Source organism: Drosophila navojoa, chromosome 4 (genome assembly GCF_054131105.1).
Source record: "Drosophila navojoa isolate 15081-1374.11 chromosome 4, UAZ_NAV_1.0, whole genome shotgun sequence".
Taxonomy (NCBI): domain Eukaryota; kingdom Metazoa; phylum Arthropoda; class Insecta; order Diptera; family Drosophilidae; genus Drosophila; species Drosophila navojoa.
Window position 1 is genome coordinate 19,661,441 of NC_142892.1, and position 243,752 is coordinate 19,905,192.

Below are 243,752 nucleotides of genomic sequence, written 5' to 3' on the forward strand. Positions count from 1 at the left end.
AAGCCATTATGTAATGGAAGGAGAAAACCCAAAATATCATGATGCCTGAAACAGTGTTAATTGTATTCAGTTTGCAAGCCATTTGCAACAGCTGCAGTTGAAAGCATCGACCTACAGACAAAATGCCACACGTCTGGCTACCAATGCTTGTTGCTTCTTTTTACCATACACTAGCAGAGGGCATATTGAATTTTGAACATATATATAAAGTACAAAAAAAAGATTATAAATATATAAATGAGATTCTTCAATAGCTATAGAACATTTAGATCTAATAATTTGTTTGTCAGTCTCTCTGTCTGTCTTCCTATCTATCACACAGGTTGTCTTTACATCTGTTTGCCGGACAAAAGAAAGAAGAAGAACTACAGAAGTTCACTCAAGATCTCCGTACATGTATGTATGTATATATGCAAAAGTATTCATTTGACAAAACGAAGCAAGAATGCTTGCAGTAGCAGAGAGCGTTCCCATTGGTCACTTGAAGCTCAATTGCAACGATCCCTACCTTTTGTCGGGCTCAACATTTGAGAGTGACATCGGCTTTGAGTGAAAGGCGCCCTATATAAAGGGCAGCAGCTGCAGCATTTCGTCAGTCCCCAGGCTTGTTGAGGGTCAGACGTACAGTGCAGTAAAGTGAAATGAAGTGAAGTGAAGTGAAGTGAAGTGATCTGATCGTTTGGCTAAGCATTAAAAACTTTGAGGAAATACTTACAGTAAACGAAAGCAGGAAATGCTTAGAAAAATACCTAAGGAATATAGAATAGAAGAAATATTTAAAGGAAATTCTTAGAAAAAATACTTAGAGGAAATACTTTGACGAATTACTTAGAGGAAACAGAAGAAATTCTGACTGGAAATACTTAAGAGGATGTATAAATTCTACATAATCACACAAAACTCTATTCAACATTTGGAGATTCAGCTTCTACAGATGTAGAAAATATAATTTTATCACTAATTTTCGATAAGGTTTTTATTTAAAACTAGCACGTCATTGTTTACGTGGATAAAAGACCAGCTGTTGCCATTCTACTGCTATGTACTGTTAAATCTTTGTTGCCAAAAGCAGAGAGATAAGCTAGCACTAAATTTAAATTGAAAATTAGATTTACCAACAATATTACAAATTTGTTTTACATACTGTTGTGTGAAAACATATATTTATATGAAAAATTGCGAAAAACAATAATATAATTACAGAGCATACAAATGTACGCCCTCCGGTTAATTGCTTTTAAAATTTATTAGAAGAAAATGCCTGCAGGTTCTTATTGTTGTTGATGTTCCATTACACGCATTTCGCTTTTTATCCAGCTCAAATTCCCTGGGGACATTTGCTCCATATTTTTAGCTGTCAATTTAATTTGTTATGCCATTGTCACTGTCTCTTTGCCCAATTCGTCTTAAAATGTACAATTTATTATTTTATGCATTTTATATTGCGTTCTCACCGGGCAACATGTTGATAACAAATGTAAACATGGCTTAGGCGCGCGCTCTCTTTCTCTCTCTCTCTCACTCTCCAACACGCAAGCACACGTATTCACTTCGCTTCATACAGCCTGAAGAAAAAGTTCGTATACATTTTCTATGAATCTTACAGCATGTGAGCAGTAAAAACGAATTAAACTCAAGACATTTGAAATATATATTTAAATACATTTTATTCTCATTGCTTTCAGTTGCTTTGCCTGCTCTCACTTATATTGTACACAAATTACACAGATAGATTTGTTAGAATAGAGTACAGAGTGTAGCATTCAAATGTTTTCAGCTTTTAAAATTATCAAATGCATTAAACGGTTTTCTTTTTACATCTAGAGTACATACATGTTATATATTAAAGATGCACCTGCGGTGGAATACATCTTTGGGTATTGTTCTCATGTTTTAATTGAATGCTTCTTATATATATTTATCAAATCAAGTTTATATTTCCATTACGTTAACGCTTTTAATACAAGGCAAATGCACCAAACTTTCTTAAAGTTTATCTTCTATAAATCTTTCATCCTTAGAACTTTTTGAAATTTTATGTTATACATATCCAATGGCATTTGAAACTGACTGATTTTGGTGGTACAAATGACTGACTGACTGACTGACTGATTGATTGGCTGACTGACTGACTGTTAATATACAGCAACAAAGGCGTGACTTGCTTATTGTTAACACACATTCCATTTATATATAGTATCAAAAATACTTTATATGACTTCATTTACAAATTTTTAAAAATATTTTAGGTAATACCGTTAACAAAAATACTTGACAAATAGGAATTTCGCTTTTCATTTTTTGACAAATTCACAAAAATAGTTTATATTAATTTGGAACCACAAATTAGGTGACTTGTATGCATATATGTGTGGATTTGTGTGTGTGTGTGATTTAGTGTCTGTGCGAAGTTGTTTCTCTGTGTGTGATGTGCCTTATGCCCAGTCCTTCTTGATCTCAAAGGTCCAATCCCATTTCAGATGTATGTGCTTGTCATCATCCGTGAATACCGATGAAACAGAGTAGGTGCCCCTCGACACCATGCCCGAGGGCGCCTCCTCAGCTGGCGTCAAATAAAATTGAATTTCCTTCTTGGGGGGATAGGAGCCAACCATATGCGTCATTTTATCCACTGCGATTAAGCATTATAAAAATATTATAAATATTAATGTATATCCATAAAAAGCTACGAAACAGGCTTACCAACAACTTAAAGCAATAAAAATTAATTATCCAGTATGTGTTAGGCATTAAAGTTATAAAGATATATTGTTAGTATTGTCTCAGCACATTATTAAAGTAAATATTGCAAATGTTATTAGCACTATGTAAACTACACTAAATATGCCGCACAGCAAAGCTGTGCCATCGAAACTGCTGCCCATGTTTATTATAAAACAGAAATGTGCTTTGCGTGAAGGTATAAAACATACTAACTACCTAGTTAGGTGGGGCACGACAAACCCAGCCGGCCATGACAATCTAAAGCCCTAAAAGTGCGGTAGAACCAAACGGCACTGACCAAGTGTTACACAAGCATGATTAAACATATTCTTAGCCATGTTTAGTTTCATGTATATACAATACATGTTTACTATAAATAAAGAATATCTGTTTATCAAGAGACAGATTCAATTTCTTATTTTCTATGAACGTATCGGTAACAAGCAATTGTTATGTTGTTTATTTTGCGAACGATATGCTTACCTGGCACTCCCATTCGATAGGTCTTTTGCACATACTTAAGGCCATGAACAATTTCGCGTTGCACGATAAAATCGATGCGCACCTTGTATTGAACACCTTCCTTAATCACAAAGATCTACGGAGAAAATCCAAAAATCAGTCAACTCTACATACAATGGTATTATACAAAAACTCACCTGCTTTTTTAGATGGCTAATATCTCCACTCAAATCTAATTCCATATCGTCGCGTCCCTCAACGACAAGCGCCAGTTTCTTAACAATCACCTTTCGGGGATCATTGGGATCTATTTTATATAAATTTAAAAGAACGCACAGCTTCATTAGTCTGTTATCAATATTTGTGCTACTATATATTTACCAACGATTATAGTCTCGGTTTGAGCTGCACCCAACAAAGCCTCCTTATAGCGACGCAAACTTTCATCTTCCTGATCGGCAGCCATTATCTCCTCAATTGTCTTCTCGGGTGGAGCCTGATAGTTGGCATCATGCACATCGTCATCATGTGGGTCGACATGTTGGTGCGTCTCTGTTTCAGCCATGGCGATCTAACTGAAAATATTAATATGGAACATCAAAAAATTATAAGTTTTATATGAATGCAAATATACCATTGTAATCAATAACTTATATATAGCTTCTTTTCTGTTATCCATCGCATCACTTAACTGTCTAAACACTATTTGTATATATATACTCCAGGTACGCAAAAGTTTGTATAATTTCCTCTCGTTCAATAATATTGATTAAAATCGAATTATTAACGCATAAGTGAACGCCGCTTAGCCACAGAAAGAAAGCTTGCCAACCCATGGATGCAGCTGAGCTCGTATGTAAACATAAATACATACACATATACTAAACATATACACATACATAAATATATATATATGTACATACATATATTGACCTGGCCGAATACGGGCCCGCATGGGCAGATAAGGCAAAAAACAAAAAAATATACATATATACATATGTATACACAGCAATAGAGCGAAAAGGCATGAGAGGGCGCTCGACCGGCATTGAATAATATTGACCAGAATGGGTTGGCTGCTATCGCCCCCCACACGCATACACAGAGTCACACACACATACGTATACACACACACACATTTAACATTTCGTTTTTTATCTGGTTTCTGTTGTTATTGTTGTCATTGTTGTTCATTATCTAAATACACGTTGCTTAGCTTTATGCCCATTTCCTTTTTTGTAAAACATTTAGTTTGTTCGTTTTCAATTACAATTTACTTAAATGGTTTTCTATATGCATAATGTACTAATTAAAATATAGCTGCTGACTTATTGTGGGCATAATAATAATAATGATTGTAATTCTGACGCATGACCAGCGACAGACGAGATAATAAATTTGTATTTGTATACAGTTTTGTATGTTTTACTTCTGATTTTTAGTATACATATTACTCACAAAAAAAAAAAAATTCTAAGAAAAAACGTTTTTTGCAACACGAATTCCAGTTTGCCATTGTGTTTGAATTGGAATTACGAAACGAAAATTAATTAAGTGTGAATGCAAAATAAGCAGGCCAAAGGCAAATTGAAATTAGAACACTCAGAAACAAGCAAACCACACGATCAAAAGAAACAAATTTCAAACACACACAAATTCAGACAAGCAATTGATCGAAGAACAATGGAGAAAAAATAGCTTTGACGACCCCCCGTCAAAACTGTGAGCAATGCTGACCGAGGAAATTGTATTCAAGGAAAGTAACGCAGCGATGACGCTGCTTCTGCTTAGACAGCCTGATAAAATAATGCACGGCACGGAGCGGCAGAGACCCAGACGCATGAATCACACACACTAACACAAGCGCATACATCCGCACCCACACGCATTGGCCGCATAGGCCGGTGTTCTCCGATTATTGGCCAGCAAAATATTTTCGGGAGTGGCATATCTATGGATGGCAGAGATAAGCGTTTGTTTCAAGAATTTGTTAACTCAATATTGTTATTTAGCCTGCACACACACACATGTAATCACATGTATAAGTTGTTAATAACAACTCACCTCTCTATTCTTCGAATATAGCTTTCTAAATTTGAAAACGCGAATTTTTTTCCACAATATATTTATAACACAAATAATTTTAATACTTTGATATAAACAAGAAAAACAACAAAAAACGCGCAGCAAAAGGTGCAAGCTGTGACAATCTGATAGAGATGAGTGAGGACCTTCTTTACTCGATACTTTAGAGAAAATACAAACTTATCGACTTATCGAGTCGTACATTTTGAGTAACTAATAAATAGCAATTTTCCTATAGATATAGCAAGAATTACTGTAAATATTAAGTAAATTTCAGTTTAATCCATATAAACCTGGTTTTAAATAATATTCAGATACTAATTAACCGATTTTAAGAAATTGTATCTAATTTTTAATCTAGCGCGTACTTTAAATGCGCTGTTCTGAAAGTAATCGTGAATGTAACTAACAAAAGCAGAAACAGCTGTAGAGAGATTACTTCATCGCCGCATTAAAGTCTTAACAATAATCAACACAAAATGCAAACTTCCCAATACTTAAATCAATTACACACCGCTGACAAATTGTCCGAAGAACCCTGGCCAGAAGATGCGACGCTCTATCAGGTAAACGGAGAGCAACAAAATAATATTAAATATTTATACATATGTTTTTCTATTCCCTCCAGCCCTTCGAGGCGGAGCAGATTCTATTACCAGAGAGCGCTAGTTGCTTGGCTGTGAAAGCATATTTAAAAATGTGCAATTTGCCATTTGGTATACGCACTTGCGCCAATGCGGAGCACATGTCACCTGGCGGTCGAATGACCAAACTACCGTTCATCCGCGCGGGTGCATTTTTATTTGCGGAGTTTGAGCCAATTGTGAATTTTGTGGAACAGAAAGACATGGCCATAGGTAGCTGGCAAGATGAGGATGAAAAGGCAGATATGCGCACATATGTCTCGCTTGTAGAGAACATCTTTACTATGGCGGAACTGTATGTGAGCTTTAAAAACGAACGAGTCTACAAAGAGGTCACTGCACCGCGAAATGGAGCCGTTTATCCGTGGCCATTGAATGTAATTCAAAATTATAGCAAACGTCGCAATGCACTGCGTCAATTGAAGGTCTATCAGTGGCACGATCTGGATATCGATCAAGTCATTGATAAAGTGGCCAAATGTTGTGAGACACTCGAATATAAACTGAAGGAATCACCAGATACACCCTTCTTCTTTGGTGACCAGCCTTGTGAATTGGATGCCATTGCCTTTGGTCATTTGTTTACGATCTTAACAACAAGGCTGCCAAACATGGCGCTGGCGCAGACTGTACAAAAATTTGGCCATTTGGTTTCATTTTGTCGCTTCATCGATGAGAAATATTTCCAAATGAGGTGCTTGCAAGAGTAACTATTTAATGGTTCACGCTCCTATCATTTTGTATATAAACGATGTATGACAATATCATATTAATTTGTTTAAGTTTCGCTTATTTTTAGCCCTCAATCGTACTGTTAATATTTATGTTCAGCATTTATCCACAACACTTTAAGCATTTACCATGCTTTGTACAATACAATTACCTTAATGCAGTTAATTTTTAATTTGTATCACGGCTTCGCTTCAACAAACCCAAACTTGAATTTAATATTATTGGATTTCGATTTAATAACTCAATACATTTTTTTACAGCAAATAAATACTTTACTCCTGGGCGCAACTAACAAATATTTTTTTCAAAAAATTTGAATGAGTGTTGATAATAATTGTTAAATATTTTTTATAATAAATGCTACATTAAAATGAATATTAGTTTAATTGAAGTTAATTGGTATATTTAAATCGAAGACATAGTCGACCTGTTATTCTGTTATGCAAAGCTTGGGAAGATTTTCTACCGTTCAATATAATCACTCAACACTTAACGGTGCTTCTATGTATGTACATATATCGAAAGGAAATGGAATTTGCAATCAAACCCAATTAACTGGATTTTACTAAATCAAAAATGGATTGACTAAATGGTTGCGTCTGTTTCCCAATTACTGACGCCAACAGAGTGATACGATTGTGAAATACTGTACTTTGTTGTCTCCGTTGCCTTTTTACTATACAAATTCTGCAAATCAATGAAGAGCTCCCTTAATCTAAAATACAGATAATTAGTATTAACTGTAATAGCTATAAGCCCACAATCCAGCTCCGTTCGCACAGTGAAAAGAAACATATCAGACTTTAATGAAAAGGCAAAAATTGGGTGCACTGTAAAAATATATATGCAACATTTTATTCAGCGTAGCTTAAATAGATTTTTGTTTATTCATTTCCTAAATGGTTTGATGGTTTGCATTTCGCTTTTCTGTAAACATTTTCAGCGCTAATTTACATAATATAATTTATAAATATTGAACTCGTATGGAATTCAATAGAATTGCATACATAAATTCATTTTGCAATGTACATAGTGTGTTTTTATAATATTACAATCATACGTAATTATTACAATTGTTTAAATGGAAATATATGCATCGTAATCGTTAAGTATCTTGCATTCAAATATATTTATAAATATGTATATATATTTGTCACTGCATTTAATGATTATTTGGTACCTCAACTGTAAAATTGATTTGTTTATTATTATTTACTTTTTTTTTTTGTTTTTTTTTTTTTAATGTTACTGAACACGTTACTAATGTCCAATACGCTAAACGGTACACAATTAACACAACACAATAATAATAAAAATAATTATAATAAAAAATTATTCATTTATGGGGGAGGTCGAAAATCGAATTTGTATAAAAAAAACTCTAAACACCAAACCAGTACATCAAACGAAACGCCTTCTTCCTCGATTGCCTCCTTTTCGTCCTCTTCCTGATGCAGTTGGTTTCTCAGTTGCAGCAACAGCAGCAGCGCCGCTTGCGTCAGCGCCTTTCGTACTTGGTCACTGGCACAGACAGACGCGTGCGCAGTCCATGGGACGGTGCTGCGGTGCTGCTGCTGCCTGCGCTGCTGTTCGACCTGCTGCGCTCCATTGCGGAGCGACGCCGCTTGTTGTTGTTGCTGTTGATGCTGTTGCTATTATTTGCTGGCAGTGAAAGATTATTGCTTTTGTTGCGCGTCGATGATCCGTTACCAGTGGCGTTGCCCTCGCTGTAGCGCTGCCTTTTGCTGATCACAGCAGTATCTGTATGTGTGTGTGCGTAAGTGCATGTGTGTGAGAGAGAGTGTGTGTGTAAAATAGTTGGTAACATGAATGCAAAAGTTAAATGCGATTTACGAATTACATTTTCTAGCTTAATTATCTTTAACGGGGGAAGTAGCACTCCCAGTTACACCAACATCAACATCAACATCATCCACATCAACATCACCATCATCATCATCATCATCATGATCATCATCATCAATATCATCATCAACATGAACAGCTGCTTCATCAACATCATTAACACCATCCCCATTGCCATTCTCATTGTCATTGCCATTGTCATTGTCATTGTCATTGTCAGCAGCCAATACCTGCGGCGCATCCACAGCGGCCAGTTCTTCCAACTGTTCCACATCAGCCATTTCTGCTGTTTGCCAAAGCACATTGTAAAACAAATGTAAATCCGAAACAAACAAAAGATGGAAAACAAAGAGAAAGAGAGAAAAAAACATTGGGCAATTTGCCATGATAATAATAAATTTTGATTCAAATTTTGAATAAGTTTTTGGTTTTTTTTTCTGGTTTGCTGGTCATTGGCGTTATCAATGAGAACTTCCCATGGATATGACGATGACGTTGGCGCAGTGATCCTTAAGATGTTAGTGTAAGAGCATGTATGTATATAAATGAATTAGGCATATGGTAAGAAAATACATACAAGTTGTAAAAATAAAAAAAATAAAATAAAATTATAGGCTCTTACTGTCTTTAGTAAAGAAAAATAGAATATAAAAGTAAAGAAAAAAGGTGTTGTAAAAGGAAATGTAACGTAAAACACTTTGGAATTTGGGATAATATACGAGGTGTTCATGGCACTCAATGCCTTACGCTGAAACTGAGTATGGTGAAGCAAAATGAATTGATTATGATGAATAATGAATGTTAGGTGATTGAGATTTGTTAGGCCCTCGAGGGGCCGACACTTACCTTTAGCGGGCAGTTTGCGTTTGGCTAAAGAATTGGGTGTTCTGCTGTCGGACGCACTTAATCGTCCGCCGTTGGCATTCCGCTTGAGACCCGGATCAGAACGTCGTTCGCGAGTAGTAGCCAAATTGGCAGTGATTGGTTGATCAGCACTCTTTTTGGCCACATTCTTGCTGCTGTTGCCGCCATTGGTGGACAAACTATCCTGGTCAAGTGCTGCTGCAGCTGCGGCGGCTGCAGCATTGGCTCGCTTAAGATTGGCCGGCATGCGTTTGGGTGGCTGCATGGCGCTGGCAGCGTTGCCCGATGAGGTAGTTGCTATATCATTGCTGGAGCTCGTCGCTGGCTTCTGTGGCGATCTTTGCTTCAGATCGTCCTGCTTCTTGTGCATGCCCACATCCAACCAGTATTTAAGTTGCGCCTCACGCTGTCGCTGCATCAGCTCCTGGCCAGCGGCATATTTGCTAAGCATCCCCTGTAGCTTCTGCACAGTCTTGTAAACTGTCTCTGCCGCAATCAGGCCGTAATCGAACAGCGAGCACATGTGCAGTATAAAATTGCGATAGAGATTCTTACGTACAATCTCATGACCCTTGGCATCCAGGAACATTTCGCAGGCCAATGGCAGCTGGCAGTCACCTACGAAGCCATGGCGCATCACATGCAGATTCCAAAGTTTCATTAGCTCCTTCTCGCCTTCGTTGACATCGGAGAACTCATCAATCATTTGAATGGTCTTTTGGCGCAGCCAAAGTGGATCGCTCTCGCCTTCCGAATCAATGTCCAGCTCTTTAGGATGCACCGGCAGGCAGGTCTCCGTATGATGATACAATCTATATCAATTATATATCAATTTTCATCATAATTATTATTGTAAAGTGGATTCCTCACCTATTGTGCCCGGTTATGTATGAACGCTGATTGCTAATGTCATCCTCATCCAACTCTAGGAATTCATCGAGGCAGGTCTTTTGGCGCCTGGGCCTACACACCATCAAGCTAGTGACTGAGGTGCGTCTTACCGGACCACAGGTGCGTGCAAACGAAGAGCCCGATGGTCCGGCCAAATCATAGGGTGACCCGGCATAAGATCCATCGTAGGCATCATTAATGGTCACATCGATACGAGCACCGCTGCCCGCCGGCTGATACGTAAAATTGAAGCGCGCATGGCACAACTTGAGATGCTTTAAAAGCGCATACAAACGCAGACAGTCTAATCCACACCATGGACAGTTCAACTCCTGTGTATACTCCGTCTGTTGACGCGTGTTGTTGCTGTACATAAAATTGTATACGATTTGTATGAGCTCCGGAACTGCTTTGCAGACACTGCCATTCTTAAGGCCATTACAATTGTTGTTGTTATTATTATTGTTATTGTTGTTGTTGATATTGATGTGGTCTACATCGGTATCCAAATGCTGTACATAACTTTGTATCTCGGATGCTGCAATAATGTCGGGTAACTGCTCATTCGACAAAGTCAAATGGAATTTGAGCATAGGACTCTGCTGATACACATCGTAGGTCAATGAAAGTGGAATGTAACTGTCAGGCATGGTCTCCCAGGTGCATTTCTTTGGTGAGAACGATTTAATGCTCGACGAATTCAACGGTTGGAGCATTGCCTCGTATTCGCCCTCAGTGATAAAACCACTCGACTTTTCATACAATATTAACTCCGAGCCATACATCTTCTCATTGCTGCGTGATCGCTTGTTGGGCGGCGTTGCTGTTGGAAAGTTATTCACATAAGTAATCTATATTTAGCTACGTTTCTCTACACTATCTCACCTGCATTTTCATCATTGCACGTCTGTGGCTGCATTTTGATACGAAAGAGCAGCTTGTACAGCGTATGCTGATCGCCCATGGGTCGCATTGTCTGCAGAGGGATGCTAATGGTTGCATGCTCATTGACGCCCTCAGTTGGATTGTATACTATTTGGCAGCTCTTGCTCAACAGCTCCTGAAAATCCAGTGTGCTGTCCTTACGCTTGCTGCGCGTGATCTTATAGAGTGTTGTCTCCACACAGACCCTCTCGCCCGGCTGACAGAGTAGCTGATCCTGTCCCTGCCTCAGCAGATCATCGGTGTCTTGTGGCTTGAGCTTTTCGTGTAGCGAATCGTAAATTATATGCAGGTAGTTTTGGGGTACAGCCTCAGACTTTTGTGTGATCATGTCCAAAATAGAGTCGATCTTGAAATTTGCACGTTTTTTGTTATTTCGTGACATACGCTCCTTCATATAACTAAGTGTCCGATTTAGGAATATGGGCTGCATAATGAGAACACACAAAATATACCTCGATTCGTATGCAAAAATAAATAATAAGCTTACGTTTGTTTCGTGCCGATTGCGTAGGTAGCGATAGATTTGTGTGGGTTCTGCAAAAGTTTATTGATTAGTAACACTGCAGCTGAGCATGCTGGGAACATTTCAAACATACTTTCAAATGCCTGTAAAAAGAGTTCCTGCTCTTGTTGGTGTCCATTCAGTTTCGCATGGGTTTCATTGTGGTTTGTTGTTGAAAGGTTTGATGCTGCTGCCGCTGCCGACGCTGGCGCTGCCAACGCTTCGTTTGTGACCGCATCTGCATGTCTACTTCCATTATTTAGCCCATTTATGTTGTTTGCCACAACACCCGCATTATCGCCATTGTCCCTTTCACGTTTCTTAGTGGGTGCCATTGTTTTGAGGGGGAGGCGGAGGGTGCTACCTTTGCCTCAGTCGTTTTACAAACGCACCGCCGCTGCACACACACGCACTAACACACTTTGCCCTGCTGCCTGCTGTAGCGTTGCTGCACTTTCAGCAAACACGAACTATCGCTGCATTTGTTTGTTAACACATTTTTATGTTTTGTTAAGTGCGTGAATTTTGTTTATTTCTTTTTTCCGTAGGTTGTTGCGTGTTTTCGCCTTTTTTCTTTTTCGGCGCGAAACCGTATGCTTTGTGCAGCGTTTCTGGTGTTATTATAGGAGCCGTGTCACGATACAATTGAATGATGCGAGCTAATAAACTTAATATTTGGCTATATTGGAGTCGAAGTCATTTTCTGATATATTTTAATTGTATTACGATTGCTGCTAGTTATTTTGTTACACGAGTCAAACTTTAATTAAACCGAAGTAACTATTTATTTCTAAGAATACAGAAATCGTACCGTGCAAGCGGCCTTTCTGCTGAAACACACCCCCGCGGTGTTTTACAACATTGTATTTGTCTAAGTTTTAATTCAGCAATTATATTATTATTTATATTTAAGAGATCCTTATAATGGTTTCAATTCTTAAAACGGCTAATATATTTAGTTTTATAAAACAACCGAATTTATGTTTGTAATATTTATTTAAAAAAATATACATAAAACATTGAATACATTGTCAGCTGTTTTCCAGTGTTGTATTTCGATGAATAGCAGTCTCATATATTAATATAAAAGCGTGCGCTGTTGATTGAGCTTTGAGTAGCCTTTACAAAATCGTCTTAGTTTTTAAAGTAAATAGGTAAATATTGATATGTAATACATTTGCGATCGTCCCTTTACACAAGGGAAAATAGATAAAAGATCAACAGTAAATAATAACACTGAGTGATAGCATGATGTCAAGTTGCAAACACACACGCACTCATACATACAATTTCGAACAATGCCTTTGCTAAATTTTGTTAAACAAATTATTTTACAGGCCCCAGCCGGCAACTGTTTAAAATTTTGAAGAATTCTCTGAACAGCTAAGCATCTATCGTACAAAATGGATAAAAATAGCACAGCCTTGTATAAAAAAATGCAAGCCGAAGTTGAGTCATATCAAAACCTGCAAAAATGTAAGAAAATTAAAAATATTGTCTGCAGAGTGTGCCTCTTATATGTACATTCTTCATTTACAGCTTGTGTTAAGGTCGTAAAGCAGCGAGCACTTCTTGAGAGTCAGCTAAATGAAAATAAGTGTGTACTAGATGAATTAAATTTGCTTGGCCCCGAAAACAAAGTTTTTAAGCTGTTTGGCCCCGTTCTGGTGAAACAGGATCTGGAGGACTCTCGGCAAAACGTTGCCAAACGCATTGAATACATCTCTAAGGAATTAAAAAGCTCCACGGACACACTAGAAAATATGTATGTTAACTAATTTCCATTACCTATGAAATATATTAATTGTTTTTGTTTTGCAGGGAAAAGGATATGCTGAAACATCGCGAGGCTGTCTCTAAATACCAACAGCAATTTCAAGTCGCGGCAGCCATGAAATAATAGGAACTGCTTTAATCATTATTTATTACATTTTGTCACTTTGAATAGACATACGCATTGAAAATCAAATAAATACAGTTGAACTTAAACACAATCATTTCTATTAGTAAATATATTATTTCAATGTTTCTAATGTATATTTTTGTATGCCTATTTCCCATTTGTTCCTCTGTTAATGTCATAGCGATAATATCGAATTTCGATAACATTTATAATATCAGTCTCTTGCATCCCTGGTGGGTGTGCGAGCGAGATGCATTAATCGAGACCATTTAAAACACTGAAAATTGTACCACAAAAATTGCCACGAAGAACAGAACTCTCTTTAGTGCCGCATCAAAATTAAACAATTGAAGCTGTATTGTCAGCAAACTAAGTCTTTAGCATATTTGTTGCGAAAAGAGTTAAAACAATGGGATCAAGTCACAGCGTTCATGTACCCGGCGGCGGCACCGAAGGTAAATTACCACGTAAACTGTGTCAATTGCTCTAGAAGAATTGACAACCAATCATATGCATACACGCACACACTGACGTAAACGAAAAATAAACACAATTTCTGTATTTTCAAACACAACAATAGGCTACCACGTACTCAAGGTGCAAGACAACTCGCCTGGCCAAAAGGCTGGCTTAGAGGCGTTCTTTGACTTTATAGTAGCCATAGCAGGCACACGACTGGACCAGGACAACGATATGCTAAAGGAGCTACTACGTCAGAATGTGGACAAGCCGGTGCGCATCACTGTCTATTCGAGCAAGACACAAACCGTTCGCGAGCTGACACTGACGCCTAGCAACAGCTGGGGTGGCCAAGGACTGCTGGGCGTTAGCATACGTTTCTGCTCCTTCGAGGGTGCCAACGAGAGTGTGTGGCACATTCTGGAGGTGCATCCCAACTCACCAGCCGAATTGGCGGGTCTTCGTGCCTACAGCGATTATGTGATCGGCGCTGATGCCATTCGCCATGAGAACGACGATCTATTCACATTGATAGAGACGCACGAGCAGCAGCCGCTCAAGATGTACGTCTACAATCTGGACGATGATGCTTGCAGAGAGGTTACCATCAAGCCGAACACGGCTTGGGGCGGCGAGGGAGCTCTTGGCTGTGGCATCGGCTATGGCTATCTACATCGCATACCCGTGCAGCCTGCACCTGCCCCGGCTCCTTCAACGGGACCTGCTGCCGCAGCTACGCCCAGTGGCCAATCGAATCCTGTTACGTCGTCTGTTGCACCCACCAACAGTGCTGTTGTCGCACCAACGTTGCCTTATATACCGCCGCTGGCAAACACATTTGGCTCGACCAACGCTGAGACTCGGCCACCTACTGTTGAGCCTCCGGCACAGAGCATATTCAAGACCTATTTCAATCCGGACGATGCAACGGATGCATTAAGCGCAGCACTTGAGAATCAGGCTACAATTTCTGAGCCCCAGGTTGCCGCCCCTCCCGGCAACATAGCACCGCCTACAGTTCCAGCTCCAGCTCCAGCTCCAGTTACTGTTGCTGCTACTGCTGTTGAGGCTCCAGCAATATCACAGCCACAGCAGCCACTTGCACCACCAGCGAACATCTATATACCCGGCGTCTACGATCCCAATGTCCCACAACAGAGTACGAATGTGAGCGTTGGCGGCATACCGGCCGCCCAATTGCCATTCCCACAAGCAACTGCAGCAACTTTGCCACCACCAGCCGTGCCCATGTTCTCGGTGGCCGGATTGCCGCAGCAACAGCAGCAGCAGCAGCAGATCTACATGACTGCACCGGCAGCTCTGTCGTATCCAGCTGCTGGGGCCGCTGCCCAGACCGTGCCCACGTATCCTCAGGTGCAGCCATCTATGGGCGGTCTGTTTCCTACTCAGCCAACGTCGCTGCCGCCGCAGATGGCGCATGCCTTTGCGCAGCCGCCCCAGCAACAGCCGCAGCCGCAGCCACAGCCGGCGCAAGCAGCAGCAGCAGCCAGCACTGAACAAACACAGCTAGGAGCACCACCACAAGCAGCAGTGGCCGCACCACCACCTGCGATGTCAAGTGCTTAGGTTCCACTCAACAGACACTTGCGTTAACCACTTTGAACTTCTGTACGTTGTTGGCGTCTGCATAAATTGTCGTTAAGTTTAATAATATGATTTGTTTTTATGATTCTGATTGCGATGAGCCGAAATCACGAGTGACAGCTGTCAAACATTTCAGTGCAAAATGCATAAATATAAAGCGATACATTTACCTTTACATTTATTCCAAAAAAAAAACGAAATATATATTTATATATATATATATATTAATATACACATGTATGCACGCTATATATGTGTATATATGCAAAGTACTGTAACATATGAATAAATTTTGTGTGTGGAAAGAAATGCAATGCGCAATGCGAGCTACATCAAGGATTAGTAAACAATTTTATTACTTGTGCAATGTTTAATGATGTCTTTTAATTCTCTATAAGATATATGCTTTTTACTATGTAGATTTACTTTACCCATTATCCCGTCATCTCTTTTCCTAGCTGTGGGACTAGATGATTTGATGAATTTGTTATGTCTAGGTTTCCCATATGACTATTAAACTTTGCATTTCAATATTAAAAGCATAACTAATTGTGGACTTTTATTTATATAATCGTCTAATTAAGCTACTACTTACTGTTTTCAAGGTCAATTTTTGGGGTCCCCCAACGTCCTTCTTGTCAATTATTTTATGGGGGTGACGGTTACGGTTTGATGGCTTTAGACTTGACAGATTTAACAGTTCTTGCCTTCTTAGCTTCGAATTCGAGATTCAAATCACTTGTTGCGGTACTCGCGATCAGTTCTCAAGCGAAATGAAGCTCGGTCTATTGATTGCATTAGCTGGATTGTCTGTGGCAGCTGCAGATTATCCATCGAACGTAAGTGCTGATATAAAGAGAAAAGGATTCCTTTGAATAATCACATAAATGGTATGCAGAATCCACTAGAGCTTATTACACAGCTGGTGAACCTGGAAAATGAGAATCAAAGACTTCAGCAGCTTATAGACAACTTAGTACAGCAAGTAGCTGACATTCGCTACAAGAATCAACTGGTTGTACATCTCAAGATGGTGGAGGAAATACTTAAGAATAAGTGCAATACCGTAGTTGGCGGTGGAGGTGGATGTACCAGTGGTAGATGTATCATTGGTGATGGTGGTGGTGGTGGTTCAATAGTGAACCTTCAATATTTCCATGATTTATTGAATTTTGTGAGGCAATTGAAGCTGATCATTCAAACTTTAACTAGCAATGCGAATTCGTTGCAATATACGCTGCAAAACTTCTGGAATCAATTGAGACACAAGTGCTACGGCTTATTTGGGCCTCCTAATGTTGTTGGAAAATGAGCTGCAGTGGAAGACCAAACTACAGAATCATAAGCTTTTTGTGGACAAATATGTACAGAGCAAGCTGCATCGATAAATAAACTACTTTATTCCTTGAGCAATTTTAATCTGATGTTTTATTCTCTGTAAGATTCACTTTATACGTTATGTAGCCCATTGGCGCAACGTCGCATAAATTTGGATTTTCCATATTTTATGGGGCTGACAATTATAGATTGATTTTGTATTTTCGAATATTATCTTCGATCTATTAATTGCAATAGTTGGAGTTTACGTTTTCCGACAGTTATAAAAAAATCAGCGAATTTAATATATAAAGGCTATGAAAGAGATGAAGATGTTGGAGCAGCTAGCACATCCAGCAATTGGAATACGTAATTGAAGTCATTCAAGGTGCAAGCGACAATCTACAATCTAGTAACTGCCCAACACGTCCAACCAGCATGGAGTCATGCGTCCCGGCTGGCTGGTTATACAGCGACGCATCGATGCTTCCGAGAACTTCTATAAAAGTTTGGACTGGTACCTCAGGGACCTCGGTACAGCAGCTCATTCCTTTTGTATTGAGTGTGACGAAAATACTTATGGATTTGCCATGCCAAAAAATTATTACATATGTATATCAATTTATTCTAGAGCACTATAAAAATGTATAACAAATTCGATTATCTGCCGTTCGCTTCGTCCAATCTGGCAATAATATGCTATGCATTAGAGCTACTGACAAAGTATATATATATATATCAGTATAAAATATTGATCTTTAATAATACCAACAAAGAAAATGGAACAATATTTGTATATTTAAGTTTTTATTTATTATTGTGTGCCATTTGCGTTAATTGCCAATGAAGAGACGACCTTTTAAGGGAGTTAGGTTCAATTTTGGAGTTTTCGTAAATGGGCGATAGATGTTGTTGACATTATTAATAGATGTGAAACTACTTGACAAAATTAGGATTCTTCTTCAAGATGACAAAGCCTTCCATGACGGGTGTTAGCGAAATATACTCATCGGTGGCCAATTCGGCGCGTTCGCCAATTGCCAGCAGCACGGGCGTGGTGTGTGTTTGGAAGCCGGTTATGGTCTTCGGCTTGCCCGCCTGGCCAACCACATCGATGGCAATGCCCACACGGACCGGCACCTGCAGCTGGTTGAGCTCCTCATCGAAGGTGATCAGCATGCGTGCCTGCATTGCGGGCACCAGGGTGTACAGCAGATAATGGGAACGATTGAGGATCAGATTCTTGACATCAAGAAGCGATACCAAGGTGGCCATCAAGCCAGCAACGGCCATTGGATTCATTAACTGGCGATCGCTGTGGTACGGGCTGAGGGAGAGTGTGCCCTTGCCCAAATGTGTCAGACTCTGGGCAATGCGCACCATGAACAGATTGCTCGGATCCTTCGAGTGGTACTGGGCCAACTGGCGGAGCATCGAGGCGAGACGTGCATTATTGGTGCCAGCACCCACCAGTCCCATGGCAAAGATGGCATTGTGCGCCACCTCTGCGTCGCTGTCGTGCGAGAACTTGCTCAACGTATCGAGAATGTTCAGCTTTGGATTGGAGGCAGATATCAGACCCAGAGCCAGCGGCACGGCACGGCGAATAGAGGGCTCGCAGTAGCGCAACAGATTGCCGAACGAGCGATACGCCATCTCGGACCCAATGTCCTCGCCCATGGCAATGAGAGCAATGCCCAGCACAGCGATCGATTGTGTGGCGGACAGATCCTTCTCGCGCTCCTTTTCTTTTTCCTTCTCTTTCTCCTTCTCCTTCTCCTTATCCTTTTCCTTCTCCTGCAACCGAAACATGATTAGCTTACAGAAAACTGAGCTAAGTGAGACATTCAATTACCTTCTCCTTGCTTTTGTCCTTCTTGCTCTTCTCTTTCTCCTCATCGGCGCTGGTGGACTCGTAATGGTCAGAGCAGATGTGCAGCAGCTGTTGAATTTTGAGCACGTTGCCAGTGCCAGCATAAGCACAGATGTCGACCATAGTGGTGGCCATGCTGCGGTACGGGTCCTCCAACACCTCCAGTGTCATCATGACGGCCTCTGTGGACTTCTGGCGTCCCAAGTAGAGGAGACCCAAGCCCAGCCAAAGGAAACGCGTATAGGTATCCTTCAGATCAGCCTTGGTCAGGCCCATGATTGTCTGCAGCAAGATCTCGGTAATCTCAGCATTGCACGAGCCAACGCTTATCAATCCCAGCGATAGAGCAGTTATGCCCAGAATCTCAACACTGGCGGTGGTCTTGCCATTGCTGGCAAATATCGTCTTCAGCGTATCGATGACAATAGCTCGGTTCGAGCCGGCATAGGCGATGCCCAAGCCCAAAATAGCGCCAATGCGCATGCACGTATTCGGATTCTCAATATAATCGGAGAGCAACGCGTGTGCCGGATCCACTTCGTTGCGTATTCCGCAGTTTACAATGCCGCAGGCTAGCAAAGCGCCTGACTTGATGTTGTCGTCGGTGGAGTAGAGATATTTATCAATCATGGTCAAGCCACCATCCACATCCCAGAGCAGAATCAGACCCAGGGAGGCTGTGGCCGAGAGCATGCCATGCTCTTTATTCTTGTACAGCCACTTATTGCCATCCTCCGAGAGCAACTTGTCCACACCAAATCCCGCATTAACAAATCCATTGACAAAGCTGGCAGCCAAATTCTGTTTAGCCGAATCCACCTGAATGGATGCAAAGCGCGAGCGAGAGTTGTCCAAATGCGATTTGTAGATATCCTCGGGAGTCTTTGGCTCCATAATGTCCAGCTCACGGGCCAAGTTCAAGAAATGCTTATTCAAATTTGCATTGGACATGATTTCCATTAAATCATCATAGTCCGGCAGGGACTCATCCAGATCCAGGCACACCTGCTGGCGAGCGAGCATGAAGGCCAGTTGTTTCTGCATTGCTGGCTCCTTGGGCTCCTTAAATATTTCGGTAATCTTATCCATATCGTTTAGCATCAGGGCCAGTCTCATGGCCTGCGTGTGCTGGTGGAACTTCCGGGCCAGCTGCAGAGCGGTCTCTAGAATGATCGTGTTGTCCGGTTCGGGTACGTAGGGGTAGCAGGACTGCAGATACAGGCACACACGAGGATAGGCGGACTCATCCACATATTCGGCCAGCAAATGCAAATGATCAATCTCGATGAGCAAATCGCAGGCATCGGCCTCTGCATTATGCTCCATATCGTATGGAATTATCTGCTTAACCAACTGGATAAGCTGAGTGCGGAACTCACCGGTTGTATCGTGATAGTGTGCCGAAATTTCACCAGACAAATGGCGCACATATTCGTGACCCCAGTCGCCGATGGCCTGGGTGCGATCGCAAAGGAAACGATAGGCAAGACAATCCTTGCCGCTGCCCATGGTCATGGAGAGCACTGAGATGATGTCAGCGCACAGCTGACGCGAGCGTTCATCGGGCATATGCTTGTACACCTTTTTCATGGTCTCATAATGCGGACGCATAAATTTCAGCGGCTTGGGCACCGATGTCATCGAAGTCGTCGAGGCGCGGATCAGCTTGGCCATCATTTCGAGTGCTGGCTGATACAGTTGCTTGTCTTTTTCCTGCAAACGCAACACCAACATCTCCAGCTCTTCCTTCAGTTGTTGGTCCTCATCGGACAGTTCAGGCTGCTCTTTTTCATCCTTTTTGGTCTTGCCAGCTTCATTTCCCTTGCCTTTAAGTTCCTTGGCATCGCCAACAGGCTTTTTCTCCAGCTTGGTTTCACCAGTCATGCTGTGTGAGCCCTTTCTTTAATTTTACAAATATAAAAAAGTATTTTGTTAATAATTCGGCGTTCACTTTTCTCCGCTTATTCTCTTTTTCTTTTCTTTACTACTCAGCAGAATTACAAAGCGCTTTTTGAGCTGTCAAAAGCATGAATTGCCAACTATTTTTTATTAGTGATGTGTAAGAATGGAAATATCATTGTTCCACAGCCACAATATTTATCGATTCTTTCGATTTATTGCCACGCTAAAATGCATTTTACAGCACTGACTTCACTTTTAAAAACACATGTTTTGATTTATTTTTGCGGCATTTTGTGGAAAAGAAAATGTTGCGAATCACACAAACTAAAAACACGCTCCTCGATGGCGCAACTATAGCAGATCAACTATATGCGACACCTAAGGATTGTGAAGATTTCTTTGAAAGCCTTGAAAAACCCACTGAAGTTGTTCCCATTCCACGGTCAACCTGTGAGATCCCCTCATATCTGCAGCTTTTCTGTTTTATTTACCAGCTTATCCCCTTTATAGTTATACGCGCTGGCGTTTTAACAACAGTTCGTGGCTCTGCGTATATGGAATATGGCAATACCAAGCTGATGGCCATTGTAGCGCCGCCGCGCGAATTGGTTCGTTCAAGTGCTCACCGTGTAAGCATGGGCGTCATCAATTGCTACGTGAATTTTGCAGCCTTTGCCACTGGCGACCTCGAATCAGTGCCGGAGCGTGAGAAACATTTGGGCAGCATGCTAACAAAGGCACTGGAGCCACTTGTCTGTCGCAATGAGTTCCTCAATTTCCAGCTGGACATTCGAGTGCTTATATTGGACGACGATGGCTGCCTGCTGAGCACCGCCATCAATTGCTGTGGCGTTGCCCTCATAGAGTGTGGCATATCCACATACGATTTGATTACGGCATCCACGGCATGCATCTATCGTGGCTACGTGTTTCTCAATCCCAGCGCCAAGGTCGAGGAACTGCTCTGGCAACATCGAGGCGGCAATGCTTTGCTTGGCAGCAGCAGCGCGAGCAGCAACAAAGATAATGCGGTACAGGAGCATGGCCTGCTCATCAATGCCAGCATGGACAGCTTTGAACAGCTGGCGCAGTGCCAGCAGTGCGGTTACCTTAAGCCCGAAACCTACGTTCGACTGCTCGACTACACGCTGGAGATCAACAAGTCGCTGAGACATCTGATTAGACGAGTGCTCAGCGACCGAGTCAAGGAACAGCACCTACTGGATATGCGGGAACAGGAGGAGGAGCGCCTGGAGGATAAGCGACTGGCGACAATTATTGAAAGGCTGAAGCAACAGGGTCTCCACGAGTTCATACAATCCAACATTAAGGAAGACCAGTATGCAAAGAAATAAATGATGCGTCTAGTTGTACATAAAACTGAATGTTTATAATTTTAAGCTTATCACCTAAACTTGTAACAAATTTTGTGGCCTAAACAGCTGCGTTTTAATATTGTTTACAACCACACCAGCACTACTGCTGATCTGTGGAGGCCTCCAGCACGGCGCCGGAGTAGGCTAGATCCCAGTAATGTTCAACCTGATGCTTTTGAAAGAATTCGCGCGCCATTTTCTCCATTGGAAAGATTTTGAACTTGATTTCGCCAAAATGACGGCGCTGACTTGTACCCTCCCAGACGAGCACACATGAGTTGGGCACATCCTGCCCATCGTTGCCATTTACCATGTCCTCCTCCCACTTAATGCGATGCAACATGAGCCGGCGGTACTTTTTCTGCTGCTTGGGCCCACCCTCGACGACGACGACGCAGCAGTCACGGAATAGGACGACGCTGCCGGTCATTTGCAATTGTTTGGCATTTGTTTCGACTTTGAACTTTTTGCTTTGGTTATCCTGTAGATCGCGTATACGATAGACGCTTACGTGGACACCGCAGCTGGTGTCTTCCTTCAGCTTTCGCTGTTTCTTTTCGCTCTTCTGTTCGCTGGTCAGTTTCCGTGCATTGTTGGCATCCTCGTGCGCCTTCTGCCGCTTGGCCATTTGCTCGCGCACATGTGCCTCGATTTTGGTGGGGTCCTGCACAGCGTCTGTGCCCAGCACACGCATCAGATTCGATATACGCAGCTTTGGCTCCGGTGGCGCCACCAAACCCAAACGTATCTTTTCTTGCTCTTCTTTCCAGGCCTCACGTCGATTCTGTCGACGCAGCTTTTTGCGTTCCTTTTTGGTAAGAAAGACGGGCAAGTAAACAGGTTTCAATGGCTCATCTGGGAATGGGAATGCAATTAATATCAGCTATAATGTTTTGGTTTAACCAAATGGCTTTGATACTTTGAGAAATTATACTCACTTGGCGGCTTCATTTGTGTGGGATGCTCGATAAGATTACTAATGGCAGTTTTACGAATGCTAATCTTGCCGCTCGTCTCATCTACTGTCTGCAAATCCTGGGTGAGAATGACTGAATCCCACCACTCCATAGCCGGCACATCATCGGGCATATCCTGCTTGGGGGCAATCAATGCCAGCTTGGTGGCCGATGAAATGCCCGTCTTGCGAGCTATTTGAGATATCTCGTTTTGCAACCGCTCCAATTGGCTCTTCATGCGCATACGCTCTGCCAGCTGCTGGAATTTGCCGGGCTCATGGAAGCGCAAGGTGCGTTTATTCCGCACTGTCGGTTTTTGGGCAATCCGATCATCAAAATATTTAATGGCCTCGTCCTGCCCAGCGCTGGCTGCACCGCTATGACTGCTACCTTCGCTGCCCGTTGTCTGGCGCTGGAACACTTCCCGCTTCTTGGCGCGTATATTCGCCTTGAGCGTGGGCGTCACTGTGGGTATATTGATGGCACGTCCACTCTTGTCCACTGTTCGTCCCTCCTCATCTAGGATTAGGGGCTTGGGTCGCTCCTGCTGCTGTTGGGCAGCGGCAGCAGCTGCTGCCGCCACAGCTGTCGGCTGTTGCTGAATGAGATTGGCCAGATTTCCCGTTAGTTTTGCCCGTATTTGGGCTTGCAATTCTGCAATCTTTTTGGCCTTTTCCGCGTCTTCAGGTGTCGGCTTCTTGGATAGCGCCTGGGTGGCCAGCGCAACTGGCATTCCTATCTGAGGCACAGACGCCAACAAAGGATCCTTATCACGCAGATTGCTAAGAGCACGCTTGCGCTCTTCGATCTCGCGCTGCGCATGTGCCATCATCAGTTTGATTTGTGTGGAGCTCAGCGAGGAGGCCATCGCATCGATGGGCGGCGCCCCACCATTCTTCTCCTTGACATCGAATCGTGACTTCTTTGGAACCGCATCGACGCCGACGTCGGGGCCAGCAGCGCTGCGTTTGTTGGCTGTAGCTGTTTTCGATTTCTTTTCGTCGGCGTCGGCGCTTTCTGCATCCTTGCGCGTTATAATGGACGACATAATATTCGCAATTAAATTGATCTGGCTAAAGACGTTATAGTTATTTACCAAAAAACTTTGCACATTCCGCTTAATCCGCAATGCTTTTCTTTATTTTTGTCTAGAATGTTTATCTGCAGAAACGTTTACGTGAAAATTTCTTTGGCAAAAAGACAGGGTTACCACATTCTTCTTTCGACTGGCAGCAAGAATTGTGTTCACATTTGAACTGGCTTAATCGAACTAGAACAAGAAATTAACTGCACAGTTAGATATGGTTACACCAAAAATACTTTGAAAACATAACATTGATTGCCAATTTAATAACAAAAAAATATCTCTGTTTAAATAAGGTTTTTAGCTCACTTAATGTTGTAGTTGCTTATTCACAGTTCGTATCGATAACTGCTCGTGAATTTAATTTTCACCGGTACACGCCATATTTTTTGAGCGAAGCAGTCTCCGAAGCTATCGATTGTGGCTCAATCATCTAATTTATAAAATATTAGATTTTGTTGTGTTTTAATAAGTCTTCATTCATTTTCTTTGGGTTCTCTTCAAAACAAAGTTGAGTTTTGTAATGATACAATTTTTACAAAACAAAATAATAAATAAATAAACTATCGATTCTCTCAAAATATCGATATTTTCCCATCTCTATGGAGAAGCGTTTCGTATATTTTTTTTCTCGTCGTGTCTGTGTGTGCTTAATTATTTGTTGTGAAAATTAGGCGCTTTTATTGTGCATAAAACGGTAAAAAGTTGCATTTAACTGCAAGCATGGCATCAGAGGAAGAGAATGATGATAATTTCCAAGGTGAGTGCAAAGTTTTTATATGCTTTTTATTATGCTGAAAATTTTTCGGCAGAATCAGAGTACCAAACCGTGGTCATGTTCAATCGAGCAGCAGGCGTCAGCGGCTGCCGACGATGTCTCGTTGCCGTTGCCGCGCTACATTGTTTTTCTTATTATTGTTTTCATTTGTTTTTGTTGTGATTGTCTATTATCTACATTAGGGAATGATGTTTCATTTGTTGTAGCGGTATATTGTTACATATTTTATGAAATTTTACATATGACGCGCGATATCTCCAATTTTTGTCTCCTTCATTCTAGACAAATTTATTATTGCATTTTGTGTGCCATGTTTCGCAAATGCAGCTCCGATTCGGTATATAGCCATCTCGCTCGCACATAAAAAGTGTTGGCGAGCACAAAACATATGTTTTACCGTCTTGTTTTGCTCGTTCTTTCTGTTCGAAATAATGAGCGCGCGATTCGAAGAAATCGTGTTAAATAAGAAATAATAGAAAAATGCTGATATTAGAAAAGATAAGACTTATATTTAGTAATATTGTATGAATCAATATTATTGGGGTGATTGGTATTATAAACCATATGTGGTTTTTTCGTAGCTAGGAATGAATTTTACATGAAACATTTCTCGCAAAAGAATCGTTTTTTTATATACCAAATGAAATGGTATATTGATAAATTTCGTATTCAATTTTAATTTTTAAATAAAGTATTGTTTGAAAAACTACCGTTCGTTGGATTAAATGTGGCACTAAATAATACCAGCTATATGGGCACAAGTGTTTGCATTTATTTGCAAATTATTGGTAATTCTGATGTTTGTGCAATATAGTTAGCTCGCTCTATCCCATATAATTTTGTATGGGGGGAGAATATTTATGTGAAATATTCGTGTGTACACACTGCACTTGCGCGATGTCGGTAACACTCGTTCACTCTCTCAGCTCACAAACGCACTCGCAACCGCAACCGACGATAACGCCGCGTGAAGTGGGCTGCTTTGGAAATTTTACGATTCATTGTTGCTTGGACGTGGCAGCCATGACGTGATTTCTGACTTTGACTAAGAAAATTTTTTGTTAAAATTACATTTGTAAATTATAGAAAATTAACTTAAGGGGAATACGTGCATTATTAAGCCAGCAACAAGAGCTCAATTAAGTGTAAAATTAAAAGTGTGTGAAAACTATTGCAATCTATATCTAAAAAAATATTGTGTAAGAAAAAATGAGAGAAATATACACATACATATGCATATGCAAAATAAAATTGAAATGTGTCCAATATGGAAAATATTAAATTTATATTCTGGTTTCCGCTTCTTCCCGTTATGTCGTGTTTTACTTTGTTGATTGATTTCTCCACTTTTGGGTCTTGGGCGGAACGACGTTTAATCTGTCCGTTTAAATGTGACACAGCAGTTGCCACCATTTACATTTAAAGTCGCCGTTCAATATCATTAACGTAGCCGTGTATTATATTTTATTTAAGTGTATACATATGTACATACATGCAAATACATACATATATTCTGTCGTCTGCTTGCGTGCGAGAGTTGATTCGCTTGTGTACGGCAAGAGCAGCAGCTCCCTCGCAATGCGAAGAAGCTCACATACATACATTTGTATGTACGAAAGGTATATGTATGTGTGGATTGTATATACGTGTGTGTTATGCACGCGCGCGCTCCAGCAGCACTCGTCCTCGTCGTCGTCGCCCTGTCTCGCTCACGCTCGTGCTCAACCACCAAAAACGTCAACCAACCGCTCTCTCAACGTCGTCGTCGTCTTGTCGCCGACGAAAATCAGCCGCTGTCGATGTCGCCAACACCACCGCCGCCGTCATTATTTGCGCGATTTCAATTAATTTATAAATAATTATACTTCCAACAACAAACACATGAATAAATCGTCAGCAATATCAAGTTTTGTGCATGTATAACAATTGCAAAAAAGTGCTTCAACTTTAAAATAACGAAAAAAAGAAAAAGAGGCGAACACACAAAGTAAGCAACCGAGGGTGGTAAAAAAGGGAACAAAATTCGATGGAATGTTGACAACAACAACAACAGAACTACGCCGGCTCGGAAATATATAATAAAAGAATAATGTGAATCTACAATATTCCTTTCACTCGGTAGCTGACGTTTACTATTTTAAATTTTTCATGAATATCCCCTTGCCATCACACACTGTTGCATTTAGCTGGAGCTAGGTATTGTATGTGGGCAGCAATTTTCCATATCTAAATTGAACGTGTGATGTGCGCGCACATCCCTTTGTTGTTTTTGTTTAGGGTTATATCGATTAAATAGCCACCTATCGATAGTCGGTCTATGTAAATTGTTGAAATGGATGTAGAATGATTACTTATAACAATAACAAACAGTGCATTCGCCGTGACGTCAGTATATGCTCTCTTTTCTCTCATTGAATTGTCTCGCTTATTTCACAACTCGGCATTCCAACAGCTGTCTGCGCGCATTAGACTATGGTATGAGAGGGGATTTTATATCGTGCAAGGCCTAATTCACGCCAAATATAGAAAAAATAAATACAAATTAATAAAAAAAAAAATATAGGGTTTCACTCAAATTAATTTGTATGAATTTTTGTGTATTTTTCATTCATTATTATAATTTCTCTTTTCTCTGCTGAGCTGTTGGTTGTTAATAAAAAGAAAGTGCTTCTATTCTATATACATATATATACGTTTTGGCTAAACACATTGATTTAACATTTCATAAATTGCTGAAACGTCTAGGAGTAAATGAGAGAGGGACTGACACCACAAGCATAAACGCGCCACTTCCCAAAAATGAGAGAAACAGCGACAGAAGGAGATTGAGTGGTGGGAGCGTCTCATGTGAGTGCAGCCCAGTTGTTTGCCGATATTGCTTAGAATATACACTGATACACATATTAAATAGGAGGAAAGAGAACAGCGAGCTCTCTCTCAGCACACAAAATGTGAGTGTAAATGCAACTCCATATGCCAGGTGCCAAGTACCAAGTGCTTTGACGCATGTAGTTGTTACTTGTGTACTTTGTGCTTGCGTAGATAAGCATTCAGTGCACTTTTCGCTAAATGCTGCTGAATTAACAGGAAAATGAAATAATAAATTAAAATATACAAAATGTTCGTTGATTTTATTCATCTTCCGAGGTATTTATTGATTTGGAATCAAAAACAAAAGATCACGTTTAAGGTCAAACAGCTAAAGGTCATTTGGTTTTTGAATAACTTAAAATATCTCAAATTAATCCAAATTGTAGGCATTTCGATATTCTTTTTGTTTCGATAACCCAATTTCAAATGCATATCTCGATCACATTGCACACACACGAAAGCAGCTTTTTTTTTACCTACCTTTGTCATTTGTGTGTGGAGACACTGATTTTCTATAATTTGTATTTTCGCTCGCTGTTGCTGAGGGCCTCAAACACACGCATTTACACACACAAGCTGGCGCGTGTGCATGTGTGTAAGTATATACAAACAGAAAACTTGCATAAATCTGTTGAAAAAATATAAAAACTACTACAAAAACACCAGCGTGGCGCCCCAACCAAAATTAAATTCAATACAAGAAGTGAAAGTATTATATATATATATATACATATATATATATATATGTGTGTGTATCGGATCTTGCCTTGCTTTTGAGCATGCCAGAGAGCAAGTAGCAGCGTTGATAGTCATGCATTGTGATGCTGTCACGCTCGCACATATTGCATTTAATCATGCCAAAACAAGAAGCAGCCAACAACAAGTGGTATTATTTTCTGTACATGTAGTTGAGTGCTTAAAGTTGGCATTTAAAAAGTTTACTTGAGCTTAAACGATCTAAATTGTAAAAAAAAGGCATGTTAAAACAGCGGGCAACCTGCTAAGCTAAGCTGAAAAAATTAGTAATGGTAATATGATTTATTCCAAATAATTTTATTTTGTTGGAATTTCCGTCAAATATTTTATCCACACGTCCGTGTCTAGTTCAGAGAATGGCTCTCCCAACGATGCTGTATTGTAGGGGATATTTCTCACTTGATTTTTAGTTGTATTTAACGCGAATCTGTATAGGCATGTGCAAGTGTATGTGTGTATGTGGTGTGCTTTGTGTCAGTTGCTATTGCTCTTAAATTGCTTTTGTATTGTACAAGTACACAAAAATACAGCGAGACAGACAGACGGATATTGTTGTTGCTTGTTGTGCATGCGAATGAAATCGGCAGCGTTTGACATTGATTACCGTAATACCTTGTATATGTATGTATGTATATTGTGTGTCTGTGCTTTGCGGTTGCTTTTTTTTTTTATATTTGTGCAACTACGCGCTGTTGTCTTTTTCACCTATTTACTGTAATTGTGTTGTTGCTCGATCACGAGCGGAGAAGGAGAAGGCCGTATCGCTTCTCGTTATATACATATGTATATATGTGTACGTGCACAACAGCAACCGTACATTTCTGTGTGTATGTATGTAAGAGTATTAAGCTACAGTAGTGCTCTTTACTTTTGTTGTTTCAGTTGATTTGTCACAAATATTTATGTATGGTATGTACATGTACATATGTACATGAATATGTGTAGCACATACAGACGCTCTCAACTCGCTCTAATACACCGCTTAACTAAATAACTATTGATATTTTGTAATTACATACGAACATTCATCAACTATGTATAAATAGGGCAAAATTAAACTATGATCGTTAATCGGAAATTCAAAATTGTTTTTAGATATTCATTGAAATTTGTAGATATAGTTTTATTCTAGTGTTGATTACATTCCTTTTAATGCACAAAAATTAGGTCAAGGAACGTAATAATTCTCTTATTGTACCTTGTTTTGGCCTTAGCCCTCCATAACAGCAAAAAAAAAAGGTGAAAGTGAAGGTCATTAATGTTTGCATATTATGGGAATATTTACGCATCGAGGGTGCAAGAGTGCGAATATGCCACAAACTTCCAATTGGTTATATTTTTATGTATATACATAAATATAGGGAAATACAATACATATAATATATACTACTTATATATGTATGTATGCATGTGTGCCGGGTGCCTCGTTCCCGTGGGCCTGTCTGCTTGACTATTTTGGTCGCCATTGTGGTTTTGCACGCTCTCACCACCTACATACCAATACTTACATGCGTTTTTACGTATATTAAAAGCGTCGCTCTCCCTCACAAAGGCACACACAAACACGCCCGCATTTTGTACATGTATGTCGCTGGAAAGCATGGTTTGTTGTTGATTTTGTTTTTAAATAGAACTTTGCTTAATTGGTTCAATAGTTTTTTAATTGCTATCATGTTCTATATAGAGCAATTTTTTGTGTGAACTAAGACCAGCCTAGTTTATGTTTTTCAATATTTTCTCTATGTGAATAGGAAGGTAAGCATTTTACCGTTATGGGTTTGTCACTTCATCAGTTAACTTTCGCGATAAATTAGTTTGAGCTCGATTTTCAATACAATATCAGTGCTATCAGTGATATTAGCTCATTAGGACAGTATTCGAAATAGTCAGTTTGAAGAGTGTTGTTCGTTATCAAGACTAATAGATGAATTCATGCATGACTTTCAGTGTGCGCTGAAATGAAATATTGAGTCTAAGCTTTAATTATTGAAGTCCTTCGTTAACTTTGGCATAGTTTTATGTTGTCCACAATATTAAAATTTCCAGCCAAAAGCAAAACAACGAGCTTACAAGAGCTGCACATTACTGTTGTTGTTACTGTTATTTTTCGTGGTGCTCGGCCCTCGTTTTTGTAGAGCCACCCGACTTGTTACATATGGCTGTTGTTGCTGTTGTTACTGTTGCTGTTTCTGTTTCGCGGTTGGTTTAGTCATGCACCCGTAGCTGCCTATAATGTTTATATAATTTTCGTATCTTTTTTTCCACTTGCATACCGAGGTTTCTTATTGGTTGACTGTCTTGTTGTTGTACATTGTTGTGGGTTGGGTTGCATTGCTTTGTTTTATTTAATTCTTCTGTGTGAAGCCCAGTATAATCGCATTTTAAGTTCACTTCTCATATTTTATTGTTTCTGAAAATTAAAATAATTATTAAGTATATTTTTAGTTCGAATAACGATTCGATAAATCGCTTTTTTCTAAGATCTCTCAACAGTAAGCTTATTTAAATTTAGTTTTTTATGTCTGAAGACCATCTGAGAACAGATACATAAAAAGCCAATAATACGAAGGTCTTTAACATTAACGTTCTACTTTTAAAGTTTGAATACATGGCTACACAGACACAACAAATGGAAAACAATATACATATGTACATCTCATTAAAAAACAAATATATTCCCTAAAGCCGAGTTCGAAATTCTGCGGAAGATAAACCATACATATCAAATGAGTTATAAAAATTTGCTAAATATTAGCTTTTTTCGAAAATGTGAAGTCTTGTAAACTTTGAACATTTTTAATTAATAATGTATGTATATGTATGTATGCAAAATGCATTCTTATTTGGGACAGTAACAAACAACAAATAAATGTTTAATGGATTTTGAAAAAAAAGTTGATTGTACGCTCAATTTGGCTGACCTTCAGTCATTTTAAAAGATATAGCTATAATATAATGCCGAATATAAAATGAAAATATATTTGTATGCATGTATGTGTATATATGAAATATGTATATGTATACGTAAGTATAGAGGCAAGAAATTGACAAGCTAGCTGGCTGGGGGAATACCAGTCTCTGTGGCTCAGTTCAGTTAACGGCTGTATGTTGGTTGCTTTATTTCTGATTTTTATTTTGTTTTTTGCTGTCTGCTTGGTGTCCGTTTTTAGTCCAGTTCCAAATTGCCAACGTTGCCATCTCTGTCTCTGTCGTGGCTCGTCTTGCCTCTCGCTCTTGCTCTAATAAGAAGAAATAATCCAACTGAATCTGGGAAGACAAGTTTTTGAGAGCTTGCAGAGCTTTGAGCTTTAGTTTGTTGCTTTGCCGCTCACTCCACTTAATAGACGCGAGAGTCGCTTCTCGCTCATTCGTTCACTTCTCTCAGCAGCTCTGACTTGGTTACGATTTGAGCCTTCTAGCTATTTTGTATTTTTTTTGTTTTAATCGGGTTTTATTTTTATGTTTTACTTTTGGGTGTTGTTGCTGATTAGCATTCACATCTACCTAGCTGTGCCTATGTATGTATATGTGTAAGCGGCAGAAGATATCGATGGGCCGATCGATCGGCCAGCATTACGAAACAACAACAAATTGAACAATAATAGTAGTTCGCTGTTTTTTATTAATTTTATTTAAGTCTTGGCTTTCAAGACTGAAAATAAAACCACTTAATTGGGAAACAAACAAGTCCATAAGCTTCGAACCAGTTGTCAACGTAATTAGTCTGCATTGACGCAAATATAGTAAATACCTTTATTATCATTTGAAAAACATTTTGAGCATTCAATTTATTTCAAATATACCTTTAGCAAAACTCCGAGGTATTATTGCGAATTTGAATATCAGCTGATATCAACTGATAATGATATATTCTTATAGATAGAGAAAGGAAGAGAAACAGAAAATTGCGATTATATTAAATATACGAAAAATGAAATATTAAATTTTTGAATTTATAAACATAGATTTTGCTAAAGAAAATATATTTTTTGAACAGGTTTTTATACTTTTTTTTTCATAAATTATTAATTGTTAACCGTTTTTAATGAATAAAAAAACAAGCACCTTCAGCCAATTAAAAATCTAAAATTCATTCGAAGCTTAGCTTAACGCTCTACGTCTTTCTTTCTTTTCTCGTTCCCGCTCTTTCTCTCTCTCACTCTCTCTCTCTTTCTCTCTCTGTCTCTGACTCTCCGTCTCCTAATCGACAATCACAGCTGCTCTTAAATTTTCGGTTCTTTTTTAATTAATAAGATTAGAATGTCCATTGAAAGAACATCTTATCTTATCAAAATAAATGGAAAACTTGGTTTTGTGCCCATTCCATGGTCAATGTTGTTAATTTTGATTACAATTATTTTTGTAAAATTTGTTGTTTTAGCACGAACATAAGGAAGAGAAAGGTGGGAAAACGCATTTCCGTTGTAAATTTGAAAAAATTTGCAAAAAAAAAAAAATAAAAAATTATGCAATGACTATCACGTTGTTGCCTAAATCGGTCATTGAACGTTTGTTTGACGAGTTCGAGAACAAGCCATTTGCTTTTGTTTTTTTTCTGGTGTTTTATTTTATTTTGTTGCTCAGTGAGATCTTCAATATTGTGTGTTGGCTTGCGGGGGCAAATTCAGAGTCCGCTTGGGCCACAGTTCATTGTACCCCTTTGCTTTGTGTTTATATGTATGTATGTATTTTCGTTTCCCTTTTTTCGAGAGTGTGCTATGAAGTTTGTTCTTTGATAGGGTTTATACGATAAAAGTAAACTGTCTTAATTACCTTGGCCTTCAGCTTTGTTTGCTATTCTTTCTAAGGCAATCTTTAGTAAATACTTAGATAATTGCAGTCTTTTTAAGGCCGAATTTTAAGAAATTCCAAAAAGTATATATCGTAAATAAGTGGGATTCACTTCGGGCTATAAGCTTTACATGTTGACAATTATTTCATACATAAATAAAGGAAAATGTGCCAGCTCTTTCCGGGGAATCACATTTATAGAGTTGTGTCTTCTAGTTCGAATTATGATTCATTTTTAATTATTAATGCATGTACATACATACACACATATGTATGTAGCAATAACACACACAACTGCGTTGTGAAAGCTTATCGGCATTGAAACACCCTGTACATACCATAAAGCCTGAGTAGTTATTTAGAGTGAAGGATAGCTGATAGTCTGTTGCTTAAAATATACATATCTATAACGTGAGATTTAATAATTTTGAAAATTACATAGAGTTAAAAAAGAATAGCCGATTACAGAGTAATTACCAACAATCACGACTTGCAATCATCTTTGTTCGCCTATTTGTTGCATTTATATTTATCGATAATTTAGGGACGCTCTGACGCGCTCTCATCAGTAGGCAAAATTAACGCCTTTCTCAATATGAAAATAAATAAATGCGTATTTTCACACAATTGTGTGATACTTGCTCAGTGAGTCACATTTTCTTTATAATACTGTTGTTGCTATTTCTAGGCTAAAAATAGCAAGCGTTGAATAAACGAAATTCAAAATATTGCCATAACATACTATATATGTATGTATATGTATATACATATATAGACATACTATGTATTGATGCATTTATGCAGCTGTGTGCGTGCGTCTGGTATGTTGCCTACTGCCGCAATTGTTGTTGCTATTGAAAATGCACCGTATACAAAGTGCTCATGTTGACAATTTGGGATTCCCGTGTGGCCAATTACCGATGTATAGGCAGAGGGTGAGAGCGAGTAAGAGAGAACAGCTAGAGAGTGAGAGTGGAGCGTCGCGTCGGCTGCTACTTATCTTTGTTGCGACAATTGATTATTCGTTTTACACCCAACATGGACACACACATGTTTGGACAATTTTATATGTATGTAGTTATGTCAAGCGCGAGACATGCACTTCACAGCGCGCCCTCTTTTTATCGTGTAAAACCATTTCGTTTTTTGTCGCATTTCTACTCGATTTTTGAACATCTGTTCGCAGTTGGTCACAGTCTTTGTTGCTGTGGGACATTTATAAAATGTAAGTTTTATATGGCTTGCACGTATTTGAGTACATACGGTATACCACTTATTTTGCATATGCTTGTGCATATATGTGTGTGATTGCCTTTCAGAGTTGCATACGTTTTGTAGTGCGTTTGAGTGCGATTTGTTGTGGGTTTGTCTGTTTATCGATTTAACTGAATTTCGATCGGGTTGGCGAAGGTGGCAACGCCGCCGGTGCAAAGATAGCCCCGATTATTGCTAGTGTTATTTTCGCTCTCTCTGTCCCTCTCCCTCTTTCACTTTCGCGCATTTGACATTGTTATCAATGGCTGGTTGTCTTTGTTGTTATAAACAAGCGTAACACAAAGCAAAAACTGTCTGCACAGCTGTCAGCTGCTCGGGTATGTTTGTGTGTCTGTGCACTAGCATTTACGTACGAATGTATTCAATTTTTTTTTGTGAAACGTGTGAGATTTTTCCTACCGCCCTTTTTCTCGAGCATTCCGTTGCACACGTTCTCACGTTTTTCATAGGTTTCCTCCATATACATACATACATATAATTCTTTTCGGTGGTTGTTGCTCCTGTTCTGCTGCATGAAGCCTGCGGCCAGCTGTTGGCTGCGTGAACTCGTCCTCATCACACAAACACAAATGCACTCGGAGACACACACACACCAAGGCTTAGGCACAGGCACAGGCACATTGCGTCTCCTCTGTTGGCTGTCTCGTGTCGTTGTCGTCACGCGCAGTGCATTGGCCTTTCGCTCGCCAGGCAGGGCTCTCAATGCTATTTAAGCGGCGTTCCTCCTCCGAACAATGTTTTAACAAATGGCCGCCGACAACGTCGTCGCCCGCTTCAAACTTGAAATTGTATTATTATTATTGTTGTTGTTTCTTCATTTTAAGTTTCGTGGGTTTTTTATTCGGCTAATTTGTTTAACGTTGACTGCAAAATTGTTATTGGAACTGAGAAACACACATACACGCATTGGCATGCACTGACACTGACGCAGACGCCGTCAAACCAGGGGCAAAATTATTATATTGTTGTTTGTTTTTAAATGAACTTCAAAATGTTGCCTTGGCTCAAAACTTTTATTAGTGAGTCTGCCTGTTCTGCTTTTATGGGTTTCAACAAATTTTGCGGATTGGCTGTCTGGCTGGCCGGCCGTTAAATTCATCCTGTTTGACTCAACTAATACAAACATACTCAAAAGCACTCACACACACATACATTTCCCAGTGATCAACAAGACGGATATATGCGAAACAGAGACAAACATAGTTTACCTGAATTTTATTGTTTTGTTTTGCTGACACTTGGACAGCTGCGATGAACCTGACTGCCAGATTTTCTTCCTGTGACTGACTGACTTAATGTAAAAAGTCCTCAAGGTGTATTTAAAGTGAATGTTTTTTTAGAGCGTAATATAATACATATTCCATGTATATGTGAATATATGTACATACATATATGTATGTATGTATATATTTCCAAGTGTGGTATAGCTCAAATTCCTAGCACAAAACAAATAAGAGATAAGCCCACCACACGGGCCAACTAAAAACGAAAATCAGGCACGACAGACACGAACCAACAAGCACACGACTAAATTACTAACACCAACATACATAGGCACAAAATACACGTACATTCAGTCATACACAAGCGCATCGGCTAAGATCTCTGCCTTCGGTAAATCTACCTGAAAGCGGAAAATTTTCGTATGCAAAAATGTCAAAAGTGAACAAAAATGAACAGCACGCTGAAAAATGACAATCGGGTGTCCGAACCGTGTGCTCTTTTGCTTGCTCTGTGCATGAGAGAGACAGAGCAAGAGAGAGGTCGCGCGAGAGAGCCGCTTAAGAGAAGTTTTTGTCACGTAACGGTGTGCAACGTAAACATAAAACAGCTGTGCTGTACGTAACTGAAACGTATGATCGCGTGCGCGTAACATACACAAAACAAGTGAACAAATGCTGACAAACATAATTCGATAACTATTACTGACGGAAGGAAGCGAAAACCCACCTAAGTTTAAAAAATCTAAATCGGTGACAATTGTGAATATAATTTATTTTCCATAAAAATTTAGAGTGAAACTTAAAGCAAACGCATAGTTTTTATTAAAAGCAACAAATCAGAAATTGAGAAAAGCACAACTTCAATAATAACTAAACAACTACTAATCAAATATTTATCAAGCTGCAGCAACAAGAATAACAAAGTATGTAAAAACACGTGTACGCATAAAAGTGATTTTCACTTCAACTGGAAACTATTTTTTTTAGAACAACCATCGAGCAATATCAACTACATATACAACTATAAAGCCATCGTCCAATTGAAAAGCTATAAATTAAAGAAATAATAAACCACACACTTGCCTATCGATTGCCCGTCAAAGCGATATATACGCACAGTTTTCAACACTGTTCGGCTGAACAGCGAGAGCACAGCTGATTGTGCCTGCCTGTCTGGCTGTTGTGTTTTTGGTTGTGCGCGGGGCGGCAGTGAAAGGTTTTCTGCGCTCGTTGTGCCCGAGAAATAACAGTCCAAAAAGACCAAGAACTAAAACAACAACAACAACAAAGGAATTCAGAACTATACTCTGTGTGACGTGGTAGCAGCAAGGCAACAACACACACATACAATTACAGGGCGCAGGTGTCAGTTCAGAACAGCTGTTTCAACACATCAGACCGATATAAAGTCACTGAAATCTACAAAGCACTATTGACTTTTTAATGTAAATACCACACATGAAAGCATACCTATATTGTAAGTACCTGTGTAGTTGCGACTTGTGCTTTATTACAATTTGTTTAAATATTTTGTTTCTATATTGTTGTGACGCGTGCCCCTACGTACGCCTGCAGCTTTTCCAACAGTGGGTGAGATAAATACACACACGTATACATTCAACCGTAACAACAGCAACAAGAACCAAGTAAGCTAAAGTTTTTAAGTTTTTGCTCAGACGTGCAACGGGCCGCAAGCTTTTTAAGATAGACATACCCACACCAACACAAGTATTTTTAAAAAGAAAAAAGAACACATTTAATATATGTATGTATATACATATATATATATGTGAGAAGATAAGCGATTGCTTTTCAAGAAAAACATAGACTCAACGCATTTCGTTCGCTCTCAAAGAGTGTGATTAAAAGAGAGACGCAAAGCAAAGAGCGTAGACCAATGCGAATAACGGACTGGCCAACGGCCAGCGGCAGAGTGCCAAGTGCGCACATTAAATTGCAAACTTGTTTTCAGTTTTGCTCTCCGCTTCACTTCCATAATAACTATATTACAACAACAACAACGAATGATTGTCAGCAATAGTAGTAGTAGTAGTAGTAGCAGCAGTAGCACCAGCAGTAGTAGCAGCCACAGCAAGTGATACAAGGCACGTACGTATTTCAAACGAAACATCGAGATGTTGTTTGGTCGCTGATTTTCAAGACTGAACAGCGTGAGCGAGCGAGCGAGCATGCGAGAGTAAATCGAAAGAGCGCCAAATTGAGCGCGTACACAGGAGTGCATGTATGCGTGCGTATAGTATATGTGTGTGAGAGACACGACAACGACAACGACTACTGCTGTTGATCTACTCCGTCGCGTCACACTCGTCGACGTCGCTGTCTTAGCATTGTCCACGGGGCGGTGGTGAGCGGTGTAATAATAAACGAGTGCACAGCAGCAGCAGCAGCAACGGCAACGGCAACCACTTGAAAGCAACTCGTTTCGATTTCATTTAGCAGATACCTTTTGTACGTTGATTAAGATACCTTGGACACACAGACACGAGCAAAATTCATGTGAAAAAGGAAATAAACTGCAATTTTACAATGCATATAGTTGCATACAAAACAAAAGGCATAATGCGTGAATAGTACAATGAATTACTGAATTCCAGTGTGCCAACAAATGGGTTGATTAAATATAACGAAGCAAAATTCCTCAGTAAAAATGCCTTGAGTAAAAGTGTTGGCGTAAAAACCCAAAATACATGCATATCTCTATATACAAGTGTATACTCACGCACACATGTGTAAATGAAAGACAACAACGACAAAAAAAAGTGGTAAAAAGGCATTAAATATTTAACATTATTTCGAGTGAACTCTGTGCCTACAATTTTCGACATAGATAGTGGCAGTGTGTGCGTGTGCAAAGAAAGAGATATTCACACATATGTATATGCAACTAATATAGAAGTGGACAAAAAATATAATAAGCAGCAGAAGAAAAAAATATGTATATAAAAAATCAACGTACAAACACAGATGATTTTTAGCAAAAATTAAAAAAGCGAAAAGAAAAAAAGATCAAGCAGCAACAACAACAACAACAGCAGAAACAGTGAGTGCCAATCAAAACAGCAGTTGTCCCGCTTCTACACGTTGCGATCGACGAGAGCAAGAGAGCAAAGCCAACAAACCAGCGAGCGCGCACACACATCCAAAAACAGTCAAGCGACGTGTGTCCATATTGGTGTATGTGACAGTGTATGGGTGTGTGCGTGTGCATATGTGTACGAACAGCATTGATTGCTCGCTCTGCTGTCTTTGATTTTGCTTGTGGCTGCCGCCGTCGCCGCCGCCTGACTTTTGAGCGCTCACACACATACGCAACTTCAAGTCATACACTGACACAAGTTGAGCGAGCACCTGGCGCAGGAGTCATACTTTCAACTCAAGCAAAAGTTACAACAGCCATTCGCACGCCTCGCACACCAACATGGCAAATTAGCAGCAGCAGCAGCAACAACAACACGAAGAAGAATAACAATAGCAACAACAAGAGTACAAGCATACATGCCTACCTTAACCCAATTAAAATACATACCATATTATTCAACAAAAGAAATTGTGTTATTTGCAAGTAGCACACAAATAGAGCTGCAACAACGTGGAGTGCAAATAAATACGAGCCAGACTTGACAAAAGTTAAGAGGCAGAGATAGAGAAAGAGAGAGAGAGAGAGAGAGAGAGAGAGAGCAGGAAAAGAAGAGAGAAATGATACCTATGTATACGGAAGTGAAATTCTCAAGCAACAGCAAAATTATTAAGAGTTGTGAATGTATTTGTATTCGTGCCTGCATTTCAAATCAAAAATTAAAAGAAAAGAAACGCAACATCAGCAGCAGCAGCAGCAGAAGCAATAACAACAACAGAAGCAAGTTTGTAGCGCAGCTCAAAACTCTCAAGAGAGCGAGCTCAGTTACATACGCATATATGTAGTTGGTTGTACTTGTGTTAATGTGTGGTGTGTTTTCTATGCATGTAAAGCAATGCATTTAGTTCGGTTCACGTCTTAGCAACAACGTAAATTTTACTTGCGATTACAACATACTAAACAACAAAACATTATTAAATTGTACAGAAACTGAAACAGCAATCAATTGCCATTGGGCCCCAGGCTTGTTCTACGTCACATTTGAGATCAGGAGTGGTGCCAGCAGCAACAGGAGCAGCAACATTCAAAATTCTACAACATCTCTAATCAAAGTGCATTCGACAACAAGAATTACAAACAAAACAACTTCCAGTTAAAGTTACTTCCATAAGTTTCTTCCTTTTAAAAATATTTATTGTGCAACACTGGCGCGCCAGCCAAAAACAACCATACAAAGAAAACAAAACAAAATCAAATTTTTGCCATTCGCCACGCAACGTCACAACGACTAAGCAGCCAACTTAACTAAACAAAAGCAACTAACGAGAGAGTAGTTCAAGTAATTAGACAAAATTAGCATTAACATTGTGATCCACATCCACACATCATCAAGAAGAGCATTTTTGTGGGGGGCGGACACGTTATGAGCAATTCGATTGCATCAACAAAATGCCTGCCCAATGTCTCGTTCTCGTCCGGCAATTATGGTATGTCACAAAGCCACCGTTACACCGATGATACAAAGGAGTACATATTCCTCAAGCTTACCGACTCTGCCTACCGTGCCATCGAGGAGTATCAAAGAAATGAGAATGCCAAACGATTGGCGCCCGGCCAATGTGCCAAAATTCAATGCAATGGCAACACTGGCTTCATCCACTTCCCGCTGCCCAGCAGCGATAGCAGCAATTCTGTTAATAACGGCAGCGGGAACGGGATGGAAGCAGGACGCAAGTTTGGCTTTACCATTGACGATCTGGAGGGCACATTGGAGTGCATACAGCAGCAGCAGCAGGAGCTCGATGTGCTTGGAGCATTGGCGCGACGCATGCGTATCCATGCCAACGATGATGTCTACGACACGACGCGCTCGAAAATGGCTCGAGTTGAGGAGACGGAGAAGAGCAAATGTATACGGGAGATCAAGCCAAATCAATCGGATATTGGGCGTAAGGTGAAGAAGCCGCCGTCGGCATCTTCACATCACAGTGGGAACAACAACAACAGCAACAGCAGTAGCAGCAATAGTTTTAACAGTAACAATAGTCGTAAGTTAGTTTCATCGCCATTTAATGGTCTGACGTCATCATCAGTTGCAACAGCAGCCACATCCGTAGCAGCAGCAGCAACAACATCAATCGCCTCACGCTCGCCCAATCCCAATATTTTGGGTGCCAGCGGCACAGTCAATGGCAGCCGCAGCACAGCCCTGGCCAACACATTTGCCAATGGTATCTCCCAGGGTTATGCGCTGAGCGGCAGCTCGCCGAGAGACAACAATAGCACAACAGCAGGAGCAGTTACGGGGACAGCGCTGGGTGGATCCTTTAACAGTAACAGCAGCAATGGACGCAATAAGATGCTCAACGGCAGCGGCAGCGGCAGCGGCAGCAATTCGCGCAGTGGCAACACCAAATCGGGTGGTGCGAGCGGCAACGGTGGTGGCAATGGCAACAAAATGTCCGATGTATCGCGGCGCAGCATACGGGAGCGATTAATACATTTGCTGGCATTGAAGCCGTTCAAGAAACCAGAGCTTTACGCGCGCCTCAAGAACGAGGGTATCAAGGATCGGGAGCGCAATCTAATTGGCAATATACTCACGGATATAAGCACCATGTCTCACAATACCTTCAATTTGAGGCGCCAGATGTGGAACGATGTCGATGAGAACTGGCCGTTCTTCAGCGAGCAGGAACTGCAGCAACTGAAGCGTCGCAAGCCACAGAATCTGACGCCTCCAATGAGCTCCGATGCAGGCAGCTCGACCTCCGGCCAAAGTCCAACGTCCACCCATACAGGTAGCCCGCCGCCCTTGCTCAGCATGCCTTCGAATGTGGTACCGCAAATGGGCAGCCACAGCGGCGGACCAGGCGGCATCATCGGTGGCAACAGCCTGAAACGGAGCAGCATTGAGTACGACGAAATGTTCAGTACGGTGCATCCGAAAAAGCAGCGCATCAGTCACTATACAAGGGAGGCGGGACCACAATTCACATCGTCCTCCTCGTCGTCCGCTGGCTGCCCCTCGGGCAACTCCTCGGGCTCATCGTATCGCAATCGCACGGCTGCGTATACGCCGCCGCAGCGACAGCAGCCACAGCTGGAGGATCACAGCAGCAGCGACTTAACATACAGCGTGCTGGACAACATGGACGAGTTTAGGAGCATGACAGCAGCAGCTGCTGGGGAGCAACATCAGCAACGAAGCAGCAGCAGCAACAGCAACAGTCGACGTGGCAGCGGCAGCTCATCCAAGCAAAGCACGACCATCGGCGGCCCCATTGACAAGCGCAACTCGACGGGCAGCAACTCGAGCAGTTCCAGTGGCTATGAGACTCAACAGGAGCGCAACAGTCGCCAGTCGTCGACAGTGCAGCAGCAGTCGGCGCACAGTCGCAAATCGTCAACAACGCCGCCCAAGTTGACTGCTAGTTTTGTACGTCAGTCGACGCCAACAGCAGCAACGCAGCAGCATCAACAGCAGCAGCAACGGAACAGCTTCAACAGCAGCAGCAGCAGCAACAGCAACAATAATGCGCACGATGAGTACAATTCATACAACAACAACACACATGCCGCGTCCAATAGCAAGAAGCGCACGAGTAGCAGCAGCAGCAACGGGCAACGGCAGCGCAGCAGCAGCAGCAGTAATAGCAGCAGCAACATGTATGCACAGCACCAACAACAGCAACAGTTGCCAGCGCCTGTGCAGGCGCAACAGCTCCATCATCATCACCAACAACAGCAGCAGCAGCAGCAGCAACAACAACAACAACAACAACAGCAACTGCAGCAGCAGCAGCCTTATCATTATAATCGCGAATCTGGATCAAGTGGAACCACTGCGAAACATCCATCGCCCACACAGCAACTGGCAGCGGCTGCGCATGCGTACGCAGCGGCAACAGCGGACGCTGATGCGAATGCCGCGCCCCGTTATGACTTCAGCCAATATGCGCCCATACGCACGCTGGAGGTGCGCAGACGCTACAAGACTGAATTTGAGAGCGACTATGATGAGTACCGCAAACTGTTGAGCAGCGTGGAGGACGTGCGCAATCGTTTCCAGGATCTGTCCACTCGCTTGGAGGGCGCCCGGCGACGCGGCGGCGGCGACTACGATCAAATCAAGCGCCAGATTGTCAGCGAATACGAGCGCATCAACAGCGATCGCAACATCCACAACGACAAGCTTAGATTTGACTACTTGCACGCGAAGTTGGCGTACATCAAGCAGCTGGTGATGGACTACGACAAGACTTTGATTTGCCGTTCGGCAGCAGCCTCAACAATGCCAGAGGCAGCAGCAGCCGCACCACCACCGACTGCAGCTGAAGTGCAGGCCGAAGCCGCAGCAGCAACGGCTCGTTTAGCGGAAAGCAGCAGCATGCAACAGCAACAGCAACATCTCCAACACCAGCAACAGCAGCAGCAACAGCAGCAGCAGCAGCATCGGCAACAGCAGCAACATCATGCAGTGGAAACGATACAGCAGCAACAGCAAGCACAGCAACATTACATCAACAACAATCACAACAACAACATTAACATTAACAACGGCAGCCACGAGAGCGATTCGGATGACAGTTCTGGCAGCTCCGATTCCAATGATGATGATGATGACGATGATTGCGATGATTCCAACTCCAATACTGATGATGACGAACGCTACTGATTAAATGAATAATCCAACAACAACAATCGGCAACAACACAAAGCTACTTCTTGATAAAACGATACAAAACAACAACAAAAACACCAGCGACTGCAGCTGCAGTTGCAAAATAATGTAAAAAGGCAAAAAAAGAAACTATTATAAATAAATATATATTATTATATAAATTTATGTATATGTGTATATATATATGTATATTTATGTGTATAAATATATGTATATATATACGTATTACATACCTAATATAGTAAAAGCAACTCCAACAACAAAAAACTACAAAAAAAACCTAAGCGTTCTAAAGAAAAATGTACTAAGAAAGTAAAAAACAAAACCAACAAAAAAATGTTAAAGTTATGTTAATGAAACACAAAACAAACGAAAAGAAAAGAAGAAGAAGAAACAACTGTATGCAAAAAGCGACGTAGAAACACGCATATTTTTATGAACAAGAAATCAATTTTTCGATATATGTGAATGTAAACAATGTAATACGTTTTATATTTGTTTTTTCTTTGATTTTTACGTTTTGTGTGTAATAATAATTTAAATATTATTTCAAGCAACTTTTTAAATATATACTTTTATATATACATATATAGACAGAGAAAAAGAGCGTATGTTTCTTCATTTGAAAGCAACAGAAACCTTTTTTATTTTTTAAACTGTTTTCCTTTTATGTTTATAAACACCCAAACACACATACACTCATACACGACGGCTTCATTGTTAACTATGATTGTTTCCTACTATCCATAAACCCATGCACTCTGATATACCAGAAACAACAGCGGCAACAACAACATGATTTAATGCTTGCACAGTGGGCCCGGAGCAATTTTCTTTAGTCTTGCACCTATGCAGCTGACACAGACACACACACATCCACACACATTTACGTATATTTTCTTGTGGTGTTGCATGCGGGCGTGCCTCTTTAACAATAGACTGAACTTTTTTAAACGGCTTGTTAATTTTTCTTAATTGTAGCAGCTTGTGTAGCAAAAATTCATTTAATTTTTAATGTTTTTTTTTCTTCTGTATAACTAGTTAATTTTTTGTTATATAATATATATTTTTGTGTGTTTCTAAAATATATAATTTTTGTTTCCGTGAATTCTAATAGCGCTAATTTGTTTTTTTCATTTTTAAATCCGAAAATCAAGCTATTTAAACAATTATGTATTGTTTCGTTTGCCTTTAGACAAATTTTTGCTCAAAACAAAGAAAAGTTAATACAAAATCTACTAATCAAATGAGTTATAGACATGATTGTGCGGTTGTATTTCAGAGCTATGCGGCCACAAATAAATAAAAAAAAAAAAAAAATTAAATGAATAAAAGAAAAAATACGTGAATACAAAGAAGCTGTTTCTAGTTTTAGTCAACAATTTAAAAAGCACCTTTACAGACGCTTCCTTAAAAATATGTATGTCTAAGGAAACAAAATGTCAAGTCAAATATTTTGCTGAGAAATTATTCAAAATAATTTGCTGAAACACTCTAGCGTGTCCAAAAACAAAACACAAAGAATATTAAAAGAAATGTAATTGAAAGATGCAAACACACAAAAATTTTTAAGTAAAGAACAGAAATGAAAAACCCGACAAGTTTTTTGTTAGCTATTTCGTTGAAATATTTTTTATATACCATATTAAGGAAGTAGGGAGAGGAGGATAAATAAAGAAGAAAACAAAACAAACGAAACGAAAAGGGAAAATCAAATGAAACAATGAGATCAAGTTGCAAAAATCATGCGTTTAAAATCGATTTCTAGCAATTACAAAAAATAACAAAATTGAAAATCATATATACAATTTATATACAAATACAAAAGGAAACAAAAAAAAAAAAAAAAAACTATATACCTATATACAACAATGACATTTGATAAGTGAAAAGAAGAGAAGATTGGGGAAACTTACTAGTTTTATACGCATAAATGCCACGCCCACACACCACACACAAAGCAAAAATTCACACACACACACATACACAATCACACACGCAAATACATATATAAACTAATCTACTGCAATTTAAAAAACAACAAAAAAACTTATTGATAAATAAAGATTATGTAAGCCGCAAGGAGAAAAGGAGTAAAACCAGATCAAGAGACATGAGAAAATTATTATTATTATTATTAAACTTATTATTATTGTAAATTTAAGAGCAAAATCGCTGACAAAACCAGCAAAATTAAAAATCTTAAAAAAAATGAGATATTGTTATATACTAGTAATTCTTAAGGCGACAAACAAAACAAAAAAAACAAAACAGAAAAAAAAACTTAACAAAAAAAGCAAAGAAAAATAGAGTCAAATAAAATATTGAATCGAAAAAAAAACACCCGTATTTCTTATTATTTTTATGAACGAGTTGTGAACTGTCGAAAGCAAAGAAATTTTTATTTGTCTTTGGATGGAAGTTGATTGGAGAAATTCATTTATATATTTTTGTCTGGGTACATATTTACTTAATAATTGGAATATTAGGTCACATCGTCGCTTGTTTTGAAGATTCTAATTTGAGCAGCTTTTCGCTTGAACATGTACCACGGTAAAACTTGCATGAGTTCGCGCTTATGCGATAGATTTACAAACACAGTCACTAATCGATAACTTATTTTACTTACAACTTGTAGAAGAGGAAGAGGCAGTTGAGGACAATGCTCAGGTAGCAGAGCTTTCCAATGATTCCGATGCCCCACTGAAGCCCAATGTGAGTAGATAATAATCATAACATATACAAGTATAAATATATGTATAACACATTAACAAATGTGCAGAATGACGAAGATGATGATTACGATCCGGAGGATAATCGCAAGAAGAAGAAGGGCAAGAAGCGTAAGACCAGAAAAGGCGAGGAAAAGGGACGCAAAAAGAAGAAACGTAAGAAGAATGAGAGCGAGGAGGACAGTGATTTTGTTCAGCACGACGAAGAGGTGGAGTATCCCAGCACCTCATCGAAACGTGGACGCAAGCGCAAGGAGGAGAAGCAAGCCCAAAAGGAGAAGGAATCTTCATCCTCGGGTGAGTTGTAATTTAATAAAGCTGTATGCTAATTCATACTAATCAACTATGTATTGTAGGCATGCCTTCTGTGGAAGACGTCTGCTCGGCGTTCAGTGTGTGCGATGTGGAGATCGAGTACAGCGAGGAGGAGCTGCAGAGCCTGACCACATACAGGGCATTCATGCATCACGTGCGACCCATATTGCAGAAGGAAAATCCGAAGATTGCTGCACCCAAGCTGATGATGCTTGTGGCTGCCAAGTGGCGCGAGTTCTGCGAGAGTAATCCGCATATACAGCAGGAGCAGCAGGGCGGTCAAGCGCAGGCAGCTGCTGCGGCGCCCGAAGCTGATGAGCCGCGCTCTTCGCGCTCATCGCGTAACGAGAAACCCGACGACATTTACGAAGAGGAGGAGGACGAAGAGGAAGAGGAGGAGGAGAAGAAGCCACGACGCAAGCGCAGTGGACGTAGCAGCAATAAAAAGGGACGTCGACCATCGGGCAAAGTGCCCACATTGAAGATCAAGTTTGGCAAGCGTAAGCGCGACAGTTCCGACGAGGAGCCCGATGCAAGTGGTGCCTCCGAACGTGATTCCGACTTGGAGTTTGAGCGCATGCTGCAGAAATCGGATGATAGCGCCGATGAGAAGGAAAAAGAAAAGGAGAAGGTTAAGCAACCGGCAGAGGCGGATGCCGCAGCCGCGGCTCAGGACGATGGAGCACCAGTTGTGCGCAAGAAGGCCAAAACCAAGATTGGCAACAAGTTCAAGAAGAAGAACAAAATCAAGAAGACAAAGAACTTTCCCGAGGGCGAAGATGGCGAGCATGAGCATCAGGATTACTGCGAGGTGTGCCAACAGGGCGGCGAAATCATTCTCTGTGACACCTGTCCACGCGCCTACCATTTGGTCTGCCTGGAGCCGGAACTGGACGAACCGCCAGAGGGTAAATGGTCATGCCCCCACTGCGAGGCCGACGGCGGCGCAGCCGAGGAGGAGGACGACGACGAGCATCAGGAGTTTTGCCGCGTGTGCAAAGATGGCGGCGAGCTGCTCTGCTGTGACTCCTGCCCGTCGGCTTATCATACGTTCTGTTTGAATCCGCCGCTGGATACCATACCGGACGGTGATTGGCGGTGTCCGCGTTGCAGCTGCCCTCCATTGATCGGAAAGGCCGAGAAGATCATCACCTGGCGTTGGGCCCCGCAGCGTCGAGGCAGCAGCGAGGCATCCACCTCGAAGAACGCCAAGCAGGGCAGCCGTGTCCGCGAGTACTTCATCAAGTGGCACAACATGTCATACTGGCACTGCGACTGGGTCTCTGAGGTGCAGCTGGACGTCCATCATCCGCTGATGATACGCTCGTTCCAGCGCAAATACGATATGGAGGAGCCGCCCAAATTTGAGGAATCACTGGACGAGGCTGATACCCGGTTCAAGCGCATTCAGCGCCACAAGGACAAGGTGGGCATGAAGGGCAACGACGACGACGACGAGGCCGCCCTCGAGGAGCGATTCTACAAGAATGGCGTGAAGCCCGAGTGGCTGATTGTGCAGCGTGTCATCAATCATCGCACGGCACGCGACGGAAGCACCATGTATCTGGTGAAGTGGCGTGAGCTGCCCTACGACAAGTCCACCTGGGAGGAGGAGGGCGACGATATACCCGGCCTACGACAGGCCATCGATTACTATCAGGATCTGCGTGCAGTGTGCACTTCGGAGCAGTTTCGTGGCTCCAGCAGCAAGAAGAGTAAAAAGGGTCGCAAAACTAAGCACAAGCTGGAGCTCGACGACGAGGATCGTCCCGTTAAGCATTACACACCGCCGCCAGAGAAGCCAACCACGGACTTGAAGAAGAAGTACGAGGGCCAGCCAGCGTTCCTCGAGGATACGGGCATGCAGCTGCATCCCTATCAGATTGAGGGCATTAACTGGTTGCGCTACAGCTGGGGCCAGGGCATCGACACCATCTTGGCCGATGAGATGGGTCTGGGCAAGACCATCCAGACTGTAACGTTTCTCTATTCGCTCTACAAGGAGGGCCATTGCCGTGGCCCGTTCCTGGTGGCCGTGCCACTCTCCACGCTGGTCAACTGGGAGCGTGAATTCGAGCTCTGGGCTCCCGACTTCTATTGCATCACATACATCGGCGATAAGGACTCGCGTGCCGTGATTCGCGAAAACGAGCTGACCTTCGAGGAGGGCGCCATTCGGGGCACAAAGGTCTCGCGCCTGCGCACCACCCAATACAAATTCAATGTGCTGCTCACCAGCTACGAGCTGATCTCCATGGATGCCCCCTGCTTGGGCAGCATCGACTGGGCAGTGCTGGTGGTGGATGAGGCGCATCGCCTGAAGAGCAACCAGAGCAAGTTCTTCCGCATCCTGAACAGCTACTCGATTGCCTACAAGCTGCTGCTTACTGGCACCCCGTTGCAGAACAACTTGGAGGAGCTGTTCCATTTGCTGAACTTCTTGAGCCGCGATAAGTTCAACGATTTGCAGGCGTTCCAGGGCGAGTTTGCGGACGTGTCCAAGGAGGAGCAGGTGAAGCGTTTGCACGAGATGCTGGGCCCGCACATGCTGCGTCGCCTCAAGACAGATGTGCTGAAGAACATGCCCTCCAAGTCCGAGTTCATTGTGCGTGTCGAGCTGTCGGCCATGCAGAAGAAGTTCTACAAGTTTATCTTGACCAAGAACTATGAGGCACTCAACTCGAAGAGCGGCGGCGGCTCCTGCTCGCTGATCAACATCATGATGGATCTGAAGAAATGCTGCAATCATCCATATCTATTCCCGTCGGGCTCTGAGGATGCGCCCACCTCTGCGGGCGGCATCTATGAGATCAATTCACTCACCAAGGCAGCTGGCAAGCTGGTGCTGCTCTCGAAGATGCTGAAGCAGCTGAAGGCACAGGGCCATCGTGTACTGATTTTCTCTCAAATGACAAAAATGTTGGACATACTCGAGGACTTCCTCGAGGGCGAACAATACAAGTACGAGCGTATCGATGGCAGCATTACGGGCACCGTCCGCCAGGAGGCCATCGATCGATTCAATGCGCCCGGAGCACAGCAGTTTGTCTTTCTGCTGAGTACGCGTGCCGGCGGCTTGGGCATTAACTTGGCCACCGCCGATACGGTCATTATATACGACTCCGATTGGAATCCCCACAATGATATACAGGCCTTCTCGCGTGCCCATCGTATTGGCCAGGCCAACAAGGTGATGATCTATCGCTTTGTCACACGCAACTCCGTGGAGGAGCGCGTCACCCAGGTGGCCAAACGCAAGATGATGTTGACCCATCTGGTGGTGCGTCCCGGCATGGGCGGCAAGGGAGCCAATTTCACAAAACAAGAACTGGACGATATTCTACGCTTTGGCACTGAGGATCTGTTCAAGGAAGACGACAAAGAGGAGGCCATCCATTATGATGACAAGGCCGTGGCCGAGCTGCTCGATCGTTCGAATCGCGGCATTGAGGAGAAAGAGTCGTGGGCGAATGAGTATTTGTCCTCCTTTAAGGTGGCATCCTATGCCACTAAGGAGGAGGAGGAAGAGGAGGAAACCGAAATCATTAAGCAGGATGCCGAGAACTCGGATCCCGCTTACTGGGTCAAGCTGCTGCGCCACCACTACGAACAGCATCAGGAGGATGTGGGCCGCACCCTGGGCAAGGGCAAGCGTGTGCGCAAGCAGGTGAACTATACCGACGGAGGTGTAGTTGCGGCGGACACCTCACGCGACGACACCAACTGGCAGGACAATGGCAGCGAATACAACTCGGAATACTCTGGCGGCAGCGACGAGGATGGCGGCGACGACGACTTCGACGAGCAGAACGGCGAGCGAAAGGCCAAACGACGATTGGAGCGACGCGACGATCGCCCGCTGCCTCCCCTGCTGGCACGTGTTGGCGGCAACATCGAGGTGCTGGGCTTCAATGCCAGGCAGAGGAAGAGCTTCCTCAATGCCATCATGCGTTACGGCATGCCGCCTCAGGATGCATTCAACTCGCAATGGCTGGTGCGCGATCTGCGCGGCAAATCCGAGCGCAACTTCAAGGCTTACGTCTCGCTCTTTATGCGGCACCTCTGCGAGCCGGGCGCCGACAATGCGGAGACCTTTGCGGATGGCGTACCCCGGGAGGGACTCTCCCGTCAGCATGTACTCACGCGCATTGGCGTCATGTCGCTAATACGCAAGAAGGTGCAGGAATTCGAGCACATCAATGGCTACTACAGCATGCCAGAGCTGATACTCAAGCCTTGCGAGCCGGTGCGTTCGGCTGGCAAGCAGGAGGCAGCTGCGGCTGATGCTGCCGCAGCAGCTGCAGCCAAGCCGCCGGCAGAGAGTGCCACGACCAGCAACAGTGCGACTCCTGCGACAAGCGCAGCGCCCAGTCCAGCGCCTGCTTCAGAGAAGAGCGAGGATAAGGCAACTGTAGAGAAGGCAACGCCTGAGAAGCAGGAGCCCAAGTCGGAATCGGATGCTGAGGAGGATAAGAAGGCGGTCGATGCAACTGTTAAGCAAGAGAAGGCCGAAGAGTCGGCTGAGGCTGAGACCAAGTCTGGTGAGGCAAGCGTGAAGTGCGAAACACCTAAAGTGGAGCCCAAGGAGGAGGGCAAAGAGCAGCCAGAGGCAACGCCCAAGGAGGAGCCGAAGACTGAGCAGACCGACGACAAAGAAAAGGAGAAAGAGAAGGCAAGCGAGGAGAAGCCGGCACCTAATCCGTCTAGCGCCACCACCACCACCACCACCACCACAAACATCATTGATGATGATGACGATGACGTCATGATTGTCAAGGAGGACGGTGAGCTGGAGAAGCCCAATGCCAGCGCCAATGCCAATTCGCCCAAGGATCAAAAGGGTGCTGCTGTCGCGGGCACAGGTGCAGGTGGCAAGCTGGTGGAGGACAGTCTCGAGGTGCTGAAGCGCAAATTCATGTTCAACATTGCCGACGGAGGCTTCACTGAACTGCACACCTTGTGGCTGAACGAAGAGAAGGCAGCTGTGCCCGGGCGCGAATACGAGATCTGGCACCGTCGCCATGACTACTGGCTGCTGGCTGGCATTGTCACACACGGCTATGGACGTTGGCAGGACATTCAAAACGATATACGCTTTGCCATTATCAACGAGCCGTTCAAAATGGACGTGGGCAAGGGTAATTTCCTGGAGATTAAGAACAAGTTCTTGGCACGACGCTTCAAACTGCTGGAGCAGGCGCTGGTCATTGAAGAGCAGCTGCGACGTGCAGCATTTTTGAATCTCGCCCAGGACCCCAGCCATCCGGCTATGTCGCTGAACGCACGCTTTGCCGAGGTCGAGTGCCTGGCTGAATCGCACCAGCATCTGAGCAAGGAATCCCTGGCCGGCAACAAGCCAGCCAATGCGGTGCTGCACAAGGTGCTCAACCAGCTGGAGGAGCTGCTGTCCGACATGAAGAGCGATGTCTCGCGCTTGCCCGCCACCCTGGCACGCATACCACCAGTAGCACAACGCCTGCAAATGTCGGAGCGTTCCATTCTATCGCGTTTGGCTGCCACCGCTGGCAACGCCTCCAATGCGGGTAGGTTTCACTAACTCTCCATGTGTACATTTTGGGCAGCTTTTAACCCATTTGTTTTTCTCGACTTTTCAGCTCAATTGATGGCACAATTTCCGGCCGGCTTTCAGGGCACCACCTTGCCGGCGTTCACGGGGGGACCAGCTGGGAACTTTGCCAACTTTCGACCGCAGTTCTCAGTGCCCGGGCAGCTGTCCAACAACGCCGGCGGCACCTGAGCACCATAAAGCATTCAAATTCCATGGAAATTAATTACTCTTCAGCTAAGAATTTAACGCTACGTATATTAAAACAAACAACAAATCGCATAACCAATATACATACACTTAAAATATTTATCAAAAAACTCTTGCAATGATATGAAATTAATTAACCGCTCACAACTTACCGTATTCTATAAATAATGAATTTCGGCTGCTTCCGGCCGATTGACTAAAATGACAATTATATTAAATGCTTATTTACCTGCTACTTGAATTAATTTTATATGGCTACATATACAATACAATACAATAAAAAATCCGATTCCATTGCAAACCAAAATAACAATTGGCGTGTTTTTCTTTACGTATTGAGGGTTAACTGAGAAGCTTTTCATAAATTTGACTATTCTTATTCACATATTGGAAGTTCATCCGCCCTTGGGTATAAAATAGATCCAAAATTTTCAAGCGACAGACTTTTATTTGATTTGATACTCGTAACTTTGTTGCTGTGTATTAATATTATATAAGTATAAATTAGTTAAGTTTGTATGTATATATATATATATATGTATATGTATATATGCAATTTGTAAATATCAAATACAATGTTATTCAACATAATGAAGTCATCTGATAAGCGCAACACAGATCGCTGAAATATGAGTGGGGCTCATTGTTGAAATGAGTGCGATTTCTGGGTGTTTCATTCGTAGCGTCTCTGTCTAATAAAATATTGCTAATTAATATCAAGGTTTCGACAACATTTGACGAGCCATTCACCGAGCATGGTCATTTCGATCTCTTTGTCGCAATATCGTTCTCCATTTCAATATTTACAATAATTACAAATAAATGGAATTACATACTTTGTATATGCATATACAAATACGAGTAATTAGAATTAATTACAAGCGGGCTCTGTTGGCCTAATACATAACACGAATTACAACAAAAGAAAAATTATGAATAATTAAAAAAAAAAAAAAGAATAATAAACAAATTTAACAAACACACCTCGCCATTAAATAATCTAATAATAGACTGACAAAAACAATAATTATATGCGAACTAAGTTTGAAATTACACATATAGTTGTATAATAATAATAATAATAATAATATATAGCATTGTATGGTACATATGGTATGGAATATGGTACATTAAACAAAATCACATTTGCGACGCGAATGTGCGACTGCTCACAACAACAAAAAACTTCAAGCATGTTTGGATCTAAAACTAGACATTGTGGTTAACTTAAACTAGAACAGCAAATCAGCTTAGAATAGTAAATAACAAACAAAAAGAAACACAAGCACTCACGCATACGTACACGTACAAACACACACTCACTTAGATTATATACCAAATTAAACACAAGCGATTGAAGAACTTCCATCATAGCCTTAAGCCCTAAGCCTGTAGTACCGCTTCCTGCAGTTTTCAACAATAGAAATAGACAATATTATGATATTGTGCATAGTTTCTCTCTCTCCGACTCATCCGCATCCAACTGCAGGTTGCCGACGTTGGGCAGCGGCCGTCCCTCTATGTTGGGCAGGTAGGGCTCGTAGTCGAGACCCTGGCGCTCATAGAATAGCAAGTATGCAGCGCTCGGATCTATGTTCGGCTTTTGCGATATTTCGCGACAGGAGCTGTCATTGTAACAATACCAGGAACCAGTTGTGTTTGCTGCATAGGAAATGTAGTGACCACCGTTCAGCATGCCAGAATGCGACTGTGAAAACAAAGCATCATTGCATCATGTCTCATCAATAGTTTTATAGTTCGATAGGACTTACCACCACGGCGTATAGCTTGTACTTGGGATCGAATTTATCAACATCAGCGTGTAGCTTGTGCTGATGATAGTCCTCGAACTCCCCATCAACAATAGGCGTCTTTGTAAGACTCGTGGAAATGAGCCGTTGTCGTCTGGCTGAATTGGTCGACTTGCTCTGGCGCAGCACACACCCAGAGGCTAGCGGCGTTTCCTTTGCTGCGCCCTCCTTTTCGTCTTCTGCTTTTTCGGCGGGAGGAGGCACATCTCCGCCTGCTTTGTCGGTGGCATCGACTTCATCCAGTTCGCTAGGAACGTCATTGCTGGCGCTTGCCAATTCTCGCTTCAACTCCAGCAGCTCTTTGTGCCGCAGTATGGTCTCCTGTGGCACCGACGCCAAATAGGGCGTGGGGTCAAAGTCATCGAAGGGAAAGTGCACCACCTTTTGGGACTTTACCCACTTGCCGTTGACACAATTGAAGCGCTTCAAATGGACAATCTAAGCAGGAGGAACAAAAGGAAGAATAGGTCAGATACGATCTGCCAAAATGGAGGGCAGAATCGCTTACCAAAATGGGGGGCAACTTCCATATTTGTAACTTCTTCGTCGCTGGCTTCTTGCCTTTGCAGTAGCTGCAGTGGTACCACTGTTCCAACTTCTCCTCGGAGGTGAAGGCACGCAAACAATGATTCAAATCAACGGGTTCCACTTGCTCCCGCCGGCATATCGCAACGGTCTCATGGTCGACCCAAAGCTGATTACAAATGAACCAATTTACATATACAAATATATCCTCATTCAAAGCGGTTCACTTACGCGCTCCAAGGTGCTCTGGTAACGTAAATGCAAGGCGGTTGGGTCCCAGTCGATGGCGATGGTAAAGTCTTCAAAATATTTTGTTGTTGGTGTGTAGGACAGCGATGTGGTGTACTCCGTTGTACGCTTGGCCTCCAGATTTGGTAGCGATGGGCATTTAGCGTTCATTTGTGGGGCGCCTACGTTATCTAGAAGGATTAGTAGCTAGAGACTAAGGTTCATCCACAGATTCATGGTAACTTACTGGCCATAGAGCTGATGGGAGGCATGGCGCCCTGGAGCACATAGTCATTGTTGCAGCGTATTTCGCAGCCGCGACAGAAGCTGGACCAGGGGCAAATCGCGCAGGTCAGGCCGTCCGCTTTGACAGCGCGCAGTGTGAAGGGAAAATCATAGCCGAGGCTGTCATCGCTGTAACAGAGAATTGATGGCTTAGAATAGTTATTGGGGAGGACGTGAGCATAGTTACCAGTCGGCAGCATGATTAGCTTGTTCGGTGGTGGCTGGCAGGGGACTCAGGAGGCGGCTAACTTGCTGCCAGACGGCGCAGTACAGATCCTTGTGGGTGCCACCATCACAGTTCGGTATTAGCAGCGGCACGCCAAACAGGCTGGGCCGGGTCTTGTGGTAGGAGAGGAAGTAGCTGTCGTGGCGCGTGATTTTCCGGTGAACAGCCACAAGATATTTGCCCACCTTGTAGGGCTGCGAGGAGCGGCGCGAGTACACGCCGCTGGTGGTTTGATTGCCGCTCGTGCTTTCCGGCTGTGAAGTGGTTATTTGCTGATCCGGCTCCTCGCCTTCCATCTGCCCGTCCTCATCGTCATCGTCGTCGTCGTTGTCGTCGTTATCCACGGCATCATCATCATCAACGTCTGCGTCACGGTCAAAGCTATTGACGCCCAGAGTATGAGCTGTGCTCCGGCCACTCGATTGCTCGTTGGTCGTGCGATAGGAGGAGCCGTCATCGCTGTTGCTGCCATGTCGGCTGGCAGCCAGTTCCGCCACGGGCATCGGCTCCGTTAATGAACTCTCCATGGAGTTCTCGCCAGAGTGATTCGTATACGAGACTGAGCTGGTGTTGCTCTCCGTGTGCAGCAGCTTGGTGGATGAGATCCGCTTCTGCTGTGCGGCCGCATCGTCCATAAATGTGTTCTCCGGGCTGCAGCTGAGAATCAGCGACTCCTGTGGCGGACGGTTCAATGGAGGTGACCGGAAGTTTGCATTAGTTGTGCGTAGCTAACATTTATGTAAGTGTGTGAGTGATTGTGTGTGTGTGTGTATTTTAAAGCTCATGGAATTTAAACAATTAACAATTACTACTCGATTAAGGGCAATAATTTTATAAACTAGGATAAACGCTCAAAAATCTACAAAAATCGGAAATTATTGTTTTATTGCGGGTGTTCAAAATTAGCTGCTATATAATTGATATACTTTATAAGAGCAAAGATTAAAAATAGTACTTTAATTCATTAGTTGGCATAGTTGGTAGTTGGTTTCTGTGGTGGGAATGAGTAGAATAAATAGCATTTGCAATGTGTACAGAAAAGGATGATTCGAGAGAAATGTGAATTATTTTGAAAGACATATTTATCTCTAGTGAAATAGGTTCAAGATTGAAATTAACAAAAGGTTTACGGAATGAATAATACGATTAGCAAATTAAAGATTTGGAATTATAAATTATAGTGAATCACCCCTGCATACAATTGAAAAGCCTACTTCTTGTACTTGGATGACCTTGGATGACGAAGGCAAATGTACAAAGGAACGGGTACAGTTAAATCATAAATTTTGCATACTCGATGTAACGATAATCGATAGTGGCAACGGCAACGATAACGGTTACGGTAACGGTAGAAGCTACTTGGTGAGTGTCTGTATTATTAGAAATAGTTTAAGCAAAAATGTACAAAAGGTATTTGATTACAGCCATCAACAAATTAAATATGTGTGTGTATTAGTATTAGGAGGAGAATAGAAATAACAATAAACTACAAGATACGGAAATATATATATACTCAGAGATTTAGACTAGTTGAATAAGTGCGTACGAAATCAAAGAACAATTAGAAGTTTAGACAGGTGTGGGAGGGTGTACATTATACTAGGTAGGTGGCCCACAAACCAAACAGAAACTGAAACGGCAACTGTTCTTTTAACATATTTGTATTTAATATATATAGATTTCTGTTCGATATCGACAATAGACGGAGGGGGGCGAAAATGAATGCCAGTTACGCCGGAATATTGGTTTGAAAATCTTGATAATCTTCATTTTGCAGGGGTCGTCGCTGGAGCGAGTTTATCCTAGGCAATTGGGGAATTTTACAAAATATCATTTTGAATGCAACCCTCGAACGGGTCCATGAATCTAACATATTAAATACGTGTATGTTAATATAGTTTAGAAGCCATACCTTGAAGCAAAAAAGACTGTGGGGCATGCACTCTCTCTTTCCAAAGCACCGGCTTACCTTTCCGGCATCATCTGGTTGCAGTTCGTGCACGTGGCCGACGCTGCCGCCGCTGGTGTTAGTGTTAAGATTGCTGTATTTGGTTAGCTCATGGCCTCCATCAGGACCAGCTGGGTCCAGCCCATCACTGATGTGCCCATTGCAGATGGCACGTGACGATGATCGATTCGATGTCTGTAGAGTGCTAAGCGATGACAGTGAGTCCTGTGTTGTAATGAGCGCTACAAGGGACAGATTCATGTCAGCTGGATTCTAATCTTAGGGAACTACACTTCAATTACCAGAGCTGCGCTGAATGTCTTTGAGACCCTGTTCAATGTGCATGCTGAGCGCTGAATTGGAGCGCGTTCTTACACTGCTTTGCTCCGGCAATTGATACACGTATAGATCCTTAGAGCTCTGTGTGCGTAGCTTCTCCTCATCGCCAACCACCTGGCGTATCTGCGAGTTCCAGATCTCACAAACCAGCATGAGGCTTGGTTGCAGCGGGCACAACGTGGCCAGCTTATGCTTTAAATCGCCGTACTTACACTCCGAGTTAAGCCGCAGGCCGTACTTAATTGGCACACTGCCATCCAAGAGGATTACTGTAAATATATGGACAGGGAATGATATTGAGTTTATAGACGGAAGCTGTAATCGACTTACCCAACACCTCTAGATACACGTAGTTTTCCACGGGCAGGGGTAGACTTAACAAGCTGAATGGATCGAATCGCACTGACTCGTGACCGCAATCCAGGCAGCTGACCTTTGACTTCAGCTGTCCATAGAAGAGATCTATGATTATGGATTGATTACGCGCGTGATGCTGGGACCATGCCTCGGCCGCAACAATCTTGTCGGGCCTGCCATCAGAGTCCTTCAGCTCGCTATACGGCTTTTCCATCACGCGATTTAGGTCCTCGTGCAGCGCATCGAGCAGCCATTCAAGCAGCTCTTGCGAATCGTGCTGCCCACCGCCAGCGAACTGTGGCGCATGTTTGTTCACACAGAAGCGCAGCTTTAGCGGAGCCACAGAGCGTGTCGTTGCCGTCCACACCTCCTTGAGTAGCTCCGCATAGCGCATGGCTAGTTGGCCTCGTGTGCCCAGCTTGTTGGCTGCATTCAATTCGAAGCGGTGCATCTGACGATGAAAGTATTGGGCCAGCGGCTGGGTATTGAAGAGCACTTGGAGTGCCGCATTCATGAAACAGGTGTTGCCCAGATTATGCAGCCCAGTGGCCCCTGGTGCGTGCACGGACATGATGGAGCTGCGCGTTAGACGCCTCCGGTCGCCAGGACCGACACCAGCTTGTCCGCTTTGCGTGCTGGCCAGCGAGCTGAGCTCCTCGGGCCAGGTAAGATCTTTGTTACGTATCTCTAGCAGCAGCTGATCGTTGTCACGTATCAGCAGCTCTTTTAGGCACATGGTATCCTCCTCCAACAGTATGGCACTATTATCCAGCGATGCGCTCGACGGCGGCACATGCCACAGTCGTATATCCTCCGGCTTCAGGCGCAGCTGTTCGCACAGGAACTCTCCCACTTGACGCACTGTGGCCAGCCGGCTAAATGAAGCCGTATACGCCAAATAACGCTTGGGCGGTTGAGGCACGCTACTGGCTGCAATGGCCGCATAGCCGCCGCCAGACGCCAAAACGCCGTAGCCACCGCTAGTTGTTGAGCCCCAGCTGGTAATTTGTGTGCCTACGCCGCTGCCATTAGGCGCAGTCTGCACCTGGTGCAGCAGTATGCGTAGATTCAGTGGATACAGCTCTAGCTCTACCTCGGAATTTGGTGGTTGTATCACCTGCAAGAGAATAAATGGAGCTTAACTCAAGAAAGGAACACCGATCAGCTGCTTACCTGTCTAGGAAGCGGTAGATTGTCGCCATACCAACGATTCAACGCTTTCCATAGCGACTTCGGCACCAACTCAAAGTCGTGATTTTGTACAAGCGGCGTATCGCGCTTCAGATGCCCGCCTTCGCCGGTCAGAGTGCGTACGTTGCGATAGGGATTGGTGGTAATTAAATTGCTATTATCAATAGGACCCGGGCGGTGTTGACCACAGTGCCGGCCGGCCGAGATGCCACTGCTACCGGATACAGATCCCAGTGAATAACTATCGTGTTGCTCGAGGCTGTGCGTATTGAAGCTTTCGTCACAGACGAGCGCTTCATCAACAGTGCTTCGCTGGCTAGCAGTCCGCTTGCAGTAGTCGCATGTTTGAGACGTGTGCTGCGTGTACTGCATCCAGGTGAGCCACCAGTCCCGTGATATCAAATACCAGAACTGGCCAACTCGGTAGGGGCGTCGCTCTTCGCGCTGCAACCAGCCGCGGACAATATCGTACTCCATGTGCTTGCATTGCGGCCACAGACCAAACACTATGTGGCACAGCTCGAAGATGAGGTCCAGCAGTGGCTGCATTAGCCGTAGACCGCCCTGCACGTTCCATATCATGAAATCCTCTGCTGTCAGCGAAACATTGTCTCGAGTAAGTGTGCTGGGCGTGCCATCTGGACTCCTGCGCTGGGCAAACTCCAGCAGATCACTGATCACATGCTGCTTGGTTAAGTCCTTAAATTGCTGCGCATCGCGATTTTCCTTGGCAACGAATAACAGCACGTTGATCATTTGCAGCGTCTCCTCGTGATTGAGAACACCATCGCGATCTACGTCGAAGATCTTGAAGCAGACTGTCGAATGCAAAGAAATGGATCAGCCTGAGTAAGCACTGTTTACAGGGTCACTTACAGCGGGTGCGCTCCACACCGGGTCCACGACAGGCGGCACTTACGCCACAGCAGAGCTCCTTGAAATCGATGTGGCCATCACGATTCTCATCAAAGGCATTAAAGAGACCGGCAAGCGCATTCTTGGGTATCGGTGGACTAATAAGCGGTCCCAAAAATTGTAAATCGATTTGGCCATTCTGCGACGTGTTCTTCAAGCGCCAGAACTCCTTCTCTAAGTCACCAATATCCTATAACCAATTGGTAAATTTAGTAAATGCTTCAACAATACATTGTTTAATATCTAGCAAATTACGGATCTAACATAGCTCACCTTTTCCTCTAGATGCGTAACCCCGGCCAGACTCTGATAGAAGGTGGGCGTCTCTAGTTCGGAGGTAAGGCTGACACAATTGTCGGCAAGCAGCCACTTGGACAGGACTGTCGCACTGCGATGCTTGACTATCCATTCCTGGAACTGCTCAAAGTTGACACGTTCGCCTTGGGCAAACAAGGACACGCTTTCGAAGGGGGCCAGGTTCACGTTGCGCACATAATCAGATTTGATAATGTAGGTGCCAGCGTCATTGCAGTAAAGGTTCCACAGAAATCTACCGATGGCATAAGTCATTATTAATTATTTTAACAATTATGTGTTTATTGGAATCTACTTACTTTGTTTTCTCCTCCTGAGTGCCGCGAGTGATTAGCACCAGGCCGCACAGCAGGTCCTTGAAGGATATGCCGCGCTGTGTGCCGCCACAGGCAGTATACAGCATGTCCGTAATCTTAGGTGGGACTCCCTCGCAGAGCACATCCTGCTGGAATGCATTGCGACTGAGGTAGAGTCGACCCACGCCCGCTGATTTCTTGAAGGCATCTTTAAGACGCCGCAGCTCGGCGTCGCTAACTGTTTAAATTAAATAACAGATTAATATCGCTTGAATTATAAATAGAACACACATGAATGGGTTAATCCATATTGCCGCAAATATTACTGCTAAACTAATTTAAATTTAGATCATTTTTACTTTCTACCAGAGAACTTGCAAATTGAGACATGCACGAATTGCAAATTGTGTCTATTGCAGGAATTCTTATTGGGTAATTTAATTCTTGAATAGCAGAGATAATATATTATAAATAATATTTTAATAATACTTTGCACCATTCGGTTTTTATCAGTAACATATTATCTTTACCAATAAGCTTTAAATACTTATATAAATTTATTTTTAGCCGGGAAGAGAATAGCTTATAATTCGTATAATTATATATGTAAAAAATTTCGCACATTCAATTGGAATTAAGTGTAAACTCGTTATTTGAGAAGTGCTTAGTCATATACAAATATATATAAATCCCAACTGCAGTGTATGTATACCGTCGGGAGTCAGGCATAGGCCCTCTCATTATGTGTGTGCTCAAACGTTAAGGTAATTATAAATCACTACGTTAAAACTAGCAAACAGAACCAAAAACCAAGCAAACAAAACGCTCTCCAAGCGTAATACACGTAATCAATTAACTATACAATAAAGTACTTTTTTTAATAGAGTTCTGAGAAGGGGCGACTTGAATTACTGGGCGTGGCAATGTCGGTGCGAGTTAAACATAGGCAGCAATTCATAATCACTAATTGAGCATGAAAGGCAATGCGGAATAATTTTGTGATTGCAAAGAATTATTTACTTTGCGACGTCACGCGACCAACGGTATTTCATAGCTGGTTTTTGTTGTTGTTTTGCTGTATTGACAGAAATTTCTGCATTGCATTGCATTATGATGTGCATTTCAAACAGAGACAGAGGGACATAGGGGGAGTGTTCGGGGCAGGAACATTTCCACAATGGTCCGAACTGGGCGTGCATACGTTTTCACAAGAAACAAACCGGTCTTGGTGAGCTTTGTGTCAATAAAAGCAGCTACAACAACAACGTCAACAATCGACACCCGCACCTGGGCAACAAATATGGCCATACAGGTACAGGTAGTATATATGTATGTACATACATATGTAGACGGGGCCATCTTATCAGTAACGTTCGTTTTCTTTGCTGGTCATAAAATGACAACAACTGTGACAAGAACAACAGGAACAACAACAACAGTAGCGAGATGAATGCCAATGCAAAGCGAGAGAAAATTGGAGAAGTCAACAAAAACTTAAACGTCATTGCGTGTACATCAGATTCTAAATTATGAGAGAGAAGCAAAAATAAATATTAACAGTTTTCTGTTTTCGTTTGAATGCATGCATTGTCTGCAATTTTGCTTTGTCTCAGAGCAACATTCCTACCCCCGCTACGAGAAAAACGCGGTTGCTGTGCTTTTCTATTGTGACGTCACTGATGGCGACGACGCAAATTCTCATACACACACACATGCAAGCGGTTACACACACACACACAGCTGAAATTTGCACAAAAAATCCCAATAGAATAAGACAAAAAGAGGAAAAGAATTAGCAGTGTCCAGCAACAAAAATGCAGCAATAAAAGCATGGAAGTATAGTGGGAACCACAGTAGAATCGATAGTATAATTATAGCTGTATTGGTGACCATTATTATTGTTTTTGTTCTAGAACCTTAAGTACTTGAATGACCCATTTTCCCCCCATGTTTTGTTGTCTGCAATTCTGATAGCACCTGTCCCTATGGATATTCGACGTTAACACTTACCACGTTTGACTGCATCCTCGTAACTGATGCAAGCATGTTTAGATTCTTTTGTACCCATATTTGCCTACGGCAAATTCTTGAGTGCTGCTGCTCTGGCGTCGTCTTCGTCGTCTTGTGACTTCACTTCTTACATTTGTTTATGTTATTTGTTGCCGTTGTCGGGCCTTGAGGGTAAATCACAGACACAGAGTCATGTACATGCAAATTGCAAGTTTTTTTTTATTTTGTTTTGTAAAACACTTTGTTTTTTTTTGTCACACTTTCATTGCTTTACTAGTTTCGCGTTCGCTTATATTTTTTAACTATCAGCGTTAAGTGTGACCACGCGCATGACATAAAAATACTGTAACTTTGGGAAATTAGAAAATAAGCAGCTGTTTGGCAGTTTTATTACAATCGAAAAGCTGGCTGAATAGTTGTCTCAGCGCGTTAGCAACACTACTTATCGATAAATCGTTTCGTTTTCGTCCTACACAACACTGCTACGTACCAATCATTTATTGTTCGGGCGTAATTAGAAAGCAATAATTAAGCGTAACTTTTACGTGTAACCAACAACAACACAGCACACAGTTGCAAGTGCAGTACATATAAGTGTAAAACAGCGCGCGTCCATTTACCATTGCAATTTAAAGTGCTTAAAACTACGTCGCCATTTTTCGACATACACACAAAAGAAAACCACAGTCAAAGCTGAAAAAACCTGTGCGTGCTTGCGTGTGTTTATTTGTGTCTGCTGTGTGTGGTTACGTCTATGAATTTTTTATACATACCCTTACGTACATATAAATTAATACTAGCCCGCAGCACTAGCAGCAATAGTCAGTTATAGTAATTTAATATCCGACATTAACATAGTGTGTAATATTAATCGAAAACCACTGATTACCAACCACCGCCATATAACAAAAGCATCACCAGCAGTTATCGACGTGGACGATAACGCCAAAAAGGAAGAGAAGAAACTAAAGAGCAAATAGCTGCATCTTTATCTTTATCAAAAGAACCTGGCACAACCCTAAGCAAAACTGTGATTTAATCATACAAATACAACAAAGGAAATAAAATGGCCAAAACGTACGACTACCTGTTCAAATTGCTACTGATCGGTGATTCTGGAGTTGGCAAAACCTGCATATTGTTTCGATTCTCAGAGGATGCTTTCAATACGACGTTTATATCTACAATAGGTAAGTGTTATCAATATCCAGCATGTATACAAAACACAGAGAGGCAACAACTACAATAACAATATCAACATCCACATGAGCCAACAAACCAAACATTTCAAAGTGCATACATCATCAGTAATAGCTCTCAGTCCGTCATCCTCAGTAATCAACATTGCTCTCTCTCTCTCTCTGTATCTCGATTACGCTCTTGTGCTCTGTGAAATTTTTTAATTAATTACGACGCTGCCGGGCAGCAATCGCACAAACACAGACACAGACATACATTTGCGTATTCATGTTCATGCTCTCAATCTGGCCTCTTGGCTCAGCTGTAAGTAGCATGCACACAAACAGACATACACGAATACGTGACTCATTTTGTATGCTCTTTTTTTGTTCTCAGTAATGTTATTTGTCATAATTATATTGTTGATGTTGTTGTTGTGCTTTGGACAAGGACGTAGTGCAAAGGGGAACAGCAACAACGCACTATAAGCAAAGCTAAATATAAAAAGAAAGTGACCAATATAGTATATTTTCAATTACGTATGAATAGAGCTGCGAGCGAACATAAGTATAATAAACGGCCAAACTTGTGGAGATATTATTTTGTATACGTAATAGATATCGGTATTGCTTGTGTTTCTTTAATCAAGTGTCATTGCACCACAATCGACTATTTTCTTTTTGGACTATCTTCAAGTCAAGTCGTTGCCGCTGATAAGCATCCGCTTTACAGTAAGTCTCATTGAGAGGGGTTCTATCCACTTGATGCAGCACTGAGACACAACCCACACACATGGCACGAGCTCATCAATTTGTCTATTTATATATTTGGCACATTTCCCTGCACTAATTCCAATTTGGGTTATTTACTTAACGACGCCAACGTCTCGAATCAATTGCGTATTTTCAACTGTTGTCTCTTGCGCTCTTTTGTTGTCTTAGTTTATGTACATATGTATCTCTCTAACAGATGGAGGAGAGTAAACCAGCTGCCAAAATTTGTTTCAACTAATTTATTGCTGCTTTTATTTATCACGTGTCTTCTCTCTTGTCTTCACAGGTATCGATTTTAAAATTAGAACAATTGAATTGGATAACAAGAAAATCAAATTGCAAATATGGTAAGTTATTAATAAATAACTCTGTTGTATCATAAATGCATTAATTATAAATAATTGAAGGGACACTGCTGGTCAGGAGCGATTCCGGACGATCACCACGGCATATTACAGAGGTGCCATGGGCATTATGCTCGTGTATGACATAACACAAGAGAAATCGTTTGAGAATATCAAGAACTGGATACGAAATATCGAAGAGAATGCCGCAGCTGATGTTGAGAAAATGCTGCTGGGCAACAAATGCGAACTGAACGATAAGAGACAGGTAATTATCAATCAAGAGCAATTCAATTTATAATTCTAAAAATGTGAAAAACTCTTCTATTTTGTAGGTTTCAAAGGAACGTGGCGAACAGTTAGCCATTGAGTATGGCATTAAATTCATGGAGACCTCCGCGAAAGCAAGCATCAATGTTGAAGAAGCTTTTCTCACGCTAGCCAGTGATATCAAAGCGAAAACGGAAAAAAGAATGGTAAGTGGCCGAGAATCGTAGTCCAGATGATGACAGTATGTAATTGATTTACTTGTGCAGGAGGCGAACAATCCACCGAAGGGCGGCCATCAGCTGAAACTAACAGAGATTCGAACAAAGGATAGTTGGCTGTCGAGATGCAGTTTGCTTTGACGTGGCAATGTGCGTGTGGCACTGATGCGGCATGGTGGAAATAATAATGATAATGTATGTGGTAGTAGTTTTCTTAACTCCTGTTAAGTCCCAATAACAACAACCAAGCGAGCAAACACCCCTGAATATGCAACATAATGAAATAATACATAATTATAATAATATAATAATAGAACAGATATAAAATTGTATATGCGAACGAGACATGGCGATAAGAGATGTACGAAATATGCATAAATATACATCTATACACATATAATATTCATTAAACGTAAAAAAAGGAAAAAGAAGCAAATAATAATACGAGCATTGTGAGTAGCGTAAAGAAACTGAAAGGTTAACGAAACAACAACAAAATTACAACCCGCCCACGCCCTGCCCTTGCTCCGATCGGTTACAGTTTTCGTTTTACTATACTTTGCACTTTCCATGTATAATTTTTAAATTTTCTGTCGAAAGCCATGGTTGTTCACGATTTGTAAAAGAATGACAAAACAATAAAGTAGAAAATAAATATATGTATTCTTATATTGTATACATATTTCATTTCCGTTTGCTCTACATCTATGCTCATTTATAAATAGTTAATTGTATTTAATTTTTACACTTTTCGTTCGACATCAAACAACTCATGAAAGGCTCACAGTTCGCAGGACGCAATTTAGACTCAGACGCACAATTTTTATATCGATCCACTTAGATATTGCAAGTTCTAATAGTTGCGGGTGCTTCATAATACATTGTCAATAAACATACCGTTAATCTTTAATGGAATCCATGAATATGGTTAATATTTGTGCGAGTATATGGAAATAATAAAAAATATATGCGCATATGCAATACGAAAAAAAAAAAACAATGCGAAGATAAAGAATAAATGCAGAGCAGTAAAATACATATTGTGAAATTAATTGATAACTAAATCTAAATGCATATTTGATATTAATTAATTAAATAATTATGTATGTACTTGTAATATTAATTATTAAACGTATACAATTTTATAAAATAAATCATGTGCAAAAATGCATTATTTATTACAAATTTACAATTTTTCGGCAGATTTCTGTGACCCTCTATAACCAATTCACTTACCTTTATTTTATTTAAAGCATTTATATTTATTTAAGAAGTAGCAGGCAGCTGCCGCTGAAAGAGTAAGATTCTCAGGAGTTCTTCATAGTTGTGATAAAAATTTTGATAGTCATTTATTAAATGCATAGATTTGGAAAATGCATTTTAATTTGTTGAAATCAGTTCTTAAATTAAAACATAGAATTGGAAAACTTAAGCGTAAATACAATTAATTGTAAGATTACAATAATGGAGCAGAGCAAATCACACACACTCCCAAGAGCACTCGCAAAACACATGCACACACAGAAAGACAGAGATTGGGACTGATAAGTTGACTCCAGACAGGTATTAGGATATGCGTCTCAGATACATACATTGAACAACAAACGTAATATATATAATAATAAAAATATGCAAATAGTGGAAACATATAGGACATGAAAAGAAAATTGCACTAATTGTTGTGCGGGACGGCCCTCAAGATTGTTTTTGATGGGCTCCGGGTTACGCCTGCGGAACATTCTGGTAGTAGGTAGCGAGTATTTTCCAAGCCTGCGGCTCCATGAACCCATCGGGCGGATTGGCTCCGGTTTTGGCCAGTGTGCGCATTTTGGTGCCAGAAATAAACTCGAATTGTTCCTTGCGTTCTGGTTCAAAGAACGCCATTCGGCTGGCGGACTTGTCATAGGCAGCCACCCGAAAAGGTAAGATCTGAAAGGAAGAGAGTATTGTACTTAATTAGTTTACGATTCATTGCAGTTGAGATTTGTATTATACTCACCTCCATGCTGTCTAATCCTTGAGCCATTTTGAGCACACGTGCGCCGTGCGTTGCATCGTAGAGATTGCCATCGGGATAAGCATCTTTGTCGGGATGCGGCATGCCTGCCGGATCGCGTCCCACTATATAGAAGTTGGCCCCCGCATTCATGCGCGCCTTTGCATGCCATTGCACCTCAGTGGGCCCGGCGTACATCATGGGCGATGGGAATATGGCCAGCACGGTGTCCTCGCGCCGTAAGACTCCCGAATCGAGCACCGCTTGATGCTGCGCCATGCGCACCTGCAAAGGCACGTCATCGTCCTTGGTCCAGCCGCCAAGTGGATGCAGCAGCAGCACAGGCTGCTTAAATCCACGCTCCAGCAGCTGCCGCTTGGTGTCCTGCATAAGCAGCGCGTGTCCATTGTGGATGGGATTACGCAGTTGGAAGGCAAAGATAGCATCCGCATTCATCTCCTTGAAGCGGGAGCGTAGCTCATTGGGCGTCAGCCTATACTGATCGAGACCATCTTTCCAGCGTATGCGCTCGATGACCGACAGCTCGCCTCCGACCAAATACTCGCCAGACTCGTACACCTGTTTGCTGTACGGATGATTGGGATTGCTGGTGCCAAACTGACGACACAGACGTTCCTCTTTCCGCTGGAAATAAAACTCAGGGCGACGAAGTATGGCCACCGCTTGACCTTTGTGGTGCAGCGTTATGGCTGCCTCTCCTTCCAGGCGTTGCTTATCTGCTTCACTGGCGCTGAGAACGATGGGCACCGAGTGGTTCTCGCGGTAGGAAACATCTAAGCCACTCTGCAGCGTATTGAAATGCAGCGTCTGCAGATATTCGTCCTCTCGCATAAAGCCACGCAATGGATAAGCCCAGCCTTCAGAGAGTACCTGCACCCATTGGAGCTCAACGGTGCTAATAGATAGCGCCGGCAGGGACTTAGCCTCTTGCCTCAGCTCCTCCACTTCGCTAGCCTCGCTGGGATACAGCTCGGGCAGCAGATCCACATCCCGTAGAGAGCGTGGTATGATGCCCTCATGCTCCAGAAGCGCAACGAGCTGCTGCGTAGATTCGCGCACCGTGCAGTCGTGCGTACTGACCACCAGTTCCGGGTGCTGGGGTCGCTCATACTCCTGCGTGATGCCCGTGAAACCTTTGATGACACCCTCGCGTGCCTTCTTGTACAACCCCTTGACATCGCGCGTTTCGCACACTGACAACGGCGTGTCCACAAAGATCTCGAAGAACTTTAGTCCCGCATCCTTGTGTATCTTGCGGGCCATCTCGCGATCGTCCGCAAAAGGCGAGACAAAACTGCAGATGGCTACGACGCCACTGTCAGCAAACAACTTAGCCACCTCGCCCACCCGCCGTATGTTCTCCTCCCGATCGGCCGGCGTAAAGCCCAGATTCTTATTCAAGCCGGTGCGTATATTATCGCCATCCAAGCCATAGGCGGGAATGCCTCGCGAGACCAGATACGCTTCCAGCTCAAAGGCGATCGAAGTTTTGCCAGCGCCACTAAGACCTACAACAAAATTATGGCATATACGTATAAGTTAAGATTGGCTATAAATAAAGCTAGAAATGATGGTAATAAACTATTGGCATTCAAAATTAATAAGATCTGTTGACTGAGATACATATAATATAATAATTATATAATTAATTATTCCAATATTCTTAGCTATATACCTGTTAGCCAGACGGTGCAGCCCCTAAAGCCGCGGCACAGCCCCAGGTTCCTGCCCCGCGTCTCCCGGGTGACATGGTGCTTCTGTTCCGTCACATTCGTTGCGACCTGGAGGCACTGCAAAAGACAACAAAATCAAATTGTTATGCCAATACAATGGAATTCTGCGTTGCTGCGGGCATTTGGAGAAATTAACATAAATTAATATTCATGCCCGACATCGGCTAGAGGTTTGAGACTCTTATTTTGACCCTAAGGCGCTATTTGTGCCGTTCGATTCGCTGAATCTGCACAGTTTGTTGACCCTCTTGGACGGGCTCACTCGCCAGCTCGCCAACTCGTGTGTGAAAAATCGCAAATGCTGTTACACAGAGGGAATATGAGATAATGATACGATATATATAAACATATACACATATGTGTATATTTATATATACATATGTATGTGCATATTCAATAGATAGATGACAGCAAATCATTACAAAGGCATTCAATGAACGATCAGTCCATGGAGCTTATACCAATACACCTTTCCCTTAAGACAAATAATAAGTGGCTCATTACGAAAAAAGAGAAAATCTTTTCAAGATTCTATTGGACTTTAGAAAAATATATATATTTTTTAATTAACATTGCTTAAAGAGCATATTAAAATATAAATTGATGTACTTATATTTTAATACATTCCACATATTAATCACCTTACTGCTATTAAACATTGCTTAATTGGTATGCATTAAATATTGCCACATATTTATCACTTTTCTTCCATTCAAATAGTCAGTCAAACACCGTCTAACTACGCCTTCTACAGGGTAGGCAAGAGCCGTCCTTCATCTCAGCACTCAGTTCTATAATAGTTAGATTTTGTTGGCAATTAAATTTAGGTCAAGGCACACTTAACGTCAACTTGATTCTTAAACACATTTTATATTTTTTTGCAAGGCACTTCAGTTCTTTTTATGAAACAGCTTAGAGTGCGCAAGCGCAGATCTCTTAAATCGTCTTGACAGCTTGAGGCATACCCTTCTTTTGATATGAGGGAAAAATCCAATGGGCGGATTGGGCATGATTTAGCTTTCTCTGCTTGATGCTAAATGAAATTTGTTATATTTGATGCACTTGAGCACTGGCCGAAGAAATGAAATAGATAGATGCGTGTATATATATAAGATGGTATTTTATCGAGCGGAAATTGATCTCAGTTAAATATTCACGCAACGAGCGCTGAAAGCGAACTGAAAGTTTTAATAAAATATTTACCGTGTTATATGTCGACCCGACCCGAACTAAGTCACCGAGAGCTATTGAGAGAGAAAGAGCGTCAAGCCGAGTGCTTCACGCTCGTCTGACTTTCGGCTCGGTTCCATCTGGTTTTAAGATCGGTTTTCTATCTGCCAAGCCAAGCCGTCTTCGTTCATGTATTTTTGTTTTTCGTTTGTTGTGTTTACTTTATTATGAAAGAATGTTTAACAATTTGTTTAACCATTTTTCTTCTTCTCTTCTTCTTTATTATTTTTCTGTTGAATTATTCCGGCATTATTAAATAGTTAAAAATACAATTATATTTTTTATTTTTAAATACAAGTTTTTCTTTTAACAAAGATTCTCAGAGCAAGTCAAGCATAAAATAGTGCATTAAAGAAAAAAAAAAAAAAAGTACAAAAATAGTGAATAAATATTAGAAAACGTCAATAAAATATTTACTTGACGAATATTGGTTGAACAGTTTAATAAATACAAATTGATTAGATTTTTTTATGCTTAGGCAATAAAATACAAATTCCTAAGTTTGCCTAACAAATTTCTCCCCATATAAATTATATTGGCAAACCAAATTGTGTATAATGCAAAATTAAAAAATAAACATTAAATAAAACAGCCTAACTAGAAGATACCTCGTAAATTGACTTGTATTGAATGAATATGTATTTCATATTATTTCTACTTTATATAATATTAATATTAGAGTATTTCGAATTTGTATATAAATATCTGCTAGCTTACAGAAATCAAACCAAATAACAAAACTGTAAACATTCCACGTACTTTAGCCAACTATTTTAAGAGGTCGAGAGTTAAAAAACTAATCAATGCCAAGACCTTTGCCACTTGACTTCGGCACGATTTAGAAATTGTTTACATATTTATATAAACAAACCAAAAGAAACAACAACAAAAAAACTTACCAACTCACTGCACTTTTCATGATTTAATAAACAATTGCTATTGTTATTATTATTGTTGTTGATATTTTTGTGTTCACTTTTGAGCAAATTGGCGCGTTTTGTAAACATTTTCCGTAGAGTCTTAACCAAATAGCACACAAAAAGAAAGCAGACACTAAACAGGCAACGAGACTCTGATAATTAAACAGGTGAGAGTTTTCGAGCTGACTTTTTTCCTCAACGCAAAAAATGAGAAAAAATATATGAAATATAAAAAAAAAGCCAAAACCCGCTGAACTTTCTCGACGAAGCTCAAAACTGCAACTGATATTTCTCTGTTGTGGCGTGGATTAAATGCAGCCAAAAGTGGGAAAACGTAACTGAACACTGGTAAACATATATACATTATGTACATATATGTATACATATAGCTTGCTGGCCAACTATTGGCACGAAAAGGAATTCGCTAAAACACAAATCGAATGTCTCCCGACGGCAATTCGTACCAGGAGAAATTACTGATTTGATAAGAAATGAGACTTTTATATATATTTGTTATTTTGTAATATTTTGTTAATTTTCGTTTGTATTCACTTATATATAACATGAAAATAAAATATGAATATTCTCAAATAAAATATTTAACAATCTTTATATTATAAATATAAAATCTTCAAGATATATAAAAATAAAAAAATGTATAAAAGCTCCTATAAATATTTTAATATTGATTTTTTTTTTTTTTATCTATAACTATTTGTCTAGTGAAATGTTTAAGTTATGCAAATACCAAAACTCAAGCGCCAAGCTAAATGAAGTCTAACGTAACCACTGATATATTCATCTTAGATTTATAGTTTTGAACTACGTAATAGTAATTACAAACACAAAATACAAACACCATTAGCATTCGTGCCTAACTGAAGATTGCATGAGTTGCACAAATGTCTCAAGTTCACGTTTAATTTAATTAAAGTTTACATGACAGCAACTTTGTAATTGCATTTACTTCGACTTCGTTAGGTAAGCCACGCAGCAAAATAAAAACCGGAAAAAAAAAAACAAACAAATGATGTAAAAGCATATAAACTGAAAGTATAAATCCTTTAAGACTAGTAAATGCTCTGGAATAACCAGAATGCCATTTGCGATGAGTTGATAAATACCGTGGAATCAAGTAAGATTAGAAAATGATCAACCATCAATCAAAGTGATGGATAGATCTGAATAGTATTTTTTACTGGATTTATTATTAATTTATATGCATTTATTATATGAAGAAATTATACTACTAATTTTTTTGTTTGTTTGTTGTATCTTTTGGCTACATACATATATTTACCTTAAAGATGTTCATTTATCGTTGTTAATTGAAGTTCAAATAAAAATATGAATTAGCACTTTAACAATACAATATGAACTAACAAGCCAATAATAATTGCTTAACATGTATGTATATGTATATAGAAATATATTTGATTAAGTTAAGAACATGATTCAATTGTTCACATTGAAAATATGACCCAAATAAAAATAAATACAAAACAATTGTTACATATACAAAAACATCAACAACAAAATCAGTAAGATTTGCCGGCTAGCTTACTACAGTGGTCATTCAACCTAAAGCTGACCAAATTTTCTCAAAAAAAAAAAAAAAAAAAAAAAAAAAAAAAAAAAAAAAAAAACAACGGCAGTGTGAGAGAGATATAGAGTGAGAGAGAAGGAACCGGAGAGCTATTTCAAGTTGTTAACAATTTGTTTGGTTGGCCCACAACATATTTACTTTGGCCACAAAAAAAAATACACTTTCTTTTCAATTTCAAGTAGTTAAAACAAATGTGTTTGTCTGTGTGTCATAAAAAAACAAGTGTACAAGCACTAAAAAACGAGTTGATTGCATATTGCATAAGTTTTAACATTGCGTTTACCTTATCTTTGGGGCAATAAACTGTTTGCAAACGGATGACAGACTGACGAACGCCTCGTCTACATACATATAATGTTTTTCCAAAATATGAATATATATAAATTAAATTTGTATCACCCTATTTTGTTGAGATAAAACATACAATTGATTACATTACATTCCATTTCATGGAATATAGTTAAGATAAGCATATCCTCTAGCATAAAACACAAGTTTAAACTTTAGTATCTTTCTGTACCACCGAAAATTAGACTATTTGCGCCCTTTCCTGCAATTATTTGAACTAATTATTTTTAAAACAGTAATGATTATTAATAGATTATATATACAAATATAAGAATACTGACATTTTCCACATATTTATTTACTAACTGAATAAATTAAATTACGTTTTAACAGACTACAAAAATTTACTGTATATGTTCATGGTATATATAATTTATTAATAATTTAATACATTAATAACTTATTGTTATTGTATGAAAAATATCTTCAAATATGCCAAAATAAATAATTTAGCAGCTCATAATAAATAGTACATATACAAATAATTAATAATAAATTTGGCAGCTATTTTTTCAATTGAAATTATATGTTTAATCAGCATGTTTATAAATGAAGCACGTGGCTCTTCAAGTATCCATATGGAATTTATTTATTTATTGTTTTTCAAGCTAACATTCTGTTTCCACCCAAATTCTACCTTTGCTTAAGGCACCTTTATTTTTTTTCATTTTTTTGTTTTTGCAAAGTCAACAAGTTGTTGGCGTCGGTAAAACATTTATTTAAATTGAGCGCATGCTATACCGTTTCTTGACACATTATAAGCTTTGATTAAGCGGCTGATAAGCTCTTTCTCATGGTTTTTTTCTAAGTGCGTGTCTTTCCGGTTTTTTTTTTTTTTTTTGTAATTAATTTCTTATCTATTTGGGCCATATTATTATATATGTGGCTACTTGTGTTGCTGTTAGATACCAAAGGGTAAATAAAGCTGACCCTCTCCATTGAAATAATTTTTTTATACAGAATACGTATTACGTGTGTTTTTTGACAGAGGAAACAATTATGCGGTACATATTTGATGACGCTCGGTTTAGGCCAACTTTGCGAGGTACATAACAGAATATAGGACAATACATTAAAACCCCCTGTCCAATGCGGCAGCTATTCAAATATAACTTTAGCCCATTTTTGAGGGGTTCCGTGACCACCATTATGTATTTCCCTGGCCCATTTGTTCAAATATGCAGGTAGCTGACAAAAAATGAGGTGCAAACACTTACCGTCTTTTGACGCTTTTTGCTCTGTTCAGGTGCTTCATTCATTGCTTTCGCTGGCAGTTAATAATAAACAAAACGTCCACCTGCTTCGCAAATGCAAACAATACTGATGTGGCCAGTGTAATATAGAAGCGATTGATTGTATTTCTCGTATACTAAACGTACAAATACGTTGATCAATGAATGAAATGCTTTCGGGTTTCCGTATTATAACTGGGTCTACTGAATGAATATAACGGCAAATTACTTGCCGTATGCTGCCATATTCTTAGGAACTGATTGTATTGCACTATTTCACTTTGAGCTTAGATCTACATTTAATTAATCTACAACAAATCTGATATTAATTTTCCGATTTGTTAAGCACACTCACGCACCCACATATACTATCACACAAAGCCCCGAACAGCTGTTCGAAGTTACCTTATTATCGATAGTCGCGCTTATCGTTGGTCGCAGTAAGTGGACAGCGCTGCGCGCGGAAAATCGAAACGTTTAAAAATAAAATAATTATTTATTGCATTTCGCATTGATAAATATTCATACACAAGTGAATAACTTACAAAACTAGACTTATCTATACTAATAGGGCGGCGGCTGATGGGGGTACTGCTGCTGCTGTCCCATCATGTTCGGTTGATTGGTCATCTGTCGCTGGAGCTGAGCAACTAAATTGGGAGTTTGCTGCTGATTCATGCTCTGCTGTTGCTGGACCATTCCACCACCACCGCCACCACCCGCACCACCACCTGCTTGTGGTCCGCCGCCCATGCCGCCACCAGCCATGCCCTGCATTTGCATCATTTGTTGGTGACGAAGTTGCTGCTGCTGGAATTGTTGCTGTGCCGGCAATACGCCCGGCTTGCCACCACCGGTTGGCTGCTGGCGTCCATAGGGAGGCACCTGTCCAACCCCGACGCCCACACCACCTGGTCCAGGTCCCATCATGTTGGACATGGTCACATTGGGCGCTTGGTTCATATATTGACCACGATTGCCGGCCATCATACCACCAGGCACTCCGCGCTGTTGCTGCTGTTGTTGTTGCTGCTGCTGCGCAGCTACAGCTGCTGCCATAAAGTCTGGATTGTTACGTTGTGCTTGTTGCATTTGAGGATTGAAATTGTTCATAAGGCCAGCTTGCTGTTGCTGTTGATTCGGCGTCATGCCCACGCCGACACCGCCTGCGCCGCCGCTTTGCTGCTGCATGCCTTGTTGCTGTTGCTGCTGCTGATACTGATTTTGGAAATTTTGGAACTGTACCTGCTGCTGCTGCTGGATCATGCCTTGCTGTGGCATGCCGCCCATGCCCATATTGGGATTGTTGCCTCCAGCACCAACACCAACGCCCACGCCAACACCAACGCCGCCATTACCACCTGCTCCGCCGCCTTGCATCATCGGATTGGCATTTGGATTCACCATGCCCACCATGCCTTGGGCCATTTGCTGTTGTTGCATCATTGGATTCTGCGGCATGCCTTGGCCAACCATATTCATGCCACCCATTTGATTTGGAGCCATGGCGCGCATATTGCCACGCATGAATTGCTGTTGCTGCTGTTGTTGTTGCTGCTGCTGCAGCTGCTGTTGATTGGGATTCATTTGCTGCTGTTGCTGTACGTTTGGCTGTTGTTGTTGCATGGCATTAAACGCGGCCGCTGCCTGCGGATTCTGTTGCGCATTCATTTGTTGCTGCTGTTGCTGTTGCCGCATCTGTTGGGCATTCATTTGCTGCTGCTGCGGTCCTTGCTGCTGCTGCTGTTGTGGCTGCTGCTGCATGGGGTTAAATCCACCTGGTGGCTGCTGTTGTTGCTGCTGGAATGAGCTCGGCTGTCGCTGTCGCAGCATTTGCGACAATGCTTGCTTCGAATTGGTATTCAGCGGCGGTCGCTCAATTCGATTCACTACAAGTACAACAAATTGTTATCTATATACATCTGAATGGAATTCCAGAGCAACTTACTTTGCATGTTCTGCTGATGTTGATACTGATTGTGATACTGCTGCGGTTGTTGCTGAGGCTGCTGGGGCGCATTGTGCCATTGCTGTTGTTGTTGCTGTTGGCCAGTCATGCCCTGCGGTCCACCGGGTCCTGGTCCCTGCATAAAGTTCATCTGTGTATTCGGCTGCCCATTGCCACCCACGTTCAGCTGCTGCTGCATTTGATTTGGACCCATTTGTTGCATCTGTTGTTGTTGCTGCTGCTGTTGCTGCATTAGTGCATTCTGTTGCTGCATCATGGCATTGGGTCCAAACTGTTGCATGTTCATCTAGTTGGGGAATCCGAATCAATTTGTTGCCAAGTTTCAGTTTTCAGTTACATTTAACGACACGAACCTGCATATTCATGGGCATCTGCCCCATCTGGTTGGGCTGCATCTGCTGTTGCATGTGCTGCTGTTGTTGCATTTGTTGTTGTTGCTGCTGTTGCTGCACATTGGGCGGCTGTTGAGGTTGTGGCGCCAGCTGTGGCTGCTGCTGTTGCGTATTCACCACTGGCGGCGTCTTAGAAACCTTTGGCTTGCGTTTGCGCGTCGTGGTGCCTTTGCCACGACCACGCCCTGTTCCACCAACCACAGCGCTGGGTGACTGATCCACCGACGAGGGCGTATCGGCCTTCATCATTTCATCCTTCTGCAAAAGTATGTTCAGTTAATAACTTGTCAGAGTGCAAATCACTGTACAACTTACGATGCATATCTTCTCTGGCACCGGCTCAATATCCTCCGGTGGCAGCGGCAAGGGCTCATAATAATAACTACTGGGCTTGACCAGACTGTGTGTGTGGTATTTGAGATTGCGATGCGCCTCCTCGTAGGTAAGCGGCTTACGCTCAAGCTTGACGGCACCGAACCATACCCATGAGAGTGGTGCTGGATTCTTGTGACCCTCCAGAATGTCCCAGACGCTGATGCGCTGCTTGTCCGAGATGCGCAGCTGCTTTTTGTCCATGTCGCAAATCTTGTTGCCCTTGGTGTCCATGCCCGCATGCTCGCAGGCTATGACCTGAATGAAGACAGCTTTTAAGTATTTTTTATGGTTAATTTTGATTGACAACAAACCTCTGTGGGCTGCTTATAGAGAGGTAGAAGTTGTCGTATGACGCGTATCGAGGCGTTATTTTTCTCGCCAATTTCTTTCTTGAGTTTCTTCATTAAATTTAGATACAACTTCTTATTCTCATCACGCTCCGATTGGCTGTCGGAGACAAGCGTCGAGTGCACTAAAGTGGCCAGCATGTCAACCACAGTGGTAAAGAGCTCTCGATTGCAGCTTAGATCTACGACACCCTGACAAACCAGTTGGGCAAGCAGTATGGCCCAGTCCATGGTGGGAGTGCTGTTCTTTTGTATGGCATCGAACATGCCACCCACCAACGAAAAGCGCAGCTGAAGTGCATCAAGAATCTCCTCACGTGCTTGCGGCTCATCGATGCCGCCAATGGTGTCCAGCTATGAGATAGAATTAGATATAAGCAATTTAAATGTTAAGGTTGACAACACGCATTTACCTCAGAAAAGGATTGCAGGCACTGGGAGAGCTGCGAGTAGAGTGATACAAGTAGATTCTCTTTGTACTCATCCTGGCCCTTCAGGCAAGTGAGTATTAGGCCCAGGAAAGGCTGATAGTTGAGCGGCATCTTCTTGTTGCGTGCCGCCATACTGCCGCTAGCGCCGTAGCTATTGCTACTGTGACAGCTGTTGCTCTTCTCGCGCTCGTCGCCGCTGCCAGAGCTGTTGCAATCCGATTTGGAGACCTTAGAGAAATAGTTCATGCTTTCGAGCACTTGCCCAGCTACGCGCAAGATGCGCCCCTGCACAGCTGGCGTTAGCTTGGCAATGAGCGGTGCTACCAGCCAAGTGGACGGCTTGGGCTTATGTATGGGTTTCTGGGCGCCTGGCAGCGTCACCTCTTCCATGTGGAACACATCAATTGCTGCTCGTGCTACCGTATCTAGCCAAACGTTAAGCTCGGTATTGTTGCTGACCGATGTGTTGTTGCTCATCGATTGCCTGTACATAAGCTGCAAGTCCAGCCAGGAAATGCGCAGAGTCCACTGATCTAAATTCTCCAATATGCGCACTATCATCAAGCGCTGATCCAGCTCTGATATAATATTGAATTCCGCCTCCGGATAGCAGATCATGTGCAGCACCCGCTGCGCCTGCTTGGCGGTCAGCATCTCATCGATAATCATGTCGCACAGCTGCTCGGCATTCTTCAAGCAGCGCTCGAGCACATGCTCCTGCGCACAGATCTGCTTGAGAACCGCCTGCGCAAACTCTAGAAGTGAGATTTGCTCGTTGCCCGCCAGGCTGCTGCCAGTCGGCTGCTGTAGGGACTCCTGTTCACTTCCCAGGCTGCCTAGTTGCAGATCGCTTGTTCCCAGTATCTGGCTGAGGTCTGCCGGTCGTTGTTCGTTACTCTTGGGTGTGCTACCAGGATGCACGGGTGTATTGAAACCGCTGCGTTTACCGCTGCCGAAGGCACTGCCGCTCCCAGAGGAACCCAAGCCGCTGGACCCGAGCGGCGTCTTCAGCGCCGCGTTATCCACCACAATGAGTATGGCCTTGAGCACAGCTAAAACTGCCGCAATCGGTATGGTTTTGTGTGCGCCCACAAGCAGATGACGATCACAGCTTAGACGAATGCTAAAATCATTTCCAACTGCATGCAGCGGATTGGGGGATGTGCTGACCGAGTACATGCCCGGCTGTGGGATTTCCAGTGTCTTGAACAGCTTCAATACTAGATGACAGGTGAGCCGTGCGCCTGCTTCTGCATCCACGCTTAGTTCTCCGCCACTAGCGCCGCTAACTGAACGCGCCAGAGTGGGCAACGCAAACTTACTAACGAAATCCGCAAGGGAAAAGCAATGGCGAGCCACCAGAATGCATACGAAGACGGCCAGAGCATTGTGCGTCTTGCTTTGGCCAATATCCACTTGAGCCCCCAGATGGGGATATCTTGGACTCTTGCTGCCGCTGCACAAGCTCTGCAAGGCCGCGATCCACTCCTCGGAAAGAACATTGCAGCTGGCGGTTAGCTCGGCGCAAGCGAGCGCTACATCATTTAAACGCTCGTTATCCGTTTCCCGGCAGACGGCGATGACGGCATTGGACACAAAGCTATAAACGTTGGCAGGGGATTCATGCAACTGACGCAGCCAGTGAGACTCCAATTTGCCACCACGTCGCGGCGCCACAAACAGCTCCTGTAGCAGCTGCGGATTGTAACCTTGTGGAGCCATGCTGTAAAATTTTAGGAAATGATTATTCTTGTCATACGAGCAATTATCTTAGAGTAACTTACCTCAGCTGTTCGGGTGTATTGAAAATATCCTTGAAGCGCTTGATGCAGTTCAACTGTTGATAATATTCGGCTGCCTGTTCCTTGCCCTGCAACAGTATGCAGGACTCGTGCAGATCGCTTAGATAGGCAAGTATACAGCGTTCCGCGGAGCTGCATTCGCTGGGATTGCTCACATGACGTATGGTGCGACAAAGGCCCTCAAAGACGGATACCGTCTGCTCGGGCGAGAGCAACAGGCAACTGTGATAGCGTCGCAGTATGCTGACAATGTAGAGGGCCAGCGAGGTGGTATAGCTACGCACCATATTTGACTTCTTCTGCTGCAACTGATGCTCCACCTCGGGTAGTTCTTTAAGCAAATTATCGCACAGCTCGAGCAGACTGTAAATGTTAAGCGCAAGCTCCATCAGATCGAACAGAAATGCAACGTGCTCCTGCACTGGCAAATAATTATTGTTGCCCAGGGCAAAGCCATTCAGTTGCTCCAGAACATTGGCCGCACACTGCGCGGTCACCACATGCTGATCAAAGTAGGCCATTTGCTGACACTTGGCTGTAGTGGCCTCAAAGTTAAACTCATTGCGTGAGTGCTTCTTTACCTTGCCGCCCTCGGCTACATCGATGCTGAATTTCTTTGTGAAGAGTTTGCCAATCTCCTTGGACATTTTCTTAACAGCGTGCTTCTTTTCGTCGCGCTCCTTGCCAACGCCATATAGCAATATATAGCGCTGATTGCTTTCGCTGCTGTAACTGGACATGCTGGGATCGTCCTGCGGTATGGGAAAGTGCTTGGTGTACACGTAGTGTCTGGATATGCTGACGCCAGTGGCGGGAGTATCAACGCCACCCTCTCCGTCGCCAGGTGGTCCAATTTTTGGACTATCGGGAGCCTCGTGCTGTTGTCCCTTTTCCTTAATATTTTGCACCAGCTTATCCAAATCATCATCCACATTGGAGTCATCGAACTCATTGTGCTTAAAGTCAATGCCTATGCTTGACCCGAAACCATCGTCATCGAAACCGTGAGTAGTTGCGCTACTATTAGGAGGAGGCGGCGCTGGCGGCGGGGGTGAACTTTTCGCTGTTGTCTTGTGAACAAGCATCGACTCCAAGAGAAGATCGCCACGCGAGATTAGCGTGTGCATGTACGCATTATGCGAGAAGACATCGTGACGTATGAGAGCACTGAACAGCTGTACTAAATTGGTGAACTCGGTGCGCTGCTGTGGAGTGCTATTATGTTCATCTAAGACGGGCGCATCGTGATCCAGAAAGTGCATTAGAACGTGCTGAAAGACGGGCAGACCGTCAATAATGCCCGCACCAGAGGCCAGCGAATCCTTATCTTCTTTATCGCCACATTGATCAGCTGGAGTACTCGTTACATCAATCTGACGCTTGTCCAGAAGAATTGCCACTACAATGGCTCGATGCTCTCCCCAACGCTGGCTGGATACTGCCCACTCGCAAAGAATACGCACCGTATCAGCATCCTGCTTTGGCTCGTATGGCGGACGCGGCTGCTGTTGCTGCTGTGGATCCTCCTCGGGGCGGCGTAGCTGTGTGCTTTGTGGTGGAAATATGTGTGCATAGAGCGTGTCAATTGAATTGCACTGATCCATGCGCTCAAAGCAGTGCGTGTCCAGGTGATCCAACGTTGCAAGCACAGTGGTATAATGATTCTTTCCAGCGCTCAGCCACTTGGAAGCGAACCAGCGTTGTTCTGCGTGCTGCGTGCGCAATACAATCTCCGCCTCGGCAGCACGTAGCTGTCGGCGCAGTTCGTGATTGGTGCGTGGACAACGAGAAGGCATTGGCAAAACTGAGGGAGCCAGTGGCAAATGATCAAGGGGACTCCCCACCAGGGATGAGGGCGCACGATGTGCCGCTATGCCGCTCCACACCAACGCAGTGGGACACTCGATAGTAATCACCTGCAGTATGGTGCTCAAATACAGAATGATGTCACGATGATGCGGGCAGTTCATATAGTCATGAAGTGCCTGCTCATACGGATCAATAGTTGGCTGTTGTTGCTGTTGCTGGTCATCGGCCCCATCTATCTCCATGGCCTGTGACTTGATGACCGCCTGTTGTTGTTGCTGCTGTTCAACAGCCACATTGAGTAGCTGAGCCAGCTTTTTGGCCACTAGATTTGCCATCTTACGGCACAGCCTCTCTGACTGGACAAAGTCGTGCATATACTGCAATGCAAAGCTCAGCACAAGTTTCTTTAGGTGCTCGTCGAAACTGGCCTGTGTGCGCATCTTGTCCAACAGATCCAATATCCAATTAAGAAACTCTTGGCGATCAAGCAACGACTCCTCGTACATATACTTGCTTAACTGGTGGCAATACTTCCAGTATTTTAGCGCATTGCGGCTATCCTCGAACTGACTGCCAATACCCGAGATACTCGAGCCGGGTGGCACGGCACCTGCATTTGCTCCAGCTGCGCTACCAGTAGCAGAGCTGCCCAACGTAGCCAACGCTGTACCTGGCGGCGCAGATGCTCCAGGCACAGCGCCGCCAGCTGCAGTGTTACCGGCGGCACTGGCCTGGCCATTAGCTGGACTGTGTATGGGAGGCAGTGGACTGGACATGCTAGGCACCGGTATAACGTTGGAAGTGCCACTGCTCACACTGCTGTTATTGCTGCTGCTGTTATTGTTGCTGCTGCTGCTGCTGTTCGCAGGACCATTGCTGTTACTGCTTACACTGCTAGTGGTAGATGAGCTGCTGCTGCCATTCGCTTGTATTCCATTCTTATCGTGCGCTAAAACGAAATCGGTTATTATACACTCTATACTAAATAATTCTTACTTACATTGCTGATAATATTCTTGCAGCTTTGGCAAGAGCTCTTTCATAAACTTGATCATATTGCTAGTCCATTCCGCTGCAGGATCATATATGCTGCGCTTTTTGTTTTTCGACTCAGTGAAACTTAGCGTGTATGCGGCGCTAAGTTTGATAAACCATGTAGCTCGTTGCATATTGACTTGGTTCTCGCATAGCGTTATAAAGATTTCCTCCTTTTTGTTAAAAGAGGGCGCACGTTTTGCCAGACTAAGCAGCGGCTTATTGCCAGCCAAGTCCTTGAACCACGCATCCACTGTACACTTGCGACGTGGCGACACCGGCCAAAAGTTATCCTTGCAATTAATTTGCTGCTTCTTTCGTACCGTGTCTTGTAGCGTCATCAACTCCTCTTTTTTGGCTAGCACTCCGCTAAAAAACGCGCTCACCTTGCTAGCATTTACATTCGAAGTATGCGCTGTGCCGAACTCGTCAGTAAGCTGTGGCGCCGTTGTAAAGCCATGTTTCACATGAGTGGGCGTCAATTCGTCCTCGCGTTGCTTGGCGTCTTGCGGGTAGATATCCGGCGGTCCCAGACGTGTGCGCTTTAGCGGTCGCTTCTCCTGCAACAACGAAAGCATCGTTGCAGCTCTTAAAATCTGATTTTACGCAATACTTTGCAAGTTTCTTCGCAATTTTCACTTTTCTCAGACACAACAAATAACACGAAAACAAATGTATGTATATCGTTATCGGACATTCGATTTTGATTGCAATTTAGGGTTTTACAACACTTGGAAATTAGGGATGAGCATATTATTTTCTTATCGATATCTAACATTATGATTGTTATAAAGTTTAAATTGTTTATTTATATATATATATATATATATATATATATATTAAAATTGTTTCCTTATATTAATCCTTATATATATGTATGTATATATCAATCCACTTTTTTTTTTGTGACAAAGTGTTTTGCAACAAAAATTTAAATAACACAGTTTATAATGATTTAAAAGGTGCTTAATTTATTTTAGAAATATGCGTTGTTACCGAGTAAAGCACTTAAAGTGTAATATAACAGAAATGAATAGATATATTAAATATTTTTATAAAAATCTAAATATATCATTTGGTATATTATTGGTTTTCTCTTATGCGAAGGCATAATGATGTGTATAAGCTTATCGGACTAGTCGAAATTACGCGACGAATTCTGGTTCGTCGCTGTAACAATGTTCATTGGAATGCATCCCTTGACTACATTCAAAGTATAAGATAAGCAATTTAGTGGCAAAATCGGTTGGTAGCTAAAATACAAACAAATCAAAATTAGTCAAAATCAGGAACGACACCGGTTAAGTCAGCTACTCACTCTCTCAATGATATCATGCCTAATATCTGTTGCTGCCGCATAAAGAACCAACGGCTGTTGCGTTCGTCGCTTAGCCAAGATGCTGAGCAAGTCCACAATGAAGCCATCTGTTATGCCCAGACAATAGCAGATGTTCAGGTATCGCAACTGTTCGTTATTGCGGATTAGATTCAAAAGCTCCGATTCGCCAATATCTCGGGCGCATTGCAATGAGAGGCACTCCAATTGAGTAAGATTCGCCATATGGGCCACGCAACGATCATTACGAGGCTTGCACACAAGCCATTTGAGTGTTTTTATTGAGCCAATGCGTTGCGCCTGCTCCTCGTCGATCCATTGCTTACGTTGCAAAATCAAAAATTCCAAATTAGTAGCGCACTTGGCTAATGTTTTCAACAAGCGAGTTTTCTGATTATCTGGACAATAAAGTTGAAGAAATTGTAAATTGGGGAACATGGACAAGGCTGTCAGATCTGCATCGCTATCCTGAAAGCTGAACTTAACTAGCTGTCGACAATTGATGGCCAGTTGCTTAAGCGAACTTGTAGTCAAAAATTTCTTGGCATTTCGCAGTTGGAGTGTGCGCAAATTTCCCATGGATTTGGTGATGGCAATGAAATCGGACGCGGTTACCTCGTCGTACATTTGAAGCTCCTTCAAATTGATGAAGTGACGTAACTCTTGCACTGTAATTTATGGAAGAATTAAACAATTTGAAGCCTTAATGAAACTAATATAAGTCAAAGCTTACATTCCCGGCGCTCAAAACATTCCAATCCAAGATATTGTATGTGGGGCAGCTTCAGCTTCATGCATTTAATTAGATCTATGCTGGTGCTTTTATAGTTACGTACGTAAACCTTCTTCAATGTTGTTAATTTCAACAAATACGGCTGTGCTCTGACCACCGTAACATTACGGAGCGTAATACTCTCTAAGCGGACGCAAAATTTTGACACCAAAGATAATATTTGCAGCGGATGATCGTCGTCACGATAGCAAGTTAACCTTTTGACATTGGCACCGCACATCCACAAAAAGGCACGCCAATTGTCTAAATTACGAAGCTTTATGTCGCTATCCACTATTTCCTCGAATCGTTGGCGGTGCAGGTAGGCGAATGCATCGCGAAATCTGCGACAGCAAAGTGCTAAACTGACTTGATCCTCTAAGTTATGCAGCAACTTGAATATCAACAGGAGGCATTGAAAATTAAGATCCGTAAAGTCGGTTGTGCGCGCCATTCTATTATTTTAAGCGCGTTAATTAAATGAAATAAAAACATAGTTTGCAACAAAAGGTAATTGACACTCAGCTGATTTCCAATTCTATCGCCATATCTATCGCTATCGCTTTTTTAAAAGGAGTGACTGCATTTGTATTATTTACAAAATACTGAATTTCTTATCAAAAATGAGCTCATGCCATTCGATTGAAAAGCATTCGATTAATTGCATGTATATCAACCCTAAGCACAATAAGAAAGAACGACGATAACGAAACACGAAAGAGAGGCAGCAATTTAATAAATTACAAAGGAAAAACGGCAATACAATACTACAAGCTGTGTGTCTGCTTTAAGCAAGTGCTTAATTCGCGCAAGGACACTAAATTCCACGACACGCATACAGAGACAAAACACACGCCAGCAACATCAGCACACACACACAGTTTAGATGATGAGCAGCAGAACGGACACGGATGGCTCCTCCATACGTTTCAGCGATCACACACTGGACAAAGCCACCAAGGCCAAGGTGACGCTGGAAAATTACTATAGCAATTTGGTGACACAATACGGCGAGCGAAAACAGCGCCTGGCCAAGCTAGAGGCGCAGTTGAAGGACGAAAGTCTAACAGAGTCACAGCGTCAGGAGAAACGCTTACAGCATGCGCAAAAAGAGACGGAATATTTGCGTCTTAAGCGATTGCGTCTCGGTGTCGAAGACTTCGAAGCATTGAAAGTCATCGGACGCGGTGCCTTTGGCGAGGTGCGTTTAGTGCAAAAAAAGGATACGGGACATGTGTACGCGATGAAGGTGTTGCGCAAAGCGGACATGCTCGAAAAGGAGCAGGTGGCACACGTACGCGCTGAGCGCGATGTTCTCGTCGAAGCAGATCACCAATGGGTGGTCAAGATGTACTACAGTTTTCAGGTAAGAGTGCAATCAGAACCAAATATCGCAAACGACGCACACGATTCGCAACATGCAGTTGAAAATCAATAAACCAATACAAGCGCAAACGCGCTTGCCAAATCATATGGTCTGCGCTTTGTTGTTGTTTGCTATCGCAGTTACTGTTGTTGTTGGTGTTGTTGTTTTGATTTGTTCTTGGTGAAAGTTTTCACGCAAATACAGACATGTGCACATGTAAGTGTGTGTGTATGCGCGCGTGTATGTGCATTTGTGTGTAAATAATCCATAATAATAAAGAAATCAACATTTTTTGTTCGCAGCTTCGTAACCATTTAGCGTTCTTAAAATACATTTATATAAAAACAGGTTACATTATAATTAAAAGTATGACATATGTAGAAGGAAAAGAATCAAAGATTTATGATTCATATTTTCGTCACTTTCACCTTTTAATATATTTTTTTTAATATTTATCTTGTAGTTTATTTTCAATTTAAATTAACCCGTTTGTTCTCTTTCAAATGCTTCGCAGGACCAGGTCAATTTATATTTGATAATGGAATTCTTGCCTGGGGGTGATATGATGACGCTCTTAATGAAGAAGGACACGCTATCCGAGGAGTGCACACAATTCTATATTAGTGAAACGGCGTTAGCGATCGATTCGATTCATAAGCTCGGTTTCATACACAGGGATATTAAGCCAGATAACTTGCTGCTGGATGCGCGAGGGCATCTAAAGGTAAAATCAGTATCAATGTCAATAGTAAGGCATACATGTTATTAACTCTAATATTTATTTGAATAGCTCTCAGATTTCGGATTGTGCACGGGCTTGAAGAAGTCACATCGCACGGACTTTTATCGTGATTTATCGCAGGCGAAACCATCCGATTTTATTGGCACCTGTGCCAGGTAAGTGAAATACTTTAGTCAGAATAGTAAATGGAATTTGTTGTAATCTGTATTGCACTTGTGCAGTCCTATGGATTCTAAACGGCGCGCAGAGTCCTGGAAACGAAATCGTCGTGCTCTAGCCTATAGCACAGTAGGAACGCCCGATTATATAGCACCCGAAGTATTCCTGCAAACCGGTTATGGCCCTGCGTGTGATTGGTGGTCCCTCGGCGTTATTATGTACGAAATGCTTATGGGATATCCGCCGTTCTGTTCGGACAACCCACAAGACACGTATCGCAAGGTGATGAATTGGCGCGAAACGTTAATATTTCCGCCCGAAATACCTATATCGGAGGAGGCCAAAGAGACGATCATCAATTTCTGCTGCGAGGCCGATCGACGCTTGGGTTCCCAGCGAGGATTGGAGGATCTAAAGTCGGTGCCGTTCTTTCGCGGCGTTGACTGGGAACATATTCGCGAGAGGCCAGCTGCAATACCCGTTGAAGTACGCTCCATTGACGATACGTCCAATTTTGATGAATTTCCTGATGTCTCACTGGAGATACGTAAGTGCAATCTATTTACGTGTAGGTTATAAATTATTAAACTGTTTCATATTCCTTTTTCTGTTGATTAGCTTCGGCACCTGTACCGCAGGGCGGTGAAATTGCCAAGGATTGGGTCTTCATTAATTACACGTATAAGCGCTTTGAGGTGCGAAATTTGGAATGAAGCTGCGCAGCTTGCCGGTAGCCACACTTTGCCACCATCATTACCACCACCACCACTCACAACACCACCACCAGCAACAGCTGTATCTGCAGGAGCAGCAGAAACCACAATTGCAACCGTAGTCTCTCTAACACCATCATCAAGAGCATTCTCAATCGCTATAAAACTTAATTTTCATTTTGAATGTCTTACCTACATGTGTATTTAAATACTATAGCTAACATTTGTGATTCCATAAAAAAAAAACAAAAAGAAACGAAAAAACAAGAACAACAAAACAAAACACAGCAAACGAAAGAAAAGTGAAAGAATGTATGTATTGTACTTGTAATTGTTTTGCGCCTAAAATTAAGTTAAAATGCTTAAATTAACTAATTCACCAGTCTTTGGCTTTGTTTAATTCTCCCCAAATTTCCATTGAAAATCGTTGTGTTTTGAAATATGGCACTTGAATAACCAATTTGGCAATTGTTTATAAATTAAATATTTGTTTTCCTTCATTAGGCAGCAGCGAAATTTGTTAATCAATTTCATATATATGTATGTACGTATATCCAAAATATTATTATTTAGACAATTGTGAAATGTTTTATATTTAGGCACGTTATTTAATATACCTACATATGTATGTTTTGTATTTATTAATTATGAAACACACCCACATTTATTCTATGTACCAATCACACAAATTAGTTACTAAACTAAACACGAAAAAAAAATCAACAGCAATTTAAATGTCGGTTTCGTTCAGTGTATACACCCCCAACAAACACACACCCAAAATTCCCCTATCTATCCTACAATCCTGAATATTCTTGTAGTTATTCTTACAGTTTCTTGGAGTTTCGTGTGTTTTCGAACAAAATTATCGCTGGTACGCAAACAATTTAAATCGAATTATATACTACAGCTAAAACAAAACGAAAAACAAAAAATAAATAAAAGAATCTACCCGAGCAAAACTTAAAGTAATTAAAGCATACCTATAAATAAATAAAACGAGTAAACAAGTTTTAAGAAATTATTTTTGGTAATAGACTATGATAATAAGCATATTAATAATATGTAATGCAAAATGCAATAATAAATGAAACATGTGCATAATATTGACTAACAACTAAATTTTATAAATTTATTTTTATTTTTATATAAAAGGCGACATTTCAGAACTACAAGAGGGGAGAGCTGTCTAAATTTTCTTACGGGTATTTTGATCTTACATTTTACGTTTCAGATTCTGCAATTCATTATTTGGCAGATAATTGCCATTCGCTATGAGAAAGTTCCCATCTCAACCGAGAATTCCGAATCACGCTGCTAGAGAATTTTAGCGAATGCTGTCCTAAGCATGGTGAACTCCAATTTCACCTCAGGACAGCATTATGAAGGGAGACGGCTGACTTGAGCTGTCAAATTGAATTCAAATACCGCTGGGTCGTTTGATCCAAAAAGTATGCTATATTGCAAGACTGGCTGGGTATTTGCCGTACATGGAACGTCCTGAAAAATCAGTAGAGATTTACTTACCTGTCGATACAGTAAAAGCACAAAAATGAAAAAAAAAAAAAAACAAATATTTTCTACAAAAAGTAAGGATTGTACATTTAAATGTAAGTATATATATTTTTTCATTTCTTATCTTTCATCTCATATTTTTTCTTTTCTTATCTTTCATCTCTTTTGATATTTCGCACTCTCTCTGCTGGTTCTGTTGTATTGGTGTTGAGTGTACGCGTGTTTTTGTTGTTGAAATTTGGAAAGAATAAACCGTTACAGACATCTGAAAAGATTTCAAAATCTCCACGAATCGGCGTAGAATCAACGGACTGTATCTGATATCTGCTAAATAGCAATTGAACTTCTTATTCGTAGGCGTACTCGTTGTATGTGTGCGTGTGTGAACCGGAATATATAGCTAGTTGTTTAAAGTGTTATATATATATATATAATATATATACTACATACATAAGTATATATGAATGTGTTTGCATATGAACTACAGACTACTAAAAATTGTTACAGCTTCTTAGGGAGGGGACTCAAAAAACTTTACAAAGGAGCTCGGGACAAAGTACTGCAACGACACAGAAATTTTTACACGTAACTATTTAATTAGTTAATAATTAAATTTTCATCTCTATGAAATGTAAATGTTTGCGGGTTTTGTTTGGTTTTTTTTTTTTCACATCGTTTCGTTTTTATTTTTATTTTATTTTTTGTTGTTTTGAAATCTTTATTGGATGCTTGTAACGACGGGCAGTAGATCCATAAAATTATAATCGTAAAATGTTAAAAGTTTAACTATGTGCTTAGTGTCTAATGAAAAATGTATACATAGACGAATATGTATTGTATTTCCGCTTATTCTCTCGCTTTTGGTTGATTCTTATTATTTGTTTTATTTTATTTTTCTTATTAATTTTTTTTAATTTTACTTTTATACTTTTGTTTTATGCAAAAGGTTGTCAAGCAGAGTAGGGAATGGGGGGATTTCTTTCGAGGGATATTGTTTTTTGATTTTAATTAATTTATTTATTTTTATTTTTTTGTGGGACCTTTGTTAGTTATGCTATGCGCTTTGCAACTATATATTAATTTAATTTAAATTGAATTACATGGTAAAGTTTTTTTCGGATTTTGTTGCATTATATCAAATCGTAGCTAAAGTTTCCCATTTACGCTATGCCAAGGTGTCCATTATGGACGCTTGCTTTGATTTACGCTTGCTACAAATTATCTGATTACTTTTTCTTTCCTTATTTTTTGGATTTTTTTGTTTGTTTTCGTTTCTTTTTTTTCTTTTCTACGGTCGATAGTAAAATGTATATATAAATATATATACATATATATATATATATATTTGTATAGTTATATATACTTTAAGAATTACATTATAATAGGACATAAGTCTAATGGGAGGGCTTGCTAAGGATATTGGGAGAGGGGTCTCGTCTACTGGTTGGACAAGGAATTTGTTTTATCTGATTGGGATAGGAGCCTTGCATAATCATATATTAATTAGTAGTAAAATTTGTATTTACAATTCGTTACGTTGCTTAGGACTGATCATCGATTAATAACATGACCTGTTGCGTTGTCGTTTGTGGATTCCTTGCGCATTCCACCTGATGAGCATTCCAATCCTTACGCTGGCAAAACTCCGAGCAATACGGCGTCTTTCGACACAGCGAGCACTCGGCCAGCGCTTCCCGGTTGCAGTTGGCGCACTATAAAAAGTACAAACATTAAATATTAAATAGGGCTTTGTATTAGCTGGGTCTACCTTCTTCGCCGATATGATCTCGTTGCCATGCAATGAGCCCGATATGTTGGGATCATCGATGTCTGTGTGGACCTGCACTCGCATCGCAGAGACCGCTGCATCGCGCTCCTTTTGCAGAACCTCGATCCGTCGCTCGTAGTTCTGCTTAATGTCGTTGAGCAGGCGTTTGAAATCGTTAGTTGCCTTCACCATGGTGCAGTAGACGTGCTCGATGTTCTTCATCGATTGACTACCATCCAGTACGGCGATTGAGCCCGTATCATTGATGTTTACCACAAACGTTTCACGCTCATACGGGTTGCCCATTTGCGTTTGGTCAACCAGCTCGGTGGAGGTGTCTAAACTGTCATTGAGCGCCGCCCATGGTTCATCCTTGGACGTTATGTTGTCTTCCGCTAAGAACATGTTGTTATCATCCACAACACTCGTGGCGGTTGCTTGCGTTGGGTCCATATTGTTGCTGATGTTGTTGATGCTGCTTCCACTTGTATTGTTGTTGTTAGCGTTGCTATTGTTGTTATTATTATTGTTGCTATGTGCATTGCGTTTGCGTTTGGGCCCTGGCTCCACATCCACTTCGGTTTGATTTCGCTTTCGTCGCTTATACGGTGTGAATAGACGTACAGGACCAGAAGCTACAAAGATCAAGAGTAACATATCATTAAAGCGAGTGTCAGGATTGCCTGGGTGAAAATGTTACGACTACACACATATCAGATTCAATGAGGTTTGCTATTTTTAATTACTACATTTTCAGGCTGAGCTAATAGAAGTTTAAATTTATATTATCTTGCAATTTGTTGATGAATGTTTTAGGTTTGAAGTAAATTTACGTAGGAGAGTTTCAAATAGACAAATTAAGAATATAATTATTGCATCTAACATCATGGGATTGCTGTGAATTTTCAGAGAACCCATTTTAATAGCTTTAAAATGTATAGTTTTTAACTTGTGATTTGAATTCCTGCTGAACAGATATCTCAATTTCTAATTCAATCCCTATTTGCAATATATCAATTTGATGGACTTTTCGAAGAACATACATATAAAATGCGAACAATTTTGTACCTCGGGCATATGGCATTTCGAGTGACCAGTGAAATGTTGTTAAAGTTTATTTTGGAACATTTGATTGGGGCTTGAGGTTATTTATATTTGTTGTTTTGAAGTAGCTTCTCTCACCTGACTCACCTGCTTCGTCGTCACAGCAGACTGTGCAACTGCAGTTGGTTGCATGTGGCGTTAGAGTGCCCTCATCAATGAGGGACTGCAACGATTTACCACTGTATTTGATGGAGCGTTTCCAATCCTTGCTTGAGCCACGACCGCAGATGTGCTCGAATTCACTGGGCGTATGCCATTTGTCTTTATATTTGACACAGCGCCCTCGTCCTCCAGATCCCAGTTTGCTGCGATATAGTTCGGCGGAGGTGGTTTTACAGCGTATCGGGAAGACCTCCATGTGCTGTGTACTGGATGTTGTTTCCGCCCAGCCGGTGGAACCAGTTGTGTTGCCAGCACCGCCGCCAGCAGCATGCTCCAGTGTGTTCATGCTGTCATGGCTATTATTGCTACCAGAGCCATCGTGATTCAGTCCAATGGTATTTGTGGCGGTGGTGTTTGTGTTGCCGGCGTTACTATTAACGCTCGTCTGCGTTTGCTGCTGCTGCTGCTGTATGACAATCGTTTTCAGGTCAGCGCCCATGCTGACCGTGCTGCTGGACAGGTAACCATTGTTGTCGACGCACAGCACCGGTTTAAAGTGCGGCAGCTGATCGGGCGTAATCACATTATAGGCTGTCCCAGTTATCATCGAACCGATTGGCAATGATACGGGCACTGATACAACACCGCCACCGCCACTCGCACTGCCGTTGTTGCCGCCGCCGCTACCGCTGTTGTCGTTTGAGGAGGATGTGACCATGCGAACTTTCGTATCCAACTGCATTACCATAGCGCACATTACAGAGTCACAAGGAGTTGCAACGATTATACGTTGTTGTTGTTATTATTGTTTTTGCCGTCACATTAACACATTAACAACAATTCGAGCGTTTATTGAATTTTATTTTTGTTTCAGTTATAATTTATTTGGAATTTAACATGGAAGAAATCAAAGAAAATTTCGTTTGTGTAAGTAAACAACACAGCATGGAAAAATGAAAATCGGTATACACAACAATTTGCGCCACACACAAATTCTGACGTTGTTGGAGTTGGCTATGATGGTGGTGGTGGTAAAGGTGGTGGTGTTGGTGGCGGGCTCTTGCTCTAGCTTTGGCTCTGGCTCTGAGACTCGAACTGTCACTGTGGGCCGTGTAGGGCGCAAGCCCCGCGCGCATTTTTGTTGCGCCGCCTCCGCCTGCCCCCTTTGGCAAACCTCCTCAACTGTACGCCGCCCGCCCCCACTACACCCCCTTTGTCTAACACTCACACACACACACCACTTGTTTTATAGACGCACACACACACACACATGTACTCACACAAGCACTTGCACATCCCCACACAAACACTCACAGGCACACACACACATATACATGTGTATACATATTTAACAGTAGGCAGCGCGTTCTACAACTGCGCGTTGGCTGCGCGGGCATCCAACGAAACGAAGACACGAAGGAACCATTCAACGAGCAAACACACGAGCCAACGAACCAACGAACCACCCTTGCCGCCAACGCCACTCTGAGTCGGTTTTTGTGTGTTGATTTACCTGATGATGATGGTGATTCTCTAATGTGACCTCTTCTTTCACAACATCGCGCACGTCGTCGGTTAATGCGGCCAAATCTTTCACTTCACGTATTCTGCTCAGATGCAGCTCAGTTGAGGAATCCTGTTCCATTCTGCACCGCAACAACACGATAAAACAAACGCACTCTTCTTCTGCTTCTATTGGTTTCCGTTTTCTGTTTGTTGGATATGAATGTGAAGTTGTTCATCGAATTGTTGCAATTGCAATTGGGCTACGACAACTACGAAGTCTGTTGTCGTTACTATTGTTGTTGTTGTTTTGATTATTGTTGCGTTTACGGTTGCTTTGCGCGCACACCATTCACATTGAATTTGTATTGTGCACGTTGCTTTTGGCTATTTACAATTATTATTATATGTTGCAATTTACATTTTTACATTTCTTAAAAGTTGATATCCACAGCGATATAAGAAACACAACGATGTATCGATATAATCGATATCTTATTTGCTTCTCATTCGATAGCTATTCGATGGATTTACATTTAGTATATCGAAAATGTTTATTTGCAATTTATATTCTTAATTATATTTAGTTTCATTAACCATAATATCATTAAAGCCATAAATATTGTGTTGATTTTGAATACTGGAAACTATTACTTTCGAAGTCGACTTGCAGGGCATGCGCTTCAACCTATTTATTAATCGGAAATTTTAATTTGACTGCAAGGTGTGGATCACACGTTGCACTAAAAAATACTTGTAATAAATGGTTCATGTTTTTAAAAGACTTTGTTCGCTCCTTTAACTCTGCGAATATGCCAATCGAACTAATTTGGAGTGATTCGATAAATCTTTGATAATAATAACAAACATGGTAAGTTTAATGTTATTAACCGAATAAATTTATGTTGAAATATATTTGACCATTCATTTTTAGGCAGATGTAGATGTTTTTATAAGCAACTATACACTAGTGGATCCCGAAATTTATCAATTATGGATCGAAGGATTTTCCTGTAAGTCATGAACTGTGTTCAATCTCTCTTAAATTACATATACATATGTATATATGTATGTACATGTATGTTTTTCATTCCAAAGCTAGCGAGGCGGTTTGCTACTTAAAGCAAAAAGGATTTGGCCACTCAATGGGTGCGCCAATTGATTTGATAGCTTCCGATGTCTTGGATCATTATAGGACCTATTCACTGATTGAATTGTATTTGCATGCGCCCACCAAATTAATGGAGCAATCCTGCTTTCAGCTCGAGAACCATACACGCGATCTAATTATTGAGAAATATTACTCGATTGATGATGTAGTGGCTCGTGAAATATTGGGTAAGAAATTAACATCTCGCTATCGCAAGGATCTGGACGAAGTTGGGGATAAAACTTGCGTTAAGCTAAAATCGTGTCGGTATGTAATTTGAGATGCATTCAAATATGTTTATTTAAAATTGAGCAATTTGTCTACGTGCAGTCGTCAATTTGATAATGTTAAACGAATTTTTCGTACTGTGGAGGAGATGCCTGGCACGTTGACCAACAATATAATGCAACATTTCTTTATATCCAACGAATTGGCCAAGTAAGTAGAGTATATACATAGATTTTCTCACCTAATTTATTAGTATTTTTCTAAATCTTAGAAAATATGCCTGCATTGTATTTCTGGCTTGTCTTCGCTTTGAGACATCCAAAAAGAAGTTGCAATATTTAACTTTCAGCGATTTGCTCACCTGCTCACACTCTATCATGATCTATTGGACGTATACATATCAGGTAAAGATCATTGATTAAAGTTATATATTAATTCTTTAAAGCTTGATATTTCCTTAGCACACTGGACCCGAATATTATGATACCGAAATGGATAAAGAATTTCTGCTAGATTTACGTGAACTGCGTTGTTTACTAGATAAAGAAAAAGAAATTAAGCAGTACGTTACTAAAATTGTAATTAGATTCTATTTATTAATACATTTTTCACTTTTTGTACAGCTTGGTTTGTATGCGCCTGAAGCCTGTATTGCTGGAGCGCGCTTTTAACGAGTTGGATGGAAATTTTCGGTCATATTGGCGTGCTCTAATTACCATAGCGTGTAATCTGCATCGAAATCGCGAGTTGCGCGATTTATTCGTCGATCTCTGCGAAAGACTTGTAGAGCCTTGGCGACAAAATGGTTGGAATCGCGAGCAAGTGAACAAATTTCTGGCTTCCATAACACAGAGCGTTCTAGATTTGGAAATATCTAGGTGAGTTGCGGAATATATGCATTAATATACATATATTATTAACGATCTATTATTTTAGGGACCAGGAAACGCGTTGTCTTTGGGATCGCTATATGCAGGTCATAACCATATGTTTAGATAGAATGTATCATGTTTAAAGAAAAATGTTTTGTTTATGACAATGTTTTTTTTTTTTTTAAAACGTTTTGTATTATGTTGAAAAGAATTAAAAATATTTATTGTAATCTAATATGAATTGTAAGCTCTAGAAAGCTCTGTTCGCTGCAAATGCAATTAGCCTGCTATGCAGCTATACGGAGAGTTGCCAGATAGACAGAAAAGCTTAAGCCTTTGGAAAAGCTTGCATTTGTCAAACTGCAAATTCTTGCCAATTGTTCGCTACGGTTTCTTACAACTGTTTGTAAACAACAATAATTAATAAATTGTGTTTTATTTCAAAGTCATAAATTAGAAAACCAAATTCGCAACACTTCGACAGCAAAGTCATGCAAGAAATATGGTAAGTTCTAATTGCGAATTTAATGTACGAATTTTTACGTAGTTCTAAGTGCTCACTGACAGCCAGACACAGACACAAGTACATAGATACACACGCACACACACTCTCGTTCGCATGCGTTTTACATGTGTTTTCGAGAAGGGGATGTGAGTGCCGCAAGCAACAGTTGCCTCAGTTACTTTAATGGGGTTGGTTTCTCTTATATTTTTGTATTCGTTGTCAGTTAATAAATGTTTGCTTCTTACAGTGAAAATTTGGATGAACTGGAGGATGATACATACGATGATGAAAAATCAGCGCGCACCTCAGATGAAAATCGCAAGTAGGGCAAATAACATGCCCCATAAAAGAGGCTATATATTAATATGATTAATATTTCCCTTTTAGGCAAAATCACAGTGAAATCGAGAAACGGCGTCGCGATAAGATGAATACGTATATTAACGAACTGTCGTCAATGATACCCATGTGCTTTGCCATGCAACGAAAGCTGGACAAGTTGACAGTGCTGCGTATGGCTGTGCAGCATTTGAGAGGCATACGAGGCAGCCTGCATCCGTATAATGGAGGCGACTATAGACCCAGTTTCCTGTCGGATCAGGAGCTAAAGATGATCATATTGCAAGCCTCGGAGGGTTTTCTGTTTGTTGTGGGTTGTGATCGCGGACGCATCCTCTATGTGTCGGAGTCTGTCTCCACTGTGTTGAATTGCACTCAGGCAGATCTGCTGGGTCAGAGCTGGTTCGATGTCCTGCATCCGAAGGATATTGGCAAAGTGAAGGAACAGCTGTCCTCACTTGAGCAGTGTCCACGCGAGCGACTGATCGATGCCAAGAGTAAGTATATACTTAAGTAATTTCAAGATCTACAAAAACTCCTTTCGTTTAGCTATGTTGCCCGTCAAGACGGATGTGCCGCAGAGCTTGTGTCGCCTGTGTCCGGGAGCTCGCCGTTCCTTCTTTTGTCGCATGAAATTGCGTGCCGCCAACAATCAGATCAAAGAGGAGTCAGACACTTCTTCCAGTTCCCGCAGCTCCACCAAGCGCAAATCGAAGCTTAGCATGGATCACAAATATCAGGTAATACAGTGCACGGGCTACCTGAAATCCTGGATGCCCATTAAGGACGAGGATCAGGATGGCGACAATGATGATCAAACAACGAATCTCTCCTGCCTCGTGGCCATTGGACGCATACCAACCAACGTACTCAACTCGAGTGTGCCCTCCTCCCTGGACAACCATCCCAACATTCGGCATGTGCTCTTCATCTCACGTCACTCTGCGGAAGGCAAGTTCCTATTCATTGATCAACGGTAAGTCCTTACATAATTTTAGTAAAGTATATTTATATATGCGTCTCTGGGTCTTTGCAGTGCTACGCTGGTAATTGGCTTCCTGCCGCAGGAAATATTGGGCACCAGCTTCTACGAGTACTTTCACAACGATGACATTTCCGCATTGGTGGAATCCCACAAGATGGTTATGCAGGTGCAGGAAACAGTTACCACGCAAGTTTACCGTTTCCGCTGCAAGGACAATGGCTACATTCAACTGCAGAGTGAATGGCGCGCTTTTAAGAATCCTTGGACAAATGACATTGACTATATCATTGCAAAGAATTCTGTATTCCTATAGCATATGGCCATGCTCGATGTCAAGGAACCCAACTAAATAAAATCTGGAATTGGAAAGTGGAATTGGAGCATCCGTGAGCCATTTAACTGGAATCAGTTGTTTCCCCTTACACTTGATGTAAATTGTTGTTTGATCTTTCAAAATACGTGAATTTCCGATTTTAACAAAATAAATATATTTTTTTCGAGAAATATTTGGTTTTATTTTAAAATAAAATGATAAAAAAAATTATTTATAATATCTTAAAGATTTAAGAATCTAAATAATCTTTAATATCATATTCACAAAGCTAATAAGTAAAAACTACAATTTGATAAATTACTTCTCTCCCTAAGAGCTAATTAGACTAAACTATGAAGAGCGGACTTAATGTATCGGCTCTCTTCACATTACAGAGAGTATTAAAAAAGAGCACAATTTTATATAACTGTAGTTATCAAGTGATTATTACTGTTCCTTTATCAACATGTGTTCAATCAATGGGCCCACATTCATGCAAAAGCCGGCGTCTACGGTCAGCCGTGTATGTGTGTAGTGTGTGTGCTTGCATGTGTGTGTCTCTCTCGGAGCACTATCGTGCTCGAGTGCGCATATCCAATTGGCTTTACTTTTAGTTGGCATATAGCGTGCAAAGAGTGTAGACGTATTGTGACTGCTGTGCCCTCCAATCGGACCTTTGTTCGCAGATATCGTCAAGATGAGTGCCCTAATATTTCTGGTTACCATTTTAATTGGATTTTTAATATACTCTCTGTTAAATTCAATAAGACGTCCTCACAATTTTCCGCCGGGTAAGTTTGATAACAAAAAACAAAAATAATTAATTGAACAAACGAGGTAAGTTTTAATCTCTGGACACACATTCACAATTCACACATCTGAAAATCAATTTTAAATGTTTATTGCATTTCAAGGCTGCAAACGACGGTAATTTATTTAAATAGTTTAGCTTAATTAGACTCCTAATAAATACAGTTTTTTGCAACTTTAAAAACGTGCATGTCAGCAAATCGGTAGCTTTGTTTTACTTCTGAGGCATGGAAAACTGTTAATTGTTTATAGAGTAGTTTATCTGGTATCAAATTTGTTGATGCCTTTTTGCAATAGGAATCCAACGAGAAAATATTCGCAATTGAGAAAGGCTTAGCGGGTCCAACTGGACTTTCAATTGGACTTACAAAATGGGCAACTGGAACAACTTTGGCAGCCCACAGCCCACATCAAACGCAAAGGCGACGGCGACACGCGTCTGGCATTTCAAATAGATTTCATGTATAAAATGCTCGCACGACTATTGCTGACAGCTCAGTCTAACATTTTGAGTGGGGTGTCTTGTCATATAACTAATTTACATATGCATTTTCCAAGCCCAAATTCATCTACTTATGCAACCATAAAGAGAAAAACGTATTATATTAGAATTAATAATTAGGCATCGAATTCTACATGGCCTTTTTTGTATGCAATGTACATCTATGAACTGCATTAATTAAAGCACAATTTGTAATAAATATAGTTTTTCTTTATAAGTCCTTCTATTTCTCCATAGGAGTTAACCATGTGCTATGCACAACACATAACAACTTAATAATTTGATAAGGCGTAAACTTGGGAAGAATATGATTTTAGCTTTCGACTTTTTTTGCTACTGAGTAGATTAACAGATTTACGGTAGTGGCAAATAGTTTTACGATAAGATTAAGATAAAGCTCTGTGTAAATACGAAATCAAATTATCAATTGTTTATTTGCTCACAAAATTAAGTAATCGTTCAATCAACCATTGCTTACCAATTACTCTTATTAGATTTTAATAAAAATCAAAGTTGATGGTGTGTTAGATATGTATGCATATGTATCTGTGTGTATGTATGAGCATATTCACCTAGGACACCAAAGAGAGAGAAAGAACGAAGCGGCAATACATGCTTTTTCATCACTATGCGCTCTACCATAGTCGCTCTCTTTAACTCTCAGTTGCTGGCTGTAAACATGCGTGCAAGAAAAGTAAAGAGAGAATTGATTTACAAAGAGAATGCAGGGTTTTGGTTAATGGCTTTTAATAATTTATTAGATCGGCTATAAAAACATGCTTTGCGTTTCAGGACCTGGCTTCTTGCCCTGGCTGGGCAATACGCTGCAGTTCCGCAGGGAGGCTCGAGCAGCTGGTGGTCAGCACATACTATTCGAGCAGTGGGCGAAGCGCTATCAGAGCCCGCTGATCGGACTAAAGCTGGGACAGGACTATGTGGTCGTGGCGCTGGGGCATGAGCTGGTGCGTGAAGTGCAGCTGCAGGAGGTGTTCGAGGGTAGACCGGACAACTTCTTTCTGCGCCTGCGCACCATGGGCACACGTAAGGGCATCACGTGCACGGATGGGCAGCTGTGGTACGAGCATCGCAACTTTGCCATGAAACAGATGCGCCACGTGGGCTATGGCCGCAGCCAAATGGAACAGCAAATAGAGCATGAGGCAGAAGAGCTGATGCAGCAACTCGCACAGACTGAGGGGGCGCCTATAGAGCCCGTGAATTGGCTGGCTCAGAGTGTACTTAATGTACTCTGGTGCCTGATTGCTGGCGAGCGAATCAGTAGAGAAGAGAATGGCACACTGCGTCGATTGCTCGACCTGATGAATCGTCGATCCAAGCTGTTCGATATCTGCGGTGGTCTATTGACGCAGTTCCCCTGGCTGCGTCATGTAGCGCCCAACTACACGGGATACAATCTGATCCGACAGCTGAACACAGAGCTACATGGCTTCTTCATGGAATCTATCAAGGAGCACAGGCAACGGATAGAGGACTGCAAGAAGCGTGGGGAGCAGGCACCCGAAAGTGATCTTATCTTTGCCTATCTGCAGGAGATGAACAGCCAGCGCCAGGACACCGATAGCTTTAATGAGACGCAGCTGGTCATGACAATACTTGACTTTTTTATTGCCGGCTCACAGACAACCAGCAATACAATCAACTTGGCTTTGATGGTGCTGGCGATGCGCAAGGATCTGCAGGCACAGCTGTACGATGAAGTGGCTGCAAATTTACACTCCGCTGACAGCAAGACCGACTCTTTTCCACATCTTAGTCGACGCGAATCTTTCTACTACATGGAAGCTTTTATCATGGAGGTGCAGCGCTTCTTTCACATAACACCCATAACAGGGCCACGACGTGCGCTCTGGGACACCAAACTCGGTGGCTTCGACATACCCAGGAATGCCACTATACTCATTAGCTTGCGTTCAGTGCATCTAGATGAGCAGCATTGGAGTGACCCACTCGAGTTTCGACCGGAGCGTTTCATTGATGCAAATGGCAAGTGTTGCAAGGACGAATATTTTATGCCTTTCGGACTGGGTCGACGCCGTTGCTTAGGTGATGCCTTGGCACGGGCCTGCATTTTTTCCTTTCTTGTGCGGATCGTGCAGCAATTTCGCGTTGTCCTTCCAGAGGGCGAAACACCATCATTAATCTTACAACCTGGCATTACACTTACGCCCAAGCCGTACAAAGTGCAGTTCGTGAAGCGCAATTGAGCTCATTTATCTTGAGAAATGATTGACATATTTCATATGGATATATAAGTTTATTTAGATAAGTAAAAACGTTGTATTAAAATAAAAGAAATACGAGAAATCGCTTTTTGGAGCTTTTGAAAAATCCGCCCAGTTTAACAGTCGTGCTTATACAGTTCCCATCGATAGTTTCGATAGAAATATTTCGATAGCTTTTTAAGTCTATTCAAATTGCAGCGGGACATGTAAAAGAACAAATATTTATATATTCATTCCTATTATTGATAATTCCGATTCTGGATACATATACTATACCATCGGAATTTTTTTATTGCTAATGACGAAATTAAGGCGTATATTTCAGCTTTTTATCGTACTCGAGCTTAAATCTGTTAGCGCACGATTTAAGAGCAAACTTATAATTTACACTAGCTAACTAAACTACCTTCTGGCTCAAAGGCATCACCAGCTACTTTGCTTTAAAGACTTTTTCCCATATAAATAAAGGCTTCTTTCTCCAGTGCACACCAAAAAATTCCCTAAGATCACATCTTTTAGTATTTTTATAATTACTTTTATTCTGAATTTTGTTGTAAGATTTTTGTGATATTTTAAAAAATATATCCACTTTTTTTAATTTATCATATAATCGAGTTTTCAAGGATATGTGGGAATTCATAACATTGTATGTAATTGTAAAGTTAGCTTTAGTTTGTTTTGTGCGAATTAGTTGGTTCATCTTATTTTCAAAACTTTGGGAGTCCCTTCGAAATGATTTTAAACAGAGCAGCAAAGGTTAAAGAATAAATAACGAGTTTATATTCGTTCTGATCTAATTCCTTTTTATTGACAAGTTAAGTTAAACGAAAATTTGATTTTATTTAATGATTTGCAATTTTTTTCCTTAACAAAATCAAAACTTTTCAAGTTAATCGTTATAAATATATATTATATTGTAGATGTAGGTATACATACGTAAATATGTATAAATAACAACACCAAAGCCGGCTTCGAACTCAGTATGGGAGATATATCCGTAAAAATGTACTTAAATGTTTAATGAAAATATTTACAGGCATTAGGAAGCATTGCATATACAAAAAATAGGGATTATTAATGTAGCTAGCTAAAAATCGATTAATAATATATATGACCACAGATGCATTTAAATACACATACACAATGTACATTTCGCAATATACATTTATATCTTTTGTGTCGTAACGTATTTGGATTAAAATGCACGAGTTGCGGTCCTGGACCGTCTGCACACATCGAATTTTTGGAACGCTTTCGCAAATAATAATAATTGGAGTATATAACAAAAGAAAACAAACAAAGTACTAAAAGTAAATTAAATTTCGGGCCCTTATGACTTAAATGCTAATGACTGCACACTGAGGTGTTGTCAGTGCATGTCTTTCTACGCCCTCTCTACAGACATTCTGATGCTACTTTCACGGTTCATCTGGGAGATTACCATTTGCGAACGGTTTAATTTGCAGTGCTTGTTTTTTGTCATGCTAGAAATTAAATCCATTATTAGGCTGATTTTGCGGATTGAACTCATACTGCTGACTGCCAGCAACGGGCGCCACACGCGTGTCCTCCTCTTCGTTGCCAAAGTATTGTTCAATAATGTAGAATGATTTATGATAAATATCGCGATTCTCGTGTGCCTGCAGATATTCAATTTTGTCGAGACCTGTTAAATGTACATTAATAATTAATAATTGTTTTGATTCACTTCGCAAAATCACTTGAACATACCACCGCACTCTTCAATGGTTATTGCATAAGGATTTGGTCGCACTTGAAACTTTTCTCCGGCTTTCAGAATATTCTCAAGAGCATTCAAAGCTACTTGAATAATATCCGAATCCACTACAGTGAGAAAGTCGCACATTGGCGGCACACAGCCGACCTGTACTAAATAATTAATTTGCTCTGCGGTTCCACTACTGGTTGCATTAGTTATTGCCCAGGCAGCTTCTTTTCGTGTTTTAAAGTCTGCTGTTTGCATTATGGTCATTAGCTGAGGGAAAATGTTAGCATTGATGATTGCCTGAATTTGCTCGCGATTGCCAGCCGCAATATTTGAAATGGTCCAACACGCTTCCTTCTTAATTGTTTCAGCCGTTGAGCATAGCAAAAGACTGATGCACGGCAAGGCATTATAGCTCAATATCACTTGGGTTTGCTGATCATCGCCGGTGACAATATTGCCAACAGCGCGCAGTGCCGCCGTACTCACGTTCTGTTGGGGATGCCTACAAGTGCAGACATTTAGTTATCATCATAATATATATCAACTTAACATACAGTAGCAAATCGACGAGTCGCCGACAGACACCCGCGTCAATCACGGCCTGAATTTTGTCGTTTGGCCCATCAGATAGATAGCTAATGGCCCAACACGTATCGCTAAGCACATCTGCGTCCGTGTAGTGCAGTAAGCGCGCAAGTATGGGTAAGCCATGCACAATTTTAGAAAAATCAGCCGGAGGATTTTTACCACGGCATAAATTTGAAAGCGTCCAAACGGCATTCCGCACCATAGTAATACGGTCCGAAGTGCTCAGCACACTGTTGCAAAATCAAAAAGAAAGTTATAAAATTTAAATGAAAGACAATTCTTTTGGCTCTAAATACTTACTGCAGTAGTGGCAATAAAATGCCAGAATTAAGCAAATGATCACGACACGCCGGTGAATCACCAGCTATGTTACCCAATGCCCATACAGCCTGCTCCTGTACATCGTGATGAGGACTCGACAGCAGCTCAATGAATACGGGCACTGCGCCGGAATCAATAACAATCTTTGTTTGGTGTGAGGTACCTGAGGCAATGTTCGTCAATGTCCAGGCCGCCTCGAATTGTAGTGTTGCATTGGAGTTGTTGCGCAAGAAGGTCACAAATTGTGGCACAATGTTTTTCTCTATTACGTCCTCGATTGGGGGATTTGGATCACGGGACAGTAGTTTTCTAAACTTTTGTGTAGCTTCCAGCTGATCACTCTCTTTATCGCTATAGAGCATTTGTATCATCTCTGCATCAATAATTGGCTGTTGGCCAGAGGCCTCCTGTTGACCGGCTCCATGCGCTTGCACTCCGTCCACGGCCACACCCACTCCCAGACCCTGCCCGCTACTGTCTGCCATGTGCATGTCACTGCTGTGCAGCTGGACTTCGCCACTGCCGCTGCTACCGGCGCTTGTGGTCGCCGGTGTTGAGTCCAGAACAACATTGCGACGTTTTGAGAGCTGCTGTTCTCGTTTTGTTTTCCGCAACTGTATTCCAACTTCTTCGCGTCTGCGACGCATCTCTGTTGAATCCAGAGCGACATTTTTATAGCGATGTTTATGTGTGGTGGACATTTTATGTCTGTAACTATTATTTCTGTGAAAGACTAAAAATAATATACTTCTATATATATATATATATATATATATATATATATATATATATATACATATATATGTGATTTAGAAAATTTTGTTGTTATTTAACAGGTCACAATTTTTATTTAAGTTCTGTGGATTTGTAATTATGATAAGTGACTTACACCGGAGTCCTAATCAGTGCCTACATGATGACAAAATTGTTTTGTGAATTCAAAAGCTTGCGCATACTAATGCAACGAGTACGAATCATATGCATCACGCATGTTATTATACAATTCCTACATGGACGGGTGGCATATACTCGAGTTATACACGAATATATGTACATATGAATTGACCTTACTTATAGAGTATAACTGCGTCGACCACTCTCGCATTTACGTTTACTTGCACCTTCCTTTTACTCCACTTAGGGTTGCCAGCTTATGCTGTTTATATGAGGAGTTCAGTGTAAGATGAAAATATTGCAATGAACAGGTATTTCTAAATGTTGCTCGTTAATAAAATATTTTTATGCAGTTTATAAGCACTTTTCTATTTGCACAGCAACAATCACTTTCACATTTTAATTATTGATACATACAAACATGCATATATATGTGTAGGCGTGTATCAGCGTGTGCGTAATGTGTATATGTGAGTGTGCGATGGGCTTAGGTCAGCTTCTGCAAACGCTGCTTACTTTCGCACAATTCGCGGTATATAACATTTGTTTTGAGTTCAAACACACTGGCTTTAAGTTACAGCACCATTTGTTATCACTTTACCTGTATTACTGCCAATTTGAAAGGTCTATTTATAGCACAAAACACAAATGCAAATTTTTGTCACGATACGCCACACGTTTTTAGATGGGCGTATAAGGTTGCCAGACTAAATTGATTGCACTACAGCTGATTGTGCAACATAGTAAGCCTCAATATCGATATCAGCAAAACATTAAAATAAAATTGCGCCAACAATGAATACATCCAAAGATCAACAACCAAAAACTGAAGTCGATTTGCAGCAACAAAAACAAAAACATATGCAACTTCTGCACGAATACAACAATTTGAAGGATGCAACCCAAACAGTGCTGGGAGTCTTAGCACACGCAAAAGGACTACCTATGAAAGACATGCATAAAATATACAACCTGCCAGATGGAAAATAATGTTTTCAATTGAATTGCATTGAGTTATGTATTTATTTTCAAAAATAAAGATACATACAGATGCTTGTAAACAGCACCAATTCGTAAAAAATAGCTAGGCAGTAATTGATGATGGCATACTATTTATAATTTTACTTACAACTAACAAATTTAGTGTACTGCCTTCATTGCAAGCTGACAACTTCATCTGTCATATGGTATTGCATCAAACAAAATATTTATTCGCCAGCATGAAAATAATTCCTGCAACGTTCATTAAATGCCTTGTAACTCCGTTCTTTAATTATATCTTCCACATTAAGCTCCGCTTGCAGCACCCTCAGCTGTCAAGATAATATGGTCTTTAGTACGACAAGCAAAATTAAAAGAAAATTAAAACATACCTTGCGCTGCTCAGCCTTGAATTTACTATCGGTGTCCACATCATCTGGCTGTGCCTCCCTTTGCTCGCGAAGCTTCTTCAATGTTGCCGCTGATAAGGTTATGCAATTGCGTATATTTGTTTGCTGTCCGGATTAGGGAATCAGACTTGTGGACTTGTGAAAATATGCAATAAAAAGTTTTGTATTTACCCGTGCGAGATGTGATTGCTGCAGTTTAGTGTACAGATCCCGGCACGTGCTTTCACTATTCACTTGACCCTTGAAAGATTCCGTAGGCAGAGCATTAAGAGCGTAAATAATTTTATCATCTACATCGCGCATCTTCTTTAGAGCCTCCTATTATGAATGGCACAACTTTTTTGAATGGATAGTGCATTTATTTTGTTTAAATGTTGTCACTTACTTGAAAGCCCAAAAAGTCAAAGCATGAAACAGCCATCGAATTTTAAAAATTGAGTAATATTTATCAAATTAATAAAATAAAAAACAAAAACTTAGCCGGCACAATGTGCGTTTTAACAGTGTTGCCACATTGTTGAGGTTGGGGTATCTTTGCCGATATTTTTGTCAATTTTCATTTTTATATACAACAGTGGATTGTCTAATTTTTATTATTCCAGATTCCGATACTAACCAGAGAACACATAGACGGGACACTTAGTGTAAAGCGTTTTGCACACTTTTTTTTCTGGCTAGAGATTCCAACTAGTTTATTACATTTTTATGGTACATTTCTCAATATAATCATGATCATCAAAAATAGTTTCAAATAATCGATAGTTGCATACTAATAAGAATACGAAAGTTATCATCCCTATGTGGACTAACAATTTGGTAGAAATAATAACAAATTTGTCTAAATAACAAATCTGAGAACTTTGCCTATGGCCACCAAGCACGAAGATATACGTGATAAAATTGAAAATGGAATATATAAGTTAGCGACAAATGATAAAAGCACACGAAGTACTGTTTGGCGAGTGTATCGAAAGGTTGAGAAGGAGGATGGCAAAATATTGGAACACGTCTTGTATTGCACTGGATGTAAAAATCTAATGTCCTTTACCCATAAATCAACCACAAATTTGAGGCGCCACAAATGTCATTTGCAATATTTAAAAAAACAGACGTTTTGTCATGGATATTCAGACGCAAACAGCTCAAAGGAATGGTTCAAAGACGACGAAGGGGAAATGTCAGTGGAAGACATTTTACTGGAAGCTGAGTCCGAACTTAAAGTGGACAACGAAGAGAGTTGCGACGCACAGACAACGAGTGATGAGTTGGACAAGAAACCTACATCAACGGACGTTGCTGCCTTTATGGCTCGCCGGAGTGCTGGTGTTGGCGCTGATCCAAACGATAGTTGTGGGGACACTGGATCATTCGGTCAACCATCTAAATCTAACGATGATCCATTAAATGTTGGTGCTGCAAACATTCCAATTCCAAGTTCACGTCTTTCTGAAGTCTTTGTATCCCACGACGTGAGTGGGGCTGAGGAGTCGGCAATTTACGCACAAACTTGGTCTTTGGAATACCGAAAACTTACTGAAGATCAAAAGTTCTATGCCAAACGGGCAATCGATGAAATTTTTGTGCTGGGTCGACTCAGACGTTTAACATTAAATACGGTACCGCCGGTTACCGAGTGAAATAGTGCACAAATTTTTTATCTATAGGATAATTGTAAATTACCTATTCTTAATAGAATATGTATGTAGATAATGTAAATATTTATTGGGCAAATTCTGTGGTCTCGGCTTTTAAGATATTAATAAATGTAGAATGTAGTCTGTGGAAGACTAGTTTTTCACACCAGGGCATATTATATACATATATTAATTACTTGTTTTATGTCGTCATTCAAAAAAATAAAAATAAAATGAAAATAATATTACTCTTACAGTGTTGTTAAACACTGAAAGGGATTCTAGCGGAATGTTAACGCTACATTATGATATTTTAAGAGTTGACAGCAAACCAATAACTTGTTAGTGAGCACATTCTCTATTGTATATTTATTAGACAATTAACTCCGTTTATTTGTATAAAACGACTCAGGGACTTTAAATTCATCTTCATTGTATACTTGTACATTTGAGTAATTTTATTTAACGCATTAACATATACAAGTATTTTATGTTATACTCTCTGTTAGTTTGACATTCTGTTAGATTGAGCATACTGAGCTCTAGAAGCAAAAATTACTTTTCCGGCCGATTGATTTTATTATATTACAATCGGATTAAAATGACAAGCAGGCGTCCATTATATAGCAATCGGGAACTTGGTGACTCCGGGTCACCCACTAGAAATTTGTTAAATAAAAGTCCACGTCCTGATAGCTATAGGAAAAATATGAATGCGAATGACGACGAAAATGAATTCGATGAATCGAATAATGAACCAATAAATGAAGAAGGCATGGAGACAGATTCGAATGAAGACGATCCAATGGATCAAAGTTGCGGGACGCCATCAATACAACATAATCAAACACATCCGCAAACAGCACAAGCAATAAGGTCAAGAATAGCCCAAGGGACAGCCGCGCAACGACCACGAGAGACAAGCCTTCAACGACGACCAGAGACAAAACCACTAGCAACAGCACCGCTAATAATGAAATCATTTTCACCATCTCAGTTAATGAAATATTCTATTATTATCATATTACCGCTTATTGTCTACTCACAATATTACAAGTCGGAGCCGCAAGTGAAAACCTGTACATTTGCGGATTTGAAACAGCGCGCTCCTTCGCAATCAACGGATGTGTGGAAGGCGCTGAGGTGCAACATTGAAGATATGTTAAACAAGAAGAGCAAGTCGCCCAATGTTTACTTGTTTTTGTACACGAATGAAAGCAACGAGTATGAAATGCAAAAATTGGTTAACGATATAGCACTGGAAACGTCCAAGTGTTTTAGTAAGCAAATGCGAATTACAAGTTAAATAAATTGGAATTATATATCCTTTTTTAATAGATGAAAAGGCACTTGTAAAGATGAGCTTAAAGGATTTCGAAACGCAGACCGGAGACGATTACGGGTTTCCCATTGAACAGTACAAAAAGAAAATCAGAGACGGCAACGTTTTTCTTATTGTCGATCTAAATGATGTGAGTAGTGGTTTAACATTTTTGATAGTCTTTTGTATTATTAAGCTATTTCGATTCTCAATCATAGATACCTCCAAATGCGGCACGTGCTCTGCACACAATTTGCGACACCTATAGTCCTATCGCTCCGGATGTTGTCATCTTTCTGACACTGCGCACTCATCTGACGACAGATGCTGGAACTCCAGTCCAATTAGCCCATAACACATTGCATGAGCTCTGGAAGGAGTTACCAAATAATGAATTGGATGCACTAATCACACGAGTCACCGATCAGGTGTTGCTGTTGCAAAGCTAAGCTTAACTTACTAATATGTGAGACTTTATTTCGGTTATAATAAATTAGTTCTTAACATCAAGCCACCACAACTCGAGCAAAAATCCCACCACACTGCAGGACATGCCGAAGCACCACAACATGACCAAGCCAATAAAATTTTCAATGCCCAGCTTAACAGGTCCAATATCAAAGTTGGGTCTTTTCGAGGATACAATGCGATTTTGCCTATGCGCATTCATGTAGTCAGCCACGATTTTCCATTCCCAGTACTTGTCAAATCCGGAGGAATGCCAGGCGAGCGTGAAGTCATTATGAATTCCACAAAATGGCCACAAGCGAGGAACGTACGCATTTGTGTAGGAAAAGTAGAGATCATCCACCATTAGTTTGAGTCGCGGCAAAGCATTATCAGGAATCAATTCAGCGTTTGCCACGTGCCCAAAAAGCATTCGCTCGACCACAAAGCCCATCTCTACAGTGCGAGACTTTGCGGCCATGGTCACTGCATCATTTACACGATAGTGCTCCAAGATTCCCAGTAAGACGGGCTATAAATGCTAAATGGTGAAAAAGCTCGCAGAGCAAACATCACATTCTGACTCACATCGTCATCATTGTTAACATCAATAGTGGTTATCCAGGCATAAGATGTTCCCGTCCAGGTCATCTTGTGCTCATAGAGTCGTTGCCGCGAATCAGCAGCTTCCTCGAGTTTCGGAAGCGTCAGTATGGATGCCAATCCCCCACCATAAACGGTGGTCAAGATTATGTCGATCATATAGCTCGCCAGCAGGACAGTGCGGAGGGCATACGATTTGGCCACATAATGGGTGCTCTGGTTAACAAACAACTTGAGCGTGCTCACATAAGCGAAGCGCAAACTCTTTCGCCAGCGCGGCTCTGAAGCTGAAAACTCGCAGTGATGTGTGCCGGCTAGAGCTAGGCATTCTAAGAAAAGGCAAAGGACGACACATAGCCACAGCTTGGCCTGGAATGGCTGCAGCGGCAAAGCCCAGTTAATAATTCTACGTGGCGCTGGCACTAAACATGTTATACCAGAACGTCCAAGAAAACTTGTCATATCCATTTGCTTATAGACTTCGTACCACATAAACAAGCCGCCTATGGCGTAATCAATTGTTCTGTCCACCACCATGCCCATCAACCCAACGCCTGTTCCATTTGGATAGAGATCGCCCCACTCGGATTTTTCGCCTGTGGATAACAGTTGATATATAAATGAAACATATGTATATGTATGTATAAGTGTAGACTCAAATATCGTTCTCTTCGCTTGGCAATTCTAATGAGAAATGAGCAGCGATCTAGCACTCGATCAATGAGCTCTATTTAAAGAGAAGGTGCGTTCGCTACAAAAAGTTTTGACAGTCGTAGCGCTCCGCTTTGAGTGCACTTGTAGCTTTCTGAGCTCAACTTGAGTAGAGTGGTGTGGTGTCAGCTATAAAAGGGCAGTGCTGCATTACAATTTAATCAGTAATTTCTCTGATCTGCTGATTATCAGTAGAAGTGCTCATCGTTTGCTTAGTGGGTCGTCAATTCATATGAAGCTTGCAATCAATCTAAATACATACATACTTGTATCTATTTGCAGAGTGCAATTGTAAATTTCACAGAAAGTGAGTATGACACGGACTTCGGTGCCATCTGCATGCGCCACTGTTTTATTGGAAGCGCGATCGAACATTGCTGGCTGCTTTTCCTGAATAAATAAACCTATAAAGATCTAGGAAAAAAACCATATATAATAATTATACCACTTACATAGCTAAGCAGCATAAATGGTTCATAATTAAATAGGCCCAACACAACTTCACGTCCTTGTAAGTTTTTCATTTTACTTGAAAAATCTTCAGCACTATTCCATATAACCTTTTCGGCTTGGGCATCATAAATATGCTGTGTATAAAACTGTGGTTTACTCTCAAATCGGGATCCAGCAAAGCGATTGGTTTTAATTTCAAATATACTCGAATTACGAAGCTGGGCGTTGACCAAAAGAATGTTCGGTTGGTCTGTAACGAGGAGAAAAAGCCAAAGTTCCAGGAAAAATAGCAAAGTTTTGATCAGCTTACCAAAAAATAGATAGCCATTCAGATAACTATCGGATTCATTCGGCTTTTTAAGCAACTCATCGGTGTACACAAAGATAAAATGATTTTGAATCGACCGCCAAATTGAGTACGTGCTTGCTTTATAAAAATTACGAATAAATTGCGGTATATGCTCCTGAAATACTAGAAAGCTCTGTAAATTAAGAAAATAAACGCATAATTAAGTATTAAAATTAAGGACCACAAAATGTATATAAATAATCAAAAGCTCATTTTTACTCCTTTTTTTTTTACAGCCAATGCTGCATAAATATTTGCAATATTGCAGTTCCTTTTGATAATAAAATCATGTTTGCAATTTGCTGGTCACACTGTTTGGCCATAAATCAAAAACGTGCGTCACCCTAACAACCGATTGTAAACAATGGAGAAGTTTGGATTGGCCTGTCCGTTGGCATTTCTAGCCAGCAAACCGCACCGAATGAAAACAAATATATTGGATTTAAATTACGATTGCTATGTGCATATATTCTCGTATCTGACCGCGCTCGAAGACAAATTAAATCTAGCTCGAGCACATTCGCAATTTCGCGAAGTCTTGGCACGCGACGCTCCTCGTCGTTTTGTTAAGATAAATATGCGGATGCTGAAATGCCTTTCCGATTGGGAATATCTCTTAAAGCTGTGCGGTGACTGTGTGCTCGAGTGCGAGCTGCGCCATGGACGCTGGGACAATAATATCACTCAACCGTTCATGTGCCTCCTAAACTCACACTGCCAGAATTTGAGGCATTTGCATCTCATATTCGCGCATTCCGATCTAAAGCCACCGGCCGAGGGGGATCTAAATATTTTACAAGTGCTTGAACGTAAGAATCTGCATAGCCTCAGCCTAATCGACGCTAAGGCAGCTGATGGTAAATATTATTAAATATTGTAGAGACATAAAAGACATGCTGTATCGTAGTTTTATACGCAAATTTCATTAAGCTTGTGTAGTTCAAAGAGTCAATTGTTGCAGTAAACATAGCTTTCATTACTTGAGTGTCAAAGAATTAAATTTAATTCAATGAAAATCAAGTTTTAATAATACTTATAGATATAAATTGCTAAGAGACCTAATAGTTAAATCAACAATAATGCTAACTAGTATTTATACTTTTGATCCATGTCTAAGAACTAAAATTTTTGAGAATCGCAAAGAACACGAAATTAGTTAGCAAAGAAACTATATACGATAAACTGAATAGTATAAGAATCAGAATCTCAACTCAATTATGTACATAGCGACGAATGAGTCTATATAGCACATTTCCCATTCTTCAACAGTTCTACAGCTGCACAACTTTATTGAATTAGAGGCTTTGCATATTGATGGCTTCGACGCAGAGTTAAAAGACAAGGACATCATAGAACAGTTTAAGGCTTTATCAGGATTGCGTCGACTTTCGCTACGTTTTGTTTCGCGGCGTCAGTTGCCGCCTCTGGCTGCCCATTGCCCGCTGTTGGAGCATCTGTCCCTGGAAAACTTTGAAGGAACGCTGGAGGATGTGGGTGACTTTCCCAGACTGAGGTCTCTCAGGTTGCTTTGGCGTTTGACAATTTGTGTGAATAGTCAGCTCTTTCGATCATTGGCTATGCGTTATGCGAACCGTTTGGAGCAGCTGCAGCTAACGAAGGTCAATTGGGAGTACGTCGAGCATATAGTAATGCTTCAAAATCTGAAAGCGCTCACCTGCTACATGTGGCCGGCCACACTACTTGGATACATAAGCAAATTGGAACAACTGGAGTGCTTGGCATTACAGTGCACTGAGTCTCCAGCTAGCATGATGCAATTGGTGGACGTAGTTGCCAAGTGCACAAAGCTCCAACACTTGAAGCTGGGCAAGCGCTGGGGACTTGAGGAATGGAGTAGCTTTCTAATCGCCTTACAAGAGGAGCTGCGCGAACAGGCATCAAATGCAGCACGCCGCCCGCTGATGTTGACGCTAGAGCTATCAACATCGAAAGCAACACAAAACCAGGTGGAGTTATCGAACATATAAAGCTATTTGCTTTTAAACTAAGCACAGCATTTCTATTTTTTCTATTTATTTAGTTAAGTAATACTATAAATTCGCAATTACTGCAATTGGATTGGCTTGGCACCGCTTGCTCGCTGTGTACACCCGATCGCCATACAAAGCCAACGATTCCAGGCTTAAATTGGCTCTGAAGGACTTACCTCGCAATGCGTTTGCTCGATGGCCACCGCTACCCGCAAGATCCAATCGTTGTAGGGCAAATTATGCTCCTCGAAATCCAAACGCTTTGGTTCATAGTTATAAAAGTCATTGTCATGGCCTGGGATAAACCATTTCTCAGGCTCCAAAATGAGCAACGCCAGTGGCTCCGCTGTCCTCAGTTGTATATCGAACGCAGAGTGCCACAACAGACAAGTGGCATGTGAGTCCATCAAATATTGTTGTGCTAAATTCAATAATTTCAAACAACAATTAGTTTCAATCATAAGAAACGAAATTTACCGAGAAAACTTAAAACAGTGGACCAATAATTTGGTTCCAACATGTTGACATCTAGTTCTGTGTTATTATAAAAGCCAAGCTATTGCTTTATATAGTCATCGGAGAGGTTGCCACTGAAGGCTAAATTACATATCCATGGTGGAATTATAGCTTGTTATCAAATAATTGCTAATCAAATATTTAGAAAGCATTCAGAGAAATATATAAATTCAAGCTAGAAACCCTGGATATAGAATAGTTAATTAGTTGGAATCCTACAAAATCAAAAACATTTATTTATGAAAACTATTTATCTATATTGTAGTTATTATGTTTAGTAATTTATTTTAAATTCAAAACAAAACATATACTTTGATATATTTAGTACAAATTATATCATAATATTTTTTAAACTAATTATTTTGTAGCTCATAGTTTTAGCTATGTTAGAAAATAAAAAACAATTTATAAATTTTTTAAAATAAGCATATTCGACTGCCAATTTTGTGGCCGAACATTAGGTAGTAAACTTAAACTTATTTAAAGGGGCGATCTTTTAAATATATATGTATTGGAAAGTATAGAAAACAAAACGAGATGAAACCATTTCATATATAAATATTCTTACTTACAATAATCAAATTATTTATTTAAACCAAACGCGATTTCATTGATGAAACGATATAAATTTAAGTTAAAGAAAATTTAGATTTTTTAAATGTTTAGATACGTCTTATAAATGATATTTTTACATAAATTCCATTTAAATGAAGCCATAGTCAATGTTAAACGATTTAAAATTAATGTGCCAAGGTAATTTGATCTATTAACTGCATGAATGACATATTTATTTAAATAAGTATTCATATTTATATATATGTATATGTGTGTGTGTATATATGTGGTAACCATTATCGCGAGTAAACATATCGTTTAAACAAATTGTGAATAATAATAATTACTAACTAAATAGAAATTATATAGCAGGTATAAAGCGTGGGGATTGTAGTAAAGTAAGCTTCAACCGTGTCATCCGGTATATGCTGTGTACAGTAAAACAATTGATGCGTGCTTGAGACAATTTTCTCTTTAAGTTGTCCCTTTTCCGTGTGTGAACATTTGGGATTAGCTTAGTTTTCAGTTGAACTTCATGTAGCTTAAGCCTTAACGGTTACTCCGCCGTTGCCCAGTGACTTCATAAGTTGATAGCATTCCTTTAGCTTGCGCTTGTCGCCCACTTTCTCTAGCGTTTTAGCTGCCTCGGCTAATAGACCAGCACGCTCGCCCGGCGAACTTAACAGTGCAGGTGGCAAATACTTGCAGGCCACATACATGGCTGCTGCTCGCTCCCGTTCGCCGCCCTCAAAGTTCTGATGTCGTCGATCTTTGCTGCCGCAAAAGATGGAGGATTGGGCATTGCGCGAACGCAGACTTCTGTCTAGTAGCTGCTGTGTGGGGCATGGTGAGGCGCCGGCCATTAGGCGGCAAACTGCCTCATACAAGTAAATACGCGACTGAGCGTTCTGTGAATGAATATAATAAATAATTACTCTGTGATTCTCTAGATGTGTTCCCACTTGCTTACCGGTATATTTTCAACAATGCTGCGCAGTGAATTCAAATCTGTTTGGAACTTTTCGAGCACGTCTCCAGGTACCTGATAGAAGCCATCGTCATCGATGCCCATGTGTTCCAGCTCCCACAAGGCCGTGCGTGTCTCTAGCAACCAATCGCAGGTCAGCAACTGGAACAGCTAAATCAATAATATTTCATTAATCATCTTGATAACACACATTATCTTTACTCTAAGGTGTCCGACGTTGCGAGTGAACTGCACGGAGCTTGCACTGCAGTTGTATTGCCGCAGAGAATAAAGTATACAGACAATGCGACTACAATGCACCTCCGTCACAGCTCCAAAGATGTCGGAATGCTGCATAAAAGGGGCAGTGCTCCAGCTTACCAATTTAATGCCCTTTGCATTGGTGATGCGATTGACCGTAAGGCATTCTTGTAGTTGGGCACTAGACTCATCGCAAAGGCGGTTGATCGAATGCTTAAGGCGTTTATCCAAAGTGTTGCCATTGTTCCTGCAAGTCGAAGAATATTAATTACATATAATCGTTATAGTGCGCATCACATACATGAGCAATATCATCTTGGCGCGTAGCACTGCATGCAGTGCTTTCGGCAGCTGATCATTGTCGCTACAGTGCTGCAGTTCCGTTGGCAACTGCTTTATGCTATCGTACAACTTTTCCGCCAGCGTGTCCTCTCCTAACAGCCAGTGCACAGCAATTTCGAGGACATTGGCCCACCAGACAACATTGGTGTCGCGCTCATCCTCGTCGGCCCATAAAGTATCCCGCAACAGGGAGGTGTACTTCAGCACATTGCTTACGATGGTACCGCTATGTTGCTGCTGCAATTGCTCTGCCTCGCTGCCAGTGTTGTTGTTGTTATTATTAGGCGTTGCTTTGTTTTGTCTATGTGACCCGGCGCCCACCAAGCACTGAATTGCCTTGTACAGCAAATGCTCGCGATATTGCTGTAAAATAAAAATAGTTAGCCACAAATAATTTATAAAAGCAATGCGTCCTTACCTTAATGGCATATGCAGCTGGATCGCAGGGATTGCGCAAGCGTGTGAAGAAGCCATCCTGTTCGCCAGCGCTGAGTTCGTAATTGAAAACATGCGCGCTACAATAGCCATATCCATAGGTGGTAAATGCCCAGCGAAGCTCTTGGGTTTGCTCGGCGGCACGAGTGCGTCCACATTCCTGGCGTGCTCGACTCATGTAGTAGCGGGCGAAGAGCTGTTGGAACCACTTGGGTGCACTTCGCTTCATCCGCAGGGCTGTCATTACATGAATGCAAATGGTCTCGCGTGGGGTTAGCAAATTGTGTGCCACCTCCGCCATGTTGCTAGCGCAGAGAGCCAGCATAACTCCATTACGATCGTTGCTACGATCACCCGTCAAATTTAGTTGGTTTAAGCGGTTGTAAAGCAAAGCCAGTTCCCGTGCCGAGGACAAAGCACGCTTGCGTGTCGCTGCATTGCAAAAGAGTCCTCCAGCACGACGAGAGAGCACCCGACCCAACCAGAGTCGATGGAATAAAAAGCGTAGAAACTGCCAAAAGGTATTCAGGTGGCATTCTAGGCGGGACGTCGGCAAACTTAATCCATACATGTGCAGACAGTTCAGATAAGCGGCATAGGCCTGCGCATGCTGGCCCTGTGCAAAGTGAGTTTCGGCCCGTTTCTTGTGCTGATAGTAGGCATCCGTTTGCACATCCAGCTGGGGATCACCATACACCAAGACCTTCACCAAACAGCCAAGCATAAAGACCAGATTCAAAAGCCATAACCAAGAGCTGTGATGCCAGCCAATGTAGTCCGTGTTATCTGAAATATTACAATTGTTCAATATGTTATTTTTTTTACAGAATGCTTTGTTTTTTTTTCTTACCATCGTAAGCCAAAATGCTGCGCCTTTGACGGCTCACCTCGCCACCTAGATCGTTGTCGTCAAAATCATTGGAGTCCAACCCAAATTGACTGTGTTGCAAGAGCTTTTTAAAGGGATTAACTGCCAAGACGGCAAACATAAACATGCAAAGCGCCAGCCGGGAATGATTGGCCATGCCTCGCATAGAGCTTGGCACCACCATCACCTCATCCTTGCTGCTACAACTGCCTGTGGAGCCACCGTATGGTGATGGCGGCAACGAAATATCCGAATGCAGCGGCGATGACGACGGATCGGATATATCGCTCCTTGGCGGAGTCAAACCGGCATCCGTATCGCATGTGGATTGTTGGCGACGTTTCTTCGATGTTGTGGAGTTCACAATTGTGCTGCTGCTGCTGTTGCTGTTGCCCAGCTGTAGTAGATCCTTAACCTTTGAGCCGTCACGTGCCATTATCTCACGTTGCAGGCGCTGCAACTCAGATTTGAGGTCATAGTTCTGTTTCTGTAAGTCGCGTATCTTTTCAATAGACCTGCGCAGCACAGCCGATTTGTTAAGCTTGGCCGCATCACCGACAACGAGATTTTTCAGCTCGATAATCTTGTCGTTTATTGAGGTGCGATAACGTCGCTCAATTGCGTTGTGGGCCGAGCGTTTCACCTCCTTCACCTTTGGCTGCACGCGCTGAATGGCGACCTTAGCAGCAGGTGCTGGCGTTACGGATGGGACCGATGCGGCTGCTGGTGCTGGAGCCAGCTCTACAGTCGATGTCTTTGATGTCGTTTTCGGACTGGCAGCCGGTGCAATGGTCTCGAGCAGCACGGGCATTGGTGCAGCTGTCAGTATGGTTGCATTGCTCCCGGTGTACATAAGCGTTGTGGCCGGACTCACAGAAGGCGCCTGTAGTAGAAAATTTTGCTTAACAGTCGGTAGCATGGGCGGCATTTTCTTATTGGCATAATGCGAAGCCTTTGCCGAAGTAGACGTCGATGGTGACGCTACTGGTGAGGTTGGTGCCGGCGATGAGCTTTCCGGTAGCTGATAGACAAAATCATTGTTGCTAGCGGTCGTATACAAGATGGTTGGAGCGGGCGAAGCCAGCGGTAAACGCTGGTTGCTGTCCATATGATGAATGGTCGTCGTAGGCTGTGGCTTCAGCAGCTGGGGCAATACCTGCGAGTTAAAGTTTGAGTTTGAAGCAATGAGCGGATCCGTTTTATACAAGGGCGGGTCGAATAGATTGCTCTGCTGCGAGACTAACTCCTCCTTGATGTGTACCGGAGAAGCGTGCTCGATTTTCACATGTTGCTGTTGTTGTGGTGGTGGTTGTTGTTGCTGTTGCTGCAGTGGTGGCGATTGCTGGGGTAGCTGTTGCATGTCCAAGGCGCAATCGAGTAACGGCGTTGAATTGTTCATATCCAAATCTAAGTCCATTTCATTTAGAAACGTGTTCAGCATATCAGAGGGTATCATTTCTTTGATGATACTCAAAGCATCCTCCTCCTCTTTCCACATGTCCATGGTATTGGACATGAACTCCATGTCCAATGAAGCTGGATCGATGTCCATAGTCGAAATTCTTTCAGCTGACGTGTTTATTGTTTTGATTGTCCGTTAACGCTGCTAATATATAAAAACTTTTGTTAATGATCGACTGCTAGATACCCTAAATGTCATAACAATTAACAAACTACATAATTAAATAATTTAATAATAGACTGACACTAAAAGAAAACCATGTTACCCCAGTATAGAATTTATTGCTTGTAGGGTATTGTTATGCTGTAATCATTGTTTTGTTTATGAAATTTCTATTTCAAAGCGGCGCAATAACACCAGCCACAAACAAAAACAAATAAATACACACTCACACAAACACATATGAGAACACACACATACACAACGCATGCACACGATTATGAACGTGAAAAGCGCCTCTCGACCAATCAGATTGCGCGCGAGAATCATACGATGTGACGGCAAATCGCCGATGTCACCTCCACTTTCCAGCTAATTGACCAGCAAGCAATTAAAGCGCATGTAAACATTCCTTTTTAAAGTACACGTCCAAAGATTTGATAAAGCTAACACCTCACCATAGTTTTTGTTCGTTAAATCACTTACTTATCCAATAAGCACAATTCTGTTACTTTAAAACACTATTGCAGTTTGTTGGCCATAATATAGCTCCAAACATTTATTGACAACAGTTTCTATATGCAAACATGTTTTCAAAGTGTATACACATATTCCAACGGTATTTAGCTTTCTTCTGCAACCAATAAACAAATTGTCCAAGAGCTTTATGAAATAAACAGCAGATCGAAATGACTCTAATGAATGCTTGGTTAGGTCTATCGACGTATATCGACAGAAGTGCGATATAACTATTGAATAAGCAGCTCGGCAAAATATGAAAACACTTCATTTCGTGCTGTCACGCGATACTTGACACATATCGATACGACACAAGCAACTATGTGCTAGAGCAATCGAAAAATTGTACAACACTTACTATAGCTGCCATGTTTCACTTCCTGTGCTTGCGAACAAAATAGAATCGCCAAGAAAACCCTGCGAGTGAGTGTTTTAACATCACACTCGAAAATAACATCAAAGTGGTAGTTGAAAGAGTGCCACAACTCGAACCGCACTTTTACCAACACCAGCCGATTAATTGAAAATAGCAACCAAAAACTCAACTCAAGAAAAAACAAAGTTGCGGCAACCAGCAGACGAAAGTTTTGCCGCACTCCGTGTACAAAACAGCAGGAGAGGGTACTTTATTTATTCTTGCTTTTATTTTTGGAAGCTTGAGAGTGTAGGTGTGTGTGTACGTTTGAGATAGAAGAACAACGAACGTAGCTAGAAAGATGGCAGACTCGGAAAAACAGCAGCAGCTACCCATTGAGCAACAGCAGCCGCTGGCCCAGGAAGAACAACAGGATGAGGGGCAGCAAGCGCAGGGCAAGCCCGCGCCGCCTCCAAAGGAAATTATTGGTAAGCGTAGAAATCAATTTGCATTTTCATTCATCCAAACACATGGCAAGTGGTACCGAAATAGCAATGAAAGGAACGGTGGGCTATATGTGAAAAATGTGCGTGTTTATATGTGTGTGTGCGTGTCTTAAAATATACGCGCGCCGCCATTTTGTATGCTGTTCATACATACATATATATTCACACATTCGCCGGCTCGTCCGTAGCCGCATGTGAAAAGCGGCGCAAGAAACGAAATGAAAATTCTACTTTTTGCCGGTGGCACAGCCCACCCCCGCGGCCCCATCATACGGCTGACCGAACAAATGCTGGCAACCTAATTTGTTAGCCGTCGTTTTGGCTGCTTGTTCTCTTCTCTGTTCTCTCCTGTTCATTTAGTATTTTGGTGCGCGCACTCTCTTATCCAAAACGAGAGTGAATTGTGTGCGTTTCTACATACATGTGCATGTGTGCGTGTTCATTGTTTTGGTAACTTTATTTGTATACACAGTAGTTTGAGTACCCAATAGAAACTTTCGGCATGTGAAACAGATAAGAGGAGGGAATGTTGTTTTGATAGGAATTAATGGCATTCACGACTCATTTGGTAATAAATCAGAATTAAAATTTAAATATATTTAACTGTTTTCTTATGTGAATGGTGTGTTATATATCGATTAAGTAATGACAAAACTGTATTTTTGTTGCAGCCACTAAAGTTACCGGCACCGTGAAGTGGTTCAACGTGAAGAGCGGTTATGGCTTCATCAATCGCAACGACACCAAAGAGGACGTCTTTGTGCACCAGAGTGCTATTGCGCGCAACAATCCGAAGAAGGCTGTGCGCTCGGTCGGCGACGGTGAACTTGTTGAATTCGATGTGGTGATTGGTGAGAAGGGCAATGAGGCGGCCAATGTAACTGGGCCATCTGGAGAGCCGGTGCGCGGCAGTCAGTTTGCTGCTGACAAACGTCGCAACTTCCGACCATGGATGAAGAAGAATCGCCGCAAGCAACCTGGCGAGGGCGACAACGAAGGTGATGAAATGGCTCCGGCACAACAGCAGCAGCAACAGCAACTGGATGGTCAGCAGCAACAGCAAATGCAGTCAGGTCCACGCCAGCCACGTCAGAACTATCGTCGTGGTCCCGGTGGCGGCCCTGGTGGTCCACCCGGTGGCCCACGCGGTGCTCCTCGTAGTGGCGGACCACCTGGTGGACTCGGACAACGCCGCTACAATAACTACTATCCGCGTCAGACACGTCGCGTGTTAGGCGGCGGCGATGGCAGTGCTGAACCTGGCGTTCATGATTCCAATTCAGATGGTATGCAGCGAGGTGGCGATGGACAGCCACGACGTGGTGGCGGCGTTGGTGGACCTCAGCGACGCTTCTTCCGACGCAACGGACCACCGCCGCGTCGTGATGGTGGCGAGTATAGTGAGTATTCGCATTCTGAAAATAATAAAAATAATTGTTAATTAGGCTAAAAACTCCTTTAGTTCAAGGTGGCCAAGGACCGCCACGTCAGCCGTTCCGTCCGCGCCGTCAAAATCGTAAGCCAAATGGACCTGGCGGTGGCATGGAGCAACAGTCACAGCAGGTAATGAACTAAAAGCCAAAAGCAAACAAACACCAACGATAACAACCACAACATCATCAACAACAACAAGAACTACTACTACATCTTTAACAACAAGCAGCACTGCAAAAACAACAATAATAACAACATCAACAACAGCGTGGCTTTTCGGTGGCGGCAACTACAAACTAACGAGAATAATGCATCAAACTGTGCTCATAATTAACCACTAACACACACTCACAAATACACACACACACACACACACACACACCTAAATATATTTATATATTATATAAATATATATATATATTTAGGTAGTTAACATAAGAGGCTTTTTGGTTCTTAACATTTCATTTAGAATGCATGTAACAGCGCGCCGCTGAATTAACGTTACATATGTATCTGTACATAGATTTATTTGTGGGGCTAACAACATGATGCAACGAATTGTGTCACTGCATACAAATTACTCCAACATTGATCTTAACTTTATTATTTCTTATTATTATTTCATTATTTGACATAATTAACGACCCCTTCAATCATAGAATGGCGCTCAAGAACTGCAAAATACAACAACAGAAAGCACCGCTTAGACAAAGCAAAACAATAAAAGAAAAAGAAAAAAAAAAAGTCAAACATCAAAAACTACTACAAAAACAAGAAGCACCAACTACTGCATTAGACAGTAACAACAACAACTACAATACCAACTAGAAATGCAGTAGCAACAACGACAACAACAACATGAAAATGAAAAATAATTAACAACAATAGATGGAAATGAAAATTCGTCCACGTATAAATATGCAAATGGGCCGCCGCATATTTTATGTTTTGTTTTCATCTGGGACAAGCGACAGGAAAACCAAAATGTAAAATTTACAAATGATAAACCAAAAAGAACACTAAACAAAAAAAAAAAGGAAAAACAACTTCAAATTCAATTCAATGATATATTTGATATACCATATTTATGTGTGTGCATGGCAAAAAAAATTGCATAAATTTCAAATTGTATTATAAAATCAGCGAAGGCAAGCAATAAACTTCATAGACACAGAAGCCTAACTGCGTATATTAGAGGCAAACAAAATGCATATATACATATTCATACATATATATATATATCTATATTTATACACATATTTATACAAAGAAACTAATTATTTGAATATTTTGAATTTGTAATTTTACATGAAAGGTTTGTTGTGCGTGATTGTTACCAGCTTTCAATTTTTAGAGTTTCGTATTGAAGATGTTGACCAAAAATCCTAACATTAAAAATGAATTCATTTATACACACAAACACGTTTACACCACACATACACCTCATTGATTGTCCCATCATTGAGATACATCTGATATACGTAAGCTCTCAATACGGAAAGTCACATTTAATTGTAATAATAAAATTCAGATCAGGAGAAACTTATTCAATATACATGCCCCGCAAATGTACACGAAACATCGAGCGAAAGCAGATGAGAGGAAACAGTTTGTAATTCACAGCAAAGAAAAGTATATACAAAATGCAAAATGCAACAAAGAAAAACAAACAAAAAAACTAAAAAATATATTGGAAAAAATAAAAAAATTGAAAAATATTAAAAGCAGTTTTATCATTTATTTGGTTGGTAAATAATTTTTACAATTGTTAAAACTAGCCTCAGAATATTAGAAATTCTTGAAGACTCCTTATAAAATTTTGTTTTTAAGAAAAATATTGCGTGATACAATGATTTGATTTCTTAACTCCCAGAGCAAGTAAAAATATTACAGAAGCCATAGGTTCAACTTAGTATCAATTATAATTTGAGAACTTACGCCTTCGTATGTAGTTTATATATGTTTATATTATATAAAAATTAATTAAACCAAGCTAATGCTAGCCATGTTTTATAGTTGTTAATTCGAGCCTTATAAGTTGGTTGTCAGCGATGTCACCGTCGATATATTCAATCGTTCCAATCTTCCCAATACCAAAAGCTCATCAATCGAGCGTTTCGCAAAGAATTTTTGCTCTTCGCTCAATTTGAGGAATGCGTGTGCCCAAGCTCGGGCATAGCTTTCGGCTTCAGAGATTGCACTGGCATCAATATGAATTTCTTGAGAGGAATTAGGATGGATGGTTTCCTTACGAAAGTCCATAGATACGTCTTCAGCTACATTATCTATTTCAATGGGATGGTCTTCGTTTACTTCGGGTGACCAAACCTCATCCTCCGAGAATAACTTAAGAAGTGGTCTCTCAACGGACATATGATTATTTTCCTGTGAACCAATTTGTTCAATCTATGAAAGGGTAGAAATATAAGTAATAGAAGCATAATATTAATAAGCCCTCACCTCTATATTTGAAGCTGGTGTGATGTTGAGTTCCTCGTACTCTTCTTCTTCATCGCTGTACTCTGCTGTGGCCTTTGTATCTACGAAATCATTGTACCCTTGAATTTGACGCTTACCCGATGTCATTGGCGTCCTTTGCTCACTGTCACGGATATGTGATTTCTTTGGCGTCTCTTCATCCTTGCCGTGCTGCTTCAGGTAACGTACATGACATTTGTGTATGCGCAGATTGGATGTAGTCCCTCCAGTTGATTGCATTACACGCTTGCAGCCCAAGCAATAATATCTCCATTTTAGTTTAGTTCCGTCCGGACGGGCAATTTCCCTGTACACGTTCCACACAGAGCTGCGTTTCTTCTTCTTTACTAGTCTGTACTGGCCGTCATGGATTTTAAGTAATATATCCAACTGTGATTCAGTACACTTTGCCTCTTCTTCCTGAACATTTATTATAAACATTGCTTGTTTTATAGGCTTTTCCATAGCGTGTTAATCAGTGTGACCCTAACTAGTAAACGAAAAATTACGAAGGCAAGAAAAATACTAAAAAGACTCCGTACGTATATTTTCATGTTACCTCATTCGAGATATAGATTTATTTTAAATTTGAATTAAATTAAATATATATAATAATTTTATTTTTAAATTGTGTAAACTTTATTTTATTATTTTGCATTCCGTAGCAATTCAATAAGTGTTTTACTTATCGATGTTAGCTCTCGGGATATATGTTTCATGACCTGTAATTTTTGTTTCTCAATAGCTAATTTCTCTTCTTCAATATCCAGCATACGACTTGTTGGATAATCTCTTGATGCGTGATAATAATTCTCTCTCTCTGATCTTCGAGAATTTGACGGAGGTCGCCCTGCTTTCCCACCTGCCTGGTGTTGCTCTTCTAACTCTTCTCTAACGGCGTGGTCAGTCTCGTCTGTGGGCATAGGTTGCTGCTCCGACTCTCTATCCGGATGTGAATTGCTATGTATATCATTTTCCTCATCACTACTGTCTGCATTGAAAAATGTCGAGGAATCTGTGTTAAGAAGATTTAATTATGCATTCATCCATACAAGTCTGGGATTTTCAACTGTTTACCCGTATTATCGAATATGATTTCCTCAAAATCTACAGAGGGCGTTCCAACTAGCAGAGATTGAACGCGTTTAAAATATTGCCAATTTGTAGAATTCCCAGCTTTTACCTTCTGCATTTCTAATCTACAATCGAAAAGGAATTATTAATACTTGTTTAAGCATATATAAGTATATGGCTCCACTGTAAAGTACCTGAATTTCCTAGACATATTGTCCATTTTTGATTTGATCTCTTTATGACTAGGTCCATATTCACTCATTTCCTCGGCCATTTCCTTGTGTATATGGGCATTTTTTCGTGGGCCTCGTAAATCTTTTAAATGTTTTTCCCACAGATCCAAGAAAATATTTGTTGATTTTGGCGACCATTCAAATCGACTGAGGCTGTCCAATCTTGGGCGGATTGGTTTATGTTCTGGTACCCTTGGGGCTTCATCAATCACAAATGCATTATGCTCATCTTCTAATGATGATTTGTCTTCCACTTCATACCCGTCCTCTTCCTCTTCGTCATCTTCTTCAGAGGAAAGATTGATATTTTTATAAACAATCTGTTGGTTGTTCTGCTTTGCATCCTGAGATGTTGTATTCTGATTAACAGGATCTGTATTTCTAGGTGAGCAGGAATCGTCGGAAAAGAGTTGAAGCAGCGGTCGAATCGTAGATGTCAATGTCTTCAGTGCATCTTTTTCATTGTCGGTTTGTTCCATCTATGAAGATATATGATATGATTAATTTTGAATTTCATTGTTTACGATGTCCGCCTGCCTCTGATTCTGTCACAAATTCCATATCACTCAATTGGGACATGTCGTCCTCCTGGTAGTCTTCTGGTTCAGGCAAAACATTTCTCTGCTTCAACTTTGTTTGGGTAAATCGTTTGTTACCCATTTTGTGAACTGATGGTGCAACGGCTCTGTGTGTTACTTTCAATTTCTTGTTGTTATTAATAACCCGATAGCGTTGAGCAATAGACTGACCATCGGTGGATCTCATTGCGTGCAATGTATTAAAATTTCTATTGTTTACAAAATTTGTTATAAGCCTTCAGCTGCTTCTCTCTAGTTGGTATTTTACAACACCAATTCGATATTGGTTTTAGACGCATCGATAACAGTTCGATAACAATGGAGTTGAAAATATTAAATACTAGTTCTAGTTCGATAGATAATATTAGGCGCGAAATTTCAATTGAATTCATTCTACGGTAGTCTATTTAAAGTTGCCATTGCTTAAAAATGCTTTAGTGCTTTATCTTAATTTAAAAAAATACATCATTTTTTTATATTTACAGAATTGGAGCGAGACAAGTAACCATATGCAATTGTTGCTATTTAGATCCATGTAAATAAATTGCTGACATCAGCAATTGTCATCGACTCAATGAAGATTCGCACGCATTTTAGCTAATCATCTACATTTGGAAAAAGGGGCTAGCTGAGAAAGAGCACAAGAAAAACGGACGACAACAATCAACGACAATTGCGCCACGATTACGTCTAATGGGAGCTGTTCCATCTCTAACAGAATTGAGAGGCTGAGCCCCCACAGGCCGCAGGAGGGGCAGCAACAGCAACAACAGCAGGAGCTGAGACGACTCGAAACTTAATTTATGTGTGCATCAGCTTGCAACCAGTTTAATAAGCGCATCTCAGCTTGTTTTATTCCCCCTTTGGAAATTTGGCTCGTGTTCTGTTTGCACGCAGCTGTTTTGGGTAAAAATTATCACTTAAATTGTCGATTTAACGAAATATTAAACCACACTGAAGGTGCCACAGGTGCAAAAATGGCTGTGGCACGCGCTTGATTTGATAAAACAGCTGCCGCTTGAAAACTTGCTGGCTTGCCACAAAGCCATATATTTGTATGAGTCTGGATGCGCTCTATGTGCGGTTCCTTAGCGTTCCAGAGTTGTTTTCTGTGGTTGTTGTTTGACTGTTGTCTAAACAACAGAAATTGTTGTTGTTTGGAGTTGGGAAAGACAGCAGCAACAACAGCAAAATGACCATGACTTTGTGCAACGGGCAACTTGATTATGGCCCATGGATTGCCATCATTATGGTGACTGGCGAGTGGAGACCTTATTTGCTTCTTGGCGCATAATTTAAGTTAAAGTCTCTCGCACAAATGTCGCTTTATTGTTGCAATGATGTTGGTTGCCTACGCGATTGCATGCAGCATGCTGATGATGGCCCAGACTGCAACCTCTGCTGGCTAGATGGCTGACTGGCTGGCTGCCTTCTGGCGCTTGATTGCAGGTTGTCATGAGCCTGGCTCTTGGCTCATCCAAAGCTCCGCTGTGGCCTGTCGCAGTTGACATGTTGCATATCCTATGGTCATGTCTCTCAATTGCATTTATGTTCACCATGTCCCTTATTCTTGACGTGGGTCGCTTGTATTTCTTGTGCTTTAATTTAACTGGTTTGTGTTTCGTTTTCTTTTAATTTTTTTTTACGTGGCTTTTAAAGGAGCTGCACTCAGCACCGACTTCTTCGATTAGTTCTGGCTCGTGTCACGTGACCAACCCATTATATTGTGCAACACACATCTCTAGTTACAGCAGACTGCAAAGCGCATCCACAGCCCACTTTATTCATGCGGCCTGTGTGTGGGTGGCACCACTAGATAAGATATGTTTACTTAAACCAAACAAAATCTACATAAATGTGGCACAGCTAAAATCGTTCCCAAACCAGCTTAAGCGTTTTCAAACGTAACTACTCTACATACACATGCATATATGGATGTACATTTATACACACGTACTTATAACTGTGTATTAGAATTACCTGGGAACAGCTGGCAAAGGAACATTCGGCATTACGGGGTAAGGAAAATAGTTTACAAAAATACAACAAAACAGCAAAAAAAATTACAATCGGATATGGAAAAAAGTTTATAACAAATACAATTTGTGTGTAAACCAACTAAAATTACAATTTCAAAACGATTAATTCGTTAACCGTTATCAAGTTATGCATCTAACTGTAAAGAAGAATCTTAAATGAGCAACAGCTCTCGCTAAGGTCAAGCTGTAGACAAAAACAGTCCCAGAGATAACCACAATAAAGACTCTGCTGAGCATACACAAAAATCAACTGCTAATGCTCGCTGGGATGGACAGATTGAACCCTGAAACTAATTTGATTTGACGCAAGGCAATTTACGACTGCCTCGCTTGGAGCGCGGCACGTTGACTTGGAGGTTGGGGGCTTATCTGGGCGGCTAAGCGCGCTCCTCTAACAATTCGGGGCCATCAAATTAATTACGTACTTCGTATGAAGAGAGAAGAAACAGTAGCTGTAAAAAGTTAATGAGCAGCGGCGTAGGCACAAAACGCAACGAAAGAACGAGAGACGGCAGCGACAGGGACAACCAGAAGTCGAAATAAAAACAAAAACAAAGAACGCATCGTGATCGAAACGCGCGTTTGTTTTGATTATGTGACAAACAAAGCAGAAGAAAAGAAGCAAAAGCAGAAAACGACGAAAAGAAAAAGAATTGAAAAAAAAACGTCGCCTGTTGGCTTTTAATTTAAAAAGTTGCTGGCAAAGGCTGTATAAAACGTGCACAGCTCGAACGTAAGCAAGAGAAGCAAGAGATCGCCATACAGAAAAGTATGAGAGAGAAAGAGAGGGTGAACGAAAAAAGGGGTAGATCGGCAAGGTAAGCGCAACAAGCAAACAAACACATTTGCCACATGTGGCAAGCAGTTAAACTCAAGCAAACTGGTTTTACACTCCCACACATACATACATACATACATACACACACACGAACACAATGACCAACAAGCACAACAAAGTAGAAAATGAGAGAGAGGTCGAGAGAGTAAATGAGCGATCGAACGAACGTGTGTGTGTTTGTTTGTGCTCACTCGCGCGCTCAAAGTTTGAAGCTCAGCTCCGGTTCAGGTTCAGTCGAGGTTTCAGGCTCGTTCGTTTTTGACGCGCTCGTCGTGGCATATTTGTGTGCAAATTTTTCCTTTCGTTGTGATTCTGACAAGCATTTATTGTCTATAAAATATTAATAGTGTATAACAACTGTCTATCAAAGATTTAACAGCACCCTGCTCTACGCCTTTACACATAAAGAAAAGTTGTCAATAACAAGCAAAGAATATTAATATATTCAACTAAACTTTTTGTGCATGTGCAAAGAAAGTAACTTTACTTCTTGGATTGCTGTAAATATTATTGCTGTGTAATAACTAACAAAGCATTACAGGAATTACAATAGGTAAGTTAATTAAGGCAAATGTATATTATTATTTTATTATAACTAAAAAGCAGTTAGATAAATTGACTTGCATTTATTTGCATAAATTGATTTTCGTATATCGTATATTTCCCGCCATCTTTCATATGGCATACAGCGTGTTCATATTGTGTATGCAATAAGAGTAGCGTAAACCTGACCTAGCAAACAGAATCGAACTTGATGTATGATGAATCGTTAACCATGAGCCCCGAACCAGAGTCATGTTCAATAATTTTTTAGTTCGGTTTTGTTTGATTTGAAACTGCTCGTTTATATTCTAGTAAAAATCGGTGAAGCGTATATATTGACGAATATATAATATGTATGTTTCCACAATATACAATCATCATTATAGCTAAGACTGCATAGTTTTAACAGCTCATCTTATCTATCTAATTAACATTTTGACTCTCTCATATTTCATATTTTGGAAAAGCGACTGCAATTGATTGCATTAATTTGATAACTCTCTTTTCAAATGTTATCCTTTCATTTTATAGACTCCAAATTTGTAATTGAACTGCGGCACGAGCATAAAAGTGGGTTATATTAATAACAAAAGGCGTTTGGCTGGGCATCATCTTTTGGCTTAAGCAGCTGGGCCAATCTTATGCTCTAGACTCTCTAAGATTCGTGACTCGTTTGCGTGCTAGCCAAAGCGAGTGGGTCGCTTGAAAACCTTTTTTTTTTTGCCATGATAGACCAAGCCGGGCGCTGGGTACCAAATATAATTGTTCGATTGATAAGTTAAGCCATTCAGTTGCTGGTCATGTTGCTCTAATTTATTTACGCCTTGAAGTTTCCGCCTCTTGCTCTACCCCAAAAGCAATGCAATAAAATATATATATGTCGTAGCTGGGAAAGCTATGTATATCAATGCACTCCGGTCACTCTACGCCCACGCGAAACAATGCCAACCGACATTGCCCTCGACAGTTCCATAATTCTCCAACTTAATTGATTACAACAAAGTCCGAGTGCAATGCTGTGGGTGGATGGTGTCTATATAACTTTGTAGATAAAATATACAGATAGTTTAACAAAGTTTTTCTTTTGTTACGCCTACCTAAAGTAAAATTACCTATAAATAAACCATAATTCCAGCATAAAATCTGCCATGATAAGACTTGTGTCTTTAGTGATTTACTTATCATGGCGAACGTGGAACCCACTACATAATATCTCCATAGCTGAGTACTTTTAAATGCATGTATGCATATATTATATATATATGTACTATTTATGTACATATATATTTTATTTTCGATAAAAACTCGTGTTTCCGGAAGTTGTATAAAATTCATGGAGGAAACTGATGATTCGAATGTAAGTGATTCACATTTGGCATAGGCAAAGATTATTTTTAATAAAACTAAAAATTCACAAATATGCATAGTTCATATTTTTTAATTTAATAATAATTAATTTAAATTAATATAAAAAATAAAAAATATAGAAATAAGTTTTGGAGGTCTTCAGATAATCCAGAGCTTTCTTAAAAAACTTCATATGAATTCAAAATATTAGTATTTTATTCTTATTATTTTGTCTGTTTTTTAATAAATCGAATTATTATCAAAAAATTGCAAGATAGATTTTACAGTAAATCTTAAAATTATAATTCTTAAAGAATCAAACTCTATTCAATTTCTCTTAACTACTGGCCAGTGTAGCTCTAAAAATTCCTGAGCACAGATAAAAGAAAGTCCATTTACAGTGATTATTATGTGTCAAGTCTGCGCAAGATGCAGCAACGAGAGAAGCTTGTCGCTGTCCGCTTTTAGCTGTTAGTTGTTAGATGGTAGACTATGTCTTGTAGAGTGGCATTGGATCGCAACGCCATCGCTTGTCACTAAATTGACCCATTTCAGAGCTTAAGGCGATGCCATACAAAAAATAATAAACTAAAAAAAAAAAAGATACAAAAACCAGACTGGCGACTCAGACAAAGCCTAGAATCTGCCTCTCTCCACCTCCTCCCGCCACGAACCGCGAACCAGTTGCAAGTTGTGAGTGCATGTTGTACATGGTACATGCCCGAAACTGAAACTGTTGGCATTCCTTGGCCGTAAACTTTTTGGCGGCCACTGTCGTCGGTCTGCCCGGCTGTCCAGCTGCCCGGCTGTTGATCTGCTGCGTCTGACCATTACATTTCTATCTTAATATGCACATTTCTTTGTGCTTCTGGGTCTGGTCTGCTCCTACCGGGGTCGCCACTGGAGCGAGCGAGATAGCTGCTTACGTGCTTGGCCCACAGATGAGCAATTGTCTCTCCCTTCCTCTCTCTCTCTCTCCTTCTCTCTCTGTGTTCCTCTGTTAAGCTGAGATGTGTGCTCATTAACAAGGCAAGTAACGGTACATACTGTTGGCGGTTATGTAATATATGTGCATGTGTGCACATACTTACATACATATGTATATAGTTTAGCATGGGCCTGCCATATGTAGTACCTAATAAATCAATGCGCCAGACGAGTCCAACTGGAGTTTCGGAGGCCTTCCGCACGTTCGTTTGCTAATGACATAAATTGTCCACTTCACATACACACATAGACGTCGGGCAGTTATTGACGACTTAATTATGCTGATGAATGCATTTTCGCAAATGCTTTGCGCGGCGGCAGCCAATTGAAATGTGCAACAGTGCAACGAGCAGCTGAGTTATCTGACAGCGTTTAAATATGTATATGCAACTTAAACGATACGCAGAAATCAGACAACATCACAAAACTGGTTCACAGTGCAAGAACCAGCTGAAGAGCACGTACCACTCATAAAAATAAATTCTCTTCTTCAATTCAAATATACCCAGAAGTATGCTATATGCATTTATTTAAAGATTTACAAACGCGCATTGATGACTCTATCTTTCAAAAGCAAAACTGAAAGTCACAAACCAAATGTTTCTTCAAATTGAACTGATTACTTTAGGCCTTTTAGTTAATAATGAAAATTAATTATAGTCACAATCACTTAATTTAAATATTATGGGTACGAACTAGTTCAATAAAAATACCTCTCAGTTCTTAATGACTTCTTCAGTGCGTAATGTAAATAGTTCAAGCCTTGATCCTTAGTTAAAGCTATATCACAAAATTGCAGTTCATATTAAATAGTTACAACTTCGGTTGACAATAAATAACTACCTGAAACGAACTGGTTCACTCCATTTAAATCCTAGAGTTTTGGTTTCAATAAATTGGGGATAAAAGTCTATGCTTTGTGATTCCCCTTTAACATTAAATTAGTCGAATGTTATCTTGATCAATAAATATTCATATTTTCTCTATTTATCTCTCTCTCTCTCTCCTTAAAATTTTGAATATAGAGATTTGCAAGTCAATAAACTATATCTTATTTCATATACTTATTTATGAAAGACAAGTTTCTATATTAATCCTCAGCAATAATCCAATTATTTTTATAACCTACCTATAACCTACATTTGCTTAGAGTCGGTAAATCAACCTTGGAACGGAACCCATTAATAAGTATTATGTCCAATGTCGTGGTTGGTTTCTTGCCAAAATCCCAAAAATAACCATAAACAAGCATACTTGTCTATATATAAGTATAAAGCACACATGATAATAAATCTCTTGTGATCCGCAAATACATTACACCAAATGAGATTAAAGCGCAAATGGAATCAACGATTTTTCCAACGAACGGGATGTACAGCTTAATTATGATTTTTTTTTTTTGCACAGAAAGAGAAAAAGAAACATACAAATAAAAGCTGTGAAAAGAGACTAATTAACATAAAACATGTTTTGCCTATGCCACACGACAAAGAGTTAAAAATTCAAAAGCCACGGCCACTCTCACTAAAAATAAAAACAATATTTGTGGAAAAAAAAAAAAAAAAAATAAAATAAAAACTGGCAAAAAAATCAACTTGTGGTTTGATTTAATGAGTCGAGGCGCATTTATCATAGTGTCAGTGATATAGCTTAAGTTGCTTGTTTTTGCCGTTGTTTATCTATGGATTAATGGATTTTGAAGTTGCGGAGTTGATTGAACTCGTGTTTTCATTCAATCTCTTCAGTGGCGTCCACATTGACCACGTAAATTCAAGCGCTGTAATTAAGTAGCGCATTTAAATTTGAATAAAATTAAACAAAGATTTCTGGCTTAAATATTCATGTGATGGGCAGGTCCGGTTTTGACTTTGACTTTGAAAACCATTTTGACACGGATTTCGTTTCAGCCGGAAAGAGCAGCGGCACGCGAGGGAGGGAACCAGCTGAACCAGTCGTACTAACGGAACTATTATACAATTAAAAAACTGACTCAAATGAACATTGCGTATCTCTAAACATCTAAAATGATTTTCCCATTCATAAACTGTCTAACAAATTTCGCCATACAAAATTTGTGTCAAATTTCTTGTATGAATTTTGTCTTGTGCTTTGTTTATTTTATTCGCAATGATTTTTTGTTTTCTACACTTTTGTCACACGCTTTTTCAATGTACTTAAAGGTATTTATGTTGTTTTTTGTTTATTTATAGCATCCGTACCATTTTTGCCAATTTTCGATTACAGCTTAGGCATGTCCCCAAATTAGAGATTGTGCACAGTTGTTTTCTTAATGATTTTTTGCTTTCTTTGTAGTTATTCAATGTAAGCATAAGTTTGGTTTTGTTTTTGGAACGTGGGATAGTTTTCTAGATCTGGTTATAAGCTTGATTTTTAATATTTATATGGTAGATATTCAAATATTTAGTAGAAAATTAGTATTTCTTTATATAACGAGGGCTATCCTTAAAATTTTTGAAATTTATTTAATACGTGTGCAACTTTTGCTTTGATATACGCCCCTTAGCTCTGAAGAAAATCAAGTTTTCAGCAAAATAATAAAATACTTGACACAAATACGAGTATCTGAAGTGAGTGTAGTTCGTGTATCTATCGACATCTGAAAAGGTGTCAGTTGTGATTGCGCATTTGTGGCATGCAAATTGAAGAATTTCCAACGTGGGAAAACGAGTTCAACTGAACGTCGTGTTATTGCTATTGCTCTCACTGCTGCTGCCGTTGTTGTTGCTCGTATTGCGAACGCCCCAAAATCAAGTCAAGCTGAAAAGCGTTAAAAGTTTAAACAAACAACGTTGCAAGGAAAATCGCTCACGCGTTGCATTTTGTGGCGACATAAAAGACTACAAATAAAAAAGAAAAAGAAAACCAGAGCAAATACAAGTACCTGGCTGAGTGTGTACTCAGTCCGAGTACACGTACTCGAATACATATTTGTACTCACAGATATCGATTACAAACAATTGTTCGTGTATCTGCAGTTATCTGAAAGTTTTTTGTTGCGTTTTTTGGGGCCTGGGCAAATTGTTGCAATATTCACATTGATTGGCAATTTCCAGCATCGCCATTAGCTCAACGATTGCGCCCCTGCCCCGTGGTCTAATCTGCCTCGCAGTCGGCCCACAGTTAATTGTGTACAATTATGCATTAATGAGTGCATCTGGCCAAGAGCACGAACTCAGGTTTGAGAATTCTTGCATGAAATGCTGTTGCATGCACGAGCAAACAAACAGATGGGCAACGCTGCTGGATAGTGTGCATGTGTGTAAGAGTGAGAGAGAGGGAGCAGCATTATAGAGATGGGCATAAATGATAGATTTTATACATGAATAGCAACTATTTGAAAATCGATAAATTTTCTAATTGCACGCCACGATTGCATGCTGAGATAATAATAATACTATCGTGTAAATAATGACGCACTCTGAGAGTCGTAAACTTAAATTTAAACAACTTTTTTCACTGTCTACACTAAGAGACTAACCTCAGCAGTTCGAGCATAAATTTGAATTGTTTGCAGAATAAAATTTCATTATTCGATTGTTCTACGGTGGAAACAGAGCTTAATGGCCCATTCAAAAGGCAGCTTAATGGCAATTTGGAATTTATAGACCAAGCGCGCGCAAGCGACCTTCTAATTGCAACCCACACATACACACATATAGACATACACTCACACACGAACACAAACACATACACTTAGCTTGACTTGAATACACGGTGGCATTATTCGATAGACAATTTGCACGTTGGCGACAGCGATTTGCATCGGCAAATGCAAAGCATTATAAATCGTTGTAAGCCGTAAAGTGCATTATTCAATATATGCAATTTTGCCAATTAATTACAATTTTGATTAATTTACAATGCAGCACGAAACGAATATTGATTCAAGTGAACAAATATGCCTTTGTGTGTGGGATGTGTGGAGCACTTGATGTCAGGAATATGACAGAAAGAGATATAAAATAAGTATTTAAGTGTTTTCCATTTTGAAATTAAGGCTTTTAAAAGGCCAATATTTATTTATTTATTTTTATATCCCTACCTTTGTTGAGCTTAAACCATATGTTCATATAATATCTTCCAATTTTGTAGGTATTCAGCAACGCCCCTTAGAAAATAGTTCAAGATAAACCATATCCATTGACCTTTAGTAACATTTGTTGTTATACTGCTCTCAAGTTGAACCTGACTTTTCAAGCTTAGATCAACACGAAATTTTTGTTATTTTGTGCCGCATTTAATTACCATAACGAAAATATATATGTATTTCTATTATTCGTACATTCACAGAGGTGTATTTGTATAAGCGACCTTCAATTGCAAAATTTTGTTGTTGAAATGCAAATGTTAAGATCATATTTTTTTAGGGGGAGACCTTAGCTTTTGGCGGTTTTGCCAAATTATTGGCAGCTATCAATATGAAGTCAAGGCAACGCAATTTGCTGATATTTTTCCTTATTTTATTTTGTCTGTTGTTGTGATAATAACAATAATAATGGTAATTACTGTAATTATAAAAATTTTAAACATATAACATATCAGATTTTGTGTATTTGGTATATTGTTGTGTCCGTTTCGCATTGATAATTGACGTCAGCCGGAGCTGAGTTATTCATAAAAATCAACATGTTTTATTTACTAGATTATTTTATAGCGGGTGTATTAAAAAAGACACCAAAAACAGTTAAACTTGCAATTAAATTTTTATTTTTTTATGCAATTATGAAGGAAGTTTTCTTTCATAGTATTTCTAATTGTAAATACAATATTTTGTTTCGATTCATATGAATGTTTCGATGCAAAACATTTGTTACTCAGTTATATTTAGATGCATGCATGCATGCATATGCGAGAGTAAGTGAAGCCTACAGTTACATGGCATAGGTTTACGAGTAAAGACAAAAACAACTTTCAACTGCCAGCTTATCGGTTTAGTCAATTAATGTCAGCTTTGATTTCAATTAAGGCAGATAATACTCACGTCTCGCATTTTAGTCGTAGCGATAGTTTTGCCTAATGTGCCTGCAATTACGTACATCGATTGGCATTTAATTAAAACAAATATTCGCACACACACACACAGCTAGCACGAACAGTGGAAACGCACTCAGATGAGATGCGGTCAAAGCTTAGAGCGGAGCTGAGTGCTCAGTGTATACCATATTCGATATACGATAGGCGCTCGAGCTGACGTCGCTTATCTATTCGATAGCGTGGATTTGACAGGTTTAGGTTTTAATTTTATTTTCAGCTGTCTGCTCGTTTATTTATACATACGGCATTGTTTTTGTCTTAATCTGCAAAGATTTGCATTTGCTGTCTACGCAAATGATTTATGCGCATTGTTGTTGTTGTCGCTGTCATCGTCATCAAATGGATTTTCATTTGCTTGCCATCCCCCGGGTTGTTGTTTTTTTTATTAAAACGGCAGCTTATTTGCCTTTCAATCAAATTCGTGCCCAGCCGAGCAAAAAAAAAGCTCTCAAGATCTACTCGATAACCAGTTACATATATAGAGAGACATATCTCTGTGAAGGTCTGCTGTCGGAAGTTAAAGTCTAGCCTAGAACTGCCCTTAATTGGCAGCAAGCTGAATTTTTGTAAAATTCCCAACTGGTTTCTCGATATCAAGTGTTAAATGTGAAGCAAAACTCTTTCGCACCTATATTAATCGGATTCAGCTATGTAGCATCACATCGCTCCTTGAGTAACATTATTATTATGATGTATTTTCATGGGTTTTGACACAAAACAAGTTAAACAAATTATATATTTAATTGCTACATGGAAAGTGTGAAAAGTGTAAGAGCATCGAAACTGTTTGTTGTTGCTCTTGCTCAACTGGTATAAATAATAGAAATGTTGCCGAGCCTCGAAAGCCCAAAGATCAGTAGCAACGATTGGAGAAAACACCAGAGCCGCAGACAGAGTCCGAGCTCGAGTTAGAGCTGCTGCTGTTGCTGCTGTTGTCAAATGGCAAACATTTGCCAGAACATGAAGAGAAATCCGCAAAAGTGTTATCTGTATACATGTATGTGTCTGTGTGTGTGTGTGTGCACAACAAACACCACATGTGGTCCACGGCAGAGGCGAAGAGTGCCTGTTGATCCATGGCTGCGGTCCGGCAGCCGGGCAGCCGGGCAGCCTAAAGCCTGCTTTAACTCAAGTGCTGTAATGTTAACCAGCCAGCGAGCAGATAAACTAATGCGTGTTATGACTTGAGCGGATTGGGCATTGGGTATCCCATTCAAGGCATTTGGGCATTGCGCGAAACTAGAAAGCGAAGAACTGAACAAGAAAAGTTAAGCGGAGCTTACAGCACGTAAAGAACATCAATGTCAACAGTAAATAAATTGAATTAACAACAAAAATAGATATTTCCAGGCTCAGAATCAGATTATAATTAAGTTTGTGTTGTGGGATTGGGCTAATACTTAAAAGCTTTATAAATCTAATTATATAATATAAGTAATGCATTACTTATTTATAGCAAGACGCAATTCTGTTGTACATTTTTGTTTATGAAACTTAACGTAGATCTGCAATTGTTATCTAATTGTTAAGAATAGTTTAAAACGTACAAAAAAGTTCTTAAATGCCAAAAACCAAAAAAATAAAAAGTATAGATGTGAAATTATATATATATATATATTATTATTAAATGTAAAAGAGTTTGTAACTCTTAAAATAAATTGTCCTTTTATTAAAAAATGAAGTATATAGCTTATTGACTGTTGACTCTTGCTGTTATTATAAATATACGATGCAATAAGAAATATATACATAAATGTGGAATAGTTATAAACTAACAACTCAATAGTTTTTGCTGTTTGAACCCGGAAGCCATTTAATACAGTATCTTAATGACTTGTTTACCAAGAAATGCATCTAAGTAATACTCTACCTCTTATATAAAATTATGATACAACAGCTTGATTTACAGCGAGTTATTTATAAATCTTAATCATGTATCAAGTAATTTCTCTACACCTAGAGCATAAATCTCTAAGTAACTTGAGCTTTAGCAAGTTTCTTAGTTTTTAGCAGGGAAAACGGATTGCAGAACGGAGCCGGCAGAAACAGGCCCAACAACTGTGAGCAGAGGAGAAGAAGAAGAAGCTGAGAAATATAGATATAGACATGTCGATAAGTTCAAGTTCTCTGGCCAAGCAAAATGGAGGAGATGAAGTGGGGGCATTGAGGCTGCTGTTGAAAGGGGCACACTGAAGAGATTCATCAACAATGAGATTCTGTTTTGTTTCAGCGCACAGAGGCTGCTGCTGTTGCTGCGGAAAGGGTTAAGCTGCGGGCAGCTGAAGCAAAAAGAAGAGCGTAAGAAAATAAATGAGACAAAAAAGTGAAAAAGAAAAAACAATTATTAAACTAAAGACTGCAAGTCGACAGAGTTTTGGCCTGGAATACCCCTTTGGACATAGCCTTGAGCTGACTTTGGCCCGTCTAATGAGTTATTTGCAGCAGTGAAACGAGCGACATGCAAAGCCAACAAGTGTCAACATTAATTTGAAGCAGTCCGCTGTTAATTTCCAATGCGAGTGTCACATAAATTTCTCATATGCTCACAAGCGCATAACTCTATAGCCGTATAGCCATATAGCTATATCTTGTATCTTGTATCTGTATCTTGTGTCTGTATCTGTTTGCTGGCTCTGTTTTTTTTTTTTTTTTTGTTTATTTTGTTTTTGTTTCAGTTTCAGTTTCTGTTTCAGTTTCTGCAAGCAGCGCATATTTTGCCACACCCTACGCTGAATTCTTTGCTCATTTGGTCTGTCAACTCTTATAAGCAAAATTCTGTTGACGCCTGAAGATGATGTGCAAACTACAAAAAAATAAAAATAAACAAACAAATTATAGTTAATGAATCTTTTATACTCTAACTAAAAATAAATTTGATAAAACAAATTGCATATAACAATTAAACTGTTACAAAATAATAAGAGTCTTATTAAAATTAAAAATATATTTTCTATTATATACAAACCTCAATAGATGTGCATTATTTTAAACTTTTGTAAAAAAAAAAACGTATATTTCATACTCTACACAATAAGAACACTCCTATTAAAAAAAAAAACCCTTAGTATTCAGTTAATAAAATAAAAAAAACTACTTAAATTACAATTATTCAGCTCCATTTTCAAAACCTCGTCCAAAGCTGGTAATACTCTCAGTTAGGGTATTCAAACATGCACAAGATGTAGCATAAAATTAAAATAATTTTGTATTTTTCGCTTCGGTTCGGTTCGTTTCAGTTTTTGTGGTGTCATTTGTTGTCTCTTGGCGGAGTTCATGCGCAGCATGCAAAATTTTGTTGATTACTTTTTTGTTCAGTTTTGCTCTGAAATAAGAAAGAAGCAACGTTATATGTCTTTGGCATAGTTAAATACTGTGATCTAGAATAACTATTTAAAAATATCCAACAGTTGAGCTTAAACTTAAATCAAGGCTTCCTATACCATAATGAGTTAACTCAAGCTCACCAACTGAAGGCCTTGGTCACCATAGCATAACACTAGTCACGCATAATTAATTAGTATTTAAAATATATAAACTATGTTTAATGATATTATAATTCGTTTGTTCGCGTTTAATTATGATAATAATATAAATAATAAAAATATTTTTTATTGGAATTAAAATTAAAGAATCTCTTTTCTGTTTAAAAATGACATTAGTAGATGCCTCTTTTCTTTTTCTTAATTAATATACATTTACTAAATAAATTTTTCAACTTTTATAACTATTGTAAAATATTATATTAATCAACGTTAAATTTTTTTAATAAATATATAAAGAATATATTATTAAATGCTTTTTTTTTAGTTAGTTTTCAATTTCGATGTCCTTTCCAATACTGAATTTTTATTGAATTATAAAATTTATATAATTTTTAAGGTTAAATAATTTAAAAAACTACTTAATATTTAATTTGCATAACTCTTATAATAATACAACCCACATATGTTATTTTATGTTTTTTCAGTCAGTTTTCTGTTTGAAAGTTTTCTTTTCTTTAATTGCTAAATAAGAGATAATATTAATTTTGTTAAACTATAATAATAATATAAAAAAATTATTCCATACTTATTTTTCAAGAATAACATTTTGGGTTTCGTGTTTAACTAATTATTATAAAATATGCTACAGTCACGTAATTTAAGGCAATTCCTTCAATAGCAGGATCTCTTATAAAAACCTGTATCTATTAGCCAAAGTCTTTAGAAGACAGTGTGCTCGATAGTTTATAACTGTCTTCCAACAATCCCTAAAGTAGTGCTTATATATGTTAACATGCTCTTAGTGATATCTGAATGACTCTATCACGCGCTTCTAAATTCTATTCTTTATATCAAGTGGCTGGCACTTTTTCTCCAATTTCTTAGTCATTTGAGCCAAGACGCCTGGCATTTTTCCTCTCGGTTTCTAGCGATATAGCCATCGGCTTTTTATCACTCCAATGTCCGTGTTCACTTACAATAAACAATAAATAAATGCCAGTCGTATTATTGTCGGGCAGACCTCTAAGATTCGTATATCTCATGGCTGCACCTGGTTTGCCGCTTGCCACATCCATATTCATGTGGACTTGCATTAAGCCTGGTCTCAATTTATGTGTTTGTGAGTGTTTGGCCGGGCGCTTAAGATACCATTTATAGGTTCAATGCTGCGGTTAAGCTTAAAATTAATGCGACATCAGCTTTCAGTTGTCCCTTGGCCTGCAGAGCCCCTTCAAACTCACCACCACTCCCCTCCTGCCTACCTCTCGCATTCACTCTCTGTCTTTCTCTTGATCCCATGTTGCTTGCTTTTGGATCTTAAATTCTGCTTAATGATTTTTTATGAATTTATTGCCGCAGCAGCCGGCGCACAATTTGCGCATGCGTTGCCCCCAATGAGGCTGAACCGACTCTGTGTGGGAGCGAGAGAGAGATAGAGAGAGAGAGAGAGAGAGAGAGAGAGAGAGAGAGAGAGAGACAGAGTGAGAGACAGGGGCATGCAGCCCACTCCAAAAGGAAACCTTAAGCAACGCTCGAAAAGCAGGCGCGAAAAGTTCGCTGCGCATCAAGGCAAAAAAAGTTGATTTCTGTGTGTGTGTGTGTGTGTGTGTTGTTGTTGTTGGTGTTGTTGTGGCAGCCTTTTAAAATTTTAAGTGGTTGTGCGCTCTGGATGGGCATGCTGCATGCATATGGCACATGTTGCAACGCCTACTAAATCATCCAGCAGCATGCCACAATGTGTGTGTGTGTGTTTGTGTGCCTCCATCCGCAGTTGTTTGCACAAACAAAACAAGAAACATGAAGAACATTTCAAAACGTTGCCATACGCTGCATTTCCTGCTATAGACACAAATATAAATATATACATCTGTATGTATATGTGAAGTTCTCTTTACATACACATAAATAGCGTATATTTTCGATCTATGCACAAGTTTCAATTATTGAATGAATGGAGCAGCTTTGTGTGCCACAAACAACTCCACTCAGAACTCAAGGCTGAGTCAACACACATGGACTTTAATAGCCAGAAGAACTTGCTGACACAGATCCCAGCACTGTCGTCGACTCGTTGGACTCTATGCTATTATTATACATATTTAATTGTAAAATAATAATAAAGCGAACTCCTGGTTTTCATATTTTTTAACAGCATATTGCTTATTCGTCAATTATATTTGTGTATATAAATAAATTGAAAATTTGCCAATCTTGCTGGTATTATGTTTTTACTAATATACCATTGAAACGGAATCAGTATTTTAGCTATTTTATGGCTGAAAACTATTCTTTGATAGTATTTAAATGGAATCAGAATAAATATAGGTATGATTGTAGTTGAATTTAATATTCTTTATAAGTAAGTCAAAATAGGCTTATTCGGCTGTTTTATGGCTGAAAATTCTACGCTTGTAAAATAGATAAATTCAAGTTTATTTCATGGGTAAAAATTTTAGTCAGAAGTATAAGTAAATATTAAAGTATAAATTAATAATAAATAAAATAAATTTCATAATTAAAACTCTGTTATAAACTAAATTTAAATTATTGATACTGATTATTTTAAATATTATTTTTTTGTTAAGAAGAGTAGAAATTTGTAGTACATATAGATTTTATATATCGAATTCTTAGTCTACATGAAAGCTGACATATATTTTGCTCACACATCTGATTTTCAAGATCATATTATTTCAAGTGCTTATGGCACACAACTTGACCTTCCAAATTGCATGTATAAAATAGAGTGAAATTTTTCCAAAATAAAAATAAAATTCGTCTTACTTTCGGCTGTCTCTTGCGCCCTTACAGAAAGTGTTAACAAAGGTCAAGACAAAGAAACATGTGTAATGCTCAGTATAAAACATTAAGCTAAAGCCTTGGTGCTGCAATCTCGTTGGGAATATTTAAAACAATTAAAACACCCCACACTAGTACTCATACTCACTCAATTCATTTACATATTTAGAGGCTGACATATCAAATTGTTGTAAGCTATTATCAAATGCTCGATATAAGCTTGAATGTAAGTAAATAAATGTTGGCCCATAGAGATGCGAGCGTGAGTTTGTACGAAAAGCAACACATAAGTAAATTGAATTTTAATATCGTAGTACATTTATGGATAAGGGAAAAATTCTAAAATATGTATATATATAAATATTTTTTATTTATATGGGATAATATATATAATATATATATATAATAATAAATACTATCATTCTTAAATCATACTGTACATATAATTTCTTAATTTGAATTAATTCATCGTCATGGTTGCATTTCGGTGCTCCATGAAGACAACATAGATTCAAATGCATTGTTTTCAATTTAATATAATTAATATAAACACAAACAAATCTTTCTCTCATATTCTAATTGCATTCCCCAGCAACTACTCCTTTTCTAGAACAAATTATTCATAAGCTATAATTTTCTGTCTGTTCGTAGTTGATATGCTCGATTGCTTGCAAGGTGACACCGGTCACGGTGCCATCTCTAGCCGCTAATGAAGGGCCCGCTTTGAAGGTGTTACAAGTTTGTACGCGATTTGATTAACAAACTTGCGACTTCCAACTATTATACGCATTATGTGGGCTACCGCTAGGCAAGTGAATGACCATGATCGCCTCTGCCTTTGCCTCTGGCGTTGGCTCTAGCTCTGGTTCAGTGGCTTTAACTGTCCCAAGTTGTGAAGAGCGCCAACTTGTTGCTCGTCTTTATCAATCGCCGTGAATGCGAATTGACAGGCTGCGGACTTGGGCTTTGTAACTGAACTCAAGTGAAAATGATTGCAGTTGAAAAGCGAAGGCGTAACCAGATACGCCTTCAATCGCCATCGATCGGCCGTAGGAACCACTCGAAACACGTTTTCCCCCTCTCCACACTGTCGCTCACTCTTTATCTTCTTCTTTCTCTGCTTGAGAAATGAAGTGCAAAGGCGTCAGTTTGCATTCGATGAATTTCAATCACACGAATATCATTTGCCCCTTTAAACTTAATGATGGAACACTGAATGTGCAATTAAATTATATAAATTATGTTAAATTGATAATTGTACTTTGCATATGCATGCTTTTTTCTATTTTAAAATTTGAAAACTTGTTAATGATCATCGTAATGCGATATTTGTCATACCACATTCCAATTAGACAGTGGAATATGTTTACTAAATATTAATATTAAATATTAAAGAAAACTCGTGGTTGTATTTCATACTAGCTTCAAAATATTGTCAAGATAATCCGCAAATTATTATATACAGTTTTCCTTGAGTTTCCCCACTTATCTGCCTTGTTTTCTCTTGATGCTAGTCCTCTATTATATTTTGGCAGCCCAGAAATGGGCTTGCAGCTAACATTTGATTCATTTTCGTTGAAATTTCTGGTGAAAACTGTGCGAAACATTGATAAAGCATCAATCAATAGATATTTCCCATACGCTGCAAGCGCTTTTAAAGGCCGTAAATCATACGGCCCAAACTTGGATTAGCTAAAAGGAAAAAAAAAAGGAAAAAAAACACCTTGCCATAAATCTTTGAGACTCATTTGGTTGCAACTGAAAATTGAACTCGACTTTGGCCACGGGTTCTGCGTTTCGTTTATGTTTGGCGCGCTTTCTGTGCCCAGTTTTTGCGACAAGCCTCTCACGCAGCCCCCATTTGGTCGACCTTCAAATGGCTTTGCTTCACAGACACACACACGTAGAGAAGAGGAGGAGATAGAGGTAAAGGTAGAGGCAAACAGAGATACACACATATGTACAGAGATCACGCCACCTGAAGCGCTGTTGCCAAGTTTCTGAGCGCTTGCTTGTCCGTTGGGTACGGTGAGGCCTGGCCTGACGGAAATGTTGCCAATCGGATGAGCACGCAAAAGACGTTGATGTTTACGTTTACCTGAAGGCGAAGGCGATGGCGATGGCGATGGAGACGGCAGCTCCGGAGCGATCGGTAACATGTTTTATGCATCCGTGGCAATGTTGAAGAAAAAAAAAAAACTTTTATATATGTATACAAACTTTATACAATGTTAAGAAGAAAACAACAGCAACAACAACAACAACAGCGAAATACTTTTAAAGGCAGCTCGAAATGGCGAAGGTCGTTTAAAGGCAATGCACAGTTTATGTTTTGTATACCCTCTACGCATAGAAAGTGTTTCATTGAGGATATAACGATTTTTATGAAACTTTAAGTAACGTACTGAAACACTTATAGATCGAGAATATATATATATTAGCAGCTGATATAAATATTACTCAGGTAATATATACATAACTTATGATGGATATTCTAATATGTATAAGAAGAATACATTCTTTGCTAGATTTCTATTTATTTTATTTATAATGCTTTGTTTTTTTCCCATTTTTAAGGTTTGCGAAGATTATAAGATTGAATTGAGATTTTAAAGTTTAGTTTGATATATATTATTTATTTAAAAAAAAAAAAAAATAAGTATTATTTTATATGTATGCAAAAAATACCTAATAAGAAAAGTTAAAAATTGCAGTACTCCTATCTCATATTTCTATATTATTATATATAAAGAACTAAGACCGTTAAATGAAATAGTAGAACTTAGTTTATATATAACTGACACTTCGAAACGCTACTCTCATAATCAGAAAATTGATAATTGCAAAAGCTCTCTCTCCTTCTTTCGATCTCTTTTTCTGTTTTTCTGCATCTTAATACGTTGCCTTTTAAGAGTCTACGGTATTCGTTAAGGTAAAACATTTACATTTTTTGTTACTTTTTATTTATATTTTTTTGCATATTCATGTTTACCCAGAGAGTTACTTTTGAGCATAACGTTCAGTAGTGGATGGTGGAGATTTATTTGCAAGACTGAGCGACATTGATAAGAGTCGCCTAATTGCTGCTGTGGCGGACGTCAACACAGTTTTCGAAATTTTCAATATGTTGTCTGTTTATTTTGCACGCTGGTTCCCATCGTAAAGCTGTCGACTGGTTTCCTTTTGGGCGACGCGCTCCGATTTGGTCAGCGGTCGCTCGATTTGTGGTTTTCTTTTTGCCAATTCGCTTCTGATTTTGAATCGAGTTTCATTTGGGGAGTTGGTCAGCAGCCGCAGCAGCAGCCACTGCCACCGTCGCCTGATTACTTCTTACATACTTGGTATGTGGGTCAAGCGGCGACACTCGTGGGGCCTCACGCATAATATCTTGATGGATGTATTACACACAAGTCCAGTGGGAATCGCGATATGGACGTGAGGTGTTATTATCTGCTGTACATATTTATTATTGCCACCGAAATATGAAATATGAAATATGAAGTACGTAATTAGTGTCCTACATTGTAAGTACTTTCCGTACAAAACGAAATTTTGTACCCGGATCTTGAGGTAGGACTTTAATAAATGATCTACCTTGGCTATTTACTGAATGTGATGAAGTATCACAGTGTAGCAGAGTATTTTTATAACAGTTTTATGTAACGTTGCCTTCAGCCCTGTTAAATTTCTCTATAATGAGTGTAGTATTGTATGACAGTTATGGATATACATACATAGAGCATGTCTGATTTTGCACAAATCTATTCTCCTTGGTTTGTAGCACAGCATTGTTAGAGAATAGTTTAGCACCTTTCTATATAGTTATATACTATGTTAAGTTGTGCTATTTGAAGCCTTTATAGCACTTTAATCAAAAGAGTTAAATACCACATACGACTCTCATATCATTATACATAGCTTGCTCAGTGTATAAGACTTCGACCCCATTCGACTCTCTGGTCTTTCCCCTCTCTCGTTATCGTATCATGTCAATGTCCATTAAATTGTTTAGCCACACAATTGATACACAATTAGGTTTCAATCGAATCTTTGATCATATTTTTGTTTTTGTGCGCCGTTGCATAAGCATATGCAGGGGGCAACTGATATACATACATATAAAAAAAATAAACTTTCTACAATTATTTTGAAAAGTATTGAACTTTTCTTCTACTTCACGCGATTTACGCAACTTTCACGAACGGCAACAAAAAACCACAAAACCACATGCAACACCAACAACAACGTCAACAACAACAACAACATCAGCAGCGGCTACAATTTATGGCTGCAACAGCCGTTTGCAGCGAAATGAAAAGCTCCACTAGCCTGGCCCACGCAACGTTAAGTTGGAGAAACAAAAAACACAAGCAAAGCAACAGCAACAACTGCCGCAGCATCAGCATCAGCAAAGAGTGAAAAACGAAACCCTTTAGGAAATTTGTATGAAATCTGGCAATGGATGCATAAATCCGTTTAAAATCGTTGTGTTTGAGGCAAAACTTAATGCGGCAACTGCACCTCCGAAATAACACCAACGCAGACCCTGGGGTTACGATTTTGGAGGCGCTGCACATCGGAGCGGCATCAGAGCACAGTGGGCGTCGTCCGAGTATCAATAAAACTTTTTGAGAAAATCGCAATGTGATGTGAAAACCCATCTCGCCAGTGTTGCGCATTGAAGCTACAGATTACAGGCAGTCTGCTTTTCTTATCGAACTTGAATGAAAAATGTCAGTTTTAAACTATTTTTGATCGCTGCTTATGTTATCAGATTCTGCGCTGTTAGAGAATGTTAAGTTAACAGTGGTAGCCAATTGCAGTGTAATGCTAAAGCGTTTTATACATGATTTGTTTATGTTCTCGAACTGTTAATTTAACAGTGGGGGAATCTAACAGAATGGAATAGGCTGTTAAGAAATAAGACCTTCCTTCTATTGCTGCAAATAGACTGCAGAATTTATTATTATAAATATCAATTTTACGCAGCAACAATAAATATTTTGTTTTATTTATATTATTGATATTAGTATAAAATGAAGCTTATATAATTGGCCCACCGTGCAATGCGTACGAGTGCACTTATATGTACATATATAAATCGAGGCCCGACTCTATCTCGGCGGATCAGATCGTATTGGATTGAATTGCTTCAAATCACATAGTGGCTGTATAAATGAGTTTAAACATGGGCCTTATACGCCTTGTGGATTTCGAGAGCTCTGCTAAGACAAAGATTAGGCCAACTATACGAAGATCGTGGCATTGCGGGGGCGTCTTTGGCGTTGGCAGCACATCGCATATCAAAATGACACCATTATGGTATTATGCCAATCGTTCGTTATTAGTCTGTGTGTGTGTGTGTGTATGTGAGTGTGGGGGATCGTGCCGCACATTATACGGGGGCGAACAGCAAGTGGCACACGTTACGGCCGTCGGTATGGTAAATAGCTCGTCTCTATGCCTAGAGATCCATTATTTATGCTAGTCCACTAAATTATTCCATTGACCAAATTCGAAAAGCTATTTATCACTATGTTGTATTTTTAAAATATATTTGATTTTTTTTTTTTTTAATTTTGCATTGGTCTTTTTTTGACTCTTTTCAGCTGAAATTCCTGGAATCCCACCTCTACACGTTTAATGAATGAATCTATATGGACAGGTGAGTGGTAGCTTAAATAATTGATATGATATTTAATGTCTGATATTATAAATGTGTCATTGAACTTATATGGAACGCCTTTCTATGCGATTTTCATAAATAAATAATATAAATACATAGCTATAAGTGGTAAAGAAAATTTGAATAGGAAAGTTACTGATAATAGATGAGCTTGGCTTACACATGCATACAATATGATAGGTCTATTGATAAATCTGAATCCAATTAGATGCTGGGACAAAGATGGCACAGCATGATATTTTATCAATCTGGCTTTTAATTTGTCAAATGCCATTGAACGTATATTGATGTCAGCCGATCGTCTTTCTATGCAATTTTCAGATCTGGAGAACGGGTTTCCCCCATCATATTTCCACACAATATGGTATATATCCATATAGCTATCTATTATCAAATCAATAGCCTGCCTCGGGCAGAATGAATGCCAATCTTCTTGTGTATTTATTTAAGCAATTACAGAGATTTTTTCATGTGTGGAATTTATGTGTTTGATTTTGCACTGACAGTTGACAGTGACAGCGCTTGAGAAACTAAAAAACAAATCACAAAAAACAAAAAACAAAAAATACGCCAATTGGCCGCCGGCTGGCGGTTCAAATTCGCAGACAAACTCAATTTTTGTGGCCAATTTCGTCTTGTATGCAAATTTTTCGTGTGGTTTTTTAATTAACGTAGACACAATTTAGCTCCTTTGTACGGCCATTTGTGCACTTGTCTGGCTGCAATATTCACTAACTATTATTTACCCGCCCCAAAAATCTAATATTGAATCACGATTTGCTGTAGTTGTAGTTGTTGTTGTTATTGTGTGGCACACTTGGCACATAATTTGCGTAATATTTACCTATGCTAATCGGGCCCATTAATCTCACTGGTTAACAAAAGCTTTGAGCACGAGCCAAAAGGGCTCGACAGAGACCCAAACAATAAATAAAATTCATAAAACACGTAGTTTTTATATTTCTGCTTAAATGAAATTGATGGAGCTGTAAGGCCGAAGCAAATATTACAAAGATAGCGCACATACCCAGTGGAAAATTTAATAATTAATTATATCAAATCAATTTTAGAGTTAATTAATAATGAAATTTTGGCACAAAAATGTCAATAAGACGAAGTAAGCTTTAATAATCTGTTAATTTCGATTTGTAACTACTTTTCGATAATTAAGCTTAAGAGTCATAAGTCTTAAGAAGAAGGTAATAATTATTAATATATAAATAAATGATGTTCACCCCATATAAATATAGTAGTTATACTAAATAATCATATAACATTTTATGAGGTAGAGTACATTTTATAAGTCTTTCAGATATAAATCTCAACATCTCAAATGCTCTTGTAAATTTCCGCATGGGCATTATAAGGTAAACGCACGTGTCAGCGTAATGTAATCGCAGCATCCAGAAAAAAACATCGAAACAAAACAAAAAGTGAAAAGGAAAGAGAGAAAAATAAAAAGCCGAACGAAAGTTGAAAGCACACATCATGAAAATGAGGCACACAAAGCTTTGGGAAACTACAATAGGGAACAAAGTTTTATAAAAATGTGAAAAAATAAAAGCCGACGCACTTTTCGCTTTTGAAACGAAGCAAGCGGAACGCGTTCCATGCTGCATTGCCGAGCCATAGACCTCGAGCTGATGAAATGTGCATGATTTGTTTATAATTTACACGATCCGGGCATACCCCAAGCCCGTATGCTGCCATTTCCCCTTCCAAATTCATGTAGTCAGCGCGTGCGCGACTCACGGCTACGGCTCAGAGCTCACGGCTCGTTGAGCAGCCGAACGGAATGGGCGACAGGGGGGAGGCAAAAAGGTGTCGAAAGCGTAGACAAATATTACACATTTAATTATGACAAGTCAACGCGGTCGGACCTCTATCTAGAGATGATGATGATGAAGCCCCTTCAACGCCAACTCACCAAGAAAATTACATAAAAAAAAAAAAAACTTCATCCGAAAAGCAGTTGAAAATTATCGTGGGATGTTGGAAATAATTTCGTAGGTTTTCTGACACTGAGATGATCTTTACACTTGATGAAATTCTAGGAAAAGATAATCTAGATAAATTATGCATATATACATATATGAATAACATTTCATATATTTTATTGGTCGTGCTTGGAGTACAAAATATGAAAACAAATCCTGGCCAAGCTCAGAACAGAACAGAACAGAACAGAACAGACTTTCATCTCAACTAAATTTATTTACCCAAAACTTCATCATTTATAAGGTGCATTGCATTAAGTACTCGGATGTCTGAGCAAATTCTCATACAGGACACTGTGATCCTCGCGGATGTGTTGCTGCAGGCGCAGCAGCTTCCGATGCAGTTTCAGATATGGTTGCATGCTGGCCGTTAGGCTGGCCAAAAGACCCTCTCGGACTAGCTTAACGGTGCTCAGCTGATAGAGATTACCTGCGGCAATCATGCAGGTGAGCTCATCGTCACGATTCTGCAACAGAACCAAATGCTCCTCGATCTTATTCATGCGCTGCTTGAGCTCCTCCTTTTCGGCAATTAGATCACGTTCCCGTATCTTTTGTTCGAACAGATATTCCATGACTTCTTCAGATATATTGGAGTACTGTTGCGCCAGCGCCATTTTTTGTGCTCTATATATATATTTTTTTTGGGAAAAATTACAAATTTTCTGTAAACAAGATATCTGATTTTTGGATATGTCAAACTAAGTGTCGAGACGTCAGACACTCTGCTCGACATAAACGACAGAGCCAGACTCTTTTTCGATTGGATATTTCAACTGTCATTCGATCAGCCAAAGTCTGGGCAGATCATATTACAAATATAGTTTATTATTTATTTATTTTTATTTGCTGTCAAGTTTAGCTAACCTCAGATTCTTATAGGGCGAGTCGCAGACCTAAACAAAGGGCCATAACAATGCCATGCTAATAATAATAATAAATTATCAACACCTTTCGATAAACTTATATACACATTCTGGGTAACCCTCCCTGGCCGACAGAGTCTGTTGATTTTAGGTATTTAAAAATAATATCCGACAAATGCTGCGGATAAGAGTTTTGAATTGTTTAAGATTCAATGCCCTTCCATAGATCGATTTGTATTGTCTTTTGTCGTGGCTAAACATAATTTTGATTTATGTAAATTTACTTAATGGCCTTTTGTTGTTGACTTTTGTCAAAGTGCTAAATGGCTAAGCATATTTCTATTCTCCTCTTTCAGTTATTTCGCATTGCTAGTTTAATTCTTAGCTATGCGCCAAAATTTTTGTCAATTAACATGACGTGAAAATTTCAGAGGGTGACGAGTGTTTTTTTTTAACACTGTAATTTAAATACTATGGAAAACTACTAGAGTGTGAACTAATTACAAGCTTATAATTAATTTTATATTTGGCATTTTAATTAGTATTTTGTGTACTTTTTTGGATACAAATTTATGTTTAGTATCTTTTTAAATAATTTAATAAATTTGGTAGGTAATTTGTTAATATTTCAAATCTTCCATACCTCTTGATTTTTCTTGTAGTATAAAGTACTCCTCTGCGATAGATTCCCATATAAATTTAATTTTTGAACTGTGAAAAGTAAAATACATTTTTTTTATTCATAATTAATTCATTATGCTCATGTATTGCCTTCATTTCTTCATCCACCTGGTCTTATTTATTGAAATAAATTCAAGAGCTTAAATAACTACATGTAAAGCCTGCCTGTATGTCTGGCCCATTTATAAATATTTCCACGAGATATCTGATATCAGATCCCTGTTATGGCTTACAACAAAATTTACATTTGGTACTTATACCTTGCACACAATGTAAGATGAGTATATTGGTTTTCTGCAAATATATTAAAGGCATAACAATTCCAGTTCTTTTTATATGTCAATTTGAAACGTAACAAATCTGGAAGTACTATATTACCACAGAGTGGCTTTATAGGGCTTAGATACTTGGAAATTTAAACATATACTCATGCATATCCAACTGCAGATGAAAATGTTGTGTACCTATGCTATAACCTTTTGGAATTTCTTTGAATTCCTCAGCTGTTCTGCTAGAATCTCAAAGTTGGACCTGATAAATTCCTATTGGCTACGGAGAATAGGTGTATGGATTACATTGTAAATATAAATGCCTTCAGGATGCCTCCCAAACTGTATATATATTTGGCAATTGACTCGACTGTATGCATTGTTGGACCTAACTACATTTTGAAACTGTTTCACTATTGATCTTCTATATATAAAAATCCAAAAATAATATCATATAACAAATTCGAACATGAAAACTTAAATTCCGTGGTCTTCTGAACTGTGAACGGGTATTATGCAGTCAGTGGTGCTTGACAATAAAGTTCTTACTTGCTTTTCAATTGTTTGGTCAACTTTCGCATTGCCTGGAAATACAAGTTTTTATATCATTTATATGGAAGACCACACACACACAACACAACACAACACATACACATACTGATGGGACAGCAAACTATTGCCGGGGGTCATTTATGAGCATTTAATCCTTTTCTTTCGGACTATACAACGACAACAGCCACAACAACAACAACAACAACAGCAACAATGAGCATTACCAAAAAAGGGTGCGTTTCATGGGACATTCGAGTTGATTTATAAGGCTGTCATACGGTGTGCCTCATATTTCTATGGCTTTCACTGTCGCACATAAATTTGTGTGAGCCGCAACACCCACAGCGAGTGAAAATTAACTTGAAATGAAGACATTAAACGAGTTGCCAACAGAGATATGTATATACATATATGGGTATATAAAATCAAGGAAGGCGCGCCAATTGAAATTTATAAAAATTCAGTTGTTTGGCTTCTGGATTAGAGTCTTTGCCACACCTCTGTCAGCAGCTATTCCCTAATAGGCCACGGTCAAAGATCTTCAAATAGTTCCTCAACTTCAGTCAATTGGGCTTGTAATTGCGTCTTTTTTCTAGCTTTTACCAGACACAAGTTTCTATTTACCTTTATGACTTTACAAATTTTCGCTTTTAAGAGTTACAAATGAAAACTAACTTTGTGTGTGGTCTACAAAATGTTTTCTTTTTTTATATTTCTTAGGCAATTCGCTAAAAATAATAAGAACTTGTTTCTTACACATTTTGTACATGTTACAAAAACACCTTTTCAGCGAAGTGTTATTATTTTATAGCTAGACAAGAGTCCGGACGAGTTGAACTCATGGCAAGTGTCATAAAAACACGAAGCACTGTAATTACCAAGGTTTTCTTGAAAGTTTGAGAGCCGAAAGAGTTGTGTGGTGAAAAGATTCCTCAAAGTGCAATCGTGAAATAGGTATAATAACTTGGACTTTCCTTGAATATGGGTAGTTCAAAATTTGAGCTATGGTAGAAGGCGCAATAGGCCACTTTGGGGGGGTTTGGCACTCTTATGAACTATCGATACTTTACTGTACTGCGGTCGATACTCGACTATAGTGCAATCACTACTCAAAAAGAATATTATTAAGGGAAGAAGAAGTCAATTCAATGCGAAAGGCAAAAGATCAAAGTTGTGTAATACATTAAAAAAAAGCCTTTCACTTCGGCACTAATTTTACGTAGGTCGTTGTTATTGTTCTCTAAGAAACTCAATGATCCAATGGACGTATCATTAATAAAGATGGCAAACTGAGATAAAGTGAAAGCCTATTGAAAATGCTTGGCATTTAAATAGGGAGCGATTGTAGTTCCGAATACTAACCAAATTAAAATATTGTTTTTGAAAACTGCATTTGAATAGAGACTTTAAAGTATTTATTAATATTAAAAGTTGTTTAATCTTCAGTTGTAATCAAAATATGTACATCAAACTATTATTATTAATATTTAATTTTCTCAGAATCGACTTTGATCGTTAATAAGCAGAGTCATATCAGACGTCTAGTTAAGACGAGACTTTTTAATTTACTAATTCTCACCCACTTAAGAATGTCGCATGTCACATGCCACATGTAGCATTTCGCATGTAATGCAAATAATTTGCACAGTGTCTGTCATAATTGTGTGGACTGTTGCGTGCTGTCAGCTGGGGGCCATTAAGATGGCGAGACTTCTCTGGCTATGAAGACATACTAGCAGTCGGCTGGTGTGATTATTGCATAGCCTTTAATTTGACAACTGAGAAACATGAAATGCCAGCGAGCGACTCATTAATCTGCCTATATAAAGAAGGTTTTCCAACAAATCGCAGCGAATTGAAAACTCAATATCAAAATCTTTGCTCGTTTTATGCTTTTCGAAAAGTTGTAAATTGAGTTAACACCAAAAAAGGCGAACACTGCTCTAAATTTTTAGCTTACTTCTAAAAATAAAACAAACAGAATGAAAAAAGTCAAGAAATCAAGAAATAGAGGGAAAAAACTCAACTTTGTAATCGATTTGTGCGAATTTCGTAGCGAGTTTCCATTTCGATGCAAAAGTGTTTTTGGCCTGATTCATGCTTGGAATACTTAATTTTCTGTTTTGTGTGTGTATTTCTTTTAACTGTGATCATTAGGGACACAGCAGGTGGAAATGTAAAAGATCAATATATTGATATTGTTGTTGTGCCATAAATTTGGAATTCATAGCGCGAGAGATTAGCATATAAAACTCAGCCACGGCCCATTTTATTAGTGCTACAGTAGGAGTTGTTAAAGCCTATTTATGTCGCTGCGTTATATAAGAGAAAACAACAAAACGAGAGAAACTGAAAATTGATAAATTAGTTTGACTACAATAAATCGTCATTTAAATGAAATCATCGTAAGGTTATTTATATGTAAATCGGGCTCGAAGAGCATGCGGGTAACTTGGGCGGATCTGCAAAACAGAATATGGATGAGTGAGATATTGATTTGATATGCTAAAAGAAATATGGTATGTTGAGGGTATTAAATTAAAAAATATTTAAGACAAGTGTAGATAAATATATTGGAGAGTGTACGAGAGAAGAACTGCAACAGACTAAAGCCAAAAGGGCCACCCAAAAAGAGCTCAGGAATTTCATTTCAGTTTCCTGTTAACAAAATGAAATTATGTCCAACAAATTCGATAGGAGTTGGAAGAACTACTTCGAAATATATTTTGAGTACCACATATTATTTCAGATATCAAAAACAGATAATCCTACAATACCTAAATACCATTTCCTAAATAATATTTCCATTCTACTTTGGTTTATAAACTTGATGTCTTTATTCAGAGAAATTTGAGCTTCCTTATTAAAACTATTCTCCGACGTCAGCTATGGCTTAATTCCATCTTTCAGGTAGTATATGGATTACGCCCTCTTTTGAATTTGTTCAAGAATCGACTCTCTTTGTATGAATTGAAGTGCGGTGCGGCCAGGCCTTGAGCGAATGACCTCACCAAATAGTAATCGGAAAGGGCCAATGTCTGGTGTGGTCAGACATCCCATTGAAGCGGCTCAAAAGTTTACGTCAAAGTTTCCTCTTGCAGCATGGGGTTAGTGTTATGAGGACTTATCTCTTAACATGTTGAAACTTCTTTGTATCATATTATGCATATATTATAGTATATTCGTATATCAATTAATTTTTTTTTGTTTACAAATATTCTACACTTTTAATGAAATGATCACTGCTGCAGTTATTTATGCTTTAAGCTGAATTTTTAACTCAAATTGTAAAATTTAGTTCGTTATACCATTAATGTTTAAACTGAGAATAACTGAAAGCTAAGCAGATCACATTTGCGCCTTAATTGGTTTTAGCAGAATTGAAAGTTCTAGTTCCAGCTCATGCTTTTATTCTAGCTGGATTAGTTTAGATCAACGAAATTAAAACCGGTTCCCCGGTAGCTCTTAAATTATGTGTGATTTAGGCAGTCTAATCTGCAAGATATTGTTCGCATTTGCATTAGGTTTATTCAAATATGAATATAGTAAACAGTCGCATATTTTAACATACATTTAGGCCCGATGCACAAATTAATGAACGCGCTTTAAGCGCTGCTCAGTCATTTAATCGACACTTGATTTGGGGGGAAATATTTACACAATCCCTGAGTGAAATATGTAATGTAATTTTGTTTCAAATTAGTTGCCAAACACGCGCTGTTGGGATTGTTGCTCAAACTCGGCTTTCCGCATAGATTCGAAATCTTTTGAAGGCGGGCGCCCCTCGCCTTATCGCGCTTAAATGTTGTCATAAATTTACGAGTTGTCAATTTGAGCTTGAACCTGAGCAGGGGCCTGGGTCGTCCGCTCATATTTTGTATTTTGTATTATATATTGATAAATTATGGCAGCTGCCTTAATTTTCAATTATATGTATACATATATGTTCGTAAAGCCAGGCTTGAGCATTTTGCTTGACATTAATTTTTATTATTTCTATCGCATAGTATTTTATGAAGTTTTATGTGCTCGCTCGCTCAAATTGTGAAGAGAGTTTATTGGTTTCTGTGACTCTGTTTGTACCAAATTCCTTAAGGTTGAAATATTCGTAGACTTGAGATAGCTTTAAGATTTTAATAAATCCCTACTTTACCCTTTAAAACAAACCATGAAGACTAATAGAAATTAGAAAATCAATAATATGCAATAATGCAAACCATTCATGGACTCAAAAGTATACCTCGTGAACGAGCATTGCGCGGTTGAGTACACTCGGTTTTTACTTGGTGATGTTTATTAGGCTTTGTTTTTATGAGTTTTGTTGGAAAGTCGCTTAGCATATTTGTTTTTTTTTTTTTAATTGTTTGGACATAAACTAAGCGAAACCAATGTCTTTTAATTGCCGCCAACGAGCTTCTAATTTATGATTGTGCATATACACACATATACATATGTATATGTATATACATTCAAGTAAATAAATATTTCTTTTAGTGGTCAAGGATCGTAAAATTGGATAGAAAGTGGTATATGGAAATATATTGATACTAACAATTATTTATTCATAAATTTACAGCCGTGTTAGTTACAGGGTATTTGTCAGTCGGTCATTCTGTTTTCGTTTAATTGTTTTGTGTCAGTTCTTTAATGTTTTTGTATTGTCCTCAATCGATGTGCACTTAAGCAAGTGGAAGCTTCACTCGGGCACATTTTGTCATATTTCATCTCGCGCTTCCTTCATTGGCTTCAATTCTATTTTAAGGTCTTTTTAATTTGCATTCAGAATCAGCAAATACTGTTGATTGGGGCAGACATGGAGTGAGAGTGAGAGGGCTATAGATATGGAGAGAGCGAGACAGTGAATGAATAAATCTGCACTTTTGCGATCTCGATCATTTCAATAACTAATAATTTATTGCTTGGCTGGTCATAAACTTTTAGAGCCCAGTGTGTGTATATATGTGTGTGTGGCAGGCACGTTTTGAAAGTCTAGATTATGACTATGGATAAAAAGAAATGGACTTCCCGTTGTTAACTGAATGGTGTAAATAAAATATACTTATCGTTTATTCTAACAAAGATATTCATTTAGAGTGCGATTAAAGCCATTCAAATTCCGCAGATGCCTTCCCAAAGAAAGTTTTGACCCATATATAGATCAGAGATAGACCAAAAATGTTGTACTATAATTTAGTAAAGCAAAGAAAAAAACATTTCTTTATTTTATGCGCATTTAAACAGCTGGATAATATAATAGAAATACACCCATAGGTAGGTCAAAGAAGATCATTGTCTATGCCAGAGCACACACCCTATCTATCTGAAATTCTTTCGATTTGTTTAGCTAATCAAATAATATAAATTTTGTGTTATCTCGCTATATAAGCCTCATAATTCAGAGCGCAAATATTGACGAACATAGGAACTGAGCAATCAATTTTCTACCCCTTCATCAAAATGGAAACCTTTCATGTTCATATTCATAATAATGTTTGACAGGTGAAGCCCATAAAAGGTCCGGAAGGAAGGGACAGGATCTGCAACGTACTCTGCACTTTGTTCTCTCTCTCTCTATCTCTCTGTCAGAGTGATAAGGGCAAACCGAAATTGTTTGTCACTTCCGTGACTCACGTGCAGTCAAAGCAATCGAGTCAAGGGTCGCCTAGTGGACATTAGCATTACAATCGAAGTAAAGCCGTAAATTACCAGAGGCCAAAAACGTCGTCGTCGTCGTCGTCGTCTTCGACGTCTGTTGGTGCTACCGTAATTAGCATATTTAGTCAACGCTCCAAAAGAAAAACTCGTAGCACAAATCGCAGACAATGAACAATGCAGGTAGTCGTAACATATATTGTCATAGGTACATGGTTTTTCGATTCTTTCTGGCCCTCTGCCCACACTGGAACCTAGCTGAACAACTGCCGATTTCTCGCTGCATGCTGCGGCATAAACAGAACTGACTTTAGAAGAGACCGATCCTCTGCGATCGTCACACTTCTACATTCAGTTTTTGTGTTTGTGTTTGAATAAAACCAACAGCAGCTGTCCCAAAAGTCAAGGCAATTGGCAACAGGACAACTGCGACCCTGCTTTTAAAGATCCTTAAAATGGTGGCGTGGGCGAAACCGATCTTATTACACAGATCGTAAAGCAAACACAAGTGTCTGTTCATGGACGCAACTAAACAAGAGCTACTTATGAATTTACAGCCTATACAGCCTATTCAGCTATATTTATATTCATATTTAATTTGCATCAAGTAAAAATTCTATTTCCTAATGATATATCCAGTGTTTCTTAGTAGATTTACAGATGATGTACATAGGAATTTTATAAACTTAGTCCAGTCAGTTTCTTATGGATTCGTTATTGTATACTTTGTAACCGGCAACCAAATTCGAATCTGAAAATTTACTTAAGGTTGAGCATAATCTGATATATCCATAAAACGTCTAGTATAGTATCAGTATATGAGTTTTAATGGATACGCGTGGTTATACGATAAGATCGCGCTGCTCTGCCCGTCGTCGTCGTCGTCATCGTCGTCTTGTATATCACGTGCCCTTATGCGGCGCGACGTTAATGTCAATTTGTTGGGCTACCAAATTAAAACGCAGACTCAGCTAAGAATTGTCCTTGTTCTGGGCACGTCCCAGCGTCGGTCGACGTTCGACAATCGACAATCGAGGTTCGTCGTTCGCCGTTCGATGTCCGACGTCGCGTCGTCTGTCAATCCAGGCAGCAAGCAGCACACTGGGCGACGATCCCAGCCATTTGAGACGAGCCGAGCCGAGCCAAGTCCCACTGTAGTTGCAGCCAGTAAGTAGTTGGCTGTCGTTGTCGCATGATATATGAGTGCCCTGCCCTGCTGCTGCCACTGCAACCGCGCCCAACCATCAAAACCCAACGCTAAGCCCCCAGGCCCAAGCCCAAGTTTTTGTTGTTGCCGTTGCCGTTGCTGTTTGAGCTCGCTGCGCAGGCCGAAGCCGGTTCTGAAAACAAACATCTTCGTGGGCTGTGAGCATCGCGTCGGCGTCTTGTCCCCTTTTGCTTTGCTCGTTAATTCGTGCGCTCGCTTGTTCTCTCGCTCAGTTGCTCACTCGCTCGCTCGCTCTTTGGCCGTTTTGTTGTTTCCACTCTCTTCGCTTATGGTGTCTACTGCTGCGACCGCCGCTCCGCAGCTCAGTTTGTTTTGACTCGCTGCGCGGTTAACTTCGACGTGCGCGTCGCGCTTAAAGAGCAAAAGCAAAAGAAAAAGCAAAAACTCTTCGTGTCGTATCTTCCGGTTACTTACTTCACTTACTAAACCCAAACCCATATGAGGAAAATTTCTGTTTATCATCTGTGCTGATCCGCATATGTTTTGAAACCAATTGATGATTGGAACTAATCGTGAATTGTAAATTGTGAATTGTAAACCGTAAATTGTGAATTGTGAATTGCGCGATGAATTTGTAATCTCATCATACATATGCTATCAAGCATCTCAATAAATACTTATATAAACCCAACACTTTGGCAATCTGCCCACTTATTTCGCTGCTGAAGCTGAATGGAAAAGCATATATAATCTGTTTAAGCGCTACGTGACAATATATAAAGTGAGTTCGAACTGCTCTTAACTGATTACTCTTAATCAGTTATGCATGGGCCGTGTGGAAAAGTATATAAACGTAGCTAAATATCGGACCTAAGCTTAAATTGAACGCTTTCTCCTAGCCCGCATGACTTTCGTAATGCGAATCAGAGGACTTATATAAATAACTAAAATTAGGCACACAAAATGTTGATTTGTATTTAATTAAGTTACTGGATAATATAATATTGGTTGGTTTTAAATTTCATATCTAGTTGTATTCAAGGGGATTCGGTCTCCGGCTAATGTGTGGAGTTTTATACCTAGTTATATATTGAATTATGTATGAATAATTGGCTTTATAACAAGACGGGTTTTACCAGATAAAGCATTAGATGTTGACAATCCGTTATACGAGTAGATCCGCAAAATATGCAAATATAGAAATTCCTGCATATTTCTCAATAAAGCAAATCTTTTGTTCTCTTTCATTGCAGCATGTTAATTCTAAAATATGACAAAATGCAGCATCAGCTATGGCTTCTACTTCTGCTATTATTAACCCTACAAAGCCCCCGGGGCACGCGGGCTCTACTTAATGGCTATCAGGCGCAGCCGAACTTTGAGCTACTGGAAATTGATTCGCGTTACATATCATATCAAGGTAAGTTATGGATTATCAAAAAACACAGTTACAAAACTGTGTCAATAGCCAGGCAATCAATCACTTGAAATATACGAAAATTGTGCTCATATCTCAGTCAGGTGTAAGTAGTTTGTTGCGCAAAAGCCTGGATGTCCGAAGTCTTGATGGAGATGTCAATTCCAAAGAATCTTAACACCTATATACTATATAGGAATATGTATGTGTATATACACTCATATTGTGTATATTATAAAAATATCTGCGGGTCGTTTAATCAGAAAACGCTCCGTGTTTATTGTTCAAATATTTGCGTTGCATTGTCTCAATCTGTGCTTTTTGCATGCCTGTGGAATGCATTTTCTGAAGTACGACTTCTCGATGTGCAAACTCAGCACCGAGGTTTTGTTGACTCTGATTTTCATTTTTATAGGCATTTATTTTCTTACTTATTCTGTTTGTTTCTTACGAGTCGAGGCTTTTAACTGTACTTTACCTTCCTTAGTTATGCAATGCTAATGTAATAATATTGAAATAAATTTGATTGGCGCATACCCTGCAAGAAGTAGAATTATCAATTTACAAAGTTCTCAGAAAAATGAAAACTATTTATATAAATATTTCTTGCCTCCCTCCTTTTGTTTAGACTATCAAAATTATTTTTCGATTTCGATTTGGATTTCATATTATTAATCAAATTTCTCTTTACCTATGCAGATTTAATGTCAACAGCCAAACGATTTTACGATCCCGATACGACGTGGTACTCTGAATTGTTATACGATGTGGCTAGAAAGCAGGTTATTGTCGGTGCCAGGTAAGCTACGATATAGACATAAATATTTGTTATATTGAATTACCTATAAATTGACTCACGGACACATGACTTATAGTGACTGTTGGCCAAATCAAACGGAAACTATTAAGTTTGTTAAGATCGCAAGTGATCGGGAATACCCTTTAGCTAAATTATCAGCTAAAGTGGCACAACTTATTGCGTAAATACAAAAAAATGATAAGAGGTTTCGGTTTTCTCTTGTTTATTTTTTTCTTTTTGGCAATGTCTAAAAATCTCTGCTTAAAATCGAAAGTGGCAGGTTTACTTAATCTAGTACTTATCGGTTGTTTTATCGCAATGAGGAAAACGCAGCAAGTAGAACAAGTTGAGTAAACAGAAGAAAAAATACTCTATGCGCAACAAGTGGATGCAGATACCCAGATACGTACTTATAGATACATAGATACAAACGATCTCAGCTTGTTTGTTAAGCAATTTGATGGTACATTTAGCTGTTTATTTTCGTATACCCTGGTGGAGGGTTTTATAGTTTGGTCATGCAATGTATTACGCATGGAAGCAAATGTTTTTTACCTGCTGTTGATCTGCATCAAGAGCTGAAGTATTAGGGAAACGTTCTTCGAATTGCTTCTATTTTAACTATTATGTCAGTATTTTGTATATGGTATATCAGGAATATATAAGGTGACAATCGGTCATAGATGATATTTAGATTTTGTATAATCGCAGATTCACATACAGATTCTGGATGAGATCGTAAACTAAAAACATATAAAATAATATTCAAATTGGTTTATTTAAGAAATATGTTTATAAGAATGCTCTATTACAAATAGAATCAGGATCTCTTAGAATCAATGTTTTAATTACAGTGATCTGAAAGTCTTCATATAAAGATATTGTTTACGTAGGTTTGTCATTTTGAGGGTATATAAAATTCGTATTTCTAAGGCAGCGCATTTCTTTCATGTGCTGCTTTATGTGCTTAGCGTGTAGCCAAAGTTTGTTTTTCATTTGTGCTCCGTCTTAAACTCCCAGTCATCTTAATAAGAAAAGAGAGAATCAGAATATACGAACATAAGATAAGAAGTTGTGTTGTCCCTTTGGGATCTTAACCCCTTGCCGCAGAGCGAGGGAGATGGAGAGATACGCACTGGCTCGTTTATCAAAATGTCGTCGCTGTTTTCTCACTTTTTCACTTTATTTTGTTTTGTTAGTTTTACCTTGTTGTCAATCATTCGTCTCAGGTTTATTTTGTTTTCTTTCGATTTGTCATTCGTTGCTTTTCTCAACATATTCTCAGAGATAGTTTCTAGGCTCTGAAATATATTGGCCGTGTTGTTGCTGTTGCTGTTGTCGTTGTTGTTGATAACGAAGGGCAGTTGCTCTACTTACTAACAGGTAGGCGTAAAGATAGCTAGTTGTATCTGTTAATATAGATAACTGCGTGGGCATATTAAATGTGATTTATTTTATTATAAGGTGTAGGCACCTTTAGATAGTGCGAATAGCAACTTGATATGACTTAACTCAACTGGGCAGCTGGTCAAAGTTTTAGTTGAAGAAAAAACCATATAATACCTTTATGCATGGACTTTAGATATTTCCTTACCTTAATTAAACAGGCATTCCTTAAGTTTTGCTTATTACACTAAATCATAAAAGCAGGGCATTTTTTATATGACATACATAGATACTTTCCTGTGTTTCAGTTTGCCCTACATTCATTTGTAGACCTTTTATTATATCTAAACAAGTTTTCGTATCTTAAATCCTTTCTTAATCACTATGAATCATTTCTCTTTAATTTCGAGTTTTTCAAGGTTTTTATAGCTCTATAGATGTATCATAGATACTTCCAGATATTTTATGCATTTCTCTATAAGTCTACGTCTTTATTGTTGTCACTTCTCTATAAATATCTATTTTGTTATATATAAAGACTTTTCTTATTACAAATCCTTTGATAATCATTATTTCCCTTTACTTCGTAGTTCTCATCTTTAAACCTATAGCTAATTATCTTTCTACCCCAAAACTCAGTTTCCTTTGCTCGTAATGGAATCCTTTCAAATTAACTAAAATAAACTTCGTGTCTATAATTTAAACAAATCTTCATTATGCTTGTTTGAACAACCGCCAGTGTTGACCTTCCCAGTGGTGTTTTGTTTAGATACTCTGTTGCACCACCGAGAAACCACAATGTGAACCTTTTTCTTCTCTATCTTCTAATCACTAACCGCAATTTAATTGTTGCAATATTATTTCTTGGGCTGCGGACTACATTTATGATCTCGTATTTTTTGTGGTCGGCACATATAAAAGTTGGGTAATTGTAGAGTCAATGGCACGATATGACTAGGGACAAAGTCCCTATACATCTAAAGCATTGCTCCTTGTCTGACACACACACACACACACACACAGCATATACACACTTGACACGACTGTTGGCTCGAATTACGAGCTCAAGCATTTAGTCTGAATAGCCCCCATGACGAGTGACGAGGCGCTGGGGCAACTGCCTCCGTGTTGCACGTCGCACAATTTCGTGTCATGTGCAGTGCAACGGACTACGAAATTTGATATAGTCTGCATTAAAATAATATACCATTTTGTTTTCACTTTTTTTCTCTCTTCTCTTCCTTGCATTAACAACCTTTTATATAGGTTCGTTTTTGGTTTTCAGTGTTCAGTTTGTTCATTGTTTATGTAGGGGGCTCTGCTGAGCAAATGGACCATGCAAATGTTTTTGCAGTGAAGCATTTGAAATGTTTATACATATGACTGAACATAACCTTATAAGTACCTTCAGCGCACAGGCACATTTCACAGTGCTTCCATGGGAAAGCAATTTTTGTTTGGTTGGTTTTTGCTGGAGGATTGGAGGAAAGTTGCATGCCAAAAAGTTGAACATTATTTTAACAGATTATAATACTTAACAAGGTATTTCCTTTAACTTATACTTACGACTCATGGACTTATGTGAGTTTAAATATAAAGATAAAGCAGCTTTTTGTTCGAGCCTATGAAAGTATGGTAGACCTAAGATATCTAGTAAATGTTATTTATTATTCCCTTTCTGATTCTGTAAGACAATACGAAAGTTAGTTAAGGAATACTGGGCCTACATATTCTAAGTTAAGACTGTTCGATTATCTAAAACATGTATTGCATACCATCGAAGTTTGCCTTTAGATTTGAAGACTTTGGATTTAGTTACATCTAGAGAATTGAAAATCAGGATAAGTTTAACATAATAAGGCTCTTCGGGACCAGCATAAAAAGGCTATTCAACTACCTAAATGACTATATGATCTTTGTACGATTCAGATATGACCTATTTAAAATATATAAATACCTATCACATGCCTAGCATATTGAGCCTTAGCCATATACCCATTGCAATTTATTTATGTATTTTTGTTGGCACTTTATTTGGCTAAATTTGGCAACCCGGGCACAGACTTCACTTGACAGCCGCAAACGCTAAGAGGCTGACAGGCAGTTTAGGCAGCTACTGGAATCAGGAATCCGGAATACGAAATCCAACAGCAGCAGCGAAATTGAAATCAAAATTAATCAAAGCTAAAGCATGTTAAGTAAAACATATCAAGGGGGCGTTTTGCATATTTCTATTCAAAATACAAAAAACAAGAAGCAGACAAAAAATAGTGGAACAGTTTTCTGAGATTGAGAGCAAGGAATGCGCTCGGCGTAGGCAGTGCCAATGCAGAAATTGAGATTGCAATTGCAGTTCGCAGCAGTTTTGTTGCAGCTTTTTTCTTTTTACAAGATCTTAACAGAGCAGCGGGCAGCTTTTAATTACAAGTAACCCGCCTGCCCGCCTGCCCGCCAGTCCGCTCGTGCGTCTGTCCGTCCGTCCATTGCCTCGAGCTGTCGCCAAACAGGCGCTAGACGAACGCCCACGCTCGTCCACTTGATCAGCGGCGCAGCAATTGCCACAGCCGGACAGACGGCGCCAGAGTCCAAGCCAGGCCTTAATAGCTCCACACACGACTCGCAGCACCGCCTTCATCTGCAGCACCACTTGCACCACTCGGCGGTGCGCAGCTTACAAAAAATTGCCTTTTTGTTATCTTGTCGCGCTTGTCGCTCAAAACTTAGCCACGGCGCAAGGTGTGCGAAAATTGTGAATTGTGAATGCATCCGCAGCTAAGCAGAGATACATTTCCAGCTAAAGATACAGCTACAGCTGCAGATACAGCCAGAGATACATGCTGAGCAGATACAGATACAACTTGGAGCTTCTGTAAATAGGTCAACACTGGCTGTCGAAATTTGATTATGCAATATGTGAGGATGTATATTTAAGGTAAATGTGTACATTGATAAAAGTCTACTTATCTATATAAACCAAGTGTGGTCTAGTGCTGCAAATAAAGTATAGTAAGACCAGGTATAGTAAGACTACAAAGATAACAAAGTATATTTCATGAAAACTCATTTCTCGTTTATTATGTTCTATAGATTCGCATAGTACATAAATAAATAAATCATACTGCATGTTATCAAAGTCGGAAATAATAATTATCAATTTTAGACTCTGCGATTCGCAACAAGTTAAAGCTTTGTCTGACTTCTTAATTCGGCCACATAGACAGGCCACTCACTCATACTTATAAGTTAAGCCTAAACTTTACTTTGAATCATTTGTGGAGGTCTCAACTAAAGATAACGTCTCTTTCGCTATTTTTTTTCGCACCTGCCCGTATTTGCACGCACGCGCCGTTTTAAGATAGCGCCCGCCAAAAGAACTAAACAAATACAAATTTGAAATAAATGGAGAAAAAAGAGAGACAACTGACAAAACAATAAGCAAATATTTGCAAAAGCAAAATGCAATAGCAACAAGCGAAATACAACACCAAAACAGAATAAACAACGTAGCAAAAATACAAATTAAAAGAAAACGAACACCAGATAAGCAACAGCAAAAACATGTGTATCGACTTTTCACACCTCAAATGTGGAATTCGCCAGCTTCAAGTGAAGCGAGGCGAAAGATAAAAAAAAAGCCGGTGAATGCGAATGCGAAGGCGGGAGGGCGAGCCGAGACGCAATGCTAATTTGCAAGGCCGTTGCTTATCGTTGCTGCGCTGCTGCGCTGCCGCAGTCGACTGCCAAAGAAATGCTACACTAAACTCTACAAACACGAAACTCTACAAATCATTAACTTAGTTTACGCTAATTTTGGTCATTAAAATGGAAATACATACATATATCGTATATGTCTAAATTTAGTAAATAACCAATTTTTAGTAGATTTTTTAATTGATGTTTAGCTTGTGCAAAGTGAGGTCTTTGGTATTTTAATTTTCAATTTTAGCACACTTGTTTTACCGTACCCTGTTTTTCACTGGAAGTGTAATGGCACACGTTTTGGCGGCAGTTGCACAGCTAAAGCAACAAAACTTAACAACAGTACACAAAACAGCAATAATTAAATTTCGCTTCCGTTAGGTCTGCCAGCAATTTACACGCCCTTTTTTTGTCATGCCATTTTTTTTGCTACGCGACATTTGTCACGTTATTTTTTCATGCATATACATAACAACGTAAGGAGTGTGACTACTTGAATGAAATAATAATAATAAAAAGCTCAGGTGTATTTTGGTCTTATATGATTCTGGTTTATTGACACACTTGTTGACGTCGTCAACCACAGTTCCCGTTACCAATTGTTAAGGCTTATCACATAACCTTGCCCAACAAGCACGGTTCTTCACAGTTACTCATAAAAGGCAGCGTCTGTTTGACAGGAGAGTCAGTCCATTGATATCGCTCGCTTGGTCTTTACAGTTACTCATAAAAGACAAGAGTCTGCATTCGCGTAAAATATGACGGAAAACTTTGTCCATATTTTGTATTTATGTATGTATATACAAACATCAATAAAAACAAACACTTTGTCGATTAGATTTGTTTCGTGTCAGTCTTTAATTTAGAGTCTGACATGTTATGCAAAGGTTATAAAATATTTTATAACCATTGTTATATGTATGTATTTTTTCTTTGTCTGATTAACTATGTTTTCGTAGCCCCATTTATGAGCGTTCTTCGTCTGCTTTGCCATTTACCTGCTGCTGTTTGTTAATGTATAAATTTTAATACCTTAATTTAAATAATGACAACTAAAAACAGTTTTTGCTTTTTGCATCTGCCAACGCGATCTTATCGCCACACACACACATTTTCATATAGACGCACACACATACACATACATACGTAGGTTGACAGCTGTATTTTTGTTTTGGGGAAGGGCGTCTTTTGCAGTCGGCTTATTTTGCAAATGTTGTGCCTGTTTATTACCTCATCATCAACATCACGTACCGCAGCAGTCGGCTCTGGCTGGCAGCTCGGGTTACCCTGGTCAGAGCCACGCGCCACGCGCCACTCCGAGCCACGCTCCACAGTTCGCAGTCCACGCGCGGCAGCTGCGTTTGACTGATTGATATTGGGCGAGCTGGCATTCGATCCGATCCGATCCGGTCCGTGAGTCCCACATTGGCCAACACAACAGCAGCAGCAGCAGCAGCGTCAGCCAGGGCAATAATTTCTGTGTCGCTAAACTGCATCAAATGTTCGTTAGTGAAGTTGTCTAAAGCTGTCCAAAGCCAACTGTGGGCTGGCTCCAATATTATGGCGACGTCTGGTCGGCGGCATTCCTTCAAGCGAATTCGAATTCGAATGCGAATGCGACGGCGACTGCGAATTCTAGCCAGCGAAACGCTGTCCAGTTCGAGATGTAACCATTTATCTACTTTATCTGCTGCTAGCCGCATTCGTATGCACTTGATCTATTGATCTTCGTATATGTTACGCCAAATACGTGCTGCGACTGCGGTTGCAGCTAAGACCTTGCACACTGGTTGACAGCTCAATAAAAATCTGAAAATGTGAATTTTAAATTATTTACAAATGTTTGTAGTATTACTCAAACAAAATTATTTTAGTAATATTGAAATTTATCATTGAAGTTTTGAAATGTAAATATAATAAAAATATTTAAAAAATTATAAATGTATATAAATTTAATATAAAAAATTAATCAATAAGTAAATTAAATAATTACAACAATTCAATAAAGGAAGTAAAAAAGAATTGTATAAAATAAACTTTAAAATAATATAAAATTTTATAGCTATGGAAATTGAATTCTAATCCATAAAAATAATTATAATTAGGTCAAGATATAAATACTTATAGATGGAACTGAATTAATAAAGACATTTGATGAGGCTAAACATATATTTTGTTATTTCTGAGCAGTTTGTACAGATGACTTGGTTTTGTATCTTCTGTATTTTACAGTAAATATTATTATTCTTTATATGTCTTTGAGCCTAAAGAATTGTCGTAAAATAAAGAATGATGCATTCATTCTGTTTATGTTTGATCTGGTTTATGTATCTGTATATCTATATTAACTTTGAATCACTTATGCCTATGCCATATAGTGATATCTCTGATTAGCCTGGCTAAGTACATGCGCCGTTTGCTTATCTTAATTGAACTTCTTGCTGCAGTTGCCTAATGTGGCTCTAAAGCCATAATTTCGATACGCGTTCTTCATCTTGTTTTTTGTTGCCCCCCACATGGCACGCCTACAAGCGGGTCTATTACACAAATGTCTGGCGATTGCCGACCACTGTGCCTGCGTACAGGTATCTCTACCTGTTTGCCTTGCAGTGCATTGACACCAGAGACCAGTTGGAAGTTATGACAACTGCCAATAGTCGAGGCTGTGGCAGGCAGGGGAAGGGGTAGGGGCTGGGGCAGAGGGACGGCGTTTTATTGTGGGCCGAATTTAGCTGTTACAATTCCCGCCATTCGCTTGGCTATAAACTTACCAGCAAAACACATATTCGCAACATATTTATCGTCTCTCTCTCTCTCTCTCTTTCGCGCAGAGACACCTTGTACCGCATGTCTTTGGAGCTGGAGCTGCTGGAGCGGGCCAGCTGGGAGGCAACGCCTGGGAACGTGCTGCTGTGCCAGCAGAAAGGCCAATCGGATCGCTGGTGTCGCAACTATGTGCGCGTGCTCCACAGCTACGGTGAGAACCAACTGTACGCGTGTGGGACGAACGCCTTCCAGCCGAGCTGCTCGTGGCGCCAGGTGAGTGGTCGTCGTCGTCGTCGTCGTCAGCGTCGTCTATGTCTGCTCGTCGAGCTGGCGACGTCTCTGACAGCCCAACAACTGCAGCTGAGCTAAACTCTTGTATCCCTCTCTCTCTCTCTCTCTGTGTGTAGATGGAAAATCTGAACGTTACCCAGCTGGACGATGGCGTGGTCAAGTGCCCCTTTCATCCGCAGGCGAACAGCACCAGCCTCCTGTCCAATGGCAACATGTTTGCGGGCACTGCCACAGACTTCTCCAGCAGCGACGTGGCCATCATTCGCACACCCGTCCAGTCCAATAGGGTAAGTAGTTAGACATACACGAGGGCAGCTTAAAAACTTATATACGATTGCTAAAATAAATCACATTCATTTATTTTTAGTTATATTCATTTATTTAATTTCGATCGAAAGATGTTAGGGTAGGGTACGAGGGTAGCTTGAACGGATGTCAAGACTAAGAATATAAAATATTAAATTTCAGTTTCGTGGGCAGCTTAAAGAGTTGTCAAATTCCAAAGAACTTTGTCAATATCAATAAAGTTAAAATTTATTGTACATATTTAAAATTGGAATATCTGTTAAATATAGTTAAATATAAATGATGTGTTACATGGGTAGTTGTATAGGTTGTGAAATTCTAATATCAAATATTAATTTTAATAAATAAAATTTTATGTATTCCATATATGTATACATGAGATTGGCAAGATGAATTTCATATAATTCTTCATTTATGACCTCCTCCTTAGATGGATCGCAAACGTTTCCTGCGCACCAAGCAATACAACACCAATTGGCTAAATGGAGCTCAGTTCGTGGGCAGCTTTGAGGCGGGCAACTTCGTCTACTTTCTGCTGCGCGAGTCCGCGTCAGAGCACATGAGCTGTGGCAAGGTGAGAGAGAGAGAGAGGGAGAGAGAGAGACGACATATCCATAGTCCCATTGTAATCGTTATATTCTTTGCCCTCTGCTCAATAGGTAATCTATTCACGTATTGCGCGCGTCTGCAAGAACGATGCTGGCGGGGATCAGGTGCTGCGCGACAATTGGACCTCGTTCCTGAAGGCGCGCCTCAACTGCTCACTGCCAGGCGATTATCCCTACTACTTTGACGAGATACAGGGCATGACATATGCGGAATCGGAGCAGATGCTCTATGCCACCTTCAGCACACCGGGGTAAGCACATATAATGGACTCTCTCTCTCTTAGTACCCGATTCACTAATTCTTCTTCTGTCATCCCGTAGAGCGAGCATCTTTGGCTCTGCCGTCTGCGCCTACAACTTGAGCTCGATCAATGCAGCGTTCGAGGGCGCCTTCAAGCACCAGGAGCACGCGGATGCACCCTGGAAGACTGTGAACACGCCGCAGCGAAGCCAGTTCCAGTGTGCTAGTGGAGCCACAGCCTTTGGCCATCTGCTGGAGAGTTCGCGATACCAACTCATGGATCAGGCCATACAGCCGATAGGTGCTCAGCCGCTCTATCACTCCCGGCTGGAGCACTTCAAGCACATTGCCCTGGACATTGTGCAGACCAGAACGGAGCAGCTGCATGTGCTCTATGTCAGCAGCAGTGGCAATCACATCAAGAAGCTGTCGGTGAAGTATGGAGGGCAGGGCAAGACGCAAACCTGCCTGGTGGAGATGTGGCAGGCGGACGACACGGGCAGCAGCACCCTCTTGCACATGTCCTATCTGAAGGTGACGGAGTCCCTGTACCTGGGCACGGACCTGGCTCTGACGCGCATTCCCGCCCAGCGCTGCAGTCGGCATGTCTCGCAGACCAGTTGCCTCAATGCCATGGATCCGTATTGTGGCTGGAATGAGCTCATGGAACGCTGCACACCATTCGACCCCACAGTGCAGCAGATCTGGCTGCAGCCAACCCAAATCACCTGCCCCGTGCTCAATGCGCCCATCGATGGCGGCTGGTCCACCTGGTCGCCGTGGGCCGAGTGCCAGCAGCACGAGCAGCCCGATAGCAACTGCTTGTGTCGGCAGCGCAACTGCAACAACCCGCAGCCACAGCACGGTGGCGCGGCCTGCGAAGGCATCAGCACCCAGGTGACCAACTGCACCCAGCACGGCGGCTGGACGGATTGGTCGGCCTGGTCGCCCTGCTCGCAAACCTGCGGCGTGGCCGTGAAGAGTCGCCGTCGTAGCTGCAGTAATCCAAAGCCCGCGCACGGCGGACGCATGTGCCTGGGATCCGAGCTGGCCGAGATGTACTGCACCCACCTGCCGCCCTGCCCCGTGGCCAAGCTGACGCCAATTGATGGGGGATGGGGGCCCTGGGGCGAGTGGAGCGAGTGCAGCGCGCAGTGTGGAGGCGGCTTCCGAATGCGTCGTCGCGAATGCGATGATCCGAAGCCGTCGAACGGAGGCTTGGAATGCCCCGGCTGCTGGCTGGACTACGAGGACTGCAACATGCAGAGCTGCGCCGAGGTGCGCAAGCTCAGCACCTGGACGCCCTGGCTGACGGCAGCCGGCGGCAACTCGTCGGAGGCGCACGTGGAGAAGCGCTATCGCTATGCCTGCCGTGCGACCAGCGCGGACGCTAGCTCGGTGCGCATCAGCTTGGCCAAGGAGGAGACGCGCAACTGCAACCAGGACGGCAGCTGTCAGCGGCACAGCGAGCACGAGACCACGGACTCCGAATCCGAGTGGTCTCCATGCAGCGCTAGCTGCGGCGGCGGCACCCAGCAGCGTCGGCGTGGACACAGCACGCAGAGTCGCGCCTGCAATATGCAAGCGTGCCCGACCGACGAGCAGCCGGACAACAGTATTGACACACAGCTGCAGCACGAGTGGAGCTGCTGGTCGGAGTGGTCCAGCTGCTCGGTGACCTGTGGCCTGGGTGTGCGCCGACGCACGCGAAAATGCCTGGGCGGCCACGAGCGACTCTGTGCGGGACGCGCGCTCGAGGAGCAGAAGTGCGAGATGGTGCCATGTGAAGGTGAGTTGCTGTGAGTGTTGCATCACTTCGATTGGAATCTTACGTTCGATCCACTTACAGACTTTCTCGGCTGGAGCTCCTGGAACGAGTGGTCAGCCTGCTCCAATGATGGCATACGCCTGCGCCATCGCCGCTGTCTAGTGGAGCAGCCGGGGCCGCACGAGTGCCGCGGCGCCGAGTTCGAGAAAACCGCCTGCGTGCCAGGAGACTGTGAAGGTAAGTCGACGCATGCTCCACACCTGAAACACGTTCTCAATATCCACTGCCTTGCAGAGCTCCAGAGTGCTTCCAGCGCCACAGTGCCCATTGTGATCTGCTGCTGCATGCTGCTAACTGTGGCCTGCTGCTTGGTCACATTCCATTTCACGAAACGACGCTATCTGCAAAACATCGAGGAGACACTCAACAAGACGACCACGACCACAGCGAGCTTCGACACATATCCCAATCAGTATTCCAGTCTGCCCACCAAGGATGTGAGTGTCGCATTTATCTGGCCAATTGCAGTTGATATTGATTTTGTTTTTGCATTTGCATTTGCAGTACTATGATCAACGACCGAAGCGCCAGTCCAGCTTCCGCATGCCCGTCAAGACGAGCAACCTGCCAACGGGCACCTTGAATCGCAACAACATGCACCACAACAACACGCCCAAGGTGCTGGCCAAGACCTACAACGACTGCGAGACGGGCACGCTGAAGCGGCAGTCGGCGCTCAACAATTGCCGCAGCAACATAGACGACGAGAAGTTTTAGCCAGATGACAAATCCATATGACAACCGAAACAAGTGCCATCCGAATGGAAATGAAATGTTGAGCCCAACAACGAAAGCATTTTGCACGGCCAGCCTGCAAAAAGTTCCTTCTCTGACTCATATTGAGTCGCTGCATTTAGTTTAGCTATAGGTCAAAATGAGTTTAAGTTATTAATATTTATGGTAAATAATTTGACATTCTGAATGGATAAGTTTTTAAAATTGTACAAATTTATGTTTTGTGTATTTTGTTAAAATTGTTTTTCAAATTATTTACCAGCAATTACAATTACAATTACAATGTAATCTGCTTTTAGAGTAGGAAAGCGAGACTGAAACTAAAATTTTGTTTTTAGACGTACGCCCGATCCAAAATTAATATCATCTTGTGGCCTTGAATACGCGTTATATACGTATTATTTATCATTGTTCAGATGTAAGATTAAGACTAAGATTTAATTTTAAACTGTTAACTGTTAAGAAAATTTTTTTAAAATAGATTGTGACTTTTACTAACCAAAACATTGTTTGGTCACGTGCTTATTTTCGTTTTCAAGTCTATTTAAATTTGTAACTCTTTAACGTTTTCTCCGAGTATTCGGTATTGGTTTGTGCATTTTCTAGCAGTTTGGCGCCGCAATAGCAAAGACACAATTCTCATCCAGTTTCAGCACCAAAAATTATATTCGGAGTTTTTAACATTTACTCCGAGTTTTCGGTATGGTTTGTGCATTTGCTTGCAGTTTTGCGCCACAATAGCTAAGACATAAACCTTATCTAGTTCCAGCACCAAAAATGATATTCGGAATTCGCTAACGTTTAGTCAGAATTTTCGGTGTGGCTTTTGCATTTGCTTGGCGCCACAATAAATAGCAAAGACAATCCTCATCTACATTCAGCTACTATTTTGCTACCGCCCCAAAAGTATGCAACAATTTTTTATACAGCTGAACTTAATTCTTTCGTTTTTGATCTTATAAATTCGTATTTATTTGATTAAGCAAATATAAACTTAAGTAATTTATGTTTATTACAACTATTTTTTACATGCTTTAAGAGAAAAAGAATGATATAGAGTAAATTTTTGTTTAAATTAATAAAACTTCCAAATAGCAATAAATAGTAAATAGTTAAGAACTATTATTAAGTTAAGATTGTGATTCGAATGCGATACAACAACAAAGGACATTTACAAATCGGTCATCTCTTGCTGAGATTCGTAGACGGCACAGGCTCCTGCTCCTGCTTCAGTTCCATAACGGGACATCTTGTTATCCTCACTGGTGATTCGCGTCAGCAGTTCGGCCTGGATGCGCTTGAGGACTTCTACGACCTCGCAGAGGACGCCGCTTTGGGCCGCCTGCTGCATGGCCTCGTTGGCATCGACCAGCGCCTCATTGAGAGCGCCCAACTCCATGCGCGCCTTGGCCCGGGCATAGTAACCCTCATAGCTGTGCGGCTTCTGCAGTATGGCTTGCGTGGCCAAATCTATGGAGGCGTCAAGTTCCTGCAAAGGCAATCGAGTAAACCATGAATCCAATTATCTAGCTATAGATCTAAGGTATAAAACTTACATTCAGTTTTCGCTTGCAACGCGACAGATTCAGCAACAGATTGGTTCGCAGCTGGGCGAAGACCGCATTCCGTTCGAGCAACTGCTCCAGGCCAGAGATCTTGCGCAGCGCATATTGATAGCGATGCGCGGCGTCCTGGAAGCGATTCTTCCGGTACAGCACATTGCCATCCTCCAGCAACTTGTTGAGCAGCACCACCAGGATCTCCGGCTTGCCCATGGCCATGCTCCATGTGGTGGGGCCCAGCTTGGCGCCTTTCCGCAGAAATACCTGCACCGCTTGTATGTTACGGCAGGCTATGGACCGGTCCAGCGGGCGCATGCCATGCACATCGACGTGCTCCAGATTGGCACCCTGCTCCAGCAGATACAGCACCAGGCTGGCGGCGCCTTGATAGGCGGCCAGGTCGAGCGCTGTGCGCCCTTTGTGATCCTCGTGTTGCCGATTGCAGCCGTGCTCGATGAGGCACTTGGCCGCCGCCAGATGACCGCGCAGGCACGCCCAGCTGAATGCCGTGAATCCCTCGTGATCTTCGGCCTCCAGGGCGGCGCCACGTGCGAGCAGCAGCTCCAGCAACTCCAAATGCCCCTCCTCGGCGGCAATCATGAGCGGCGTCTTGCGCGCCTGCCCCAGCGGCTCGTCCAGCAGGGCGCCACGCTGCAGCAGCTGCTCCACCACGCTCCAGTGGCCCTCCTTGACGGCCAGCCACAGCGCCGTGTAGCCCTGACGATTCCTGGCATCGATTTGCGCTCCGCGGGACATCAGAATGTTGACTGCGTCCACGCAGCCGTGCCGAGCAGCTGCCGTGAGGGCCAGCTCGCCGCTGCTCGGCTCCAGGCCGTTCACATTGACGCTGAGGTCGTCCAGCTCGTGTTCATTGAGATCTAACAGATCCTCGAGTATTTTGACATGCGCCTGCGCAGCGGCACCAATGAGAGCTTGCTGCAGTGCCAAGGAACGACCCACATCCTGGGAGCGGGGACGCGGCGACCAATCGCAGGCCAACAGATATTGGACCACGCTAAGGTGTCCCATGCGGGCGGCATGCACCAGGGCGCATCGTTGCGTGGTGTCCAGCTGCCCGAGGCTGCTGCCGGCGGCCACCAGTCGGCGCACCACATCACAGTGTCCCCGCATGGCGGCCAGGATGAGCGGCGTGCAGCCCTGGCTATTGGTCAGACCCACATCCGCGCCAAACTCCAGCAGCAGACTGACCATGGGCAGGATGCCCTCGTGGGCGGCAATGCACAGAATGGGCGCGTCGCCCATGTAGTCGGTGCGATGGTCCGGCGAGGCGCCGGCGAGCAGCACCAGCCGCGATACCTTCACATTGGGACTGTAGACATTGCGCAGGGCGCCCAGGGCAGCCGAGATGTTGTCCGCTGCGCCGGCCAGCCAATAGGATTGCAAATCCCGAGGAGAGAGCGCCGCCTGGCTGCTGCTGTAGAGATGCGCCTTGAGCATGTGATGGCCCAGCTCCAGTGTTAGCTGCGGCTGCAACGGCGCCTGGAGCCGGGACAGTCGGAAGGCAATGCCGGCATGGCCGAGTCGCGCGTCGCAGAGGAATTTGCTGGACTCGCCCTCGTCCCGGCGCATGAGCCACTCCCGCAGCGAGCTGTGGAAGAACATGTAGGTGTTGTCCAGGCGCTTAATGAGGAAGCCGTCCAGGAGCTTGAAGCGCTGTATGAACTGCGACCAGCTGAGCGGCTCCTGGCCATGGTGCAGTGCCTCCATGCTGTAGTAGATCTCGTCCAGCGTCAGAGGATAGAGCGCGGCCAGGCAAACGTTGAGTATGGGCGACGTCTGCTCGAAGCTCTGCGCCGTGGGAAAACGCAAGTTGAAGTGGAGCAGGAAGATCTGGGCGAGGGACACGGGCAGCACCTTGTAGCTGGATGACTTGACCACCAGTTGGCCACGCGAGATCAGGTCCAGTATGAGCTTGGCGTACAGCATGGAGCCGCGACTCAGCGACTGCAGATGCGAGACGAACTTCGCCTGCGACTGGGCCACCTGTCCGGCAATGTTGTGCTGGATCTCCGGGCAGTGCGCGATGCGCGTATTGATGTAGTCCAGCATGTCCTGCTGCAGGGCCTGGCTGCTGGCCCAGCTGTCCAGCGTGAGCTGCGTGTAGCTGGGCGCCTTGACCAGCTCCAGCATCTGGGTGCGCACCGTGGCGACCAGCTTCAGCCAGGCTGGGAAATGGGGCGACAGCTGTGCCAGGAAGCTGGCTATGGTGTGTCCATGATCCGGACGATGGTACTCCGCCTCGCACAGTGCATCCACCAATATGACGGCGACCTTGGCTGGGATTTTGCCGGCACGATGCAGCTGCGCCAGTGGCTCCAGTATGGCCAATCGCATGACTCGCTCCGCATCCGCGATGCACTCGCGCACGCTCAGGATGTCCTGCAGATGCGGCTCCGAGAGCAGGTAGTCACGGTATGCCGTCAGCTGAGGCGCCTGGCAGAGCTGGGCGGCCAGCGAGTGCACAAAGTCCGGCACCTGGCAGGTGAGATTGGCGTCCGCCTGGCAGAAGTGGTAGCCCACCATGTGGGAGGCCAGGCCGCGCATGCGCTCGTTCTGGGCGCCCAGCTGGCTGTAGATGGCGTCCGCGTCCTCCTGCTGCTGCGGCTGCATCTGTCGCCGGCCGAAGCAGGAGTACTCCACCAGCTGCAGGCAGAACGCCGTCTTGCCTGTGCCCGGCTGGCCATTGATGAGCACCACGCGTGTGTCTGTGCCCAGCAGGATGTCGGACAGCTGCTGCACCAGCCACTGGCGGCCCACATACGGCGGATCGGGCTCCTGCAACGGCACCTCGAAGAACAGCGGCTTCAAGGCCAGCTGCACTGCAGCCAACGCGGCAGCTGCCGCTGCTCGCTTGTTGACAGCGCCCGCTGCTGTCGACGCTCCAGCGCCCAAGCTGGCCGGCAGCTGCTGAGCGCGCGTGGAACGGCGAGTGGCTCCCTTGCGTGACTTGCCGGGCAGCGCCAGCGGCTCGTAGGCATGCTCCTGCATGGTGCAGCCCATCTTGCTGAACTTGCTGCACAGGCTCAGCGTGTCGTCCTTGTGCGACGTGGCCACCGACAGCTGACTGCCGCTGAGGCCGGCGCTGGCCAGCGTCTGCTCCGGGCTGATCAGCTGCGAGGAGCTGCTGCTGTTGCCCGTTGTGCAGATGTTGCTGCTGTTGCTGATGCTATTGCTGTTGCTGTTGCTGGTGCTGCTGCCAACTCCTGCGCTGCTCGAGATGCTCGTCGAGTGGAGCGTCGAGTTGCCATTGTGATCGCTGCTGCTGCTACTGCTGCTGGTGGTTGTATTCGTGTTGCTGTTGTTGTTGACGCTGTTGCCGTTGCTGTTGTCATTGAACAGTAGGCCAAGACGGGCACGCAGCTGATCCTTCTGCTGCTTCAAGTTCAGCAACGACTGCGGGTGGTGCTCGATGCCCAAGGTGTCGCTGCCTGTGAATGCAAAGAAATAAATAGATTATTATGGATAAAGCAAATGCAAATTTAAAATCATGCCAACGAAGGATTAGTTATTGTAAGTAATAAGAGTGAATCGTGATGCATATAATTATAAGAGAACAACAATATTTAATATAATACTAGTATATGTTTGTAAAAATATTAATTTTGATATTAAATAATCAGTTTAGCTTAATATAAAATGCTAATAACATAATAGGCTTTAATTTTCCTATAAAATTGTTAACTGAAATGCATTCATACTAAAATGTTATTAACATAAACTGCTTCAATCTAACAGCAACTGAATTTTTATGACAACAAACTGTAAACTGGAACAGCTTAGCATAAAATGCATTAATGACAAAATGTTATCAGCAGTAATCGCCACACTTTAAGCAAATGTAATAAATTCTGAGCAAATGTTATTAGCATAAAAAGGCCTCACTCTAACAGTGTTATGTGAATGGGGAACTATTTATCTTTAACAGCTGTTATATTAATAACAATGCAGACCAATTACATTCAATAATAAATATCTCATAAATCAAGTAATTCTAATCTGAAAAATATATGTATATAAACACAAAAACAATGTCATGCATAATGTACAACGAATAGAAGAAGAATGGAAGACTAGACGCCATGCCTGCTAATTGATTGAGTCCTGCATCACTTGAGTTGGAGGAATTGACACTCCAAAGAGATTTAATTAGAGATTTGATCGAGGTGCCCGCCAAGCTGAGGCGATTCAAGCGATTCTCGCTGTTGGCTCCATGCTCCGCGGATGCCTTCAAATTGTTATTGCTGAAGTTCTTGCGTCGACGACGCGTCACTGCTGAGTCCGAGCAGGTTGAGGTGTTCAGGGCGTTCGATTCCTTGCCACTGGTTTGATGATGATGCGAATGATGATGATCTACATGAGGGTGTGGTGCAGGGTGAAGGATAGCGTTTAAGAAATGTGCAAAGCTTATAGGACAAACTAATGAATGAGTCTAGGAGCTTAGAATAAGTTTCTAGGATAAACCCTACACCCTGTAAATGGTGGTATCTGAAGAGAACTTACCTCCCGATAGCATTGAAGCTGTGTCAAGTGGATAACCCCCATTGGAGGCCGTGCGTCGATGGCCCGTGAGGGCACTGCGTAGATTCTTGTGGTTAAAGAAACGCCGACGCGTTGGCGGCGTTGCAAATGCCGGAGCCATTCCATTCAGATCGTTGTATGGCAAGTGTAGATTGTTGTTGTTGCTGTTGCTGTTGTTTGTCTGCTGCTGCTTGGCCGGGCCACTGTGGTGATGTATGTCGACGGTGACGGTGTGTGTGTTGCCCACAAAGCCACTGCCATTGCCATTGCCATTGCCATTGGCTGTTACCCGGGGTAATTTGCCAATGCTCGCATAACGGTGATAATCCGGCGACTGCGACTCCTGACGATGCTGCTGCAAATGCGAAAATGAAGAAACAACATGAGTTGTCTATTCGGACAGTGAAATGTCGAAGTCTATAACTAGTTGCTGCATGGTGTATGTTCGGGCTTATCAATGATGAAAGTTGCCAAATATGAAACATGCCTCAAACGTTTAGGCCAACCTAAGCCCAAGTCAAAGCCAAGCTAAGCGAACCCAGGCTAGGCCAGACCCAGACAGAATACGCTGAATAGAAAGGCGTTGCACATTGATTAGTCATATGTGCTTGCGAGTGGAGTGGATCAGATGACGAGAGCATGAAAGCGTAGCATTACCCCCAGCTAAAGAAACAAGGGGTAAGTCACTAGCCAACATATACATATGTATATTTATTAAATGTATTCAAAACCAAAAATTAAAACACAATTGGAGCTGGCTGGCTTGATTGATCAGTCCTCACTGCCTTAAAGCTCTCCCATTTCGCCAATTGGCTTTCTCTTGACAGCTCGATCAGTGCTCTACTGTACCAAAGAGTTAGCTAATCCAACCTGATCAAACCTGTCTCAGCCCACATTTGTTGCGTTGATCTAGTCCTTAGATCATGTTACGCTCATCTTCTTTCTGGCCGCTCAACCCACACAGCTGACAGAGCTTGTTCGACTTCCTACTTGCAGAGCCCACTTGTTACAGTCCATGTGGATATGTGAACATCATCATCAGTATCAGCAACAACATCATCAACATCATTATGAACATCATATTAATTGTGTCTGCCCAGACAGTGAACTGTTTGTGTGTGTGAGTGTGTCTTGTCCGTCCACATGGAGGCTTGTCGCGATCTGTCCGATTAGCTGGAGGAGCTGTTGGCGTTAATCGTGAGCTCCAGGCAAATGTGTCCAGTCTACGCCTTATCGAGCAACGTCTGCGTTGGCCGGACACCGGCCAAAAGTCCATTTCACTCAAATGCAGCAACTGTCAAGTGTATTTAGTGACCGTTCCGCCAGTGCCTTAGTCATCGTAGACACGGTCTACAGTCCACTATCCACTGTCCTCTGTCCGCTGTCTGTCTGGGGGCTTCGCGTCTTAATGAACCGCAAATCATTTTGTGTCTGCGTTGGTTTTGTATTCATTTTGTTGTTTTTTTGTTTTGATTTCTTATTTTTTATTTTTTTTTCTACTCTACTCTGCTCTACTCTTTGGGTAGGCTGAGCTGGACCAAAACGTGACCAGAACCCGTTCCTGGCTGCCTTTGCATTGTGTGGGATAATAAGTTAAGATTGCTCGGTTTCGGCACGGGGTACTTTAATTGATAGGCCAGGTGAAGACACAGTCTCGACGAGCATAAATTTGGAGGCCCTTGGGTTAGAATTTAATTGAAAGTTGCAAAGATGTGCGAGCCGAGTCTGATCAGATTAACAACAGACTCTAAACGGAATCTCGACTTTTGCTGAGCGCGAAACCTGGAGTACTACATACTAAGTAGATGCGCACCGTTCTCTTGTGCGCAGACGTAGCATTAAGGATGCTGCATGTTGTCAACTCCCACGGATGCTGGAATAACTTGTTGTCTTTGCCCACTTCCGCTGCGGATGCGCAGAATGATGCAGTCTACCCACTGGCTAACTGTCTACCCCTCTAGCCATCCAATCGACCCATCCGTCTACCTGTTTTTGTCTGCATCGTGATGCTGCGCCAACTGTGAGCAAACTTTGATTGAGCTGACAGTCCACGCCTTTGCCAAGCTGCCCCGCCAGACAGCTGACCTATCGATCCGCACTCGGGAGTAATTAAGTTCCGCTTCGATTCGATTGGCGTCAATTCGTTCCACGTCAGACAGCGCAGTCCACAGTCGAGCACAGTGGAGCGCAGTGAAGAAAGCCTTTCTTTAAACTAGTTCAAACTGTTCGACCTGTTGCTTTTCCTCTTTCACACTCTAGTCCCCCACTAGGCTCTCTCTCGTTCTCCCTCTCTATCGCTCGAAGTGTATAGCTCTCGCATCTTATCGTTGGCATCCCCGCGGTGGATTTTTAATTGGCCACATCATTTTGATTAAGTTGTTGCTTGAAAATTAATTAACAAATTATACCTGGCCAGCGCATTGGAAATTGAAATTTCTGTCTTGTCCAGCAGCGCTTTAAAAAGTGATTTTCACTTTTCTACAGCGCACAGTCGGCCGCCGCTGGGAGATTGTATTATCATCATAAAACGCGTATGCATCGCGCACTAAGTGAGAGGTGTTGGAATGCGCAGCACAACCCAGAGATCTGCATTAGCCGGGGATCAACGGATCATTGAACTGGCGAATTACAGCGACATGAATTAAAATAGTATTATAAAACTAATTTTATTTCTACTGAATTCAAGTACATATTTCCAAATCGGTTATCGTCTCTGTTCTGTTCTGTTCTCATTAATATTACCTTCATATATTTATATGTACTTGAATATTCCGCCTAGTTTTGCATGCATCCAAAATAGTTTTGTTTTCTTAGTAGTCCCGAGGCCAATTACCATTCAAAATTTAATAAATTGTCAAGCGCTTTAACAAGCTGTAAGCTGCGCCCATTGTTGTGCCCCAGAGTCCCCCCCTTCGCAGCTTAACCTTAAGACACAGACAAACTGCGGCAACCTTTCACACAAAATGCCGAGCAGAACCAATTCGGGCTTGGAGCCCCCCAAGCGTTTGGCACGTTAAGGCACAGGTGTAATGCCAACTGGGCGACGTAATTTGAAAAAAAAAAAATACAATACCTTTTTTTGGCGCACCCAAAGAGCAATTGGAAATATATATAATATTATTTTGAAATTGATGTAAAAACTAAATTGAAAAATTTAATTCCAATTTCAAAGTGAAAAATTTAATCAGTATTCAAAATGTTAGACTCTCTAAAGGTCGGACAACAACAATTTTCAGTATTTTAAGAAGATTGACTGCCGAATGTATCCGATTGTCATACAAACTCTTAGATCATAGAATTCTTCTTATTGAGATTAGGATTCATTTTTATATAAAATTAAAATTGTAATGATAGAAATACTTATATCTTCTAAAAGTAGAGTCCAAATACATATATATTAATTAATTGATATGAATATAGCAATATGAAATTGTTTTTCCCTTTTATAAATGTAATGAGCTAACAGCTGTATATGCCACAAAGCCAATACACTTTTCATCACTTTGTGAACGAGCATTAAGTGTAGTGGAAACAGGGGCAAAACCTGAAGCTGCAGCCGCAGTGCAATTACTGCAGCCATTTAATGATCGGCCCGGGGTGCGACTGCAGCCGGAGCAACCAGAGCTGGCCATAAGATTAATGGTTCATTCAAGAATTCGATTTTCAGACAAGCCAGACAACGAGCTGCCAGCGACAAGCAGCCCCAACAGCAGCAACAACAGCAACAACAACAACAGCAACAGGTTCATAATAATTTTTTGGCAAGTTTTTAGGCGGCTGCAAAATATGAAATCAAAATGCTTCAAAATGATCAAATAGTACTGAAAGTACTTTTGGTTAGCTGCAGAGCAAATACTCTAGCTATGCATTATAATGAGAGAGGAAGCGGCACTATGATCGAGGCAACTAAAACAGATGCTCTATAAGAGAGACTTATGGCAATGCATGTTAGATGACATTGCCTATATACCCTCGATTAGGGTATATAAGCAGCTCGCATGTTACGCCGCGGGGCGTTGCAAGAACACCACCACCACCAACAACAACAACAACAACAACAACAACAACAACTATTGGTGCTATTGGTGCCTGCCGGTCTAAGACATGTTGACACCAGACGAGGCAACGACTTGGCCGCCATTTGGCTGCGCGTTTGGGCTTGGCCACTGCAGCCGCACAAAATGCTATTTGAGCAACTGTTTGGCAGTGCCCGAAAATAATTGTTTAAATGTCATAAAAATAGTTGCAGAGCCAAAACGCGCTGAAATGTGCAACAAAAGACGCTGAAAACCGTGCAAAAACTTTGTGCCGTCCAGCTGGATCCTTCAGACAACCAACAAAACATAACTCAAAAATAATTGATATTTAATGGGCGCATAAGCTGTTCACGCCAGCCGGCGCAGCTCTTCTAAATTGAACAAATGAAAAACCTGTTCAAATGGGCATCAATGGCAAAATGCACGCGCATGCGCGTTTATAGTCGCTAGCAAATCGCGCGCATGCCGCCCACTGTTTTTCTCGCATTTGCATTTAATGGAAAATCGTCGCATTCGCGTTGCCCAACACCCGCTGCTGCCGGCTTCGCCCCTCACCCGCCTCATCCAGCCTCACTTTAAGTTTTGGCACCCCGCTTGGCTTTTTGGGCTGCCGCCATTTGCACATTTTGTTGCCATTGTGTGTTGGCCGCGTTTGGAGCGCGTCTTGGGCCAGCCAAAGGGGGCCCACATTAGCGGGGCGCTTGCAATCCGAGCACCCATTGACGCACCCCTGCCCCGGCCCCGGCCCCGTACCCACAGCTGTGCATTTGTTTTTTATGAGAATTACTTGCGTTTAGCTTGGTAATTTATGCACTCGACTCGACTCGCTCGTTGTATCAAATTTCGATTGCCAAATCATTTGGAGCGAACATTATTAAAACATATTTTTCGCTTTTTGTTATTTTCTGCTTTAGCTTTTTATTTCCTTTGTAAGCTGCGAGTATCGTAATCAAGGCAGAATTGTGGCCATATCAATGCTAGTGGCTTGGCTTAGATTCAGGTGCTTGAAATTGAGCTTACTCTAGTTGATGGACTTGGGCTTGGCCCACTTGCAACTATGTTAGAGTAGATCAATAAATTCATATACATATACATACGTGTATGTATATGTATAAATTGCAGCCGATAGCTATAGATATCACCAAGCAGGCAGTTTAAATGACTTTGTTTGCTGGCGACGAGGAATAATGAATGCTAATGACCGCATTCGATTCATCTGATATTCGTATTCAAAGTTAATTCAAGCATTTATATAATAAGCAATACAAACACACACTCTACCTGTTATACATATATACATACATATAACAGCGGGCGAGACTGTTTAACATATCCTAAACATTCCCAACTAAGAAATATTTCATTTTATGTTATTATGACACCTGCTTCAATGCGAAGAGTGTTTCCATGGGAATGCAACAAGTTTTTTTTCCTCTTTCACTTAGTCTTTTAGTTAGACTTGCTTGTAATTAGTGTTTCTCTCTACTCATTTCTCCTGCTTAATGGCCATTTGCTTTATCTTACTTAAATGACGCCTTTCTTTGCGGTACTCATATTTTTGTTGTCTCTTTCGCTCTTTATCATTAATGCTTTGTAATTATATGCTTATAATTTACTTTTTGTCTCGTTTTTATATGTATTATACATTAACTATATATTATAATTTATTATTTTAACTATATGATAATCATTTTTCTTTTACTAATTTTTATTACGCTTGCATTTACTCTCTCTCTCTCTCGCTCTCTCTCTCTCCTTCTTCTTCTTTTGCTCTTCCTGTCTTTTTATCTTCCTGTCAACCTCCATTAGGGTAGATTTCTCTTCTCTTCTTCTCATATATAATTATTTTTAAGTTTTTCTTTCTTTCTTTCGCTCATTCTTCTTTTCTATTTTTCTTCCTATCTCGCTCTCATTCTGCCTCCCTCTCTCTCTTTTCCCATCCTCTCTCTCTTTTCCCATCCTCTCTCTCTAACTCTCGAACTGGGATGACATCTAGGATGAGTTTACGTTTATCGGAAGACATTCGTCACACCACCTAGATAAATTGCATAAGAACTGATGCATTCGACTCAGACAACAATCGTTGGAATACCAAACAGGGCATATAGCAGATGGAAAAAAACCCACTAATGAAATGATAAACAATAGAGCAGCCTACATGCATAGCGTAGGTAAAAGCGACTCGAAAGATTAATCAGTTAGGCAAATAAGCAAGGTGTAAATCAAAGCGCAGCGACTGCACTAGCTGATAAACTTGCTGCTTGCTGCTGGCTGCATTTCAACTGCCAACTGCCAACTGCCAACTTCCAACTGCCGAGTGCCAACTGCGATAAGGGGCGAAAACAGTGGGAAAATATGAGCTTTTAATAGAGCTGAGTACGTTTATATTCATAATTAATTGCCCAGGCTGTGGATTTTGTGTGTTGGCTGCGAGCACGAGAAATGAATCAATTGCCCGATCGACTGGACAAGAAATCTGCGCAGTGGGGCATAAAACATGGCCGAATCGCGTTTTGGCTAGACCAAAAAGTCAACAAACAAAAATTGAAAATTACAAAATTAAAAAAAAAATAATGCATTAATACAACGATCGATAAATTGAGTTTGGAAAAAAGCTGTCCGACGACAACCGAATTGCGCAAAAATATTATGACCATCGTCATGTGGCATATATCAAAGGCGGCCTTCTAAGCGTTAAAGCCAACAAACAGCCAACAGCGAGGCCTGAGAAATTGTTTCTCCACATGCAAATGCCGTGCGATTTATATTTGAGGAAGCGTCTCGCATGCCAAACGCCGAAAAGCCCCACAAAGCAGATAAAACAGATAAACAAGACATCCCAGATGAATGCCTAGATGAAACAAGCATGCAAAGCAGATACGAGGCGGGAGAGAGATGAACAGGTTCAGGCCTCACCAGGTGAAATGGGTGAGAAAAATGTGTTCGACTCTGTATGCTAAAAATCCATTTGCTAACCAAGTGAAATTAAGTTGTTATTCGTATATTCACGTATTTTTGTTGTGCTTTTGGAAAGCGAACAATCCAATCGCAATCAATTAACGTAAGATCAAATTGTTAATCCTAGGCAATCCTGAGCTTTCACACACATTCGGGATACACGGAGCTGAGCCTGAAAAATAGATTGGGCTGCTATGTGGGGCAGCTTTGAAAAGCACACTAATACTGGCGCAAGGGGAAAAAGCTTTATGTATTGCTCCCGCCATAACTCACATAATTCCGTAACAAATGCTGCAGCTGAAGCATCTCTTCGAGCTGTTTGTATCGAGCGTGTTGCTCTTAACACTTTTCGTTAATCAACAGATTTCATTGGGTCATTTCGACAATTGTTGTTCGTTGTGGCTGTCTGTTTAATTAAGTTTAAGTGGACTTTGGGCCAAGTCGGTCATCGAGTCAGTTGTGGTGGATCGCTTGTGCTTGTAAAACATTTTCCGTTTGATTGGATCGTGAGAGTGTGTGAAGTGGCCAGGCCTGGAGCGGCACAGATTGGGCAGCGTTATTGATTTCCAAGAAAGTGAAATGCATTTCTTATAGACGGACAGCACAGCGCAGCGCAGCGCAGCTTATGCTGAATTATTGAAACTCCCAGCTCGCTGCGAGATCGCACTTTTAGTGCTCGCATGCACGTAACCAGAACAAGCTGGGCATAAAAACCATTACACTGACCATCGCCCATTCCCCATTGCCCGTACCCAGATCCCCATTCCCCATCGGTAGCTTTCTAATGCCAGTGCATTTATGACCCTGTTGGGTTTCTTTTCTGCACTCTGCATCTCATCAGGTGTGTGTGTGTGTGATTGTATGCTCTGTGTGTGTGTAAAACGTGCCTGGCATGCCAAAATTTACCAAAGCGTACAGTCATAACTATATATGAGTGCACCATGCTCGAAGCCCCATTGACCGCGCTCAACCACTTGAGTCGAGCTTAAAGCATAACTAATCCACTGAACTGCAATTGTTGGATGAGAGTTTTACAATTGACTTATGGTCATGGCTAGAAAACAAAGTTCGCTATTCGCTGTTCTCATTGTTCTAAATGTTTCCAAAGGTTCTCTCTACAGCGTGAAGCTGTAAAAAGTGCGCTTGACTCATGTGTTTCAAGTTGATTTAAAAGGTGATTTGCTTGTACTTTGCTCATGAGTTCAAAACCTTTTCACGTTCAAGAATTTCTTGCATAGGCCACTTCCCTAACATTAAACCAAATTACATCACAAAAACCAAACAATAATAAAAATTGTTAATGAACAAAATGCGAAACCTTCGCTTAACGAAAAAAAAAAAAAAAAACGGAAACTTTGTTTACTTTAACTGGGCCTAAAAAGTGAAAGCCTCCACTAACAAACTTCAGTGGCGATAAAAACCCATTCGAGGGGAGTGCGGAGATCATCACTCGGCACTGCTTGATGATCAAGAGGAGGGGCTTAACAAAATTTCTTTGACTTTTCTTTCAACTGTTGTCGTTATTATTGTTGCTGGTGATAAACAATTAACTGTGTTTTGTCGGCATCTTTTTTTGTTTTCTCAATCAATCAACCCGAAAATATTTCGTTGATTTTTAATGAGCGCACGTTAAACGGGCTACAAATTAATTAAACTAGGTGAATATCGTGGGTGCCAAAGGGCCAAACTTGTTGACAGCTGCTAATTGTATTCGGCTTGAACTCTTGATGTAAGAGCATAAAGGTCCATAATGAAGGCTTAGGTGTACCAGGCCTAATTATATTTATTGTAATTGTATAATAAGGCACATACATACATATATAGTAAATGTACCAAGAGCTCAAAGCTATGTTATAGTAGAATAAATAATAAATTTAAATTAGACATGATGTCTATACCTAGTATATCATTACCGATAGAGACTAGACTATATAGAGAGCTGACTCATTAATTCTTTCTTTCTTCAGTTAGAGGAACCTATATTTATATTTATTTTCAAGTATTCCTCCATTAATTGACTTGTCCTTAAGAGTTTCTTGTTTTAAAAGTTTCTCTCTTCATGTCTAAGAATTCACTCTACATAATATATGAGTCTGGCTTCGTTGTTGTTGTTTAATGTGTAGAGCCCCTAATGTTATCGCGTACTTTTATCTAAAGGTGTCAGCATGTTTTATGCCTTTTTGCACTTCCTCTGCGCGAGTGCGACTGAGCGACTGAGCACCTGAGGGGCCCAGCGAAAGACACCTTTCGCCAGTCTTGGGCAGGTTCGCCTCATCCATCTTTCAGGGCAGGCAAATTAATTTCAGTCAAAACTCGAGCCTGCTTTTATTTTGGTGGGTGTGTCGCCCCACTGTGGCGACCAAATGATTTATATTTTATACATGTATATACATATATATATATACATGTATCTTATATTTATGATAAAGCGCATGGCAAATGCTGACATGTGGATGCTGCCCTGATGTCATTTGCTTGTCTTTCGGTCCTTTGACCCGATTGTTGCAGCTCAACTTTCTTTTTGATGTTGTGTTCACTGCACAGGCAGGCTTTTGACTGTGTCCGGCCTCTTTGAATGGTTCGTTGGTGGCTTTTGTTTTTATCTTTAATTGCATTGGCATGGCAAAGGCTTTAATTTACTCGCTGGCAAATTGAAATTTGGGCCAGCTCAGATAAGCCGCGTAATTTGTTTTAAGCTCACATGCGGGCCAACAAAATTGAGAAAAAAAGAGCAGAGTTTATTAATTTTGAGTAAAGCCGGAGTTAATTAAAGCCAATTTGAGGTGGGTGTGTTTGATTATTTTTCGTTTTCATTAATAAATAATTATTTGGCATAAATTGAAAAGCGTATTTAAAATTGTTGCAGATAAGCATTCAGCAATGGATATTAATGAAGTGGGGGCAGCTAGCTTGATAGCCGATCTCTAAGCATATTTCGCATATACATATAAAGTCCAAGTCGAATTCAAAAAATATCAAGGATACGCCAGGTGTAACACAGTTTGGAAATCTTTTTCAAACCAGATATATACCAAGTACCTAGAAAATAATTGGATAAATGCCCAGTACTTGGCAAATGATTGTTATAAATGTTGAGCAAGTTCGATTATTTAGTTAGCCCCTTTATAACGATTTGGCCAGACTTAAACCCGCCATAAATGTCAGGCAATGCGGCAGGCGAACATATTTTGCGCTACTTAATAAACAATTTTCCACAATTTGCGTTTATTAGCGGCCCACAGCGAGCTGCACAACAATTGACAAGGCTGAGAGAACGGGCACACAGATTGGGGGAGGGAGGTAGAGAAACTAACAGCGGACACTGTTCATTTGCATAGCGCATGCGAATATATGCAAAATAACAAAAAATGTATCTTGTGGCCAGCATAAACAACTCGCAGCTGGCAATTAGTAGCCGTGCGATGCGGGCAACGCTGGGTAGCGGGGCACGACAGGGCATTAGACTCCATTGCCAATTGCCCAACGGGGCTATCCATTCGCAATTGGCCTGGTCGCAACTGCCCGGCGATCACTGTAGCTAATTAGCGAATGGTTTAGTCGAGGTTTATTGTATTGTTGTGTGGTTCTATCTATCGATAAAAATTGATAAATTGCGCCTTGTCGTGTTAATTAAAGGGGCCACACATACCGACCGGCAGGTGGCGCTGCCAAATGTTCGCGCTGTTTTTGTCGCCCGCAAATCGCGCGCGAATTCAACACGAACTTTATCATTTTTTCTCTGATTTCCCAAAGTGTTGGCATTTGTGTCCATTGATCGGTCGACAGTGCAATATATGCTTTGATTGATTAAAGCTAAAGTGGTCGTATTTGTGGCTTGATTGCAGTTATTGTTATTGCTGCGAAGTGAATGGCTGATTAAGTGAAAGTGAAGCCCGATGCTAAATGGAAATGGAGTACAGCTGATGATCAAGTGAAGCTAATGCTGTGCAATCTCAGGGTCATCTCTTGTTGATTGGAGTTGTTATGGAGAATATGCCATGCAGATGGAATGGATGTATAGGGCAAATGCAAATTTGGCAAGATATGAGATAGGCAAATACAGATAAAGGAAAATATATAGAGAATATATTCAACAAATGTTTGGTTTATGCTATCGGGTATGTAATTTATATATACATATATCTATTCAAATTACGCATTTGAAAATAATTCTATGTTTTAACGAATTTTTCTTAAGATCACAAAAACAAAATGTATTTTACTATTTTATTTTAGGTATCATTTTTCATGCAATAAAGTTACAGAATAGTAATATCTGTTTGCTGGATGCTAAGCTAAATATTATCTTATTGTTTATTGTTATTTAGTCTAGTCTACTTATTTCAATCAATCAAATATATGTTTCTACAGATTCCTTTTTCAGTTATAATTAGATACTGTACTTCGGATGATAGAAGTGAAACTCAGATAAAAATAGAAAAAAGCTTAGCTGACAGCGACTTTATAACATGCTTTTAGCTAATATAGTGTCCAGAGAAGTTACAATTGATTGATTGCCCAGCGGTGGGCCAGTCAGCCTGCCGGCCAGCTAGTGGACATACGTCTATGAAAAAAAAATAGGTGTCAATTCGTCTCTGGCTGAGATCGTGTGCAGGTGTCACAAGTCGCATAGGTAATATAAATCTTCCGATATCGAGAAACAACTTCGGCAAATGCCATTCAAATACCAATTACAATGTTTCGCATAGCTGTGAGTAAAAGATACATTTGATTGATTGCGCTTTTTTGTGTTAATCATGGATACGTGATGCTATCGAAATTGTGGGATAATTAACGCCATATTTGTTGTTGTTGTTGTTGTTGTTGACAATTAGACGGCGCACAGACCAAAAATAAATTGCATGTGCGATAAAAATCGGTTAAGTTTTGCTTTCGAATGTGGCCAAAATGGTTTCGTGAGCGACTTTTATGGCATTTTTAATGCAAACTATTTGAATTTGAATCAAATACAACAACAACAACAACAACAAGAGCAACAACAACGACGACGACAAGATTTTGGCTGCCGTTGCACGTTGCACGCTGCAAGTTGATTTGTCGCCTGCGCGTGTCAATCACAAACTTCGAGTTACAGTTGCTGTTTATTTATATGCATATACAAATATATTTTGTATTTTTCTCTTCTTTTTGCTAATAACACGATTTCCAAACGATAATTAGCCAGAGGATAACCACCACAGTGAGCTGCCACTTAATCTAATGACAGTTCTCAGACGCCAAGCCACGCCCCACAACTCCATCCACAGTCCACACGGCTGTTGGTTGTAATTGCTTAAACGACTTCTGGTTTAGACTCCGATAGCTACCTGCAGATAGACTGCAGATACACTGCAGATACTCGTAGTTAAAGTTATGTAAAGTGCTTGCTGGTTAGCTGCTCAGCCAATCACTGACACACTTCCGATATAACCGTATAACCATATCGCGTATAAGGAGAAAAGCCAGTTGCCAGTCAGGCAGTGATCTAGTCGGCCAGGCAGCCTGCTCCACTTGGCTCCAAAGACAATGATAACTCATTGAGTCGGTACCCGTTAGACTTATGGTCAGAGAGCCATAAACTCAATTCAATTCCATTCAATTGACGCGTCAATAAGCAACTTTTTCCGGGCGCATCATCAAATCAAATCAAATCGAGTCAAATCAACTCGAAAGGAAAGTTTCGCCTTTATTTTTCTTTCTCTCTCTTCAACTTGTTGTGCATACATCGACGAGGTGTTAGCTATTTTATGGCCAGACTCTCATAATATACTATATCAAACAGCTGGCAAACAGATGCTGGCATTGTTCAGCTCAAAAGGCGCCTGCAAAGGCCTTTGATGGCATAGAAATTGTAAAAGAAATGCTTAGATTGTAATGCTCATGTAAGTCTGTCTGTTCTTCCTTTATATTGCTTATTGATCTTTAGCTTTAAGAGACGAAGAGTTAATCTCTATGTAAAGTCAGTTTATTGATTTCAAGAGTTTCCCTTTTCTCAATGTCCCGGAAATGCAAGTGCAATCGTACATGGCACATTCACGGGTTTCGTAATTGCCCAAAGGTTAACTGCACCTTGGGATCTAAGGGTCGTCGGATCTTCGGATCTACAATACAATTACAGCGAATCACTTTTCGTGTAATTAATTTAATTTGATTGCAACGGCAGTGTCTCGCTTTCAGTTTGGCAGCTTGGCTCTATTGTCAGCGCGCAAAATGGGCAACAGGAGCATCGGGATTTGCGGGCTGACTGTCAGCGAATGTCACTTTAAATACGCCAAAACGGCGCAAAAGATTCAATTGGTGGGGCGCCGCCAGACGTTCAAGCAGCAGATCCTCGGCACAGATACAGATAGGCCAAACTTGGCTGCATGGCTGGCTGACTCTTTGGCTGGTAGCTAGAGATACGATTACGTTCTCCGTCGTATCTCATATCTGCGCTTGTGTATCGCAAAAGCGACTGTCAAATGGCTGAACTGACAGTTGGCTTTTGCAAAGATGTGGATGTGGCTGTGGCTCTGGCTCTGGCTCTGGTGTTGCTTCGTTTGGTCTGGTGGCTCTTGGATGGTGCTGCCAAGACGGGAAATTGGGTCAGGCATTGCAGGCAGTTGCTTCAAGTCGACGCGCAGTCGGCTCAAGTGCCGTAGCCGGACGAACTGACAGATCTCCAGGTCCCCCCTCTGGCCACTCCACCCCCGGCTAGCTCCTCGACTAAGACAAACTGGCGGCACGTCGCTACGTCGGTGTCTTCTGCTTTCTAAGCCATCCCAAAAAGCAAAACAACAACAAATACTGTTTTACTTTTCGCAGCATATTTATGAACATGAACATTCGACTTGGATATTTATTTCACTGCCGCGATTCCCCAATTGATTTCAATTTTCAGTTTCGTTGCCCGCTCGCCCGCTTGCTCGCCCGCTGACACGTGACATGGGATTTCACTTAAGACTGTTAATGCTCGCATAAGCAAACATAAAATGTGCCAAATGTTGGACATGACATGCAATTGGACGCACCGAGTAGCTCCACACTTTGAGCCGACACTCAAAAGGACAGCAAAACAAATAAAATTTCAAAAATTAAAAAAAAAAAAAATCCAAAGCAACAACAACATTCCACATATGTTATTTAAATAAATAGAAAAAAATATGATTTCAAATCCGACGTGTAAATTGATTTCTAATTATTAAATAAAAAAAAAAATAATACGATTTCTGCTACTTTTGCCGCGAAAGCTACAAATCATTTCAAGTGCTTGTGAGAGCTTTATCTTCTTCTTGTCTTTGTCTTTCTACTTTTTGTAGAGAAAACTCTCTAATTTGGGCTTTAAGAGTATTTTTGTAAGCTCTTCAAAATATATCGTTTGAGCAGCCTGTAATTATATCGGAAAGTACATCTTTGTATTTCATATAGATTTCTTTTGACACATTTCTTATTATATAATATATTTCTTTATATTCTATATAACAGAATGAGCTAGAAATTTGCATTTTTTACATATTATCATAAAAGAATAGTGTATGCTGTAATAAAAGAACATTTGAGCTAGTTCACGCCCTAGCAAACTATTTCCTACATTTTTGTGAATAGCAATAATTATGTCAACGTATATACATATATAACACAGATATATTTAATGCGCTATTCAGTCATAAAACCACAACTGATTTAGTTCACGCCCTAGGCCATACACAGTTTTATAGAACTTTCTGACCACCCAAACAAGTTCGACTTATGCAAATCAGAATCGTAATAATCATATTGTATTATCGTGAAATAAATTGTTTGACACTTGGTTATGGCGCGATTAAAAGCCAATCAAGTCTTTTATGGGCTGGTTCAATATTGCTCTTTTATGTCACTTTCCTAGCTCCAAACACACAATCATCAATTAACGGTGCTTAGTCAACGCCTCGCCCACAATGCGCCCCCAATTTTTTTTTTGAGCGGGGCGGCAGCTGAGTCGAACAAATGTGTTAGGGCATAACGGATAAACTTAGTTGGCAGATAAAAGAGGCGCCTCGGCACATAAAGATGAACGGAAATGGCCGACGATAGTAATAACAAAAAGTCGTTTCGACAGTTACAAAATGATCTCTCGCAGCCTTTCTTCGGATCATTCTCTTTCTTCGACGCGGCCATCAACTAGTCGTTAGGGTCGACACGCAGACAAAATGCTCAATCGCCACGCATCTAATGCGCCTCCACACACACATTTGTATCTTTGTGTCTTTACATCTGAGAGTACGCACTCACCTGCATATAACGTGCCAAAGCTGCATTCCGCTGCGCATGCGATCTCAGCTGCGGCTGAGGTGAGCCCAACGGACTGACGATCGTCGATGTGGAGCCCCCGATGCCGGTGTCATAGCCCTGAGCATTGGCGCCATCAACATCTATATTAGAGGGGGAAAAAGAGTTGCAGTTAGATGGATGTCTGTAATCGAGCCAACAATCAACATTTTAACGACTCCAAAAGTGTGCAAAAAATACTAAGTTAAGGGAGATTCTCACATTATATTGATGTATAATAAATAAAGATCAACGAGCAAGACTGCGGATGCAATATTGCCGTACGAATAAACCTTGATTCATTTTATACAACCGATAACAGATCAGCTTGATCTAGTTAAATTTATGACTATAGCAAGTGCTCACTGGACACTTGACGGTATGCAAATCGAAATAAATAAGGCGTGTCAAAATAAATACCTATTCTATAGGTACTCCTGCCTGATCAGAGGATTGATCGATCGCACGCTCTACACTGCCGCTATACGGCAGCAGCTTACAATACCTATTTATATATACATATGTATGTATATTATTATGTATGCCTATACCAGAAGTACATTTCCATTTGTTATTCCCAGTCGCAACGTTTGTTGTTCGATTCATATGCCAACTGTGTGTGTTGTGTGTGCTGAGTGTGTGACTTGGCATGCAAAGTAGGCTTACATGGGGCCAGTCGGTTAACTTCTGAAAGTACTCGAGTACAGCGCGACATACCGTTGCTCCACTGCCCATGAAAAATTGAAAGTTATGCCCGTTTTCAGTTGATGCTCTGCCCCACTGTGCACACTGTGCCCAACTTGTCGATGAATTTATTGGCTAGCTGCCCATTGGACACTCTCGTGTCCGTGTGAATTTATGAGCTGGCAGAGCTACGTCGTTGTCTTCACTTTATTTATGCTAATGGCAATTTAGTAGGTGTAGTGTACAACGTGTGTCTGCGCTAACCGAACCCTAAGCAGCAAACTGGCTTCAGCTTATTAGCATAGCTAATTAAGTGATACAGTTCGAACGAGCTGTGGGGCTTTGAGTAGTCGACTGAGTGAGTACTTGGCAATCAACTGAAGCATCGATACATGACAAGTACAAAAAACGAATCAGAGCTAAATAAAGATGTTGAGCCAAAGCATGAATAATTAAATATATTTTTAGCATACTGACTGTAGTCTTTAGTCTTATGTAGTGATGCTGCAGATTCTTGACTTGCATAAAAAATAAATGCTGCCATAATATTTTAGTCATACTCCATTAAAATTAACAGTTTAGATAGTTTTGGAATCTAATGTATGTAAGAGGTCGCGGAGTATGCACATTCGACATTTAATATAGCCCGGTCTGAATATCTCTATGCTTGCCTGTTCATAATAATTTCATTGGTCTCATAATCGGTCCCCATTACCATGAAATTGAACATTCAAAATCATACAAAAATCATTTTAATATTGTGATGCATTCGTATAATATACAAATTTGTTACAGTTTTATATTAGGATTTCGATAGGTATCCCATAAGTATATTATGGCAAAATCGAATTGCAAATATATTCAGTGGAGAATTATGGAATTCAAACAAAATACATAAAAAGACACACAAATCATAAAATAAATAAATATTTCTTTTAGAATCAGTTCCAGTTCCATTTAAGAAGGTTAATTGTCAGAACAAATTATACTTTACCATATATAATACCCATGACGTATGCCTAATAATGCCAAAAATAAACCATAACTCATCTTATTCTTATCAGGCTAAAAGCCATTAAAATTTATGTCTGACTATGTTAAATTCTGTGGAATTAAAAATTGCTGTAATTTTCAAAGTGTTTACACCTAAATTTTTGTTTTCAAGTATTTGGTGTACAAATTGAAAGGATATCATAAAAAAATAAAACATATATACTCTTAAAAGGCGAATTCCGAGATAAGAGTGCAGCAACAGCATAAAAAACACTCGACACAACACCTTGCAGTCAGAGCTGTCGAGGGTTCGGCTGTTGTTGCACATATTTGTCCGCCTTATATGGCATGTCCATAAGATACGACAAGACGGAGACAAAAAGAGAGACAAAGACAGAGACAGGCACTGGCTACTTCTACTGCCACTACTCACCTTTCAGCGAACTGTTCATGCACATGGGGCACTGATCGTTGCGGAACATACAGGAATAGCAGCGTTCGTGTCCGCAGGTGTCGATCAGTTTCCGTCGCTTGCCCTTATCGAAGGAAATGCGGCACGAGGGGCAAACCGAGCCGCTGGCATCATGTTCCAAGAGACGTCGAATCGATTGAAGATCTGCAAGGAAAATGTAATAAAGAAAAAAAACCAATGAATAAAGAATGAATGTGTGGGTATGTGTGTGCTTACATATTCATTTGGTATTTACAGTTTGCCACATAGCAACAGTGATTATCATTAAAGTGGCATTTAGCACAAGGTATTATAGTCTAAGCTTAAACATTTGCTAACTTTTATGGTAAGTCTTGAGAGTCTTAATGGATTGGATGAGTGTAATAAAATTGCTAATGATCAAATTGTTGAGAAAATGTTGAATTGAATTCTAAATGCTGCTGAACATAATAATGATAAAAGTAGATATAGTTTTACAAGAAACCGCTATGTGATATTTAGAATAATTCTTATTCTTGCTTAAGAATCACTTATAGGGTTTTGAGCAATGTTACTTGGTCTATTCTCAAATTAAGTCGATAACTACAAATGTACACAATTACATTTTATATTAATATTTAAAATGATAATGTAAGACCTAATTAATTAAATGGCATGAATTTCATTGTTTAATTTTGCTGATATATTTATTTATTCTAATTTTTATTTATTATTGAAGATCTGCAAGGAAAATATAATAAAGAAAAAAACCAATGAATAAATATTTATATATTTATTTATATATGAATATTTATTTATATATATATCTTTATTTGTATATATTTTATATATTCGATTCGTTGTAAATCATTTCATCTTTTATTAAAGTCTCGTCATTCCTTCTGCAACTTATTGCTAAAAGATCGTTATTTACCTCATCTCATATGACCATTAGATCTTATCCAACAAATCGCCACAAAGACTATGCATATATTAAGCGCGTTCAGCTTGATTTGCTTGCTTGGATTTTTTCTTGATTTGCTTGCCTCATGTCAAAGCAATTTCCACGCTTCACAGTCGCAATTGCGGCTGCACTTGTTTGTTTATTATATTTACTTTATTTCTGTTTCATTTATCTTTTTTGTTGTTGTTATTTATGTGTACTTTTTGCAGCCGTTTGCATAAATTGTGACTGTCAATTAAATGTCGTTTGCGTTTGTCCCAGACTCCAACTGCCAATCTTTGACTGTGTGCGCAAGTCGTCTCACTGATATCTTGCATTTATCTCTGGCATCAGTAGCTCCAACTACTCTGCCCCTGCCCCTGTCCCTACCCTGATGCTCTGCTGCTCGAGCTGCTACCGATCATCGAGCTGCCAATCGAAGGAATTCTTTGTTTGGCTGCACTTTAATTGATTTAATTTGAAACGCTTGGTTTATTATTTCTATTAGCACTTTGTCTTTCTGTGTCAACATTATGTAAAAATGTGTGCAACAATTGGATGCAAGTGTTTACAGTTTGGTGGCACAGCGCTGAAAGCAGCATTTGTCATCAATAAGAGATTTCGATTGTTACCAGAATTTTCAATATTAAAAGCTTTTCAAGAAATATTTTACTCAAGGTTGCTTAAACGGTGCGCAAGTCTAACCAGTTTGTGAAATATATAAATATATTGATAGAGTAAAAACTATTACGAGTTCTATCGTAAGATATTCAAATACAAATATCTATTATTCATTCTATAGCAAAAACTCTACACTTCTTGCTTAAACTTTGTACAGTATTTAGCCTCCTCTCTAACCTCTCAAGTTATATTTGCAATCACTTTGGAAAATCAACTCTGAAGAGCTCTCTGAGCATCGAGAATACATGATTAGCATGTTGAATATCTATAAGGATGCAATACATATATCCATATACATATATTTCCATAGCAAGCTGCTGCTGCATTTTTCTCTTCTTTTTTTTTTTTTGTTCAGACCCATAAAATATGGAAATTGAACGAGGCTTTTGTAGCTCTTGAGCATTCAACGTCCTATTTTGAAGCCCAGTCAAATGCCAGGCTGCAATTCCTGTTTGGTTTTTTCTTTTTCTGTGGTGAGTGGGAACTGCAAAGTCGACATCAACTTCGACGTCGACGACGCCAACGAGAACCACGTCCGGTCGTCGTAAAGTGGATTACAAGCGCAGCCGCTCGATCAGCGTCTGGGCTTCCATTCCATTCATGCCCACTTGACAAACACTCAATACGAAGTCTGCCAGCTATTTTTCCTTTTTGCTTGATTTATTTATTGCAAATCAAAAGTCAAAGTATTTCTCTCTTTATATGTTTTACGGTTTTTTAAGGTATTGCTCTTGCCAAAAGATATTTTGATATTATTAGGCAATATGTAACGGAAAAACAACATTTGGTAAAAATATGGAAATCATTCTTGAATGGAAATATAATTAAAGATGTTGGCTTAGGTGACCCTAACATTGTCCTTATATGTAAAAGTCTATATATTGAACAATCAGCTACAATCTGATATTGGTAGTACAAGCCAGGTTCAAATTCCAATTTAAAGTTAGACTCTATATTAAATACAATAAAATTTTCCGCAATGCTTATACATTTACCCATCTTTATATCCTTACATCCTTCTATAATTTATTCTTTATTATTTATTATTTATTATTTATTATCTATTATTTATTATTTATTATTTATTATTTATTATTTATTATTTATTATTTATTATTTATTATTTATTATTTATTATTTATTATTTATTATTTATTATTTAGGATTTATTATTTAGGATTATTATTTAGGATTTATTATTATTATTTATTAGGGAGGATTTAGGATTTTTATTTATTTTCTTATTTATTTCTTTCTTATTTCTTCTTTCTTAGGGATTCTTTCTTCTTTTCTTCTTTATCTTTCTTCTTTCTTATTTCTTCTTTCTTCTTTCTCTTTCTTTTCTTCTTTCTTATTTCTTCTTTCTTCTTTCTTATTTTCTTCTTTCTCTTCTCTTTCTTCTTCTTCTTATCTTCTTTTTCTTTATTCTTTCTTCTTTCTTCTTTCTTCTTTATTCTTTCTTATTCTTTCTTCTTTCTTTTTCTTCTTTCTTGTTTCTTGTTTCTTATTTCTTCTTTATTATTTCTTATTTATTATTTATTATTTATTATTTATTATTTATTATTTATTTATTATTTTATTTGTTATTATTATTATTATTATTTATTTATTAATAGAACTGGAGCTCATCATCGACTTGTAATATATCCATAGTTCAATTATAGTTAGATTATTTGCACATCCCAAAATAAATATTCTATAATTTAAAGGGTATTCACTGGTCCCCATCTCACACATTTCCGTTACTCGTTTCAATGTTTCGCCAGGTTCTCTGCGCAGTCGCCGCGTGGGCCGACGCCGCCGCCGCCGCTGTAGCTGCTGCTGCTGCTGCCAGCTGCCAGAAACAGCCACGACGCACAGTCTGGGGGCCTCCAGAGGCACAGCCCACGTTGAGTCTGTGGTTGCTGTAGCTGCTGTTGTTGTTGTTGCCGCCGCCTTATCATGTGGCATAAACTCTGAACTCGACACAGCTTGAACTTTCGACCGGTGTCATGGGAATGGGTAAGCCTAGCCAGCAGAAGTGGACAAGGTGCCGCCAAGGCGTAGCAAAACAAAAAAAAACACACACACACACAAAAAAGGGGCAGCTGCAGCTGCTATGCAAATTTTTCGCAACCCTCGTCCAGCGGTCGAGCCCTTGCCCCTGCCCCATTTGGCACATGGCGCAAATTATGAACAGTTGCATTGAGAGAGTCAACAAGTGTGGCCTGTCGCTGGCATTTCCCCCCACCATCTGCACCACACTTCCTCACCCATAGACCAAAAACAATTTACAAAATGTCATCCGACAATTGGCATGTCGCTTGTCATGCGCAAGCGCGGCAGATGCCACCGACAACTGTTCGTGCCACAAACAGTTGGGGTTGCAACTAGGCTACCTTTGTTTAGCAGTTGGCACGCCAATTGCCGCAAATTCCCAATAATGAGAGTCAGCATAAGGTATGCCGAATAGAGCTTATGCATGCAACAGGCTAGGTAAGAGAACTTTGAAGGGTTTTTTAGAGTAGGAAATTTCTAGCAAAATAATTAAGAGCACGCTAGTTGGGTCTACTCGACTAAGAGATACCCTGAATAATAATTTTAATTATTTATTGTCAGTATTTTTAAATGCTGAATAATAAAAAACATAGTTTTATGCTAAAATTGTAGAAAATAATTATAATACAACAAATAATAAAATTTTATATTAGAAAGTCTCTCATTTTTAAATTTATTTTAAATTATTTTTGCAAACCATTCAAATTGAGATACTTGCTCTTTAGAAATATAACACATAAATATATTAGATTACATTATTACATTATACAATTATACACATATACACGAAAGCCCGTCTCACTTTTCCCTTGCCAGATGTGTAGGCCTCTCATTTTCTTTGCCTTCCGCCCATGTCCACGCCCACGTGTGAGTGGGCTGCCTTTGTGGCTTCAATGCATGAAATTCTATAATATTAGTATAAGCAATTCCTCTGCCAGGCTATATAATTCTGGTTAATTTCATGGATTTTAAGCAGATTAATTTGCGCGTCTATGTGAGAGAGTGAGTCCATTTGTAAGTCAATGTACTTGTTATATGTCCTCTCTCCCTCTCTCTCACACAAACACACACACAACAATGCACTGTGAAATGCATTTAAATTGCAAAATTATGCAGCTACTGTAGTGGGGGAGGGCGAGCATTAGGGGCATTCCCCCCTTTGAGCTGCGCGCTACGCATGCGCTGAACTCTTTTTGCTTTTAATTTTATTAGATTTATGCGAATCGCTGAGATAGTTGCGGTTGGGATTTGCGGTTTGCGCCAAATTGATTTGAATTTTCCGCTGCATTTGTTGTTTTTGTTTTTTTTTTTTTCTATTTTATTTTGGTTCAATGAATGAATTGTAATGGGCTGCCGGTTTGCCCCCACAGTGTGTGTGTATGTGAGTGGTGTAGACATCATGTGGTTCATGTGGGCGTTTTATTTCAGTTAAATTGGCAAACCGCGGCCTGCGGTCGCTGTGAATTGCACGTAGGCGTTGTGTGTGAATACGTGTGTGCTATGTGCGTCTGTGTGTGGTGTGTGCTGCCTGTTGGCACCGGCACTTGTTTTCCTTTATGTAATTTCTTTGCAAATTACTTTGAATACACAAGTCTCTCTTGGCTCAACAGCAACCGCGGCAGCTTTGGGGCCTGATTCAATTTGCGGTTTATCTTCACGGCCTTAAATTGAGAATTTAACTGCCCAGCAGACTGCACGCAGTTCCCAGGGCATGCCGTGGAATGTGTTCTAATAGGGCTAGTCGCAAATTGAAATTACCCACAAAGTCGTTACAAAACGATTCCTCGGCATTTCTGGGAAATTGTTGCAAGGAATGTGGCCAAGGAAATTCTACAAAGACCTGCAAATTGACTCGACTAAATTTGCATAAATTCTTAATATACATATATTTTTGCTAAGACTATAGAAGCCCTTACATATATCATTATTGACTCAAACTATGTATCATCTTTTGTTCTTTGGTAAAAGTTTTAAAAATTGTTTTATGACTATGGAGAGCCCTTATAAAACAGTTTAGCTTAAGATTATTTGCCATGTAGATTTCCAAAGAAACCTGCGCATCGTTAACTTTTCTTGTTAACTATCTGGCAAAACTTGTTTGAGGTTCTATGAAATTATCGTAAAACAAAGCCGAATAAAGAAGAGGCACGAGTTGTCTTTTATAGAGTTGCTGCGTATAGATACACATGTATATACGCTCCTATGGATAAAGGTATATAAAAAGAACAAAACTTGCTGATGCCAAAAAGATATGAGCTACAACAAATATATGTAAATGCTTAAATCTCTCTGTAAATGACGGTAGGGTAGCCCATATTTATAGCTATGTAATTTGAGAACTGAAATGTTTCAATTACAGCTGACAAAATACAAAATGTCACCTGGCAGGTCAAAGCTGCCAATTTGAGAGACGGCTCAGGGTTAATTGGAGGTACACCATCATGAATAGAGAGTGGCATGTGACCCACCCCTCCTCCACTGCCCCTCTCCCCATCCGATGTGGAGTTTCACAAATATGCGTATTCATTACAATTGATTGACAGACCAGACACAAACCACGAGCGTAACAATTCAGGCTTGAGGTGCGCACCCAACGAACCATGGTCCATTTACCATTTACCAGTTACCATCTACCTGCTATGTGCTAACCAGAGGCCAACGATTTGCAGTTCCAATTAAATTTAAACGCCAAACGCGCAAATCACAAAAGGAACCCAAAGAACTGGTATATGACTGAGAGATACTCTATAGTGGAAAATGTAATATTCAAACTATATATCTATACGAGTATTCCCATCAATTCGATAAGCAGAGGTAACGATTGAGGCTTTAAAAATATAGGTATTTCGAATATGTCAATGAGTAATTATTTCTATTTATTTTAATTTCTTGGTATTGAAAATGTATCAACTATTAAGCTTCTACTCTTCATTTAATGCATATTTTAAGTCTGTTCCATTTATCATATCTATTAGTTGATATTAAGACATAGATTCTCTTACCAGCTTCATCTCTTTATTTTCGGGCTATATCTAGCGTATAAAACTATCTAGGAAATTATTTCTGCTCATCATATTATTATTATTTTGTCTTGAAATTAACTTCTATTATCAGCGATTGCTATTTACTCTTCATTTACAGGGTATATCCGGCAACAACCAATCTGTATCTGGCAATGACATGGAACATTTTCCAGCACAACGATTTTTCTTTGTTTCGCTGAGATTTAACAAAATTACTTTTGCGCTTTGGTCAGGCTTTGCAGTGTTTCTGGTTTTTATGCCCCCTTAATTGGTTTTGAAGTTTTATTTTTTGCTGTCGATTCCATTTCCCCCCCTTTAATTTAAAAGCAAAGTGTAAAAATAGCTTCATTGTTTTGGTAAAACATTTTCAAGTTCAGTGCGTGGGCGGCAGCAAAAAAAACTAGCTAAATAAAAAATTTAACATTCAAGTTTCGGTTAGCTAGCCCTTGTACGCTAGCTCTCTCTCGCTCTCCTTCTCTCTCTATCTCTCTCTTTTACACTTTTTCCGTCTTTCTCTTGCTTGTTGAGTTTCCGATTTCGAGCTGTAGCTTTGCGTGGGTCATGGTTGGCTTTTGTTATGGCTGTATTGGTTAGCGTGGCTATTAGACGTATGTGTGTATGTGTCTGTGTGTGTGTGTGTGTGTTTGGATTGTGTTTGTCATCGCCTGTGCTCGCCTGCATGAGTCAGCATCCCAACGCGTCGGAAGTGGGACGACCATGCAAAGTCTGTAATTACATACACCACAAATGCATACCACACACACCACACACATTCACACACATTCACACACACCGCGCACACACACATCAGATTCGATTTGCATTTTTTCAAGAGAATATTTTTTGCACGACTGAAATCGACAGCTGAAATTAAAAATTCGCTTCGCTTAGATAACCATGCGATAATTTATAGGCAACAATGAGCCATCATTACCTTAGTTCCTCTTAAATGCATTCAAGTAAAGCCCAACCAACTAAAGCTCAACTAGTGTAAGAGATCCAATTCCAACAGTCACTGCGATTCCCTCAACTGTGTCAGAGACCACCATCAGCCCCACTCAGGATGCATAAATCATTCTGCCAGAGTGAATTTACAAATAAACGCAAGGTAGAAAGTGCGAACGGCGCGTTTAAATAATACTTATACAGAAATTAAAAACAATGAAATGTGCAGCGAAAAGAGACAAGGGCCGAACTGAACGGTAGGCAGGTGGTGAGAGTTGTTGTAAAAATCAAATTAAGCGCGAAATTGGTTGGTTTCTCGAGTGGAACTGTGAAAACGAGTTAAGAGCTGAAGAGAAAAAAGTGTCATAAACCCTTAAAGAGTTGCCGGTTAAATGAGTTGCAAACAAATCGCAGCTCATAAATAACCCAAATGGTCGCTCGATTGGCAAATTTCGTGAGATTTTTGCCTTTTGATGCGCTCGCAGTTCGTGAAAACGTGAGCGAGAAGCGTTACCTAAGCATAGCCAGCGGGTCCATGGAAATCCACAACAAAAGAGACTGCGAGCAGGAAAAACGAGGCGTAGCCCGACGTCTATATCAACGGTACGCTGTGGCAAGCTCTAACTCAAGCTCAATTCATGGAAAATCCATTAAACTTCATAGCTTTTTGTGACTTGTGACTTTCGCAACGCTCTATGCCAAGTGTCAACTGTGGCAAGTGGCAAGAACCAGTTGCTACCCAGCACGTTGGCCCTTTCAAATTATGTGTGTGAGAGATAAGCAACATGCCGTAGAATGTCACAATTTTCATGGAAATCAAATGTTGTTTATCTAATGTTCCGGTTCAGTCGGTAGCTGACATTGGCACATGAAATGTAACTGATTACGGAAAATGTTTACTGCCATCTATCTGATGTGCGATTGCGATTCGCTAGAATTAACACACGTAGCATATCATTAAAATGAATAGTGGAAGCGTACATATAGAGTATGTGGAAGGCAAAGTGGAAATAGAAGAGCTGTAGATTCTATAGTATGGAATATGTAGACATAGAAACATTTTACATTGTAATTAGAATACATACAATTATTCAGATGCAATGTAATGCAGATATAGGATATTCAGATACAGGTATAAATACAGATAAATATATATACCAACATACAGGCACATATTCACATAGGTACAATTGTATTCATAAATATATAGATTTATTAAACTTTCTGCAATTCTATCTCATTAAACAACTCCCACAATTCAGTATCAATTTATGATTTACTCAAAAATGGAAAACTCTTACCATATGCCTTACCCTCATCAATAACTCAAAGCCAAAGCATAATTGATGCAGCCAACACATTTACCAAAAACCAAAATGAACAAGAATTTAAAAACATGCAAATCAAATTAAACCAAGCAAGAAACTCGAGTATCATATAACGCAAGTTCTCTTTTATCTGCTAGCATTGACCCAGTTCCCGGAAAGGTAAGACGGCATTTTCAGCAGACGATAAAGATTGTTGACACATTTCTGTGTGGACACATCTTCTTCTTCGGGCAAATATTACTCTATAACTCTATTAGTGATGTCAAAGCACACACACGTACGTACTGCGTGTGGTTTTATGTGTGTGTGTGTATGTGTGAGTGCGTAAAAATAAATGAATATTTATTGCTTTTTAAGCTGCACATTTAAATGTGTGTCAAAGCTGGCCGGAAACTTGGCAAAAACAAAATATACGAAATCCTATATGAATAAAAAAAAAAAAAGCCACGCAACTGAACTCGTAATGCGAATATGCATAAATCAAATGGCACTTCCGCTGAGCGTGGGCTTTATGAGAGAAACACAAGAAATACGCTTAAACAAATGAAAAGTGACAATTTTATTGGAAGACAGCGCAGCAGCCAGAAGCCCGAAAGTCTAGAGAGCAAATGTTAATGCAGACAGACATACTTGCTAATTATTTGCATACCCTGCTACAATTTGAAAAGGTCTAATGTACAGTTGTGAAGACCCAAAATATAAAACTGTATTGCATTCCAATTATATAATATATTACTGGAGTTTTTGAAGAACTGTGGAATAACATTCCATTTTATTATGATTTCCCATTTTGGAAAAAAATTAAAGCAAAATTCTGAAGACTTGAAATTCAAAAATCTATAAATTATTATTATTAATTAGTATTGATTAAAAAATATTGCAAAATTTAATATTTGTTATTAATAATTATTATTAATTAGTATTAAATAAATATTTAAAACATTTTACTAATTTCTGTTAAGACTCAGCTCAAAGCTTTTATAAAATAAATTTAAGAATATTTTCATTTCTTTAACTATAAAACTAAAGCAATAGGCCTATTCAACTTAACAATGAATCAGTTTACTTCTGCAATGTTTGTTGTTTTCCACCAAACTTACAGGGTATCTTTCGATCTTCACATTCAGTGCATTTTGCCACCTTTTCTTAATCTAGTGCAAATTGTGCTTGACTTTTATTTTCGTTTTTTTTTTTTTTGGTGGGATAAACCCACACGTAAACAGCGCAGACAACGCGTCCACTCACTCGTCATTTCAGCTCATACGCCCCAGCTGGAGCGAACAGCTGATTCATTCATTCAATCGCTCATTCGTTGGTTCATTCATTAGTTCACGTTTCACGTAGCATTTATGCGACATTTTTGACAAACAATCTTCAAAGACCGGACCTCGACTTGACTTGACTCGACTGGCCCCAACTTGACTTGACTCTGCACCACTGTGGGTCGCAACTGTGGTCCAAGCGGTTGGGCTGCCCATAATTGGCAGCGACCATCGATTTCTATAGATTGCAGTTAGTTAATGCGGGTCGCTCTTGTAGCTGGTGGGCTAACACACGCATGATTTAGTGTTAAATACATCTCTTTCAATTTGTGGCTAATTTATGAAAGCCTCAATTTGTTTTAGTTTAATCGCCTACTACAAAAGCGGGCTAAATGCAGTCTGAGCAGGTGTCAAACAAAACTCATGTAAATCAATTGGAAAAGGCATTGTATTTGTGAAGTAGAAGAAGATCTTTATATAAGAATATATATTTGATTTCTATTGAAACTTTCATTAAAATGCTCTTAATAGTTTCTCACGCTTCTGCAAACTCTTTTTTACACTTTAAATACTTAAAGAGTAATTAAGATATGCTCATAAATCTATTTGAACACTAAGAATTTGCAAGGCAAATGATTTTTTTCCTCTACTTTGTTTTGTTTGACTAACAAAAATAAATTTTGAAATGCTCCCCTGAGCTGAACCCACAATTTGTTGTGCCATTAATGTGTGGGCGAATTAGCATTTATTTATTTTTTCTTTTCCTCGCTTTGTCTTCTAAGCAAACAAAATTAATTAGTTTTCAATGAAAATGAGCATTTAATTTGTGTGGCGGCTTTTCGTTTCGAAAGAAATTCCGAGCCTTAATTGCGTGAAATTAATTTCAATCTAATTTTTACGAAAACACTTCGCTAACTAGTCGAGGCACGTGAATGCGATGCACAGATTATATTTTATATATTTAGTCTTTAACTATGCATTTTATATTGGGCCTCTCGCTTCTAATTATGTTCAAATTAATGCTACAAGGTCGACTGGCTCTCAGTTGTTTTGATTGGACGATTTAGTTTTTGAAGTTTGTTTAGTTTTTAGGCTTGGTCAACATTTGGAGCTGATGCTTAGGTGATAAAAATGGTTTATTGTTGGGGATTATATTAAAATCAAAATTCAATTTAACAATAACAATATTGATTTGCATAAAGTGATGAAATTTCCGGTTGAAATATTGGAAAATTTACAATAACAAGTGAAAATTATATATACTATCTCATGGATATCTGATTACAAAGGGAGAAATTTCGAACAAGTTATGAAAATGGAGTTCATAATGATGTGACTTAATGATAGCTATTTGTTATAAAAACTGGTCCAAATTTATTATATCTGCAGAGATCGAAAAGCTGAATAGTAATCGAATGCCTATTTTGTATATGATATCCGTAAATGTCAATGATATCAAAATACTTTGTAAAAACATAAATAAAAGTTGATTTTTCTCAAGTTTATTTTCTGATTATAGTATTTATCCATCGGTCTTTAATGTATGCATAATTATTATTCGCAAAACAGCGCCGTTAGCATCGGAAATCGACTTTTGTCTTACGGTTTCAGGCAATACTTCTGTTGCGGCTGTCAAATATTATATTATTTTTCACATCATTAGAAGATCTTCGTAGATGATTTCCTAATATTGATTCTATGGCCATAGTTTACATTTATCTCATATGTGTTGAGCTTCTGCTGACTACCGATTGCGGTTGGGTCTATTATGCTAATGAGGCGTCTCTGGCAAAGCGGCTTAAAGTGGAAGTGCTGCTTGCCAATCGCCACAGAACTTGAAAACAAATTATATATATGTATATACGTATATTTTCACACAAATATCAATATATACATATATTCTTTTTTTCAATATTGTGCATACATTTGCATAAATTGCGTTGTGGGAACGCGCGTGCGCTGCGGCCAGCTCCATAGATAGACTCAGCTATGCAGACCCCAGTTTGCGTCTGCGTCTCCAACTCCTTGCCAGCCACGCGGCCGATGAGCCCCAGAGATTCTTGGTTGGAGGGATTGACAAGCTTTCAGCATTGGCTTGGCGCTCGATTACTATCGGTGCTTCACGATGAGGCGCTGAGCTGCATACAAATGAGTTTACGGCGTGTGGGCGCCACTTGATGGGAGGCGGGGGCAGCCGAGCCGAGTTGCATGCAACGCCTGGGGACCATAACACGTCGACGACATGCTCCGGCTGCCGCTACCGCTGCCGCAGCGGCTGCGTCTTCTTCTTTTTTTCCTATTGGACACTCATTGGCCGCTTATTGTCATAATGGACTCATTTGTAGCGCTTTCTAAGCCGTCTGCGCCTCATTAATCATCGGCGAGGCGTGGCATTTAGTTGTTCGGCTCGTTGTAAATATTTTGACCAATATTTTGTGCTAGTTTTTTTTTTTTTAATTTTTTTCTGCTCAAATTTAATTTTGTTTTGTTTTACACGGTCGCCGGCTTTTTGTTGTTGTTGCTGTAAATAGAGCGTGTGATTGACAGCGGCTCTTTGAATGTATTTTATCTTTTATATTCTACCCTGTTTTCGTCTTTTTTTGTGTGTAGCTCTTTAATTCGCTTTGATTGATTGATTTGGGGGTTTTGTAACACAGAATTGGCGATATCTATATGAAATTATGAAATCTTTCTCTAACCAACTTCAAGTTACTCAAATTGGCTTTCAAAATTCTTTGATTGACAAGTTGAAAAATTGGCTGGTTAAACCAAATTGATGTGAATAAAATTATTAAATAATTTCGGGAGCAGTTTTAATGGATCTTAATTTGATATAATTTACTGAAATCGAAAGTGTGCCAGAATTGAGAGAAAGAAAATGAAATATCATATTTTTTGCATATACTATATGGTTTTACATATAAAAGAAGATTTAAGATTTAAGAATCTAAAGATTTTGTAGAGAAATTTGGGATAAAGGTAAACATTCAACTTTATTTCATAGTGAATCAAATGTACATAAATTATTATCAAATGTTACTTTTTTCCTATTCTAACTGAAGTGCTAATATTATATGATTGTATTATATTCTAAGAGTTCTGCTCACATTAGCATATTCATAATAATTTTTCATATTGCTAAGCCGCGATTAAAAGTCTATTTCACTAATGAAACAACAGCCATCCCAAGAGACTTCAACTGACACTGAATAAACTACTAATAAAATGACATGAGAGACAGCAACAACAACATCAACTTAACTCCAGGTGTGCCTGACAAATCGATGTAAAGCTCATGTTAACCGGTAATGGGGTCTCAATAGACACACATGCAATTGGCTATGCTCTTTAGAGCGTGTAGCATATACAAAACGAAAAGTTAACAAATTTGCCGTCTAAAGCGTGATCGAGTTGGCATTGAAAAGTGCCTGGACCAACCTAACATGACGATGATAATGCTATAGAGCGGCTTATGAAATTGTATATGTACATACACACACACACACACACACATGCATATACATATTGAGAGACGTCTAATGGAAGGCATCCAGAACATTTCAATTGATAATGAAAACACACAATTAAAAGTTCAACTGATCTAACCCCGCGCCACAAAATGGAAACGCCTTCAAAACTAATAGAAAGAAAAGACGCGCTTTAGTTCCATTTGATGGAGGACTTTAGTTTCGGAAATTGTAGAACAAAGACACGTCTAATACGGGTCTCTAAACTTTTGAGTGCTATCGTAATTGTATATGTTGTTGTTGTTGTAGTTGTTGCTGTCGTTGTAATTGTTGTTGTTGCTGTTGTGTTTATTGTACGCTATTTACACGAAAAATGACATAAGCCGTAGAAGTATTTCTTGAGCAAGTCGAGTACAGCAAACAACTTTGAAGTAAATTTGTAAGAAACAACACGAATAAGTGCCAAAGTCGAGAATGTATGACTAGGAAATACCCTGCAATCAGCTAAGTTAAGTGACTCTGTTATATTTATGAATAGGGCATTAATAAATTAAATCTAAAATAAATACTCTCTGTGATCTGTGCTTGTATGTTTATTATTTAGCATGTCTAACGTCAGGTTCTACTGAAAAAAGTAAATTAGAATGAGATATGATAAAATCAGCCTTGCCTTGTTCCACCTATTGTCACCAAAACAATATACCATTTCTGGACAAATTCAATGCCTACAGGGTATAAAAACCATTTCGTATATTAGCAATTGTAAATTGCCGTAACGAAAGAGAATATTTAAACAAATTATACTCGAAATGTTGCTTGTCAAAATTTATGCTAAGTATTAAAGTAAATGCCATTAGTCATTAGTTGTAAGTTAATATTAAGAAAGCTGAAATCGAATAAAGTATTGACTAGTTTCCATTGTAGTATTTTGATAAATTGCTAATATGTATTTAATTTGAAAGGAAGCTGAGAAGAGTTATTTTTTCCAAAGTATTTCAATAGATAACAAAGTTTACTACATCTGGCCGTGGCTTATGATTCGTAATCTCAGATATAGGTCTATGCCTAAATACCTAAATGCCTATGCTTAAATTAAGTAGACAAACGATGCACAATAAAAGTTGGCTAATCATAAACCTTGGCTATATGTAGGACTATCGGCTTTTTATGGCAAAAGCAGTAGCTAACAATTTAGCATTGGGAAAGGCACTGACGATGTGGACATCGGTGCTTCAAAGCTTGTCAGTCAGTGTAGATCTTTAAAGTGTTTACGATGCTTAAATTACATTTTCTGAGTGCGAGTGTGTGCGTGCGCGTGCGCGTGTATCGGTGTATGCCGTGCAAAGTGGTAATATGTATGCTACGCTCTAAAGTTGTTTAGATTGAAACGTCTTTTAATTGCATGTTAATTGCCCGAACCACAATCGAGACGAACAACTGGCGAATGTGGACGCGTTCCGAGACGCAGTTAAGATCTGCAGAAGATACAAAGTGCCAGACAGCGACTTCGTCTTGTGCTGTTGGCCAAACTTGGAGCCCGGAGCTGCTGGAGCAACCAGTGGACATTGCTTGTGGACTTTTGAGAATGGTCGCGTTTTGCTTTTTGCTTTTCTTTCTCTTTGCGGTCTGAAAAACTGGACAGAGGTAAACTGGAGAAGTGCATGAAGTTTGTTCTATAAGAAACAGTTGCACTCATTTGTTGTCCCAGTCGCCATCATTGTTCTTGCTCTTGTTGTTTATCTCTCTCCTCTCACCTGGCCGTTCTCGTGTTGTTCGAGTGCCCACTGCATAAAGTACGTGTGGCTATGGCTCTCGTTCCAGACACTGCCCCTGGCTCCACTGTCTCTCGACAAAGACAAGTTTTTCAAGTTTTCCGACAGGGGCACATGAAGTCATTCAAGTGGCAGCCAGCAACAGCAGCCCAAAGCCAAGCCGAACCGAACTGAACAAGGGCCAAGACACAGAGGTTGACCGCAAGAAGGCACAATTTTGCTTCTGTTGCTTTTGTTGTCTGTTGCCTGTTGTTGTCCAGTTGTTTAGTGCTGTCATTTGCACTTGACGTTGAAGTGAACTAGCAACAATTGCATTCAGCCGACAAACTGTTGCTCTAAAGCTTATTTATCCATACCTAAAGTCTATAATTCCATCAGTTGAAGCTTACGAGGAATCAATTACCTCAGATAAGATTATTGTTACTAAGAAATTGACTAGATAGCAAAATTTTAATGAGCTGATTTAATGGTTGGCGATGAAAAACTGAGAAAGTAAAGACAAAGGGATTAGAGAAGGATGATAGGGATAGGGAAAACCACCCCATTATATTATATCATAAGATATATTAGAGAATGTGTCTTATATAAGTTTAGAATTCTGAAATTTTTATATATTATATATGAACACATTTAAGTTTTGCATTATCTGTGTAAACTCACAAGAATTCTAGCCTCTGCATTCATATCTCAATTTAACATAAGATGCACACTTAACAGAGTTTCAACATAAGCATTACATAATGATAGTGTCAATTCTTTCCAATTGGAAAACATTCAAAGAAGTATCCCGTAAAAGTATATCTTAAGTAGATGCCAAATAGATGTCATAACTGAATAGTTAACGATAAACTTTCAAGTCGCTTCTAATGCCGTCTAACCACCTCTATAAGTTGGACAGAGCTACAAGTGGTATAACCTATTAAACGCACTTACAGATATGACTAACTAGTTTACCCTTATCGCGCGTTTTATTGGCTTTATTTCTGGGCAGGGCCTTCATAGCGTACCACGCCGCAGACAATGTTGAATCACTGACCCAATTCAAGGGCCCAATTGTTACGCTTCAGTATTTCACTTTACTTTTGTTTCTCAGCACTTTAGATTTGGCACAACCCGAATATATTCAATTCAAATTCGATCCACAAACTTCACAATCTTGCTCAGATCTAGCTTTATGTGAGGCAGTTAGGGACAGTTTACAAAATACTGTTTGCATTGAAATATGTATTACAAACTTTTGGGTTTACAATGGGTTCATTGTAAGACTTTTAGTGCCCATTCGCAGTTAAGTGTTAATTAAATTTATTTGAACCTCAGCTGAAGAGATACAGATACGATTCATTGGATTTGAATGTGAGCCAAATGAAGCGTGCCCAAACAGATTTGTTTTGTGCCCTTTTCTGGGTTCGGTAGCTCTTAACACCACACACACAACTGGTAATACGGCGATCGGGAAATGAGTTGACAATTTGTGATTTTGTGGGCATTCCGAAACTCAGATCAACTAGTGACCAGTTTATGTCTATTATGCATCATGAAGTACGCCCGTAAATTGCGCACATTCAACAATATTTTTTCTCTCTCTCTTTATTCACTCTTTTATCAGCAATGCCCGTCACCAGATTCACATTGAGCTGTTGCAGCAGCTTGCAAAATGGCCAAGACATAAGTTTTGGACATAATTAAGCCATCGCGAATGGCATTCGGGGAAAATGTTTGCCATTTGCGTTGACAGTTGTCAGCAAGCGCTAACTTGGCTAATTAATCAAAATAATGACAACATATCTGGCCTAAGTGACTTGACAACATTGACATTTCTCGTACACAAAGTATCACAATTAGTAGCTTAGTATTATTGGTATTAGAAAAATGCAAATATCCGAATACAGACTGAAATCAATTACAGTTTGAGATGATAAGAAATTGTTATTAGAATACAGAACTATAACAAGTGGGCGTTACACTGAGAGGACAAGTTGTGAACTGAAAACGCATGTTAGCAAAATAAGATTGAAATTAATTTAATAATTAATTAATTAGTATCTATAATTTTCAATAATTTTAGTGTATAGTGTATATTACATACAATATACATATATTACAAAAACATAAAAAATATGTAAAATTTTTAAATAATTCCTACCTAAGAAAATATAGCTTTCATCAGATATAGAAATATTTAGTATATCACCTGATATTATCTTCTTATCTCTTTCTATATGTAACTCTTCTCTTTCCTTCTCTCTCTCTTTTCCCGATACATAAATTTATTGTATTTATATATGGCTATTCAATATTTCCATAACTACGAATCGAGCTCCATAGCAACATTTACCAAACCCTCTAATAAACACCCGACCAAAGTCTGCCAGGAAAACTTTCAGTAGTCTCTCCAGTTCAGCGCCATGCAGTACAGTTGGCTGCCGCAGGAAAGACGCCAGGTGAAGATACGCGAGAAGCCGCCCTTGGTTATATCGCTGCAGCGCTTTGAGCGGATCCAAGCTAATGCCAACAAAGCGGCTGAGCAGCAGCAGCAGGAAAAACAGAAGCAACGTCAATTGGATGACGAGAAGTTACGCCTGGGCGGCGAGGAGCTACTTCGACGCTTTGCTGGACGCAATGTATGCCCCACGGAGCAGGAGCAATGCCAAAGGGACCAACTGGAGCAGCAGCAGCAGCAGCAGTTGGCCAAAGAACGGGCGCAGGAGGAGAGCATTGCGGTACAGCGAGAGGAGCAGCTCAAGCAAAAGCAACGCATCGAGAAGGCGCAACAGCTGCTGGAGCAACTGCGTCCGGGTCCACGGGAGCTGCACTGCGCCAAGCTGCAAAGCGAGGTGCTGCGCGGCATCATTACCCAGAGGCAGCTGCAGACACAGTTTGCGGCAGCTACCGAGCAGCAGAGAGATCTGGACAAACGCATCTACAGCGAACAGGTGCTCAATGGGCTGGAGGAGGCGCAGCTGCGGCAGAAACAGCGCAGCCAGCAGCTGAGCAAGCACAAGCGGGAGCTACTCAAGTCCATCGAGCAGCGTCAGCAGGAACGCAATGCGACGAGAGCTGAGCAACTGGAGATCGAACGCAAAGAGCGAGAGCGCAATGAGCTGCAAGTGAAGCAGCACCTAGAGAAGGAGCGCACCGAGCAGACGGCTAAGGTGCAGCAGACCCGACAGTATGCCTTGGCTTCGCTGGAGGCAGCCGAGCACCAACGGCAGCAGCAGCAGCTGATAGACAAGGTGGAGCTGACGCTCTGCGAGGTGCACAACGAGGCCAAGACCAAGCTGGACAACCTGAAGAATGATCTGGCCAAGCAGCGCGTGCAGCGGCGACTGCAGCTCAACGACCAGCTGGCACAGCAGCTAGCACCACGGCTCCACTACAGCGCTAGCGAGGATCAGCGACGCCACGAGAGGCAGCTGGCGGAAATGCGACGAGCGCACAGTGTGGAGCAGCAGGCACGTCGCCAGCGGCGGGAGCAGTCCAAAGCCCAGCGCCAGGCCATGCAGCGAGAAGAGCAGCTGCAGGCCGAGGCAGCCAAGCAGCGGGCGAAGGCGGAACACAACGACGACGTGGCTAGGCGACTGGAAAACGAACGCATTCACGTGCAGTTCAAGCTGCAGGAGCGCCAGGAGCAGCTGCGTCGCCAGCACGAGTTGCGCGCTGAGCTAGACAAGCAGGAGCAGCAGCGGCGCGAGGCAGAGGCACGGCCAACCACTAACTACAATCGCTTGGCGCAGCTGGAGTGCCTGCGTGAAGATGCTCGCTTCATGGACTATGCCCACCGACTGATGATCGAGGCGCAGAGCAGAGGCTGTCCCCTGCAGCCCTTCATGCGCGTCCTGGAGCAGTACAAGAGCGCGAATCGCATTGGCGCCGAGGTGCGTGTGCCGAGGCATCTGGTTACGAAGTTGACCCTGGGACGACGCACTAAAGGAGACAGCCCAGCAGAGCAGCAGGCGAGCAAGGAACAGAGCACGAGTGAGGAAGAAGAGTACAGTAGAAGAATAGAGGAGACCCTGAAGAAAATTCAAGCTCTCGTTTTGGAAGACTCCAAACGGAAAGATGAGCAAAAAAACAAGGAAACGGAAGAATTGCAAAGTAATTCGAAAGAAGAAGGAAAGTATGATAAATAGATATATAGAAATTGAATATAATATAATAATAAATTATTAAATAAAGGAAAATAAATACAAATAAAATAATGCTAATAATACAAAATAGATTATACTTTCAGTTTTAGTAGAAATATACTTCTCAAATATCTCCACATAGCAATAGTAAACGGTAGAGTATTTAATATTCGACACCCTTGGCGTGCGCATCCCTACATATTTGTAGGAAACCTTTGCCATTAAAATTCTGTTTGCAAATTGAAACCGAAATAAAATATCAGCTAAATTAGCGAATACTTTTGGATTGAATTCCCCATTGTAACGACCTCAGCGGGCAGTTGTTCGAGTTCAAAGTGAACCTCGTATCAATTTCCCATTCGCAGGTTCCATTTGCATTACTCATGGCCTGCAATGCACTTGCGGTAATCGGAATCGAATACCAACACTCCCTCTCTCTCTCTCCCTCTCTTTCTCGTTCTCTCTCCAAATTACGTTAGGTGACTCGCGTATATTTATGGGGCATGTTTTCGTGGATGCCACAAAAGTGTTTTTTTCGCTGCCTCTTTATTTTCAGGTGGTGAAAGGCACTTTGGGCAGTTGCATGTGAGATTGTCATCAAATATTTGCAGCAGCAAGTGGATAAATTACTGTAATTTACATTTGCCAGTTGCAACAACTCGATAATTTATGTGGAACAATCAGATGAAGCTTAGTAAGTGCTCCAAATAAAAAATATTACTTGAATAAACGTGCAACTACTAAGAAATTTTATATGGAAGCTTGAATATGGTATTAACATCGGAATGATAGCTTAGAGCCGATAATTGTTGATTTTTTTAATGTACCTAAGAGCATTAGTTCTTCGTAGAATACAAAAAATATATATACCAAAAAATGAAATAGAGGGAAAAGTGTTAAAGTTAAAACTATTTGAGTCGATATCAAAGTAAAAAATAAATGAGCTAGCTTTATTTTAATATCCAAATATTGATAAATAGCACAACGTACACAAGTCAGTAGGCCCTTCGAAACTAGATTCAGCTTATTAGTATAACTAGCTGGAAATCAATTAAAGTTTTCTTTAGACATTCTAACATTACTCATTCGTAAATTCAAGTTAAGAGTTTAATCAAACAAACTAATGAAGCCAAAGAACTTCTCGCTCGTTCCGCATTCTACCTACGCTACGTTCCACCCTAAAAAAAAAAGCCCACTAAAATGTCACAAAATTGAATTATCTCTGATCGAGTTACGTTCTATATTTGTGTCGTCTTTCATTTACGTGTTTGTGAAGTCATGTCAACTGGATTTTGGTGGTTTGTTTTTCTGCTGTTTGTTGTCTAAGCAAATGTCTGACAATGAATGGGAGTGTGTGTGTGTGTGCGTGTGTGTGTTAGTGTAAGTATGCTTGAGGCTTAAAGGTTTTATCTTTTTTTCATGTTCGCTGTGAACTTGTTGATTTTAGATACAAAACTCGCTGTCGTTGTCGTTGTCGTATTTGCGCAACCAAAAACAACGAGAATTGTCGAAACAACCACAAATACGAAGGTTAATGTATCTTCACATCGTTCAAGCTATATCTATTGCAAATAAAACAAATACACTGCAATATATGTATATTTCAATGCTTCAAAGAAGTTTCAAACTGAGCTTCGCTTTTCAGTTGAAGTTTCTCATTTGATTTTTTTCCCCTTATTTATTTTTGCAAGTCTGCCAGACTTTGTAGCTTTGCCGACGCTTATATATGTACATATATGTATATATATGTTTTTATATACATATATACCGAGCTCTGACCGAGTTCTAAGAAGAGACAACAGTTTTTATTTTATTTTTGTCTGGCCAAAAATTGAGCTGTGCAAACATAAATTTGATTCTGAATTATGAATTTTGTATGAAACAACAGCAAAAAAAAGGCCAGGTTCTTAAGTTTGAGCTCCTTTTGTTGTTCGCTGATGCGCAAAAATTTGCCAATTAATCAAAGGATCTGCGAAGTGAAACTGGCTTCTGAGAGCGCATTCTAAATGCTATCCTAATTAGGTTAAATGAGCTGGCAAACTAATATGACAAAGGAAATTATTAAATTTATATTTGAGCAAAAAACAAAAGAGAACAGGTAAACTGCAAGCCTTTATCTTATCTATCTATGTCTGTAATACCAGTTTTTAATAGCTATCTGTGATCATAAAATACGAAGAGCTCAGGTTAAGCACCTTTTGCCTTATCTAAATTTCTATTTATATATAGTTCGCTTAGCTTCAACAACTGACTAACGCTGAAGTCACTCAGTTGAGTCATTTATCTCATCAATTCAAGGAATGTGTTAATAAAAATGCTGCTAACTAATTGGCAGCAAATATATATGTTTTGAAAAGTTTTTTATCCGAGCTTAAAGTAGATATCTCTTCAGACTTACGTTCATTTTATTTTCGACTTTCATGACAGACAAAATGATGTAAAAGGCGTGTGAAACTTACCTGAAAGATAAAAAAGTGAAATTCATTAGTAAATGAGCCAATGTTAAAATATATATATATTTATATTTTATATTTTATAAAAAAGATTAAGTTTATGAAAATAATTGTTGAATAAATATTATTAAAATAATTTATCGCCATTAAAAAATATTTAAATATATTTTAAGTATTAAATAATAATGATGAAAATTAAACTATATAAAAAATGTTTTTAGAATTATTTCTTGTTATAAATTATTATGTTAATATTATTATTATTATAAAAGTCTCATTGCAGTCTGATTAGCTTTAGTGATTCGAACTCGTTGAACTCTAGCTATCACTTAGAGCTCATCATCTATCAACAACGACAAGCAATAAATTTATAAATAAATGAACTCATTTTTTTATAAATTAAATTAAATGAAATAATATTGACTATTTATAAGTTTAATAAAGTTTTGTATTCCAATTCTATATATTCAATTTTGTCTGTTTCATATGCCTTAACTATTTTTGTTTACATTTCGAGCGCTGGCTTCCTCTTTGGGGTTAAGAGTTTCAACCCATTAAACGCTATGAAAAAGTGTTTCCCATTATGCCTTTAGTACTTGTCTTTCACATCTACGTCTACGCACATTAATTTCCACGACAATTCTGTAGATGTTTGTGCATGGTCCACAGACCTCAAACATTTATATAGCTCATTAAAAAAACAAAAACAAAAATTCCATACCATTTAAGTAGTTCAGCGTCGTAAAAAGGCGACACATGTGGCATTAAAAAACAACAGCCACAGCTCCGCTGAGAGGCAAAATATTTTGTACTTTTCTCTTTTTGTTTTGATGTATCTAGAGTTGATTTCAACTAATTGCTTTGACATCTTTTTCGTTTTGGATCTTGTGAAGCTGCAGCACAATCGTCTAACACATTCGAGAGATTGCCTCGAGATCAAAAACAATTTGCAAGCTGAAGACTGCCGACTGCAATTGCGTTCAGCTTCCTCTTGATCCCCCCGTTCTCGGGGCATCTTTGCATTCCATTTGCAATTGAAGATCAGGCGCCAACTGCTCTCCAAGTGGATGTCTTTGAATTGGCGCCAGACGCCAGTTTGTGTAAACAATTTAAACGTTCTCCATAGACACGCCCCAACCACATCGCAAGTAAATATTAAAGCAAATGGGGCTGAGCCCGCGGACAGGAACTAACCTTATCCTGTCTTGATGTTATTTTGTCAGACAGTTTTATGGCTCACAAGTAAATAATAAGACAAATAATGTAGGAAATTAATGAAAGGGTTTCTAATAATATTTTTGCCATAAACATGTCACAAATCACATAGCACGATTATAAAAGACACGTTTTAGTGCGCAAGTACAGTAATCGCTCGAAATGTGAACAAATATATTTTTATGTGATTGAAATTTATATTCCATACGTGGAAAAGGTTTAAGCATACATGTTTTAATTAATTTTAATTATATTAATTTTTTAATATATATTTCAATTTATATTCAATATTATATTAGATATAAAAAGATTTCAGTTACTTCTGTCCAATTATTTAATTTTACAAAATGAATATTTCACTTTACAAAATGAATATTAATTTTTTAACATATTTCAATTTATATTTAATATTATATTAAATGTATTTAAATATTTCAGTTACTTCTGTTCAATTATTTAAATTTACAAAATTAATATTTCACTGAATCATTTTGGTTTTCTACCATAAGAAAGCCCTTCGTTCCGCTTAATGATGGTTCACTGTCTGCCCGACCAAGTGGAGCAGGTTCAATAGTTCAGTGTCATTCTGATAATTCATTGTGAGCTAGTGGCCTTCGATAGAACAATAAACAGCCCAACAAAAAACTAACCAGCGGAGCCGTGACTTACACAACGTGCGTATGCTGAGCAGCTTGTGCTTTGTGTAATGTTAATAACAAATTAACAATAATAATAATAATAATAATAATAATATTGTAATATATTAAGCATGAAAAATGATTTCTGTTGCGACGAAAACAAAGGCTTGGCTTAAGACGGGCTGGAATCGGTCTTGAGGCAGCCCATCGATAACTTACTACAGGCGGCTCTTCCGTTTTGTAATTAATCAATTTCAACTCCCAAATGCATACAATAAATAAATCGCGCGCATTGTGTGAAAAGTAAGCAAAAACAGCAACAGAAACCGCAGCAACAACAATCGACAACAATAACAACAGCCAGCAACAACAACATAACAGCACAACACATTTTGTTTTTATAATAAAAATGTTAAGATTTACGAGACAAAGGCGCAACATTGACGTGAGTGCAACATGTTGCAGGCCAGGAGCATGAAACCAAAGCTGCCAAAACATGACAAACACCCAGCAGCCAAAGACAGATATGTATATGTATATGTGTGTGTGTATATTATAGTGTGTGTACATTTACTTCTGGAATAAACTGTAAACTTTTGTTTTTAATATCTGTAAACAATATGATGGCAAGAGAGACTATAACTAAAACTGAAATGCAGCTGCCAGAAGCCGCAGGAAGAGATTATTATATTTACAATGGGCTAAATATGTTTCATTTGATATAAAAACATTTTATGACTGCCTATCAATTTTTGCAAATTGGCAAAGTAACTATATATTTTTATTTATTTATTTATATTTTTTAATAGGTATTCAAAAATATGTTGAACATATGAAGAGAATGAAGAAGATTAACACTTTGAATTTTGAATTTATACACAGATATAATATATCAAATATTTATTATTTATTATTTTTAAACATTTCTTGTACAGAAAATTAACTTTGTCAATCCATTTTAAGAATGCAATATTAAGTTCAATTAATATATAAATATTGAATATAAATATATAAAAAATTTGTTTAAATATTATCCATTGCAATGCCAATGCATTGGCTAAATAAATATTATTTATTTGAACATTTTAACATTTTATTTTAGTAATTTAACTCAACTACCATTGTGCTTAGGTGCTGCTGTTGCTGTTGCTGTTGCTGCTGCTTAACAGTTTCCTATTTAGCCATGGCTTATAATTTATGTCTATGCAGCGCTTGTCCGCCGGGCAGGCGGCGTTAACATAGCGCGTTATTTTATTTATTTATTTTTTTCGGGTAGTCGTGCCGTTTAGCTGAGTTATTTCCCTTCCTCTTCTTGTACTGGCTGTTGTGGCTCAGTTCGTCTCGTCCCGTGCTGTCCCATCATATCGCCCATTGAGCATCTCGACGCATAAATCAAACTTTGGTCTGCAGTTTTTCTTAAGCACACGAAAAAAAAAAACAACAAAAACAAAAACTGTTTGGTCAGATCAAATTGCCCGACTCTGGACTCGCGTCTTGCCAACTTCTTGGAACTTTGCCTGCCCCAACTGGGATACGTTGGTATATACACAATTTATATATATATATGTATACAATTTATAGCCTTTTAATGCTGCACTTCTCTCTGCCGTGTCGGAGTCTGTGGCAGCGTTGACATTGTAGCGGTAAATGTTGATAAATTAATTCGCTGCAGTTTGCAACGCCGTTGCATGGACTGCCCAAAAATCTGAACCCAAGCCGAAGGTGATTCATGTCCGCCATGACTCTGCACAAATCTCAAAATAAAGGCAGCTAAATATATACACATACAAAAATATATACATATATGCAAACAATTGGATTTATCAAGTGACATTTCGCATGTATTTGCTTTCGAGGCGGCAAACAACAAACAGCAAAAGAGGAAAGAAAAGCAGAGGCAAAAACCACTTGTCAAACTGTTGGCCTAGAACTTGGCACATGGAGCGCTAAAGCTGGTTGTGAATTTTAACCGTAATGCAAATTAATGTAGCTGTTGTCTTCTTTTTACCATTGTCACATAACTTTGAATAATACTAAAGACAATCAGGTTCCTGCTAATTCTTCCAGATAATTCCTTAAGCTAACTAACTCTGCCACAAGTTCAACTTTTCGAACCTTAACCTCTTTCCTCGTAATCGCTGTATTTTAAAGCCTACGCCAAGATTCTGAAGAAATTTTATATAAATTTTACAGAATTTATCTCAAGTCTTGATCTGGAAAAAAATCTCTTGAATCTTTTATATTTCTTCAAGCTTAATGTCGGATAAAATTTTAATCATTATGAATAATAATTCTCAGTGCTTTTTTTTATAACTCTGTACATTGCCCCTTGGAACGCACCTTGTCAACTGGGAACAGGTTCAACAAACTTGGACGTTGGTTCCGCCCATTGTCTGGGAACTGGGAAATGTTTTTGTTGTAAATACTCTCGCATGATGAGTCTTCTAATTAAAAGAAATGCTCAGTCATTAGGCAACAATTTCACTTAAACGACCCAGGTGAAAGTTAACGTTAAGGCACGAACAAAAATAAAAACAAAAACAAAAAACAATCCATTAAATCATCTTCAGCAACAGCAAAAAACACCTTAAGAAATAAATCAAACACAAAATGATTCAATGAATTAAATTATTCATAAATACATTTGCAAACTCTTTTTTTATTATTTAGGAAATTTAAATGAGAAACGTTTAGCCTGATGACAACTGAAGTTTGAAGTTATTATTTTTGTGGCACAACTTTTTTATTTATTAGATTTTGAATAAATATTGAAGTGCTCTCAACATTATATTGAGCAAACAACCCACGTTCGAAAATTGCCAATGTTTGCCTGATGTCAAATCGCAAATAAAAGATCTTTTAAGTGAATGTCGAAGAGCGCAATCAAGGCTTTAGCCTGGATTATGCAATGGTTGTTCGATTCGAGGTAAGCGTATGAATAATTCATTGGCAAGGCTTGACTTTCCTTCTACTAGCCGTGGAAATTAGTCACAGATAAGCAGCCCAGGGAAAGGTCATTTAATGTCTGTCAATATATACAAAGAATATGCATTAGCATATGACTCAAGATTGAATTGCTGCGCAAAGTGCAAGGGTCTTACAATGCATTAATCTCTGGCTTCAGGTAACATCAAATTAATTCTACTTATCATTTAGAGTGTGCCGTGAATACCTAATATGCCTCTCTCTCTCTCCCTCTCTCTCACTCTTTCACACACGAAAATGATAAAAATCACATAGAAAGGTGACATTTATGCTGGAGAAAAACAGATACGTGGTTTCGAGCTAAATAATGTTCCTCTATCTCTCCACCTATTACGCTTTATATATATACAAATATCTTCCTTGCTTTAAAAAAATAGACTCATTAAATATCTATCTACTTGTCTTTCCCTCTCTCTCTCTTTCTCTCTATCTCTCTCTATTGTATTGTGTCTTTGTTTTTCCAAATAACATTCAGCATGCTTACATTTTGTTCTACCTACTTTTAAACTAAGCATTATTATCTCACACACATATACATGCTTACATTTGACAACTGCTCAAGCAATCAAACATATTTTTCTCACACGCACGCACACACACACACACACACACACACTCACTTAGCTGCTCAACTGCTGACCCAGTACTGACCCTGGCTATCTCACTGACCCACAGCCATGGCCGAACCTCAAATGCAAAGTCGGACAAATCTTTAAAGCTGAAATGCTCCACAGTCACGCTTTCTTACCGCTCCCCCACACACACACAAACACAAACACACACACACACACACGAGCCCACATAAATACAAACTACAAATTGCTGGGCAAACATTTGGCGTCTTTTTTTGGGTTTGCTATTTAAGCAAATTCACAAATTCGTATTTGGAGACCGAGAAAAAAGAGTCAAACTAATTCGCTTCCTCAACTGTGGCGAACTATTTGTAATTGTTTTTCGCGACAATCTACAAAGCAAACTCGACTCCGATAGCAAGATATGTTTGCATACGAGCCGAGTTAACAAGCAAAGCCAATTACCTTCTTTTTGCTTTAATTATTGGCAAATATTGAAGCGAAAAAAACCACAAGAAAAACAACGACAAACGCCTGGCGCCGCCTACAAAGTTTATCAAATACAGGTGCGACAGGTGCGCCGGTCAAAAGGCGCGACAGCTCGGGAATTCTTATACATATACATATACATGTACATAATATAAATTATATATACATATATATGTTTTGCTATCTTATCAAAAGTTTTCGCGTGCCAAATGTATAAAAAAAAATAAATAAAAAGTTGACAAACAATTTCATATCTATTATTATTGTGGATAAAAGGCAGGTAAAAAATATGTCAAATGATAATTTTCAAACATTTATTTTAAGTCTACTATTAGATCAAAAACTAATCAGTTATATATTATGTTTAATATTTAATCACTGACTAGTTAAGATATAACATTCATCAAAAGTAATACGTCATCGAAATGTTTTAATAATAAATTTCTTTCTAAAAGGCTTAATCACCAAGTTGGTGAAATTCTAGAATGTGACTAACTTACTGAGGAATGTCTTTTGACTAAAGATTAGAATTAGTGTGTAGCTATAAAAGATTTCCATTAAACAGATGGAGACTTTAAAGATGTGTTAATTTGGCAATATCTTATTGATTATTGATTGTAATATTGATATACAAATAATACTAGAAATATTACAAATACTTTTGCACTACGGCCTTCCGCAAATAAAAAATAATAATTAATCATATACCTTATATCATCAAATTTGATTTGCATCAAGGGTATTCCCTAATACACAAATTGAGTTATTGTTCTTGTGATTGTGGAAAAATTAAACTAAAAATGAAAGTGATTTTTCCAACTAATCACCAATTTTATTCTTGTTTATTTATTTGATTATTTTTGATTGGTGTCAATATTTTCGTATATACTTGTTTTATAATTTTTTTTTTTTTTAAATATAGCTCAAAATAGAAGAATATTCTTATAAAGTATATTTTGCTAGCTAAATTTAGCTCTGCGACAATTCCTTTCCATAAATATATTTTTATACATTAAAGACACTCCTTAACTTAGCAAGTTGTCGATGTAAGTTTCAACTACCATTTTTTTTTGTTTTTTTTGTTTTTTTTTACGTGTCCATGTCAACTTGTTGATGTCTCTTTTGACAATGTCGAAGCTACCGTCAAGCAACGCCTACAACTTGACTTAGACACAGATGAGATATGAATTGTGGAATTGATTTTTTTTTTTTTTTTTTTTTTTTAGACTGACTGACTTTTGTTTTATCTTTGGCCGACGCGTTTACTACAACAAAGTGTTACGCCGCGGCTATTGCTATTTGGCAACAACAAGCAAGCGTGCAAATAATTTTAAAAACAATTTATGTGTGCTTCAAATGTTTTTCGGTATGTGAGTCAAATTTTATTTTGGAGGTCAACAATACATAGTTTTTTTTTTTCAATGCAAAAATAAAACGTTTCGTGTCGAAATCGATTGGAGAAGCTGGAGATCGAATGTTAACTGTATATAAAAAGCCTTCACAATGAAACACTAGGAAAACAAAAATTTTTTTATTATTAATAACTCGCAAATTCTTTAATTTGCAAATGGAAATTATAAAATGTGGAATTGCAACCTTAATTATGTAAACTTTTTACTATTTGCTGATTGAAAAAAAATATATATATGTATTTTCAAAAATATATCATTCAAGTTTCAGAGTTAATGAATATTGATAAATATTCAATATCGAAATATTACAAGGGTAATTACTAGAGTATCAGTCCATTATCTATCCTATGACCTCAAAAATACAAGTTTTTCGTTTTCGCAGAAGATTAATAAAAAATGGTTGCACAAAATTGTTGTTCACTTTGTAGTTGACATCAATTAAGGATTACTCACATATTATTGATTGCCTTAATTAAAAGACAAGCCGCAATGTGATTAACTTTATGTTCGAAATTGCGAAAGCATGCAAAAGTGAAGAGAGAAAAAATATTCATTTCACTAATGAGAAAAAGAGTGCCGGGCACTCAATCAACTACAAAAGATTAGCGATTCTCTCAAGGAAAGTTGTACAAAAAATATAGAGAAATACGAATACAAAATAGCGAGAGTGTAAGAGAGAGACAAGGAGAGTCAACAACTTGTCAAGGCAGAAAAAAAACTTTTGCAACATGCTTTAGCCGTCGGCCAAAGATGCTCAATTCAAAATAATGAGTTAATAAACTGCAAGGAAAGAAAGAAAATACAGAGAGCGAGTGAGTGCGAGCGAGAGGTAGCGCCTGGAAGATGAGCGCATGCAAAGTGTCAAATAATTCAAAATGTGACTGCGCGCTGGCAACAACAAAACGAATGCGATTTGCCATGGCGCAGAGGCTTTAACTGTGCAGCGCATTTTGCGCGCAGGGCTGCCAACTTGTTTGGATTTTGCATGCCATTTGCGCTAACAGCAGCAGCAGCAGCAGCGGCTGCCGCATGTTGCAATCTAACATCGCCGACACTTTAAACGCTCATTTGGCAGGCGACCCGCTGAGCACAGCCGCGCAATTAACCATCCAAGAGAGCCACGGGCCACGTTCCAGTCCACTCCAGTCTAACCGATTCCCCCATCCCTTACTTCTCTCCACCTCATCCCGTTCGCTTGCACATTTCCAGCTAATTTGCCGCCAGTGTTTGCTAATAAATCTCACTCACACTCACACATGCCCGCACGCACACACACACTCAGGCAACTGCTCCTAATGAGCCCTGAGGGTGTGTTTTGGCAGCATGACTTAACTCATTGCCACACTCATGGCATTCTTCTTCTTCATCTTCTTCCTTGTGGATCTTTTGCCTTTCTAAATGAGGCAACCTCGATATTTAAACAGCTGCATGCAAATCGCAAAACTAAATTTATTCAACTTGTTGTTGTGTTAGTCATCTTAATTAGACTTGTTATGACGGGTCAGCCTCATACCAATTCGCTGGGAAAAATATTTTGAATATAGCCACAATCAGCGTTATTTTTTTTTTAATTTGCAAGCCATCACTTGTACTGCATTATGCTTTTTTATTGTACTCCTAGTTGATTGGCATTCGATGTTGGCCATTGTGTGGCTTAATTGAGTACCTGTTGCTGTATTTCGGTATAAACAATTCGCCAAATACAAATAAATATTTTCATTCTTCTTTTCTTTCGTGCCATTCAGTGTTGAAGGCCTGAGATGCGAACACACAAAGGATTTGTCTGTTGCCACTCGAGGCAGCTTCAAAACTCTTAAGAACCAAACAAGCACGCACACACATAAACATACATATGTATGTACATGGAGAGATAAACAGCCACACATCTCTACACTCATTTTTCTAATTGAAAAGAAGCTAGGTAAATCTCAACTTTAACCTTCAACTTGAAAGCGCAGCACATAAACAATATAAACGTGCAAACACTTGATACACTATTTGAACCCTCTTTCTGCCGCTCCTGAACACAATCCAAACGTGGAGACCAGCATATGATATGTCTGTATACGTTTGCGCGAGTGCTTGTCTGCCTGTTAACAAATTTTGAAATAAAACATTTCTGGGAATTCTACACAGCAAACAAATAAAAGCACACACCGACAGCGGACCGTATGCTCTCCACTCTTTCCATTCTGCAAGTTTCCCCTCACCGCTCTTACTATTGAAGCTTTGGCATGCGCAACGAAAGGAGCGCATAAGCAAAGAAAAAAGCTTCACGAATTGCGCAAGCGTAAAGCGCAGCTGAAGACGCCGCCGTCGCTGCTGCTGCGCTTGGAATTCTTATGGCATTTCTCATGGCACACACAGACAGACTTCCTGCCGACCCGTTGCAAGCCCTTCCAACGACAAAAGACTTGCATTGTCTCTCCACAATACAACAACAACAAACATAAGAGAAGTATAGAGCAACTGGATTATTCTGCGACGCGACATGTAAATGAGTTTAAAGCATTGGAATTTAATGCAACTGTTGCTAAATTGAAATGTTGCCAATGATCACAAAGAAACGAGAGAGAGAGAGAATGAGAGAAACAAAGACGGGGATAAAATGGAAAGCAATGTATTCAAATAGACGCTGCGTAAAATACCTTTCATAATTAACGCTTTAATAAATAGCTGACTATTTAATTCTTGATTTTTTATTCGCTTCGAATTTTAATGATGATTAATAAATAATTAACCAGCTCTCCCATTATGCAGCAATCAAAACAAATTTTTATATTTAACTTATTTAATTGAATTCAAATTCAATGAAATTCTTTAGCAAATATATGCAAATAGAAAAATAGAGAATAAACCAAAAATAATGCGATTTTCCATGATTACCTATGCCAAAATGAACGTATTAACATTTAACGGTTATCTGTTCTTATGACACCCATGAGAATTTACCTAAAAAGCTGCAGCTATACCCACTTCCAGCGCGGCGACCGGTTGTTTTGTTGCAGCTCCAATTATTTTGGAAATTTATTTTATCCTTGCCGTTGTCGATGCTTCCAATGGTGCCGTTGTTGCTGCCGGTGCCGTTGCCGTTCTTGTCGGTGTTTTTGCCACTCGAAGAGCGATTGGTTAGTGGGAACATCTCATGTATCTTTTATATGGCAGGCTGCCTCATGCATCTGTATCTGTGTGTTTGATGTATTCTGAATATCTGCATCGGCATCTATATATATACATATATATAGATGTATATGTGTGCCAGTTGCAGCTGCTCGTTGCAGCCTGACGTATCCTTTCCAGTTGTTGCCAATCGATTATGGCCAAGTTACATTTTGCCTTCTCTACAGACTCACGATCTTTTTCCGTTTCCACTTTTTTGTTGTCTTCGTTTATAAAGATGTTGCGAGAGGAATTTTTTCAAAATTTCAAGGAATTTTTCCCTGAATATAATGGGAATTTTTCATTTTTTTCCATACACTATTTAATTGCAGTTATTTTATAACTTTGTATTTTTACTAAATAAAATTTGGGACTTTACAAATCGTTTGACGTTTCTTTTTCAGTGCACTTCAAACTAAACTAAGTAAACAGTTATCGATAGATAGGCAAACACAGTAAGAATATATTTTAAACAACTTCCAGGCATTCCATTACACATACGACCGGTAGACGCAGTCGACATAGATTTCGTTAATTTTTGCAACTTTGCGATTTTCGGTTTAACAATTTACACACGAGGCGCGTAATGAAACCGTATCCAAATGATGTCGCGCTACAAGCGATCGCTGCAATGTAAGCGAGCGCTGACAAGAATGACGCGACGCGCGAGCTTTAAAACGCGTTTCAAGACTGAACGACGGCACTGAGCAGAAAAGCCAAACAAGTGTCAGGCCGTCAGCTGAGAGCGCAACTCTACAATGGCAAGTCTACACGAAATGCTTTACCGGTTAACTAAAAGACAGCTCTGAGCGGCGTTCGGTGCGTGGGCTCTCTCGCGCTCTCCCTCTCTCTCTCTCTCCCTCTGTCTGTCTGTGACTCTTACTCTCCGCTCCTGATATAAGATCTAAATGCGGCGCTCAGAGCGTGTTCGGTGCGCTTATCAGTTGACTATCGCACATTTCATTTTCATTTTCAATTTGTGTGGAAAAATTCATTCACGCTTCGTTGTTGTTTTTGTTGCTCTTATTTGTATTTATTTTATATTTGTATTTGTTGTTGTATTTTTTATTTTTGTGAGTTTTGACTGATTGAGGCGCTGACTCGCACTTATCACGCGTACCCAAAGTAGCGACACAACCAACGGCGCTGAGCTGATGACGCAAGCATCAAGACTTTGCCTCGTGCTGACTTCTCACAGGTTTTCAAATGTAGATAAGCAGTTATAATAAGGGTTACATTAGGTGCAACACGGAAGATCTTTTTTGACGAGGGTTAACGAAGGATGGAAAACATGGAGGAGAAAATGGAAAGAAAGCTTCTATAGGAAATCCCATTAGAAGCAACTAGAAAGACAAAAGTCTACAAGAACTTCTTAACGAATATTCATTGAACTGGTTTTCGTATACACCTACACCGACTTTCATAGATTCATGATTTATATTTTCTTGTAATAATCATTTAATCATTTTATGATTTCATTCCAAAGATGTAAAATCATTCTTTTAAAATCTAATCAGAAATATTTCTATTGCACATACATAAAGAATCGCTTATCAACTAAAAAAAAATATATGATTTTTGCATCACGCTACTAAAAATAGAGTTCTAGCATAGATTTCACTTTCGAAGTTGTCGAATGTAACCCATGTGTGTGTATTACAAATCGCCATCTGACACAGCTTACCTCATTAATCAAGATTGTGTCAAAGGAATTACCTCATTTGTGCGCCTTACATGTGCTCCACTGTGTGGGTTCTGATTGGGCTACTTAGCAACTACCTGGTTCTATTGTGCTACGATCTATTATAGTCGATTCTCCTAAATGCCAACGGCGACAGAGTATTACGCGATTGACAGCGGGTGGTCGACGATTTAAACATGTCGATAGATTATTAATATAGCTATATCCTATTAGATGATGTCGTTATATTCATTATATTGTAATCTAGAGTAACTTAATGGAATTGTATATTTTCATAGATTCTATTAGTAGATTCGAGAATGATATATTTATTTTATAACACTAGACTCTCTAATGTTATATTATGTTATGTAAACTCAAACAATTAATATTATATAATTCATTTTGATTTCCCTACTTTTTATCTATGCCAACATTCACTTTCCAAGGAGCTTTTCAATTACTGTTAATGAAAAGTGAAACCATTAATTTTAGAAAACTATTCAAACTATCCAACGAAATATACATATATCTCCGGCTTATCTATGCTAAAAACCAAAAAGCAATGCAAGATTGAGGAGTTGAGAAAACGAAGTTTACAACAGTTTGCAGGTCATAAATATTGGAAGAGCCAATCAATATATACGTATGCACATTTGTATATATGTATATAGGTATATATATGTGCATATATCAGTTGTGGGAAATCGTTGAACACACAAAATGCATTCAACTAGGCGGACAGACGTTGTTATTGGGTGTTCGCTGTAGCGCTTGATGTTAATAAATAGTCGCTGGGGCAAGAGATGCGACTGGACGATGTTTGCTGCTAGTTGCCACAACAAAGTTGCAAGCGAAGTTTTCTTTCGGTTCTGTTTCTTCTCTTTCTCCATCTCTCGCCCTCTCTGCGTTCTCTCCCTCTCTTTCTCTCTTGTGTCAGCCGGTTTTTGGTGCGACGGACCATTCATGGCAACTACCGTTTGGTCTTTTGTTTGAGTTTGTCTTGTGGCCGTCAGCCCGACGGAGTCTATTTGTAGATACAAGCAATACCTAACAAGCGGACACTCCAGCACTCCAACTCCAGCTCCAACTGCTGCCACTGTTGCTGCTGCTGCCACTGACTCCTCTCAATCCTCGTACATACCTCCCGCATCCCTCTCGCTTCTTTTCAACTATCTCTTTCTTCGGTGGCTTACGGTGTGTACTTAGGTCTCGTTATACTCTACACACTGAGTGCGTAAAACGAGTATATTCGGCTTGCTCATAATGATTTTTTGAGTTTATTTGAATAGAGCATTGCATGGAATATAATTGATAATATATGCATAAAGGCTACAGTTATGTGTGATTTAGATAATATACCTTATTTGCCTAGAGTTTTTGCTGAACATCTAGCTGTCTAGTTATGCTCTTTTCGCTGATTGGAGTAGTTCCTATAACTATATAATATTAGAGCTGCAGAATATAAAACAAGGTTTCTATTATATTTTAAAACTCGTGGGGATTTATAAAGATATACGAAAAGATTGCAGCTTGATTTTGTCCAAATTTAATATTATCAGCATTTTAATATTAAATTATACATTTTATAATTCAAAAATTTATTTTGGTCTAATAGTCAATAATCTGTCAATCTAAACATATGGATGCTGCAATTCTTAATTCCTATGTCAAGAATCAGTGGAAATTAAACCTGCTCTAAGGATCGGTATACTTTCTTAAAATCCACTCATTTCGCTCAGCAAATCTCCATTCCACTGCCCAATTCTATTCGCTCTTCAAAAAGAGAGCAACGCACAGTCGCCTATTCCCGACGGGATAGTTCTCACTTGTTCTACCTGTATCTTATGGGGGCTGTGTTGCTTCTGGGTCTCACTGCACGTTCTCAGCGCGCTATCTCAAGTGTTTTTTAAAAGTTCTTCAGCGATAAGCAATGTAACTTTATGGCCACTCGAATTCTATGCTTCAGAGTCTAGCGAGTCGGATGGATCGCTGGTGCCTGGACAGCTTAGCAAACTGCACACAGTCCTCATTATCATCATCGTTATGATCATCAATATTATCATCATTAACATTATTATTCAGTTTGCAAAGGTGCGTTGTGCACATTATGTATGTATATATGATTCATGACTTTTCACTTTTGCACGCGAGGCTAGGCAAAAAGAGTGTGGAATATGGATGAAAATACACTGCACTGTGGGCATCAATTGAAATGTTTGATTAAATAATTTTAGAGTAATCATTGGAAAATAGATTAAAAATAGAAAAATATTTTTCGTCTGTAGCAGAATTTGTTTAAATTATTAAAAAACCCAAATTTAACCAAAATGAAAAACTTAAATAAAAGAATATTATTAAATACAAAATTGATAAACAAAAATTATAAAAAATTAATAAATAAATACATTTAATCCAGTTGTGAATGAAAATATATTACACAGTGGGTATCAATTGGAATGTTTGATCGGATAAATTGGGAGCATAGGAATATTAATAAACGTAAATTTGTTAGATGTATATGAAAGACTTTTGAATACATTTTTATATTGATTTTAAATGGTCAACAAACTTAGACGTGAGTTAGAGAATTACCTTAATAATAAGGCATCTAATCACTTTGTTCTATAATAAATTATTATTTATATTTTTGCCCATCAAGTGGTCTATTTGTGCCACTGTGCGCCGCTTCGACGAGTCTGACACTTAACCCTTTGCATAAATTTTCATCAGTTTTGTGGTCGGCACGTAAATTACTGTGACATTGCACATTGCAGCATCATTTTGCAATTTGTTGAATAGATTTTGTTGCATTCTGTGCCGTTTTATTGATTAGTTTTAAATTAAAGTTGAGCGGGCCAGCGGACTAGCGGGCGAGCGGGCGGAGTAGGTGAGGAGCGGCCCAAACGGGGCGGCATAAATCCCAACAAATTTCTTATTAGAAATTGTCAATGTCAGCGAATTTCACCCGAGGGATATAGAAAGATACACATATATACATATGTATATAAACATATGCATATTCAAATTTATATATATTTGTATATACATATATTGGTCGATGATTTATGACCCTGACTGGCCTGTTAAACATCTGTGTGAAATGGTTTGCCTGGCCTGGCAGCCTGATGGCTTTCACTGCAGCTCTCTCGCTCGCACACTCGCATTTGGCATCTGGCTCTCTCTGTTGTCCATTTGGTTTGTTGGCTTTGATGTGGCAATGAATGTGGCTTCGTTTTTGTGGGGGTCAGCCACCGCCTTGCGGGCCGCCTTTCTAATGCCGTGCATTGAAAGGAGTCTGCCATCTGCGAGCGGATCATTAAAAGCTCTTTGTGCATTTTGTTTGGTTAGCAGGTAATGAAGGATTATAAATGGATGGCAGCTGATCTACCTGGTTAACCTGTCCGGATGCAATTGATCGATTGCCTGACAATCGTCAACTGGCTTACGAAAGTTGAATAAGTGGGTCAAAGTGAAATTCATTTGGCTAAAGAAGCGCATAAATTCATCAGAATTTCATTTTGCAGGTAAATTGCATTTATTTCTTGCATATTGATGGAATGATTATATTCCAAATTTAATTTGATTGTAAATCAAAAGTAATTTAACTACATTTTTTGACGTTTAATAATTAATAATTAAAACATGTCGCCCGAAAGAAATATTTGTTTAAAAGAAAAGATAACATTCAACTTAAAAGGATGAAGATTGTGTATACAAAATATATTTATATATATTTTTGAGCTCTTATTTTAATCCAGTTTCTTTCCCCTCATATTGTTTTTTGATACAATTCCCAATGTAGAGTATAAGCAAATGTAGAGTGCTTAGCTGAACAGAGGCAAGTACATATACATACAACATATACGTATACAATATACATACATCATACACATATATTGAAGAATCAGTACATACATGTATTAAATTCCTATTATAATTCCTATTACTATGATACTACCCAAAATTTGTCTACAGTTAAATATGCATTTAGTATATACATATATCTCTTTCATGTGCTCAACCTGATGAAATATGCTCCTATCATAATATTTTATACAAGGCTCTCACTTACCGCTCTCCGCTGCGCTGAGGCACTTCGCTGCCGTCTCCTCGTCAAGTTCCTCGGCGGGATTGCCGTGGCCAGAGTCCAAGACGCATGTCACACTGGCAGAGCCCCAGTCGAGGGCGCTGATGCCATCGTTCGATAGCAGGGATAGATCCATGGGCGGCACGGAGGCGCCGCGCAACGTGCTCGCCGAGCTCATTATGTAGTTGAGCTCTAATGAGGAGTTCATGGAGCCGCCATAAATGGAGCTGGTCTGCGAGGCGCAGGTGGAGTCGAAGCTGCGATTGTTTTTGCGACGTTTCTCGGGCGTGGCATACAGCGGCTCTGGCGCTTTCTTGGGCGTGGCTGTTGGAGTGGACATCTCACTGCCAAAGGAGCTGTTCAGTGTGCCATAGCACGAGGTCATCATGATGTCGTTGCGATTGAAGCTGGGCTGCCAAAAGTCCTCCTCCGCATTGCCAGAGTCGGCCAGCTCAGCGCTTGCAGCTTCCTGCTGCTCCTCAGCAATCAGCTCGTCCAGATAGTCGGCATCGCACAAGCGCGACTCGTCGATCATGGCAATGGTATCCTGCACATCCTCATCCTCATCTGTATGCGTCTCATCATCATCGTCATCGCCCTCCTCGTCCTCCTCATCCTCCTCCGTCGCGTAGGTTTGCCCGGCGTTTAGCTTTTGAAACGTCTCATCTGCCTGCTGCATGAGATCATAGGCACGCGGTATGGACGAGCCGTGCAGGGAATCGGAGTCATTCTCCTCGATGCAGGACAAGTGGCGTGTGCGAAAGCCATAGACAATGCCGCTGGCGCTAATATTGGGCGGTGGATGTATGGGCAACGGGGGCGTTTCCAGCTCCAGCTCCACCACGTCCATTGACTGCAGTTGCATTGTGGCCATTGACATGGGGTCAGCTGCGAATTGGAAAACGTGTGCAATTAGTCCAAATGAACAACTGAAAAACAGCTCGCTTATTGCACATTAAAACGAAAATTGAAATTGGACGCCATTTGGGGGACTTGACTTTTACGATCCACCAAATGTGCCATTAAACCACAATAGGAAATGGAAGCAAAACTCGAGCAGCTGAAGATTGAATACTCTACAAGTATAAGAACTCTTTGCTATATACAAAATTGTATTAGATAGATAATGATTAATTAATACTATAATTAACAAAAAAAATAAATAAATAAATAATATTAAAATTAAGAAAAATAAATAAATGGTAAAAATTAAACTATTGAATTGAAATAATTTTTTTTTTTTTTTTTAGTACACTTAATATATATGTATGTATTTATTTTTTTAAATAATAATTGATGGGTAATACATATATTGACAGCTACTTTAGCACAAGTCATAATGTCATAAATATTAATAATAATAGTTGCATTAAATGAAAAACAAATCAAATTTAATTAATTTTTTTTATTTTAATTTTGTTCTTATTTAATTTTCATGTTTATTTATCAACTTATTTATTTTTTAGTTTTATTTTATATTTTGTTAAGAGTCTCTAGATTTTATTTGTTGTGGTTTATAATTTTAACCTGTTATACGAATGTACCTTTACAACATACGTAACATGTATCATGTATAATTCCCTCTAGGCATTACACATTTCTTGTCAACATTCGAACACTCTCTCTCTTTCTCATAAAAATACACTAAAATGGCAGCCCAACTGCGCAGCGCCAGCGGAAATGAGCTCCAGCTCTAACTATTGCTCTACTCTTTAGACTGCTCTCTCTCTCTCTCTCTCTCTGTCTTTCTCTCTCTTTCACCCACTTTGTATGCCTCTCCTTCAGCTTTGCTCAGCTCCATGTGTGAGTTTCCTACACTTTTGTGTATCTTTAGGTGCGAGCTTGTAAATGATAAGCCTATGGCTTTAATGCATCTTAATGCCAGCGCAATGTGAAATTGTTTCAACATAAATCTGGCAGCGCACACGCCTGGTAGCCAGGCAAAACACACACACAAGCACACACACACACTCACTCACTCACTCAAAGTGAGTGCGTGAGTGAGAGAGAGAGGTGGGAGACGGAAGTGGACTCACGATAGATGCGCACGCAACTTCCCCCATTTATGGGCAACTCCATTTGGTTGCCCCCTGCAACGATTCTGTGCGGCCTGTCTGCGTAACAGTGGAGGGAGGCTGAACGCGCGCGCTGCTCTGCTGCTGATGCTGCTCTTGTTGTTGTTGTTGTTGTTGTTGCTGTTGTTGTTATTGTTGACGGTACATGGAACTCGTAATAGTTCTGCTAGCGTCAGCGTTGACGTTTGCCGTTGCATTTCCACTGTCAACATGCAATGTCGACGCACTCTTGACATTTCCAGACGCTGTTCAAGTAGCTCTGCTTGTTGTTGCTGTTGTTGTTGTTGGTGCTCGCTCATCTAATGTTCACTATTTTTAATTTGCGAGCCATTGGGGAAAAACTATCACAAAGCGCACGCGCTGCAGTTGCAGTTGAAGTTCAAGTTGCATTTTCACTTGGCATCGCTTTTTGCATGTTTGCCATAAACAAAGAAATTTAGCATTTTTTTGTTTATAGCACGGCTTATGTTTGTTATCGATGATCAATTGAAAAGTATCGATGCCAATGCCGTTTGCCATTGATCAGCCACTTTGTTTGTTTGCCTCTGTCGCTCTGTTGTCACGTCCAACAGTTGCCGTTATGTCTGTATGTATGTATGTATGTATATATTTTGTCTACACTGAGCGCCCAATTGTATGCCTTAAAACACCTGTTCAAATGGCAAAGTAAACTTCTTATTGCAAAATTATGCACAAGGCGACGCATAATTTGCTAATTAGCAATTATGCGCTGCCAACTTGTTTGAAAGCTTTTTCTGAATTCGCTCAAGCTGAAAATTGGATATGAAGTGGCAAATTTGATTCTAATTGGAACGAGTTGGAAATTGTGCAAATGACATTTGCGACTTTGGAATGAGTCTAAAAACCACGACTTCAAGTGAACTAACGCTATAATATACCCAGAATCTGCTGCGAGTGAACTGAAATAAAATATATAAACTAACTTGTTAAAGCGATCTACCTGAAATTAACAATTTATACCATGCGAAATTAACAACTTATAGCTTCGTGTCTTTGTATGTATGTCTCGTTGTATTTTATGTTTGTATAGATTATTTTCTTCAGTGTAGGCTGCACAGAAAAACTAACGCAACAAACAAATTACTCGAGGCGACAAGACAATGCTGGGCTTGGCTAGGCCAAAAATAGATCAAGCAAACTATCGGCTCGGGAACGGGAGCTGGATCGGCAATGCTCGCAGGCAGAGGGACTGCAGGCATTGTTGTTGTCGCTATTGCCGTTCGTGTTATTGTTGTTGTCGTGCGCCAAAGCGGGAAATAGCATCGGGGAACAAACAGTTGGGAACAGCAGAGGCAGCAGCAGCAGAAGTCAAGGATCCCCAGCAAACTGCATTAAACTACTTTCGGCATTCGGTTTATTGCGTCGTCTCGTCGTGTGTTTCTACTTTTAGCTGCTGGGAGTCCGCCCCATCCCCGAGTCTAACTGTGAGAGAATCTTGAACTTGTGCTGCGTTCACTCTTTTGCTTGTTGTTTACGTTTTTCCTTAGGTTTTTCTTTATTGTTTTTTTTTTCTCCTTGTTTTTTTTTTTTTTTTTTTTTTTTTTTTTGTTCTTTCGTCGTTTGTTCTTTTCTTTTGTGAAAAGTGAAATGAAAAGGAGGAATGAGGAGCTGCTGGCGACATATTTCAGTCGTATTTTCCAATTTAAATTAAAGCTGTTTTTGTTCCAGACATTGGCACTTAAATGCTTTGGGATGTGGTCACTCATTGGCGCTATATTTGGTATGCTGGCAGCATTTGATGCAACATGGAAGAGGCATGCTAATTCTGTCAGCCAGCCCTGACATCAAATTACATTCGCATTACTCATTTACCAGGTGCGAAAAGGCAGTGCAAGTTGCAGTAATCAATGTAGGGTATACAATAGAAAATTTAGAGAATACTCGCTTGAAATAATAAATAATAATAATACACATTGATCTACCAATAGATATTTAAATTAAATATGATATATGTATGTATTTTTCAAAGTTTTCTATTTATTTAACTATAAGATTATGTCTAATGATGTTATAAAATATTTTAAATTTATAATCTTTCCCATATTTTATTTGTTTAATTTTTATTTATTATATATTATATCACGTTTTAGTAATTCCATTATTTATTTTGCCTTTTATTCTGCTTTTTATTTAAAAATCTCAATAATACTTTGATGCTCTATATAAAAAATGTTTGTATTTTATTTTTGTTTATTAAATTTTTTTTTTTTTTTTTCATTTAACTGTTTGCGGAGCATTAAAATTATTATTTATAAAATGAATTAATATTTTAAATTTTCAATAACTATAAAAAATATTTTACATATATTTTAATAAGTCAAAATAGTGTGTTTATTATTATTTTGTTATTTGTCAGTTATGTTTAATCCAACATTTATTTCATACACACCTTTGTAAATATATTTTATTTAAATATATATATATATATTTCTATCCGTTTTGTATTATTTTAAAAATAGAGTAAATTCCAAAATCCTCGCCGAATAGTTTTATATTTGTGCATTAAGATATTTGTTATATGAGTTTTAACACTAAATTTGTTTATATATTTTTATGATTTATCCTCTTTGGATACTTGTCTAGTATGTTTTATTAGGAACCGAGCACAATTGTTTATCACTAATGCTTAAATTTCGTATACACCACACTCACTGATAATCCAAGGCACAGCACTAATATTTGGAAATCTTATACGTATATCAATATCTATATCCGTTTCGAATTGGCTGCCGTATCTCTTTCTCTCTCTCTATACCGAACGCGCGTTGGAATGCAATTGAATTGATGCTCGAGCTGTGCCACGTTGTGCAGCCCCAAGCATCAGCCCTCGTCAACAAGAGACCCTCGGCTCCTAACTAGACGAAGACAGGGCAGACAGGCAGAGCAGCACGAAAGCGAAGACGAAGACGAGACCTGTCTAAAAATAGTCCAGCCGTATTGACCGTGCAGCCGACGCGGGTCCGTCACTTCTCTGTTAGATTCCTTACCTCGGCAGACGCTCTGTCTGTCTATTTCTATGGAGCTCGACAGTATGCAAATCCCGCTGTTTTCCTTTCGCTGAACAATCTGTTTAGAGAAGTATAAAAGCGATAGTTGTTGTAAGTGATATGATTGATGTAGATTGAAATGTATAATATTGTTAATGACATTTTCCAGACAAATCATTTTCCAAAAAACATTACAATAAATCAATTTTATAGGTTCGTTATTTGTTAATAACTAAAATTAATTTCAATTAATAACAGATTTGTTACCCTTAACATCATTAAATTATTGAAGTTCTGAATTTTTCAATTAAATGAACATATATAAAAAGAATATAACTATAAATATTTCAAATAGTCACCAACAGCTTCTCTAGTTTAACTATGGGAAAAATAGTTTTAAAAATAAAAATCAATATCTTTGAAAAAGTAATATCATTGCAAGTGCAGCTCTCCTCTTAATATAATAGTAATATTATTAGGCTTATGTAAAAGCCTGAATACCCATTGTATTGATAGAATAAACTAGTTTATATGCATGCATCTGTTATCTTTGATATACTATCAATAAAAAAAAAAAAAAAAAAAAAATCATAATATAACGAACAGACGGCCTAGCAACTGTACCCATTGTCAGTCAGTGGCAACAAGTCTCTGTGGATATCAGGATTCGTGCGAAGTTCATTCAACTCGGCAACAGGAGCTGTCGCACGGACGGAAATGGACACAAATATTTCATATCGCTTAGGTAGGGTGTTGAGCACGGAGCATGGAGGAGAAACCACAGAGACAGGCGACGCATGCGCAACAGAGTTTGTTCACCTCTTGCGCCTGCATCCGTCAGATCCAAAGAAACAGAGATGCACACACACAGAGTCATAGACTCATAGACACAGGGAACGTACTAAGTAATTGCAGTTACGCACGGATTGTATTACACGAGGCCAGGTTTTCAGGCTTCAGTGCCTGTTGTTTTTGGGGGCAAATAAGATTGGTTGCCTTTCGTCTTTGATTTTTCCAAGCAACTGTTTCAATTTCTGTGTGGCTTTCTATTTATCTACGGCTGCACTAATATCACTTCCACTTTCCCCCACCGAAAAGGTGGGGCCTGACACTCGAGGGCCAAATGATTTGTGACACATTCTTGATGGCAACTTATCTGAAATTTGGTCTTTGATTTGTTCTCGTGATTAATTATGCTGGGAAAGTAAGATATGAGTGAGTTGTGGGATATTTTATATGGGATGTATATATTTAATAAATGTTATTCTTTAAAAAAACAGATTTACTTAATATAAACAATTTGAAAATATTTTTTTATATTTGTAATCTATGTATTATTAATTAGTCAGATAAAAATAATCACTTTAAATTCTCATATTATAATTATTTTCATAAATATTTCTTGGTATATATATTTCAATATGAAATATCTTTAACACAATATAAATATATTTGAATAAGTATATACTAAGTTATAAATAAGAACAGAACAACATTGTAATAGTTTAATTACTTTTTTTTAGCTGTTTATATTTGGATTATTAGTAGTAGTAGTAGTATATAGTACTTTAAAAACATATTTATATAAATTAAATTAATTTTAGACTTTTAGTTTGCCAAAACAATCGGTATGCACTAAATATTATTATTATTATTTTTCTTTTTTTCTCAGTCCTCACAAATCGAGTGAGGTTTGGTC

The 243,752-nt window shown here is 40.0% G+C and overlaps 35 protein-coding genes and 2 long non-coding RNA genes across 68 annotated transcripts; 19 read left to right on the plus strand and 18 right to left on the minus strand.

Moving 5' to 3' along the window:
* Positions 1-1,650: 1,650 nt before the first annotated feature.
* On the minus strand, positions 1,651-5,429 carry RhoGDI (rho GDP-dissociation inhibitor). 2 transcript variants are annotated; one of them, XM_018102281.3, is made up of 5 exons: positions 5,251-5,429; positions 3,568-3,761; positions 3,384-3,493; positions 3,208-3,322; positions 1,651-2,632 (listed from the first exon to the last, which is right to left on the minus strand). In XM_018102281.3, the coding sequence occupies exons 2-5, from the start codon at positions 3,749-3,751 to the stop codon at positions 2,436-2,438; spliced, it is 606 nt and encodes a 201-aa protein (XP_017957770.1). In that variant the 5' UTR covers positions 3,752-3,761; positions 5,251-5,429; the 3' UTR covers positions 1,651-2,435. The 2 variants fall into 2 exon arrangements, with proteins under 2 accessions (XP_017957770.1, XP_089115307.1); XM_089259181.1 differs by having other exon boundaries at positions 3,568-3,757; positions 5,251-5,424.
* Positions 5,430-5,630: 201 nt separating this feature from the next.
* LOC108652178 (metaxin-2) lies at positions 5,631-6,859 on the plus strand. Its single transcript, XM_018102279.3, has 2 exons — positions 5,631-5,837; positions 5,900-6,859. The coding sequence occupies exons 1-2, from the start codon at positions 5,751-5,753 to the stop codon at positions 6,623-6,625; spliced, it is 813 nt and encodes a 270-aa protein (XP_017957768.1). The 5' UTR covers positions 5,631-5,750; the 3' UTR covers positions 6,626-6,859.
* Positions 6,860-7,468: 609 nt separating this feature from the next.
* Positions 7,469-12,472, minus strand: Su(z)12 (Polycomb protein Su(z)12). Of its 4 annotated transcripts, XM_018102276.3 has the most exons (7): positions 11,810-12,472; positions 11,701-11,747; positions 11,154-11,637; positions 10,248-11,091; positions 9,360-10,189; positions 8,509-8,799; positions 8,140-8,408 (listed from the first exon to the last, which is right to left on the minus strand). In XM_018102276.3, the coding sequence occupies exons 1-6, from the start codon at positions 12,048-12,050 to the stop codon at positions 8,519-8,521; spliced, it is 2,727 nt and encodes a 908-aa protein (XP_017957765.1). In that variant the 5' UTR covers positions 12,051-12,472; the 3' UTR covers positions 8,140-8,408; positions 8,509-8,518. The 4 variants fall into 4 exon arrangements, with proteins under 4 accessions (XP_017957767.1, XP_017957765.1, XP_089114887.1 ...); XM_018102278.3 differs by lacking the exon at positions 8,509-8,799 and having other exon boundaries at positions 7,469-8,408; positions 11,810-12,467; XM_089258761.1 differs by having other exon boundaries at positions 8,140-8,796.
* Positions 12,473-12,744: 272 nt separating this feature from the next.
* Positions 12,745-13,698, plus strand: Pfdn6 (prefoldin 6). Its single transcript, XM_018099702.2, has 4 exons — positions 12,745-12,869; positions 13,053-13,191; positions 13,255-13,480; positions 13,537-13,698. Exons 2-4 carry the CDS (start codon positions 13,119-13,121, stop codon positions 13,613-13,615), a joined length of 378 nt encoding a protein of 125 aa, XP_017955191.1. The 5' UTR covers positions 12,745-12,869; positions 13,053-13,118; the 3' UTR covers positions 13,616-13,698.
* Positions 13,699-13,825: 127 nt separating this feature from the next.
* Grasp65 (Golgi reassembly-stacking protein 2) lies at positions 13,826-16,056 on the plus strand. Its single transcript, XM_018102593.3, has 2 exons — positions 13,826-14,073; positions 14,199-16,056. The coding sequence occupies exons 1-2, from the start codon at positions 14,028-14,030 to the stop codon at positions 15,662-15,664; spliced, it is 1,512 nt and encodes a 503-aa protein (XP_017958082.1). The 5' UTR covers positions 13,826-14,027; the 3' UTR covers positions 15,665-16,056.
* Positions 16,057-17,797: 1,741 nt separating this feature from the next.
* Positions 17,798-20,906, minus strand: Rpn1 (regulatory particle non-ATPase 1). The gene is made up of 2 exons (XM_018101095.3): positions 18,855-20,906; positions 17,798-18,796 (listed from the first exon to the last, which is right to left on the minus strand). The coding sequence occupies exons 1-2, from the start codon at positions 20,754-20,756 to the stop codon at positions 17,936-17,938; spliced, it is 2,763 nt and encodes a 920-aa protein (XP_017956584.1). The 5' UTR covers positions 20,757-20,906; the 3' UTR covers positions 17,798-17,935.
* Positions 20,907-21,032: 126 nt separating this feature from the next.
* Mtr3 (exosome complex exonuclease Mtr3) lies at positions 21,033-22,174 on the plus strand. The gene is made up of 2 exons (XM_018101099.3): positions 21,033-21,224; positions 21,285-22,174. Exons 1-2 carry the CDS (start codon positions 21,080-21,082, stop codon positions 22,127-22,129), a joined length of 990 nt encoding a protein of 329 aa, XP_017956588.1. The 5' UTR covers positions 21,033-21,079; the 3' UTR covers positions 22,130-22,174.
* Positions 22,143-24,360, minus strand: Prp3 (pre-mRNA processing factor 3). 2 transcript variants are annotated; one of them, XM_018101098.3, is made up of 3 exons: positions 24,203-24,358; positions 23,089-24,130; positions 22,143-23,005 (listed from the first exon to the last, which is right to left on the minus strand). In XM_018101098.3, exons 2-3 carry the CDS (start codon positions 23,972-23,974, stop codon positions 22,251-22,253), a joined length of 1,641 nt encoding a protein of 546 aa, XP_017956587.1. In that variant the 5' UTR covers positions 23,975-24,130; positions 24,203-24,358; the 3' UTR covers positions 22,143-22,250. The 2 variants fall into 2 exon arrangements, with proteins under 2 accessions (XP_017956587.1, XP_017956586.1); XM_018101097.3 differs by having other exon boundaries at positions 23,089-24,360.
* Positions 24,361-24,787: 427 nt separating this feature from the next.
* Mi-2 (chromodomain-helicase-DNA-binding protein Mi-2 homolog) lies at positions 24,788-52,555 on the plus strand. Its single transcript, XM_018101094.3, has 5 exons — positions 24,788-24,950; positions 46,304-46,380; positions 46,448-46,694; positions 46,754-52,255; positions 52,328-52,555. Exons 1-5 carry the CDS (start codon positions 24,914-24,916, stop codon positions 52,468-52,470), a joined length of 6,006 nt encoding a protein of 2,001 aa, XP_017956583.1. The 5' UTR covers positions 24,788-24,913; the 3' UTR covers positions 52,471-52,555.
* Positions 25,849-45,492, plus strand: Su(Tpl) (Suppressor of Triplolethal). 3 transcript variants are annotated; one of them, XM_089260598.1, is made up of 5 exons: positions 25,849-26,167; positions 36,676-36,807; positions 36,872-37,365; positions 37,460-37,530; positions 39,969-45,492. In XM_089260598.1, the coding sequence occupies exon 5, from the start codon at positions 40,405-40,407 to the stop codon at positions 43,657-43,659; it is 3,255 nt and encodes a 1,084-aa protein (XP_089116724.1). In that variant the 5' UTR covers positions 25,849-26,167; positions 36,676-36,807; positions 36,872-37,365; positions 37,460-37,530; positions 39,969-40,404; the 3' UTR covers positions 43,660-45,492. The 3 variants fall into 3 exon arrangements, with proteins under 3 accessions (XP_089116724.1, XP_089116723.1, XP_089116725.1); XM_089260597.1 differs by having other exon boundaries at positions 36,872-37,361; XM_089260599.1 differs by having other exon boundaries at positions 25,849-26,125; positions 36,872-37,361.
* On the minus strand, positions 28,094-29,653 carry LOC149091483 (uncharacterized). Its single transcript, XR_016196887.1, has 2 exons — positions 28,606-29,653; positions 28,094-28,467 (listed from the first exon to the last, which is right to left on the minus strand). It is a non-coding gene; the product is annotated as an uncharacterized LOC149091483 (long non-coding RNA).
* A 761-nt stretch (positions 52,556-53,316) lies between the features above and the next one.
* Usp32 (Ubiquitin specific protease 32) lies at positions 53,317-63,249 on the minus strand. 2 transcript variants are annotated; one of them, XM_018101212.3, is made up of 14 exons: positions 62,935-63,249; positions 60,928-61,162; positions 60,587-60,863; positions 60,275-60,503; positions 59,381-60,216; positions 58,181-59,324; positions 57,814-58,119; positions 57,476-57,753; positions 55,525-56,237; positions 55,300-55,466; positions 55,056-55,243; positions 54,808-54,993; positions 54,261-54,737; positions 53,317-54,196 (listed from the first exon to the last, which is right to left on the minus strand). In XM_018101212.3, the coding sequence occupies exons 1-14, from the start codon at positions 62,990-62,992 to the stop codon at positions 53,924-53,926; spliced, it is 5,367 nt and encodes a 1,788-aa protein (XP_017956701.1). In that variant the 5' UTR covers positions 62,993-63,249; the 3' UTR covers positions 53,317-53,923. The 2 variants fall into 2 exon arrangements, with proteins under 2 accessions (XP_017956701.1, XP_017956702.1); XM_018101213.3 differs by having other exon boundaries at positions 57,533-57,753; positions 62,935-63,248.
* On the plus strand, positions 61,730-62,488 carry LOC149091484 (uncharacterized). 2 transcript variants are annotated; one of them, XR_016196888.1, is made up of 2 exons: positions 61,730-62,242; positions 62,341-62,488. It is a non-coding gene; the product is annotated as an uncharacterized LOC149091484 (long non-coding RNA). The 2 variants fall into 2 exon arrangements; XR_016196889.1 differs by having other exon boundaries at positions 61,730-62,236.
* Positions 63,250-63,411: 162 nt separating the features above from the next.
* Rab8 (RAS oncogene family member Rab8) lies at positions 63,412-66,872 on the plus strand. Of its 2 annotated transcripts, none has more exons than XM_018101223.3 (5): positions 63,412-64,124; positions 65,173-65,233; positions 65,294-65,498; positions 65,566-65,706; positions 65,767-66,872. In XM_018101223.3, the coding sequence occupies exons 1-5, from the start codon at positions 64,001-64,003 to the stop codon at positions 65,857-65,859; spliced, it is 624 nt and encodes a 207-aa protein (XP_017956712.1). In that variant the 5' UTR covers positions 63,412-64,000; the 3' UTR covers positions 65,860-66,872. The 2 variants fall into 2 exon arrangements, with proteins under 2 accessions (XP_017956712.1, XP_089116727.1); XM_089260601.1 differs by lacking the exon at positions 63,412-64,124 and adding an exon at positions 65,068-65,092.
* Positions 66,873-67,042: 170 nt separating this feature from the next.
* Papss (3'-phosphoadenosine 5'-phosphosulfate synthase) lies at positions 67,043-75,182 on the minus strand. Of its 3 annotated transcripts, none has more exons than XM_018101216.3 (4): positions 74,790-75,182; positions 69,411-69,525; positions 67,718-69,243; positions 67,043-67,647 (listed from the first exon to the last, which is right to left on the minus strand). In XM_018101216.3, exons 1-4 carry the CDS (start codon positions 74,829-74,831, stop codon positions 67,441-67,443), a joined length of 1,890 nt encoding a protein of 629 aa, XP_017956705.1. In that variant the 5' UTR covers positions 74,832-75,182; the 3' UTR covers positions 67,043-67,440. The 3 variants fall into 3 exon arrangements, with proteins under 3 accessions (XP_017956705.1, XP_089116726.1, XP_017956704.1); XM_089260600.1 differs by lacking the exon at positions 74,790-75,182 and adding an exon at positions 71,598-71,908; XM_018101215.3 differs by lacking the exon at positions 74,790-75,182 and adding an exon at positions 70,434-70,791.
* A 98-nt stretch (positions 75,183-75,280) lies between these two features.
* On the minus strand, positions 75,281-83,677 carry kto (mediator complex subunit kohtalo). The gene is made up of 8 exons (XM_018101209.3): positions 82,930-83,677; positions 80,103-82,878; positions 78,301-80,041; positions 77,852-78,241; positions 77,481-77,795; positions 77,127-77,423; positions 76,753-77,059; positions 75,281-76,693 (listed from the first exon to the last, which is right to left on the minus strand). The coding sequence occupies exons 1-8, from the start codon at positions 83,540-83,542 to the stop codon at positions 75,369-75,371; spliced, it is 7,764 nt and encodes a 2,587-aa protein (XP_017956698.1). The 5' UTR covers positions 83,543-83,677; the 3' UTR covers positions 75,281-75,368.
* Positions 83,678-83,908: 231 nt separating this feature from the next.
* Positions 83,909-85,673, minus strand: LOC108651483 (uncharacterized). Its single transcript, XM_018101221.3, has 3 exons — positions 85,034-85,673; positions 84,283-84,968; positions 83,909-84,217 (listed from the first exon to the last, which is right to left on the minus strand). The coding sequence occupies exons 1-3, from the start codon at positions 85,524-85,526 to the stop codon at positions 84,110-84,112; spliced, it is 1,287 nt and encodes a 428-aa protein (XP_017956710.1). The 5' UTR covers positions 85,527-85,673; the 3' UTR covers positions 83,909-84,109.
* An 81-nt stretch (positions 85,674-85,754) lies between these two features.
* On the plus strand, positions 85,755-88,284 carry trc (Serine/threonine-protein kinase tricornered). Its single transcript, XM_018101220.3, has 5 exons — positions 85,755-86,438; positions 86,953-87,162; positions 87,229-87,335; positions 87,402-87,886; positions 87,958-88,284. Exons 1-5 carry the CDS (start codon positions 85,959-85,961, stop codon positions 88,050-88,052), a joined length of 1,377 nt encoding a protein of 458 aa, XP_017956709.1. The 5' UTR covers positions 85,755-85,958; the 3' UTR covers positions 88,053-88,284.
* Positions 88,285-90,242: 1,958 nt separating this feature from the next.
* Positions 90,243-94,536, minus strand: Deaf1 (deformed epidermal autoregulatory factor 1). Of its 2 annotated transcripts, none has more exons than XM_018101218.3 (4): positions 94,055-94,536; positions 92,527-93,277; positions 91,336-91,970; positions 90,243-91,279 (listed from the first exon to the last, which is right to left on the minus strand). In XM_018101218.3, the coding sequence occupies exons 1-4, from the start codon at positions 94,184-94,186 to the stop codon at positions 91,109-91,111; spliced, it is 1,689 nt and encodes a 562-aa protein (XP_017956707.1). In that variant the 5' UTR covers positions 94,187-94,536; the 3' UTR covers positions 90,243-91,108. The 2 variants fall into 2 exon arrangements, with proteins under 2 accessions (XP_017956707.1, XP_017956706.1); XM_018101217.3 differs by having other exon boundaries at positions 92,518-93,277.
* Positions 94,537-94,678: 142 nt separating this feature from the next.
* Fibp (acidic fibroblast growth factor intracellular-binding protein) lies at positions 94,679-96,529 on the plus strand. Of its 2 annotated transcripts, none has more exons than XM_089260414.1 (8): positions 94,679-94,915; positions 94,979-95,057; positions 95,147-95,461; positions 95,525-95,632; positions 95,694-95,826; positions 95,884-95,984; positions 96,046-96,300; positions 96,359-96,529. In XM_089260414.1, the coding sequence occupies exons 2-8, from the start codon at positions 95,038-95,040 to the stop codon at positions 96,435-96,437; spliced, it is 1,011 nt and encodes a 336-aa protein (XP_089116540.1). In that variant the 5' UTR covers positions 94,679-94,915; positions 94,979-95,037; the 3' UTR covers positions 96,438-96,529. The 2 variants fall into 2 exon arrangements, with proteins under 2 accessions (XP_089116540.1, XP_017956711.1); XM_018101222.3 differs by having other exon boundaries at positions 94,694-94,915; positions 95,143-95,461.
* A 76-nt stretch (positions 96,530-96,605) lies between these two features.
* On the plus strand, positions 96,606-98,627 carry cyc (basic helix-loop-helix ARNT-like protein cyc). 2 transcript variants are annotated; one of them, XM_089260413.1, is made up of 5 exons: positions 96,606-96,799; positions 97,047-97,121; positions 97,187-97,635; positions 97,688-98,114; positions 98,175-98,627. In XM_089260413.1, the coding sequence occupies exons 1-5, from the start codon at positions 96,786-96,788 to the stop codon at positions 98,434-98,436; spliced, it is 1,227 nt and encodes a 408-aa protein (XP_089116539.1). In that variant the 5' UTR covers positions 96,606-96,785; the 3' UTR covers positions 98,437-98,627. The 2 variants fall into 2 exon arrangements, with proteins under 2 accessions (XP_089116539.1, XP_017955409.1); XM_018099920.3 differs by lacking the exon at positions 96,606-96,799 and adding an exon at positions 96,899-96,945.
* Positions 98,628-99,036: 409 nt separating this feature from the next.
* Cyp305a1 (Cytochrome P450 305a1) lies at positions 99,037-102,074 on the plus strand. Its single transcript, XM_018099913.3, has 2 exons — positions 99,037-99,227; positions 100,541-102,074. Exons 1-2 carry the CDS (start codon positions 99,134-99,136, stop codon positions 101,971-101,973), a joined length of 1,527 nt encoding a protein of 508 aa, XP_017955402.1. The 5' UTR covers positions 99,037-99,133; the 3' UTR covers positions 101,974-102,074.
* Positions 102,075-102,880: 806 nt separating this feature from the next.
* Positions 102,881-106,257, minus strand: Kap-alpha1 (karyopherin alpha1). Of its 2 annotated transcripts, none has more exons than XM_018099911.3 (5): positions 106,125-106,257; positions 104,609-105,362; positions 104,275-104,538; positions 103,723-104,222; positions 102,881-103,657 (listed from the first exon to the last, which is right to left on the minus strand). In XM_018099911.3, exons 2-5 carry the CDS (start codon positions 105,328-105,330, stop codon positions 103,476-103,478), a joined length of 1,668 nt encoding a protein of 555 aa, XP_017955400.1. In that variant the 5' UTR covers positions 105,331-105,362; positions 106,125-106,257; the 3' UTR covers positions 102,881-103,475. The 2 variants fall into 2 exon arrangements, with proteins under 2 accessions (XP_017955400.1, XP_089115652.1); XM_089259526.1 differs by having other exon boundaries at positions 104,609-105,352; positions 106,125-106,250.
* Positions 106,258-106,292: 35 nt separating this feature from the next.
* Positions 106,293-107,232, plus strand: LOC108650709 (DNA repair protein SWI5 homolog). Its single transcript, XM_089259529.1, has one exon. The coding sequence runs from the start codon at positions 106,319-106,321 to the stop codon at positions 106,511-106,513; it is 195 nt and encodes a 64-aa protein (XP_089115655.1). The 5' UTR covers positions 106,293-106,318; the 3' UTR covers positions 106,514-107,232.
* Positions 106,530-107,459, minus strand: Ccdc58 (Coiled-coil domain-containing 58). The gene is made up of 4 exons (XM_018099936.3): positions 107,300-107,459; positions 107,086-107,232; positions 106,897-107,019; positions 106,530-106,836 (listed from the first exon to the last, which is right to left on the minus strand). Exons 1-4 carry the CDS (start codon positions 107,333-107,335, stop codon positions 106,732-106,734), a joined length of 411 nt encoding a protein of 136 aa, XP_017955425.1. The 5' UTR covers positions 107,336-107,459; the 3' UTR covers positions 106,530-106,731.
* A 166-nt stretch (positions 107,460-107,625) lies between these two features.
* LOC108650702 (uncharacterized) lies at positions 107,626-108,729 on the plus strand. The gene has a single exon (XM_018099932.3). The coding sequence runs from the start codon at positions 107,781-107,783 to the stop codon at positions 108,549-108,551; it is 771 nt and encodes a 256-aa protein (XP_017955421.1). The 5' UTR covers positions 107,626-107,780; the 3' UTR covers positions 108,552-108,729.
* Positions 108,730-109,149: 420 nt separating this feature from the next.
* On the plus strand, positions 109,150-110,356 carry TORIP (Torsin interacting protein). The gene is made up of 3 exons (XM_018099922.3): positions 109,150-109,828; positions 109,887-110,020; positions 110,088-110,356. Exons 1-3 carry the CDS (start codon positions 109,150-109,152, stop codon positions 110,316-110,318), a joined length of 1,044 nt encoding a protein of 347 aa, XP_017955411.1. The 3' UTR covers positions 110,319-110,356.
* On the minus strand, positions 109,739-115,432 carry Ir76a (Ionotropic receptor 76a). Of its 2 annotated transcripts, XM_018099939.3 has the most exons (6): positions 114,600-115,432; positions 112,394-112,565; positions 112,083-112,333; positions 111,897-112,020; positions 110,905-111,515; positions 109,739-110,848 (listed from the first exon to the last, which is right to left on the minus strand). In XM_018099939.3, the coding sequence occupies exons 1-6, from the start codon at positions 114,882-114,884 to the stop codon at positions 110,363-110,365; spliced, it is 1,929 nt and encodes a 642-aa protein (XP_017955428.3). In that variant the 5' UTR covers positions 114,885-115,432; the 3' UTR covers positions 109,739-110,362. The 2 variants fall into 2 exon arrangements, with proteins under 2 accessions (XP_017955428.3, XP_089115651.1); XM_089259525.1 differs by lacking the exon at positions 112,394-112,565.
* LOC108650690 (uncharacterized) lies at positions 112,732-116,279 on the plus strand. The gene is made up of 3 exons (XM_018099916.3): positions 112,732-113,289; positions 113,702-114,399; positions 114,474-116,279. Exons 1-3 carry the CDS (start codon positions 112,797-112,799, stop codon positions 114,588-114,590), a joined length of 1,308 nt encoding a protein of 435 aa, XP_017955405.1. The 5' UTR covers positions 112,732-112,796; the 3' UTR covers positions 114,591-116,279.
* On the minus strand, positions 115,693-120,722 carry SREBP (Sterol regulatory element binding protein). Of its 2 annotated transcripts, none has more exons than XM_018099895.3 (7): positions 120,475-120,722; positions 118,350-119,970; positions 117,483-118,285; positions 117,024-117,427; positions 116,843-116,969; positions 116,465-116,632; positions 115,693-116,402 (listed from the first exon to the last, which is right to left on the minus strand). In XM_018099895.3, exons 2-7 carry the CDS (start codon positions 119,917-119,919, stop codon positions 116,037-116,039), a joined length of 3,438 nt encoding a protein of 1,145 aa, XP_017955384.1. In that variant the 5' UTR covers positions 119,920-119,970; positions 120,475-120,722; the 3' UTR covers positions 115,693-116,036. The 2 variants fall into 2 exon arrangements, with proteins under 2 accessions (XP_017955384.1, XP_017955383.1); XM_018099894.3 differs by having other exon boundaries at positions 118,350-119,973.
* Positions 120,723-120,825: 103 nt separating this feature from the next.
* yps (Y-box binding protein ypsilon schachtel) lies at positions 120,826-123,848 on the plus strand. Of its 3 annotated transcripts, none has more exons than XR_016196698.1 (4): positions 120,826-121,350; positions 122,040-122,768; positions 122,814-122,931; positions 123,462-123,561. XR_016196698.1 is itself a non-coding variant. In XM_018099923.3 (4 exons), the coding sequence occupies exons 1-4, from the start codon at positions 121,224-121,226 to the stop codon at positions 123,507-123,509; spliced, it is 1,005 nt and encodes a 334-aa protein (XP_017955412.1). In that variant the 5' UTR covers positions 120,828-121,223; the 3' UTR covers positions 123,510-123,848. The 3 variants fall into 3 exon arrangements, 2 of the variants coding, with proteins under 2 accessions (XP_089115654.1, XP_017955412.1); XM_018099923.3 differs by having other exon boundaries at positions 120,828-121,350; positions 122,831-122,931; positions 123,462-123,848; XM_089259528.1 differs by lacking the exon at positions 123,462-123,561 and having other exon boundaries at positions 122,814-123,042.
* A 562-nt stretch (positions 123,849-124,410) lies between these two features.
* LOC108650701 (uncharacterized) lies at positions 124,411-125,788 on the minus strand. The gene is made up of 2 exons (XM_018099931.3): positions 125,263-125,788; positions 124,411-125,208 (listed from the first exon to the last, which is right to left on the minus strand). The coding sequence occupies exons 1-2, from the start codon at positions 125,743-125,745 to the stop codon at positions 124,834-124,836; spliced, it is 858 nt and encodes a 285-aa protein (XP_017955420.1). The 5' UTR covers positions 125,746-125,788; the 3' UTR covers positions 124,411-124,833.
* Positions 125,789-125,895: 107 nt separating this feature from the next.
* Positions 125,896-127,449, minus strand: LOC108650693 (uncharacterized). Its single transcript, XM_018099921.3, has 4 exons — positions 127,125-127,449; positions 126,549-127,066; positions 126,358-126,479; positions 125,896-126,295 (listed from the first exon to the last, which is right to left on the minus strand). Exons 1-4 carry the CDS (start codon positions 127,350-127,352, stop codon positions 125,928-125,930), a joined length of 1,236 nt encoding a protein of 411 aa, XP_017955410.1. The 5' UTR covers positions 127,353-127,449; the 3' UTR covers positions 125,896-125,927.
* A 1,796-nt stretch (positions 127,450-129,245) lies between these two features.
* On the plus strand, positions 129,246-175,706 carry Sema5c (Semaphorin 5c). Of its 2 annotated transcripts, XM_018099896.3 has the most exons (12): positions 129,246-130,595; positions 149,865-149,920; positions 162,380-162,546; positions 163,243-163,342; positions 171,259-171,466; positions 171,601-171,771; positions 172,221-172,364; positions 172,450-172,649; positions 172,720-174,428; positions 174,489-174,644; positions 174,702-174,904; positions 174,972-175,706. In XM_018099896.3, exons 2-12 carry the CDS (start codon positions 149,913-149,915, stop codon positions 175,182-175,184), a joined length of 3,279 nt encoding a protein of 1,092 aa, XP_017955385.1. In that variant the 5' UTR covers positions 129,246-130,595; positions 149,865-149,912; the 3' UTR covers positions 175,185-175,706. The 2 variants fall into 2 exon arrangements, with proteins under 2 accessions (XP_017955385.1, XP_017955386.1); XM_018099897.3 differs by lacking the exons at positions 129,246-130,595; positions 149,865-149,920 and adding an exon at positions 161,482-161,907.
* LOC108650708 (uncharacterized) lies at positions 152,136-152,692 on the minus strand. Its single transcript, XM_018099937.3, has one exon. The coding sequence runs from the start codon at positions 152,553-152,555 to the stop codon at positions 152,193-152,195; it is 363 nt and encodes a 120-aa protein (XP_017955426.1). The 5' UTR covers positions 152,556-152,692; the 3' UTR covers positions 152,136-152,192.
* A 588-nt stretch (positions 175,707-176,294) lies between the features above and the next one.
* On the minus strand, positions 176,295-239,022 carry rols (zinc-RING finger and ankyrin repeat domain-containing protein rolling pebbles). Of its 11 annotated transcripts, none has more exons than XM_089260320.1 (8): positions 239,007-239,022; positions 236,956-237,858; positions 198,695-198,877; positions 196,549-196,688; positions 181,286-181,655; positions 180,869-181,135; positions 176,759-180,213; positions 176,295-176,691 (listed from the first exon to the last, which is right to left on the minus strand). In XM_089260320.1, exons 2-8 carry the CDS (start codon positions 237,848-237,850, stop codon positions 176,374-176,376), a joined length of 5,628 nt encoding a protein of 1,875 aa, XP_089116446.1. In that variant the 5' UTR covers positions 237,851-237,858; positions 239,007-239,022; the 3' UTR covers positions 176,295-176,373. The 11 variants fall into 11 exon arrangements, with proteins under 11 accessions (XP_089116446.1, XP_089116454.1, XP_089116453.1 ...); XM_089260328.1 differs by lacking the exons at positions 236,956-237,858; positions 239,007-239,022 and adding exons at positions 220,675-220,735; positions 231,017-231,150 and having other exon boundaries at positions 181,286-181,658; XM_089260327.1 differs by lacking the exons at positions 236,956-237,858; positions 239,007-239,022 and adding exons at positions 220,675-220,735; positions 230,993-231,130 and having other exon boundaries at positions 181,286-181,658.
* On the plus strand, positions 216,446-218,298 carry LOC108650071 (uncharacterized). The gene has a single exon (XM_018099187.3). The coding sequence runs from the start codon at positions 216,555-216,557 to the stop codon at positions 218,277-218,279; it is 1,725 nt and encodes a 574-aa protein (XP_017954676.1). The 5' UTR covers positions 216,446-216,554; the 3' UTR covers positions 218,280-218,298.
* Positions 239,023-243,752: the final 4,730 nt, after the last annotated feature.

What these genes read in the sequence shown, in the direction of transcription:
- Rab8 (XM_018101223.3), top strand. Translation starts at nt 64,001, where the DNA reads ATGGCCAAAACGTACGACTACCTGTTCAAATTGCTACTGATCGGTGAT. An exon ending in AAAATCAAATTGCAAATATG is followed by an intron (nt 65,234 to 65,293) that starts GTAAGTTATTAA and finishes AAATAATTGAAG; the next exon opens with GGACACTGCTGGTCAGGAGC. An exon ending in CGAAAACGGAAAAAAGAATG is followed by an intron (nt 65,707 to 65,766) that starts GTAAGTGGCCGA and finishes TTACTTGTGCAG; the next exon opens with GAGGCGAACAATCCACCGAA.
- Cyp305a1 (XM_018099913.3), top strand. Translation starts at nt 99,134, where the DNA reads ATGAGTGCCCTAATATTTCTGGTTACCATTTTAATTGGATTTTTAATA. An exon ending in TCCTCACAATTTTCCGCCGG is followed by an intron (nt 99,228 to 100,540) that starts GTAAGTTTGATA and finishes TTTGCGTTTCAG; the next exon opens with GACCTGGCTTCTTGCCCTGG.
- kto (XM_018101209.3), bottom strand. Translation starts at nt 83,542, where the DNA reads ATGCTTTCGTTGTTGCAGGAGAAGCGACCGCTAAAGCGCACACGTCTG. An exon ending in GCCTGCAATCCTTTTCTGAG is followed by an intron (nt 78,242 to 78,300) that starts GTAAATGCGTGT and finishes TCTATCTCATAG; the next exon opens with CTGGACACCATTGGCGGCAT. An exon ending in TGCCAGAGAAGATATGCATC is followed by an intron (nt 77,424 to 77,480) that starts GTAAGTTGTACA and finishes ATACTTTTGCAG; the next exon opens with AAGGATGAAATGATGAAGGC.
- Ir76a (XM_018099939.3), bottom strand. Translation starts at nt 114,884, where the DNA reads ATGATTGAAACTAATTGTTGTTTGAAATTATTGAATTTAGCACAACAA. An exon ending in GAATGGCTATCTATTTTTTG is followed by an intron (nt 112,334 to 112,393) that starts GTAAGCTGATCA and finishes TCCTCGTTACAG; the next exon opens with ACCAACCGAACATTCTTTTG. An exon ending in CATTTATGCTGCTTAGCTAT is followed by an intron (nt 112,021 to 112,082) that starts GTAAGTGGTATA and finishes TTATTTATTCAG; the next exon opens with GAAAAGCAGCCAGCAATGTT.
- Grasp65 (XM_018102593.3), top strand. Translation starts at nt 14,028, where the DNA reads ATGGGATCAAGTCACAGCGTTCATGTACCCGGCGGCGGCACCGAAG. An exon ending in ACCCGGCGGCGGCACCGAAG is followed by an intron (nt 14,074 to 14,198) that starts GTAAATTACCAC and finishes ACACAACAATAG; the next exon opens with GCTACCACGTACTCAAGGTG.
- LOC108651483 (XM_018101221.3), bottom strand. Translation starts at nt 85,526, where the DNA reads ATGGCGCGCACAACCGACTTTACGGATCTTAATTTTCAATGCCTCCTG. An exon ending in ATGTTTTGAGCGCCGGGAAT is followed by an intron (nt 84,969 to 85,033) that starts GTAAGCTTTGAC and finishes CATAAATTACAG; the next exon opens with TGCAAGAGTTACGTCACTTC. An exon ending in GGCATGATATCATTGAGAGA is followed by an intron (nt 84,218 to 84,282) that starts GTGAGTAGCTGA and finishes TTTGTATTTTAG; the next exon opens with CTACCAACCGATTTTGCCAC.
- Mi-2 (XM_018101094.3), top strand. Translation starts at nt 24,914, where the DNA reads ATGGCATCAGAGGAAGAGAATGATGATAATTTCCAAG. An exon ending in GAATGATGATAATTTCCAAG is followed by an intron (nt 24,951 to 46,303) that starts GTGAGTGCAAAG and finishes TACAACTTGTAG; the next exon opens with AAGAGGAAGAGGCAGTTGAG. An exon ending in ATGCCCCACTGAAGCCCAAT is followed by an intron (nt 46,381 to 46,447) that starts GTGAGTAGATAA and finishes ACAAATGTGCAG; the next exon opens with AATGACGAAGATGATGATTA.
- Kap-alpha1 (XM_018099911.3), bottom strand. Translation starts at nt 105,330, where the DNA reads ATGTCCACCACACATAAACATCGCTATAAAAATGTCGCTCTGGATTCA. An exon ending in CGACTCGTCGATTTGCTACT is followed by an intron (nt 104,223 to 104,274) that starts GTATGTTAAGTT and finishes CTGCACTTGTAG; the next exon opens with GCATCCCCAACAGAACGTGA. An exon ending in AACCATTGAAGAGTGCGGTG is followed by an intron (nt 103,658 to 103,722) that starts GTATGTTCAAGT and finishes TACATTTAACAG; the next exon opens with GTCTCGACAAAATTGAATAT.
- Deaf1 (XM_018101217.3), bottom strand. Translation starts at nt 94,186, where the DNA reads ATGGAACAGGATTCCTCAACTGAGCTGCATCTGAGCAGAATACGTGAA. An exon ending in CGACGAAGCAGGTGAGTCAG is followed by an intron (nt 91,971 to 92,517) that starts GTGAGAGAAGCT and finishes TGATCTTTGTAG; the next exon opens with CTTCTGGTCCTGTACGTCTA. An exon ending in AGATCATATCGGCGAAGAAG is followed by an intron (nt 91,280 to 91,335) that starts GTAGACCCAGCT and finishes TACTTTTTATAG; the next exon opens with TGCGCCAACTGCAACCGGGA.
- cyc (XM_018099920.3), top strand. Translation starts at nt 96,914, where the DNA reads ATGCGTTTTACATGTGTTTTCGAGAAGGGGAT. An exon ending in ACCTCAGATGAAAATCGCAA is followed by an intron (nt 97,122 to 97,186) that starts GTAGGGCAAATA and finishes TTTCCCTTTTAG; the next exon opens with GCAAAATCACAGTGAAATCG. An exon ending in TTCCTATTCATTGATCAACG is followed by an intron (nt 98,115 to 98,174) that starts GTAAGTCCTTAC and finishes GGGTCTTTGCAG; the next exon opens with TGCTACGCTGGTAATTGGCT.
- Fibp (XM_018101222.3), top strand. An exon ending in ATTGGACGTATACATATCAG is followed by an intron (nt 95,827 to 95,883) that starts GTAAAGATCATT and finishes ATATTTCCTTAG; the next exon opens with CACACTGGACCCGAATATTA. An exon ending in CTAGATTTGGAAATATCTAG is followed by an intron (nt 96,301 to 96,358) that starts GTGAGTTGCGGA and finishes CTATTATTTTAG; the next exon opens with GGACCAGGAAACGCGTTGTC.
- yps (XM_018099923.3), top strand. Translation starts at nt 121,224, where the DNA reads ATGGCAGACTCGGAAAAACAGCAGCAGCTACCCATTGAGCAACAGCAG. An exon ending in TCGTGATGGTGGCGAGTATA is followed by an intron (nt 122,769 to 122,830) that starts GTGAGTATTCGC and finishes AAACTCCTTTAG; the next exon opens with TTCAAGGTGGCCAAGGACCG. An exon ending in TGGAGCAACAGTCACAGCAG is followed by an intron (nt 122,932 to 123,461) that starts GTAATGAACTAA and finishes CTTCAATCATAG; the next exon opens with AATGGCGCTCAAGAACTGCA.
- Ccdc58 (XM_018099936.3), bottom strand. Translation starts at nt 107,335, where the DNA reads ATGGCTGTTTCATGCTTTGACTTTTTGGGCTTTCAA. An exon ending in TTGACTTTTTGGGCTTTCAA is followed by an intron (nt 107,233 to 107,299) that starts GTAAGTGACAAC and finishes CATTCATAATAG; the next exon opens with GAGGCTCTAAAGAAGATGCG. An exon ending in TCAAGGCTGAGCAGCGCAAG is followed by an intron (nt 106,837 to 106,896) that starts GTATGTTTTAAT and finishes TTATCTTGACAG; the next exon opens with CTGAGGGTGCTGCAAGCGGA.
- LOC108652178 (XM_018102279.3), top strand. Translation starts at nt 5,751, where the DNA reads ATGCAAACTTCCCAATACTTAAATCAATTACACACCGCTGACAAATTG. An exon ending in AAGATGCGACGCTCTATCAG is followed by an intron (nt 5,838 to 5,899) that starts GTAAACGGAGAG and finishes TATTCCCTCCAG; the next exon opens with CCCTTCGAGGCGGAGCAGAT.
- LOC108650708 (XM_018099937.3), bottom strand. Translation starts at nt 152,555, where the DNA reads ATGGCGCTGGCGCAACAGTACTCCAATATATCTGAAGAAGTCATGGAA.
- Pfdn6 (XM_018099702.2), top strand. Translation starts at nt 13,119, where the DNA reads ATGGATAAAAATAGCACAGCCTTGTATAAAAAAATGCAAGCCGAAGTT. An exon ending in ATATCAAAACCTGCAAAAAT is followed by an intron (nt 13,192 to 13,254) that starts GTAAGAAAATTA and finishes CTTCATTTACAG; the next exon opens with CTTGTGTTAAGGTCGTAAAG. An exon ending in ACGGACACACTAGAAAATAT is followed by an intron (nt 13,481 to 13,536) that starts GTATGTTAACTA and finishes TTTGTTTTGCAG; the next exon opens with GGAAAAGGATATGCTGAAAC.
- LOC108650709 (XM_089259529.1), top strand. Translation starts at nt 106,319, where the DNA reads ATGAATACATCCAAAGATCAACAACCAAAAACTGAAGTCGATTTGCAG.
- Papss (XM_089260600.1), bottom strand. Translation starts at nt 71,705, where the DNA reads ATGTTTACAAAACGCGCCAATTTGCTCAAAAGTGAACACAAAAATATC. An exon ending in CTGCACCGTCTGGCTAACAG is followed by an intron (nt 69,244 to 69,410) that starts GTATATAGCTAA and finishes ATTTTGTTGTAG; the next exon opens with GTCTTAGTGGCGCTGGCAAA. An exon ending in AAGGATTAGACAGCATGGAG is followed by an intron (nt 67,648 to 67,717) that starts GTGAGTATAATA and finishes TCTTCCTTTCAG; the next exon opens with ATCTTACCTTTTCGGGTGGC.
- Mtr3 (XM_018101099.3), top strand. Translation starts at nt 21,080, where the DNA reads ATGTTGCGAATCACACAAACTAAAAACACGCTCCTCGATGGCGCAACT. An exon ending in TCCCATTCCACGGTCAACCT is followed by an intron (nt 21,225 to 21,284) that starts GTGAGATCCCCT and finishes TCCCCTTTATAG; the next exon opens with TTATACGCGCTGGCGTTTTA.
- trc (XM_018101220.3), top strand. Translation starts at nt 85,959, where the DNA reads ATGATGAGCAGCAGAACGGACACGGATGGCTCCTCCATACGTTTCAGC. An exon ending in TTTATTGGCACCTGTGCCAG is followed by an intron (nt 87,336 to 87,401) that starts GTAAGTGAAATA and finishes GCACTTGTGCAG; the next exon opens with TCCTATGGATTCTAAACGGC. An exon ending in TGATGTCTCACTGGAGATAC is followed by an intron (nt 87,887 to 87,957) that starts GTAAGTGCAATC and finishes TCTGTTGATTAG; the next exon opens with CTTCGGCACCTGTACCGCAG.
- RhoGDI (XM_018102281.3), bottom strand. Translation starts at nt 3,751, where the DNA reads ATGGCTGAAACAGAGACGCACCAACATGTCGACCCACATGATGACGAT. An exon ending in AACCGAGACTATAATCGTTG is followed by an intron (nt 3,494 to 3,567) that starts GTAAATATATAG and finishes TATATAAAATAG; the next exon opens with ATCCCAATGATCCCCGAAAG. An exon ending in TTAGCCATCTAAAAAAGCAG is followed by an intron (nt 3,323 to 3,383) that starts GTGAGTTTTTGT and finishes TTTTCTCCGTAG; the next exon opens with ATCTTTGTGATTAAGGAAGG.
- TORIP (XM_018099922.3), top strand. Translation starts at nt 109,150, where the DNA reads ATGACAAGCAGGCGTCCATTATATAGCAATCGGGAACTTGGTGACTCC. An exon ending in GGAAACGTCCAAGTGTTTTA is followed by an intron (nt 109,829 to 109,886) that starts GTAAGCAAATGC and finishes CTTTTTTAATAG; the next exon opens with ATGAAAAGGCACTTGTAAAG. An exon ending in TTATTGTCGATCTAAATGAT is followed by an intron (nt 110,021 to 110,087) that starts GTGAGTAGTGGT and finishes TCTCAATCATAG; the next exon opens with ATACCTCCAAATGCGGCACG.
- Sema5c (XM_018099896.3), top strand. An exon ending in AGCACATGAGCTGTGGCAAG is followed by an intron (nt 172,365 to 172,449) that starts GTGAGAGAGAGA and finishes TCTGCTCAATAG; the next exon opens with GTAATCTATTCACGTATTGC. An exon ending in CGAGATGGTGCCATGTGAAG is followed by an intron (nt 174,429 to 174,488) that starts GTGAGTTGCTGT and finishes ATCCACTTACAG; the next exon opens with ACTTTCTCGGCTGGAGCTCC.
- LOC108650693 (XM_018099921.3), bottom strand. Translation starts at nt 127,352, where the DNA reads ATGAGATCCACCGATGGTCAGTCTATTGCTCAACGCTATCGGGTTATT. An exon ending in AATTTGTGACAGAATCAGAG is followed by an intron (nt 127,067 to 127,124) that starts GCAGGCGGACAT and finishes ATATCTTCATAG; the next exon opens with ATGGAACAAACCGACAATGA. An exon ending in AATCATATTCGATAATACGG is followed by an intron (nt 126,296 to 126,357) that starts GTAAACAGTTGA and finishes TTCTTAACACAG; the next exon opens with ATTCCTCGACATTTTTCAAT.
- LOC108650690 (XM_018099916.3), top strand. Translation starts at nt 112,797, where the DNA reads ATGGAGAAGTTTGGATTGGCCTGTCCGTTGGCATTTCTAGCCAGCAAA. An exon ending in CGACGCTAAGGCAGCTGATG is followed by an intron (nt 113,290 to 113,701) that starts GTAAATATTATT and finishes ATTCTTCAACAG; the next exon opens with TTCTACAGCTGCACAACTTT. An exon ending in CGAAAGCAACACAAAACCAG is followed by an intron (nt 114,400 to 114,473) that starts GTGGAGTTATCG and finishes CTATTTATTTAG; the next exon opens with TTAAGTAATACTATAAATTC.
- LOC108650071 (XM_018099187.3), top strand. Translation starts at nt 216,555, where the DNA reads ATGCAGTACAGTTGGCTGCCGCAGGAAAGACGCCAGGTGAAGATACGC.
- LOC108650702 (XM_018099932.3), top strand. Translation starts at nt 107,781, where the DNA reads ATGGCCACCAAGCACGAAGATATACGTGATAAAATTGAAAATGGAATA.
- LOC108650701 (XM_018099931.3), bottom strand. Translation starts at nt 125,745, where the DNA reads ATGGAAAAGCCTATAAAACAAGCAATGTTTATAATAAATGTTCAGGAA. An exon ending in CACCAGCTTCAAATATAGAG is followed by an intron (nt 125,209 to 125,262) that starts GTGAGGGCTTAT and finishes ACCCTTTCATAG; the next exon opens with ATTGAACAAATTGGTTCACA.
- Rpn1 (XM_018101095.3), bottom strand. Translation starts at nt 20,756, where the DNA reads ATGACTGGTGAAACCAAGCTGGAGAAAAAGCCTGTTGGCGATGCCAAG. An exon ending in AGGACAAAAGCAAGGAGAAG is followed by an intron (nt 18,797 to 18,854) that starts GTAATTGAATGT and finishes TTTCGGTTGCAG; the next exon opens with GAGAAGGAAAAGGATAAGGA.
- Usp32 (XM_018101212.3), bottom strand. Translation starts at nt 62,992, where the DNA reads ATGGGTACAAAAGAATCTAAACATGCTTGCATCAGTTACGAGGATGCA. An exon ending in TTACGCATCTAGAGGAAAAG is followed by an intron (nt 60,504 to 60,586) that starts GTGAGCTATGTT and finishes AATTGGTTATAG; the next exon opens with GATATTGGTGACTTAGAGAA. An exon ending in GCTAATCATGCTGCCGACTG is followed by an intron (nt 55,467 to 55,524) that starts GTAACTATGCTC and finishes TCTCTGTTACAG; the next exon opens with CGATGACAGCCTCGGCTATG.
- Prp3 (XM_018101097.3), bottom strand. Translation starts at nt 24,154, where the DNA reads ATGTCGTCCATTATAACGCGCAAGGATGCAGAAAGCGCCGACGCCGAC. An exon ending in CACACAAATGAAGCCGCCAA is followed by an intron (nt 23,006 to 23,088) that starts GTGAGTATAATT and finishes TCCCATTCCCAG; the next exon opens with ATGAGCCATTGAAACCTGTT.
- SREBP (XM_018099895.3), bottom strand. Translation starts at nt 119,919, where the DNA reads ATGGACATCGATCCAGCTTCATTGGACATGGAGTTCATGTCCAATACC. An exon ending in CAGCATTTTGGCTTACGATG is followed by an intron (nt 118,286 to 118,349) that starts GTAAGAAAAAAA and finishes GTAATATTTCAG; the next exon opens with ATAACACGGACTACATTGGC. An exon ending in CAGCTGCATATGCCATTAAG is followed by an intron (nt 117,428 to 117,482) that starts GTAAGGACGCAT and finishes TTTATTTTACAG; the next exon opens with CAATATCGCGAGCATTTGCT.
- rols (XM_089260321.1), bottom strand. Translation starts at nt 237,850, where the DNA reads ATGTCAATGGCCACAATGCAACTGCAGTCAATGGACGTGGTGGAGCTG. An exon ending in CCTCAGCGCAGCGGAGAGCG is followed by an intron (nt 198,878 to 236,955) that starts GTAAGTGAGAGC and finishes TTTTCCTTGCAG; the next exon opens with ATCTTCAATCGATTCGACGT. An exon ending in GTTGCAAGCGAAAACTGAAT is followed by an intron (nt 176,692 to 176,758) that starts GTAAGTTTTATA and finishes TTGCCTTTGCAG; the next exon opens with GAACTTGACGCCTCCATAGA.